Source organism: Pinus tabuliformis, chromosome 9 (genome assembly GCF_031772625.1).
Source record: "Pinus tabuliformis cultivar Carrire ecotype Pingquan chromosome 9, CPIR1, whole genome shotgun sequence".
Classification (NCBI taxonomy): Eukaryota; Viridiplantae; Streptophyta; class Pinopsida; order Pinales; family Pinaceae; genus Pinus; species Pinus tabuliformis.
The window spans coordinates 229,621,236-229,909,593 of record NC_142307.1 but is presented as its reverse complement, the minus strand read 5'-3'; positions in this window follow the sequence as shown (position 1 = coordinate 229,909,593).

The following is a 288,358-nucleotide window of genomic DNA, read 5'->3' as shown; positions in this document are numbered from 1 at the left end:
TAAAGGGTTTACTTGTGACGATGTAGAAACATAAGCAAAAGGGTCAATCTTCAGTATTAGAGAGCACTTTTTTAATATTCTTGCATGAGTGGGAAGATATGGACATGTTTATTTGATGTATGACACAGTGGAGATGTTTCTCGGGGATTGAGATGAGGTCAGTGACAAATTATTGTGTAACACCTCCCATGGCGGATGAAAAGAAAGATGAGGGGGTAGGAGATCCTATCAAAATCTTGCTCGAACAAGCCCTCAAGAAACAAAGGAATGTGATGATGGAAAACTTGGCTGAGATCCTTCAACGGCTACCCAGGGGCGACACATTTGCTTCCAATAGCTACTCTCGAAATGCCACAATATTTAAGGTACAAGTTAATTTTGAAAACCTCATATTCGAGGGTCTGATAGACACAGATATCATAGATAAAAGGTTAAATCTGCGAGAAGGGTATTTTTATGTTCATGATTTTTCCATCCAGCAAAAGATCACTTTTTCACTTCTCAAAATAGCCCCCCACGTCAAGGATAAGTGTGAAACCTACTGCTAGCAGAAGGATGAAAGTACGACCTCACTGTTTTTAGCCGCACCCACTTGGAATTCGTTCTAGGATACCATCAAGGAGCAGTACTACCCTGTCAGAAGCTATGAGGATAAATACATAAAGTGGACCATGCTATGGTAGGGAAGGGACCAATATGTGCCGGAGTTTACCAATATTTTTCATACCCTTCGCACAAAGTTGGGTAACAAGGATTCTGAGCTGCATTTGGTACTCAAATATCGCGGCTACCTACATAGGTACATTCAAGACGAGATGGAGTTCCTGGAAATCTCTTCGCTTGGTACGACATACTGATATACTATCAAGATCGAGCAAAAGTTTAAACAAAAAAATCAAGACTTTGGATCTGCGAATCCGAAGACCAAAGGACAAAGCCAAGGCGGGGTGACCCAAGACAACTCTTCGAAGCCGCAAGAAAAGAACAACACCACAAAGTCAAATAAGGAGACAGGAAAGTAGTGTGAGTTCCATAAGAGCCCCACTCACAACACAAGTGAGTGTCAGACCAAGCAGTCGATGAAGGTCGAGTTGAAGGCTTTAGAATCAGATGCATGTTTTGACCCTGAGTTAGAACATGATAAGGGGAATGGAAAAGGGAAGGAGATCATTGACGTGGAGCTCAGTGCCACTGTTGCCACCACCAAGATCCATAAGAATCAGCCCGAAGATCCAGAGGAGGGGGAGCGTATTTTCCACTCACAAATGTGGGTGAAGGGGTCACCGTTGCAATTCATTGTTGAGAGTGGTAGCCAAAGAACCTCATTTCAGTAGAGGTTGTGAAGAGGTTGGGCCTAATGACCACACCACACCCGCAACTGTACAACATTGGGTGGCTTCAACAAGGGTGATATCTTCGAGTCCTCCAACAGTGTCACCTTCCCTATAGCATCAAGCCCTTCACAGATGAGGTATTATGTGATGTTGCACCTCTTGATGTTTGTGATGTATTATTAGGCCAACCATACTTATGGAGGTGACATGTTGTGTATGAGTCAAGGCCTCGTGCTGTTATTATTTCTTTGGGTAATACATTATGAAGGATACCGGATGTAGCACCACCTACCACCACTTCTTTGATCTCTGCTAAGAAAGGTAGTAAGATCATCTCCCAGACTAGGAAATTTATTTTCTTTCTGGTTCACTCTCAAAGTAAGGATAAGATCGTAGCCACATCCATGGCCCCCGGGAAGGGGTCCTCCATGTAGCAGAAGTAGGTGGATACGGTCATGAAATAAGACAAGAACATCTTCTCCTCACCCACAGGGGTAGCATTGCACTGTTAGGTCAAGCATTCATTCGATCTGACTCCCAGAGAACCTCTACCCTATGGGCCAATATATTGTCGCTTCATTGTGGAAAATTCCAAGTACAAGCAGTGACATGATCAACATTGGGTGCCACACAAGTTTTAGGTGGGCAACAAAGTTTGGTTACACTTGAAAAAAAATGCCTTACAAGAGCCTATCAGAAGCCCAGACCACTCTGATGTGGTCCTTACACCATTACCAAGGTTGTGGGAAACAATGTTGTGGCGCAAAACATTCTCCCATTCATTGGCTTGCACCAAGTTTTCAATTTGGACAGCCCTCGACCATGCTTCCCACCATTATTGGACACATCAGAGATTTCAGAACATCTCATCAGGGACCAAGTTCCGCAGAAGCTTCCCCATCTCATGGATGCACTCAATATAATGGAGACCACTACTTCCTAAGGGGGGATGAATGATCTAGGTGGATTTTGGTGGCCACCTACCTATCCCACTTGGACCCCCACAACTATCTGTTTTGGATTTTTAGTTTTCTTAATTGTAGCACAATTTACTATTTTTGGCAGTTTTTCGGGTCCTAAACTTCCAGAGACGTTTTGAGACCCTAAACGACGTCTCTTTTGGGAAAACCAGGAGAAACATGGCCTATAAACTGATATTTCTCACTCAAATGTGTTAGTCATCGGATAGATATTTATAACTAGGTATTGTGCGCATCAAACAGAGTTCGTATGTCAAAGTTACGACCCCGGGCAGTTGATATACCAATTTACCCAAACGAGGCCCACAGTTTGGCATTTCATCTCCTAGGGTTAGGTTTTTGGATGTTTACGGTTTTCCATTATTTATCTACAATAAATAGGCCTTAGAGCCTCATTCTAACATAGTTCAGAGGCATGTGGCCACCACATTTATTCTCATATATAAGCTACCATTTCCCTAGATGGTTTATTTTCATTTTTGTTTGTAAGCATATTTAAGTGTTTTACATTAATGAAACGAAGTATTATTTCTGCTGATTTATGGTTATATCTGTAATTTTTTGCGTTCATGTTTAAATCTGGATTAGTGGTATAAGAGTGGGTCTGCTCTTTCTTTGTTTTTCTTCGCATGTCCCCAACAAGGTTGGGATATAAGGAGTTAGGGCTTGAACTGGTCGAACCTTTACAAGACCGGCCTTGCAAATCTCAGCAGCCTCCCATGGAAAATGACAAGAAAGATGAGGGGGTAGGAGATCCTATAAAAATATTGCTCGAAGAAGCCCTCAAGGGATAGAGGAATGCGGTGATGGATACTTTGCCCAGATACTTCAACGCCTACCTAGGGGCGACGCATCTGCTTCCAATAGCTACCCTGGAAATGCCACACCCTTTAAGGTACAATTTAATTTTGAAAACCCCATATTCGAGTGTTAGATAGACGCAGATGTCGTAGATAAATTGTTAAATCTATTACAAGGGTATTTTTTTGTTCATGATTTTTACAGTAAACAAAATATCACTTTTTCACTTCTCAAAGAAGCCCCCCCCACGTCAAGGACTGGTGGGAAACCTACTGCGAGCAGAAGGATGAAAGTACGGCCTCGCTATTTTCAGCCGCACCCACTCAGAATTCATTCTAGAATGGCATCAAGGAGCAATACTACCCTGTCAGAAGCTATGAGGATAAATACATAAAGTGGACCACGCTGCGACAGGGAAGGGACCAATATGTGCTAGAGTTTACCAATATTTTTCATACCCTTCGCACGAAGTTGGGTATCAAGGATTATGAGTTGCATTTGGTACTCAAATACTGTGGTTGCCTACATAGGTACATCCAGGACAAGATGGAGTTCCTGGAATTCTCCTCGCTCGGCATGGCATACTGATACACTATCAAGATCGAGTAGAAGTTTAAACAAAAGAAGCGAGACTTTGGATCTGCGAATCCAAGGAACAAATGACAAAGCCAAGGCAGGGTGACCCAAGACAACTTGTTAAAGCCGTAAGAAAATAACAACACCACGAAGTCAAAGGACACAAGAAAGTGGTGTGAGTTCCATAAGAGCCCCACTCACAACACAATTAAGTGTCGGACCAAGCAATCGTTGATGGACGAGTTGAAGGTTTCAGAATCAGATGCATGTTCTGACCCTGAATCAGAACCCAACAAGGGGAATGGAAAAGGGATGCAGATCATTAATGTAGAGCCCAGAACCACTGTTGCCACTGCCAAGATCTAGAAGAATGAACCCGAAGATCCAGAGGAGGGGGAGCGCCTTTTCCACTCACAAATGTGGGGTGAAGGGGTCACCGCTGCGATTCATTGTCGACATTGGAAGCCAAAAGAAACTCATTTCAGCAGAGGTTGTGAAGCGATTGGGCCTACTGAGCACACCACACCCATAGCTATACAACATCGGGTGGCTTCACTAAGGGCGAGATCTATGAGTCCACCAGCAGTGTCACCTTCCCTACAACATCAAGCCCTTCACAGATGAGGTATTGTGTGATGTTGCACCTCTTGATGTTTGTGATGTGTTATTAGGCCAACCATACATGTGGAGGCGACATGATATGTATGAGTCAAGGCATTGCGTTGTTATTATTTCTTTTGGTAATATATTATACAAGATAATAGAGGTAGCCTCACCTACCACCACTTCTTTGATTTCTGCTAAGAAAGGCAGTAAGATCATCTCCTAGACTAGGAAATTTATTTTCTTTCTAGTTCACTCTCAAAGTAAGGGTAAGATCGTAGCCACATCCATGGACCCCAGGAAGGGTTCCTCCACGCAGTAGAATCAGGTGGATACAATCATGAAAGAAGACAGGAACATCTTCTCCTCACCCATAGGGGTACCATTACACTGTCAGGTCAAGCATTCATTCGATCTGACTCCCAGATCACCTCTACCCAATGGGTTGATATATCGCCGCTCAATTGTGGAAAATGCAAAGTAAAAGCAGCGACATGATCAACATTAAGGGCCATACAAGTCTTAGGTGGGCAACAAATTTCGGTTGCACTTGCAGAAAGAATGCCTTATAAGAGCCCATCAGAAGCTCAGACCACTCCGATGTGGTCCTTACACCATTACCAAGGTTGTGCGAAACAATGTTGTGGCGCACAAAATTCAACTATTCCTTGGCTTGCACCGAGTGTTCAATGTTGACCACCCTTGACCATGCTTCACACCATTATTGGACACATCAGAGATTGTAGAACATCTACAAGGGACCAAGTTTATCAGAAGTTTCCCCATTTCATAGAGGCACTCAACGCAATGGAGACCATTGCTTTCTAATGGGGGAGGAATGATCTAGGAAGATGTTTGTGGCCAATCTCCTATCCCACTTGGACCCCCACAACTGTCTCTTTCAGTTTTTCAGTTTCCTTAATTGTAGCACAATTTACTATTTTTGGCAGTTTTTCGGGTCCTGAACTTCTGGAGCCGTTTTGAGGACTTAAATGACTTTTTTTGGGAAAACCAAAAGCAACATGGGTTAAATATTGATGTTGCTCACTCAAAATTTTTAGTCCTTGGATAGATCTTTCTAACAAGGTATTGTGTGTGTCAAACAATGTTTGTATGCCAAAGTTACCTCGAGAAGTTGATGTACCAATTTACCCAAACGAGGCCCATAGTTTGGCGTTTCATCTCCTAGGATAAAGTTTATGGGTGTTTAGGGTTTTCCATTGTTTCTCAACAATAAATAGGCCTTCAAGCCTCATTGTAACACAGTTCAGAGGCATGTATCTGCCACATCTCTTCTTAGAGATAAGCTACCATCGCCGAGCTGGTTTATTTCAATTTCCATTAGTAAGCATATTTCATTTTACATTAATGAAATGAAGTATTATTTCTGCTGCATCTCTATATTTATGGTTATATCTGTAATTTTTTGTATTCCTATTTAAATCCAGATCAGTCATCGTACTTTTGTTTCATGTTTCTTTCATTTCTATATGATTTGTAATCAATATCATTATGAGAAAATAAATTGCATGTAAAACGATAACCTTCAAAGCAACTTGAATACCTAAAAACTAATGGTCTTCTTGAGGAGAGAATATTTGCTTAAGGTTCGAATAACTTGCTTCTAAAATCAGTTGCAATGTGTCCAAAGTTGTGTCTAATAAAACACTCAATATCATCAATCAAGGGAGAGAATGAATTGGCATTCCTTCTTTGGATGTGTGTATTTCTTCCACACTCATTCCTAGGAGCAAATTATTTTCTTTGAAGTGTCACTTTCTTTGGGTGTTGGTTTTATTTCCTAATTGATTCTTTGTCAGGGTTTACAAAATTTTCTTTGTTGTCTCTAAGATTAACTACACATGCCTATGAGTTGGATTCTCTTTTCAATGTTTCATGAAAACCAAGGCCTAGTTTAATGGTGGGAGACCTTTGATTGATATGAAGATTGTCCAACATCTTGGTGTTGTCTTGGAATCTCAATTCTTTGTCCTTTTCTATTGATTTACTTCTTAAAGAGATTACCTCATCCCCTTTTTATTTCAGTTGATTGCTTATAGATTCTTCAACTTTTCTTACATATTCCAACTGGGTTCTTAACTCGATAATATCCTCTTTAAGTCCATTTTCTTGTTCATCAAATACTTGAAGTAGCTCCTTATTTTGTTCATTTGACTTTTCTAGATCAAACTTCAGAGACATAATCCGAGCTTCAAGTTTTTAACAATGTCTTCTCCTTTCGTTAAGCTTTTCATTTACTATTGCAATGTCTTCCGATTTATCCCCATTATGATTATTGTTTTCATATACCTACAACTCTTCTTTACGACTGTCAATCCTTTTCAATGCAGAAACAAGTTTTCCTCTATGTTTGAATTCTTATCTAGCCTTTCTTATTCTGAACCTATAATTCCATATGATATGAGGAAATTTTCTCCATGGCCACACTCATCTCCTAATATGATACAAATTTCTCCTTTAATTACATTGAATGTTGAATAAGAAAGATTATCTATCATTTTACCAGATGAATAAAATTCTTCCTTAACTATACTTCTTTCACCTTCATGGATGGCATGTAGATTATCCCATAACTCCTTTATCGATTCGTAGTGCGTAACTTTCTCAAGTTCTAATCACTTATACCAAAATAAATTGTATTTTTTCTTGATGATTCATTTGCAATTCTTGACTTGATGGAGGATTTTTAGTATAGCCATTACATACTAATTTCCAAATATGAAATCCAAGTGATATTAATCTAGATGTAGTCTTGTCTTTCCATGCTTGATAGTTTACATTATTGACCATTAACATACCTTAAATGTCCATAGTTTTGTACATGACTTGTTCAGCTACCGATTGTCCTTGATCTATAATTGTTGATGTTGCCACTGCATGTGATACCTTGCTTTCATTATCACAGTTCTCCTAAATTGACTTCTTCCTTTTAGTTGTATTATTCTTGTGCTTCCTTTCCATAATCCCGTAGATCTCCATCCATTTTTTAAATAGATCACTGAATGACTTGCTATGATACCAATAGTTAGAAATACTGAGAAGGGGCATGACTGAGTATTTCATGTTAATTCAACTTTTACTTAGTTTTCAAACTTCTTTATAATTGAATGACAACAGATCTATACATAAGCAAGTAACTCATATGAACCATGATCATCATAAATGCTAGTTAACATGAAAGCACAATACATCAATAGATCAACATCATCATCATCACATAGATGCAAGATATTAGGTGGAAAACCCAACTAGGAAAAACCATTGTTGCTATTTTGTTCATCTTCTTTTATATCAGAAAATATTCTTTTACATTTCACATTGGCGCAAATTTTTACCAGTGCACAAGCTCCTACCTATTGGAGGTTACCGCCTCATATTGTTTCTCCAGCTACCACTTGAAGGAAGCCACCACTCCCTCATTGAAGGCTCCAACCTTTAGACACTTTGTGTTGTTTCAAAATATTTCACACTGAATCCACCTGACTAAAACACAAATCATGTAGGCCATGTTTCATCCAATTTTCAAACTTGACCCACATATAAAATTATGCTCATCAATTGTGTTTAATAACTAAAAACTTATCTGACCTCTACACAACTGACAACAAAAAATCTCTTTGCAATAACCAAATCAGCTATTGGCAACTCATAGCCACATACATCTACAATCAATTGATTCAAAGTCCCTACTTATACCATTCCCACTACAATATAAATGCTCATGAATCATCAGATAAACACAAAAATCCCTCTTACTCATACAAGACATCAATTGGTAACCCTAATCCAACACCATCACAATAAGGTAACAAAATTCTCACAATCAACAACATGTAGTCATACATGACTCTTCTCATCTAGCCATTAAGGGTAGTATAACTCAACCTTCTATCACTCTAGCAAACTCTTTGACTTAACTCAAACCAAACCATTACATTAGCTAACCATACATCAAGATTATAGGCATTTTCCTAAACTAAAAATTCATAGTGGAAATGCACCATAGATAACATCATCACTTTAACCAAGGAAATTCAAGACAAATACATCAATCAATATTTTAACATTAATACTTTTTCCAAACCCTAATGAAAAAATATTCTCATGTGCAAGAACTCAATAATATATTAACCAACACAACAAACCTTTCTCAATTCGGCTAACATATGAAAGATATGACTCCGGTGAAGGATTTTCCCATAACCACAACTTGTTGCTTAAACAAAAGCATTTACCGATGGAGGCTTTTCCTGCAACCACAATATCTCTTCCAAGCATATCTCTACAAAATGCATTAATCAAAAGAAATAGCTAACTCAAAACAACATCATCATAGGCATCTACAAGCAAAATGTTTTAACCAAGGACTCTGCCATAATAATCCTATGAAACTAAAATTTGTTCACTACAATAAATAATGACAACCCCTTAAGTATTGCTTCACTAAAAATCTCCTGCAACAAGCACATTAGTCTGCAGGCACTATAATATCTCTAAATCATCGTCAAAACTATCCTTGCACTAAAGCATAAAGCATAAATACACCCAAGCTCTGTCTTCAACCCTGCATACAACCTCTCTACAAGATGGAAATTCATCAGAGGCAAACAACAACATCACACTCATCAAATTCATAGGAAACCTTTGTCCATATTATGGTGCACAAGATGTTGATCTCTACATAGTCTGCAAAACTATGTCATACACAAAAATTTCTCTTTGTTGATCTGTACATTAATAGACTTCAACCCCTACAACAAGTATATCAAAATATAGACGATGTCATACTAATAATACAAGATCAAGAACATGAATATCAATCAACAAATCCCTACAAAAACCTCATGATAATCTCTATTGAACAAGGCACAAGACTCTACCATAAACCCCAATATATTGACCTCAAATTGATTCTTCAACTCCCACAACTATATGGTGTGTATAAAGCATTGAGTCAATACGTTTTATTTTTGAGAGACTTTGAAAAAAAATTAGGTGTGCACAATTTGATCTATGTGTATACAACCAGTTAGGGTATATCTCACTCACTCATATCTTTGATCTAAGGGTTTAAACGTTGCAGTAGATCTAATGTTTCCTCTCCTTCAGACACATTGAATAATAAAATGGTGCACACAAGACTAAAGAACCTCCAACAATTAGAAAAACACAGTAAACAAAAACAAAATGTATAAGAATAACATGATCGATCCAAGAATACAATGGGTTCACATGATATATATTCAATCCAAAGCTATAACATGATCAAGAATGCGCCAAAATCAAATATCTGTAGACCAATATCCTTCAGATTGTTCTATGCATAATTAGATCTACTGGTGCACTTAATCTTGTGATTGGTAGGCATGTAAGGAGACAAGACTTAAGCTTTAAATCAACCCATCAACGAAAAACTAGTTGATCCATATGCACTTCATTACACCTTTAAACTTTATTCGATCATTCAATGAATAATTAGATCTAGCCCTTGATGCAATCACCATCAATATTTAAACCATGTTTGCTTAACCTTAAGCATGGATCAAGGAAATTAGTTATTCAACCTTCCTTATACCTGTTCCAAAATAAAGAAAAATAATTCAAAAAATACTTGTGAAAATTGTCATGCGAGAGCCAAATGGATCACATGAAATGTACACAAATTTGATTGAACTCCTTGCCCTTTTATAGTTTCTCTTCCTTATAATTATCATTATCACAAGGAAATCCATGGATTTTGATGATGGATTTGTTGACCATATCAACTGAACATTGGATTTTCCTTGTGCGCACAAATTCCTTGGGCAATTCGATGGTTTTTCCCATGGTTTTTAAATTTCTTCACCTACAAGCATCGTCGTGGGGATAAGATTAGCTCCTAGAGACAATTGTCGAGGGCGCAATATTGAAAACCTGAAGGTGGTATACTAATGTTGCATTGTTCATAACTATCTCCTAGCGAAGATAATCAAACTTGAAGAAAATATTAGATCCTCTACCAAAAGTTTGCCAAACTGCTACATCACCTTTCTAGGCACCTCAAGATCTTGTCCAACCTCTCGTAACCATCAAGACATCATCATAAGGCATCACCTTGCCAAGCACCATTGCAACCTCCTATAACCATCAAGACATCACCTTCCAAAACACCTTTACAACCTCCTGCAACTCATTTGAAACATCAAATCATCATTACAAGCTCTTGCACAACATCCTCTGCAAGCATTTGACCATCATACACAAACATTGTGACTTGTTGACATCAATACCAACTTGACAAGCATCATGCTACCAACAATGCTCTGAAGTGAGTCTATACTAAGGGTTTCAATAGTACCAACAATTTCTCTCTTACCTTCAAGTAGAGAGGGAGGTTGACTTTCTTCCTCTGGCAATACCTAATTCCCAAAAAGAAAGAGTCCCAAGGGTTAGCTCAAGGGTCTAGAGTTAGATGTGAATTTCTTCGATATTGCTATTTGTTGTTGGTGATCATGGGTTCGAGTCTTCAATTCCCTTGGGGTGAGGCCCTTTAATTAGGTTAATGGTTTACCAGCCACGAAATGTGGGGAAGTATATATATATATATATATATATATATATGAAGTATATATATATATATATATATATATATCCCCCATACTAGTTTGTAGATAGAGGAATATATGTCGAGAGGCACTCTACAATCGAGTATGGGGCAGATGTTGTACCGTAATAATAAAAGAATTAAAAGTAGTAATGAAAAAAATTCTCTCAATGTGGGTCATAAATAAAATACTTCCTTTTTTGCCTTAATTTTACATCGATTTTATATAGAGATCCAAATTGATTGAGTAAAAAAATTATATTTTCGTCTATTTTTTCTTTCTACTTTTGGCACGAGGAATATGAATAATTACTTCGTTATTCAATATGGAGTCCACATGTACATCTAAAAATGTTGATGATAAAAAGTTCAATGTTGTGAAGGAGATGTATGATTCATTTTGTCTTCAGTTAACGTGGTCTTTAAAAATATATATTAATAACAAAAAAAACATTTTAGATATTTTAGTGTTGTCAATAGATAAAATATTTCAATATCCATATTAAATAACATAATTTTATATCAAATTTATATATTATACAAAAAAAATGAAAATTACAAATTTCTTATAGTTAAAACATTTTATTATTGTATTGCTCAAGATAAAAGAGGTATGCAATTTTTTCATGCTTAGCACAAAGTTGACACATGGTGATATATATATATATATATATATATATATATTGGATCTATCAAAGGATGAGAGGGATCAAATCTCTTGGAGTAGACTTTAAGAGCGACCTTTTGGAGTTTCCGGCATATTTCTGGCTAGAATCCAATGAAAAATTGTGGCCAAATCTTGATGGTGTTGTTTAAAATGGTTTTTTTACTGTATATATGGATCCAACACCCTAAAAAACCCCTAGGGAACTACGATTATGAGGATTTCACCTATCAAAATTGTGGTTTCAATGTGTGTGTGTGTGTGTGTGTGTATATATATATATATCAAAGGATGAGAGGGATCAAATCTCTCGGAGTAGACTTTAAGAGCGACTTTTTGGAGTTTCCAGCATATTTCTGGCCGGAATCCAATGAAAAATTGTGGCCAAATCTTGATTTGTGTTGTTTAAAATGGTTTTTTGACTGTATATATGGATCCAACACCCTCAAAACCCCTAGGGAACTACAATTATGAGGATTTCACCTATCAAAATTGTGGTTTCAATGAATCATTATCAGATTCTAGAGAAATGAGATCGAAAAATAAACTAGAAAGCTTTCCAAAAAGTTGCACTTAAAGACTACTTGGAATCTCTCTAGTTAGAAACTTTTTTTCAAGTTTTGCACTCTAAAAGAGGTTTGCACCAACTTAGCTCTGAGGGTTAGCTCAATTGAACGAGTCGCCATCATTAAAACAATTTTTTATATTGGGAGGTCATAGGTTCAAGTCTTTCGACACCTTTAAGGTCAAACTTCATAGTTGCATTGACAGGAAGTGATCCTTTGTATGGATCTTCCTAGTACAAATATTCAGTGGATGTATCAGTCATTGATTTTTGGGGCCTGTGAACCACACAATTAAAAAAAATTATACCTCAAGAAATTTGATCCCTATCAACACTTCACAAATTTGGAGTTAACATGGATTTATGTTGGTGTATATATATATATATATATAACCTAGAAATCAAATTGAAATTTATTTTGATTTTTATATTAAAATATTTTTTGTTATATATATAAGAAAGATTAATTTAATTTAGTTTATAAAGTTTTGAGTTTTTAAAAAATTCAATTAATTATTGTTAAAATCTTTTGGAAATAAACTGTGTAGATGTTTATCGTGTCTAACGTTTTAGGTGGACACTCCACCTATCATCAAAGACTAGAAAGCAAACAAATGACAATATTTATTTCCGAAAGTTTTTCTTAAATATGAATAACTGTGGAAACCTTCATTCTCAAAAAAATCAATTAATCTTTAATATCATATTTAAAATTAGAAAACAATTTTACCAAGTTAAAGGTTAATTGCATTCAATTCACAAAATCTTAAGCTATTGAAAAATCTAACATATCCTAGGTATCATCTTTGGAATGAGATGAAGTATATGGTAGGTTTTTTGGAAAGAGGTATTTATTCTATCAATTTTGTGTTCAACATGAAGTTGACATGTATCTTTCTTTTTCTTTTTCTTGTATTTGCAAAGAAGCTTTATTCCTTAGCATGAAGGAGATGTGTAGCTTCGTGTTTAGCACAAGATTATGCATAACATTTAAAAATATTAATAACAAAAAATATTTCAATGTTAGTTAAATTAAACCCAAAATCACTTTCATCATGACTCAACAAATAATTTTTATTTTTATTTGAAATATATTTTTGTTATAAATATATTAAATTCTTATTTTTAATTGTCAATATTATTTTTATGTTTAACTATCAATGTATCATCTCCATACCAAGAACCAAGTTACACATCTCATTCATACTAAACAATAGAACCTTTTGACAAAAGAAAAAAGAAATATACTTGTCCATCTCCATGTTGAGCATGGAATTTCACATCTTCTTCATACTAAGTTATAGAAAATGCATCTTCATATATATATATATATATATATATATATATATATATATATATATATATATATATATATATATATATATATATATATATATATATATATATTACAAGAAATGAATCTCATATTTTGTTATTATAGAAATTATGGTTTCATATCCTATAAGCTTGATTTCAATAATAAAAATATGGGTTTGAAGATATATTCAAGGAAACAAATAACATTAACTTGGGAACTTTGACTCTTTCTTAATTTAAGTACAATTTGATTATCTCGATTAGACTAAAATCATGCAAGATATAAATGTAAATGTGACCAAGAAAAAAGAACTAAAACTAAAAAAATAGTGATGATTAAATCTAAGAAAAATAGAATTGAATCTGAGTTAGGGTTGTGACAAAGGAAAAAATCGCTAGAACTAACAAGATAGTGATTAAATCTACTAAGAAAGATTCAATTGAATTTGGTTAAATTTTGCAAGGAATAAAATGTTGATCCCCCACATGAGCAACAATCCCTTATTTAATTACACAAACAAATTCTTGGGTTTTTCATAGCTTTGGTTGGCCACTTTTTGTTTATCACCCACTTGTTGTTTGTCACGCCCTACTACAAAAAATCAAAACAGCTTGACTTCTCCAATGTCATGTCCTTTGATCGACATTATGTCCCTAGTCAATTTTAGGGACTTCCTTGCATTTTTTCTTTGCTTGAAATCATCTCTTCTATTTGCTTGGGGGTCATAGAACCTTTTGTGGTTCACCTGTTGTGGTGGTGGCCATCAACTAGGGCCAAGTAGATCCTCTCGAGCAAAGTTCTAGATTATCCACCGAACACTAGCGCCAAATATATATTGTCAAGAAAAAGGGACTTTTGCTCAACAAACTCTCCCTTTTGTGTATTTCATGTTTTTACGGATCAAGTTATATGTTGCTTAGAGAAACAACATACTCTTAAAATTTCATTGCAAAACACAAAGTTCTAAGTTTACCAAGTCTTTGATCAATGGACAATGCTTAGTTAGACTCTCATAAAATCATACACAAACATAAAAGAAAGTGACCACCGCCACACAACTTGAACCAAGAAAAAGGATTACATGAGACAAACTTACTAGTAATGAGGCACTAAATTCGAAGGAGAAAGGAGTGTTAAATGTTAGGAAAATGGGAATATTTTTCGAAATTCAACAAGTACCCTATTTTTGGGCTTACAACATACAATGATGACTAATGGACAAAAAATGTTCAACTAGTATTAATTTCAATCATTATAGTTTCTCAAATATCTCACAAAACCTCTTTGAATTTGAATGGGTAGAGCAATTTAAATGAATAAAATAAACACACATTAAACACAAAGAGTCCCACTTCAAAATTGTGTCCTCCCCTTCATACGAGACTTTTCAAAACTCACGAAACAAACATAAATTTCACTAAAGAATATGCATGAACGATTATAATGGGGAGACAAATCTCATAATGTTGTGAAGGAAAACTCTAAAAAAACATATAAAAGATGACAAATATCATGTTCATGTTGAAAGTGATTTAAGGAAGTTGCATGTGAGTATCAAAATCAACACGAATAATCATACAAATTTAAGTTTGATGATGTTGAGAGTGATCCAACAAAAATGTGATTAAAGCAACAACAAAATATCAACAAAAATGCTTCAAACAAGAAAACAAAGAGACTACGCACTTTTTAAGAGAGTCAACAAAACTCTAAACACCACATGCAACAACATGGTCTTACCATCAGAAAACCCTCTAGAATCCAACCTCTGCAGTGATGGAGGCTCTTCGCATGGTGTGATGGCTTGGTGTTAACGCTAGTTCCAGGTCCTCGTTACGGGTCCTCGAGCCCTTCTTGCTATTGTGGGTTGACCCCGGTAAATCAGGGTTGCTGGAGTTTGGATTCACCCTCCTTTGGCCTTCAGTGTTCTTCTGGTGCTTTTCTCTATTTGGCGCATTGGTTGTGTGGGTCGGCCTCGCGCTGACCTCTTCTTTTGGTCTTTGTTGTTGGGTGTTCCTTGTCTGTAATTGCCAATGTATGGGGCTCTTTAGTCGTTCCCCTTGCTGGTATTGGGGTTGGAAGTGTAGTGTCTGTCTCAGCCCAGAATGTGCCGCTCTTGGCAGATATTGTTGCCTTCAACTCCTTGGTGGCCTCTGCTCTGAAGTTCTGCAAGCAGGGGGTCTCCAAGTTTGTGAAGAAAGTTGCAAAGATTCCCAAGATTGAAATAAGTGTCCCGCAAGCCCGCTTTCAAGCCTTGTAGCTTGCATATAGAGGTCTTATTGGCCAATTCATGGGCCTCTGGCCTTCCCCTCGGATGGTCAAGGCTTGGGTTGCGAAGAACTGGACCCCTCTCATTAAAGGTGCAGTCATCTCCTCGTTCTGTGGCAAAGGTTTCTATACCTTTTATTTTGAGAATTATTTGGATTGTGACTTAATTTTTAGGAGTGGTCCTTATTTTATAGGGACCCAAGGGCTCTACTTGGACTGTTGGAGCCCCATTTTCAACCCGGATTGTGATGTCCCTTCATCAGTCCTGGTATGGGTGAAGCTGCCTTACCTTCCCCTTCATTGTTGGAATGATGCAACCTTCAGGCTCATAGGGAACTCCCTGGGGTAGTATATTGACTACTCTGAACCAAACGATGGTCTCTTCTCCTATGAAAGGACTTATGTGGAGGTTGATCTAGAGAAGGGTCTCCCAGCGACTGTCAATATTTACATGGATAGTTGGACGCATGTTCAGGAAGTAGACTATGACGACCTGCCCTTCAAATGTAAGTTGTGCCATGAATATGGGCACTTTTCAAAAGGTTGTCCGAAAGGTGGGGTCCCTGGTGGAGAATCAACCTAGGGACCCTAAAGAGCAGTGGAAACATGTTAAGAAGCGTAAGTCTTTGAAATATTCTGGTGTGGTTCTGGTCTCAAAGGAAGTGGAGTCTGCCCCCCCCAGCAAGCCAACTAGGGGCAGACTTGGGTCGGTGTCGTAGAATCGTTTTGGGATCCTAGATTCAAAAGGTGTTGTTGAAGGTTCAATACTACCCTTCCCCCCTCACCTCAGGGGGACCCGGCCCCTTGTCCTGATCCCCGTGTGCCTCCCCTAAACAGTCATAGCCCAGACACTAACAACAATTATGATGAATCATCAGAGCAGGATGAAGATGCGGAAGGTTTCCTGACATCTACAAAAGGCTTGGGACCTTTAACACAACTGAGCTCTACTGATGAAAAACTTGGGGGGCAAGCCTGAAGCAACCCGTCAGAAAATGGAAGAAAACAAGAAGAAAAAAAAACAAGGAAGTCAGAAGGGATAAAACAGAAAATACAAAGAGTTGGGAGTCCAGAACACTATTCCTCATCAGTTAGCAAGTGCAGGGAACAAAGGAGGAGGAGGAAAAAAAGGAAACAATACGGGCCCTAGAAAGGGAGTGGGGAACTTTAAAAAGTGATTAATGAATATCATATCTTGGAATTGTAGGGGCCTAGGGTCTAAAAAAAGAATTACATAAGTGAAATCCCTAATCAGTAAAGAAAGACTAGATGTCATCCTCCTACAGGAAACCAAGCTGGATGAGGAGTCTATTAACGCTATTAAAAACAAATTTTGGAATATTGGCAAGCTGGAATCAGTCAGTTCAAGAGGAGCATCAGGAGGCCTCTGTACATTATGGAATTTGTCAAAGCTACAACTGGTAAGTACCTTAAAAACAACTCATTGGATAGCAACTATTTTTAAAATTAAAGAGAAACAACATCCCTTCACAGTGGTCAATGTATACATGCCCACACATTTTCGGGAAAAACAAGAATGTTGGAGTTCCCTAATGGAGCTAAAAGACATAGAGTTCAGGCATAACTGCATTTTTGGTGGAGATTTCAACACAACAATGGGCAACCATGAAAAAAGAGGGGGCTCTATCATCCGAGATGCCCAACAAGAATACATGGAGGACCTCATTCTAAACCTGAACCTTTTTGATGTCAAACCTAAAAAAATTATGTATACTTGGACTAACAAAAGAGGGGGGGTAAATCATATAGCGACCCGAATGGACTGTTTCCTTACTGCTGACAACCTCCTAACCCTAAATTACAGCCTCAAATCCTCCATCTTTCCATGGGCAGGTTCGGGCCACTGCCCAATCAGTGTGTTGATCTCTCAGTGCTTGGATCTAGGCCATATCCCCTTTCGATTCTCCACTTCCACTGGAATCCCACAAATTCTTGGAAATGGTCTCCCTCTCCTTGTTTGGTTGGATTAATGGAAGCCCAATCACCATAAGGGAGTCCAAGATTCGTAGACTAAAAGGTGACGTCAAAATCTGGCTAAAGGATCATCAATCTGAAAGATAAAACAACATTAAAGACATGGAATGGAAACTTGCTTCAATCCGAGGGAGAATGAAAACAATGTCAATACAGGAATCAAACCTCTGTAAGGAAGCATAAACTTTTAAGGCTCTCCACAAAAACCTAAAAAAAGGAAGAGTAATATTGGAGACTAAAATCTAGAAATAACTGGCTCAAGGCAGGGGATAGGAACACTAAATTCTTCCACAAACAAGCCAAGTTTAGGGAATCAAAAAATAATATAACTCAGATAACTCATGGGGGGGGACCATCAATAAGTTTGAGGAAATTAAAAGAGCAACAATGGAACATTTTGAAAATCTATATACAAAGGATAATACTTGGGATCTTGCCAACAAAGACTACTTTCTTGAGAGCATCCCTCAAATGGTGATGGAGGAGTGGAATCACTCTCTGACTCACCCCCCCCCCCCCTTGACATTGGAGGAAATTTGAAAAGTAATTTACTCCTTTCCCCTAGATAAAGTGTCGGGTCTGGATGGATTCACAACAAGCTTCTATCATTCCTTCTGGGATGTTATAAAGAGAGACCTTTGCAGATTTGTGGGATACTCATTCAAAAGATTTGTGATGGGGGAAGCATAAACTCTTCTTTCCTGGCCTTAATCCTAAAGAATCTAACCCCCTCTCATCTCCAGATTCTGCCCTATTTTCCTTTGCAATGTCTCCTACAAAATCTTCTCGAAGCTTTTGGCCTGTCACCTTAAGCCTTTATTTCCCTCTCTGATCTCTGAAAACCAGGGGGGATTTGTTCTAGGTAGGCAAATATTTGATAATATAATCCTGATCCAGGAAGCTCTGGATTCAAGCTGGCGTAGGGGGGATCAAGGTATGATTATAAAGCTAGACATGGCAAATGCATTTGACCAGGTTAGGCATGGATTCCTGTTAAAAGTTCTCAGGAAAATGGGGTTGGATGAGACCTTCATCAGATGGATAAATCTTTTTATTTCTTCCCCTTGCATTTCTCTATTAGTAAATGGAAGAGCGATTGGATTGTTGAAAGCCTCACGGGGCCTCCGGCAAGGGTGACCCCTCTCTCCCTTTTTATACATTATCATGGTGGATGCCCTGAGTAAAAAATTGGAGTTTGAAAGAGTCTCCCTCAACCTCCCTGACATCTGTTACAAGGAAGGCATCAGAAGTATAAATCATGGGCAGTTCGCAGATGATACTATTATGATGGGAGGAGCCTCGACCACAATCGCTCGTCATTTTAAGAGAGTCTTAGATAGTTTTCTTAGTGCTTCCGGGGGAGCCACTAATGATAACAAAAGCCACATCTATAGCTGGAACATCTCAAGACATAAGGAAAAAAAGATAGAAGAAATCTTGGGGTTCAAAGCAATCCGAGAGTGGACAGATTTCAATTATTTAGGGATCCCAATCTTCCGAAGACGAGCTACACCACATGCCTGGAAAAAAGTGCAAGATAAAATAAAAACAAAAATTGTAAACTAGGGTGGTATTTGGCTTAATTATGCTGGAAGAGAAATCCTCATTAAGTCATTCTATCGACGATCCCTCTGTATCAGTTCACTGCCCTTCAAGCCCCCAAGAGTGTGCTTTAGCAAATGGGCAAATATATAAGAAAATTCATGTGGGAAGGAGGGAAAGAGGAAACAAAGAAATATCATTTAGTAAATTGGAAAATAGTCAGAGCTCTAAAACAGCATGGAGGTCTCGAAATCAGGGATTCGAATATATCTAACATGGCAATGGGAGAAAAAATGTATTGGAGTTTTATCATGAAGATGAGTCAATGGTGGTCCCAAGTGATCAATGCTAAATATACATCCCAACAAACTCGTAGTGGGGGGGCGGAAGGTCTCTAGTATGGGCTCTCCCATCTAGCGACTAATCTTCTCCTCCAGGGATATTATCACCAAAAATATAAGCAAAATTCCAAGAAATGGAGCCTCCACCAAAATTTTCTTTGATTCAATTATGGGGCTCCAACCCTTCGATTCTGACCTATCCCTAATGAATCTCAAAAAATTCTTGTGCAGTAGGGGGGAGGAAAATTTAAGCCAGATTGTGGAGTGGAACCAGCAAGGAGGTTGGAAGGGCTGGAAGCTTGAAAATATCCCAGAGGCACTTCTCATACAAAGAGACAATCTTTTAAAGAAGTTAAGGGGATGTGACCCCATAGCTCTGACAGAGGAAGACAAGTGGGGTTGGAAGAATGTCAGTTACATAGTCAAAGGCGGGTATTCACACATGCTCTTAAACTCCCAAATACCTCCAAAAAACTCTATTTGAGGGAAAATATGGAAAAGGAATGCCATACCAAAAGTCATTTTTTTCTACTGACTACTTTCACATAAGGAATTCTTATAGCGAAAAATCTTCGAAAGAGGGGATTGATCGACCCCTCAAGATGCATGTTATGTGAATCCGAGGAGGAAACAATCCCCCACCTCTTTCTCCACTGTCATGTGACTAAAGAAGTTTGGGTTGTGGTCCTTGGGCCTCTTTTTTGCAGAACAATTTGGCCTTTGGACCCCCTAATCTTCTTTAGCTCTTGGCCCAAATCCTATTTGGGCTCCCTTCAAGCCAAAAGCAATTTCAAAGAAATCTGGTTGGCTCTTCCGAAATATGTCTGTTGGCAAATATGGTTATCAAGAAATAAGGCAATATTTAAAAAGTCTCGGCCTCCGGCTGGGGTAATAACCATGACTGCCCTTTCAGCTTGTATGGAACTGCACAAACCATATTCTGATCCATCCTTGGATAAGATTGAATCCATCTGCCTTGCTTTGTGGATATCTCTCTTGGCCTTTCAGGGTCCAGGGAACAATTCTCCTTCTTGGGCGAAGTGGATTTTGAGGTTGTCCTTAGAAGCTTTGGTGCACTGGCTTAGATCCACAAATAAATGGACCCTTCAATTCGATGAAGCATCAAAAAGAAACCCTAGGGTGGCAAGAGGGGGAGTGATTCTCATTAATCTTGAAGGAACCATTGAAGATAGATATGCTTGGGGGCTTGGATGGAAGAAAAAAAATCAAGCTGAAGTGTATGGATTGTTTCTGGGCCTCACCTGGGCTCAAAAGAAAGGAATAAAAACCCTACAGGTGCTGGGAGACTCCATGATTATAATACAACATATGAACTATGCCTCATCTGCAAAAAACACAATATTAAACCAAATTATCAAGAGATCCCAAGGGATGATCCCATCCTTCGATTCAGTGACCTTCTTCCATATTCTAAGAGGAAATAATCAAGAAGTCGACAAACAAGCTAACCTTGCTTGCCAGTTGATAGAAGAAAGGAGTGTGGTGAATGATGTCATGGGCACGACTAGTATCCCATAATTTAGTTAATGACTTACAATTCCTGGATAGTGGAGGCTACTCTAAGCCTTGCTTGGGCAATAACAAACCTTAGAATTAGGGAATTCAATTATAAATTCAATGGGTTGACTCCAAAGTCTGCCCTCCTGCCCCTTATCCCTCTTCCTCCCCTACCTCTTCCCTCCCCTTCCCTTTGCTTCCCCTCTCCCCTGTATACCCTTCTCATCCCTTCCCTCTGACATTCCCCTTTCTTTTATGTAGTCGCGCCCCTCCTTTGTTATGTCCCATCTCCTCTCTCTTCCATCTTGTTCCCCTTCCTTGCCCACCTCTCACCCCTGCCACTTGGGCCCCGTAGAGCATCTCCTTGCATTCCCTGACTTATTTAAGAGCCTCGAGGCAAGCGTGTCCTATGCTTTCAATCACGTGTATGTTATCATCACTCAAGTACCATCTCTATTAATAACATGGATCTCTCGGTACGTTTTCAGTTCCTTTGCCCTAGTTATCTGTGCAGGATAAGGGGAAGAGAGGAGCAACATTTATTTCCTGAACACAGATCGATCCTAAACACTCATGGGAGGAAACTTAGAAGGAGAATGAAGGACAAGGATCAATGCTGGGAAATTAAGGCGGAAGGCTAGGAATTAATGAAATATCATCGGAATCATAGCCCCATCAGTTTCCTCAACAAGAACTACAACATCTCACAACATTGTTACTGCTATATAAGAAACAATGGTCGAAGAAGTTTGCATGGGTTTAAGCTCCTTCCGGTGGCCTCCGCGCAGGCCTTGAGGCAGAAGCTGAGGCTGTTGAGTGTTTGTAGTGGGGACTAGATAACTAGGAAGAATCTTAGGGAGCCCGATGAGTTGAAACTCTTGAGTGGGAAGTTGCAGGGGTTTGCGGGTCTAAGGGTTGTGGTTGGTATGAGGGGTAGCGCAGTGTTGGGAATTGTTATTTTGTTGATTTGGGAGGGGACTTTGGATCAGACCCTTAGGAAAAGTTTGGATGTCGATCTGCAGAGGGAGGACTGTCAAAATTCGACAGTCTTTGACACTTCAATTGTTGTGAAACTTCTCAAGCTTCATGTCTGGAAAAGGCTCCAGGACTAGGACCCTGGAGCAGTGATTCCAAAGGAGAAGCATCGTGGTGCAGTGGGCCTGAGTGTAATTGACAAGCAGGATGCAATTGTTGGGGTTGGTAATGATATTCCACTGAATTGGGAAGTTCGATTGGTCTCGGTCAGCTCTGAGTCTGCTATTGGTGAGAAGGCTTATGCTCTTTTGGTTTGTGAAGGGGTCTTGGGACATATCTTTAGGGCGGTGTGGTTGGCCAGTAAGGTGGACTGGTGGGTCAAGGACATCCCGGACTTGAGCGGGGGTTAACAAAAATAATTACCACATTTTGGGATGTCAGAAGATGGATCCGAGGGGGCAGAGTGCAGAAGGCAATCCTTGGTGAAGCTCTTTGGGGAGCCAGAGGCCGAGGTCAGATCGACAAGGTGCTGGAAGTCATCAGGCTGAAAGGAGAATTCAACCAACTTGCACCACTTTCGAGCAAGAGCACTTGGACTTTAGAGAAGGCTTGGCGACTTTGCAACGCAACATGTACATTTAGCAGCAAGAGAATCTCACAATGCAGGAGATACAATAGGAGAAGAGGGCTTCAATCTGTCAGTTGGAGGATGAAGTGGAAGCATTGCGTCAACAAATTGAGGAGTTGAAACTCACGGTGGAAGAAATCAGCGAGAACAATGAGGAGGACTCCATTGAACAGGATCTATACAAGAACGCCAAAGTAGTCTCCGCCAAGCTGGACATGAACAGTCCAACACCTCAAGACTTTTTGACTTTTAGTCTTTTCTGTTCTTACTTGGTTTTCAAATGACAAAATGTAAATGTAACTTTTTGTTGCTTCAATTTTGTAGAATTTACAGTGATAAGAGATTTGTGAATGAGAATTTTTGTATGCACCATAGAGAACACTTGTATAGTGGATATGCAAACCAAATGATGTATCACCAGTCCTTAAAGGCTAGAAATCACTATGTAAAATCCCGGTTTTGTTTGCAAATAGAAACGCCATATTTAAATAAAAAATCTACTCATTCTAGTAAAAAAACCTAATCTTCCCATCACAAAATGTGGTTACTTATAAAACACAAGAAATTTAGTTAAACATTTAGCACTAAGTGCTCTTTCAACTCCCTCTTGTAGCACAACAATTGGATGTCTAAGAGGGAAGAAAACTTACAATGCAATTCATTGTTTTTCACCAATGAAATAGATGATTTTAATAAGTCACCTTCCAAAGATTGCATCTCCCTCAATACTATAACATTTATAATAAATTCTAATACTATTAATTTGAATTACATTTTCCCCAATGAAATAAATGATTTTAATAAGTCACCTTTCAAAAATTACATCTCTTAACACTGTAACATTTATAATAAATTCTAATACTATTAATTTTTTAATAAAATTACAATTTTTTTTATCAATTAAATAACAAGATATTCATATTGTTTTATACGAAACCACCATGTTAACTCAATAAATTTCTATATCTCAATAGAACATAGAACTTTTTATTAAAATCCGTCTATAAAGAGCTTTAAAAATTTGTTTCAAATTACACTTCAATCAAAGACCCAAATAATGCAACACTCTTATCCTAAGATAAAGCATTATTTTATGAGAACAAAAAGGATAATTTAGGGCTATCAAACTTTAAATACCATGCATCATTTAATATTGCTTAAAATTTTTAATATAAATCACTTTTCAAAAATTCACAAAATTTGTTTTCAACTTAAAAAAATTATAACAATTTAAGATGCTTTTTATTAAAATTCGTTTATAAAGAACTTTCAAAATTTGTTTCAAATTACACTTCAATCAAAGACCCAAATAAAACATTATTTTATGAGAACAAAAAAGGTAACTTAGGGGTATCAAACTTTAAATACCATGTATTTAATATTGCTTTAGAATTTTAAAATAAATCACTTTTCCAAAATTCACAAAATTTGTTTTCAACTTACAAAAATTAACAATTTAAGATGGTTAGGTTCATTGTGATCATTGGAATAGAGCATTATTATATAAAAATACTTTAAATACCATGTAACATTTAATATTGCTTAAAATTTTTAATATAAATCACTTTTCAAAAATTCACAAAATTTGTTTTCAATAAAAAAATTAACAATTTAAGATGGGTAGGTTCATTGTGATCGTTGGAATAGAGCATTATTATATAAAAATACTTAAATTTAAATTCCAATCACTATTAAAGTCTTTAATACTAATAAAATAAATAAATAAATTAAATATGTTATTAAAAATAAAATATTAATTAATATTGCTAACGAATATTGTGTTAAATAGTTAAATTTAATATTTTTATAATCAAATATGCAATAAAACTTAATGGTTAAAGATGTTAATGAACGTTTTTTTTCCTTCCACCCAAGTTCAATTTATACAAAATACCACATTAAACTCGTAATAAATATGTTCAAAAGACATGCATCCATGCTTTCTCTGTTGCAGCTAAGGATTGTATTTTTAAAAAGAGAGTTGATTCATAATTTCCCTTAAAATTTAAAAGTGCCTCAAAATAGTCTAGGCTACTGCCATTCAACTTGGCATAGACTACTGCAATGAATGTCACAGATTAACTTGGCATAAAAACTCAGACCAACAAGATTGAAGAAGCTGCACCTCCTTCGGATGCAAAGGAGATTGCAGGTGAAGAAGAACTCAAAGTACAGATTGAATCTCCCTTTACAATTTAATTGCATATGATCGCAAATCACTCTCCTTGTACTCATTGGTTTGAATGCTCTGAATTGGAAGCACAGAATGAAATAATGGTACACATCAAAGAGGAGGATAGCTACAAAATTTGTATGCTAATTTCATGGGCAAAGAGAGGTAGCATGGATCAATGGATCAATACCTATTAGTGAGCAATACGAAGTGGAAGAGGGTATTTGCAGAAATCGAATCCGGTGGCATTTCCCCTGGCAATACACAGGAAAAGCCTTTCATACGCGGAGGCCATTTTGACCGCAGTGAACAGCTCCTGCGCCCTGCTCCTGCACGCTGCTCCCTTCTTCTCCAGAATCCACTTGCCATCCTCGATAACTCTCACCAACGCGACGCGGAGGGATTCGAGCCTGGGACTGAATGTGTACCCGAAATCCCCGCTCACCACCACGCTCTTCGTAATGCTGCTAAAATGCGACGCCAGCAGCGGCTTCCCGCACAGCATGGCCTCCATGAGCGTGTGATCGAGACCCTGGGCTCTCAGCGTCGGGTTTACAAAGATATCCAGGGCATTATAAAAATCCCCCAGGTGAGCTGAGCTCAGTGACCCTACTACCTTCACATTCGGCGCCAGTTCTCGGTAACGGGAACCCCAGGGTCCATCGCCAGCAATCAAGACGAAAACATCAGAATAATTTCCGGTCTGCAGGAGGGTTTTAAGGACCTCAAAGACGAGCGGGTGGCCCTTATCCTTCACAAGCCGGCCGGCCATACCCAAAACCAGCCGGGCGTCCGGTGGCACGCCGTACTTTAACCGGAAAGCAGCACCGCGGGCTTTAGCTGGCCTGAAGAAACCCTCGTCGACGCCATTAACGATAATGTGGACATTTCGCAGCGGCAGCATGTAGACTGTCCTCAAGATTTCCCCAACCGCGTCGCTGGTGGCGACATGGTGAGTGTATTTGGTAAAGAATTTTACTTCCTCTATGACTCTCTGTACACGCTCTGTTATGGCATTGTGCAGGTCGAGGGGTCGAGCTTCAGTGGAGCTCCGCATGAGATCTTGGACGATGTCTGACTGTATTGTCTCGTAGGCGATACCGTGCCAAGAAACGACAACATTGCTGAAGTTTCGCGCACGGCCGTGCGGCAGCGCCACGCTTTCCGTGTGGATGATGTCGAAACCCCCATTGAAACCCTCGCTGGTTAGGGTTTCGTTGGCCCGCAGAAACTGCTCCCACGCCTCCCGGGCCTTGAGGTTCCCGGCCGGGGTAGGGTTTGAGAAATGGAAGTGAAGACCCCTAGATTCATCCTCCGTGGAGACGCGATCCAGAGCCGTTGACGATGATGTAAAGACGTGGATTTCGTGCCCGCGGCGCGCGAGCTCGCGGTGTAGGGTTCTTGCGTGGCGCTCGAGTCCGCCGGCCGAATCCTTCGTTGGCCATTTCTTGACGAACAGCGCGATCCTGAGCCGCTGCAGGGCCGCTCGTTGCGGGTTCGAATCTTGGAAACTGAGGTCGTTCCAGCGAGTTTCAAGATCCCGCAGATCTCCGCTCCAGGGGATTCGATCGCGCGACGACTCTGTTGCTGCTGTCGTTATGGATGTGGGCGGGCAGTACAGCGGAGTCTTGGAAGACCAGAAAAGCCATGGAGTGTAGCAGAGGATCGAGATGAGCAGCAGCATCGTCCAAACCAAATGCCGATTGCAGAATGTGATTCTGGGCTTCCCATTGATTTGATCATGGCCGTTGGCCGCCATCATCCCTGTTAAAAATCTCTGTTGTTATTGCTTAGATGTGAAACTGTCCATTCATTCAGCTCTACAGTCTACCGAACGAGATCGGAAGACAGGGTTGCTTCAACAAAATTTTTTTTCAAAAACAGTTTTTTTTTCCCAAATTTTTTCGATTTAAGTAAATGAGATTCCGTGGATTCGACGCTGTTGCCTTGAAAAGGCTGATATGGTACAATGAGATACGAGCTGTGGGGATCTATAAATAGATTCGCGACTCCACAATCAATGGGCCGAGGGAAAACCCGTGGCAATAAAATCTTTGACTAATGGCGTCAGGTGCTACAGCAGAGAGAAATCAGTTGCGTTCGACAGCTCGTGGAAAAAATATGAAAAGGAGGAGGCGCCCTCTCGACATGAGAGAGATGCGTTGGCCAGAGGATACCGTGGTTATTGACGGGGTGATCGATCTCTTCTTTTTGGGGTGCGGAATAATAGCAGGTTAGACTTAATAATGCATAGCCATGTGAAAATAGATTATATATATATATTTTTTGAAAATATATTAAAATTTTAGAAAAATCGTTATTCAAATATTTAAATAATATATTGGAACTTAAATAAGGAGTTGTCTATAATGCGACTTTTTGAGATTCCGGTGACGGAATCCGGCTGAAGAAATTGAGATGAAATCATGATTTGTTGCAGTTAAAATGGTTTTTTAACTGCATATTCGGTTTCAGCACCCTGAAAAACCCCTGGGACGCTTTCATTGTGCAGAAACTAGTTATCAAACTTCGATTTCAATAAATTACTGCCGGATTTTCACCGGAAAAAATCGCCGGAAAGGCTTTCAAAAAGTCGCTTTAAAGACTACGTCCTTAAATAAAGCCAATAAAATTTAGTTGAAGAAATTAGACACCAACTTTTTTTCAATAAGGTAAAATATGTATTTATTATTAAATAATTTTGGTTACATAGTTAAGTTTATTCCTACAAAATATGTGCAATTAATAAGTGAAAATAGATGATAATTTATTTTTAATAATGCAAAAGTATAGAGTTAAGGTTAGTCTAATTAATAGAAAAATGATTCGATTTTTTGGTAAGAATTTAACAATATAATTTTGAGTTGACACTCGTTTCTTATTATTTAAAATTTACTTTTGAATTCATAAATAGATTTAGAACCCTAAAATACCCTTGAAGTAATTGAAATTCACATATTAAAACTTACCATTCTTAAAAATCTCTACTGTATTTTGGCTAAAATTGACCAAAAAAAGTGTCAAGAAAATTTCATTTTGAATGTTAGTTATACTATATGTCTAGTTAACTAGTTATGTCAATCTCTATAAAATATACTTAATTAATACAGCGTAAATATTAGTCAATTTATTTTACATTTTTCTTTGTTTGGGATTAGGTGATATAATTCTTGGTTTTTACAATTAAATATTAAATTATATTTTTGAATGTATAAATGAATTCAACGCTTTGAAAAACTTTCTAAATGATAAAGATGCCTCTCTCTTTACTAATATCCCTATTAATGAAGCGATGGAGGTTATTAATCACATAACATATCCCGGGAAGCCTATAGGTCTATGCCTCACTAACATATCCTGGGAAGCCGATAGGTCTATGCCTCACCTCCACTTTTTTTCAATTTCCAAGATGAATTTTATGAACAAACTTGTGGAGTAGCCATGGATTCTCCACTCTCCCCAATTGTCGCAAACCTGTTCACGAAATATTTTCAATCTAGAGCATTGGCTTGTAGCCCTCTTCGCCCAAAGCTTTTAGAAAAGGTTTGTTGATGATACTTTCGTCAATTGTCTTCATGGTCGTGATGAGTTGGATTCTTTCCTGTTACATCTTAATAGTTAATCGAATTCCATTAAGTTCACCATGGAGATGGAAGTCAATGATAGCCTTCCTTTCCTTGATGTTCTTATTTCAAAAAAAGGGGATGGTTCATTTGCTTTCCAAGTTTTTCATAAGGAAATGCATACTGAGGAATACCTTCACACAAGTTCTCATCATTATCCACCTCAAAAGTTTGGTTTTCTTAACACTCTAGCTACCTGAGCAAAGAAAAATCTCATCTCGTGAAAGTTTTTTCGAATAATTGCTATAACACACACCTAAGCCTCACAACTTTCCATAAAGCGAGTATAGGACCCAAGCAAAAGAAGGATCATGTTGATTTAGTTTGCTACGTGCATCTTCTCGTTCATTCTAGGTACAATGGACAAGATTGTTTGTATTCATAGAAAGAATAATATTCATACTACCTTTAAGCCCCTTGTCACCCTTTGTAGCTCCCTTAGATCAATCAAGGACCAAGTGGACCCTAAGGACATGAAGTGTGTTTATTTAATCCCCTGCTCATGCAGAACGCCTACATTGGAGAGATTGGATGCTCCATCCAGGAAAGAATCCAAGAACACACAACATGCATCAAGCATAACAGAACTCACTCTTCTACCTTAGTTGAGCATGTTGAAAAAGTCTAAGCATCACATCTGTATTGAGAAGTCTGACGAGGATTGATCACTTTGATCATAGGAAGTTCATGAAAGCTATAGAAATTGAGAAACATGTTAGCAATTTGAGTAAAGACGAGGGGTGGAAGATTAGTAGTTGCCATTTCTTCGGAATTTCTTCCTTCTTCTTTTTTCTTTCAATGTGTCATATTATTCAATTTTCCTATTGGTTAACTCAAAAATTTGAGATGGATCAAAGAATCCTAAATTCAATAATTAAATTTTACTTATTATTTTTAACTCATCTTAATCCTTGATAATTATTTATAAACTAACCCCTTATTATTATTTTCCACGTATTTGCATTCTTCCTCCTTTATCTTTTTATTCCTTTTTGTTACTTTGTATAATAATTTATTATTATATGATTTAATGTTAGTATGATTTTATTCTTTTATTTTTTATTCACATTATTATTATACCTAGGGCCGGCATGATATTAAGCATTCAGTTTCGTTGTGTATTAGTTTGTTTTTGACCAAAAATTTAATCCCTAGTTTAACATTAGAAATTCAATTTTTTATTATTATTTAAATTTATTTATTTGTAAGGTGATTGGTTGAGTTCTTATTATAGGTTGTTTAGTAACTTCCATTTCTATTAGTTACTAATTTTTTCTTTTTATTTTATTTCTTTTTTATTTAACTTTTTTATTTTTATTATTATTTTTTTTCTATTATTTCCATTTTCATGACTTGTAATTTTTTCTCCATATTTTCAATTTAAGGTGAATTATTATTATATTAAAAACACTTTTTAATAAATTTGACTGTAAAAAAATTATATATATTAATAAAAAATAAAACATACACATAATAAACATATACATTAAAGTGTATATATATTAATATAAACAATATTAGTTAATCACATTTCTTAATTTTTCTTGATAGCATTCAACAACACAATATTTTATTAGTTGTTTTGTTTTTTTTGTTTATTGTTGTTTAGTTTAATTAGACTATACTTAAACTAAGTGGCAGGTATTAGCTATTATGTAGCACTTGTTATTATTGTTGTTTGAGGTTATTTTCCGTATTTTAACTCATTTAACTTTTATCTTTATATTTTTCCTTTAGTATTTTTAATATTATTCTTATTTTAAATTTAGTTAATTAAATTGGTTTAAAATTTATTTTCATTATTTTAATTAAATAATTATTTGTTTGACTATTTACTCTTTCTCATTTGTGGTGCTTTTACTCTATTTTAATTAACTAGTTAATCAATTTATTCATTTATTTATATATATTTTTCTTTTGGGTAATTTCCTCCTATAACTATGCTTTATTTTGTTGATTTCTCTTATATCTTTTCTATTTCAATAATTACTTCTATTATATTTTTTAATTTAATTTCATATTTAAAATTCTTTAGTTTTATATTTATTTATTTTTGAGTTGTTTTTTTAAGATTTTTTAGAAGTTTTTTCCGTGGGTTTTTTCCTCTAAAATTCGGTAGGAATTTATTGAAATCACAAGTATCCTTGCACAATCGAAGTGCCCTAGAGGTTTTTCAGGGTGCTTAATCCATATATATAGTCAAAAACTCAGTTTAAATAACACAAATCAAGATTTCACCTCAAATTTTTCCGCCGCATTCCAGGAAGTCCAAAAAGTCGCACTAAAGATAACTTCTTTTTTTTTAATGTTTTCTTGACTAAATTATTATTTTATTATTTTTAACTGAAGGTTATTGAATTTCTAATGTTCCTCTTCAATATTATCTGGCATCTCCACATTATTTATTCCTTGTTAAATCTGGCCTCCATCCATGTCATGACGATGAACCATAGTTGACGATGTGATGGACGCGTTCTAAATGTTGACCCCTAAAACAAAGTTGTGCTTAATCTAAAAGAGTTATCATTCATACATTATACAATTCAAACCTAAAATTTAACAATTTTTATTAAATTTTTAGGTAAAATTGATAGGAAAATATGCAATTCAAACATAAAACAATTAAACAACATTATATTTTATTAATTTCCATAACAATTTATCAAATTAATATCATTAAAATATTTTTAATTAATATCAAATAAAAAAGGTAAAAAAAATAATAAATATAAATAAAATTACTAATAAAAAATTTGTTAAAATTGCTATTTATGCTTATTTTGAAATAAGACTTCTAGAATTTTAATTTAATTATTAATAATTATTAGGTAGATGGTAGAGATTTAAGTTCAATGAAATATTCTATAAAATGCATAATAATGTACACAAACCAAAAGTTGAGATTTATTTGTCATTTTAATTAAATTTATTAATTAAAAAAATATCATATGGACAAGTGTCATATGAAGTGACTTATCGTTTTTTGGGCATGTGGTATTGATAAACCATGGTATTGGCCCATGTTATTGTAACAAAACATATTTAGAGATGACTCTCCATAGAAAAGTTGAAGTAAGTGTTTTGTTGTTTATTATGGATTGATTTCTATGGACACTTAGCATCCATTTAATTTATATAGATGTGCTAGATTATACATATTAACAACTCATAAACAACTTAATTTTGCTCATAACAACTCAACAACAATATGAAGGAGAAAACAAGTAATTTTTAGTAACAAAACATATTTAGAGATGACTCTCCATAGAAAAGTTGAAGAGAGTGTTTTGTTGCTTATTATGGATTGATGCCTATGGACACTTACCAGCCATTTAGTTTATATAGATGTGCTAGATTATATATATTAACAATGACAAACAACTTAATTTTGCTCATAACAACTCAACAACAATATGAAGGAGAAAACAAATAATTTTTAGTAATAAAATATATTTAGAAATGACTCTCCATAGAAAGAAGTGTTTTGTTGTTTATTATGGATTGATGCCTATGGACACTTACCAGCCATTTAATTTATATAGATGTGCTAGATTATATATATTAACAACTCACAAACAACTTAATTTTGCTCATAACAACTCAACCACAATATGAAGGAGAAAACAAATAATTTTTAATAGCAAAACATATTTAGAGATGACTCTTCATAGAAAAGTTGAAGTAAGTGTTTTGTTGTTTATTATGGATTGATGCCTATGGACACTTACTAGTCATTTAATTTATATAGATGTGGATTATATATATTAACAATGACAAACAACTTATTTTTGCTCATAACAACTCAACAACAATATGAAGGAGAAAACACATAATTTTTTAGTAATAAAACATATTTAGAGATGACTCTCCATAGAAAAGTTGAAGTATGTGTTTTGTTGTTTATTATAGATTGATGCCTATGGACACTTACCATCCATTTAATTTATATAAATGTGCTAGATTATATATATTAACAACTCACAAACAACTTAATTTTTCTCATAACTACTCAACAACAATATGAAGGAGAAAACAAATATTTTTTTAGTAACAAAACATATTTAGAGATGACTCTCCATAGAAAAGTTGAAGTAAGTGTTTTGTTGTTTATTATGGATTGATTCCTATGGACACTTACGAGCCATTTACTTTATATAGATGTGCTAGATTATATATATTAACAACTCACAAATGACTTAATTTTGCTCATAACAACTCAACAACAATATGAAGGAGAAAACAAATAATTTTTTAGTAACAAAACATATTTAGAGATGACTATCCATTAAAAAGTTGAAGTGTTTTGTTGTTTATTATGGATTGATTCCTATGGACACTTACGAACCATTTAATTTATATAGATGTGCGAGATTATATATATTAACAACTCACAAACAACTTAATTTTTCTCATAACAACTCAACAACAATACGAAGGAGAAAACAAATAATTTTTTAGTAACAAAACATATTTAGAGATGACTCTCCATAGAAAAGTTGAAATAAGTGTTTTGTTGTTTATTATGGATTGATGCCTATGGACACTTACCATCCATTTAATTTCTATTTTTTTTGGTAGGTACTTTATATAGATGTGCTAGATTATATATATTAACAACTCACAAATGACTTAATTTTGCTCATAACAACTCAACAACAATATGAAGGAGAAAACAAATAATTTTTTTAGTAACAAAATATATTTAGAGATGACTATCCATTAAAAAGTTGAAGTGTTTTGTTGTTTATTATGGATTGATTCCTATGGACACTTACGAACCATTTAATTTATATAGATGTGCGAGATTATATATATTAGCAACTCACAAACAACTTAATTTTTCTCATAACAACTCAACAACAATATGAAGGAGAAAACAAATAATTTTTTAGTAACAAAACATTTTTAGAGATGACTCTCCATAGAAAAGTTGAAATAAGTGTTTTGTTGTTTATTATGGATTGATGCCTATGGACACTTACCATCCATTTAATTTTTATTTATTTTGGTAGGTAAGCACCCATGAGGGATTTGAACCAGTGACCTATCACAAGGAGTGCCTTAACAGTGCACCCCATTCACCGTCAATCCAAAGCTGCATGGGCAACTTACCATCCATTTAATTTATATAGATGTGCTAGATTATATATATTAGCAACTCACAAACAACTTAATTTTTCTCATAGCTACTCAACAACAATATCAAGGAGAAAACAAATATTTTTTTAGTAACAAAACATATTTAGAGATGACTCTGCATAGAAAAGTTGAAGTAAGTGTTTTGTTGTTTATTATGGATTGATTCCTATAGAAACTTACGAGCCATTTAATTTATATAGATGTGCTAGATTATATATATTAACAACTCACAAACAACTTAATTTTGCTCATAACAACTCAACAACAATATGAAGGAGAAAGCAAATAATTTTTTAGTAACAAAACATATTTAGAGATGACTATCCAAAAAAAAGTTGAAGTGTTTTGTTGTTTATTATGGATTGATTCCTATGGACACTTACCAACCATTTAATTTATATAGATGTGCTAGATTATATATATTAACAACTCACAAACAACTTAATTTTGCTCATAACAACTCAACAACAATATGAAGGAGAAAACAAATAATTTTTTAGTAACAAAACATATTTAGAGATGACTCTCCATAGAAAAGTTGAAGTAAGTGTTTTGTTGTTTATTATGGATTGATGCCTATGGACACTTGCCATCCATTTAATTTATATAGATGTCTTAGATTATATATATTAACAACTCACAAACAACTTAATTTTGCTCATAACAACTCAACAACAATATAAAGGACAAAACAAATATTTTTTTATTATGAGTTTCATCTAGAATATAAATGTATTATGTTTTTGGGAAAAAAATTGATAATTTGATTAAATATTTTACAATAAAATAAATATAAAGTTTTAATATTAAGTATATAAAAGAGAGTGAAAAATAAATGTATTTTATTATTTTATGATGAAAAAATATTTTTAATATTTAATATAGCTTTTTAATTAAAAGGAAATGATCGATTTTTAGTATATATATATATATATGTATTTGGGAAATTTGACACTTCTCTTCACTTCAAGGATGTATAAGTGAGGCTCATAACCCCCCTTATTTGTAGTTAACGACAGGCATCCACTCCACCATACATGTACTTATTTTCATTTTCATGACACATCTTTTTAGTATTTTAAAAATAAATGAACATTTTTGTTCTTTTTTAAAATCTATATGTGTCTTCTATTCATATTGTACAAAAAATTGGGACAAACCTGTCTAACTTTGTCTCACTAATGGAGCCATGACCACAACCAAGAAAAAAAGAGATGCATAACAAAAGATCCAAATAATTCTTACAACTTTTAGATGTTAAACATATATATATATATATATATATATATATATAAGAAAGAGTAATAGTCTCATGTTAAACATAAAACAAGACATAGCCTTAAATTGTTTAGCTTGCAATAGCATGTATGAGTAATCCCTTATGAGATTTAATAGGAAGTAGGGGTTTGTTGACACCTAATCCTTGTGATTGGGTGAATTTATGTAAATAGATAAATAGGAAATATGAACAGTCATCGGGAGGCGAACTGAACAGTCTCTCCCTCATGTATATAATGAAGACCTACCTAATGGAATGAACAGTCGAATCATTTTTGCCTTATGGAGTCACTTCCTAGCCTTACATGGTATCAGAGCCAGCTCCTTTTTTTTAGCTTTTATTCCCTTTGTAACTCCCTATTCTGCTCCTCTGCTCCTCTGCTCTCCATTCAAAAATGTTGCATGTTCATAAATGTGGTAGCCTGCTGCACACTGTCACTTGAATGCTACTGCCTAGCCTGACATGGTATCAGAGCCTTATAATCCCCAACAGAATGGTGTAGCTGAAAGAATGAATATGACAATCTTAAATATGGTACGATCCATGCTCTTCTTCAAAAATGTAAAGATAATGTTTTGGGTTGATGTTGTTCTATGTGCTGCATATATAAAGAATAGATGTCCATCTAATGCTATAAGAAACAAGACTCCATATGAAATGTGGTATGGACATGTTCCTTCGGTAAAGCATCTTAGGGTCTTTGGTTCCACTTGTTATGCCTTGATACCAAAGGTACATAGAAACAAATTTGGTGCTAGAAGTCGTAAGTGTATTTTCCTAGGGTACTCAAACACCTCCAAAGCATACCACCCCTATGATGAAGTAAATAAGAAATTTGTTGTATCTAGAGATGTAATTTTCCTTGAATCATCCAAAACTGACAATGTTGTTGAGCGGCAACTTGATCGCTTGGATAAATTCACAAAAGAAAAATCATTTCATGAATTTGATAATCAAATTCCACATCTTGAAGGGGGGATTCCTATACTAGATCAACATGTGGAATCTTCTTCTGAAGAACACTCTCCCCCGCATGAAACTCCAACAACGGATGATGCTTTAAGTGATGTAATTGATAGAATTGGGAGACTCAATCTTGATTCAGTCCCAACTCAATCAACGGAGCAGCCTGGACCATTTGAGAAAGGTCCCCAAAGTGGCTAACAAAGACACTTGAAAGTGTTCATCCTGATGAGGTTGGAAAGACAGGAACTCGAAATTCAAACCGACAAAATGGAGGTGTTGTAGATGACTCTAATTCACCTATTGATATGGATGTTTCTTATGATTGTGAATTGAACTTGTCTACAGATTTTGAACCAACTTCCTTCAAAGACGTTGCTTCTCATGATGAATGGAAAGAAGTGATGCAAAAGGAGTATGATGCCCTCATAAAGAACGACACTTGGAAGCTGGTTGATCCTCCATTAGGAACTAAACCAATTGGTTGCAAGTGGGTCTACAAGAACAAGCATAAAGCTGATGGCTCACTTGACAAGCACAAAGCTAGGATTGTGGCAAAAGGTTTTGCACAGAAGGAAGGGGTCGATTATGAGGAGACTTTTGCCCCCACATCAAAATGGGCTACCATCCAGACTCTCTTTGCACTAGCAGCTCAAAACGGTTGGAAAGTCCATCAAATGGATGTAAAAACTGCTTTCTTGAATGGAGATCTAAAAGAGAATGTTTTTATGTCCCAGCCTGAAGGATTTGCTGTGAAAGGACATGAACATAAAGTATGTAAACTTGTGAAGTCCTTGTATGGCCTCAAACAAGCACCAAGAGCCTGGTATGAAAAACTAACTGAGCATCTTCTGAAACTCAATTTCAAACATTTTGATCTTGATGATGCAACTTTATTGGTCAAGAAAGTTGGCAAAACAGTTGTATATCTTGTGGTATATGTAGATGATCTTTTGATGACAGGGAACAATGAAAGCTACATTGCATCCATAAAGAAGGAATTGGGGAAAAGTTTTGAAATGATTGATTTGGGCTATGTTCATTACTATCTTGGCATTGAGGTAACCCAACATCCAAAGTCCATATTTCTTTCTCAAAAGAAATACATTGGAGATCTGTTGAACAGGTTTGGCATGACAGGGTGCAATCCTCTTACTACTCCAATGGAACAAAACTTAAAGCTCACATCTATTGAAGGAAAAGAATTTGAGGATGCAACAAAGTATAGACAGCTTGTAGGAAGTCTCAACTACCAAACCAGACATTTCGTTTGCTATTGGAATCCTCTCCAAGTTTATGAAAAATCCTTGTGAGGGACATTGGTCTGCTGCTAATTTTTTTTTAAGGTACTTGAAGGGAACTCAAGACTTTGGAATCAAGTACACACAGGTGGACGACCTTAGCTTGATTGGATACTCTGATTCAGACTTCGATTGAGACAAAGAAACTGGGGTATTAACTTCAGGATATGCTATGAGTCTTGGATCAGGAGTTGTCTCCTGGAGATCACGCAAACAATCAGCTCCAATAGATTCCACAATAGAGTAGAATACGTGGCAGCAGCTGAAGCAACAAAAGAAATTGTGTGGCTCAGGAAAATTCTTGAAGATTTGCAGGTAAAACAAGTACAATCAACTCCACTCATGATTGACAATACCTCTGCAATAAAGTTGGCCAAGAACCCAAAGTTCCATGATCGAACAAAGCACATCAATACTAAATATCATTTGATTCGACATCATGTTGAGGCCAAAACAATCCATCTCTGTCATTGTTCCACAAACGAGCAAATTGCAGACATCTTCACCAAAGCACTTGGAAGAGAAAAGCTTGAACGATTCAAAATGATGCTTGGACTCACCAACATCCCTTCAGATTAAGGGGGGAATGTTGACACCTAATCCTTGTGATTGGGTGAATTTATGTAAATAGATAAATAGGAAATATGAACAGTCATTGAGAGACGAACTGAACAGTCTCTCCCTCATGTATATAATGAAGACCTACCTGATGGAATGAACATTCAAATCATTTTTGCCTTATGGACTTACTGCCTGGCCTGACAGGGTTATTCATCTATGAGGATGGGATTGGAATGAGCACCCTTTAATTTTGGAAATTCTTATTGAGTTGTCATTTCATCATTATTAGCACTTTTGGTTTGTGAGACCAAATTATCTTTTTTTTTACCATGGTGAATCAGTAACTCGTTGGAGTAATCTGGGTGAGGCTTAAGATCAAACCTAGTCACTACCACTATAGCGCCAAGAGTATATCTAACAACCCATAAGCTAGATATACTAGGAATTTATGACTTAGCAAGAGCTAAGACTCCACAAGGGTGGGGGATCCTACTCATTGAGCCTTATCATAGTAGGCCAAAGATATCCCCTCTTGGGATTTGAAACCAAGTGGCCAACAACTTAGTAGTCCCACAAGGAGACTTGTGAGACCACAATATCAATACCAAAGACAACTTTGTACATCGCATCAAACTTACTATCCAATAAGCCCAATTTATGGACAATTGATTTTTGCGAGAGGCCTTTTTCCTCCACCAAATAGGGAATGAAGGCCTTGTTGAATCAATATAATTTCATCAACCTAAATATCTTGGTATCCCTACTTGAGGAGAAACAAGGGTCCAAATTCCATCCCTCAAATTCCTCATAAATTTGGAAAGCCTTTATCTCTAATACCTAATTGAAGTCTCCATTTAGGTTATTTCTTCAATCTAGACTGGAAGTTGCTAGCTACTACATTGCCATCCTTCTCAAACCTAGTAATATAATGAGTAGCTTTCTAAAGGTTGAAGTCTTAGATAACTATTTTAGATTTTTTGCCATACTTCTTTTTACCAAATTCTTGGTCGTGATGACTACTAAACCTTGTCACTGGGGGATGCCAAACTAAAAGAGTAAAAATCTATGGGAGTGAGACTAAGGTTGCAGCTAATCATTGCTTTCAAAAACCAATAAGAAAAAGGGTGACAATGAGAAAAAAACTAACTCAAGAAGAAGAAATACCCAATTCACATTCCATGTGCTCTAAGTTGTGGAGGAACCAAAATACCGAAGTTAACCGGAAATTGAAGCGAGGAAAAAGTAAAGAAGGATAATAAGATTAACTGAGAATTCTTGATAAAGTTGCTATAACGAGGACCACCCAAAAAGCCCTCACCTAATTAAAATCTTCAACCTTCACCGTCAATCATAACCTCAGGTAAATCAAAGCAAGTTCTTTCCGTGATTTCCCACGATCACCATCCTATCAAAAATTTATTACATAATATTACAATAGGATAAACTAGAAATATGTGAAGGATGGAAAATAAAATAAAAACATCGTAAAGAAAATGAATCACTAATTTATATGCATATACACATAATATATCATACATTAAATGTTGTACATACACATAATATATCCTACATTAAATGTTGTAGTTTATATGTAATAATAATAATAAATTTATTTAAATGGTGTTGTTTATATGTAATAACAAAATAAATAGTTTTTATGTAATAAGAATAATAAATTTATTATAAAAGCGATTAAGGGAATTATTTTTGTTTTAGAGTTAGAATTAATATTTTATAATAATTTTTGAAAATGTTTAAATTTTATATTTTAAATGTTTAGACAATTTTATATATGGAAAAAAATAAATGGTTTATAATAATAAATTTATTGTAAAGATAGTTAAATTGATAGTTTTTGTTTTGTTGTTAGGTGTTTTGTTAGTAAGTTGAGGTAATATGTAATTGTATATAAACAATTTGATTTTATATCATATATAGAGTAAGGTTAATTTTATTTTTTTTAATTAAGTTGTGTGTGATTTTTTAGGTTTGATCCATGGATTTGATCTCAGGTCACCTTGTTAAGGAGGTCCATCCTCAACCAATTGTGTTAGTGGGACTTGATATAGTGGGACTTGATATAGTAAAGTTAATCCTTATTAATATTAAATTTTTTATATTTATTTATTTGTATTTTTGATAAAATAAAGAGTTTAAATAAATAAGAATAATAAATTTATTTAAAGATGATTAAATGGATAGTTTTTATATTGTTATTAGGTGTCTTAGGTAGATTATTAGACAATGGTATATTAACAACTTGATTTTATATCAAATATATAATAAATTTAATATTAGATTGTATATTTATTTATTTATGTTTTTAATAAAAGTAAATATATTTGTATTATAAAGTTGTTGTAGATTTATTCTTCTATACATAAATATATCATATAATCGTTTATTAAAATTGTTTTATGGAAAGCTAAAGGATAATAGTTGAGTGGTAGCTAGTTGTTTAATCCCCCCTTTACCCAGATTCTATTGCTTGAAGACATATTGGCCTATGGAAAAAAATTGAACGAGTTGAAATCATGATGAGTGATTCTTATAAGCCCAAAGGGGCAAACAAAAAATTGAATATCTTGATAATGAGGTGAATAGTGGTAGTAGTTGTGACCATAATGGAACAATCCTGAAAAGTTACCAATTCACTAGTTACTTTTAAAAAGAAATATTTTATACAAGTTTAAGGCTTGAGTTTGGTAGCATATGTTTACATAATTAAGAAAAAAAAAGTTTTATATCATTATTCATATTTATTTTAACAAAAATATTTAGTAGTAAATAAACTTTAAAAAAAACTCTAATACATTACTAAAGAAAATGTTTGATTATCCACTTACTTCATTTTGCTTCACTTCAACTTTAATTTAGTGTTGATTATGTTTCGCTCTATAAGTTCCATTTCCACATTAGTTGGTTGTTGCTAGATTGTCTCATCTTCTTTGATACTCGAAGAGCTTACAGATAATTGGGCCATAAAAAATGCCATGGAATGGGCATTGGCTATATTAATAACCATTTGCTTAGCTCAATAATTTTATGCCTTTTCTATTGTATGGTCTCCATCAGTAAGGCATTATCGCTATTTCTACTTGTTTCTGAGGTCTATAAATTTTTAAACCTTAGATTGTTGGTGTCTTATGTTTCTCTTAATTAAATAAATTGGGTCTGAACTTATTTAATCACATAAATGAATATTTCTTAACATGCAACAATGATGCATATTGGAGAAAAATTAGCAATAGAAGTAGTAAATGAATAACTCACATGCACAATGACTTTCCCCTTCAATTCAATTTACCATTCAAATGATAAAAAATTACAAGGTACATCCATAGTATGTTATAACTTAGCAATCGTATCGTAAACAAATTACTAAATAACAAATAAGTTTAATTCGTTGAAATATAAGTATGGCTATGTTGAAGAAAGAATGAAGCAAATAATACTATATAATTGTACGATGTTACTGATGTACAAATTCTATCTTGATGTATGTTATATTGGATCTACAATTTCTCCTCTCAGATGCACTTTCCTTTTTATCTTGGTCTTTGCTTCTCTCAAATGTCCTCACGTGTGTTTCAACTTCACCTATCTTGTCATATTTATACTTTGAGAGATATAACTAATCTCCTCAGTCCTAGCAACTAATTTTCCATATCATAAAAACTAATCTCCCTAATCCTAGTAACCACTTTATCTCAACAAAGAAGTATATGGCTAAGATTAGAACAAATCTAATCCACTAATATTCTATAATCTAGAATCTAAGACTTAGACTTTCACTTGTATTTATTTAAGTGGAATTACAAGATGGTATTATTTCCAAATTTTACTAAGTGGTCACTAGAAGTTATCTCGAACTACTTCTTGCATGTTCACACCTACCTATGTAATAACCTCCTACTCAAGTTATATTTCACAATAAGCCTTTGCACATGTTCAACAACAAAAGTAATTGCCACTTTGTTCTCTGTTAAATACACTACCTAACATCTAAGAACATGACAAACTTCTACCATCTTACAAATTAGACATTGGTCTACATGTCTATGTGCCATTTGCATTTTTGGGCTTATACTCAAAATCCACTCAAACTTATTCCTTCCAGTCTTAAAATACATGAACCACCAATATAAATCCTAATATAACCAAAGTAAATGTGAATAACACTCACTTGATGTTGTCAAGTACACACTAGGAATGGCTTAATCCCACCCACTATAAGAAATAGAGCATTCAAACGACCACCCCACCCACCAATATAGTTCAATAAGACTAAACTCAAGAACAAATATCCTTCAAGTAAATGATTAACCCCACCATATGTATACGCCCTTGAACCATTGAATTATTCAGTACCAGAGGTATTCTCCCTAGAATCATTCACATATTGGTTTGAATAAAAAATGTGGACTAACCAACGACCCAAGTTGTTAGTCTTAAATAAATTTGAACCAGGGAAATTCCCAAAATGCATTTAATGGATGAGCCTCTTACAAAAACATAAAGCCACCTTACATTTTAGCCATGATCCTACCTAAATTGGGAATCATGAGATGAGGTGGTTGATTAATCCACTCCAATGGTGTAAATGGGCTACAACACATACATAGAGCACTTGAACTCAATGTGTCTTGACATGGGAATTGATGTGCCATGTGTTTGACATGGATGAAATAAGCCTTAAATAATCTTCCTTCTGATTATAGGGGGCGGTAAACATAATATCCTGTTTTTTACCTTTTAATCTTTGCATTATCAAATGGTTTTGAAATTAGAAACTTTGACAATCAAGTTTTGTCTTTAGAAAAACCACACTCCAACCTACTTACACTATTAGCCGATATGTTAATTTGCTAATTATATACTCTAAACACATAAAAACCACACTCCAACCTACTTACATTATTAATCGATATGTTAATTTGTTAATTATATACTCTAAACACATAAAAAAAAAACTTAAATTTGTGAAACCTAACCACTTCTTTATTATTCAATTTTCTTGATAAAACAATATGATATACCTAAACCAACATATGCACTCAACAAAACCTTCATCTCTTTTTATGGATCGAAAATTTAGACCATATAACTTTGAAATATTCATTACAAAATTTATTATAATATTCTATGTGATAGTTTCATAGGCTATGCCGAATAACATCAATGGAGAGTTGTTGGATTTTTCCATGTCAACACCAAGTGTAATGCCATAGAATTTCACATCTAGATGATGTTATGCAACCAACTCAAAAAATAGAAGAAAAGATAGATGAACGACTTAAAACTTAGCCTCTTCGAGGGGGAAACCTTCTTTACATTACATAAATGAACAATTCTTGGAGGATACAAATTAATAGACCTCCTTTCTATATATAGGAGTCTAGGGGGTCACAATATAATTAGAGCCTGCATATTAATAATAATGTAAGGACACGACAATAACAATAGTGGGCTTTTATGGGGCATAACAATAACAATATGGGGGCTACATAGGAACAAAAATAACAATAGGGGGCGACAATAACAATAACAATAAAGAGGCTACACTAGTATTATACGGACCTAACATGCCCCTCTCCTTCAAAAAAAGTGTTGGCCTCAACGCTTGAGTAGTTTTGGATGCTTCTGTATAAAATTTGCATCCTCCCACGTGGAATCTTCAATAGGTAAGTTCTTCCACTTAATGAGATACTCTAAAATTGATTGATTTCATACTTGTCGGGTTCTTGTTTCCATGACTACTTCAAACTCAAATATGATTTTTCCTTCTTCATTAAGTTCTGGAAATATTGCTTGAACTGAGAGCTTGTCACTGATAACATTATTTAAGCATGAAGCATGGAAAACTAGGTATGCTGGGGAAGATGTAGGCAGCTCCAATTTGTATGCCATAGTACCAATCTTTTGCAACACCTTGTAAGGACCATAGTACTTGGGTGATAATTTATTATCCTTCTTAAATTGCTTGAGGGACATTTGTTTGTATGGTTGTAGCCATAAAAGTACCCAGTTTCTTACATCAAAACTTATTTCACTGCGATGTTGATTGACATGTTGTTTCATTTGATTTTGCGCCAGAGTGAGGTTATCCTTTGAGAGTTGGAGAAATTTTTGTTGATGCTCGATGTGATCTTCCATTGCTTGAACCTTAGAATTTTCCCTTAAATATGATGTGATGGATAGTGGATGATATCCATAAAGTGCCATAAATGGGGTCATTTTTGCTACAATATGGAAGGAAGTGTTATATCACCATTCAGCCAGAGGTAACCACTTGACCCATTGTGTTTGTTTATCAGATACAAAGCAACAAAGATATCCTTCTAAACATGTGTTCATTATCTCAGTTTTGCCATCAAATTGAGGATGATAAGATGAGCTAATTGAGTACCAAGACAAAAAAAAAAATTTGTCCAAAAATTTCCAGTGAAAATGGGATCTTTGTTGCTTACAATAATCTTTGGGTTTCCATGTAGATTTTGAATTGTTTCCATAAATGCAATAGCAATTGTACTAGGCTTAAATGGATGAGATCATGCACAAAAGTGTGCATACTTGGTAAGTTTATCAATTGCCACCATGATGACACTCTTTCCTTTATACTTGGGTAAACCTATGATAAAATCCATTGATACCTCCTCCCAACATTGACTTGGAATGGCTAAAGGTTGTAACAAATCAGGGGTCTTAATCGTCTTAACTTTATTTTGTTGGAAAACAAAAAATTATGCCAAAAACTTCTGAATATCAAATTTAAGGCCATCCCAAAAAAATTCCCTATTGACCTTGTGGTAAGTTTTTAAAAATCATGAGTGCCCTCCTAAGGGGAAGGTGTGCAATTCCAAAAGAATATTTTGTTTGAGATGGGAATTATTACAGAGATATAAGTGATATTTGTACCATAATGAATCATTTTTCCATATAAATCTATCAGATGTATTGGGATCTTACTACAAATCTTGAATGAGTGTCCACATCTCTTCATTATTCTTACATTCATCCCTTGCTTCAGTTATCCAATCAAGTTGGATAATAGAAACGACACAGAGAAACGCTTCTGCATCCTCATCCTCTCTTTAGAGTGCACATGCAACAAAATTTTGCTTCCCTTTTTTGTAGATTATTTCAAATTCATAACCCAACATCTTGGTGACCCATTTTTGTTACTCTTCTGAAGATAAACTTTGTTCCAAAAAGTATTTAAGGCTATCGTGATCTATTTTTACCTTGAAGTGTCTTCCCATTAAGTAAGGTCGCCATTTCTTTAGTGCATGTAGTATTGCCATCATTTCCTTCTCATAAATAGGTTTTTGTAAATAATTTCCCTTGATTGGAAGACTTTCAAAAGAGATGGGTCTTCCTTCCCGCATTAAACAACACCAATTCCATTTCCTGAGGAATCACATTCTACAATAAAGGTTTTTGTGAAATATGGTGTAGCTAAGACCGGTACTTGGCACATTGCCTCTTTAAGATGTTCAAAGGCCTCAGTTGCTTCTAGAGTCCAAGAAAATGCATCTTTCTTCAGTAATATTGTTATAGGCATTGTTATTCTCCCATAACTCTTAACAAACTTGCAGTGATACCCTGTCAACCCAAGAAATCCTAGAAGATGATTTAGGGTTGTGGGGATTTTCCATTCCTTAATGGATTTAATTTTGTTAGGGTCTACCTCTACCTTAACATCCTCATGAGATACAATATGACCCAAATATTCCACCTCATGTACTCCAAAGATGCATTTTGAGGTTTTTGCATATAATTATTTCTTCTCCAATAGTTTGAGCGCCCTATCAATATGTTGAACATGATCCTTCCAAGACTTGTTGTAGATTAGTATATCATCAAAAAATACTAATACAAAATTTCTAAGGAAGGGTTTGAAAATGGAATTCATCAAACCTTGAAATGTGGAAGGTGCATTAGTAAGGCCAAAATGCATGACCAAAAATTCATAATGACCTTCATGAGTTTTGAATATTATTTTCAGAATGTCTTCAGTCTTCATTCTAATTTGATGATATCCTAAACAAAGATCCATCTTGGTGAAGTAAATTGCTCCATGTAATTCATCCAACAATTCATCAATGACACAAATGGGAAATTTATCTTTAATAGTGAGATTTTTGAGCTCTGATATAATCGAGAAACATACGTTGTGATCCATCCTTCTTGTGCACCAATACTATAGGAGCAGAGAAATAAATTTGACTATGTTAAATTATACCAACCTCTAACATTTCTGCAAGCATATGTTCAATTTCACTCTTTTGTGAATAGGGATATTTGTAAGGCCTAATGTATGGAGGGACACTTCCAAGAATCAAGTGAATAACATGATAATAATCATGAATAGGTGGGAGGCCTTTGGGAGTCTCAAATACCTTGGAATGATTTTCCAAGACTTTTTGAAGATTTGGAGAAATAGATGATTTCGATGTTTGAACCTCTACTGAACATAATTGTGCAATTAGCCCCCTTTTCTCTTTCTTCAAAATATTTTCCATGCCATTAGAGCTAATTATCTTCCTTGGTTTCCCTACATTACCCCTTAATTTAATTTCCTTTCCTTCCCAAAAAAAAATCATGAAAAGTTCTTGAAAATTAAAAATCTATCAACCCCAAAGATTGTAACCATTAGACTTCCAGTACAACATCAACACCACCCATTGGAATGGAAAGAATTGAACTATTCAATACATATTTCCCCATGGTTAGCTTGATATTATGGCACTTTCCAGAGCAATTTATAGTTCCTCCATTTGGAACCATAACTTGGAAATCTAGTGTTGGATATAGAAAGCAATTTAATTCCTTGGCTATCTTACAATGAATAGAATTATGGGTACTACTTGAATCAATCAACACTATTACCTTTTTCTTCTTGATATACCTATATATCTAGAGAGTTTGAGGAGTGGTAATTCCCACCAATTCATTACAAGATATGGTCTGATTCATTTCTTCCTTCTATGAGGTTGGTTCCTGGTGTATATCCTTTTTTTTGTGTTGCTTGTTCCTTTTCTTCCTCCTCTTCACAATCTTTGTGAAAATAATTTCTTCTCTGCACACTTATGACCTTTAGTGTATTTTCTATCGTAACTATTACAAAGCCCTTTTGCTCCTTTTTCCTCCAATTGTTGTAGTTTCAACCTTGTAGGTTGTGGAAGGCTAGAAGAAACAACACTTCCCTCTTTATACTTGTGAGTGGTAGACTTCATTGTTGCCATAATTTTTCATTCAAATTTTCTTTCCACCTTGAATGCATTCTTCAATGAATCAGGTTCCTAAAGGAAAACCTCAAGTTGGATGCTATCCTTTAAAGTTATTATGAAGACATAAATCCTATGTTCCTCTGGAATATCATTTACCTTGATATTCAATCTTTGGAAATCCTCAATGTGCTCTGCCATTGAACCCTTTTGTTTGAGATTTATCAATTAGCTAAAGAAGGTATTTCTCTTTGTATCCTCATAATGTGCTACCAATTCTTCCACAAAAATTATCCAAGTGACAATTGATTTATGAGAACAAAGCCATCGATACCACACAAATTGATTTTTTTCTAAATATAAAGATGAAATGCGTACCTTTTGTGTGTTTGACACATTATGTAGATCAAAGAATTTCTTCATCTATAGTATCCATGTTACCAAATCCTTTCCATCAAACTTCCTCATATCAATCTTTGGAATGTGATTAGTCTTCAACCCACTATTGGAGTCTTTAAAATCAAAGTTCGTATTCCTTTTATCCTCATCATGATTTTCATGGAGTACCTTGTCACTACTAGAAAGCATTTCATGCAGCAAATTTGTAAAACCTCCCTTCAAATCTTCTAGGTCCCTTTTCATTTATGTTTTTAGCCCATCCTTCAAACCTTTCATTTATGCTTTCAAAGCATCCTTCAAACCTTTCATTTATGCTTTCAAACCATCTTTCAAACCTTCCATTTTTATTTCCATACCATTCTTCAAACCTCCCATATTAGCTTCCATTTAATTTTTGGTTACTAATTGTGAGGGATAAATTAGTTGTACTTGGTCTCATAATTTTGATATATCATGTTGCATTTCTTCCTCTTCTTCATGTGTCATAGTAGATCTTTATGGTTGATGTAACACCCTCCTCCCACATCTACCCAAGTAACCATGAAAACCGGGGTAAACATGTGACGAGAGGCTACTATGATTGGATTTGACCTCCTATGTGACATTAAGGAAGTGGAATTGACAGAAACAAAACACAGAGATATTCAAATTAGCTTTAGGATCCTCAAGAACCAATCCCACACTTTAGACAGATTTCCCTTGGATCCCACTGAAGTTTTGACCAACTTAAGACTCAGTTGCTCTCATGCTCTAGGCATGACACCGTACAAAAACCTAGATTCGCTCTCAAAAAGCTTGTCTACCAACGTCTGGAGACTCATGTTGCCAGTTCTGTGCCAACATCCCTAGGATTTGAGCCACTTTTTTCAGGCCTAGAGCCTAGGTCACTGCCCATAATGGAATGATAAATCAGGAGCAGTAAAATAACAGGGAAACAATGACACAAAACAAATAAGTTAAACAAGACCATAACAAGACCCCTACTAGTCATGATAGGCATTTCATCAAACATGTTGCAAGCATGTAATCTACAGGTGTAATCATCATAATTAAACATAGGGATCTTGTACTTACCTGAGAATCGCTAAGAACCATTGTTCCCTCATGTCATTTGTTTCATTACCATCTATTAGACCATAGATACATTATCCATTCTTTTACAAGTAAAAGCATGTTGAGATCCATACATAGTTTTTGTCATAAAACACGCATATAACCAGCATAATAACAACATAAATACTCATGAAAGTACAACCATATAGACCACATATAATCCATCAAAATTCTCATGGAAATACAAGGAGAAATAACCTTTCATTAATGATGCAAAAACCAAACCTAGGATGAGACTTCCACGTTCCACCCGACCATAGAATGTCTGGGACAAATCTCTCTTTAGCCGTTCAACCTTGTGCCATATTCCAAGCATGAATGTGGGACTCAAACCAAAAGAACCAACCAACGCATACAGAGGCTAAACCACCTCACCCTCATAAAAAAAAAACAGGCTTTACCATAATCCATCCCGGATCACTAGGCCAACACAATAAACACATTATAACATGATTTACCGTGATCTCCACCCGATCACTAGGCCAAACAAGAATGAATGCCACTAGATTTCTCTACCTACACCATGAGGAATTTTCTTTCCTCCTAGTCTCTCAAGCTTTACTGCAATCCAAACCCAAATCACTAGGCCCTAATATGAGACCCAATCTCTAGGCTTTAATTCATATCCCAAACCCTGGATTACTAGGCCCAACAGAGAGAAAACCAACTCTTAGATTTACTGTATATCCTATCATTCACCGGCAAGGATTCCTAGGCCCGGCGAGGCAACACAATCTAGGCTTTACTGCAACCCACAGTCTGGCTCAGTGGTCACTAGGCCAATGGATTTACTGTGATCCACAGTCTGGTTTAGGGACCACTAGACTATGTGCTCTATCATTTGGAGATCCACCCCACTCAGCTTCAAATCTATCCGGCAATCCAGCTCAACCAAAACATGAGAACCCCATCACACCATGGGTATCTGTAAATGAAAAGGCTAGGCTGAAAACACTGTTACACCTAGAAAAACACATGCCACAACAACAAAAGAACCACATGAAATACTATGCATGTCAAATCTAGCAAGGAAAATACACATGAAAATCGATACCTACAATGATCCTGCCTTTCCCTACTTGATCCTTGCTTCCTCTCGCCCTCTTTGCCTTTCTTGATCCAATGCAAAAATTCTCCAAGAAAACTCTAAGTGTCCAAGAGTGAGAGAGAGAGATAATAATGAGAGAGCTCCAAAAATCAATTGACAAAAGGTTACCAACTGATCCTCATAACCATTTTTATGAATGAGGCCTCTATTTTCTTTATTTTCCATTATTTTCCTTCATTTTCCTCCTCACATACAACCTGTGACCTTTCACCTCCTTTTTCTCCTAACTTCCATTATTTTCATAAATAAATGTGCCAAAAATGTTATTTTTCATTTCCAAAGCCTTAGCCATTGCCTTTTCCAATTTCCTTAGCCATAATAAACTAAATGAACACACCCTAGGATGTCTTGCCCAACACTCAGCTTGGAATAAGTGTCCCATCAACCGTGGTTGTTATTTTTAACTTTTATTACATGGAATTTTCACTAAGGTTGTTATAGAACCCTCTCCATTGGGGAACACCATCCTCGATGTTAAACCACCCCAATACCTCAAAAAAACCACTGGAAACAAAACATACTGCCCATGGAGCTTTATAACATAGCTAGATACAGTATTTACAATGATGACCCGCTAAAAAGAAAACCAACATCATAACAATAGGACAAAATAATGACATGACACCCATATCGCTTAATGGAGCTTTATAACTTAGCTCATGGAATTATATACATATACATATGTAGACATAAGAATATCACCAAAACATATACCAAAAAACCATATGAAAACTGCTTTGCCTCAACTTGAAAAAAAGGAAGGATACATAGCCCGCATCTAATCCGACATCTCTCATGTAGCTTCATCAGTCCCAAAGTGCTTCCATTGCACTTTAACTTACTCGATTGCTTGGTTCCAGAGCATGAACACCTTTTTTCTATAATATATGGCTAGGATTCTCCATCTGGTTCTACCTATAATACAGACTAGTCAATCACATGATCAACATCTTTAACATACTTCTTAAGCAATGATACATGGAAAACATCATGGACTTTCACTGTCGAAGATAGTGCAAGTCGATAGGCTACTGACCCAATCCTCTCAACAATGTTGAAGGGTCCACAAAACCGTGGTGCCAGCTTGGCACATGATCCAATCCGTAATGAGCTCTTCTTCAGTTTGATGAACAAGTACACTTGTTCCCCAACCTAGAACTCCTTGAACAACCTGTTCTTATATGCATAACTCTTCTGCCTATATGCTATTTCCTTCAAATTTTTCTTGATCACCTGCATTTCCTGTTCCATGTCGCCAACATGTCTAGTCCAATTAATACCCTGTTAACCAGATCACTCCAACTAATGGGAGTGTTGCAACTCTTTCCATACAATTCCTCTAAAGGACTTATCCTCAACGATTCATGATACCCATTGTTGTACACGAACTCTACTAGTGGAAGATACTCTTACCACTTTTTTTTTTTTATGCATCACATACATCCTCAACATGTCCTCCAATATCCTGTTGACCCTCTTTGTATGTCCATCTATCTTTGGATGATAAGTCATACTGAAGGCCAACTTTGTGCCCAAACCTACAAACAACTCCTTCAAAAACTTGGAAGTGAAATTTGCATCCCTGTTTGACACAATCTTCTTTGGGACACCATGCAACCTAACCACACCTCTGATGAATACGTGTGCCACATCACTAGTTGAGAATATATACTTCACTAGAATGAAGTGTGCAGCCTTTTTCAACCTGTCCACAACAACCATGATGGAATCATGTTGTCTCTTTGTCTTCAGAAACCCTATGATGAAGTCCATGGAAATGACCTCACATTTCCATTCTGGAATCACGATTGGCTATAGAAGTCCACCTGGATGTTTACACTCTACCTTCACTCGCTGACAATCAAAACATCTAGCCACATACCCTACTACATCCCTCTTCAGATTTTGCCAATAATAAAATTTCTTCACTGTAGTCAATGTCTTTTGATAGTCTGGGTGGTCTGAATACGGTTTTGCATGAAACTCTCTCAAGATCACCTTCTTGAGCTTGTTGTTATCTAGCATGAATATCCTATCTCTAAATCTGACAAATCCATCAGTTGTAAGACAATAATTCATACCCTGTGCACCTGCACTTGTACCTGTTCCTGTACCTGTACTGCCACCTGTACCTGTACCACTACATGTACATGTACATGCACTTGTACCTGTACCTGTACCGGTAACATCGCATGTACTTGTACCAACACCCTGTTGCAACCTGTGCACAATCTCCATATACCTGACATCCAGATGACCTGCTTGTAAGATCTTATCTTGTAAGCCTGTCCCATAGGAGCTCATAGATTCCAAGTGAATTACATGTACCCGCCTGCTGAGAGCATATTGTTGAGGGACAAAGTCCCCTAGGGTTTTGGGTCAATACCCTAGCAGAGTGGGGGTTATCTACAATGAAAAGCAAGCATTCCACACAGCCATGATACTAATATAAGCAAACTACGTGAAGAGAGGTGCACCTGGGGGTCCTTTGTTCGAGTAGATCCAGCTAGGGTCCAAACCCTCTTGGAGTTCCTTTCGATCCTTCAGCCTGCAAAATAACCAATTCAAAGAAGCATAGTAGTATATGGACCAAGCATCATAAATAAATGAACTTCATAGCATATTGAAAGGTAGTTAGTTATATAATTGAAACAACTATTCATATGCAAACCATAATAACAACATCATAAGCATGAAGAAGATTGATTTTGAGAACAAGAAAAATGTTTCTTTATTGCAGATAACTAAAGTAAAACAAGGAATGATATCACCTGAATCTTCCTCTCGCAGGCTCCAAGCAGAACCGTCCTCCGGATTCGTCCAATCCCAAGTCTTCAAAAAGCTCCTTCCATGACTCACACAAGGATATCTCAACTAATGAAAAGACATCATAACTCAAGGAAACAAGGGTTTCCTGTAATGGGGGAAGTGTTGGAAGCACAAGGATCTTCAGACCTGATCAGGGATAATCTTAGTAGAGTGATTTTTCTCTCTATTCTCTCCTCCTTTAGGCCTTCCCATTGAAGCCTTTTTATACTTCTCCCAAAGTAGTTTTTTAGTTGGGAATTCATTGGTCCATAGGCACTAATAGGTAATAAACAGGTAAAACCCGTGATCTTCACCTGAAATTAAGGAGATTTAATTTTTTTTTTAAGTTTTTAAGACATATACGCAGGTTGGGTATACACATATCCACATACACACACGTTTAGCTCAGGGAAATGTCACGTATAGGGAGTAAAACACTGTTTTTTAAGTTTTTGGACCAGGTCTGGAAGGAGGGGTTTCCCTAGGCCATGAGTGTAGCATCACAAACATCAAGAGTGAGATTTGGAGCTATAACAGATGCCCCCTAATATATGAGTTTATAAGGGGTACATGATGGCCGAAATGTATTAAGTACATGGAAAGGAACTTGTCAAAAACTAAGAAGGACTTCACCAGAGTTCAACCTGCCAAGCCACAAAAGAAGATCAGAAAGAAACATTGTCTGAGGCGAGCATACCCATGCTCAGAGAAATTAAAGCATGTCCGAATATCAAGTACAAGGAGATCCACTAAGTATACAAATATAGAAGACTAGAAAATACATAATGGATCATTTGATCATGATCAAACAAGTACATGTCTGAATATCACATACAAGAATGTCATGATGCTGAAGGATGAAGATGATCACTAATATCAAAGACTGATCTCAAAAGTACCAAATGAACATGATGGAGTAAGATGGTACTACACTGCAAACTCAAGTGCCAGCATATAGAATGTCACCATGAATGACTGCAACATATAAGGTGGAGTGGTATCAACTAGAAGCAATAGGAGCAATTGTCAAGTGAACCAATGAATGTTGATGCAACCCGAGGTCTTCACCGACCATCGTGGTACATTTCTACACCATGGGAATAAATGATCTGAAGTCAACTATGTGAGAAATTGTTTGATTACCAGTCATTGATGTATACCGTTAACAAACGCGAGACCACTCACCGATAATGAAAATGAGCATCAAGGTACCCAGTACAATCTAACAAGTGTGAATAAATGAGTTGGAGTCGAACACCTGTAAGAATCTATCAATCAGGAGACAATGATGGTTTCCCATTGTCGATAGCGAAGGATCTGCCACTAATGACTGCAAACCCCAAGGTTCTGCCAAATGGAATCTAGACCTTTGCCCCAGAGAAATGAGTCGTAGTCGATGGGGAAAGATCCGCTAGAAGGAAGGCATTAAGGCATCCTTCATCAATCTAGCACGAGTGTAACCTGTAGGTCAATAATGTGGAAGGAATCAGACGAAAAAGATATAGTAACCAAACCGAAGCATGTTTTCAGCGTACACAAGATGTGGCTAGCACAAGACAGAAACCCTTTGAACCAACCAATAATGAAAGCTGACACAGAGGCGAGGTATCCACCAATAGGGTCAAATGGAAACCACGGTACTACACGAATCCCAATGTGTGATAGTGTAAGTTGATGTCAAACACAAGGGAAACCACTCAGTCAAAGACCCGTGATACTGATCGATGCTGAGCACAAGGTGACCTATCAATAATGAAAATAGGGCCAGGGTGCGGCTCTAGGCCTATCCTCAAAGCAAGATGTCGTTGTCGATAAGGACAAGACCCGCCAACAAGAAGTCAATGGAGACCTTCTCAAATCGGCACGAGTAAAGGACCAATATAACTGATGTGATGATAGACAAGACACTGACAACCAGGCATGGCCGACTGAAAAATGAGTCAAGAGACAACTCAAAGAGGCTGACTCGGGCTAACTTCCCTTGAACAAAAGCACAACTCAATGTGACTATGTGGTAGCATATGATGACTCTATATAAGTTCGTCATGCAGGAGGCATGAACGAACCCTCCATATGATTGGAACAGATAACCAATTAGGGGAGAAATGACTCAATAACAAGGTTAAGGCGTACCTAAGTCAAACTAAATCCCGCCCAAATGGCGGAGACTTTGTTTTGAGTGCTTTGTTCAAGGGCAACACGACTGACTCTAGCTGCCAAAAATAAGTGGAAATATTGTCCCGTTCCCGCTCTTTTTTGGAATATATAATTTTTTTGTCTTTTTATTTAAGTTGGAAAAAGAATAAAAGAATGTTGTAGTACATTGGAAAGAATGAGTGTTGGTGAAACAAATGATCTAGTTCCTGGGATTGGAACAATCCTATGCTTAATGCAGGGAGGCGAAAACTGGTCAAAGACAATCAAAGGTGTGTTCCTTCCACGGGTCAGGGTGTGTCAAGTTGCAAAAGGGGATGCAAGTTTGATTTTGTAGATGTCATGGTCAAAAGTTGGCTTAAACATGAGTCCAAGTGAAGCCGGTTCAAGGCCAAAAGGTGCAAATGGTCAAAATGTAATGCAGTAGTACAACTCAACACGAAGGAGCCTCTAGGGTATAAGGCAAAAACGAAGCGAAGAAGCAAAGATGAATGAGTATTAATCACACAAGTTATGGCATGACTACATAGGACTCCTGAGCCTACTCAAATCGAAGTAGCATGGGCAAAAAATGTCAGTGAGGTGCTAATTATGATGCCCATGAAAAGGATGGCTCTACCATCACGTCATGATTTAAAAATCGGCAAGTGAAGATTGTTTACGAACCATAACATGATGGGATCGACCATATGGTGAGTGTATCAACAAATGGAGGCTAGTATGCATAATGCAACGGGAAAATGGCTTCCCTAACCTATATGCCAGTAAGAAAATGATACCTGCCATGACGGGTCAGCAGTCATGGAACAACCTCGAAACTATCGAAAAAACGTCCAAAATGTCATGAAAATCAAACCATTCTCGACATTCCAAGCTCCCAAGTTAAAAGTTACATGAGACAAAACAAAATCAATTTTTGAAAAAATTTGACATTTTCAAAGCTTATAAAATAGTTTTTTGACTCACTGTTATTACCGTTTGAGTTGAGAGCACAAGGAGTGAAGAAAAAGAAGCAAGCTTTTCCATTCACCAAATTCAACCGTTCAAATCTTCCCAAAATCACTAGGTAACCCTTAAACCCATCTTGCATTCATTTGTGATTGGTTTAAAACCTTTTAACTCAAGTTTCACTGTTGAATTTATGTCAAAAAAAAATTCACGGCGTATATGCGGGTTAGATATAGGAAACCTGTGCATACGCAAGCCCTAGACGTGACTGTGTATGAAACAGACCCGCTTATACACCGTGAAAACTTCAAAACAAAAAACTAATGGTCCAAACTTGTTTTTTCCTCGGGATGCTGCTCACATGGAGGGAAAGAGAGCATGCCACCGTGGATGATGAGGTTATGAACGATCCTTAGGCCTTGGATGCCTTAAGAGGATGCGGTTTGCTAAAGTTCTTCAAAATGCCAAACATGAAAGCAAACACTCGCTTGCTCGAAATGCTCATTTAGTACTGGAGCGTCGATGATGACTCATTCATGATTGATAAAATTCCACTCAAGATAGAGATTGAGGATATTTATTTCATCACAGGCCTTTCCCGGAGGGGAGAGATAGTACATTCCACAGGCAGATCACGAGGTAGACTCTCTATTAAGGACTACGTGCATATATATTGCCCGGGTCATCCAGAAAAGGTCGGAAGTCAAATTCCAATCAAGCATGTGGAGAGTTTATCATTAAGGATCATCCTGTTCACTATAGCCAAAGTGAATGGATTAGCTTCCTTACACCAAGCTTCACAACTTGCCATGAACTTGGCGGTAGACTGTCTCACCACAGTCTTTGATTGGTGTACTCCTCTTCTTGCCAACTTGAAGAGCCAACTTACATCTATTAAAAAGGGCCAAACCAAAAACTTCGGGTATGGTAATATTTTGTGCTCTTTCTTCTTTGAGAGGGTCCCAACACTCTGCCCTAGAGTATTAGTTTCGATCAACACCCCATGAGATCCACGGATGGGCAGGTGGGCTGACTTGATTAAACGACTAGGAGCTGGGGACGTTCCACGAACTACTTTCGACGATGACTTCTTCTCCTAGTGGGAGCAGCATATCATCGTAGTGGATGATTACCCCTATGCCGGCTTGGACTTCTGAGGAGATCCTGATCTAGCTTTACCACCAGCCGCGGCATGGGGAAACATAGGTAACAAATGTTTTTGATTTTATGATTTTACGATTTTTATGATTTTTATGATTTTTTTCAAATATAACATTGAACTTTGAAAAATATTTTAAATGACTAATATGATGATCATGTTCCAGATATTAGGCTAGTACGACCAGATGGATTCCCACGGCATGGACGTCGTGGTCGAGGTGCCAAAGAGGCGGATGCCGATATAGAGTGACTCCTACACACAGTTCAGCGACACTTGGTGAGATTAACTCACCGAGTACCGATGGAGGCTGTAGAGGATCTCCCTATAGATATGCAACGTCACATGGTTGGCATGCCACGGGACTAGGTTTGGGCTCTTAGGTGTGTGGCCAAAGCAGCAGTTACATACTTAGCTGCTCATCCTAAGCCGGGGCATTAGATGTACTGGACATGATTTCGGGCATTTGAGTCCCAATTTTTGTATATTATTTTGGACACACTTATGTACACTCAAGATATTTTATGATATATATACAGTTTTGACTTTTTGATGCTTGATTTTAATGTGATGAATGAATGATGTGCCAGTCTAATGCTTGATTAGCGATAGAATCAGCTAACCAATTATGAGATCTTGGAATGTGCAAATAATTAATGTAAGTAAATGATCTTTGCAACAACCTCACCCTTAAATACTTGCGATATAAACATGGATCCCTTACCAGATAAATGTTATTCAATTGTGATACTATCAGTTGTGAATCAAGATAGACTACCAACAAATCGATTCCATAAGAAATTGCTTCGGATAGTAAATTAATAACAGCATTATACTCAGCCATATTATTTGTAGCGGGACCAATGCATACTCCCCTTGACACCATCAACTGACCAGTTGGATAGTAGATTACCCAAGCTGCGGAAGCGAGGTTCTGAGTGTACCGACTAGCACCATCAGCGAATCCAAAATATACCAAGTCATCTGTCAACACCTGCCATAGCAGACCAAAAAGTGTTGATATCAAAAAACCCCAATGAGATATGTACAAAAATACAAAATGTACAAAGAAGCCATTGCCTAGCTGCTACTTAAGCAAAGTACTTCTTAAGGTAGAGCTCGTTTCAGGGCTCTGCCAACTTGTTTCCTTCAAAATCGACTAACTCATACGCCCCTTTTTCTAAAACTCATTTAATTATAAAGGGACTGTACCACATAGGCTTAAAATTATTTGCCCCCAAGGCATCCTTATCTTGGTCATAGACCAAGACAAGGTCGCCTTTAGAAAAGACTCGAGGATAGACAACTTTATCATACTGAGTTTTAACCCTTTTCTTATGAGCCTCATTTACTGTGGCGGCATCTCGACGCTGCTCATCGAGATGTTCCAAATGAATGTGGCGCTCTTCGAGACTAGAGGTCTCTGGAAGGAGCTCAACAACTAACTTAAGAGATGGAATTTCACATTCAATAGGGAAGATATATTCCAGCCCATAAACTAGCTAAAAAGGTGTAAAACCTGTAGCAGTCTTTACGGAGGTTTGGTATGCCCAAAGAGCCAGATACAACATAAGATGCCAATTGGACTGATTTTTGTCGATCATCCTTCGCAGGATCGTCTTAAGGGTTTTTTTCACAACCTTGACCTGTCCATTGGCCTGAGGATAATATGGAGACAAGTGCTCCTGTCGGAAACCCAATTTAAGAGCCAATTCAGACATTAGTTGGTTCTGGAAATGACTGCCATGGTCAGTGAAAATCTCTCTCGGGATACCAAACCTTGAGATAATTTGATTAAAAAGGAACAATGCTACTGTTTCACTATCGTTTTTATAAGTGGGCATGGCCTCAGCCCACTTTGTGAAGTAGTCTACATCCAGGATAATGTTCTTATGATTTACCGCTGAAGGTGGAATACAAGTTGTAAAATAAATACCCCACTTAGTAAAAGGACCAACAGTGACAATGGGAAAAAGAGGAGTTGGATGTGCACACATCTTCCTGAGTATAAACTTGACAGGGATGACAACGTTTGATCGCTTCAACACAATATTTGAAGAGCGAAGGCCAAAAGTAGCCGACATGCAAGATACGCTGGGTTGTAGCAAGCCCTGAAAGATGACCACCAAAAGCTCCACTGTGGTAATCATTGAGCACTGACTCTGCTTCCTCTAAATTTAGACAACGCCGAAGGATTGAATCAACCCCTCGACGATATAATGTATCACCAATGATGACATAGTTCTTAGCTAGGTGACGTAATTTTCGGCATTCATCCTTAGAGAAAGTAGAGGAAAACTTCGAAGTTTGGATATAGACAATGATATCTCCATACCAAGGGTCGAGTGAGGAGATGAGGAATAGATGTTCGTTGAGAAAACTTTCCTCATAAACAGTATCCTCTCCACAAGGCAGCTCGGAAATTAACTCCACAAAAACCATAGATTTCTTAGACTTGGCAGACAAGAACTCGAGATCGAATTCTTGTAAAATGACGATCCATCGATTATATTTTCCCCCAATCACTCGCCTACTGAGGAAAAATTTGAATCGGTTGACTGCTACTAAGACAAAAGTTTTTTGTAGCAAGATATAATGGCGGAGCCACTGGATAGCATGGGCAGCTGCCAAAGCCAACTTCTCAACAAGAGAATAACGAATTTCAGGACCTACCAAGCCTAAACTCAAGTAATAAATCACATGCTCCATAAGAGAATCATCTTCCTGAATGAGAACCATACCAATGGTTGATTCTGCAACAACGAGATATAAAAGGAAATCCCTACCATAATCTAGTGGACTCAAAAGTAGGGCAGAGACTAATGCTTTTTTCAAGGCATCAAATGACCGTTGCGTAAAGTCATCCCATACGAATGGAACTCCTTTCCATAGCAAATGCATAAACCCTTTAGTGATCTCGACAAGTGCCTTGCTGCCCTAACAAGTGCTGAGCATCTTGAATCTTTGGGGAGAGATGAGTTAAATGGTCTCCATTGCATAGCTTACATGGAAACTTGACTTTCTTTCTAAACTCATTTCCACCACTACCAGCATTATTTCCATGTTTATTTGTGTCAGCCTTCCCATCTTGACTCTTTTTCTTACCTCGTCCTTTCTTTTTCCCATTGTAATTTTGATTTCCTTTGGGGTTGGAAGATTGGACAACATTTACATAAGAGGGTTGAGAAGACGAAGTGTTAGACGATGTGACCTGATTGGTAGGAGCAGTTTGTAAAGACAACTGCTACAATTGGCTCATCAGGTTCACCACATTTGTGTCTATGGATCCAACGATACCATCCGCATGGCGACTTGGCTTCGACTTGGCTATATCAACCTTAGTCCCTAGAGCATCAGGCAAGATTTTTTGTAGAGTCCCAAACTGAGAGTAAATCTATTCTAACTGCTGGGCCCTAAAAATAGCTTGCTCTTCATAATAGACTCTAGATAGAGAGACATCCTTAGAGATCTCAGGTTGTAAGGATTTCAAAAACCATTCGAGACGGTATTCCAGAGGAATTTCGGCTTTAATGAGCCTCTTTCTTCGTCTCCATTCCTAAATATGATCAGAAATGTGAGTTGCCGTATCCTGACGAAAATTGGCCAGAAGTTCAGTTCCGGCATCATAACGGATGGGCAACTGGAAATGATTTAGGAAAATGTTAGTCAACTTGGTGAAAGAAGTAAAGTTTCCCCTTGGCAACTATATATATCACTTGGCGACATTGCCAGTTAAGGTGCGTTGAAAGAGTCTCAACCTAACCGAATCATCGATGAGGGAGTTTGATGAGCACCACAAATGGAATGTGGTTACATGGTTGACTAGGTCTTCACCACCCTTCCCATTGAACTTTGGAATGTCCGATGGGAGTTTGGTTGGGACCGGAGGCCAGGTCGGATTGTATTTGATTGGATTGTTTGTCAATTTCGTGAGATCTAGCAAATTCAACGTTGCCAGAAAAGGAAGCCTAGGAGGACCTTGGGGATTCCATCCAGATTGGGTAGAGTTCCCAAAATTTTGAAAATATTGGCTAGGATTTTGTAAGGCACCAGGTTGCCCAAAATAACCAGCAGAACCAACTGAACCAAAAGGAGAACCTTGTGATCCAGCAAAACTCAGAGTTTGACCAACTCTAGCCGAAAAAAATCCATAACCGGCGAGGCTCCCTCCTAAAGGATTATAAGGAGTCAATAACCCCTGATAAGGATTCCAAGTAGAAGCTAAGGGAGGAATACTTCAAAACGAATTAACTGTGGAGTATGGCCTATTCCCTTGTTGGCCGAAAAATGGATTCCAGTTCCTATGCCACTAACCGCAAGGTTAGTCCAACCTTGAAAGGGATTACTGCCCTGTCCTGTAGAAGAAAAAGGCATAGATCCTATCGTTGGGTTGGAATGTGGTATATGACCACTTCCAAAAGGAAAACCCTCAAATGAAGCTGACCGAACCATCATGAATGTGGAGGCACTAAATGGAACCGATGGAATACCCTGCGAATGGGTGCCAAACGGGAAAAATCCAGAACTAGATGCATTGGCTTGGAAATTTCCACTCGTAGAAGGAATGGAGGTAGACCCAACTAAGGATGTGCTAGAAAAATACCCAAATAAACATGTAGAGGGGATGGAAATAGTTCCTCCCCCTTGTACCGATGTTGGAGTCTGCATCGTTGTAGCACTTGTGGTAGAATCCATGCTTCCAGTGGTGGTCATCGAAGGTAAGTGCGTAATATGACCTGGACTTGACGGTCTATGCATCAGAGTCCCAAGGTATTGTAATACATCTGGATGACTAGAAGGTAGAGGAGAATTAGGAGCTGTTAACGACTCTGGGAGTTCTTCTACCTCAATGTTATCTTCCAATTGAAAGAGAACTTGAGAAAGAACTGGGGTGTTCCTCTCTAGTTCTGTAGAAGTACCAGGTCTATCCTGAACACTAATGCCCCCAGTGGAGGATCAATCCCTGATGTGTCGGCTGCCACGGGATGAAACCCACTGGCAGTATTACCTTTACACCTTCTAGGAGAAGGCTCTAAACTTGGTGGTGAAAGACCACTATGTCTTCGAGACCCTCTAGGCGATCGGTCAACCACTTTGAATTTTTATTAAGATCTAATTAAATACTCAAGAAAAAATGAAAGCTAGGCCAACTAAGAGCACAAAGCACACACTAAAAAGTCCCTAAAATATGTTAGCCAGTCAAACAACTTTCAAGTATTTCAACTCTGGGTGATGAGGACTGGACACAAAAATACAGGAAAGTGAAGTAAGGGGCCTTTCGAAGATAGTCTGGGATAATGACGACCCAGTCCTACCAGTGAAGTTAACAGAGGAAGTTACACTGACCTCCTAACAATAGCCTGTGCCGGTGCAAGCCCCCAAGCTTCGCAAGGGTGCTCTCTAGAAGTACCATTGAGAGTGATACAACGTCAACCTCAGGTGCCACGAGTTTCTCCTCCGCAACCACCTATGTAGATCCCTAGGAGAAGCAACTAAGGTTACCATATCGTGTCATAATCCAGGTGGAACAATCTTGAGATAAGATCCGACAAGTAGGAGAGGGGTTATCTCTCTTCCTTATCTTCAAAAACCCTTGTGCTTAATTCCCAGATCTGGAGCTTTCCTGGTCTCCCTAACGCTATTGGATTTGCACTCACTATTCAGACTTCTATGTTTGACAGTTTGAAATGGATTTGGAGAGTTTTCTCTCCACACACCTTATCCAAGGCCCTAAAATACCCTAAAACTTCTTGGTGTGTCTAAATTGACAATATATATATAAAATTTCTAGTATATTTTAATTAGTGCTTGTTTTTAAATGGGTTGTTCTTAAGTCAAGGGATAAGTAGAAATGAAACTTGTGGTGTTTTTTGATGCAAAAGAAATCAATAAAAACCAAACTATATGCAAATGCACTCGTTTCGTTCTTCGATGAAAGAAATTTCTACTAGGTTCTAAGGAACTTCTAAGAAAGCAATAAATTTTTCTTCTTTTCTTTTAACAAGCTTCACACTCACAAAAATTAACAAAACTATGGATGCGCTAAAAATATGCACAAAATATCCTAATGCAATGAGTATATGCTGATGAAAAAACTTAAGACTACTTTAAATCAAAGAATGAAAGTAACTTGCTTATCACTTCTAATTAGCCACTTAAGATGTTTAGATAGAATATAAGTTGATAATGCTCATTTTCGTCCAAACACTAAAAGAAAATCGCAAGACAAACAAAAATGCACTTTCACTCGCAAAAAGAAACTAAATCAAAACAAGGCCAAAGAAGGAAAAAACCAAGTTTTCAAGAAGTTTTCTTCAAAATCAAAAACAAAAAAGACTTTTCAAAAGTGCTTCAAATACTATAGAAAACTTTGAGACCGAAGAATAGGCAACAAAAACACTTTGCAAGTTATCAACTCAAAATGGGAAAAAACTCAACAAAATAGGTGTTTCAAGATGCTCTCAATGACCAAAAAGCAGCAAAAAGAGCTTGGTGACAATGATCAAAAGATCAAGAAAGACAACTCTCAAAATTGTCACACAACAACTTTCAAAAGCAAGAAAATAAAATGGTCACAAGATGTAGTTTTGACACAAAGCAAGAAGGTCACAAATATAAAGTTTGCCACAAATATTGAAACCAATATTTCTGCCTTGGAAGAGCAGAAAAACCAAGATTCTCAGAGAGAAATCTCATGTGCTCGAACACAAATGATGACACTTGCAACAAAACAAAACAAGACCAAAACTTTCCACAAACGAAGAGAATTCGAAACTGGAAACTTGCTGTAAAAACAGAGACTGACAACCAAACTTGACTACTCAGGAAACACTCAGACCAACAAACAAATTTACTGAACAAGAAAGGTTTGCAAAAATCTTGGAAAATTAGGGTATACGTGACTGTGTCAATGCACAACTGCGTGTATATGCGATTTAGCCCAAAGAAACCTACGTATACGCGGGTTCATATGGGGAAACTTGCGTACATACGCCTCTGTAACCTGGCAAAACTGCGTATATAACGGTTCACAAGAAATAGCAAAAAAAGGGTCTGATTAGACTTAAAGTCTGAATTCCTATAGGGGCAGACAACTCAGTTATAGCAAGAAAATCAAAGGCTAAGCCCTGATTGGCTTAAATTAGCCCAATCTAGGAACAACAATACTGTTGTCCCTAGTGGAGTCACCAATTCTATTGAGGGACAAAGTCCCCTAGGGTTTTGGGTCAATACCCTAGCAAAGTGGGGGTTATATACAATGAAAAAAAAGCATTCCACACAACCATGTTACTAATATAAGCAAACTACGCGAAGAGAGGTGCACCTGGGGGTTCTTCGTTCGGGTAGATCTAGTCAGGGTCCAAACCCTCTTGGAGTTCCTTTCGATCCTTCAACCTACAAAATAACCAATTCAAAGAAGCATAGTAGTATATGGACCAAGCATCATAAAGAAATCAACTTCATAGCATATTGAAAGGTAGTTAGCTATATAACTGAAACAACTATTCATATGCAAACCATAATAACAACATCATAAGCATGAAGAAGATTGATTTCGAGAACAAGACAAATGTTTCTTTATTGCATATAACTAAAGTAAAAAAAGGAATGATATCACTTGAATCTTCCTCTCACAGGCTCTAAGTGGAACCGTCCTCCGGATTCGTCCAATCCAAAGTCTTCAAAAATCTCCTTCCATGACTCACACAAGGATATCTCAACTAATGAAAAGACATCATAACTCAAGGAAACAAGGGTTTCCTGTAATGGGGGAAGTGCTGGAAGCACAAGGATCTTCAGAGCTGATCATGGATAATCTCAACAGAGTGATTTTTCTCTCTATTCTCTACTCCTCTAGGCCTTCCCATTGAATCCTTTTTATACTTATCCCAAAGTAGTTTTTTAGTTGGGAATTTGTTGGGAACAGTTGGGCCACGGGCACTAATAGGTAATCAACAGGTAAAACCTGTGATCTCTGCCCAAAATTAAGGAGATTTTATTTTTTTCAAGTGTTCTAAGACATATACTCGGGTTGGGTATACACAGACCCGCGTACACATGCGTTTAGCTCAAGGCAATGTCGCGTATAGGGAGTAAAACACTATTTTTTAAGTATTTGGACCATCTCTAGAAGGAGGGGTTTCCCTAGGCCATGAGTGTAGCATCACGAACATAAAGAATAAGATTTGGAGCTATAACACATATGCCACCCTCTTCTCTTTACCTTTGATGTATATGATCTCGAAATCAAACTCACTGATCGTGGCTAACCATCTGGCTTGCCTAGCGTTTAGATTTAGTTGGTCAAACAAATACCTCAACCCAATATGATCACTCATCAGTACAAACCTCCTACGAAGAATATAGTGTCTCCACATCTTCAATGCATGTATGATTACTGCTAAGTCAATATCATGTGTCGAGTAGTTCTAATCCTGCTCATTCAACTTTAGTTCTACTCATGTTCATTCAACTTTCTTGACTCATAGCATACCACCTATTCATCCAGCATAAGGACTCCACCAAGTCTTCTCTTGCAAGAATCTGTACATACTACAAACTCTTTGTCTGGATCCACAATCTTTAACATTAGTGCATGTTTCAACAACTGCTTAAGCTGCACAAAATTAGCCTCACACTCCTCTGTCCATTCGAACTTCTTACCTTTCCTCTACAATGATGTGATATGATAAGTAATCCTTGAGAATTTCCTTATGAGCCTCCTATAGTAGTCTGTCAACCCCATGAAGGATCTCACCTCATCCACATTCTTAGGAGCTACCCATTCCATGATGGCTCTTATCTTTTCTGGATCTACTGCAATGCCCTCCTTAGAGACAACATGCCCCAAGTAGTGTACCTGAGTTTGAATGAAAATGCACTTGTTGAGCTTAGAATACAACTGATGCTCTCTCAACAACCTCAACATTGTTGCTAAATGCTCGACATGCTCTTCCTCATTTTTAGAATATATCAATATATCATCAATGAACACAATAACAAACTTATCCAAATACGGATGCAACACACTATTCATCAAGCACATAAATGTAGTTGGAGCATTAGGTAGGCCAAATGAAACTACAAGAAACTCATAATTCCCATACCTGGTCTGGAAAGTTGTCTTGTAAATGTCCTCCTCTTTGATGCATACCTAATGGTATCTGGATCTCAGATCAATATTCAAGAACACTGCCACTCCCTTCAGCTAATCGAACAAGTCATCAATCCTCGGTAATGGATATTTGTTCTTTATGGTCACCTTGTTAAACTATCTGTAGTCAATGCATAATCTGAGAGTTCAATCTTTATTTTTCACAAACAATATCGGTGCGCCCTAAGGTGATACACTTGGCCTAATGTATCCCTTGTCCAACATTTCCTTTAACTGTAATTTTAACTCAACCAACTTAGGTGTGCTCATCCTGTAAGGTGCTTTTGATGATTGATCTACCCCTGGCACTAACTCAATAGAAATTTCTACCTCCCTGTGAGATGGAAACTTTGTGATGTCCTCAGAAAATACATCATGAACCTGCTGAAAAACTAGGTACTTGATCAACACATATGAATCCTCACCTCCTTACCCTTGTCACTAGAAATGTGCACTGTGAATAGCATGCACCCTTTCCTATGGCTATGCTATGCTTGCATAGTTTTCACCATCCTAACTGATGTGGTTTTCTTCTTACCCCACAAGACTCTTGGTTCCCCATTATCATCAACACACTCAATAGCTTTGTCATAAAAGTCTACCTTGGTTCTATGAAGATACAACTAATCCATGCCCAACAACATACTGTATGATCTCAATGGTAATACATTCAAATGTGTTGTTGTAGGCATAGCATTCAAATCAAATGCACAAGCTCTTACCCAATGATGAAATTGCTTCTTCGTACCTATAGCCATCTGTACTAACCAATATTATGCATGCAGTTCCTTACTCAAACCACACTTATCCACCAAGTCAGGACTAACATAGTTATAATTAGATCCAAGGTCAATCAAAATAGAAATAACTTGATCACAAAGCTTACTTTCCATCTCAATGATAGATGCCTGATGCTCTGCCTGCTTGTTGTCCACTCCTACATAGATACAATGAATGATCTGACCAGCATCCCCAACAATTTTTTCCTCTTGCACACTACATATCTGAGCCCTACCACCTTGATTCTACTGACAATCTCCCTTAAGGTGCTCCTTTCCGCATGTCTAACACTCTAACCGACTATTACCAACACCTCTATGTTGTTGCTGCGACTCATCTCCCTGTCTAGTTGCATTAAACCTCTTTTACGGTGGCACATTTTCTTTCTCATCTGCATTATGAGGCCTTGTCCTCTTAGGCTGCCATTTACCTTTACCTTTGTCTTTTCCCTTCCATCCTTGTTGAGATTCATTCTTATTCTTTAACTATTCATAACAATGTTTCAATTTCCCAATGACTTCTTCAAGTGACTGAGGCTCATCATACTCAATCTGATCTCTAAATGCTAATTGAAAACCACTTAAAAATCATTGAAATTTAGCATTCTCATCAGTAAGATACAATACATACCTTAATATCTCCATAAACTTGGTTGTGTACTCTTCATCTTTCATTGATCCTATCTTTAGCTCATAGAATTATATTTCCTTACTATCGTAGTAACTTTCTAACAAGTATTTCTTCCTAAAATTCCTCTTGAATTCATGCCAATTCAAATCATCTGTCATGATGTCTCTGACCCACTTCACATATTCCCACCAAATGTCTGCTTTACCTTTCAAACTGAAGATCGCTACTTTGGCCTTCATGGTATCTATGTACTCATGCAACTCAAAGAATTTGTTCATACCAAGTATCCAAGCCTCTGCATCTTCTGGCTTCTTCACATATCCATCAACAGTAGGTGGCTTCACTTTCTTAAACTCATATGGAAAGTATCCCCTATCACTCCTCATGTAAGGATGATAGCGATGATGATCATGATGTCTATCAGAACCATAACTAGAATAATACCCGTATCCATTTCCTCTCCTATCTGGAGTATCAAAAAACCTGCCACCTCTCACCGTATCAAATCTATCTAACCTGTTTCTACCAGGAGACCTACTACCATATGCTCCATTAGTTCTATCCTCCTTCCCATGGCTGAGCCACAGTGGCCCTTGTCGCTGTAATTCTGATAAAATCTGAAGAAGTATAGCAATAACCTTCGCTTGTTTCTCTTATGCATGTATGATCTTATCATTATTAGCCTTACAACTCCCTATTTCTTCCTTTAGTCTTCTCAATGTGTTTGCCAAATCAGAAGAGTGCCCCACACCATGTTGCTCATCTGATTCATAGGGAGAGTCTTTGTAGTCTACCACCTTGCTAGTCATTTGATCTCTTTCCTGCAAGGCATACTATGTTAGCTAAACCAAATCACAATAAATCAATGTACCTTAACATAGATCAGTGAGGATACCTTGTCTACAAGATCAACAAATCAACATGATACATGTATAAATAAAATTAACAGCATATATACATACGCAAATAAATACATCAACACTAACATCATTCTAGTTAGGGTCCAGTCATTAATGCAAGGCCATATCGCCAATGCATGATATGACCTCATGCATGACAACAACCATTACTCCATTGTACACATTGCCACATGAAACCATCAACATGCATAAGCAATGCCAAATCAACTAGACATACACATACATGCATGTAGTCGAGCATAAGCGATCAATTCTTGTAACTAAACCTACAAGACTGATACATGTAATCAAACATACAAGAAGGTAATTAGTCAACATATAATAACATGTAAGTGACATATAAAAATATGTAAGAGACATATAACAATATATAACCAGTTGTACACTCATGACGATGCATTCCACAAAATCAACATCAAAATCCACATGACAATGTCACTAAAACCATGATCAACATTATGCAAATGCAATAGGCACATGGAATGCAAGTGTTAGAGACACACATGCAACTGACATGCATGCATGAATAACACACACCACCCATCCAGTATGAGGGGTAAACCATGCTCTGATACCACTCTGTAACACCCTCCTCCCAGATCTACCCAATTAACCATGCCAACCGGGGTAAACATGCGACGAGAGGCTACTATGATTGGGTTCAACCTCCTATGTGACCTTAATGAAGTGGAATCGATGGAAACATAACACAAAGACATTCAACATCAGCTTCAGGACCCTCAAGAACTAATCCCACACTTCAAACAACTTTCCCTTGGTCCCACTGAAGTGTTGACCAACTTAAGATTCAGTTGCTCTCATGCTATAGGCATGGCAATGTCCAGAAATCCAGTGTCGCTCTCATAGGCTTGTCTGCTAACGTCCAGAGACTCATCTTACCAGTTCTGTGCTAGCGTCCCTAAGATTTGAGCCACTTTTTTAGGCCCATATCACAAGTCACTACCCATAATGGGATGATAACTTAGGAGTAGTAAAAGAAAAGGGAAACAATTATGCAAAAGCAATAAGTTAAACAAGACCATAATCAAACCCCTACTAGCCATGATAAGCATTTTGTCAAACATGTTGCAATCATGTAATCTACAGGCGTATCCAACAGATTTAAGCATAGGGATATTGTACTTATCTGAGAATTGATAAGAACCATTGTTCCCTCATTTCATTTATTGCATTAAATCTATTAGACCATGGATACGTTATCCATTCATGTACAAGTAAAAACATGTTGAGAGCCATTCTCATGAAAATACAACCATATAGACCACATATAATCCATCAAAACTCTCATGGAAATACAAGGAGAAATAACCTTTCATGAATGATGCAAAAACAAAACCCAGGATGGGACTTCCACGTTCCACCTGACCATAGAATGATTGAGCCAAATCTCTTTTTAGCCATTCACCCCCATGCCATATTCCAAGCATGAATGTGGGACTCAAACCAAAAGAACCAACCAGGGCATATGGAGGCTAAACCACCTCACTCTCATCAATAAAAACCAAGATTTAACGTAACCCATCCCAGATCACTAGGCCAACACATTGAACACATCATAACAGGTTTGACATTGATCTCCACCCGATCACTAGGCCAAACAAGCATGGATTCCACCAGATTTCTCTACCTACATCATGAGGAATTTTCTTGTCTCTTAGTATCTTATGCTTTACCACAATCCAAATCTAGATCACTAGGCCCTAAAACCAGACCCACTCTCCAGGCTTTACCACATATCCCAAACCTGAGATTATTAGTCCAAACAGAGAACAAACCACCTCTTGGCTTTACCCTATATCTTGCCATTCACCGGCAAGGATTCCTAGGCCCACCGAGGCAACACAATCATGACTTCACCACAACCCACAGTCTGGCTTAGGGGTCACTGGGCCAATGGATTTACCGCAACCCACAATATGGCTCAAGGGTCACTAGGTCAATGGCTTTACCGCAACCCATAGGATGGCTCAGGGGTCACTAAGCCAATGACTTTACTATGATCCACAATCTAGTTCAGGGACCACTAAGTCATGTGCTATATCATTTAGAGATCCACCCCACTTAGCTTCCAATCTATGCAACAATCCAACTCAACCAAAACATGAGAACCCCATCACACCATGGTTATTCAGAAATGGAAAGGCTAGGCTGAAAAAATTGTTACACCTGAAAAAAACCATGCCACAACAACAAAAGAACCACATGCAATACCATGCATTCCAAATATAGCAAGGAAAATACCCATGCAAATTGATACCTGCAATGAATCTTGTTGTAGCTGCTTGATCCTGCCTTTCCTTGCTTGATCCTTACTTCCTCTTGCCTTATTTGCCTTTCTTGATCCAATGCAAATATGCTCCAAGAAAACTCTAAGTGTCCGAGAGTGAGAGAGCAAGAGAGAGAATAATGAGAGAGCTCTAAAACTTGACTGACAAAAGGTTACCATCTGATCCTCAGAAGCCTTTTTTATGAATGAGCCCTTTATATTCTTAATTTTCCATTATTTTCCTTCATTTTCCTCCTCACATGCAACTTGTGACCTTTCACCTCCCTTTTCTCCTAATTTCCATTATTTTCATAAATAAATGTGCCAAAAAAGTCAATTTTCCTTTCCAAAGCTTTAGCCATTTCTTTTTTCAATTTCCTTAGCCATAATAAACCAAATGAACACCCCCAGGATGTCTTGCCCAACATTCAACTTGGAATAAGTGTCCCATCAATTATGATTATTATTTTTAACTTTTATCACATGGAATTTTCACGAGGGTTTTTACAGTTGCTTACTAGGTGTGTCCATGTTTTTTATTCAATTCATTTTGAAATGATATCTATGCTTCACTATGCCCTTAAAATCACTTCAAACTAATTTTTCAAACAAAAGTTATGCAAAATTTAAAAACAATACACACATTTTTCTTGCTTTTTAGGAGCTCAATATTGAAACTATTATATCTTTGTAATTTAGGCTCTTTGAGGTCTAAAATTTCGTATTGTGGTGGCCCTCTAAGTCTTATTTTCAATGCCATAAGTCATATCGAGATCAGATTCTTGAAGAAAGGGTTATGCCTAATCTCCCACGATGACCTAATTATCAATAGGATCAATTGAGTGAACTTGTATGGAGTGCCATGTGTCCTTGTTTCCACCTTTAGCCCTTAAAATTATACAAGAAATATTACAGTCCATTCACTTCCAGTCACCTTTTACGAAATTCAAATTCGATGCTCAAAGAGAAATTTATAACGATTTTCCCTAGGTCGTCTATTTGAGATTGAATTTTGGAGCCTGCAAAAACCCTAACTTCCTCATATCATATCTTCGAAAATCGAACCAAGATCTGAAATTTGTACACGAATTTCATTAATATTTTGACTCAATGTGGTTGCAATTTCAGCTTTTGAAGCCTCGTATAAAAAAACTATAGTGAAAATTCTAAGATGGCCTAATTGAAGAAGCAAAACCCTAAAATCCAAAGCTCTAATACCAAATGTTATGCAACCAACTCACAAATAGATGAAAAGATAGATCAACGACTTAAAATTTAATCTCTTCGAGGGGGAAACCTCCTTTACATTACATAAATGAACAATTCTTGGGGTATACAAATGAATAGACCTCCTTTCTATATATAGGAGTCTAAGGGGTCACAACATAATTAGAGCCTCCATAACAATAATAATGTAAGAAGACAACAATAACAATAGTGGAATTCTATGGGGCATAACAATAACAATATGGGGGCTATATGGGAACAACAATAACAATAGGGGGCTACACTAACAATAACAATAAAGGGGTTACACTAGTATTTTAGGGACCTAACAGATGATAACGATAAACAAGAGAATTAAAGGATCGTATATTGAGGTAGACATGAAATAGAAACGATACATTATGAGAAGGTTTTTGACAAGCATGGAGCACAATTAAAAATTTAATTATTTGATAACCTCTTGAATTATAAAGTGTTATACATATAATGTAATGATACAATCTCTCAAAGAGAAGCATTAATAATGACATTCCAAGAATATGCATTTAAAATATTTGTAAAACCTAGAAAATTGCACGTAACTACACATCATTGTCATCCATCTCACATCATAAAAAAAATGGATGAATTAATGTGTGCATAGTTAGCTCACCTTATCATAAAAGAAATAACTTCTCACAATCACAGTTATTTTTTTTCCATAAAAGAGATCTTTAAAAGAATTAAAAATTATAACTAATCATAGTAATATGCAGAGTTAAAATACACATGAATTATCTTGGAAAATCATTATATAAAAAACTAATCAATATATTTACGATTTCCTTAATCAATATTGTCCAAGCTAATCAAGTGAGACTTATGACAAATTAATTCTACTATTTTAAGTTACTGACAAATTACTTTTAGAAACAATTGTGTGTCTACATTCTACATGGTTGTTTCTAGAAGTAATTTGTCAGCAACATGATCTTCAAAAGTGAAAACCTCCATAATCAAATTTTTTTTTATTTGTATTGTTGTTATCTCGACACTTATAACACCATTCTCTCACATTCCCATTACTTTGATCTTTACATCAAACTGTATGTTTTCTTGTCATGATCAATGCCATTATTTTTGCTTGCATCATCTTTCTAAATCAATACCATGTGGGTCATCACCCCTTTCCAAATCAATAACTAATCCATGTTGCACCTCATTCATTGCTCCAAACCCATAATATGACTTAATATACAAGGTTAGATTGATCTTATCACCACATTTAGTGCTTCAACACTTGTGATATTTAGGGTGTTACACAACTAAGATCTCACTAGCTACTCCTTAGTTGCATTTGCTAATAACAAAAGCTCACTTGGAGTATAGGCCTAACCTTGCTTGGATACCAAATGAAAGAGAAAAATATGCGAGAGAAATAACAAATCATAGAAACGTGTGCACATAAATCACACGTGATTTGTCCTGGAAAACTAGCTATTAGATTTATTATTCCATTGACCAAACCCAACCAAGTTGGCCATCCTTCACAGCTAACCTCTTGGCACATTAAAATTGAGTATCCTTAGTCCTTTTAAATGCTTCACTACATGTAATATATGGATCACCAATAACATGTTCTCAAAACCACGATTGTTGGCATAACAACCTTGACTCTTTCACAAAGTCAAGTTTAACCTAATAATATCTTATTAAAGTATGACTTGGCAGGTGCTTCCATGATGGAAATTTGGGGGCTACAATGGAAAATGCAAGTCAAGGAGGGTCATAACTCTTTGATCATGTGACATGTCTAGACATTACAAAGGCGGGCATCCTATATATGTGGTTGAAAGACACAAGAAGTCGACAACATCTATAAATCTTGTGAGTTTGTTTTAACATTTTGAATATATACTATGTAAAATATTTTGAAATGTCAAATTTTTAAGTAGATGCTCCACTCATCACTAAGGACAAACCAAGTTGAAATGAGAGAAAAGGATATGGGGTAAAGGATATAAAGAGTAAAAATTCAAAAATGAATGTCGAGGAATGAGAAGAAAAGTAAAAAAAGACATTATGAAATAATAAATGATTAACTAAAATTAAATTAAGCATATTAAAATCAATAACAATTACAAATAAAAAATTAGAGGATAGATGCCAACCTTTTATATATACATACATATAAGTATAAAAGAGAAGGGAGAAAACTAGTAAAACAAAATAAGTTAAGAATAATCAAGACAAAAAGAAGATAAACATATAAAAATGAAAATGATAGCAAACTAAAACATTGAAAAAAACAAAACAAAAAAGGAATAACAAAAAAAACCAAAAAAATAAACAAATAAACAAGAAAACAAAAACAAAAATAAACAAAAATTAATAATAATAATAATAATAATAATAATAATAATAATAATAATAATAATTTTGAATATCGCTCTACAACCCTAGTAGACCTGAGACTTTGTTGTGCCCTAAATTAAGCTGGGAACCTGATTTCCTGATTGTTCTAGCAGCTCAGCCAGCCTGTAGGTCACAAGACAGATCGAGATGACAAAGGAAGTCGGGGTGGGAGAGATCCCCTCCTACGAGATGCTGCGGCGGGCGATTCCCGCCATAATCCAAACACCCAGCCACAAGCCCAAGAAATGAATCACACAAATAGCCCTGTCCTCAGGGCACGTTGGCAGGCTCGTAGTAGGGGAAAATGCCTTCCATGTGCAACAAAGAAACTGAGATTCGTCATCCTGATGAACAAATTGGAAAGATATAGAAGCTTCATGAAGGACCACACGATGATCTGCAAGTTCATAGGAGTGTGGCCGACGAAGAAAGACCTCATCAAGTGGATACAATAGAAATGGAAACCCAAGAGCCATATTGAATTCAATTTTGGAGCCAGAGGCTTCTTTACGGTAATATTCTCAAACATGAAAGACAAAGAAATAGTATTTGAAAATGACACCTATTTCCATTATAATGTTGGTTTGTTCATGCGATATTGGGAGGAATGCTATGACCCTTACAAAGAGAAATTCCTAGCAGCCCTAATATGGGTAAGACTGTTTGTCCTCCCAATGGACTTCTAGGATCTAGAAATATTAGAGGGTATTGGGAATATGATAGGAAAATTTGTCAAAATAGTAGAAACCACAAAAAGAGTTCAATATACATCCTTTGCAGGAATCTGTGTATACATTAACATAGCAGAACCAATACCCAGATAAGTGGAGCTAGAATACCATGAGGATGTTTGGCAGCAGACCCTAGACTATGAGAATATTCTGTTCAGATGTTGAAGGTGCCATGAATATGACCATTTATTCAAGGAATGCCCACTGAACTAGGAAGATATGGAGAACAAGAGAAAGCAGCAAAAGATCCCATAGGATGGAAATGAAGGGTTCCAAGAAGTTAAAACCAAGAGGAGGCAACCAAAGGGACTCCATAACCCAGAAAAAGAAACCCAAGCCCAGTCGAGTAGTAAAAATAGATATGAAGTATTACAGGTGGAAGAAGAAGCGGAAAACGAGACCCAACCCATGGATTGTCAGGAAAAAGGAAAAGAGAGCAGCTCCAGTCAAGCAAAAACAACACCCAAGCAGAAATCCCAAAGAGACCTCACATACAAATATGAATAGGCAGGGATGGAAACCACTATAATGGAAATCGACCCAAGCAAGGGCGAGGAGCTTAGTATGGAAGAAGAAGTCCTTAAGAAATTTTTGAATGAATGGAGACACTTAGATGAAAGATTCATCCTGAAAGACCAAAAAAATTGTACAAAGAGACCTTTCAACAATATCAAGCTAAGCAGGGACAGGGATAGGTTGAGATTGCAGAACAACTGGGAATGAACCAAGAAAATACCCAGGAGTATCAAAACAAAGCAAAAGGGGGGAAGAAAAGAGGCTAGAGAAACCTATAGGAATCAATACAGATAATGGGAGAAATGTTGGTTAACACAGGCATGGTGGTACCGTTATCAGTGTATACCAACAACTAAATAAAGCTTCCGAATGATAGTAATATCCTGGAACATAAGAGGCCTAAACAATCAAGGAAAATACATATACTTAGTGGAGTGACTGAGAAAAGAAAAACCACAATTCATGCTTCTCCAAGAAACTAAGATCATAGGAGAAAAACTAGAAGAGGTCCTAGTCCTGGTCTGGGTGTGACGAAGGACTCTTCCAAGACCTTTTACTTTGGTGATGTGTTAAATTGCATTTTTAAAAGAACATAAATGAATATGTGTATGTTGTAAAGAAGAGGAACATGTCAACCATCAGTAACATAAAAACATAAGTCATTGATAACAGAGTTCGTCCAGGAGGGACTACATCTCCAGGCCCTGGTGTCAAGATGGTGTAGGCCACTACATTAAGTGTTATCAATAGTTATGATGTACATGGAGGTGATGTCGTTATCATACAAGGAAAATGCCCTCACGCAGGATCTAAATGCAAACATACATGATGACAACATGAGTATCCCATCAACATACAACAAAGGGATCTCAAAACACAACATGACGAATCATGACAATAAGTACATCACATAGATTATTCCATGTCACATCAAGTAGGAATCATGAGAACGAATAAGAAACAAAATCCCACATCAAGCATAAAACAGGGATCTGTGCAGCACAATGCATAGCAAAAGAAGTACATGAACACACTGCATATACCTCACATCTAAGGGCCATCCGAAGAAGCAGATGTCAAACTGCTAAATCTATTCGTGCCATCGATCTCATGGCATCGAATCAAATGAAAATGGTTGATCGCACATGAATGTTGACACCTGCACTCCACTTAAAAAAGTGTCTGAAAAATAGAATGAGAAAATGATGAATCTGAATGCACCATCAGATTTGTGGCGTCGAATAGTGCAAAATCGGCTATCAAATTTTTGAATTCTGAGAAAGTGGAAATCTGGGGCTCAAGGAATCTTTTAGATTCCCCCTAGATTCCTCAAAGATTCCCTCCTTCGGGTCTTCTGCAAATTGGTTGTTAAAATTACGAAACTGACTGTGCCATCAGGTTTGTGTCGCTAAGAGGTGTAAGATCAACATGAAGTTTGTCTAATTTGGACACTGCAAAAATTTCACCCTCCTGTAAAACTTGCTCAGTCATGGTTCCACCTGCACTAAAAATTAATAAAAAAAGATTCTGCCTCTTTTTCCATGCTTGCCCCTAGTTCCTCCATCTGCCCCGTGCACTGAAAAATGGGTTTATATATAATATTTCGGGTGGATAATCCAAAGGAGGACCATTGGGCTCTTTGGAAACTTTAGCAAATAGTTGTGGAGGGGTCGAGGGATCAAATCCTAACCCTCCCGCATTAACCCATATGATATATATTTTGTTTGCATTTAAGGTTTGGGGGCCCGCAATTTTGGGTGGTCGCACCTTAATTACTGTCGTGGTTACGTATACAAGGAAGGTGGAAAGGGTGGTGAGGTTGACAGCTTGCACCCCCACCTATTAACATAAAGCTTTGTTGGAGCAGCTTTGGGGGTGGCGGGGTTATGGCTGCCCACCCCTCATTAATGTTTTGGTTACAGAATGTTGAGGGAGGGTCGACGAGGGTCATGGCCCATTGGCCCATAATTAAATATATTTTTTGGTTTTTATGTATTGGGTATGGGGGGTGGAGGGGTTGGTGGCCTGCCACCCCAAAAATATATATTTTTTGTTTTATTAAAACAATATGACAATTTTGAAAAATCTAGGTTTTGACCAAAGGAGTCATTTTAATCAGGCCACAAAGTTTCTCAGAATTTGGCCTATGTTGGCCGGAATTTGGTGGCTGGATTTTTATCCAAATTGTGGCCTCCTTAAGCCTGCCCAGTCACCAAAGTCACCATGAACTTTGATTGCTCCTAAATTTCGCATATGGACTCAGTTTGACGAACTGTTCACACCACCACGATCAGGATGATGAGATCTACACTCTGATCGTAGTTTGAAATCATTCTAATCACTTTGATTTTCGAGCTTTCATAATCCCTCTTTGTGCTGTGTGCGTCTCTGGAGCCACCTGGATCAGGTCCTGACTAAGATGAAACCACATATGAGGGAATGGCAATAGATGCAAAAGGAAGTGTGAGAGGGATATCAATTTTGTGGAATCCAACAGAAGTAATTATAGATTATTGAATAGGCATGCAATGCATCCTCACAGGTTGGTTCTGCCTAATAGAAACTAAAGATTGGTTCTTGCTCTCAGCAATTTATGGCCTGCACATCCCAATTGAAAAGGAAAAATTCCTCTAAAAGGATAAAGACCCTAAACCAAATGCACGATGAAAAGCTATGGCTGATAGCAGGTGACTTCAACCTAATAACATCGCTAGAGGAGAAAAAAGGAGGAATTAGAAGGGAGGAGCCAAAAATGGAGAAATTCGGGGATATCCAAGAAGAGCTTCACCTGGTGGATATCCGAACAATTAATGGAAGATATACATGAAACAATAAATAGGGAGGAAATAATGAAATAGTGTCTTGCCTCAATAGATTTTTGGCAACAAAAAATCTCATCAGCAAAGATGTCTACTATGAGGCATCCATCCTACCTTGCTTGGGCTCAGATCACTGGCCAATTAGATTAGAAGTGGACATGAAACAAGAGAAAACAAAGAGACCCTTCAGGTTTGAAGCCTTTTGGTTAAGAGACCCGACCTTCACTGGAAAACTGAAGGAATGGGGGAAAGAGAGTGAGAAAGAAGGCAAAAGCCTAATGCATACTTTCCCTCCGACTCAAAGATCTTAAAGGTAAAATAAAAAATTGGAACAGGGAAGAGTTCGGTAACATACATCAGGATCAAAAATTGATTCAGGCTAAGATGAGGAAAGTGAAACACTAGATAATTAATGAGGGTAGGTTTGAATCCCTAGTAGAGGTAGAAGGACAACTGATAAATAAATTAGAGGAAAGGAGGCAACAAGAAGAGATAATGTGGAAACAAAAATCAAGAATCCAGTGATTAAAGGAGGGGGAAAGGGACTCTAGGTTTTTTTACAAAGCAATGATTCAATACAGGAAACATAAAAGGATCTTCTCCCTAGTGGATCAGGAAGGAAATTGCCTTAATCAAAAGGAAGATATGGAGAACTTGCTAGTTCACCATTTCCAAAGCTTGCTGACTAAACCCAACATAGATAGGATGGAGAATATATACAGACTAACTTGGAATATCCCCCACTTAGTGAGCAGGGATCAAAACCTAGCCCTTCTAATGGAAATCTCCAAGTCCAAGGTGGAAGAAGTAATCAAAGGCTTGGCAAAAAACAAAGCACCAGGCCCAGATGGGTTCACAACCGAGTTCTTTCAGGCTATGTGTCCGTTCATGGGAGATGATATTGTGGAAACCATGGAGGAGTTCCAACACAATAAAAGAATGCATCCGGCCCTGAATTCCACCTTTCTTGCCCTCATTCCCAAAACCGACCACTCGGAATAACTACTAGGTTTCAGAACAATAGTGCTCTGCAACGTAATTTACAAAATCTTGGCCATAATCATGGTGAATCGCCTCAAAGTTATCCTACTTGGCTTAGTCTCTCAAGAACAGACAGGCTTTATCAAAGGGAGACAAATAGTAGATGGAATTTTTATGGCTCAAGAGGAAATAAAGTCCCTTAAGAGCCATAAAACTAAAGGGATGTTGGTAAAATTAGACTTATCTAAGGCCTATGAACGTATGAGCTGGAAGTACTTACAGGGAATACTAAAGGCATTTGGCTTCAATTCAAGATGGATAAGTTAGATAACGTCAATGATATCGACCTTGGTATTTTCAGTCCTACTCAACGAGATGCCCAATGAGGTGTTCAATGCAACCAGAGGGCTTAGACAAGGCAATCCAATGTCCCTGTTCCTGTTTATATTGGCTGCTAAAGGACTAGGAAGGTATGTAAAAGAGAAATTGAAAAGGGATCAATTTACAAGTCTTAGAATGTGGGGAAATGATTTTTTGTTAACACATCAACAATTTGTTGATGACATAAGGTTGTTTGGGCAAGCAACCCAAGGAAGCCAGAGGTCTGATGGAAATCCTTAACAACTTCACGAGCGCCTCTACAATGGAGATCAATAAGGATAGTTAGATATATTTTTCTTTAATACTACAACCCCATCTCAAGCCTTCCTAGAAAGAATAATGGGATTTCACATTGACAATATCCCTTCGAAATATTTAGGAATTCCGCTAAGTGACCACCAAACCAGAGTGGCGAATTGGAAGAATTTGTTGGCGAAAATCCAAGGGAGAATGCAGAAATGGACCTTCAAATCACCGAATATGCCAAGCCGCGTTATACTATTGAAAGCTGTGCTTCAACCAATTCTGATCTACCAATTATCTAGTCAAGTGGCCCCCAAAATAATGTGTCGAGGGATGATTAAAATAATAAAAAAAAAATTGTGGCAAGGGCCCAAAACATAAAAATAAAAAATAAAAAAAATGGGCCCTGTTATCATGGAACTGGCTTAGCAAGCCATTAAAAGAAGGAGGGTTAGGACCTAGAGACTCGTACATTCTCAACTAGGTCATGGGGGCAAAGCTATGGTGGCGATGGATTCAGGTAGGAGTAGACCTATGGAAGGAAATACGAGGGAGGTAATATGGAATGCCAAGTTCGATCGAAGGAAGGCTAAGAGTCCAAGAAACCATCAAGGGATCAGCCATATGGAATTTAGCATCAAAAAATAGAGAACTGATAAGAACCCACAACTTCTAGGAAATAAGGGAAGGAGATAAAGCAAAATTTTGGAATGAGGCGTGGAAAAAGAGAGAAAAACTTTACAATATACCTAATCTAGGGGTAATATGTAAATTCACCAATAACCCTGCAAATCAGACAATGAAAACGTTTTGGAGCCTGGACACAGGAGAACATTGGAGAAAATGGAAACGGGAACAATATTGGTCGGGTGCACTTGAATCCACCCAATGGGAAACATATGAGAAAGAGATGGAAACCTGAAAAATTTCAATCTCGGAAGGGCCGGATATAATAAGGTGGGGGTATAAAATCAAAGGGATGTTCACTATTAAAGAAGGCTACTATCTACAAGTAGTGCACTGCATGCAACAGGGGCCACCTATATGGGACAAAATATGGCAAGATAAATCATGGCCGAAAATAGCTTTCTTCCTATGGATAATTTGGCATGGGAGAGCACTCACTTGGGATCAACTCCAGATAAAAGGTGTACAGGGACCATCAGCTTGTAGCACCTGTAAATGACACTCATAATCAATGGAACATCTAACAAATTCTTGCAGCTACAGCGAAACCCTTTTGCAAAACCATGAAAAACTCTTTAGCGTTAGTGACAAGGATCAAATAAGCATGAAAGAAACAATGGACAAATGGAGAAGAAAGCCTTACCAGAACCCCATCCTGAATCACGCTTGGTAGATATCATTAGGATTCTTACTCTGGGCAGTCTGGAAAGAAAGAAACAAAAGAATCTTCAAAGGGGAAAAGATAACAACAATAGAATTATGGAGAATGATAGTCCAAAACATAGGAAAAATGATATTAGCCGAGAATTGGTACAAAGAAGACTGGGAAACCAATCCCCCGGAAGGAAGAATAATGGAAGGACTAAGCCTAAAACCCAGCATGTTGAATCCTTACTCATGGAAACAAAATTCCCCTCACTGCGAGTCTACGATCATTTTCATGTGGCCTCAGAAAGACTTCATTAAACTTAACTTTAACAAAGCCATGAAAGGGAAACCGGGGACGACGAGATTTGGAGGAGTGTTCAGAGATGACAAAGGCAATACTCTCCATCTATTCGCTATGGATTGTGGCACTGCAAGCAACAATGAAGCGGAGCTGCGTGCACTGAAGTGGGGGTTGGAAATCACAAAGAGGGAAAGTTTCCAAAGACTCGAGGTGGAGCTAGACTCAAAGCTGGCAATAGAAATGGTGAAAAAACTTCAGCAAGGAACCACATGGGAGAAGGTCAGCCAAAGTTGGAAGACAACACAACTATTCCAAGAAATAGGAAATCTAATTTGAAGGATAGACTACATTGTTCTGACGCATGTCCACAGATCAGGTAACGTGGCAGCAGATAACCTTGCCAACTGGGGGTGCGAGCAGGCAGGTGAAACCTTGATATAAGGGGAGAGGAGTTAAGCCAAATGGAAGGGATGAGAAGTTTAGAGGAAATCCTAAAAACTGACAAGGAGAAGGGAGAAGACCCCCGATTGAGGTGCCGTAGGTACGAAGTGGTGATGAAAGGCGAGGTGGACCGTAGGGCATGGGGGGTCGAGGTGAGAGCAAACACCCAACTAGCTTGAAGGGTAGAGATGGAAGTGGACATTGTGAGGCTATGAGCACAGGTGGTTCAGAAGGCAGTATAGGGCAGTGGGGCAGCAGGTAGTACAGGGCTAAGGTAGAGGTGGATGAGGGTGGAGGTGAGAGACAGCGACCCGGTGTCAAGTGTGGGAACCGGTAGGCAAGAGTAGCTAGCAAGTGGCAAGGTGGATGGAGTAAGCTCACGACAGGAGCAGCTGGCAGTAAGAGTGAAGTTATGAAGGGAAATTATGGCAGTGTCAAGGAAACCCCATCCCAAGTAAATCGAACGAGGTAATGGGTGATGGAAGGAGGACGAAGGCACTTGGAGAGTCCTTTAGATGGTAGGTGGGGTAGTTGTACAGAGAAACAAATAGGCAAGACAGTTAGGAGAGGAGGCATTTGCATGCAGAGTGTGAAGGAAGGACTTGCTGCAGAAGGTGGTGGAAGTGGGCTGGAGGACATCAAGCTGCAACTGGGTTTCATCGGCAAGATTTGGTATGTTATCTCGGCTCCCATTCTAGACTGCCTGGAAAATATGATTTTTACAAAGGATTACTAGTTAACGGCTATGGTAACTCAGGATGCAGCAAGAGTAGAGACCTGTTTCTTCTGGGGCTCTAGCCCGTTAACCTGGAGTGATTTTGCCTGGAATGCCATTGGGGAGAGGGGGTTCAGGAACTCTGTCATGGGTCTTTGGGTAGATAGGTCTCGAGGGACGGTGGCCCACTGGGACGTCCTTTGGGGTTTTCACAATGGAGGTAGAATGAAACCTGTCACACCGGTATGGTGGAGTCTATGGCCTAGGAAGGAAGGAGTTATAGTCATGGGTGGGGGGTCAGCCACCTTCTTTGACCCTGCATATTGTAAAATTCAAGCCGAGCCCAGACTTGGTTGAAGGATGCGGGTTCGAAGGTAGTATAAAGGGTAGCAACTAGGATAGGGAAACAACAATGAGAAAATCTCGGTCTTGCCCCTCTAATGGGACCCAGAATAGGGATGCCTACACAATTGTTCATACTGAGAAGCAATATCCCGTCCATTGGGGTGGGGATAAGCAGGGGGAAGAAACTTTAGTAGGGAGGAAAAACAGAGAGACCCCGTGGGCATTGGGAAACCACTGTAACAAAGTGGAGGAAAGAAGCCACAATCTCCCTGAGGAGGAAGGGGGGAATTTGGGTGTTAAAGAGGGCTACTACAATTCTCCAAGCCGAGAGCGATGGGAAAATCTTGGGTCGGAGAAGCCTATGTTTACCTTGTTCAAAATAATTCTAACTTATAAGGAATTTTCATTGGTTTATGTTTTAGGTAATATAACTACCAGAGTGTAGCAAATCCCAGAGTTTAGAAACTCATATAATGCTCCAGCCCAGGAACAGGTGAGCCACCCGAGAAAAGAAGTATTAAGATGGAAGGAGAATGGGATGACAAAGGAATGAAAATAAGCGGTAAAGAGAGGAAATAGAGGAATGGGCAAGGCAGGAAAAAAGACAAAAGGGTTGGAAGCAACCTCCAGTAGAGGACCAAGTAAAAGAGGAAGGAATATTGGGAAAGAGAATATTCAGAACCTTATAAATGCATACGTGCTTGGCACAACGTCGGAGGTGTTGGGCACGAGATCCCCCAAGGGTAGTTTTGGGGATTAAATCCCATATTTTGGTTCGAATTGTGTAATCCTAATGTAAAGACTCCACATTTTGTGGTCACAGGGCCCATAGTGTTAAAGAGTCAAAGGGTTGTCTGCCCTTATTTTGATGATGTAATGTGGGTTGTAAAAGATCTACCCATGGTCCATTATAGAGCGAAGCTCTAAGTAAGTTAAGAAAATAAATCAAGAGATAAGGAAGAATGATATGATGTATGAGAGATAGCTCTGAGTAGAAGTTTAAGTCTGGGTCGTAGCGTAGGTAGATGCTCTATAGCTGAGTGTGCAGACTCCTAGAATTCCGCAGCTGAGTACGTGGACCCCTGCAGCTGAGTGCGCCGGGTGAGTCAAGTCTGTAATCACCTGGAAGTATCAATAAAGAGAAGTATTCTATAATTTCTGTGTCTTTATTTCCTATTTATGCATTTGTTATATTGGGTATGAATTTCACTTCTAATGCTTATATGATGCGCGAACGTGTATAACTGTATTGGTTAAGTGAACGCAAGTAAGAACATCTGTTTATGTGAAGCTAACTAAGATCTGTTAATAAGATAGGTAATATACTTAGCGTAGTTTGGGAAATATCATAGTTCGCTTCCCTAGTAGCGTGAAAGCATATCAACCATTGGTTAGGGCTGTGCGGAAGACGATTGCGACATTTCGTGAAGGTACTAAAGGGTAGAACAGAGGGATAATCCACCTGCACAAAGGCAGGTATAGTTGGAATAAACCGACATCACATCCATCTCAAGGGTGCAGAGACTTGGTTCTAGCATCCCCTATACTGCTTCGGGTGAGACTTCAGTCCACGCTCTACAGGATGAAGCCGAAAGGGCTAGTAGTGTAGGGATTTGTTTGGCTAACTAACGCTGAACCCGGGTCAGACCCCCATAAGCCAACAAATGGTTCTGTTGTAGGGACCAAAATCTGCATGAGAGATGTGTGATGTTGTATCACTGGAATCCAACTAAGAAATAAATTGAAGGCTAGTTGGAGAGAACAATTCACGAGTTCATGGCACAGGAGAACATAAACCCGCGACTGTCAAAAGAACAGTGGCTAGACAACTACCTGTATACGTAGATCCATGAAATCTTTTTCGCCTCTTTCCCTACTGAGCTATACGAGTGGATCGTGAAGCTAGTAGATAGCCAAGGAAGGTGGAAACTTGACGGTCCTATTGTGTGGACCCCAGAGCTAGTGCGAAGGTTGGAAGCATCGAAGGATAAGATTGCACGCGTCATCAATCATTGATTCGATCGCATTATAGGAGGATTTGTTACTGAGTTTATGGTCGACACCTCAGTTAGCTATAGTGAGGTAGAGTGACGTTTTTTCGAAGGACCGAGAGGTAAGTATGAAAAATCTCTGAATACTTGGATTAAAATGCTATTGTGTGAAAAATGGGTTATGCAGCTACCTTGATGTTTGGGACCATGCGAAGCGAAAAAAGTTACATGAACGAAGGAAATAAGGGTCTAGAGTATAGCCCCCTGATTTCACCACCACGAAGGGACGAAGAAGGGTTAGCGAAGGTATCTCCGCGAAGCGCTATTCAATTGATAAGACAGGGATTTCCATGAATACCACCTCCACCCACACCACCTCCATCTTCACCACCATCACCTCCAACATCACCCACACCACCACCGCGATTCAATATGGAAAACACAGTGAAGTTTCCTATGTTCAATGGTTTGGGAAATGAGGACCCAGACCAATTTTGGTTCATTGTGAGGGTTGTATGGGAAGTGCAAGGTGTCATAGATGATAACATAAAGAAGAAAACACTGGTTAGTGCTCTAAATATGAAGCACAGTCGATTGTGGGATTCAAAGAGATCACAATGATACTAGGCGAGACGCCTTGGGAACTAGATCAGAGGCTGAAATGTATGATCCATGAAGCCAACATGAATTTGACAAATGGACAGCATCGCGAGTGGTTTGTAGCTTTGCTATTACCACATTTATGGAGTGCACTATCACAGCAGAAGACAACAAATCAGGTAGAGGCCCTGGATATTGCCATGAGACTACATGAGACTCTAATGCAAGATCCTAATCTAGGAGTTTAGCAGATCCACGTGTAGCTAAAGAATCTATGCCTTGAGATGCAAAGTTTGAAGCAGGATAGGATAGTTTTGCCAAAGGTACGTGAAGAATTATGGTGCATGAAATGCAAGAGTTAAGTTCATGATAAAAACCACTGCCTGGTCTTTACAAATTACCTTCTAGGAGGAGGAACAATGCCTTTAAGCCCGAAAGCTCAAGTAGGACCTAGCGCGGTGCCTACTTTGTGGTGCGCTATCTGTCAAATAGCCGGAAAACATGCCATGGATAACTGCCATATGTTATAGAAGTATACGCAAACTCCGCAACAGTTGTTCTGCAACTTTTGCAGATTGGTGGGACATGAAAGGCGTACTTACAGGAGCTATGAATTGATGATGGATAGAACTCCCACCAGAAGGGTTTAAGCTGAAACACGACCCCTTGACCAGAATGCAGGGACGACACAAATAGAATTTTAGGGGCGCAGATGAGGCCGAGGTGGAGGAGGACCTGGTAGAGGTCACATACAGCTGATTTGCTACAATTGTAGAGGGCCAGGACACTATGATCATGATTGCACTAATCCAACGCACCCATCATGCGAGTATTGCACGATGTTTGATAATGAAACAGAAGATTGTCCTACGCTGATATCCAGGATATGTGACAAAGGAGCGCTACTGCCTCCCTCGACTCAAAACCTCCAGATGATAAGGTCTGAGCCACGCGAGGAAGATCCGAACATAAATATAGTGCTCCGAAGTGGAATCGTGATGGGAGATGACAAGGGAAAACAACAGGAAGATAGTACATGGGTTCGCAAAGCTCCAGTGAAAGAGGTTGAGTTTGATTTGGAGCACGCTAGGGAAACCTTCATGGAAGATAAGAAGAGCTTTGCTGAGGCCTCCGCTTCAGGAAACAAAAATAAACTGGATCCAGAGATGGACCCCTCTATACTGACAACTTTCCTCGAAACATGTATGAAGTTACTGCGCAACAGTAAGGCTGTAAAATGGTTACAGGAGCTTATCAATAGATGTGCTGGGACCACGCCAGGTGAACCGCACGTAGTCCGCAAGATCAGAAAGCATAAGAAAAGGATGGGACGTGAAATGAGACTCACTGTGCAGATCGAAGAATATGAGATGGATCAAGTCACTCTAGATTTGGGATCATCTGTGAATGTTTTACCGAAACAAACATGGGAGAGAATGGGGAGAATTGCGCTGCAATGGTATCCAATTACTCTAAGGATGGAAAATCAACAGAAAACACTAACCATGGGGTAGCTACAGGGAATAACCATGGATATTGAGGGAGCGAGTGCACTGGCAGATTTGGAATTTAATGGGCTACTAACATGAATGGGGTAATCAATCTGGTGAAGTGAAAGATTATTTTTGAAAAGAATTCACTATGCGTAATAATACCTGTGGACCCTGTTGAAGGATCACGCTATATGGAGCCGGTCTGTGACTATGAGAGTGATGATGATTTGGACTGCATCTATAAGATAACAACGCGAGACCAAGACTGGGTGAATCCCACCGCGGATGGGCGGATTACATGGGAGCACGATATTTCCTGCACTTAGGACTCCGACGAAGAAATAGAACGCTGGCAGAATCGGTTACATGAAGTAACTACATTGAATTGCAACATGATGACTAGGTAGCTGCATTGTGTGTTGTCAGAGGAAAGAAATCTGCCTACTTATGATGGACTGAATGAGGTGGATACCTTTTTGGATGCATTTGAGAGGGAGATGCCAGAGATGTAATGATTCCAGGCCTTGGACTGGGCACTGCACACTATGCCCGCAATATGTTCGAGTATGCATAAGGGAAGTTTTGATGATTGGCGCGAATGTAGAAAAATGATGTGAACAAAATTTGGGAAGCCTTAGATGCGATTGCGAGACAAGTATGATGGGAAGAATGAGCTGCGCATGCATCTAGCCAAGTGGACACAGGCTTATGGAGAAAAGCCACAACCTGAGTGGGTTCACCTATTCTGTCATACCCTGGATGTTATCCCAATGAATTGGTATGTAGAAACAGAGCTTCGCCATGGGATGGGTGAATGGGATATCCTGCGAGAAGTATTCATGATGACATTTAGTTTTGAGGACGGGTTTGACGATATTGAGGAAGCACTACAAGAGGTGAAAGCAACCATCTTTAGGAGACCATAGGATCCTTTAGACCTGACATAGCCTGAATGGGCTACTCAGCTGAGTTGCGCACTGGAATGTTATAATGTAACTTTCGAAGAAGAGGACGAGGATCCATGAAAGATTAACATTCCAGAGATAGAAGGCCACCGCGAGGTTCAGGGATCACAGATTGAGAACCCTGACATAACTGTGCTAGTGAAAACTACACAGGTGAACATTGGTACAGAGGCAGAACCCAAGTTCGCGAAGATCGGAGACTACTAGGACGATGTGATGGTAGATAAGGTCACAGAATTACTACGTGAATATCAAGACTTATTCCCTACCAATTTTACGGATTTGAAAGGAATAATTGGAGATTTAGGAGTGATGAAGATCACGTTAAAACCCAACGTGAAGCTAGTTAAGTAGAGGCTTTACCGCCTAAATCCCAAATACAAGGAGAAGGTCTGCGTAGAGCTAGACAAAATGCTAGCAGCAGACATCATTGGGCCTGTGGAAGAGTTTGATTGGGTAAGCCCAGTGGTGGTGCAAGAGAAGAAGAAAAAGGATGAGATAAGGATATGCGTGGATATTAGAAAGTTTAATGACACCTGTGTGCATGATCCTTTCCCAACTCCATTCACAGATGAAGTGTTGGACATTGTAGGTGGCCAGGAAGCATACTCCTTCACCGATGGGTTCTCCTTGTACCACCAAAACAAAATCACGTCGGAGGATAGGAGAAATACAACCTTTGCGACTGAGTGGGGTTGCTTTCAATATATTGTAATGCTGTTTGGGTTGAAGAATGCTCCTGCTACCTTTTCGCGCGTGATTGTTGCGACATTCAAGGAATTTATTCATAAGTTCGTGGACGTCTATTTTGATGACGAGACTGTATTTGGACTTGTTAAGTGCCATGTAGCGAGCTTGCGCCTGACATTGGATACCTATCGAAGATACCAAATCGCACTCAACCTTAAGAAATATATATTTTGCATTCCTTGTGGGAACCTATTGGGACATGTGGTTTGCAGACAAGCACTAATGGTAGACCCTATGAAGATCACGGTGATTCTGAACTTGGAAGCACTGCAGAGTGTGAAACAACTGCGTTCTACTTTGGGCATACGGGATATTACAGGAAGTTTATCAAAGGCTATGCCCAGATCATTGCACCAATGGAAAAATTGTTGAATAAGGATGTCTCATTCTGCAGGAATGATTACTGTAAGAAAAGCCTAGATATATTGAAAGAAAAGATGGTTACTGCACCGATCCTAGTCTTCCCGGATTGGAAGAAAGAATTTCATGTACATGTTGACGCGTCATGTATAGCGCTGGGAGCAGTACTCACACAGGATGGTGGAGAAGGCTTGGACCACCCTATCATGTTCGCAAGCCGCAGATTATCCAAAGCAGAAAAGAACTATTCCACCATTGAACGCGAGTGCCTAGCTATGGTGTATGCGCTCCAAAAGTATTGGAACTACTTGCTAGGAGGCCACTTTAAGATGTATACTGATCACTCCATGCTAAAGTACCTGGTCCATAAGCCTATGTTGGGGGGCGCATCTGTAGATGGCTATTATTATTCCAGGAATACAATTTTGAAGTTTTTGTGAAGCCTGGACGATTGAACGCGGGGCTAGACCACCTGTCACTCATCGAGATAGGAGAGGAACCCACTAATTTGGAGGAAGGATTACCTCACGCACAACTTTTTGCTATGCGCATCATGGATGGAAATTTTGAAGATATATTACACTTCCTAACAACTGGAACTGCGCCAGAAGGATACTTTGTCTAGCAAAAGAAGGAATTAGTGGTACGCGTGGCATATTTCTTTGTCATTGTTGGGCATCTATACAAGATGGGGAATGATGACGTTAGAAAAATATTATATATGACAGAGAAATGCAAGACATATAATATGCGGAAAAACATAAACACATAAAACCAGAGAGACACAGTTATACGTGGTTCACCTAGTTTGGGCTACGTCCACCCTGAACAGCCAGTCCTTCCTTCTATTATCCAACAAAATGAAGAGACACAAACTACAATAGATCTGCTGTAATATCCTTTGTTTTCTCTCACAATCTCACCTCTCTGTTTCTCGTTCAGAGAATACACATCTATTACACAGCCTCAATACAATACCGTCATACAAAGAGAGGGGTTTCATTTTAGGGAAAAAAACCCTAAACTAAACATAAGTTCTACTATCAGATCATCCGCCTAATGAACAACCCAGATTGAATAGAAATTACTATACTTTTACAAGGCATTTTTACATCTGTTTTTAGCTTCGGGGGTGTTGCCCTCGAAACCTCCACCGGGGGACCACTGGCCCCCGGACACCCCAGCCGGGGGGGATCGACCCCCCCGAACCCCTGCGGGGGGGAAAATCCCCTCCGTACCCGCCCACGTGGAGGGGTGTATAATCTTCCTGGGGTATACATCCGGCTGAAACAAAGACCTCTAAATAATCATGCTCCACACCCAACAATCTCCCACTTGGAGAATGATTGTAGCAACTCCACCGCTGCTTCATTTGCTGGAAAATGACTCCTCTTTGGACTTGGCTACTTCTCATCTTCATCGTCATCCTTGAAGACCAATTGAAACTGAGCATATTCTCAGTTTCTCCCTGATTACAACTTTTGTTAGCATATCTGCAGGATTCTGGCTAGTGTGTATCTTTTCCAGCTTCAACTCTCCATCTTCCAACACTGATCGTATGAAATGGTACTTGAGCTGTATGTGTTTAGTCCTGGAATGAAATGCTGAGTTCTTTGCAAGATGAATGGCACTTTGGCTATCATTGTATAACGTGCCCATATCATGCTTCTTACCCAATTCACTCATAAACATTTGTAACCAAATCATTTCTTTACTAGCCTCTGTAGCAGCAACATACTCTGCTTCTGTTGTTGAAAGTGAGACAACACTTTGGATTTTTGAAACCCAACTAACAGTTGTTCCACCTACAGTAAATACATATCTTGTAGTGCTCCTCCTGTTATCTCTGTCACCTGCCATATCTGCATCAACATATCCCTGTAGAGAAATGTTTGAACCATCAAAGCATAATGCTTGATTTGTGGTACCTTTCAAATATATGAGAATCCATTTCACTACCATCCAATGTTCCTTTCCTGGATTGTTCATGTACCTGCTTACAAATCCCACTGCATGTGCAATATCAGGCCTTGTGCAGACCATTGCATACATTAAGCTTCCAACTGCTGATGCATATGGAACTTTAGACATATAATCCATGTCTTCTTGGGTCTTTGGGCACATTTCCTTACTAAGTTTGAAATGACTAGCAAAAGGTGTTCTAACTGATTTTGCATTGTGCATATTAAATCTTTTCAACACCTTTTGTATGTACTCATTCTGAGACAATGTTAATTTGTGATTTTTCCTGTCTCTAGTTAATCTCATACCAAGGATTTGTTTTGTAGCTCCCAAATCCTTCATTGCAAATGAATTTGTCAATTTTCTTTTGAGCACATTTATTTCTTGCATGTTAGACCCTGCAACAAGCATGTCATCTACATACAATAACAACATAATATAGCTGCCATCATTTTGATTTTTCAGATAAACACAATGATCAGAGTGACATCTAGTATAACCTTGTTCAGACATAAACTTGTCAAATTTTAGATACCACTGCCTTGGAGCCTGTTTTAAGCCATACAAGCTCTTCTTCAACCTACACACTAGTTTCTCCTTCCCTTTTACCTCATATCCTTGTGGCTGCTGCATATATATCTCTTCCTTCAAATCCCCATGGAGAAAGGTTGTCTTTACATCTAACTGCTCAAGATGCAAATCTTCAACTGCTACTAGACTTAAAATAGTTCCGATTGAAGTCATTTTAACAATAGGAGAAAATATTTCATCAAAATCAATCCCTTTCTTCTGTGCAAACCCCTTCACCACAAGTCTAGCATTGTACCTCTGTTTTCCTCCATCTTCTTCCATCAGCCTGTAAACCCATTTATTTTGCAATGTAGTTTTACCTACAGGAAACCTGAGTAAGTCCCAAGTCTGGTTATGCATTAAGGAGTCCATCTCTTCTTCCATGGCTAGCTCCCACTTCTTCCTTCTTTCAACCTACAATGCTTCTTCATAACATTCGGGTTCACCAAAATCAGTCAACAATAAATATTATAATGAAGGGGAGTATCGTTCAAGGGGTATACTTATCTTGGTAGAAGTTCTAACAACACTTTCAGGTGTTTGGGGTGCCTGTTGCTATTGTGTTGGTTACTGTTGTTGTGGTTTCTATTGTTGTGATTGTTGATTATTTTTATTTTCAGGCACCTTTACTTTTTCAGTGATCCCATCAATAACTGTGTATTCCTTGTTTTCTTTTTCCTGTTTCTTTTCCTGCAATTGATTCTTATACAAGACCTTTTCATTGAATATTACATCTTTGCTCCTAGTTATTTTGTGATTTTCATAATCATATAAGCGATAACCAAAATCATTAATACCATATCCAATAAAGGTACATTTCTTTGATTTTGCCTCAAGCTTTGTTCTATTTTATTTATTAATATGGACAAAGGCCTCGCAACCAAAAGGCTTTAAAAAAGAGTAGTTTACCTTTTTACCTATCCATGCTTCCTCTGGAACACGACCATCCAAGGAACTTAAAGACCCTCTATTTATTAGATAAAGAACAATATCTACAGCATCTAGCCAAAATTGTAAAGGCAATCTTGCATGCAATCTCATGCACCTTGCATGCTCCATGATTGTTCTATTCATACTTTCTGACACCATTTTTTTGTGGTGTTCTTGGAACTGTCTTCTCTTTGCGAATTCCATGCTCTGAACAGTACCTATCAAACTCTTTGCTACAATATTCACCTCCATTGTTTGATTTGAGACACTTCAATTTCTTTGTTGTCTCAATCTCAACCAAAGCTTTCCATTTCTTGAAAGTATCAAATACATCAGATTTATTCTTAATACAATAAATCCAAGATTTTATAGTTGCATCATCAATAAAAGTAACATAATAATGAGAGCCACCGAGAGATGATACCTGAGCAGGTCCCCATACATCTGTATGCACAAGCTCTAATTTTTCACTCTTCTTTTCTTTCCCAACTCTAAGAAATCTGACTCTTTTATGTTTTCCATAAATGCAATTCTCACAGAAATCCAAATCAACATTCTTCAAACCCGACAACAAATTCCTTGAGTGAAGAATCTTCATCCCCTTCTCACTCATGTGTCCGAGCCTATGATGCCATAATGCTGCATCTGCTCCTTTGGAAGTTAAAGCATTAACAGAGTTTGAAATACCATTGCATAAATACAATGTACCAACCTTTTCACCTTTTGCTATTACTAGGGCTCCTTTGGTGACCTTCCAAGCTTTATCTGTGAAAGTTGTCACACAACCTTCACCGCCTAACTGCCATGTTGAAATCAGATTTTTCTTCATATATAGAACATGCCTTACCTCCTTTAGTAGCCATTGGTTTCCATTCTGCTGTTTTACAATAACCTTACCCATTCCAACAATTTTACAGGGTTTATCATCACCCAAACGGACTTGTCCAAAATCTCCTTGAACATAGTCATGAAAATATTTCTTATCAGGTGTGGCGTGGAATGAGGCCCCTGAATCTACCACCCAGGAATCAGTAATATTTTCGAAAGAAAGAATCAAAGCATCTTGTAACACCTCACCTGTCACATTTGCTTCATGATCGTTTTCTTGCTATGCATCTCCTTCTTTTCCCTTTCGAGATCTACATTCTTTCTTTAGGTGTCCTTTCTTTCCACATTTCCAGTACGCTATCCCCGATCTGGACTTGGATCTTCCTTTCCTTGATTTACTGTGATATCTTGAGCTCTTTCCTCTTTCCATTTTTCTTCCCCTAGACTCTATACTCAAAGCATTACCCGATGTCTCACTGGAGCTGTTCTGTCGCATTTCCTCGCTAAGGATAGCACTGACAACAACATCAAACTTTAAAGTACTAGATCTAGAAACAGAGTTACTAATGGCCATTACTAAACCATTCCAACTTTCTGGCAATGAGCACAAAAATAATAGAGCTCTAACTTCATCATCAAAGTTTACCCCTACAGAACTTAACTGACTTGTAACAGTATTAAAATCATTTAAATGGTCTGCAACAGATCCACCTTTCAACATCTTCATATTAAATAACCGTTTCATAAGAAATACCTTGTTTGAGGCCGAGGGTTTTTCATATAGTTTCAACAATGCCTTAATCAAACCCTCTATTGTTGTTTCCTTCGAAATGTTGAAGGTGATCGATGCTGCAAAGCACAACCGTACTGTTCCGAGTGCCTTTCTATCGAGAAGGTTCCATTCTTCATCTATCATACCCGTCGGCATCTTTGTTTTTCCACCCAATGGTAGGTACAGATCTTCCTGATACAGATAATCTTCCATCTACATCTTCCACAACGAGAAGTTTTGGCCATTAAATTTCTCAACCCTAAACTTACCATCTTCTGCCATTTCTCCCACTCGAATGAGGAACCCTTCTTTCCTACGAGTTTACCAGCAAAATAGACCTTCAACATTGACACTAGTTGTTAGAAATTTTTTATATATGACAGAGAAATGCAAGACATATAATATGCGGAAAAACACAAACACATAAAACCAGAGAGACATAGATATACGTGGTTCACCTAGTTTGGGTTACATCCACCCCAAACAGCCAATCCTTCCTTCTATTATCCAGGAAAATGAAGAGACACAACCTACAACAGATCCGCTGTAATATCCTTTGTTTTCTCTCACAATCTCACCTCTCTATTTCTCGCTCGGAGAATACACATCTATTACATAGCCTCAATATAATACCCTCATACACAGAGAGGGGTTGCCTTCTAGGGAAAAAAACCCTAAATTAAACATAATTTCTACCGTCAGATCATCCACATAATGGATGGCCCAGATTGACTAGAAATTACTATACTTTTACAAGGCAATTTTACATCTGTTTTTAACTTCGGGGGTTTACAATATTCTTGGGGTATACATCCAACTGAAACAAATACCTCTAAATAATCATGCTCCACACCCAACAGATGAAATAATATGAAGGTATGTCCTTGATTTTGAATGAAGCAGCATCCTCGTGGACGCTCATGGGGGCACTGCGGGAGGACATTATGTAGGCAGAGCAACCGTGCAAAATATTCTACATGCAGGGTTGTGGTGGCCAACCCTTCATCAAGATTCAAAAGCATATTGCAAGGCGTGCGACACATGCCAAAGAACAGGTAGGCCATCATGGAGCGATGAAATGCCTTTGAATCCAAAAATGAGGTTGCAACCTTTTGAAAAGTGGGCAATATATTTTGTAGGACCTATCTAGCCTCAAGGAAAGATAGGCACGAGGTACATTATCACTGCGACAAAGTACTTGACTTGTTGGGAAGAATCACAGCCAACAAAGGATTGGACAGGCACAACTGCCATGAAGTTTCTATTTGAACATGTACTGACGCAATTTGGATGCCCAAAGATTTTGATGAGTGATCGGGGTATGTAATTTCTAAACAAAATGATCAGCACACAGTCGGAAGAATTTTAGGTGTATCATCAAAAGAGCATATCATAAAAAGAGCACACCTTATCACCCACAAGCTAATGGGATGGTGGAGGCATTAAAAAAAGTTCTTGAAAACGCGCTGACCAAGGTATGCAATTCTCAGCGAAGTGATTGGGACCTACGCATACTTGCAATATTATGGGCTTATCGGACAACATGCAAGAAGCTAACAAGATAGACACCCTTTAGGCTGGTATACAGGGTTGAAGTTGTGATGCCTATGGAATACATCGTGCCTAGTCTACGCATAGCAACACTCATAGGCATGATGGATTGCGAAGCCCTGGAAGAGAGGCTCACGTAACTGGATGAGCTCGAAGAAGAATGATTTTTGGCTGGATTTCACCAGCAAGTCCAAAAGCAATGTGAAAAGGTGTGGCGTAATCAACATATTAAGTTGTGCACCTTTAAGGTGAATGACTTGGTGCCGTTGTATGACAACAAGTTTGATAAATTTCCAGGGAAGCTCAGAATGCATTGGCTAGGGCCATATGTTATTATGGAGATTACCAACAGTGGCGCAGTCTAGCTGGTTAAGTTGAATGGAGATCCCTTCCTAGAAAGTGAATGGCAGTTATTTGAAGCCATACACAGGTGGCCCGACCATCTGACTAATCGATAGAAGCACAGTCTTAGCACTCCAGGGAGCTGAAAGGAGGTGCAGGACTATAAATTACATTTCTCGGGAGCTGCGTGATTTCAGGATTGTGCGAACTGTCATAGGGTCCATGACAGCGTGAAGACAACTGCGCTGGCGTGCAGGTTGGCCAGAAAGTGACCGTTAAACTCACTATTCATGATTTGATGGTTGGTTTGAGGCCAAATGGAGCAGGCAACAGGCATTTAAGGCGAACTTTATGGGCTAGATTCTTGAAAATTTACCACCAATCTAGCATTGATGGACTGAATATGGGGGGAACGGTCGAATTCAAATTCAAAAGGCCCTATAAATTACAAGTGGCTATCCAGCGAAAAACACTTGGAAATTTGAGAACTGAGTTGTTGTGCGCTCAAGTATTCATGAACCGAGACTTATTCGAGACTCTGAAAGAGAATTCATTGTTTGAGAAACTACTAGAGACAGTGAAAGAACTATGGAATAGTGCTATGTCAGCACTCAAAGAAGCCATGGACACAGGAGTAGGGACATCCAAGGAAGCCACGTAGGAAATTGCAGAAGTAGAAGCCCCAGAGAGCGTCGAAGAAATCATAGAGGTCCCTAAATCACTGCGAACACCGAGACCTAAGAAGGATAAGTAGGCCATGATCTCGATGCGTGTCTCACCTAGAAATCCACTAAGGACCAAGATCACATTGCAGAAAAAGGGGAAGGCCATTAATCTGGAGGCCGATGAGGAGGAGGCTGAAGAAATATTGGTGGAGGAGGAGGATGTAGAGATGGAAGTTGAAACCTAGGGTGCAGACCCTATTACCCGATTAATTGCATATGTTCCTCTGCGCAAGGGTAAAGCCAAGGTTTTGAAGGATATAGATGAGAGGAAGAGCTCTCTACAAACTCCACTGCTACCAGACAATCTTGTTTATGAGGGACCACACTTGGGGTCGGTTCCGATGTTGAAGTTCAAATATTGGGACCTCGTCGACCATGAGAAGTTCACTCATTTAGTGACTGTGAAGCTAATGCACTAAAGGATTGATGAGACTGCTGGAACGATTGAATTGGAGCTGTGCACATGGCTAAGAGGTGTAGAGAAATCCAGGTTTCTAAACCTACTCTGGGTGTCGCATTACCACCATGCCCGAGTGATCGTCTTCATCATTAGGCAGCTGCTTTGCTTGGTGCATGATGGGTGTTTGTGGGTGGAGGAACCCATTACCATTAAAAACCATTTGATTCACCAAATTACATGTTTTCCTTACTCTGGGGAGTGTTGGGTTGTGTTATAATCTTTCCACGACTAGCCCACGTAGTGAACCAGGGGGTTAGAGGGGGGGTAGAGCCCCCCCTTCATTGTGCTATTTGCACAATAGGGGGATGACAACCCCCCCTATCCAGGGGGTTTTGTGGGGCAGGTAGACCCCCTCTACGGGGTCTAGGGCAGCACCCCAGGATTTTTTTTTTTTGGACCCTATATTAGGTTGGGCGGACCTACATATGGTTTTGTGCATGATTTTTGCACATGGTTTTTGGACGCGATGGTTTTCGGTCCATGGTATTTGATGCTTTGACATGTATAAATATGTATTGTAACATTGAAAGGAACATAATGAAAAATCAAGCTGGTAGTCCTGGTTTTGGGATCTAGGGGAAAATCTTTGTGTATATGTGTTTTATGTGTTATGCTCTTGCATTGTTTATTTTCTGTTTTTTAGAATTCATATGTAGGTAATTTTTGTATGGGGTTAAAACCTACATTTGGTATTAGAGTTGTTTTGGCTTCAAGGAGATGCCTTTGTTGCTAAGGGATTTCGCTTGGGTCTGTAGTAGACCCTGTTCAGTGGGAGATCTACGGGATTGTTTAATGGTCAAAGTTTTGAGTTGTGGAAACTCAGGATGGAGGATCTATTGGTGGATAAAGATCAGTGGATCACGATAGATTTGGGTACTAAACCAACAAGATTGTCTGATGAAGAATGGAAGAAGTTGGATCGAAAGGAAAAGAGCACAATACGATTGTGTGTCTCAGATTCAATATTGTTGAATGTATCAAGGGAAGCTACGACTAAGGCTTTGTGGGACAAGTTAGGGACTTTGTACCAATCTAAGTCTCTAGTTAATAAACTGCTCCTATGGAAGAAGTTGTATAACCTGAGGATGAAAGACGAAGACTCGGTGACAATGCATATGAATGCATTTAATACTATGGTAAGTCAGTTATTATCTATTGATATTAAAATTTCAGATGAAGATAAGTGCATCAGTTTGTTGTGTTCTCTACCATATTTGCGGGGTAGTCTGGTTATTGCAATAGGTAGCAATGCAACTGCCTTGCTGTTTGATGAAATAGTCTCATCCTTGCCGACGGAGGAGATGAGATGAAAAAATATGGAGAGCCAAAATGTTGATGTCTTGTATGTATGAGGATGGTCCCAGAACATAAACAAAAATAAGTCATCGAGTGGGAGATCTAAATCTAGAGGGAGATCTAAAACTCCAGGAAACCTGTAAAGCTAGTTTGCTGGAAATGTGGAAAGGAAGGGCAATACAAAAGGGACTGTAAATCTAAAGATCCTGACAAAGGAAAGGGATCTGATGATGCTCCTTCTGCAGAGGCAAAAACCACCTTAGATGAAGGTGGGGATGTGTACTTGGCTTCTTCAAGTACACATGTAGATCATGAGGCATGGTTGATTGACTCAGGTGCATCCTTTCACTTCACACCCCATAGAGATTGGTTCTGCGAGTATGAGAAATATGATGGTGGTGATGTCTTCTTAGGGGATGATAGGAAGGTTAGAATCGTTGGTTGCAGAAAAGTAAAGTTGAAGTTGCAAGGTGGAAGGGTTAGAACACTCACGGGTGTTTTGCATATTCCTGCATTGGCCAGAAATCTGATTTCTGTAAGCAAGTTGGATGATGCAGGTGTAAAAATAGTGTTCGAGAAGGATACTTGCAAGATGGTTCAGGGAGCGCTGGTATTGATGTGGGGAGTTCGGATTGGAAATCTGTACAAGCTTAAAGGTAGCACTGTTGTTGATGGGTGCAACAGTTCTGTGGTTCTTGAAAGTGGAGCAGAAAATTTAGTGGTATCTGCAAAAAAGACCATGCTATGGCATAAAAGCCTTGGACATATTGGAGAGATGGCCCTTCGAATACTTAATGGTAAAGGTATGGTAGAAGGTATGACTATAGCTCTTTGGATTTTGATTTATGTCGAAATTTTGTATATGGGAAGCAGAATCGGGTGAGTTTCCCCTCTGGTGGTAAGAGGGTGAATCAGATATTAGAGCTTGTGCACAGTGATGTGTTTGGACCTGTGAAGGTTCCATCACTGGGTAGGTCTGTGTACTATGTATTATTAATATATGAATTCTCAAGGAATACATGGATATATTTCCTTAAGAATATATCTGAAGTCTTTGACAGGTTTAAAGAATTTAAGGCTCTGGTGGAAAACCAAACAGACAAGAAGATAAAGGTGTTGAGGTTAGATAATGGTGGAGAGTTTTGCAGCAAGGAATTTGAAGAATTCTGTAAGAAGTGTGGTATAGAACGGCAGAAGAGTACTCCATATACACCTGAGAAAAATGGAGTTGTAGAAATAATGAACAAGACATTGATGGAAAGGGAAAGAAGCATGCTCAGTGGTGTTGGGCTAGGACAAGAATTCTAGGTAGAGGCGGTAGAGACTGCATGTTACCTGGTCAATAGGTCACCTTCATCAGCGTTGGAGGATAAGACTCCACAAGAGGTATGGACTGGTAAGAAACCCTCTCTTTCACATCTGAGGGTATTTGGATGTGATGCATATGTACATGTTCCAAAGGAGAAAAGAACAAAATTGGATAGTAAATCTGAAAAGTGCTTCTTTATTGGGTATAAGGATGGTTTAAAGGGTAATAAGCTTTGGAACCCCATAATAAGGAAAGTCGTGTACAACCGAGATGTGGTGTTCAGAGAGGTTAAAGATTTTATTAAACATGAAGTCCAACCAAAGGAACCCGAGAAGATAGAGTTTGAGCTAAAGGAGGAAGAATCAAACTCTACAGCAAAAGAGGAATAAGAAGATGAAGAGCCACAAAGTGCAGGTGTGAGAAGATCAGTACGAGAAAGAAGACAACCAGAAAGGTATAATCCATCTGCTTTTTGTTCAAATTTTTCTTTATCTATTATTGATGATGATCCCAGAACTATGAAGGAAGTAGTAGATTCAGAGGATGGAAAACTCTGCAAAGAGGCCATGGTTGATGAAATGGCATCTTTGCACAAAAATGAGGCATAAGATCTAGTGGAGTTGACAGCTGGAAGGAAACTAATTGGCAGAAAATGGGTGTTCAAGAAGAATACAAGTGCAGAAGGAAAGGTGGAGGAATACAAAGCTCAGTTGGTAGCAAAAAGTTATTCCCAGCTGCCAAGAATTGATTTTTGTGATATTTTTTCTCCTGTTGCCAAGGTAGCTTCTATTAGATTACTTTTATCTGTTGTTGTTGCTTTTGATTTTGAGGTAGAACAGATGGATGTGAAGACAACATTTCTTCGGGGATCTAGAAGAGGAGAGCTACACGAAGCAACCTGAAGGCTTTGTGATGAAGGGTAAGAAAGAACTGGTATGCAAGTTAAAGAAGTCTCTGTATAGGTTAAAACAGTCACCAAGGATGTGGTATCATAAATTTGATACATTTATACGGGGACTTGGCTTCACCAGAAGCAAAGTAGATCATTGTGTGTATTTTAAATTAATTGGTGACCGTGTTATTTATCTGGTCTTGTATGTGGATGATATGTTTCTAGTTGGAAATGACAAAGAAATTATCCAGGATTTGAAGACCCAATTGTCCTCCAAATTCGACATGAAAGATATTTGTGCTGCGAACTATATTTTGGGCATGGAAATTAAAAGAGATCGGGAAAAGAGGAAGCTATGGTTAAACCAGAGGAAGTATGTGGAGATAATACTGCAAAGGTTTAATATGCAGGATAGTAAATCGGTGAAGGTTCTTATTCTTGTAGGTGTGAATTTATCTGCTGAACAGTGTCCTAAGACACAAGAAGAGGAAGAGGACATGTCCCATGTTCCATATGCAAGTGTAGTGGGTAGCGTATTGTATGTAATGGTATGTACTAGACTAGACATTGCACATGCAGTGGGATTATTGAGCAGGTTTATGTCAAAACCAGGAAAGGATGATTGGAGAGAAGTGAAGCTAGTTTTCAGATATTTGCGTGGCACTAGTGATTATGGTTTGTACTACCAAGGAAGACAAGGATTGGACAGAGTGTTTGATATTCATGGCTTTATTGATGCAGACTGGGTTGGAGATTTGGATTAGAAAATATCTACAAGTGGGTATGTGTTTAACCTATTTGGAGGTGTAGTAAGTTGGATGAGTAAGAAACAATCTGTAGCGGCACTAACAACTACAGAGGAAGAATACATGGCAGCCACTTATGCAAGCAAGGAAGCAGTTTGGTTGCAGAGATTGTGTTCAAGTATGGGGTTAGTACAGGGAGCTATAAGGATATACTGTGACAACCAAAGTGCAATTTTCTTGACAAAGAACCCTGCTTACCATTCAAAGACAAAGCACATTGATGTTCAGTATCACTTTGTGAGGGATATAATAGAATACAAAAAGGTGTTGTTGGTAAAGGTGGAAACTTTGAAGAATACCACAAATGCATTGACAAAATCTATGAGCTTTGAGAAGTTCTCTTGGTGTAGAGAAACAATGGGTGTTGCAGGGCTGGATAATGACAAACTCTCTTGTGGCCCCTTGTGGAAAGAAAAAAAAATGGGAGAATATTGAGTTGTGTTATATTCTTTCCATGATTGGCCCACGTAGTGAACTGGGGGGTTAGACGGGGGGTGGAGCCCCCCTTTTGCTGTGATGATTGCATAGTGTGGGGGTCATAGGGGGGATGGCAGCCCCCCTTGTCAGGGGGGTTTGAGGGAGGCAGGTAGCTCCCCTCTACGGGGTTTAGGGTAGTTCCCTGAGAATTTTTTTTTTGGACCCTATATTAGGTTGGGCAGACCTACCTATGGTTTTGTGCATGATTTTCACACATGGTTTTTGGACGTGATGGTTTTCAGTGCATGGTTTTGGATGCGATGGTTTTCGGTCCATGGTATTGGATGCTTCGACATGTATAAATATGTATTGTGACATTGAAAGGAACATAATGAAAAATCAAGCTAGTAGTCCCGGTTTTGGGATCCAGGGGAAAATCTCTATGTATATGTCTTTTATGTGTTATGCTCTCACATTGTTTATTTTTCTGTGTTTTAGAATTCGTATGCAGGTAATTTTAGTATGGGGTTAAAGCCTATAGGGAGGATCCAACCAATATTTTTGAAGGAAAAGGTGGCGAGTTGGCCCTCATGGAAGCAATGAAGAAGAAGTTCAAGTTGGAGAAGAAAAAGCGAGGCTACGACATCTCCATCATTAATAACCTTGCAGTCAAGGTCGCGACACAAATCCTAATAGGGAAGGTGATGTGGAAGTTCCGCACGAATGCGGTGGCCGCCCACGTAGTTGTACTCGTGGCCCAATGTGTAGAAGGATTCCAGTTCAATTGGGCGAACTATATATGCGATGAGTTCCTTACGAACTATTGCGAGGCACAGGAGCAGGGAAAAACATTTCATTAAGCATGGCTCATGTTGTTGATAGTACTAGTGGCATGGGAGCTGCCCAAAGACAACAAGTTCCCTTTGGTCACGTAGGACCTTCAAGAGGCAGTGAAGTACACTTCGTTGTCGGTGACCAGGGATGCGAAACATATCAAAAAAAGCAAGATATTTTGGATACTAATGGAGATGAATATCCGAAAGGGTATCAACCGCAAGCCGCAGTTTTCGCCCACAGTCTATGCCAGTTTACAGAGCTTTGCAGAGTTCAAAGTAGATTTTCCCCATGTTTTTATCAGGGCATAGAAGGACCCTATGATGACATGGCATGATCTTCGTAGTCCTTGAGTCTTGGCCATCGAAGTGGTGCGCTCCAGCTGACTCTGCGGTGGAAACAGACAAGTCTGCCCAGCTGCGCAAGAAGGAAGAGACAAAGCTTTGAATGGCATAGCTGGCGGAAAAGTGTAGAAAAGAGGAAGCGGTGGCTAAGGCCCAGGCAGCGCATGATGTTGTGACGCTAGCAGAACAACAAAAAACAAGAGAAGAAGAGCATAAAGGATAGAAGTCACCTTCGCTCAAACCCGAGACGGACATAAAACAAGGTGGCACAGACTTGGAGACGACATCCACTTGGCTCAAGCGTCCGTCACCACAAGAGCAGACAGTGCCATAAAAGAAAATAAAGGCATCAAAGACTTCTTTCGACCCAATCACCCTCACTGAGGGGGATTTGCATGACATCAGAGAAATGGTGAGGGTTGTCACTACGGAGGCCCTCCAACAATTTGGAGAACAACAATAGCTGGTATTGGGGGCTCTTCGAACAGAGTTGCAGGAGTTGCAGGTTTGCACTCCATAGGCTGGCACAATATCCACCAGCCTCGCAATCAACACTTCAGCTTCCGAGGAGATGTTGCGCACAAGGGTGACCAACGTGGTACTACTACTTGATGGGGCACTCACTACAGAAAGCGAGGCCGACAGGCCTAGGGTTGGCAGTCTGAAAGGGGTAGGATTGAACATGGTCACGCTCCCTTGGGAGACACTATACCTCTTACAAGATGGAGTCACCGTAGAACTTTGGGTCAGGGAGAGTCACGCTCTACAGGTAATGAGCAAGCAACACATCAACATTGAGCAGTTAGGCTTGCAACGTAATGAGATAGTGGAGCAGAACAAACAGATAATGCATGTCATAGAGGAAGCTTACCGGATGGTCCTGGAGTTGGACATTTAGGCAGAAGAACCGGTGGAGGCACGCATCTGTGAGTTAGCTACAGGGGTGTGCGACGCAAGAGCAGAGATGGCCAGGGTTCAGCTGGAGTTGAACCTACAGATCGTAGAACTGCAGTTGAAGGCTCATCCTTCAACACCACTAGAGATTAGGGAACAACACACCACCACTGTTACAACAACAATGGCGGTGGTTGACAGTGCAATGGCTGACTGCATGTAGCTCTTCAAAGAGTCATTCAAGGTCCTAACCACCTTGCAAGAGGACTCGAATGTAGAGCACCTACAGATAGAGGCGGACGAGCTATAATAGAAGTATGACGAGGTAAAAAGGACCGCGCAGACAGTTTCCCTTACACAGAGGATTTCACAGATGCAGGAGTCAAAGGTGCTCAAGGAACAAGTAGATGTTGCTCGACACAAAGAAGCGGTATTAAAAGCATGCATATAGCCATGGATTGATGAGGCTTATGCAATCACAACCTCCATTGAAGGGAAGCTCGTGAAACTGCAGGCAGCTCAACAAAATATTCAGAGCATCAGTTCAACAGCAGTCACTGAATAGCGTGTGGAAGAAGTCCATCAGGCAGCCACTCAATGCACTACTGACATTGTGGTGATCCAGATAGCACTGGGAGGTCTTCGCGCTAACATCTCCGCACCTGCAGAGTGACTCAAGAGTGAGTCACAATGTTTGTGTTGGGGGTCTAGTGGGCGTGGGATCCCCCAAGGGCAGTTTTGGGGCTTAAAGCCCATATTTTGGTCTGAATTTTGTAATCCTAATGTAAATACTCCACATTTGTGGCCATGAAGTGCGTAGTGTTAAAGAGTCAAAGGGTTGTCTGCCCTTATTTTAATAATGTAATGTCGGTTGTTAAAGATCTATCCATTGTCCGCGAACCGTGGGATTATATAAATAGAGTGAAGCTCTAAGTAAGTTAAGACAATCAATCAAGAGGTAAGGAAGAATGATATGATGTATGAGAGATAGCTCTGAGTAGAAGTCTAAGTTTGGGTCATAGCGTAGGTAGAGGCTCTACAGCTTAGTGCACAGAGGCCTAGAAGTCCTGGAGCTGTGTGTGCAAGGTGAGTCAAGTCTGTAATCATCTGGAATTATCAATAAAGAGAAGTATTCTATAATTTCTGCATCTTTATTTCCTGTTTATGCATATGTTATATTGGATATGAATTTCACTTCTAATGCTTATATGATGCACGAACGTGTATAACTGTATTGGTTAAGTGAACGCAAATAAGAACAAATGTTTACGTGAAGCTAACTAAGATATGTTAATAAGATAAGTAAGATACTTAGTGTAGTTTGGGAAATATCACAGTTCATTGCCCTAGCAGTGTGAAAGCATATCAGCCCTTGGTTAGGTTTGTGCGGAAGCTGATTGTGACATTTCGTGAAGGTAATGAAGGGTAGAATAGAAGGATAAACCACCTGTGTGAAGGTAGGTATAATTGGAATAAACTGACATCACATCCATCTCAAGGGTGCGGAAACTTGGCTTCAACATCCCTCCATACTGCTTCAGGTGAGACTTCAATCCGCGCTCCACGGGCTGATGCCGAAAGGGCCAGTAGTTTAGGGATTTTTTTGGCTAACTAACACTGAACCTGGGTCAGGCCCCCACAAGCCAACATGAGGTGAAAGCACAAATATTCGAGTGGGAGAGGGAACTCAATGATAGTATAGAAAATCAGGAGATCGAGGCAGAAGAATGGGAAACCATGGTTAAAGACCCCGGGAACACCAGAGAACATCAAACGTTGTTCTGACAAACAATTCAATAGTACTAGGTCATGAAGAATATCTTGGCCTGAGAAATGACAACATATACCGAGCGAGAGGAAACGGAGGAGGCCAGACCAACCGAGCCTAGTATGAAGGATCTGCATAGGGAGATTGTATCTGTCCAGATGCAATTGTACCTAAACAACCTCACAGTGAACAATATTGAATAGAGCATACAGGACATGAAGAGAAGCAAAATATCAAGATCCAAAGCGAAAGCCCTAACCCTGGTGGATTCACTAGATGAATGAAGCAGGTCTTCAAGTAGAATTTTGTTTATATGTCGTCTAACATTTACTGTTTTAATTTGAATTTTATAGTAGATAAAACTGCCACTGTAGTCTGGATGGTCATGAAAACTGTCTTTAAATTTTGGACAACAATCGATGCAGATAGGTGGCCAATAGAACTAGTTTCCTGCGGGCAAGTTGAGGCCACCTGCAATGTTTGTTAAAGATATACTTATTTTGAAAAAATATTAATAGAAAAAGGATCTACCAAGATTACACAATAATAATAAGAATAAGAATAATAATAATAATAATAATAATAATAATAATAATAATAATAATAATAATAATAATGAAATGGAACAAGGAAAATGGAGAAGGCAAAACATTGGAAAAAAAATATTAAGAAAAAATAGAAAATACAATTAAGATTCAATGTGAAACAAGGAAAAAAATGAGAAAGGAAAATGTTTGAGAAAAATATTACCACTTAACTTTCAAAGACTGAAACGAAGGAAAAGGTCAAGTTAGGGAGAAAGGAAAATTCATAGAGTCCAAGGAAAGTTGAAGATTTATTTTTGAGACAATGGAACTATAGAGGAGGGTTAAGGAACAAGTTGGGTTGCCATGATTGGCTAAGTTTGTAGTCATATTCACTATTAAAATTAATAGGATATTGTTTGATTTCTAACACTTATCTAATGATATAAGAGGAGTAGTAAAGCACTCGTTAGAATATAAGTCCATATACAATCACCAAGTCTGATACCACCTACTTACGAGTTGTAATTCTTATTTATTAATAAGGTGTTGTCATGATCCACCAAATAGTTGTTAATGACATCTAGATCTCGAAATGGTCAAATCCATGTATTATAAATTGATATCATGGGATCAACAAAATGAAGATGACTTAAAACCGTTTCCATTATATATTGTTATGATTTCTTGTGCTAATCGTTCTCGCTTTGCTTAAAAAAAATTTCAACTTTCCTTGGCCTCTATAAAATTTACTTTCTCTCTACTTTAGGATCTTTATTTTTCTCAATAACTTCTTCTCTTTTTTTCTCAATCATTTTACTTTTTCTATTTTCTTTCCATTTTCAAACTTGAATTCATTTGATAACTTTTCTTTTTCCACTTCATCATTATTTTCCTTTTATCTTTTTACCTTGTTTTTAGCTAGATTATTTTGAACTTATTTACTTTACTAATTTCTCCCCTTCTCTTTACTATAAAAAAGTTTTTCATCAACATCAATCCTTTATTAGTGTGGAAAAGAGTGTTTTACGACCTAGTATGGAGGAGATGTCATGTAACATTACATTTAAAAATAATAAAATAATACTTACATTAACAAATTAAAAAAAAATAGTAATAACAAAAAAGAACTTGTAATGTATGCCAAAAATTAAATACTTCGATATTCACCCTTTTTTAGAAGATAGGCACTTTCATTACATCAAATGAGGATTACATGGACCAAAAAAATTATGTTGTTGGTCTACTTGAATGGAAACTAGGCTAGTAACATAAGTTCAAAGTCTTGAGGCTGTTAATAAATCATTTAATTGGAGCATCTTGTAAATAGAAACTCGTAAAAAAGAGTTGATTGTGCCATAACTTGGCATACATCAACATGAGAAGACAAAAAATACTACTAGTACTGTAAGAAAAAAACCAGTGAGTCATAACAAATATTGGGAAAAAGCCCTAGGCATCTACACTGGCTAGTCACTACCTTCATCCGAGGAGAAGGAGATGTTGGTTGATCTCATGGCTATAATGGTTAGCTGTGGTCTATACTATCAATTTCTTCCTCCATCTCTACTAACCTGATAAAATTCTCCTACTAAGTCCTCATGTACCTCCTTGTGCAGCCTACAATATTCAAATGGAATTTAACCTTGTGTTATCCTCATGCCATTATTGATGAAGTGACAGGAGTGCATGTAATGCACCAAGTACATTGTGAGACACAACCCCCTTTCGTGTAAGTTGGGATCATAATAAGGTGGTGGGTAGGGAATGCTCATTCCTAGTAACCCTGATTGGGGGAATTTTCACCCTAATTTTACATCAACTCTATATAGAGAGATAAAGTAATTGAAAAAGAATAGTTTAAAATTGTTTTCTACCTTTTAAAAATTGTTAATAAAAAAAATAATTATAATTATAATTATAATTATATATATATATATATATATATATATATATATATATATATATATATACAGAGAGAGAGAGAGAGAGAGAGAGAGAGAGAGAGAGAGAGAGAGAGATCAGTGTTCCACGGGGACATGTTCCCTTGGGTATGGGGTGTTCTCCCTACGTTTCCCATGCATATGAAATGAGGGTATGCTTAGGAAAATGTTTCCTCACATATCCCTTTTGGGGAAAATTCAAGGATACGTGGGGGGAAATGCATTTCCCCAACGTAGGGGATACATTTCCCCTTGAGGAATCCGCCCATCTCATATGTGTGGGAGGGGATGTGTTTCCCTAGAAGGGGTGCTTGTGAGAGTCCCCCCCAGAAAGGCTTAAGTGTCCCCCATGAATTTTGCTTGAAAATGGTAATTTATGAGTGAGGAATCCTAATATTCAACCCTAGGGCCCTACTAATGCTATTTAATTAATGGTAATGTTAAATCCTTAAACTAAAAGTGGCATACTCCTTTATCTTTCATTTTTCATCCTTTACATAAATGTTTAACATTGTCATTAAATTACTTGGGATGTTTGAGAGTGGTTCTAACCTAATTGGATTTCATATGGAGAAAATAAAATTTTAGATCCCACTCAAAATCAAACAGACTTAATAGTTTTTATGATTTCAAGATTAGGGGGATTGTAACATTTCCATTGGATTTTATCACTATGAGGCTATGAAACTAGCATTTAATGAAGAGAATCAAGCCCTCTATATACTTCGATGTTAGTGACATTGATTATTGAACTTCTATGTCATGGCTCTAGTAGAATTTTACCTATCACTCAAATAAAATTTGGATTTGACATGTTAATCTTTTTCTATATTATTTTAATGCTTAGAGGGTAAAATTCATGAGGAGGATCACATATACACAATGATTTTGATGATACATAGGTATTTGTTGTGGCATTAATTTTTTTGGACAATAGAAGCCATCTAGAGCCTCTTTCTTGATGTATTTTTGGTTCAAATATGGATTGCACTCGGTGATATTTTTGTTATATGCACCCTTGATATATATGAAAACTTTGCATATTTGTGTATAATTCTTGGATTCATATGGTTGCACATGAATATTTACACTTTTTTTTTTTCAAATTTCGAATATTTATGTACATTTTGGTTGAGCAATTTTTTTTCCAATCCCTAGTTTTGGGGTTCACCTGTTTGACCATTGGTCTAGTTCTAATAACATTTGTTCATTGTCCATTGTTCATTTATAGTTTTAACTTTTCAGTCTCGAATTTGAATATTGATGACCTTAGACCAAGTATTTCACTTTTTAAGTTTTAGTAATTTCAATTTACTTTTCCAATATTCAAACTTTAATATATATTAATTTGCTTAGTACTAATAAGAATCTAGAATGATGAATGATGAATGATGAATTTAAATCAGTGTATACAATATTTTACTATTTCTGTTTCATTGAATAATTTATGATGTATGAATCAACATATTTCATTATTGAATTTGAATTATATATATATATATATATATATATATATATATATATATAGAGAGAGAGAGAGAGAGAGAGAGAGAGAGAGAGAGAGAGAGACCCCAACATCCCCCCATCCCACCTGAACTTCCCTAAATTTTTAGGATGCTCTCACACAACCCCCTTGCATCTCCATGTTCTCACGTCCTCCCATCCCAAAAACTTGATGGAACACTAGATTATATCCCATGGATATATGCTTTCTACTTCCCAATATGAGGGGACATGTATTTAAAAATATACTAATAACAAAAAATATTTTAATGTGGATAATATTAGTCATAAATAAAATATTCAATGGCCATATTGAGTAAAATATTTCAATTCCCACTATATATGTATTATATAAAGTAAATGAAATAAAAAAAATTATTATCATTAAAACATTTTCTTAATGTCTTAGGTCAAAATGAAGCAAATATGCAATTCCCTCCATGCTCAGCGTAGAGTTAACACATGGTGTGTGTGTGCGCGTGCATGCATGCATGTGTGATAATCATGCCCTTCCCTATCACAACATCTACTAGCCAAGATGTACAATGACCTGGTGGATTACTCATCGAACCCTTGGGAGGGAGCCAACACATGATAAAATCTATTTTCTTCCTTCATACAACTTGATCCTTCCAATGTAGAGCTAGATCAGGTTCCTTTGATGATGGTACAATACCTTTCATTACCAAACTTTTCATTATATACCTCCCCAAAAACATTTTCCTAGTAAGGGGCACTCTACCCAATATGAAACCGGTGGTAAAACCTAATAATTCCATTTCATTTACCCCTTGGTGTTCTTCGGCCTCTCCTACCTACCCATTGTTACCTTTCCTTGACCCCTCTTTTTCTTTGTGATTTCTATTGGATTTTACAAGCTTGGGACCATCGCGAGAGTTGGTGGGCAATCTACCTTTGGATTATTTTGTATTTTTTGCCTCCTCCTCGCCTTTCAATTTTCTCAACAATATACTAACCTTGAAAATGATTAGTGGTGGTAGTTTCCCTGATAGAAAACTAACCCCTCAGGTCCCCCTTGTCAACCACCCTTAGAAACACAATCATAAATGTATAAAAATGATGATAGGAGTCATGCCTAGTAATTGGGAAGGACTTCCATCTCAAAGAAATTCACAAGATGGGGAAAATGACAATGGTTGGCCATTTTTTCGGTTAATGCATGTTCGTGGTTGTCCTTTAAAGAAGGACACAACAAAATTTTAAATAGCTCCTTCGTTATGTTCCTTGGTGCATGATTCTCGTAAAAGGCCAGATGGCAAGGATTACTTTTCCAAAATAGATGCAGCAAAACTGATATCTATGAAATGGTCCTTGGGTTCTCAACCTGTTTTCATGAAAAAATAGTCTTTAAAGTTCGATGCCCGAACAAAGAAGCTCAATGTAATTCTTATATGCATATGTCTCCCTAGCCTGCGACCTATTTTTTGGTCTATAAAGTGTATTTAAAGAGGTTAGGTTTCTAATTATGACATTGATTTCTCGTACTAGTACACTGGGTACATGGAGATTTCTCACCTCTCAATTGTTTTAAACCTCTATTAGAGGCTTATAGAGTCTATTTCGATAATCATAGGGAAGACCACTCATCATCAAAATATTGATTATGATGGAATCCCTTTCAAATGCGCATATTGTCATTCCCATGGACATCTCTGCAAGGACTGTGAAATTGGGAAGAGCCAAGGGAAAAAATGGGTGAGGAAAAACATACCATATTCAATCTCACCTTCTAAGTATACTTCAAACCCCTCCTAGGAAGCTATTAAAAACAAGTCTCCTATCCTCCCCTCAAGGTGGGTAGCCAGTGGAAGCAAACAAGGAAAAGGAACCTAACAAGTCTCATCTTTGATGCATCTACTGCTTGCATCAAACACCCCTTTTGCCTAATTATCATTTGTTTATCCTTCAATGTCATAACTTTTATTGTAATTTATGTTAATTTGATGGAATTAGTAGTTGAAAGTGCATTAAAGTGATTATCTATCATTATACGTGTTTTCTCATGAATTAAGTCGGTATTTCCAGTGTGTTTGCTTTACTTGGTTAACCTTGTAATGTTGCAGTTTTTACAAAGGATTACAATATTGGCAATTTCTATGAGCTACCATAAGTACACAAGGCATGAACACACAAGAAAATAACTGGAAGAAAGGATCAATAGGAACACACTACCAACAAACAGACATGTCCAATTTTGGTATTGTCTCCCAACGACTAATTCAACCCTAAGGAAACACACTGTTCATGATGTTATTTCAATTGTAATATAAAAAAATTTATTATGATTAAAACATTTCCTTAATGTCTTAGGTCAAAATGAAGCAAATATGAAATTCCCTCCATGCTCAGCATAGAGTTAACACATGGTGTGTGTGTGCATGCATGTGTGGTAATCATGCCCTTCCCTATCACAACATCTGCTAGCCAAGATGTACAATGATCTGGTGGATTACTCATCGAACCCTTGGGAGGGAGCCAAAATATGATCAAATCTATTTTCTTCCTTCAGACAACTTGATCCTTCCAATGTAGAGTTAGATCAAGGCCCTTTGATGATGGTATGATACCTTTCATTGCCAAAATTTTCATTATATAACTCCCCACAAACATTTTCCTAGTAAGGGGCCTTCTACCCAATATGAAACCGGGAGTAAACCCTAATAATTCCATTCATTTATCCCTCGGTGTTCTTTGGCCTCTCCTACCTGCACATTGTTACCTTTTCCTGACCCCTTTTTTTCTTTGCGATTTCTATTGGATTTTACAAGCTTGGGACCATCGCAAGAGTTGGTGGGCAATCTACCTTTGGATTATTTGGTATTTTGTGCCTCCTCCCCGCCTTTCAATTTTCTCAACAATATACTAACCCTGAAAATGATTAGTGGTGGTAGTTTCCCTCAGAGAAAACTAACCCCTCAGGTCCCCCCTGTCAGCCACCCTTAGAATCATATCATAAATGCATAAAAATGATGATAGGAGTCATGCCTAGTATTTGGGAAGGACTTCCATCTCAAAAAAATTCACGAGATGGGGAAAATGACAATGGTTGGCCATTTTTCCAGTAAATGCATGTTCATGGTTGTCCTTTGAAGATGGAATTTTTTTTTTTAAATAGCCCCTTCGTTATGTTCCTCGGTGCATGATTTTCGTAAAAGGCCAAATGTCGAGGATTGCTTCTCTAAAATAGATGTATCAAAATTGATATCTATGAAATGGTCCTTGGGCTCTCAACTCGTTTTCACGAAAAAATAGTCTTTAAACTTTAATGCCCGAACAAAGAAGCTCAATATAATTCTTATATGGATATGTCTCCCTAGCCTACGACCTATTTTTTGGTCTATAAAGTGTATTTAAAGGGGTTAGGTTTCTATTATGACATTGATTTCTCCTACTAGTACACTGGGTACATGGAGATTTCTCACATCTTGATTGTTTTAAACCTCTATTAGAGGCTTATAGAGTCTATTTCAATAACCATAGGGGACATCACTCATCATCAAAATATTGATTATGGTGGAATCCCTTTCAAATGCCCATATTGTCATTCCCATGGACATCTCTACAAGGACTGTGAAATTGGGAAGAGCCAAGGGAAAAATGGGTGAGGAAAAACATACCATATTCAGTCTCACCTTCTAAGTCTCCTTCAAACCCCACCTAGGAAGCTATTGTTGGGTCTTGAAAATGTCATTCATTTCCATTACACTTTTACTATTATGTCCATTATATCACCTCCATTTCACCTCCATTTCACTACTATGTCACTACATTCATCCCACTTTCATTATCATTGGGCCACATTTATGTTTTTCCAAACTTTATTAATTCTTAGCCTTTTTAAGTGAATTTGTGGTTAAAAATTGGAAAATAATGTGCATATGCTTATACCTAACAAGTGGGTTGAGATTGTTGACATGTGTAGGTTAAAAGGATGCTTCTAGAATACCTTTATGTGGCACTCTAAGGCCAAATTCGAATTTGAGTGGAAAGAATCATGGGATCATGAGGATATGTGTCACATCTCCTAATTTTATTGAAACTCTAAGAAGACATGTGTCTTATCAGTTCCTATTTTGATTAGGAATCTAGAGGTAGAGGGAGAGATTCATGGACTCTCATTAATGGGATGGCTTCTCATCTTTTTGTATAAATAGGAGATCTTTCTCCTTCATTTGTTAGTCTTAGCTTAGCTTGGATTTTTAGTTCTTTAGCTTGGAGTTTGTAGTTCTTCTTTGATGGCTTTGGGAAGCTTTGGAGAGCTTTGTTGTACTTTGTAATTTTGAAGAAGTCGAATAAAGCTTTGATGTTCTCAACATGGAAGGAGATGTGAAGTAGATGTCATGGAGCACATTAGAATGTAAGGTAGAGTAGATTTTATTTGTAGTTTTGCTTTGATTTCATTCATGTATGTCATTTTATTTCTTTCAAGTTTGATAGTTTAGATTTTCCATTCATGCAATTTTAATTAATGAAAGTGTGTTCAACCGGTTGATTGTAGATTAGTTTTTCTTTACATGTTTTTGCATCAAATAGTGACATGAGATTTGCCTCTCTGCTGAACTTTTTCTTAAGCTTTTCAATTTCAATTATGCTTTGATTTTAGTCTTATTTATTTGTTGTTGTTAGCTAATTTAGATATCAAATTCTTCATGTTATATGACAGTATCTTCGAAGCCATAGCTTAACCCCGAAAAGCTACTTGGCGAGCTATAGGATTATAAGTGAAGTGATCTGATTTTACTTTCATTCTGCAAGTAGGTAGTTTAGATATCAAGTTCTTCATGTTATTTGACGTTATCTTCGGAGCCATGGCTTAACCCCAAAAAGATACTTGGCGAGCTATCAGATTATAAGTGAAGCGAAGTGATTTGATTTTACTTTCATTATGCAAATAGGTAGTTTAGATATGATTCAAGTTCTTCATGTTATTTGACGTTATCTCCGGAGCCATGGCTTAACCCCGAAAAGCTACTTGGCAAGCTATCGGATTATAAGTGAAGTAATTTGATTTTGCTTTCATTAATCTGCAAGTAGGTAATTTAGATATCAATTCTTCATGTTATTTGACGTTATCTTCGGAGCCATGGCTTAACCCCGAAAAGCTACTTGACGAGCTATCGGATTATAAGTGAAGTTATTTGATTTTACTTTCATTATGTAAGGAGGTAGTTTAGATATCAAGTTCTTCATGATATTTGACGTTATCTCCAGAGCCATGGCTTAACCCCGAAAAGATACTTGGCGAGCTATCGGATTATAAGTGAAGTAATTTGATTTTGCTTTCATTAATCTGCAAGTAGGTAATTTAGATATCCATTCTTCATGTTATTTGACGTTATCTTCGGAGCCATGGCTTAACCCCGAAAAGCTACTTGGTGAGCTATCGGATTATAAGTGAAGTAAATTGATCTTGCTTTCGTTAGTCTGCAATTTTTGGTTTGTTTGAGTGCAATAGTTTAGATTGTATTTCTGTAATTAAATGGGTAGAAGAGACAGTGATTTCATGATCAGTATTTCATATTTTGTTTGATTTAAGTAGCTGCATATTTACATTCATGTTCAAGTATTAATTTTATCAATAGCATGTTTTGAGATCTTTTGAAGTGCTAAGTTTTGGAAGTTACCATAAGGGACATAAATCTTGTCTTGAAATCTACATCCATACTTGACCTTTAAAAGTATTTTTAAGACCTTAGAATAGGATTTCCATTTGCATTAGACACTTTAGGAGATCAACAAGAATAAAACCCCAAAACAAGATAAAAACTATAAAACAACGAAGTAAGAAAGAAGGTTAACCAAGCACATATGGTGCACCACACTTCATCAGTTTACGATACCCGGATTGATAATTTATGTAGAGCAATTTAAGACGTTAAATTGACTAGATAGCTATTAAATTCAAGTTTCCTTTCCTCCCCTCAAGGTGCATAGCCAGTGGAAGCAAACAAGGAAAAGGAACCTGACAAGTCTCATCTTTCACGCATCTACTGCCTGCATCGAACACCCCTTTTGCCTAATTATCATTTGTTTATCCTTCATTGCCATACCTTTTGTTGTAATTTATGTTAATTTGATGGCCTTAGTAGTTGAAAGTGCATTAAAGTGATTATCTATCATTATATGTGTTTTCTCATGAATTAAGTCGGTATTTCCAGTGTGTTTGCTTTACTTGGTTAACCTTGTAATGTTGCAGTTTTTAAAAAGGATTACAATATTGGCAATTGCTATGAGCTACCATAAGTACACAAGGTGTGAAAACACAAGAAAATAGCTGTAAGAAAGGAGAAACAAGAACACACTACCAGCGAACAGACATGTCCAATTCTGGTATTGTCTCCCAACGACTAATTCAACCCTAAGGAAACACACTGTTCATGACGTTATTTCAATTGTAACATAAAATCTCTTTATTTAGGATGTAATCCCAAATGTAATATGTTGGTTGGATGGTTGTGATTCTCTTATTAATTTTGTAAAAATTATTCATGGCTATAACACTAAAAATGAGTTCGTAGACTTTTATTTTGGACATTTTGGTCCACATTGTTATTCTATTTTGAACTGTATATATTATGGTAAATATTTGTATTGAGGCTAGCCATCGTGTGGAAATGTATTACTTTTTCGACCACCTTTTTGTACACCAATTTTATCCTCTATAACATTTTGAATGAAGTAATATAAGGGATGTCTTATTGTTGGTTCAACCATGATTTAACTCTTTACTCTTGCAATGCTCCCAGTCATGCAGATCCCCTTGATCTGGGACACACTCGTAGCATTGTATAATGTATGGTAATTATCTAGTTCCATTTTGATTTAATTGTTTGAACATATTTATTTTTTAGTTCTCCCCCTTTACTTTATTTTGGGTGTTGACTATTTCATTAATATGGTGTGAGGACCCTCCATGGAGAGTTAACAACCCATGGATTTACTGAAAGTTCAAAGACCCCAGGACTTAAAGTGATTAAATCTCAATCAAGTTAATTATGCTTTTTTCTAATGGCTTCTTTAGCATAGCGTGATCTTTGCAATTCCTTATTTGGTTTTAGGAATTATTGAACCTACTAGACACCCCTATGATGTTGATGAATGGAATAATTTTTTAAGAATGAAATTTAATCTTATGTTTATGTGGCATGAAAGCAGGGGACCTATTTTTAGTAATACATTTTAAGGGTGTGTTTGTAACAGAGTGTTGTATTAGTTACTAATTTAAAACTGGTAAAGTCTTTTTTTGCATATACTTTGCTAGTACCTCATCAGCTTATGAGCCACAATTGATAATTTGATGTGCAACAATTTAAGCAATTAAATTTCCCAATAGAGCCCCGAAAAATCCATCTCCTATCAGACAACCAAGTCATTGTTACTTAGGTTTCTCCTCTGGGAATAGATATTCAGTTGGAAGGTAGTTCTCTTCCTGTTTTGGATGGCTCACCCTCCACAAGTATGAACACTATTTCATTTTTCGCCCCTCAATTTTCAGCATGTTTATTAAATATTTCATCTCCATCAAGTTGTGTTCCTTACTCCTCAATAGATGACCTCCATATTGGAGACCTCAAGACCCTTGATGGTATCTCCTCCCTTTTCCTCCATTCCACCCTCTTTTCTATTGGAAAACAAGATAATGTTGTGGGGGATGAATTGGTGTTATACAGTTTTTAACAATATTTAAAATTTTCATGTTATTAATAATAAACCACACAACACAATCTTAGAGTAAGAAGGATGTGGAGCGACAGTTAGGGTTTCTGCAACTCTCTGATCAATGGTGAATTCTATTGATTTAGAGAAGAACTTACTTGAACGAATGACAGCTCAAGCTTTAGTTTCGTACAGTGCCATGTTAAAATCCCAATTTGTTTCGTGTAGAAATTCCTTGTATATTCAAAGTACTAATTGTAATTTACTAAAACAATAGACTTGAATCTACTCTACTCATCAGCAAAAACAATTAAAAGATCTCGAAATCACAAAGCATACAAGAGAAAGAATTCAATAAACACATTACACAATCATTTCCTAGGGAAATCCATAGCTAAAAACCCTTGCTATCTATATATTACATTAGTAAGAAAATATGAGAAGATCACAAAGATTTTCTCAAGATCGAGCAACCTCTACACTATCTCTATTGTCTCATAACTTCCTAAACAAGCCCAGGCCAACACTTAACCAAATTTTGTGTTTCCCAAGTCCCTATTTCCTTGCAATGTTTCCTTAGGAATTAGCCCCTATTAATTAGGGAAATTCCTCAATATGGAATACACAATCCTCATACACCCTCCTCTAACTGCATACACCACATGTACAATTCAAATGATTAAACAACTGATAGTACGCTGTCCCTGAACTCCAATCTCAACTAGTTAACTGTTGGGATAGGGTCCCCTAAGGTCAATTTTGGGGCAAAAGCCCAATTTTTTGTATATAAAGAGTAAAGTCTCTGCAAGATGTGGTCACGGAGTGCATATATGTAAAGTGTCATAGAGGGTTTTTACCCTTCTTTTATGTAATATGCGTTGGCTTTAGAAGATCTACCCATGGTCCGTGGACCATGGGATTGTATAAAGAGGAAAGTCATAGAGAGTCTAAGGCAAGTTTTTGGTAGAGAAAGAGAATGAATATAATGGGTCAGTAGAAGTGACAAGAGAAGAGTCTTAGAGTAGAAGAGAGGCTCTGCAACTGTGTGTGCAGAGGCCTAGAGTAGAGTCCACATCTGAGTGCACAGGGTAGTTTGATTCTGTAAGAAGATCTGAAGCATTAATAATGAGATTGTTCCCAAAATATCTGTGTTTTGTCCTTTTACTTCTGTTATGAATGAATGTGATTATGTTATGATGAATAATGAGTTTATGATTTAATGTTGTATTGATAAAAAAATATGTATGTTTTACATCGTTATACGAACACAAGTAATAATATCTATTTACGCGAAAGAATATATTAATGCATGCTAAAGGTATCAGATACTTAAGCTGATATGGGTAAATACAGAAGTAGAAGTAATATCGGAAGCGCGTAAGTAGTTGATTCACCTGTTTAAGTTCCATGAAAGACAATCATAGACCTTCATGAAGGTCTAAGGGTGATTAAGAGAAGTATATCGAAAAGCCCTAAAAGACTTATCGATTTGTGTGAAGCCAGAGTTAGGGCATAAAATGAAATTACACTAATCTCTAGGTGCAGAAACTTGGTTCCAACATCCCCCCATATTGCTTCGGGTGAGACTTCAGTTTGCACTCCACGGATTGATGCCGAAAGGGCCAGTTGTGTAGCGATTTGTTTGGCTAACTTAATGTTGAACTTGGGTCAGGACCCCCTAAGCCAACAAATTGTTCTATTGCTGGGAATGGGATTTGCATAAAGAGATGTGTGATGTTGCATCACTGGAATCCAACTAAGAAGGAAATTAAAGATTGGTTGGATAGAAAGATCCACGAATTCGCAGTGCAAGAGAATAAGAACCCATGATTGAAGAAAAAACAGTCGTTGGAAAAGTATCTGTACACAGAGATACACGAAATTTTCTTATGTTCATTCTCGGTCGAATTATACGAGTAGATCGCAAAATTGGCAGATGGCTAGGGAAGGTGGAGGCTTGATGGTTGTTGGGACAGGGTCCCCTAAGGTCAATTTTGGGGCAAAAGCCCAAGTTTTGAGGCTAAAAGCCCAAGTTTTTATGATGTACATTGTAACATCTCTGCAAGTTATGGTCGTGGAGCGTGTAGATGTAAAGCACCATAAAGGGTTTTTAGCCTTCTTTTATGTAAGTTGTGACGACTGTATAGACTTACCCATGGTCCATGAACCATTGGATTGTATAAAAATGAGAGTCTTAGAGAGTCTAAGGCAGTTCAGTGAAGTTTGAAAGAATGAATGTAATGGGTTAGTAGAAGTGACAAGCGAAGAGTCTTAGAGTAGAAGAGGCTCTGGGGCTATGTGCACAGAGGCCTAGAGTAGAGTCCACAGCTGACTGCACAGACCCCTACAACTGAGTGCGCAGGGTGGGTTTGAGTTTGTAAGCAAATATGAAGTATCATTAAAGAGATTATTCCATAAATATTTGTGTTTTGTCCATTTATTTCTGTTATGAATGAATGTGTTTATGTTATGATTAATATTGTGATTTAATATTGTATTGATACGTGATTCTGCATGGTTTACATTGTTATATGAACGTAAGTAATAATATATGTTTACGCAAAGAATATCTTAATACATGATAAAAATATCATAAACTTAAGCTGATCTCGGTAATAACAGACTTAGGAGTGATCACAGAAGCGCATAAGGAGTTGATTTTCCTATTTAAAGTCTGTGAAAGACAGTTGTAGACCTTCGTGAAGGTCTAGAGGTTGGTAAGAGAAATTCATATCGATAAGCCTTAGTGGCTTATCGATTTGCACGAAGGTAGGGTTAGGGCATAAAACGACATCATAACCATCTCTGGGTGTAGAAACTTGGTTCCAACATCCCCCCATACTACTTTGGGTGAGAATTTAGTCTACGCTCTGTGGATTGATGTCGAAAGGGCCAGTAGTGCAGGGATTTGTTTGGAAAATTTCACTCAGAACATGGGTCAGGACCCACTAAGACAACAAATAGTTCTTGTATCTCCATCAGAGCGTGAAAGGAACTAGAATAGAAGTGATATGATTTACCATACTACGTGATGGATGATGCCATTGCAGAGGTCCTCGATTGGCTACCAGCGGACTGGCACACAACATCAGATTGTCTGTTGATACAAGTAAGTCCACAGAAAAGTAGAAAAAAGAAGCGGCCTGATCGAAAGTTTAGCATTTGGATGAAAAGAAAAAGAAGGAGACTGAGGAGAAGGCATGCACAGAAGCAGAGTGCGCTGCCAAGGAACAAGTAGAGCAGGAAGAGCGTGACTCTAACAGGAGCCAGAAATCCCCTTCACCACAGATGAAGGATGATGAGTAATCAAAACAGGGCAGTGGAGATATGGAAAACACTCCCTTCCGGATGAAGTGGAATAGGGAGCAAGATAAAGAAGGATCGCAAAACAAGACCAAGGCCACTAAGTCATGCTAGACCCGATCACCTTGACAGAGGGCGACTTGGATGAAATTGGGGATAAGGTAAGGGATATGACCACAGAACTACTGTATAAATTTGAGCAACAACAAAAGTAGGCACTTGGTGCCATATAGACGGGTCTACATGAGTTGCAGATCCAAACAACCCGACTACAAGTAGGAGCAGGACAGAGCAGCGCGTCCTCAACCAGTTTAGCAACAGGGACAATGGCAACGACAGAGTTGATCCGATCCTTAGGTCTCCGGGCAGTTGCACTACCAGATGGAGCTCTAAGAGCGGAGGTGGAATTTGACAAGGCTACTGTCAGCGCGTTGAGGAATGTTGGCCTCAACTTGGTTGTGCTCCCCAGTGAATTCTTTCAGACCCTACAAGAAGGTGTGATTGAAGAGCTTAAGGCCAAGAGCAGTGTGCACTTCGCATGATTAGCGAGCAAAAAATCAAGAATGAACAAATATTTGTTGAGAAGACAATCATGCTAGAATCTTGGAAGAAGGTTCAAGAGAAGAATGAGCATACTACTGTAGAAGTAGCCGAAGCATGCAGAACCATTCCAGAACTACATATCCCAGAAGAAGCACTGGTGGAAGCCAAGATTCAGAAGTTGGCTGCAGGTGTGCACCACGCGAAGGCCAAGATGGAAAAGGTTCAGTTTGAGCTAAACCTTAAAATTATAAAGCTTGAGTTGAAGACGTAGCTTTCAACTCCACTAGAGTTCAAAGAACAACATGAAGCTGCTGCAAGGGATGGAGTCGTTGCAGTAGATGTCGTGGTGGAATAATGCATTGCGGTCTTTGAGTAGTCTATGGAGCTAATCAAAAGTATGCAGGAAGATCCTAACCTACAAAGGTTGAACACAGAGGCTGGAGAATTACAACAACAGTATGAAAAAACAAAGGTGACAACGCGGACCATCACTATCACGCAGAGATTGGCAAAGTTGCAAGAGGCAAAGCAACTGTAAGAAGTTGTGGAAGAAGTGCAGCGTAAAGAAGTAGTCCTTAAGGCTAGACTGGGGCCTTGGATGGAGGAGGCCTATGTGATCTCCGCACCATTGGGGAGAAGTTGGCTAGCCTGCAGAGAACACAACAGAAGATCCAGGAAGATAGCGCAAGACCAGCAACCAAGCAGTTAGTGGAGTAGGTCAAGCAGGCAGCTACGCAGTGCACAACTAAAGTTGCAATAGCACAATTGGAGTTGGGAGGTCTTTGCAGTAAGATCTCCATGCCAGTAGAGTAACTTGGGGGTGAGTTACGATATTTGTGTTGGGGGCCTGTTGGGACAAGGTCCCCTAAGGTCAATTTTGGGGAAAAAGCCCAAGTTTTGGGGCTGAAAGCCCAAGTTTTTGTGATGTAAAGTGTAAAGTATCTGCAAGTTATGGTCACAGAGCGTGTACATGTAAAGTGGAATAAAGGGTTTTTACCCTCTTTTTATGTAAGTTGTGTCAGTTTTATAGACCTACCCATTTTCCACAGACCATGGGATTGTATAAAAAGGAGAGTCTTAGAGAGTCTAAGGCAGTTCAATGAAGTTTGGAATAATTAGTGTAATGGGTCAGTGGAAGTGACAAGTGAAGAGTCTTAGAGTAGAAGAGAGGCTCTACATTTATGTGCACAAAGGCCTAGAGTAGAGTCCATAGCTGAGTGCACGGACCCCTGTAGTTGAGTACGTAGGGTGGGTTTGAGTATGTAAGCAAATCTAAAGTATCAATAAAGAGATTATTCCAGAAATTTTTGTGTTTTGTCCATTTATTTTTGTTATGAATGAATGTGTTTATGTTTTGATGAATATTGGGTTTATGATTTAATATTGTATTAATACGCGATTTTGAATGGTTTACATTGTTATATGAACGCAAGTAATAATATCTCTTTATGCGAATAATATCTTAATACATGTTAAAGTTATCAGAGACTTAAGCCGATCTGGGTAATAACAGACTTAGGAGTGATCACAGAGGCATGAAAGGAGTTGATTCGCCTGTTTAAAGTCGACGGAAGATAGTCGTAGACCTTCGCGAAGGTCTAGAGGCTGGTAAGAGAAAGTCATATCGATAAGCCTTAAGGGCTTATCGATCCACGCAAATGTAGGGTTAGGGCATAAAATGACATCATAACCATCTATGGGTGTGGAAACTTGGTTCCAGCATCCCCCCATACTGCTTCGGGTGAGACTTCAGTCTGCACTCCACAGATTGATGTCAAAAGGGCTAGTAGTGTAGGGATTTTTTTAGCAAACTTAACTCCGAACCTAGGTCAGGACCCACTAAGCCAACAACGGTCCCATAGTTTGGACCCCTTTACTTTATTTTGGGTGTTGACTATTTCATTAATGTGGTGTGAGGGTCCTCCATGGAGAGTTAATGACCCACGGATTTACCGAAAGTTTAAAGATCCCGAGACTTAAAGTGATTAAATCTCGTTCAATTTAATTTTTCTTTTTTCTAATGGCTTCTTTAGCATAGCGTGATATTTGCAATTCCTTATTTGGTTGTAGGAATTATAGAACCTACTAGCCACCCCTATGATGTTGATGAATGGAATAATTTTTTAAGAATGATATTTAATATTATGTTTATGTGGCATGCAAGCAAGGGATCTATGTTTAGTAATACCTTTGAAGGGTGTGTTTGTAACAGAGTGTTGTAGCGGTTAGTAATTTAAAACTAGTCAAGTCCTTTTTTGCATACACTTTTCTAGTACCTCATTAGCTTATGAGCCACAATTGATAATTTGATGTGCAACAATTAAAGCAATTAAATTTCACGAAAAAACCTAGAAATATCCATCTCCTATCAGACAACCAAGTCATTGTTACTTTGGTTTCTCCTCTGGGAAGAGATATTCAAATGGAAGGTAGTTCTCTTCCTGTTTTGGATGGCTCACCCTCCACAGGTATGAATACTATTTCATTTTTCACCTCTCAATTTTAAGCATGTTTATTAAATGTTTCATCTCCATCAAGTTGTGTTCCTTACTCCTCAATGGATGACCTCCATATTGGAGACCTCAAGCCCCTTGATGGTATCTCCTCCCTTTTCTTCCCTTCCACCCTCTTTTCTATTGGAAAACAAGATAATGTTTGGGGGGGGGGGGGGGGTGGGGTGAATTAGTATTATATAGTTTTTAGCAATATTTAAAATTTTTAATTTATTAATAATAAACCACACAACACAATCTTAGAGTAAGAAGGATCTGGAGCAACAATTAGGGTTTATGTAACTCTCTGATCAATGGTGAATTCTAATGATTTAGAGAAGAAATTAGTTGAAGGAATGACAGCTCAAGCTTTAGTTTCGTATAGTGCCATGTTGAAATCCCAATGTGTTTCGTGTAGAAATTCCTTGTATATTCAAACTGCTAATTGTAATTTACTAAAACAATAGACTTGAATCTACTATACTCATCACCATAAACAATTAAAAGATCACAAAATCACAAAGCATAAAAGAGAAAGAATTCAATCAAAACATTACACAATCATTGCCTAGGGAAAGCCACAGCTAAAAACCCTTGCTATCTCTATATTGCATTAGTTAGAAAATATGAGAAGATCACAATGATTTGCTCAAGATCGAGCAACCTTTGCACTATCTTTATCTGTCTCACAACTTTCTAAACAAGCTCAGGCCAATACTTAACCAAATTTTGTCTTTCACAAGTCCCTATTTCCTTGCATTGTTTCCTTGGGAATTAGCCCCTATTAATTAGGGAAATTCCTCAATATGAATTACACAATCCTCATACACCCTCCTCTAATTGAATACACCACTTGTACAATTCGGATGATTAAACAACTGATAGTACATTGTCCCTAAACTCCAATCCCAACTGGGTAACTATTTGGATAGGATCCCCTAACATCAATTTTGGGGCAAAAGCCCAAGTTTTTGTATATCAAGAGTAAAGTATCCGCACGATGTGGTCGCGGAGTGCATATATGTAAAATTTCATAAAGGCTTTTTACCCTTCTTTTATGTAAGACGTGTCGGATTTAGAAGATCTACCCATGGTCCACAGACCATGGGATTGTATAAAAGGGAAAGTCATAGAGAGTCTAAGGCAATTTTTTGGTAGAGAAAGAGAATGAATGTAGTGGTTAGTAGAAGTGATGAGAGAAGAGTCTTAGAGTAGAAGAGAGGCTTTGCAGCTGTGTGCGCAAAGGCCTAGAGTAGAGTCCACAGCTAAGTGCGTAGGGTAGTTTGATTCTTTAAGAAGATCTGAAGCACTAATAAAGAGATTGTTTCAAAAATATCTATGTTTTTTCCTTTACTTCTGTTATGAATGAATGCGATTATGTTATGATGAATAATGGGTTTATGATTTAATTCTGTATTGATGAACGAATCTGTATGTTTTATATTGTTATACGAACACAAGTAATAATATCTGTTTACGTGAAAGTATATCTTAATGCGTGCTAAAGATATCAGATGCTTAAGATGATCTGGGTAAATACAAAAGTAGAAGCAATCTCAAAAGTGTGTAAGTAGTTGATCACCTGTTTAAGTTCCTTGAAAGACAGTTATAGACCTTCACGAAGGTCTAAGGGTGATTAAGAGAACTATATCAACAAGCCCTAAAAGGCTTATCGATCTATGCAAAGGCAAAGTTAGGGCATAAAATGAAATTACACTAATCTCTGGGTGCAGAAACTTGGTTCTAGCATCCCCCCATACTGCTTCAGGTGAGACTTTAGCCTGCACTCCATGGATTGATGCAGAAAGGACCAGTAGTGTAGGGATTTGTTTGGCTAACTTAACGTTGAACCTGGGTCAGGACCCCCTAAGCCAAAAAAATTTTCCATTGCTGGGACTGAGATCTGCATAAAGAGATATGTGATTTCACATGACTGGAATCCAACTAAGAAGGAAATTGAAGATTGGTTGGACCATCGCTATCACATAGAGATTGGCAACTGCAAGAACAAGTGGAAGCAATGTAGTAGAAAGAAGCAGTCCTCAAGGCTAGATTGGGGCCTTGGATGGAGGAGGCATATGTGATCTTCACCATCATTGGGAGAAGTTGTCCAGCCTACAAAGAACACAGCAGAAGATCTAGGAAGATAGCATAGGACCAGCAACCGAGCAGCTGGTGGAGTAGGTCAAGCAGGTAGTGCACAGCTGAAGTTGCAGTAGCGCAAGTGGAGTTGGGAGGTATTTGCAGTAAGATCTCCATGCCAACAGAGTAACTTGGGGGTGAGTCACGATATTTGTGTTGGGGGTTTGTTAGGATGAGGTCCCCTAAGGTCAATTTTTGGGAAAAAGGCCAAGTTTTGGGGCTGAAAGCCCAAGTTTTTGTGATGTAAAGTGTAAAGTATCCAAAAGTTATGGTCGCAGAGTGTGTACATGTAAAGTGGAATAAAGGGTTTTTACCCTTCTTTTATGTAAGTTGTGTCGGTTGTATAGACCTACCCATGGTCCACGGACCATGCGATTGTATAAAAAGGAGAGTCTTAGAGAGTCTAAGGCAGTTCAGTGAGGTTTGAAAGAAAATAGTCTTAGAGTAGAAGAGAGGCTCTACATCTATGTGCGCAAAGGCCCAGAGTAGAGTTTGCAATTGAGTGCACGAACCCCTGCAGTTGAGTGCATAGGGTGGGTTTGAGTCTGTAAGAAAATCTGAAGTATCAATAAAGAGATTATTCTAGAAATATCTGTGTTTTTTCCATTTACTTTTGTTATGAATGAATGGGTTTATGTTATGATGAATATTGGGTTTATGATTTAACACTGTATTGATACATGTTTCTGCATGGTTTACATTATTATATGAACACAAGTAATAACATATGTTTATGTGAAGAATATCTTAATACATGTTAAACATATTACAAACTTAAGCCGATCTGAGTAATAATAGACTTAGGAGCGATCACAGAGGTGCGTAAGGAGTTGATTCACCTATTTAAAGTCTGCGAAAGATAGTCGTAGACCTTCGTGAAGGTCTAGAGGCTAGTAAGAGAAAGTCATATCGATAAGCCCTTAAGGCTTATAAATCTGAACGAAGGCAGGGTTAGGGCATAAAATGACATCATAACCATCTCTGGGTGCAGAAAATTGGTTCCAGCATCTCTCCATACTACTTCGGGTGAGACTTCAGTCTGCGCTCTGCAGATTGATGCCAAAAGGGCCAGTAGTGTAGGGATTTGTTTGGCAAAATTAACTTCGAACCTGAGTCAAGACCCACTAAGCCAATGATGGTCCCATAGTTTGGACCCTGGAGTTAGTGCAGATATTGGACCCTAAATTAGGTTGGGCGGACCTACTATGGTTTTGTGCATGATTTTTACACATGGTTTTTGGACGCGATGGTTTTTGGTTCATGGTTTTGGACGTGATGGTTTCCAGTCCATGGTGTTGGATGATTTAGCATGTATAAATATGTATTGTAACATTGAATGGAAAATAATGAAAAATCAAGTTGGTAGTCCCGGTGTTGGGATCTAGGGGAAAATCTCTGTGTATATGTGTTTTATGTCTTATGCTCTCACATTGTTTATTTTTTGTGTTTTAGAATTTGTATGCAGGTAACTTCTGTACGGGGTTAAAACCTACATTTGGTATCAGAGTTGTTTTGGTTTCAAGGGGATGCCTTTGTTGCTAAGGGGTTTTGCTCGGGCCTATGGTAGACCCTGTTCAGTGGGAGATCTGCAAGATCGATACTCGTGGTGAAAGAAGATGGCGAGCAGTGGAAAGATAGAGATCAATAAATTTAATGGTCAAAGTTTTGAGTTGTGGAAACTCAAGATGGAGGATATATTGGTGGATAAAGATCAGTCAACTGTGGTAGATCCGGGTAATAAACCAACGAGAGTGTCTGATGTAGAACAGAAGAAGTTGGATCAAAAGGCAAAGAGCACAATACGATTGTGTGTCTTAGATTCAGTATTGCTGAATGTATCAGGGGAAGCTACGACTAAGGCTTTGTGGGACAAGTTAGGGAATTTCTACCAATCTAAGTCTCTGGTGAATAAACTGCTCCTACAGAAAAAGCTATATAACATGATGATGAAAGATGGAGACTCGGTGACAGAGCACCTGAACGCATTTAATACTGTGGTAAGTAAGTTATTATCTGTTGATATTTAAATTTCAGATGAAGATAAGTGCATCAGTTTGTTGTGTTCTCTACCAGATTCGTGGGATATTCTGGTTATTGCAATAGGTAGCAATGCGACTGCCTTGCAGTTTGATGAAATAGTCTCATCCTTGCTGACAAAGGAGATGAAACGGAAAAATATGGAGAGCCAAAATGGTGATGCCTTGTCTGTATGAGGATGGTCCCAAAACAGAAACAAAAATAAGTCAACGAGTGGGAGATCTAAATCTAGAGGGAGATCTAAATCTCCAAGAAAACCTATAAAGGTAGTTTGTTGGAAATGCAGAAAGGAAGCGCACTACAAAAAGGACTGTAAATCTAAAGATCCTGACAAAGGAAAGGGATCTGATGATGCTCCTTCTATAGAGGTGAAAACCACCTTAGATGAAGGTGGGGATGTGTACTTGGCTTCTTCAAGTACACATGTAGATCATGAGGCATGGTTGATTGACTTAGGTGCATCCTTTCACTTCACTCCCCATAGAGAGTGGTTCTGCGAGTATGAGAAATACGATGGTGGTGATGTCTTCTTAGGGGATGATAGGAAGGCTAGAATCGTTGGTTGCGGAAAAGTAATGTTGAAGTTGCAACGCGGGAGGGTCAGAACAATTCTGGGTTTTTTGCATATTCCTGCATTGGCCAGAAATATGATTTCTGTAAGCAAGCTGGATGATGCAGGTGTAAAAATAGTGTTTAAGAAGGATATCTACAAGATGGTTCAAGGAACACTAGTATTGATGTGGGGAGTTTGGATTGGAACTCTGTACAAGCTGCAAGGTAGCACTGTTGTCGATGGGTGCAATAGTTTTGTGGTTCCTGAAAGTGGTGTAGAAAATCTAATGGTCTCTGGAGAAAAGAACATGCTATGGCATCAAAGGCTTTGACATATTGGAGAGAAGGGCATTCAAATACTTCAAGGTAAAGGTATGGAAGAAGGTATGACTAATATCTCTATGGATTTTGATTTCTGTGAAAATTGTGTATATGGGAAGCAGAATCGGGTGAGTTTCCCCTCTGGTGGTAAGAGGGCGAAACAGATATTAGAGCTTGTGCACAGTGATGTGTTTGGACCTATGAAGGTTCCATTAGTGGGTAAGTCATGGTACAATGTATCATTTATATATGGCTTCTCAAGGAATACATGGATATATTTCCTTAAGAAGAAATCTGAAGTCTTTGACAAGTTTAAATAATTTAAGGCTGTGATGGAAAACCAGACAAAGAAGAAGATAAATGTGTTGAGGTCAGATAACGGTGGAGAGTTTTGCAGCAAGGAATGTGAATAATTATGTAAGAAGTGTGGTATAGCATGACAAAATACTAATCCATATACACCTGAGCAAAATGGAGTTGTAGAAAGAATGAACAAGACATTGATGGAAAGGGCAAGAATCATGCTTAGTGGTGCCGAGCTAGGAGAAGAATTCTGGGTGGAAGTGATGGAGACTGCATGTTACATGGTCAACAGTTCACCTTCATCAGCATTGGAGGATAAGACTCAACAAGAGGTATGGACTGGTAAGAAACCCTCTCTTTCATATCTGAGGGTATTTGGATGTGATGCATATGTACATGTTCCAAAGGAGAAAAGAACAAAATTGGATAGTAAATCTAAAAATTGCATCTTTTTTGGGTATAAGGATGGCTTAAAGGGTTATAAGCTTTGGAACCCAGTAACAAGGAAGGTTGTGTACAACTGAGATGTGGTGTTCAGAGAGGTTGAAGATGTTATTAAACATGAAGTCCAACCAAAGGAACCTGAGAAGATAGAGTTTGAGCTAAAGGAGGAAGAATTAGACTCTACAGTAGAAGAGGAATCAGAAAAAGGAAGAGCCACAAAATCCAGGTGTGAGAAGATCAATTTGAGAAAGAAGGCAACCATAAAGGTATAGTCCATCTACTTTATGTTCAAATTTTTCTTTATCTATTATTAATGATGATCCCAAAACTGTGAAGGAAGTAGTAGATGCAGAGGATGTCAAACTCTGGAAAGAGGCCATGGTTGATGAAATGGCATATTTCCACAAAAATGAGGCATGGGATCTGGTGGAGTTGACGGCTGGAAGGAAACCCATTGGAAGCAAATGGGTGTTCAAGAAGAAGAAAAATGCAGAAGGAAAGGTGGAGAAATACAAAGCTTAGCTGGTAGCAAAATGCTATTCCCAGGTGCCGCGAATTGATTTTGGTGATATTTTTTCTACTGTTGCCAAGGTAGCTTATATTAGATTACTTTTATCTGTTGCTACTGCTTTTGATTTTGAGGTAGAACAAATGGATGTGAAGACAAAGTTTCTTCACAGGGATCTGGAAGAGGAGAGATACATGAAGAAACCTGAAGGCTTAACGGTGAAGGGTAAGAAAGCACTGGTATGCAAGTTAAAGAAGTCTCTGTATGGGTTAAACAATCACCAAGGATGTGGTATAAAAAAATTGATACATTTATACAGGGACTTGGCTTCACTAGAAGCAAAGCAGATCATTGTGTGTATTTTAAATTAATTGGTGACCGTGTTATTTATCTGGTCTTGTATGTGGATGATATGTTGCTGGTTGGAAATGGCAAAGAAATTATCCAGGATTTGAAGACCCAATTGTCCTCCAAATTCAACATGAAAGATCTTGGTGCTGCAAACTATATTTTGGGCATGGAAATTAAAAGAGATCGGGCAAAGAGGAAGCTCTGGTTGAACCAGAGGAAGTATGTCAAGACAATATTGCAAAGGTTTAATATGCAGGATAGTAAACGGTGAAGGTTCCTATTCCTGTTGGTGTGAAGTTATCTGCTGAACAATGTCCCAAGACACAAGAAGAGGAAGAGAACATGTCCCGTGTTCCATATGCAAGTGCAGTGGGTAGCCTAATGTATGCAATGGTCTGTACTAGACCAAACATTGCACATGCAATGGGATTATTAAGCAGGTTTATGTCAAAACTAGGAAAGGAGCATTGGACAACAGTGAAGCGGGTTTTCAGGTATTTGCGTGGCACTAGTGATTATGTTTTGTGCTACCAAGGAAGACTGGGATTGGATAGAGTGTTGGATATTCATGGATTTCTTGATGTATATTGGGCTGGAGATATGGATCAAAGAAGATCTACAAGTGGGTATGAGTTTAACCTATTTGGAGGTGCAATCAATTGGATGAGTAAGAAACAATTTGTAGTGGCACTATCAACTACAGAGGCAGAATACATGGAAACCACTCATGCAAGAAAGGAAGTAGTTTGGTTGCAGAGATTGTGTTCAAGTATGGGGTTAGTACAGGGAGCTATAAGGATAGACCATGACAGCCAAAGCCCAATTTTCTTGGCAAAGAACCCTGCTTACCATTCAAAGACAAAGCAAATTGATGTTCAAAATCACTTTGTGAGGGATATGATAGAAGACAAAAAGGTGTTGCTGGTAAAGGTGGACACTTTGAAGAATACTGCAGATGCATTGACAAAATCCATGAGCTCTGAGAAGTTCTTTTGGTCTAGAGAAACAATGGGCATTGTAGGGCTGGATAAATCACTAAGCTCTCTTGTGGCCCCCTATGGAAAGAAAACAACAAGTGGGAGAATGTTGGGTTGTGTTATATTCTTTCTACGACTAACCCACATAGTGAACCGAGGGGTTAGAGGGGGGGCAGAGCCCACCCTTCGTTGTGCCGATTGCACAGTGGTGGGGTCACAGGGGGGTGGCAGCCCCCCCTATCCGAGGGGTTTGAGGGGGGCGGGTAGGCCCCCTCTACGGGGTCCGGGATTGTTATAGACATTTTTGGGCCCTGCAACCAAAAGCATGAAATGTCCATAAATCAAGGGCTCCTAAGTCCTTGAAAGTGTTTTTATAACCCCTAAAAGAACAAGGTCAACAGATTACAGCTTCTCCCAGAAGTTCTCCATGAAAAACTGCTCAGAATTGGTCAAAACAGGATCATTTTAGGTGCTCCACTGGCCAAGTGCATTGCATCTCACCTAAATACACTGTGTGGGTGCATTGCATTTCAAAAATCCCTTCTGTGGGGTGCGATGGGCGAGAAATGACAAATGGCAGTGTCATTTCGCGAGATGGAGAGGCAATGGAAGCTTCCAGAATCTTCTCCTATGACACTTGCCTCACTGAATTCGACCAAGGATGAGTAAGAGATCATCAATCTCCAAGTGGAAGCAAGAACTATCAGAGGGAGGACACTAAACAAATCATGAGCTGACTCATCTCCATTACAAATATCTATATATGGATTCCTCATCCCAGAGATCCAGAGGCTGGAATTTTGCATATTGTAAGGAATTGCTGTTGGTTTCTTGAGACAAACATCAGATTGTTGGGTGATCTAAGCTTTGTTTGAGGTGAAGAGGGCTTTTTAGCTGGGAGGTCGATGCTGGTTCAGAAAAACTGGTTGTAACTCCTCTTGGCTCTTTCTTGTTTATTAATAAAAACTATTCAAGTTTTCCTCCATGCTTTTGTGTCATTGATGCTTACTACATTTGTATGGTAAATTTACATCTGATCCTAGATTGTTTATGTTTATAGATCCATGTCTATGTATAGTGCTATGCTATGGTGATCTTACAGGTACTTTGTGAAGCTGGGCGTGCAAGGGAACAGGTAGCTAAAGACTATCAAAGAAGAGAGGAATCAAATCAGGAGATTAGCGCAAGACAGAGGTTGGTCTTTCTGTTCCTCTCTATCTATAATTCATAAAGGAAAAACGAAAGTAGTTTTTCTCTGTTTGTTTCTAAGGCAGCTGTCACACCTTAGTGGGATAGAGCAGTTCTATATAGACACTTTTCCCTGTAACAAAATGGCGACTCCACTGGGGAGAAATTAGTTAGTTTGTTTATCATTCCTTGTTGTCTATTTCATAAACTTATAGGTAGTATTCAAACTGCATTTGCCATAGCAAATGCAAAGTAGATAACTGCTACTTCAATCCATCTACTGGATCTGTTTATGATTTAAAAAACTGATTCACAAACTATCTGATTGCCCTTGTGATAGCTCTTAGATCCTCCTTAGATCTACCCCTGATTGTTGCATTACTGATTGCTTTTTGCTCTGCCAAAACCAAAGAACTGAACTGCAAACTGTGACCCGGAACCAAACAGAGTCTCGTTTCAGGCCCAACGCAGGTACTGTTCAGAGAATCTGAACTTTAGCGCACTTCCTGAGTGGACAAGCTATGCTGCATTTCAAATTCTCTGTGTTACAGGTGCGCTGATCAGACTAGGCTCTGTGCAGTTTTGGTTTCTGTGATTCATTCTTTCCAGTTCTATTCCTGAATTTTGCTGCCTGTGATCAGTAAATGTCTGTTTGAAACCCCTTTTCCTTGTTGTTATTTTGCCTCCTTTGTACAAAATAACTGTAGATGTTTTTGTGTGTTTGTTGAGTCATTTTCATTTCTCCTTTTCAAAAGTAGCATAATCGCACTGTCGTCCTTTGATTTGAAACTGTCGCAAGTGTCAATTTCAATCGTAGGAAAGAGTTTGATTGCTGTTGATGGTCGATTATCCTGTTACTATTGCTTTTGGTTTGAATTTGTAATTTTCTAGTGTCAAGAACAAGTATTCATTTCAAAATCGTAAGGTGTTGTGATCGTCTCCATTTTTGATTTCGAAAGGAAACTTGTTGATATTTGTCGCTTGAAAAGAAATTTAGATTTGTGCATCAACTTTCTTTTTAGCATTCATGTACTAAGAAAGTCGAAAAAAAATACATGCATGTGCATTTGCATATAGACAGTCTGATTGGCTTGATTTAGGAAAGTGCATTTAGAGTGTGCTCTTTGCTCTTTGTGAAAAGATTCTGTCTTTCTTTCCTTAGTAGCTAGGATTTTCATTGCACAAAGAAGATAAAAAGTTTGTTTGTCATCTTAGATTGCATTTTAGGAATTACATCTACATCTTGTGGTGAACCTGAAAGGCAAACTTCATAAACAAGATCAACTTAAAATAAATTCAATGAAACTAACAACGCTTTGGAACTTAACGCACAACATTTAGAAGTCTAGGCTAGAGACGTATTCCGACGTCTTAAAGCTTGGTAACTGTTGTTCTCACTGATGGTTGGGTGATTCCTCCACTTTGAGACGATAAGTGCCAGTACGGACTTGTGCTCCCACGTACCGTTGAGTATATTTTGGGAGACCCCAATAGGCTTAATCCTTTATCCATAGGAAGCCGTGTCTGCCGCCCTATCGATCGCAATGCACTGAACACATCATTCGGGAAGATTGACTGCTGCACCGTAAAAAGTATTCTACAGTTTTGCGATTGGTTTGGTAATCCTCTACCTAGATTTCCAGAGCAGTCCTTTTCGTTCCTTTTCAGACTCCTTAACAGAAAAGGTCCATCTAAGCACTTGTCACTTCAGGCTCATTAAAAATCGAAGGAGACTAGAGTCATCTTATGTTTTTTCTCGACTCTTAAAAATTGAAAAAACAAGTTGTGTCAAAGCGTCTAAAATTTATTTTAAACGGAATACTCATTACCCTTTCCTACGTTGATCTTGGGTTGAGAAAATGGAATCCACCAACCAAGGAATTCCCCATGGAGGAAATCCTAGTCCCTTCTCCTCTTGGGGAGATGTTAGTGCACCCCATATGGCCACATTGTCGCTTCTAGGACTGACAATTGGTTTGCCTGTATGTCTCTTCTCAACCTCTTTCGTTCAGAACACCGCAATTCTTGAACAATCAAATCAGCAACTAGACGAGTCCAGAGTTACCCACCAACCTTCTACTTCCTCTAATTCTTCCTCTCCTCCCTCCTCTTTGCTTGATGGGGCTGGTAAAGCCAAAAGTCAAGTACCTGAGAAGAAGAAGGAAAAGAAGAAGAAAGAGAAGAAGAAGAAGGAGCCAAAAGCGAATGGGGGCAAACGAGTGTCATCTAGCGAAAATCAACACACTGCACCGACCCGGCCTAAATCGCCATGTGTCATTTGCAAAGGAGACCACTATCACAGAGATTGTCCTTGCATCCCTCGGATCTTAAGGGACTGGTCTCCTCGGTTGCACAACCCGGTGTCGTCAACCTCTGATGATCATGTTGAAAACACACCGTCAACTAGTGAAATTGAAGCCCAAGGACAAAAAGGAAAATATAGATTTCTTTGTAAAATGTGCGAAGGCGATCATGTCGTCCACCATTTTCCCTTCTTAGACGAAGCTAAAAGAGTTTTGGACGATCGTCCGGTTTCACTGTTACGACTTCCTCCTGGATATTAAAAACTCTTGCCGAGTCCGTCATTAGTTGAAAATCCGGCTGGCCCACTTAAGTGGTCGGCTGAAGCATCTATCATTGAAGACAAACCATCTAAACCCATACCAGATGAAAGACAAAAGGTTAAGGCGGCAGTTGACCCGGTCTTGCCTTCAGAGGTTCCATCTTCAGATGATACCGTCACCGAAGAGAATAAGGATGACACCGTCCAAATTTTTTTCATAAGCACAAACTCCAACGAACATGGGGGAAATTTTCTCGTTCCTTTACCGCAGGAGGGAAGTTCATCAGAGTTGTACCCGACCGTCTATTCAGTCCCACCTCCGAGCAACTTAGTTGTCTCCTTCGACTGGAATCAACTAGGCAGACCCCGTTTACCAACTAGTATACCATTCCGAATCATTGTTCAAATATACAGAATGGTTATGGCCGGTACCATCATAGATGAAGGGGCCTCTGTGAGTATCCTTTCCTTAACAGCTTGGAAAGTGCTTGGTTCGCCATCGATTTTTCCTGAGATGAGAAATCTAACAGGCTTTGATAAAGGAACTAGTCGACCGTTAGGGATCCTTCCCAATGTGCCCATAACATTGAGAGGGAAAACCGTTCACATGAACATAATGGTAGTTCAAGGACCCCTGGATTACAATCTACTTCTTGGACGAGACTATATTTATTGCATGAGAGCCATTGTCTCATCACTATTTAGAGTGATGTGTTTTCCGCACGAAGGAAGAGTGGTCAAGCTCGTAGACCAGCTTTCATTTCCCGGATCACGCATAGCAAATAGTCATACACCATCCCTAAATGGTCTTTTCACGCAAGAAATGTCTCAATCCCCAGTCCGTCCACCCGATGAGCGCGAGTGATCCAGGGGACATGACTGAAACCCAGGGGGCATGCACCCTGGTCTGCTTCGGCAGGAAAACTTCGGGTATAAGGTAGGTTTCCGCGAGAGAATATGACTAGTCTGTACTCCCGTCCGTGATTGGAAGAGGGGGTTATTCTAGAACAAGATTCTCTTGTCAAAGTTACGTGAGTGGAGTAGCCTCCTTCACTCACCTTTGTCTATTTCGGTAAACATCGTCGAAGAAGTGTTTTTTTTGCACTGTGAATAAAACAATCTTTCCGTAACCTATAAGAGGTAGGCCTCTCCCGGTAAAACAATTGTTTTAACGGAATAAAGAAGGGGTAACCTTGAAATTATGTTTTATACCTGGGGGTATGCAAGCCTTTTGGCGTGCAAGTGAAGAGCGACTATTTATTTTTTAAATTTGTAGGTCCTCTAACCCTTTAAACTCGTAGGATTGGTCGTTTCCTAACTTGTATAAAAAAAGGATGTGGGGCAAAACTCTAAAAGTTGCCATTTTTATGAGACATTCTTATCACACGACTGGATTAATCGAGAAGTGTTACCGCAAGGTTCAAGCTCATTAAAAAATAAACCCGCATCGAGCAGTTTTAGCACATAGTTCAAGCTCGTTAAAAAATAAACATAAACCATGAGCAAATGTTTCCCCCCGCATTTAAGCTCGTTAAAAAATGAACTATTCCCCGGTAAATAACCATCGTGGATGTAGTAATTTAGCCATTAAAGCCTTGGTCATGTTTGCACCGTCACCTCCACTTTTGCATTGGCCGATCATTCACCTCCATTTGATTGTTTACCCATTTTGAGGAACAGCTGCGAAGAGTGATTTCACTAGCCATCCTTGTAACACTGCTGTGATTGGAAAATTCCAAACCTTACCTAGAATCAGTTGCTATCCATTTTATCACTCGTTCCTCAAAAGACGAGTCTCCTTTAAGCTCTTTTCAACTGACTCGTAAAATATGAAAAGATTGCCGAGCCATTGGCCTCTCCAGCTCGTTAAAGGGACAGGAAGTGCTATCCCTCCTCTAAATTTTAATCTTTTTGGACCTGAGGGATTATTACACAAAAAGATCGAGCGCTTGTTTTGTTCGGCTCATTAAAAGTATCGAAAATTCATCCCTTTTGTATTGTTTTATACTTTTTCGGACTTAAGGGATTAGATGACGGAAAAGGAATTTTGGAGTTACCTTTACGTTCCTTTTCAGACTCTCTAAAATTGAAAAGGACCGAGTTATCTTTGTCGTTAAACTCGTTAAAATTTTAATAGCGACAAACTTGTCTATATACGAGAACGAGTTTCACTATCGCTAGGCTCGTTAAAACATAGCGATGGGTTTGCTCAAAGGGAAAATTATAGAACATGCATATGTTATCCTCCTCAAGCTTGACGAAAATAAAGAGGTACTGGTCAGCAATGACTGGGGAAAATTGGGAAGAAAACTTGAAGAAACTTTGTTGGTAGCAAGTCGCTCTTGAACATGACACTTCCACTCCGTGTCCAAGTCGGGTTGGGTTGTTTCATTCACCGGTCACATCACCATGATCCCATCATACCATCCACATTTGGGGTTAATGCTACCGATCCATCACATCAGTGTCGCCGATATGTTCAAGAGAAGTCATTCAGGGAATTCGCCTGTGTCTCACCCACTACCATACATTTATACTCCATTCTTTCATGACCGCCACCCTGAACCTTATATCACCAGATCATTTTCACCTCCATTAAAATCATTTGCTCCGTTCCGTGTCATTGATGTGGGATTCATTAAGGCCCTCCTATGACAGATCACTTCTTGTCGACATCAGCTCATTATCCAAGAAGTTGATCTAGGAACACCCCATTTAGTACTTTGAAGCTTGCATGCCTCAATGGCAAGTTTCTCACTTTCGGCGACAGGTTCACATCAATGGCCTTCGACCGAAAGATTTTGCGTGGTGTTTGACGCCAAGTCCTTTATTCACACCACGTGAATTGTACTGCAGTACCTTGAGGGTCATTATCATTATCGGTGATTCCTCTCGCGCTTGTTAACAGTTTACATCATTGACTGGTAATCAAGCGATGTCTTTCCATGTTCGACTTCAGAACATTTCTCTCATGGATCGACTTGTACTTTAAGTGAAGATCGAATGAGATTGAAGACCCCGGATCTAGTTTCATCCATCCGGGCTGCGATATATATTCAGGGAAATAAAGACATCAAATGTACATCATTGCAGCACAGATAATCATCCAATCAAAAGGATGATGGCTCTATCAGAATCATCAGTCTACACTCAGACGATTGTCTGTCCTATGTACATGAAAATGAATTTATAAAGCTGAGCATGGGAATGCCTGCCTCGGCTAGGTCATGAAAATATTATGAAGATAATGTATTGTATTGTATCTTATTACAGGTCTCCTCCCAGCTTGAAAGAACTTCAGATCCTCATAATAAATCATTTCACCCGACATCAAAAGATTAACGACCTCATGCTTTAGGGGGCAAATGTTATAGACATTTTTGGGCCCTACAACCCCAAGCATGAAATGTCCATAAATCAAGGGCTCCTAAGTCCTTAAAAGTGTTGTTCTAACCTCTAAAAGAACAAGGTCAACAGATTATAGCTTCTCCTAGAAGTTCTCCATGAAAAACTGCTCAGAATTGGTCAAAACAGGATCATTTCAGCTGCTCCACTGGCCAAGTGCGTTGCATCTCACCTAAATACACTATGTGGGTGCATTTCATTTTAAAAATCCCTTCTGTGGGGTGCGATGGGCGAGAAATGACAAATGGCAGTGTCATTTCACAAGGTGGAGAGGCAATGGAAGCTTCCAGAATCTTCTCCTGTGACACTTGCCTCACTGAATTCGACCAAGGATGAGTAAGAGATCATCAATCTCCAAGTGGAAGCAGGAACTATCAGTGGGAAGACACTAATCAAATCATGAGCTGACTCATCTCCATTACAGATATCTATATATGGATCCCTCATCCCAAAGATCCAGAGGCTGGAATTTTGCATATTGTAAGGAATTGTTGTTGGTTTCTTGAGACAAACATTAGATTGTTGGGTGATCTAAGCTTTGTTTGAGGTGAAGAGGAGCTTTTTAGCTGGGAGGTTGATGCTGGGTCAGAAAAACTGGTTGTAACTCCTCTTGGCTCTTTCTTGTTTATCAATAAAAACTATTCAAGTTTTCCTCCATGCCTTTGTGTCATTGTTGCTTGCTACATTTGTATGGTAAATTTACATCTAATCCTAGATTATTTATGTTTATAGATCCATGTCTTTGTATAGTGCTATGATACTGTGATCTTACAGGTACTTTGTGAAGCTGGGCGTGCAAGGGAGCAGGTAGCTAACGACTATCAAAGAAGAGAGGAATCAAATCAGGAGATTTGCGCAAGACAGAGGTTGGTCTTTCTGTTCCTCTCTATCTATAATTCATAAAGGAAAAACGAAAGTAGTTTTTCTTTGTTTGTTTCTAAGGCAGCTGTCACACCTTAGTGGGATAGAGCAGTTCTATAAAGACACTTTTCCCTGTAACAGGGACAGTGCCCTGAGATTTTTTTTTTTGGACCCTATATTAGGTTGGGCGAACCTACCTATGGTTTTGTGCATGATTTTCGCACATGGTTTTTGGACGCGATGGTTTTCGGTCCATGGTTTTGGACACCATGGTTTTCAATCCATGGTATTGGATGCTTCAGCATGTATAAATATGTATTGTAACATTGAAAGGGACATAATGAAAAATCAAGCTGGTAGTCCTGGTTTTGGGATCCAGGGGAAAATCTCTGTGTATATGTGTTTTATGTGTTATGCTCTCGCATTGTTTATTTTTTGTGTTTTAGAATTCATATGCAGGTAATTTTTGTACAGGGTTAAAACCTATAGGGAGGATCCAGCCAATATTTCTGAAGGAAAAGGTAGCGAGTTGGCCCTCAAGGAAGCAATGAAGAAGAGGTTCAAGTTGGAGAAGAAAAAGCGAGGTTGCGCCATCTCCAGCATTAATAACCTTGCAGTCAAGGTCACAACACAAATACTAGCAGGGAAGGTGATGCGGAAGTGTCACGCGGATGAGGTGCTCACGCCCATAGTTGCACTCGTGGCCCAATGTGCAGAAGGAGTCCAGTTCAATTGGGCGAACTATCTATGTGGTGAGTTCCTTGATCTGAAAATGAGATCTTAGATTAATATTAAGGTTTTACAGACTCATGTGAAAGAATTCCTATATTACTTAGTGCAACATATTGAAAATATTGCAAATAATATAGAAAATGAGCAGTTAGAGAAACATAATAGACAAACACACATCAACACAGAAAATAATCAAGGATTTCACCCAAAAAACTTGGGCTATGTCTCCTGGTACAACTTTCAGTGGTGACCTCTCTATTATGTCTTCAAGAGAAGAGTTTTTACAAGTGTGAGCTCAAATCGAGTCTCAACACAACAGAAATAAACAATAGGGTTTTACTTGAATCCCTCAAGTCTTTTTGAGTACACAGACTCTCCCTCTCGATCTCTGTCTTCTGTTTTCTTTGTCTCAGCACTGCCTACCCTGTCTCTAACACTGAGTGGCTTTTAAGCCTATTAGCGCTTGTCTATTTGTTTCCCCTTTCGGCTCTCTGGCTCCTGGCCTCTATCCGTTCAAATCCACTCTGAGCGTTAAATAATCATTGTGAAACACCGTCAGGTACGGTGGCCACCTCTTTTGTAACAGAAAGGACCACTGGTGCTTTCAAATCCCAAAAATATCATTTCTCTATTTACATAGAGAAATACACAGAAAACGATGAAAAATCCACCTAAATGCCTCTTATCGGACTTCAAATAATATCGAATCTTCCCTAAAACTCCATCGGGTCCGCCTTTATATTGCTATCGCAAGTCGCAACTCGCAGGCTGCGGTTTTCCTTTGTATTTGGGTTTATAATGGAAAACCTCAAATACACATGAAAAACTAACAAATGGTTTCATATCAGACTTCAAAATATATGTATTTTTATCCATAAACCCCATCAGGTCCAGCTATATCGCATATCCTCCCTGTTCTACGATCATCGATTGCACTGATCGGACTTATTGGCTATCGGTGCATCGCTATCGCATGGTCGCTGGTGTCTTGGCATCACCCCTTACACAGTTGCGATGTGATATATCGAAATCGCATATCGCCACACCTTCGGGCCACGGGTTAAGTCCTTCCCTGTGTGTACATTAGCGATGCGATAGCACGAGCAGATCTGGACTGTTGATCTGCACACTTGATCAACGACCCTCATTTAATCATGTTGATCAATATCACGATTTCCATAAGGCTGCCTCCAATAGACTCCACATGCTACCTCTAATTGCGATATGTCGATTAGATCTGTACCGTTGATTGGCCAAATTCGATGGCTCCTGTGAAATGTTGCTTAAACCTCCGATTAACTCTGTTTTCGCCATTTCTCCATGTTTTTCCTGTGCAATAGTGTTTTCCGCCATTTGTGAAGGTGTTTCCTTTGTGATAGTGTTTAAGTATATAAAGATTTAGAGGGTTTTAGGATCCATTTTGGATCACGCCTTCCCATTGAAAAGCTTTTGGACCAGCAAAAGTTGGTTTTTAGGCATCGATCAAGTGAGGATACAACTTCCTCACTTGCCCAATTTCTATCCATCATGCACTGCTTGGTTTTGAACCTTTGAGTCCGATTCTCAGGTACTAAACATCTCCTCTGCGTGTAGTTCTCACCTTCCTATCCAGAATTATGTCTTCCTGCAAGTCATTGAGATAATCAGGCAACAGATCATCAATAGAAGGCAACTGACTTTGCTCTTCGGGATCTTCAATCAATGAAGGTTCATGCAGTCTCAAGTTTTCTGCATTAAAGACTAAATAGATATGCATATAAGCTGGAAAATCAAGGCGAAAAGCATTTTCACCAATTTTCTGAAGTATCTTGAAAGGCCCATACCTTATTGGTTTCAACTTCTTACCTTCACCTTGCATTCCGTCTTTGCTGATGTACAACCAGACTTGATCACGAACTTGGAAACTATGCTCAATTCAATGCTTGTCATGCCTTGCCTTGTACTTGGCCTGGATTCTTTCCAGCTGTACCTACATTGACTGGTGAATTTCTTGGATCTATTCAATGAACTTGATTGCTTTTTCCACATCACTATGTCGATCAACTGCTATGTCTTTACCAAAGACAAAATCCAAGGGAGACTTTGGTATAAAACCAAAAGAAGTCTCAAAATGAGATCTCTGAGTAGAAGAGTACTTGGCACGGTTGTAAGCATGTTGCACATAACACAAATGATCATCCCAAAGCTTGGGTTGCTTGCTGCAATAGCCTCTGAGCAAATGGATCACTGTCTTATTGACCATCTATTTGTGGATGAAATGTTTTGCTCTTCTTCAATATGGTTTCCATCAACTCCCATAGACTTGACCAAAACTTCCCAACAAATCAGGAATCTTGATCAGATATAATAGAAGTGGGTAACCCAAAATGAACCCATACATGCTAAAAGAACAACTTTACTGTTTGTTCAGCTGTGACATGCTTGTTACAAGGTATCAAAATACACATTTTTCTGAACCTATCCACAACAACATAAAATAATCATGAACTTTTCTAGATTTTGGCAATCCCCCAACAAAGTCCATGGAAATGCTTTCCCAAGGACGAGAAGGAATTGGAAGTGGAGTGTACAAGACTAATTTTCTATTACTGGACTTTCTTGTAGCACACATAGTACACCCTTTAATATATCTAGAAACTATTTCTTGCATTCTTAGCCAATAACAGAACCTTTGCAACTGTGCAACTATTTTACTTACACCAGAATGACCTGATATGAGAGAAGTATGTGGTTCTCGGATTATGTTAACTCTTTCAGTTTGTGGAATGCATAACTTTCCCAAATGATATATGAGTTGGTCCTTAACATAATAATCCAATTCTTCTACTTGCTTTCCATGACTTAAAGTTGCATATACATCTTTGAAATCTACATCTTGAACATATTGTTCAATGTAACTTTCATGCATTACTAAGTTATGCTTAAGTATAGTAGATGCATTTATGATTGGTCTTGATAGCATATTTGCAACCTTATTGTGTATGCCCTTCTTATATCTGATGACAAGATGAAATTGTTGTAGGAAACCCATCCACCTATAATGTCTTGATTGCTGCAATTTAGTTTGTGAGTGCAAATATTGAAGTGGTTGATGATGGGTATGTATGATTGTTTCTTTGCCCATTAGGTAATGTTTCCACTTTTTCACACTCTGTACTAATGCATACAATTCTTTATCATATGTGGGATAATTAACTACTGCAGAATTAAATGTCTCAGAATGATAGCATATGGGTTTACCATGTTGCATCAACATTGCTCCCATGACATAGTCAAAGGCATATGTTTCAATCTCAAATGGACATTGAAGATCTGGCAGTGCTAATACTGGTGTTGTACTAATTTTTTCTTTTAAGGTGTTGAAGGCTTTCTACTGTTTGCCTCCCCATTGAAACACATTGTTCAATCCTGTTAAAGCATATAAGGGAGTTGCAATCAAAGAAAAGTTAGCAATAAACTTTCTCCAATATTGCGCTGCTCCTAAGAAACTCCTAACTTTTGCAGCAGATTTGGGTTTAGGCTAGTTCACAATGACTTCGACCTTAGGGGGATCTATCTTCAATTTACCACCCCCTACAATATGACCCAAATAATTTAAAGATTTTTTGCCAAATTCACATTTTAACAACTTCACATAGATATTTTCTCTTTTTAAAACATCTAAAGTCTGCTTTACATGCTTCAAATGGTCTTCCCATGTTTTATTGAAAACAAGAATGTCATCTAAATATACAATTACAAAATCATCAATAAAAGGTCTGAGTACATCATTCATAACTCTCATGAAAGTGGCAGGAGCATTAGTTAAGCCAAAAGGCATAACCATCCATTCATTCAGCGCTTGCTTTGTCTTGAAAGCAGTCTTCCATGCATCTTGTTCTGCAACTTTGACTTGATGATAGCCACTACGCAAGTCTAACTTGGAAAAGTAAACTGCTTCTTTCAACTGATCTAATAGATCATCAATACGAGGAAGAGGATAATGATTCTTGATCGTTATTTTATTCAGTGCTCTATAATCAATGCACATCCTCCACGAACCATCTTTCTTTCTCACCAGTACGATTGGATATCCACATGGTGATGTGCTTAGTCTTATGAACCCTTTATCGAGAAGCTCCTATACCTACTTCTTTATCTCTGCATTCTCTAAAGCAGATAACTTGTACATTCTGATGTTAGGTAATGGAGCATGTTTTTGCAAATGAATATCATGTACTATTTCCCTTTTGGGTGGCAGACCTTTAGGTTCTTGAAATAGGATATCATATTCTGAAACAAATTTAACTAAATCAGCTTTCTGTTTAGCATCACAGCCTTCAAATACATTGGTTTTATCATGGTTCTTTTCCTTTACAACCATTAGTAAAAATTGCTTGCATGAATTCACAATTCTTTTCATCTGCCCTGAGTTTATGAGAGAATAGTTATTTTTGAGTTTATGAGCTCTTACAATATATTCTATTCCATCTTTAGTGATTTGATACTTATTTTCAGCTCTATAGAAAATAGCTTTAATATCATACAAGTAAGGACTTCCCAAAACAATACCACAATATCCTAGGGAAGTATATCTAACTCAACCTCATCTACAAATGTTGACCCAATAACAAACCTAAGTTTACATTGTCTTGTTGCTTGTAGCTTTGCTTTATTACATACCCAACCTAATGGATATGGCTTCTTGTGAGGTGTTGTTAGTAATCCCAACTTCTTTACAATTGTTTTAGAAATCAAGTTTACTTGTGATCCACTATCAAATAAAGTATCAACATTTTGGTGCTTGGAAATGAATCTAATATGAAAAATCTCATGTCTTTTCCGCTCATTATCTTCATTATGAATAGATTGTGTAGAATTACTGGTGGATGCTTCAAAATTTTTACCTTTTATACTTGTGGCTGTGACTGTTGTTTCATCACCTGAGTCTAACCCCAAGTCTTTCTGAATAGCAACAACAGTATTCTTATTCTTACCACCGAACTTCTTAGGTTTCAGCTCCGGATGCAAATACCAACAGTGTGCATCATCGTGTCCATCCTTCTTGCAATGAGTGCATTAAGGTTTGTCCTTCTGTACAACGTTTGTCTTCCTCTCGTTCCATTTCACCTTCTTCTTTTCCTTGTTCTTGCTTGCAAAGTGTTTAGATGATCCCTGAACCTCTGGGTTCACATTCTCACCTATAGCTTCTAGTTGTGTAGTTTGAACTGATACATCATCGAGGCTAGTGGGATTAAACATGAGAATGGTGTTCTTCAAATAGCTACGCATACCACCTATATACTTCAACAAAGTTTCAGGTGAGTTTAGAGATATGCCTAGAGTTAATCTCTTTTTCTAAATTCTTGGATATAACTTTGTACAGTTTGACCCTTTAATTGGCGAAGAGTTTTCCAGCTCATCATTGCTTGCTGCATATAAGCTAGAGGATAGAATTGTTTTTTGATGGCAGAAACAAATTCATTCTAGGTAGAAAGAATTTTACCATGTCTCTTTAGATCAACTTGTGTCTTGCCTTCCCACCACACTAGGGCAGTTTCTACAAGTTGAAGGCTAGCCAGCTGAATCTTTCTCCTTTCTGAATCAATGTTCTACACCCTACAATATACATCAATCTGTCTTATCCAGTTATCTAGATTTTATGCATTTAGTTCTCCATCATAAATTGGAAAATCAAACTTTACATCTAATTTAATCAAAGAAGTTTTCTTATCAAGGCTAGGAGATGAGGATGATGATGGTGATGGTGGAGGAGATGATGGAGGAGGCATTTCCCCTTTCCCTTTGCCCTCTAGAGGGGCATATTGAGAAGGTTCCTCTCCTCCTTTGTCTTGTTTGGGTGTTGAAGTGCTTTCACCTCGACCCTTTTTAAATTCTCGATACATCTCTTCCACCATCTCTCGCATGGCCATAAAACTATCCATGAACTGAGATTCTGTTTCCAATGGAGCTTCTTCTTCCATTCTCCTCTGAGGATAGACTCTTCCAATCTCTGGATTAGCCTCAACAAGTTCTCCTTCTCCTAGTTTGAGCTTTGACCTAGTTAGCATTCAAAATCCAGCACAAGCTTGTCTAACCTTAACAAAACCAAAACCAAAAGCTCTGATACCACTTGATCTGAAAATGAGATCTTAGATTAATATTAAGGTATTACAGACTCATGTGCAGGAATTCCTATATTACTTAGTGCAACAGATCAAAAAGATTGTGAATAATATAGACAATGAGCAGTTATAGCAACATAATAGACAAACACACATCAACACAACAAATAATCAAGGATTTCACCCAAAACTCTTGGGCTGTGTCTCCTGGTCCAGCTTTTAATGGTGACCTCTCTATTATGTCTTCAAGAGCAGAGTTTTTACAAGTGTGAGCTCAAATCGAGTCTCAACACAACAGGAATAAACAACAGGGTTTTACTTGAATCCCTCAAGTCTTTCTAAGTACACAGACTCTCCCTCTCGCTCTCTATCTTCTGCTTTCTCTCTGTCTCAACACTTCCTGCCCTATCTCTGACACTGAGTGGCTTTAAGCCTATTGGTTCTTGTTTGTTTTTTTTCCCTTTTGTCTCTTTGGCTCTCAGCCTTTGTCCGTTCAAATCCCCTCTAAGCGTTAAACAATCATTGTGAAACGCCTTTAGGTATGGTGGCTACCCATTTTGCAACGGAAAGGACCACTGGCGCATTGAAATCCCAAAAATATTGTTTCTCTGTTTACATAAAGAAATACACAGAAGTGAAAAATATTCCTAAACGCCTCTTATCAGACTTCAAATAATATCGAAGCCGCCCTAAAAATCCATCTGGTCTGCCTTTATATTGCTATCGCAAGTCACAAGTCACAGGCCGCGGTTTTCCTTTGTATTTGGGTATAACAGAAAACCCCAAATACACAGGAAAACCTGACAAATGGCTTCATATCGAACTTCAATATATATATATATATATATATATATATATATATATATATATCCATAAACCCCATCAGGTCTGACTATATCACATATCACATATCCTCCCTGTTCTCCGAGCGACGATTCCACTGATCGGCCTTATCGGCTATTGACGCATCGCTATCGCATGGTCGCTGGTCTCTTGGCATCACCCCTTACACAGTTGCGATGCGATATTGTGATGTGATATATCGCAATCACATATCACCGAACCTTCGAGCTACGGGTTAAGTCCTTCCCTGTGTGTACATTAGAGATGCGATAGGGCGAGTATATCTGGACCGTTGATATACGCACTTGATCTATAACCCTCATTTAATTGCATCGATTGCTATCATGATTTCCATAAGGCCGCCTCCAATAGAATTCGCCTACTGCCTCCGATTGTGATATGCCGATTAGATCTAGACCATTGATTGATCAGATTCGACGGCTCCTGTGCAATGTTTCTTAAACCTCTGATTAACTCTGTTTTCGCCATTTCTCCATGTTTTTCCCATGCAATAGTGTTTTCTGCCATTTTTGAAGGTTTTTCCTTTGCGATAGTGTTTAAGTATATAAAGAATTCAAGGGTTTTAGGATCCATTTTGGATCATTCCTTGTGAACTGTCGCGAGGCACAAGAACAGGAAAAACATTTCATTATGCATGGCTCATGTTGTCGATAGTATTGGTGCCATGGGAGCTTCCCGAAAACCGCTAGTTCCCTTTGGTCACGCCGGACCTTCCAGAGGTAGCGAAGTACACTTCACTATGGGCGACGAGGGATGTGCAGCATATCAGAGAAAGAAAGATATTTTGGATACTAATGGAGATGAATATCCGGATGGGGATCAATCGCAAGCCGTAGTTGTCGCCCACAGTGTATGCTAGTTTATAGAGCCTTCTAGAGTTCAAAGTAGATTTTCACCATGTTTTTATCAGGGCACGAAAGGAACCTATGAAGACATGGCATAACCTATCGCACCTGGCAACAGATGATGTAATCTTCACAGTCCTTGAGTCTTGGCCGCCGGAGTGGTGTACTCAAATTGACTTTGTGGTGGAAACGAAAAAGTCTGTTGCACAGTCCAAGAAGGAGGAGACAAAGCTTCAAATGGTATAGCTGGCAGAAAAGCACAGAAAAGCGGAAGAAACAGCTAAGGCCCAGGTAGCACGCGACGCTGCGACACTGGTGGAATAGTAGAAAACATGAGAAGAAGAGCGCAAATGACATAAGTCACCTTCGACCAAACCCGAGACAGACATAGAACAAGGTGGCATGGACCTACAGACGACATCCACCCAGCTCAAGCATCCGTGACCACGAGAGTAGACAGTGCCACGAAAGAAAAAAAGGCATCAAAGACTTATTTCGACCCAATCACCCTCACTGAGGGGGATTTGCATGACATCGGAGAAATGGTGAGGAATGTCACCGCGGAGGCCCTCCAACAATTTAAAGAACAATAACAGCTAGTATTGGGGCCTCTTCGAACAGAGTTGAAGGAGTTGCATGTTCACACTCCATAAGCTAGAACAATGTCCACCAGCCTCGCGATTGGCACTTCGGTTGCTGAGGAGATGTTGTGCACAAGGGTGACCAACGCGGTGTTAGGATATTCCGACACATAGGAAATAGTTAAGTACAACTTGGTCTAGTTTAGAGTTAGGTAAAGTGTGTTTCTTTGCCGTTGTACATTTTGTAACTTACAATCCGACGGTCACGATATGTAGTGATCTGACGATTCACTCTCTCCTCGGTATTACCGACACTTGATCCGTGGCTTGACACCCGATTGGTCCATGAGTTCTATTTAAAGTGCATGGAGGGTCATTGTTCGGGTAATCCGTGCATGAGAGAAGCTTATGTAAATTTTCATTCTTTGATTAATAAATTTCCTGTAGTAGCCATGTTGGCGCAGGCCGTGGACTGTTTCCCTCTTTGAGGGTTTTAACCACGTCAAAAATACTGGTGTATTGATCTGTGATCTGGTTGTGAGCGGTGTCCTTTTGGTGTTCTTTCTGAGGAACTTACCCTGTAAATTCCTACATGGTATCACTAAAGTTTTTGGGATTAAAAATGAAATTAGAGCCCATCAACTTGAAAATGAGTTGCTTACATTGGATCCTAATAATTTTTCTTGCATTGAAGATTTCTTGTCCAAATTCAAGACCCTTAGATATCTTTTGGAAGGTGTTGAGGTTAAGAAAGAAGATAGTAACCTTATTTATTCCATCCTTACTAAGTTGGGACCAGCCTACTCTGTATTTGTTTCCACCTTCCATTCTACAAGGGAAGCTTTCATTTGTCAAGGAAAAGACTACAAGGCCCCTTCCTTTGACTCTTTTTGTGATTCTTTAATAAGAGAACAAGAAAAACTCTTACACCTTGGTCTTCTTAATCTTGGAAACTCTTCCAAGAAAGCGTTAGCCGCCCAACAGCAACCAAATTCAAAGAATCCTAAGAAGTCATATCCTAAAAAGAATGGTCCTAAACCAAACAAGGGTCCTAAGCAAACTCAGCCTTAAAATGAAAGATCATTTCAACAAAATGATAAGACCAATAAAAACAAATGGAAGAAGACTGATAGACATTGTAACTTTTGTAATCGAGATGGCCACTTAGAATCTAAATGCTTTAAGAAGATGGAAGCCTTGGAAGCCGCAATGAAGAAACATAACATCCATGTGGAGCATACTTCAACTTCAACTTCCGGAATGGAACTTTCTGCATGTCGTTGTCAATCATCTCAGTTTGGTTATGCATTAAATGTATCTTCTTCTTCTCCTTCTCATGAGTGGCTCATTGATTCTGGAGCCTCTTATCACATGGCCAAAAACCAAGCCATGTTTTCTTCTTTAAATGATTGTAACACCAAAAATATATATGTTGGTGATGATAGATCTCTTAATGTTGTAGGGACTGGAACTGTTCATCTAGACAATGGTCAGTTTAATGATGTATTATGTGTTCCAACCTTATCCTGCAACCTTCTATCTGTATATCAGATAACTCATTCAGGTGAAGGTAAAATTGTTGAATTTTCACCTCATGATGTTGTAATCAAGGATCTAAGAGATCCTAAACAGATTCTAGCTACTGGTATTGCTGATGATTCCACAAGGTTGTATAAGTTTCACAAATTTGGGTCATCAAATCTTCCCTCAGTATTTGTTGCTCATAATGATGAAGTGAGCAAACTTTGGCATGAGCGATTTGGTCACTTAAACTATCGCTCCCTTCAGCATCTATGTAAAGAAAATATGGTGACAGGTCTTCCTATGGTATCTTGCAGAGATGGTGTTTGTTCCGGATGTGTACTCGGAAAACATCATCGGGACAATTTTGACAAACATGCCTCTTGGCACGCCTCAGCCCCTTTACAGCTTGTGCACAGTGATTTATGTGGTCCACTTCCTGTTGCTTCATTCTCTGGCTGCAAGTATTTCTTAACTTTCATTGATGATTTCTCCAGACGCACTTGGGTATACTTCTTAAAACTCAAGAGCGAAGTATTTAACACATTTTTGGCCTTCAAAGCCTTTGTTGAAAAACAATCTGGACATCAAATTCTTAAGCTAAGAACTGATAATGGTGGAGAATATGTTAAAAACACCTTCATCAACTTTTGCACCGAAAATGGAATTCAAATGCAACATACTGTTCCATACACTCCACAACAAAATGGTGTAGCTGAAAGGAAAAATCGCACCTTAAAGGAAATGGCTAATTGTATGCTGCAATCTAAAGGAATCAGTCTTAGTTTTTGGGCTGAAGCAATTAATTGTGCAAATTATATAATAAATCGCGCTCCTACTAAGGTTCTAAAGAATATCACTCCAGAAGAAGCTTGGAGTTCCATTAAACCAGATGTAAGTCACTTTCGTGTTTTTGGAAGTGAAGCATGGGCCCATATTCCAGATGAAAAGCATAAAGCTTTAGAACCTAAGAGTGAGAAATGTACTTTTGTTGGATATTCTGAAGATGTAAAAGGTTATAGAATTATTCCATTTAAGTCCAAAAATGTTATCATTAGAAGAGATGTCAAATTTGATGAAAATAAATCGGTCTGCGAGCCTAGTCCGGCGGATGTGCCACCTCTTCCTATCTCTTCTACTTTTGAAAACATTTCTTCTTCAGATGATGAAAGTGAGGATGATAATCCTCCCCCACCTTCTCAGGATCCTCAATGTCCAAGATGGGTCCGTGCTACTCGGGATGCAGCAAGTGATCTTGCCGGTGATCCTACAGATCAGCGACGTACACGTTCTCAGTTTGAAAGAGCCTCTTCTTTACTGGCTCAAGCTCCAGTAAATCATGATCCTGACACTTTTGCAGAAGCTTCAGGCCATCCACATTGGGAAGCAGCTATGAATGAAGAATATCATTCATTGTTGACAAATGATACATGGGATCTTGTTCCTCTACCAAAGGGACGCAAAATTGTTAGATGTAAATGGGTTTACAGAACCAAGTATGGACCAGATGGGAAAGTAGATAAAAATAAAGCTCGTCTTGTTGCTAAGGGCTTTTCACAGGTTGAAGGCATTGACTACACTGAAACCTTCTCCCTTGTTGCCAAAATGAACTCTATCCACCTTGTTCTTTCCCTTGCTGCCTCTTTAAAATGGGAAGTCCATCAGATGGATGTTAAATCTGCCTTCTTGCATGGGGACTTGCATGAAGAAATCTATATGGAACAACCCATTGGCTTCATCCAAACAGACTCCAGCCTTGTATGTCGACTTAAGAAATCTCTCTATGGTCTCAAGCAAGCTCCTTGGGCTTGGTATGCCAAAATGGATAACTTTCTTTTAGAATCTGGCTTTTCTCGGTGTTATTCTGACAATACTGTATACACCAAGAAAGTGGGCAACTCTCTTATCATCCTTGTTATTTATGTTGATGATCTTATTCTTACTGGTAGTGATCCCAACCTTATCAACCATGTGAAGTCCAGCCTTAAAAAGAAATTTGAAATGACAGACTTAGGACACTTACACTATTTTCTCGGTCTTCAAGTCTTGCAATCCAAGGAGGGTATTTCCCTTTCCCAGTCCAAGTATGCTTGTGATATTCTTCGTCATTTTCACATGGAAGACTGTAATCCAGCCCCTTCTCCCTTTCAGTCTGGAGTCAAACTTTCAGTCTCTTGTACTTCTCCTGAAGTTGATGCTACCTTATACCGTCAACTTGTAGGAAAACTCTTGTATTTAACCCATACTTGTCCTGATCTTTCCTTTGTTGTTGGCCTTGTTGCTCGTTTTATGCAAAACCCCCGTGACCAAGTGACAGCTGCGACAAGATCTAGTACTTGTGCATATAGCACCGCCGCTTCCAAGTTTGTACGAACTACCGGGTTGATAAAATTAAGAGACAGGAAGCTCCAGGAGTTGTAGCATAATTGCTACAATACTGGGGCCCACCATCGTTTTGGCGCCGTTGCCGGGGAAGCGACAGAGTATTGGTGATTGTTGCTATTCTTCTATTTTTTACTACAACCTTCTTCTAAGTAGTTTATTTCATTTCCATTATGCAACTTCATTTATGCAAAAGTAGATTAGCCTTTCTTGCTTTCATAGATTAGCATTTCCTGCTTTCCTAGAATAGCCTTTCAATTCCGCATTTCAATTCTGCAAGCGTAGATTAGTGTTTCAATTTCGCAAGCATAGCCTAGCATTTCATTCTTGCAATTTGATTTGAGCAAAATAGATTAGTCCTTTCCTGCTTTCATTTCAATTTCACAAGATAGTTAGTTGCAGTTCAATCTATTTCATGCCTTGTAGGAGTAGAGATAAGTTAGAAAAATGATTGCACAACACCCCCACTGCTTCACACAGCCAACGTTCTTCTTCGATGGCTGTGATGAAAGAACCCCTGGGTGGACATCAAGACATATCTGAAGAACCTATAGGGGAGAAGAAGAAGAAAACATTCCTTTGAAGCAAATGGCTACAAGTAGAGATGTTGGGAGCAACATCTTGTCCAAAGATGAATTTGAAAATCAGATCAAAGATTTCAAGAGTGATATGAGGCAGTTTATTGCCATGCAACTGGATACCTTGCGGATCCAAAAGAAGCAAGAGGAAGCCAAGAGGGCTTTGGTCATTTTTTGTCCTAGGTGCCTTAAAAAGCATCCTAGGAACGAGTGTCCAATGCACTCCCTAGAGGTATGTTTTATATGTGAAGAATACCATCCTACAGATCAGTGCCCTTCCTTGCCCAGAATCAAAGCTGCATATCAAAGAGCCAAGGGAGCCACTGAATCACTCTATTATATGAACCAAAGGAGGCCACATGGACCTAGATCCTACCAGCAGGAGATGCAAGGGATACCCGAGACCTATTATGACCCTTATCAAGCCACTTTCATGCCTTCTTGGGATCCCCCTGCTCATCCTTTCTGGTCTACACCTCCTCCTTGGTCATATCCTCCTTGTTCCTTCACAGATCCATATTATGCCCAACCAGCTGCTCATTCATTTCACTCTTATGCTCAGCCACAACCTCAGTGGAATGCACCTTATCAGGAGTGGAGGCCCCAGTACAACTCTCATCCCGCTCATTTTCCTCCACCACCTGCTCATCCACAACAATCGCCTCCTCCTCCACCAAGGCAACCCCAAATGCCTACCAAACCACACTGCCATCCATCTCCATCTCCATTTCACACCTCCACTCAACCACCCTTACCACCATTTCCAAAACCCTACCATGGAGCAGCTCAACCCAATTGCAAAGCTGAGGCACAACATGTGCAAATGATTCCTCTTGAGCTCAATGATGTTCACCAAAGCTCAGGAAAAACATTGCAAAAAAGAGATCATCTTGAAAGCATTGAAGGATCACATCCAGCAAAAGAAGATTCAAAAGAGGAGATCAAAGAACCATGGGCTGCACTTGATAAAGAGAAGACATCAGAAGCAGAGATAAAGAAAGATCCCTCATGGTTACCATTAAATCCTCCATGTATTCAAGAGAAAGATCAGCAAAAGGACCGAGGATATCAAAGCTATATTGAGACATGGTTCCGAACAGTCACTAAGTTGCAGCAGTACTCTCTTCCTCAGCTATGTTTTGTACTTTCAAAGTCAGATCATTTTGTCTCTGAAAGTTGGATAGTTGTCAAAGCATGCATTCCGAGCCTTTACATCATCTTGTCTCTAATATCGATGTGCACATGGCTCCATTGGAAGTATTCTTATACTTGAAAATGATTTTGTTTTTCAAGTAGGGTAGGGTAGAAAAAAGAAAAAAGAAAAAAAAGGAAAAAAGAAAAAAGAAAAAAATGAAAAAAAGGAAAATAGAAATCTAAGGTGAAAACCTCCTCGGAGGCGCCTTAGATTGGCTCATTGATTGAAAACCTCCATGAGGCGGTCAATGGGTTGGAAAAAAAGAGAAAAGAGAATAAGATCTTTGGGTGAAAACCTCCCTTGGAGGCGCCCAAGGCAGGCAATTAGGGTGAAAACCTCCATGAGGCACCCTAGTTGTTTTTAAAAAAAAAAAAGAGAAAAAGAAAAAGAAAAATAAAGCTAATCTCCATTTCATGTTGCAGCAATGACATTGCAGGTTAAAGAAGGACGTTTCATGACAGGAGAAGCACTCAAATCAAAGACAAAGGGGGTTTTTGTGCCTTCTACAGGAAGTTTCGTATCTTCTACAGGAAGCTTACAAAAAAGCCAAATTGATCTCCGAGGAGGACTTGAAGGCTTGGAATATGTCCATGAGGCCTACCCACATCCATGTTTCCATTCCTCACCCCTTTTCCATCATTTTTTTCATGTCATTATGCTTCTTTCCTCAAAACTGTGTCTTCTACAGGAAGCTCTGAATTTCTACAGGAAACATCCTGTAGAACCTTTGGACGAGCCAAATCCAATTTCAAAAGTGAATCTGATGGTGGGAGTCTATTGGTCAGGCCTGCAAGCACTTGTGTGTCCATCCCTTGCCTTTATCCATCATTTGTCCACCTCATTTGCTTCTCATTGTGCTTCTACAGGATCTTCCTGTAGAAATTGTGGGAAACTAGGCATGCATTTCAAAAAGTGGTTTGGCGAACATGCTAGCTTCCTCAAGGGTTCAGAGGTCCTCATGCAGTCTTCCAACTCATCCTCCATCATCTCCACACCTGCATCACAACCAAAATTCATTTTGTCATACCATGCAAACACATGCAAAGGCCTTGAAGCAAAAATATCTAGAGCCAAATTTGTTTTTGCCATAACTTGAAAACCATGCATCCATTTAACAAACCGTTTTATGGGGGATTGTACAAGGTCGATGAAAACATGCCTGAGCAGTTTCATGCAATTCTGGTGCACGGTTTCCAAGAAATCAGCCTCCATCACCATCAGCCATTTTTGCATTTTCTCCATAACTGTGCATCCATTTCAAAACGTGTTTCATGGGGAGATGCACGTGGGTGATAGTAGCCTACCCAAGCAGTTTCAGCCAATTCCGATGCACGGTTTCCGAGAAATCGAGCTCTGAAATCTTCAGCCATTTTCCAATTTTCTCGAAATCCGTGCATCCATTGATCACGAATTTGCTATGGGAGATGCATCATGATGGTAGGAACATGCCCACCAAGTTTCAGCTCAATCCGGTTTTCCGTTTGGGAGAAATGGCAAAAAGAAGTTCTGGTCCTGTGAAAATTCAATGGCAGCAGTTTCAGGATGCAGATCTGAACGTGGACATGAACTCTTGTTGCATGCATCTGGCCAGAGGACACCTACACAAGAAAACAGCCATAAATCATCAATCAAGCCACCATACATGCAGCAAAGGAAGATCAACACATGCATGCAACAACACGCTTCACAATCAGCCGTTTAACTTGCAGGTACGTGACTAAACTCGATTCCTCTGTTTGCATGAATCTAATTTGAACATTGCATGAATGAATGAGATGGTTAGGATTAAAAAAATGGTGGCCAGCTAACTAGCCACCCACATCTAGTTCAACAACACTTGGTGGGTGAATGAGACACGAGCGCTCAGCCATGCACGTGAAGGAAAAAACTGACAGTGTTGGTTGTTTAAACTCCAGTGCAACGGGTGGATGAGATCACAGGCAGAGAACACACAGTCGACAACTACAGTTCATGATGGCACAACAATTGCATGGGCTAGCACACGTATGTGCCACCTCACCCCAAAAATCACGCATGTAATCTAAGCGCTCAGCTGAAATTCAAAGGCTGTTGTTCATCTGCACTTGCCACATCGTCAACTGAAGTTTGCACAATCTATTGACTTGTCATCCTCCACCAAGCTTTCTTGGCCACATTTTTTAACCCACCTATGCAATCACGTTCTCCAGGAAATGGGTGGGTCTTCTACAGGAAGTATGACACAACGTTTTGGAACAAAGAAACCTGAGCTTTCCCTCATTAGATTTGGAGTTCCGAGAAGGGTAGGCTCGGAAGCACTCTTCCACGCATGATATATATTTTGAAAGGTGGTGAATTGACTATCTGGAGCAGGAGAATTAGAGACCAGTTTGCCTGTAAGTCAAAAATAGCAGTGTGATTGTGTGTTGCATGGAATTTATCAGTTTTTTGCATCTCTCCACGTTTCTGGTCTAAAATTCTCTTATAAAGAAGGCATATGCAACTGTGAGAGCCAGCCTATGGATGTAACTTTTAAAGTTTTCATATCTGAATTTGCCCTGAGAAGAAAACTTGGTCTCTGTCCTCTCTCTGTAGAAGCAAACTCTTCCTCTCATAACCAGATAGCTGAAGAATTCTTAATGTCCTTCAGATCTCTTTCTGCCAAAGAAAAAAGAAGAGAATAGAAGAAAAAATGTGGTTAGGGTCTTTTGCATGCATGAACATAATTGTTAAAACAGAGTAAGGTATCATATCAGAATTTTATGCAAATGATCCAGGATTGTAAAGGGATTATGTCACAGATCCAAGTTAGTTTGGAGATGTCTAAATCGAGAATAGGAGAAGGACAATATGGTGCATTTCCTATGTCCCAGACTATTACAACAACTCTCATTATTGCAGCTTGGTACTCTTCCAATATTGGTGTGCTATTGCTTAACAAATGCCTACTTAGCTTTTTTGGATGCAGATACCCAATATTCCTCACAATGTTGCACATGTGTGCCTATTCATTCTATGGTTTTCTGGAAATTTCATGGTTAGAGATTGTACCAATGCAGTTCATCATCTTCAGGAGACAATTTCTTGAGATATTGGCACTGAGCTTCATTTCCTCCTTCTCGGTTGTTTGTGGCAATATTTCTCTACGCTATTTGCCAGTCTCCTTCAATCAAGCTATTGGGGCAACAACTCCCTTCTTCACAGCAATATTTTGCATTTATAAAAACATGTAAGAGGGAGTCTTCTGTGGTTTATATGGCCTGGGTGCCTGTGGTATTTGGCATTGTTATTGCAAGCAACAGTGAGCCATTATTCCACCTTTTTGGCTTTCTGGTTTGCCTAGGATCAACGGCTGCCAGAGCATTGAAATCAGTTGTTCAGGGGCTCTTGCTTACCTCTGAGGTAGAGAAGCTTCACTCTATGAATTTGCTCATGTGCATGGCACCAATTGCTACGCTGTTATTGCTTCCTATTACTCTTTTTGTGGAAGGTAATGTAGTAGCGATTGCTATTAAAAAAAAAAAAAAAAGGCCATAGAAAACACCTTTATCATATTCCTGTTGCTTGGAAACATGACCATGGCTTATTTTGTGAATTTAACCAACTTCCTTGGTACAAAACATACGAGTGCCCTCACGTTGCAGGTTTTAGGAAATGCCAAGGCCACCATTTCTTCCATATGATTGCATGTACTTGCACACTCATAACAAGGCTGAGAATTCAACAGGAAAAGCAACAGGCCGTGAGGGAGAAGAGCAGAAAGGAGGAGAAGATGAAGGCTGCCACAACACAGTTCAAGGAGAAGGAACCCCCAACCAAGCAGACCAAAACAGTTGAAACGATTTCTACAGGAATACAGAGTCTGTTTCTACAGGAAGACAGAGTCTGTTTCTACAGGAAGACAGAACAGTTTCTACAGGAAAGTTTGGAAAGCGGGAAGCCAAAGGAGAAATCGGCCGAGATGCTAGCCAAGGAAGCCACCAGGGCCATCAAGGACAAGGGGAGAGATTTGGTTGCTCAGAGGATGAGCAACACTTTCAGTAGGGGGGTGATGATGAGCCCCAACAATGCACAATTATTTGGGCTCATTCAACTTCCTAATTTGACTTAATCCACCATTCTCATTTGTTTATTGCATGTTTTTGATTATTTTTATGTTAATAGAGTGAATTTGGTTAGTCATTATGCCAACAAGTCTAATGGGTGCTTTGTGTAGCCTTGTTGGTCAACTTGGAGACAAAATTGAAGGTCTTAATGAGCACTTCGCAGCCAAATTCGTGGGAGAACAAGCTAGAGGATTTGTAGGAAGGTGTCCCCCTCATTTATGGGCCCTTACCTCGAATTCTCCACCATCAGCTCGGAGTTCAAGGGCCACCGAATCAATCAGCTCAAGGGCAGCCAAGCAAGTCAAGTTGGACTGCTGTTAACTACAAGTCTTGGGCAGCCAAGTCCCTAATTTTTAGGAGGACTGTTGGGTCCTCAAATTGTATAAATAAGAAGGCTTGGGGCCTCATTTTGGTTAGCTAGTTGGTAGTCATTTTTGTAGCTAGGTAGTCATTTTGTTTAGCCATTAGTTAGCTAGCTTGTAGTTCGATTTTTAGGCCATGGATTAGCTTTGCCTTCAGCTCATTCTCAAGCTCTCCTTATGGACAATTTTGATGTACTTTTCATTTCTTGATTAATAAAGATGGATCCAGCTTTGCACCAGCTCTAAATCTCTCTTGGGAGGCTGTAGTTCTTGGGGTTGGGCCCATCTCAAGCGCCCAGTACCTCCCTTGGTTATCTTTACATGTGTTTGCTGCATTCTCATAATAAAATCTGCTATTTAGATTTAAATGTTGTGTTGTTGTTAGGTTGCTTTTGATGATTAGAAAAGGTTTTTCATGTTCAGATTTGCTTGATAGGTTAATCACAGGGAACATATTTAGAAAAAGGCTACCAAGTACTTTGGATCTCACCTCCCCTTCGGTGGAATCATGAGCTGGGACCAACGTAACCTTACTGCCAACAAAAACACTTTCTTTGCTTCACCATGCAATCATTAGTGTTTGAATCTCATTTGCAGAACTCGATATCAGTTTGGATGCATGTTTGGGTTTACAAACACTTAGTTTCATAATTGTTTCACATAGGTTTCATTTCTTGTTTTCCATTTCTGTTCATAGGTTTCATGGCACAATTATCATAGGTTAATGAATTTCTCGTTTTGATGCATAAGTCATTTGTTTCATTTGCGCTGCTCCTTCTCAAACCATTTTCTTCTTCTTCTTCTTGATCTATCCTCAAGTCCTATTTAACCTCTGTCTCACTCATTTACCCTCCAAACCTCTCATTTCCCACATAGCTCCATCTCCTTCAACTTTCGTTGACATAGCCCTTTATCTTCCAACCTACTCCCTACACTCATTTCCCATCCTATTCCTCCACTTCTGAGCCATCACCAGCCTTATTCCTACCTTACACAACTCCCCCTATCATTCCATCACTCCTCCATCACTTCAAACACCCACGGTAGGTCATCCTGTAGCAGTTTGTAGACATCCTGTAGAAACCTCTGAGTATCCTGTAGGATCCCCTGCAGACATCCTGTAGGAGGCCACTCACTCGGTTGCTGAGCTTCTGAACGTGAGGAACCTCTGTGGATGGATGCTAAGGATCCCTAGGGACCTCTCCTAACCTCCCCAACCTTTCCCCTGCTTTCCTTCCTTCTCCATCCCATCTGCACAACCAAACCCTAGTTAGCACAAAATCACAATCATTCCATACACTTAAAGGAAAAATACAAAAACATGTCTTTTATGATGCAAGTAGCTTAGATCCATGCATTTTCACTTATTAGAGGTAATGACAGCATTGGTAGAAGTTTATTCACATTCTTTGCATTGTAGAGGTTAGACTAGTCAAATTAGGGTTTCCTAGGTTTACATGCTTTGATTTGCTTTCAGTTCATTTTTGTCAAGTAAAGTAGCTTTCCTTTGAGAATAGCTTCCGTCCATCAATTAGCAAGCTTCTTCTGAGAGCCTATAGAAGTTGGCTTGAGCCCTAGCAGACTTGTGCCAGCTGATCAAGTGACAACTGCGACAAGAGCTAGTACTTGTGCATATAGCACCGCCGCTTTCAAGTTTGTACGAACTACCGGGTTGATAAAATTAAGAGACAGGAAGCTCCAGGAGTTGTAGCATAATTGCTACAATTCTGGGGCCCACCACTAACCACCCTGCAAGAGGACCTGAATGTAGAGTGCCTAGAGATAGAGGTGCGTGAGCTATAGCAAAAGTATGACGAGGTAAAGGGGACTGCATAGACGGTTTCCCTTACATAGAGGCTTTCACGGATGCAGGAGGAAAAGGTGCTCAAGGAACAGGTAGATGCCACTCGGTAAAAAGAAGTAGTCTTAAAAGCACACTTATAGCCATGGATTGATGAGGCTTACATGATCACAACCTCCATTGAAGGGAAGCTCGCGAAACTACACGCAACTCAACAAAATATTCAGAGCAGCAGTTTAATAGCAGTCACTGAACAACGCGTGGAAGAAGTCTAGCAAGCAGCCACTCAGTGCGTTGCCGATGTTGTGGTGATCCAGACAGAGCTGGGAGGCCTTCGGGCTAATATCTCCGCACCTGCAGAGTGACTCGAGGGTGAGTCACGATGTTTATGTTGGGGGCCTATTGGGCGTGGGATCCCCCAAGGGCAGTTTTGGGGCTTAAAGCCCACATTTTGGTATGAATTTTGTAATCCTAATGTAAAGACTCTGCATTTTGTGGTCGCAGAGCGTGTAGTTTTAAAGAGTCAAAGGGTTGTCTGCCCTTATTTTGATAATGTAATTTCAGTTGTAAAAGATCTACCCATGGTTCGTGGACCATGGGATTGTATAAATAGAGTGAAGCTCTAAGTAGGTTAAGACAATCAATCAAGAGATAAGGCAGAATGATATGATGTATGAGAGATAGCTCTGAGTAGAAGTCTAAGTTTGGGTCGTAGCGTAGGTAGAGGCTCTACAGCTGAGTACGCAGAGGCCTATAAGTCCGCAGCTGAGTGTGCGAACCCCTGCAGTTGAGTGCGCAGGGCGAGTCGAGTCTGTAATCATCTAGAAGTATCAATAAATAGAAGTATTATATAATTTCTGTGTCTTTATTTCCTATTTATGCATTTGTATTGGGTATGAATTTCACTTCTAATGCTTCTATGATGCACAAACGTGTATAATTGTATTGGTTAAGTGAACGCAAGTAAGAACAACTATTTACGTGACACTAACTAAGATCTGTTAATAAGATAAGTAAGATATTTAGCGTAGGTTAGGGCTGCGCGGAAGAAAATTATGACATTTCACAAAGGTACTGAAGGATAGAATAGATGGATAAGCCACCTCCATGAAGGCAGGTATAATTGGAAAAAACCGACATCACATCCATCTTAAGGGTGCGGAAACTTGTTTCCAACATCCCCCCATACTGCTTCAGGTGAGACTTCAGTCCGCGCTACACGGGCTAATGCCGAAAGGGCCAGTAGTGTAGGGATTTGTTTGGCTACTTAACGCTGAACCTGGTTGAGGCCCCCACAAGCCAACATGAGGTGAAAGCACAAATATCCGAGTGGGAGAGGGAACTCAATGATAGTATAACAAATTAAGGGATCGAGGTAGAAGAATGGGAAACCATGGTTAAAGAACCTGGGAACACTAGAGGACATCAAACGTTGTTTCGAAAAACAATTCAACAGTACTGGGTCATGAAGAATATCCTGACTCGAGCAATGACAACATATAAGGAGCGAGAGGAAATGGAGGAGGCCAAACCAACCGAGCAGAGTATGAAGGATCTGCATAGGGAGATTGTATCTTTCCAGATGCAATTGTACCGAAATAAACTCATGGTGAACAAGATTGAACAGAGCATACAAGACATGAAGAGAAGTGAAATCTCGGGAGCCAGCACGAAAGCCCTAGCCTTGGTGGATTCACCAGATGAATGAAGTAGGTCTTCAAGCAGAATTGTGTTTATATGTTAGCTAGCATTTACTGTTTTAATTTGAGTTTATAGTAGATAAAACTACCATTGTAGTCTAGATGGTCATGAAAACTCTCTTTAAATTTTGGACAACATTCGATGCAAACAGGTGGCCAACAGACTTTGTTTCTTGCGGGCAGGTTGAGGCCACCTGCAATGTTTGTTAAAGATATACTTATTTTCAAAAAATATTAATTGAAAAAGGATCTACCAAGCTTACACAAAAATAATAATAATAATAATCTTGAAATGGAACAAGGAAAATGGAGAAGGAAAAAAATTGGGAAAAAAATTATTAAGAAAAAATAGAAAGTAAAATTAAGATTCAATGTGCAACAAGGAAAAAATGGAGAAAGGAAAATGTTTGAGAAAAATGATACCACTTAAATTTCAAAGACTGAAATGAAGGAAAAGGTCAAGTTAGGGAGAAAGGAAAATTCATAGAGGCAAAGGGAAGTTGAAGAATTTCTTTTTTAGAGAATGGAACTATAGAGGAGGGTTAAGGAACAAATTGGGTTGCCATGATTGGCTAAGTTTGTAGTCATCTTCACGATTAAAATTAATAGGATATTGTTTGATTTCTAACACTTATCTAATGGTATAATAGTAAGGCACTTGTTAGACTATAAGTCCCTATACAATCACAAAGTCTGATACCACCTACTTACGACTTGTAATTCTTATTTATTGATGAGGTGTTGTCATGATCCACCAAATAGTTGTTAATGACATCTAGATCTCGAAATGGTCAAATCCATGTATTATAAATTGATATCATGGGATCAACACAATGAAGATGACTTAAAAACATTTCCATTATTTATTGTTATGCTTTTTTGTGCTAATCCTTCTCTCTTTGCTTAAAAAAAAAATTCAACTTTCCTTGGCCTTATTAAAATGTGGCAACAAGAATATTCCAATTTTAATTTGTCCTTGAATTAAAATTGTGAATTAAAATCGAATTTAGTCTTAACAACTACTTGGAAATAATTAATTAAGTTATTTTGACTTAATTAGTTGGAGAAATTCAAGTTAGAAGTCTTTCTGAAGTCATTCAAGAGTTATCCCTTAAATTAAGGATACAAGATTGAGTTATATTTGAGTTGTAATTAAAACTTAGAGTACTGAGTTAAGTCCAGTTACTTAGTTCCAAACTGTTTGAGGAACTAATGGTGAGTTAACAGTCAGTTGATGCATGCATGCACTCAACTAGTGCTACTCCAGTTAATTGAAGATTCTCTCATAAAAAACTCATGCATGCCGATTCTGAGAAAGACCTAGTTGAGGTTAAAGTCAAGGACAATGTACTATCATTTGCATGTGTTTTATTATAAAGAAAACTCATGCATGTAGAAGGAACAATTCGTTGAGTATTGCACAGTTCTGACAAGGTGTGAGATCAATTTTCCACTTGGTTGGAGTAGATCATCCTAGAGAAACTATGCATGGAAATAGGAGCTTGGAGGGTAGAGAGGAAGGCTTGTGAGAAGCCAGGATTGCTTGTGACAATCTGTGAGGATTGTAATGAGAGCTGGATAGTTGTGAAAGCTAAGGCTTTGTATGATTCCTATGTATTTCTACCTTGTATGATAATACAAATAGTGGGGTTTTTAGCTGAGGCTTTCCCAAAAGTATTTTCATGTGTATTGATTCATTCTTCTTCTAGTTATATTTTTCAACTTGATCTTTAAGTTTCTGCAAATTGATAGTAGAAGTAGGTTATAGTATTTTTATTTGATGTCTATCGCATTATCGGGTTAATCTATAGACATATTTTCTACATGGTTTCAGTGCGAGATTGGTAGAGAAGGAATTTGTACATGGTATTAGAGCCAAGTTTATCGGAGTTGTGAACAATATACTGAGAAAAGAATTATAAGTTTGAAGTTCGGGGTTGCAGGTGCAAATCAAATTCTTATCATACTTCAAGGTTGGCCAATGGCGTTCTATGGCTTGAGGCTCGAGTATGCCTTGGAAGGTAGCTCGAATTACATAGCATGGAAAGATAGAATGGAGGTTGTATTAGAAGACAATGTCTTGAAGGAATTCATTGATCGAGAAATCCAAAAGCCAACTTCAACTAATGCACAAGAGTTGGCTGAGTGGAAGAAGTGTGTGGCGAAGGTGAGACAAATCATCCTTGAGGGAGTTCGAGACCATATTGTTTTGAGTCTCCATGGGAAGGATACTCCATTTTCAATGTGGAAGACATTGAAGGACCTCTACCAGAACAATAGCGACCAGAGGAAATTGGCACTCAAGGATAAGCTTCAAAGAATCAAGATGGAGAAGGGCGATACTATTTCCACATATCTTAACAAGCTCACCACCTGCATGGATGAGCTTAACAGTGTGGGAATATCTATTGCCAATGATGATATGGTGAGCCTCGCTCTCCTTGGCCTTCCAAAGAGCTGTAATAGCTACCAGGACTCTATGAATGGAAGGGAGAAACTATTTGATTGGGAACAACTGTGGTTGGATGTCATGCAAGAGGAGATCAGGAGGAGCACATGAGATGGCTCTTCATCCAAGTGTGATGATGAAGAAAATATGACCTTAGCAAGTAAGGCAAGGAAAGGGAAGGGGAGGTCTTCCAATTCCAAATTGAATTCTTCTCATGGAGGGAAGAAGGGTGACAAGTCTAAAGTGAGATGCTTTAATTGTCACAAGATGGGACATTATGTGACTAATTTCCCATCGAAGAAGTCCAAGAAGGGATCCTCGAAAGGATTGGAAGGTGAGGCATTAGCCTCTCAATTTGAAATGGACTTTATCCTCATCGCATGCATGGTGTCATCAATGATGTGTTGTGTTTGGTATCTTGACAGTGGAGCCTTATTCCACATGACCGGTGATAAAAGTTTATTCAGTGCCTTGGAGGAGAAAGACCTCAATATGCACATAGAAAAGGGTGACGATGGAAGGTATAGTTTTTCAGGAGTAGGCGTGGTTGCTTTTCAAAGGGAGCATGGACCTCCTATCACCTTGACAGATGTGATGTATGTGGCTAAATTGAAGAAGAACTTGGTATCGGTGGTGATGTTGGAGGACAAAGGTTACGATGTTGTCTTCAGTAAAGGAAAGGTGTTCCTAAGACACATAGCCACAAGTCAGACCAAGAAGATAGCGATTCGGGTGAAGAATCTCTATAAACTAGAGGTATATGATTGTGTAGCATTGAGTACGAAAGAAGAATTGGTGCAAATACAAGAAATTGGTGAGTTGTGGCACATGTGGTTGGGCCATTTGCATCATGGAGCTTTGAAGATAATGCAACAGATATCTACAGGACTTCCCAAAGGTAAACTTGAGCAAGTTGACACATGCAAAGGTTGTACCTTGGGAAAGTACACCAAGTCTTCCTTTCATGATCGAGATAGTTGAGCGAAGGCTATCTTAGAGCGAGTTCATACGGCATCCACAACGAAGCAAAGGTATTATGTGATTTTCATTGATGATTTTTCTCATAAATGTTGGATTTATTTCATGCAGAAGAAGGACCAAACCTTCACAAAGTTTTGTGAGTTCAAAGCTTTGGTCAAGAAAGAGTCAGGGAAGAAGATCAAGGCCTTGAGAAGCGACAACGATGGAGAATATGTCTCTCAAGAGTTTAAGGACTTATGTGCAACAGAAGGAATTAAATGGGAGTTGACGGCACCTCATAACCCACAGTAGAATAGGGTGGCTGAGAGGAAGAACAAAACTATTGTAGGGGCAACATGGGCAATGCTGCATGACCAAAGCCTACCACTTCACTTGTGGGTTGAGGCATGCAACACAACGGTCTATTTGCAGAGTAGAAGCCCGCATCGCATACTTGGGATGAAGACACTAGAGGAAGCTTTCTTCAGTAAGAGACAAGATGTGGGTCACTTCAGGATCTTTGTCTCATCGGCATATTTCCATGTGACAAAGGATGCACGGAAGAAGCTTGAGCTGACAAAAAATTTAGGGATATTTGTGGGGTACACTGATACACCTCACAACTATTGAGTGTACTTGCCTACCAGTTGGAGGGCAGTGGTTCGCAAAGATATCAAGTTTGATGAGCAGAAGGCCATGCAAGTTTCCCTTGAGAGGGAGCTCCAACTACAGGTTGTGGAGGAACTGTTGGTTCCTAATGGGGAGGAGCCTCAAACTAATGCGGAGCAGCCACATGCAGAGGTTCCAAGAGTGGAGACATCCACTCAAGTGGAGTCTTCTAGAGATGGAAGGAATCACACAAGAGAGAAAGTGGGAGCACCATTTTCTCAACGTAGAAAGAGGAGGTCACCTGAGAGATACACCAGATACATGGCCCTTGCTGGGGAATGTGTTGAGGCCAAGCCATCTTCCTTTGAGGAAGCAGTGCAACAACTGAATTGGGTTGATGCTATAGTGGAGGAGTATGACTCCATAGTTCGTAATAGCGTTTGGGATGTGGTTCTGAGACTAGAGAACAAGTCAGTTTTGAGTTCCCATTGGCTTTACAAGGTAAAGAAAGTTGTTGATGATGGGAGGATCATGTTGCCGCAATATATTTCGACAAAGGAGAAAGATGCTAACATTTTGACAAAGGCATTGTCAAAGTGTAAATTCAAGTTCCATAGAGACATGATCGGGGTGGTAGATAATCTCTTTCTTGTTGAGAGGGAGTGTTGAAATGTGGCAACAAGAATATTCCAATTTTAATTTGTCCTTGAATTAAAATTGTGAATTAAAATCCAATTTAGTCTTAACAGCTACTTGGAAATAATTAATTAAGTTATTTTGACTTAATTAGTTGGAGAAATTCAAGTTAGAAGTCTGTCTTAAGTCATGCAAGAGTTATCCCTTAAATTAAGGAGATAAGCCTTAAATTAAGGAGATAAGATTGAGTTATATTTGAGTTGTAATTAGTTAACTCAGTTTATTGAGTTAAGTCTAGTTAAGTTAGTTCCAAACTGTTTGAGGAATTAATGGCGAGTTAACAGTCAGTTGATGCATGCATGCACTCAACTAGTGCTACTCCAATTAACTGAAGATTCTCTCATCATAAACTCATGCATGTCTATTCTGAGAAAGACCCAGTTGAGATTAAAGTAAAGGACAATGTACTATCAGTTGCATGTGTTTTCTTATAAAGAAAACTCATGCATGCAAAAAGAACAATTCCTTGAGGATTGCGCAGTTCTGACAGGGTGTGAGATCAGTGTGAGAAATCAGTTTTCCACTTCGTTGGAGGAGATCATCCCAAAGAAAATGCGTAAGGAAATAGGAGCTTGGAGGGTAGAGAGGAAGGCTTGTGAGAAGCCAAGATTTCCTATGAGCATCTGTGAGGATTGTACTAAGAGCTGGATAGTTGTGAGAGCTAAGGCTTTGTATGATTCCTATGTATTTCCACCTTGTATGATAGTATAAATAGTGGGGTTTTTAGCTGAGGTTTTCCCCAAAGTATTTTCATGTGTTCATGTGTATTGATTCATTCTTCTTCTGGTTATATTGTTCAGCTCGATCTTTAAGTTTCCAAAAATTGATAGTAGAAGTAGGTTATAGTATTTTTCTTTGATGTCTATTGCATTATCAGGTTAATCGACAGACATATTTTTTACATGGTCTCAGTGCGAGATTGGTAGAGAGGAATTTTTATAGGCCTCTATAAAATTGACTTTCTATCTACTTTAGGATCTTTATTTTTCTCAATAACTTCTTCTCTTTTTTTATCAATCATTTTACTTTTTCTATTTTCTTTCCATTTTCAAACTTGAATTCATTTGATAACTTTTCTTTTTCCACTTCATCATTATTTTCCTTTAATATTTTTAACTTGTTTTTAGCTAGATTATTTTGAACTTATTTACTTTACTAAATTTCTCCCCTTCTCTTTACAATAAAATTTGTTTTCATCAACATCAATCCTTTATTAGTGTGGAAAAGAGTGTTTTACGACCTAGTATGGAGGAGATGTCATGTAACATTACATTTAAAAATAATAAAATAATACTTACATTAAAAAATTAAAAAAAAAATAGTAATAACAAAAAAAACTTGTAATGTATGCCAAAAATTAAATACTTCAATATTCACCCTTTTTTAGAAGATAGGCACTTTGCATTACATCAAATCAGGATTACATGGACCAAAAAAATTATGTTATTGGTCTACTTGAATGGAAACTAGGCTAGTAGCATAAGTTCAAAGTCTTGAGGTTGTTAATAGATCATTTAATTGGAGCATCTTGTAAATAGAAACTCATAAAAAAGAGTTGATTGTTCCATAACTTGGCATACATCAACGTGAGAAGACAAAAAATACTACTGGTACTGTAAGCGAAAAACTAGTGAGTCATAACAACTATTGGGAAAGATCCCTAGGCATCTGCACTGGCTAGTCACTACCTTTATCCGAGGAGAAGGAGATGTTGGTTGATCTCATGGCTATAATGGTCAGCTTGTGGTCTATACTATCAATTTCTTCCTCCAGCTCTACCAACCTAATAAAATTCTCCTACTAAGTCCTCATGTACCTCCTTGTGCAGCCTATAATATTCAAATGGAATTTAACCTTGTGTTATCCTTGTGCCATTATTGATGAAGTGACAGGAGCGCATGTAATGTACCAAGTACATTGTGAGCCACAACCCCCTTTCGTGTAAGTTGGGATCATAATAAGGTGGTGGGGAGGGAACGCTCATTCCTGGTAACCCTCATTGGGGGAATTTCCACCTTAATTTTACATCAACTTTATATAGAGAGATAAAGTAATTGAAAAAAATTAGTTTAAGATAGTTTTCTACCTTTTAAAAATTGTTAATAACAAAAATAATTCTTTATATATACATACATATATATATATATATATATATATATATATATATATATATATATATATATATATATATATATATATATATATATATATATATATATATATATATATATAGATAGATAGATAGAGAGAGATCAGTTTTACACGGGGATATGTCCCCTTGGGTTCGGGCCAGTCTCCCCACGTTTCCCATGCATATGAAATGAGGGTATGCTTAGGAAAAATTTTCCTCACATCTCCCGTTTGGGGAAAATTCAAGGATACGTGGGGGGAAATGCATTTCCACAATGTTGGGGATACATGTCCCCTTGAGGAATCTGCCCATCTCATATGTGTGGGAGGAGTTGTGTTTCCCTAGAAGGGGTGCTTGTGAGAGTCCCCCCTCAGAAAGGGTTAAGTTTCGCCCATGAATTTTTCTTGAAAACGGTAATTTATGAGTGGGGAATCCTAATATTCAACCCTAGGGCCCTACTAATGCTATTTAATTAATGGTAATGTTAAATTCTTAAACTAAAAGTGGCATACTCCTTTATCTTTCATTTTTCATCCTTTTACATAAATGATTAACATTGTCATTAAATGACTTGGGATGTTTTAAAGTGGTTCTAACCTCATTGGATTTCATATGGAGAAAATAAAATTTTAGATCCCACTCAAAATCCATCAGACTTAATAGTTTTTATGATTTCAAGATTAGGGGATTGTAACATTTCCATTGGATTTTATCACATCTTAGGCTATGGAACTAGCATTTAATGAAGAGAATCAAGCCCTCTATATACTTCGATGTTAGTGCCATTGATTATTGAACTTCTATGTCATGACTCTAGTAGAATTTTACCTATCACTCAAATAAAATTTGGACTTGACATGTTAATCTTTTTCTATATTATTTTAATGCTTAGAGGGTACTATTCATGAGGAGGATCGCATATACACAATGATTTTGATGATACATAGGTATTTGTTGTGGCATTAATTTTTTTGGATAATAAAAGCCGTCTAGGGCCTCTTTCTTGATGTATTTTTGGTTCAAATATGGATTTCACTCAATGATATTTTGTTATATGCACCCTTGATATATATGAAAACTTTGCGTATTTGTGTATAATGCTTGGATTCATATGGTTGTACATTAATATTTACATTTTTTTTTCCAAATTTTGAATATTTATGTACATTTTGGTTGACCAATTTTTTTCTAATTCCTAGTTTTGGGGTTCACCTATTTGACCATTGGTCTAGTTCTGATAACATTTGTTCATTTATAGTTTTAACTTTTCAGTCTTGACTTTAAATATTGATGACCTTAGACCAAGTCTTTCACTTTTTAGGTTTTACTATTTTTTAGTTTTAGTAATTTTAATTTACTTTTCCAATATTCAAACTTTAATATATATATATATATATATATATATATATATATATATATATATATATAGCTTAGTACTAATAAAAATCTAGAACGATGAATGATGAATTTAAATCAGTGTATACAGTATTCTATTGTTTCTATTTCATTGAATAATTTATGATGTATGAATCAACGTATTTCATTATGGAATTTGAATTTGAATTCTCTCTCTCTCTCTCTCTCTCTCTCTCTCTCTCTCTATATATATATATATATATATATATATATATATATATATATATATATATATATATATATATATATAGAGAGAGAGAGAGAGAGAGAGAGAGAGAGAGAGAGAGAGAGAGAGCCCAACATCCCCCCATCCCACCTGAACTTCCCTAAAATTTGGGGATGCTCCCACACAACCCCCTTGCATCTCCATGTTCCCACATCCTCCCATCCCAAAAACTCGATGGAACACTAGATTATATCCCATGGATATATGCTTTCTACTTCTAAATATGAGGGGACATGTATTTAAAAATATACTAATAGAAAAAAAATATTTTAATGTGGATAATATTAGTCATAAATAAAATATTCAATGGCCATATTGAGTAAAATATTTCAATTCCCACTATATATGTATTGTATAAAGTAAATGAAATAAAAAAATTATTATGATTAAAACATTTCCTTAATGTCTTAGGTCAAAATGAAGCAAATATGCAATTCCCTCCATGCTCAACATAGATTTAACACATAGTGTGTGTGTGTGGCGCGTGTGCACGCATGTGTGGTAATCATGCCCTTCCCTATCACAACATATGCTAGCCCAGATGTACAATGACTTGGTGGATTACTCATCGAATCCTTGGGAGGGAGCCAACATATGATCAAATCTATTTTCTTCCTTCAGAAAACTTGATCCTTCCAATGTAGAGCTAGATTAGGGCCCTTTGATGATGGTATGATACCTTTCATTGCCAAAATTTTCATTATATACCTCCCCACAAACATTTTCCTAGTAAGGGGCTCTCTACCAAATATGAAACCGGTGGTAAACCCTAATAATTGCATTCATTTATCCCTCGGTGTTCTTCAGCCTCTCCTACTTGCCCATTGTTACCTTTCCCTGACCCCTCCTTTTCTTTGTGATTTCTATTGGATTTTAAAAGCTTGGGACCATCGCAAGAGTTGGTGGGCAATCTACCTTTGAATTATTTGGTATTTTGTGCCTCCTCCCCACCTTTCAATTTTCTCAAGAATATACTAACCCTGAATATGATTAGTGGTGGTAGTTTCCCTCAGAGAAAACTAACCCCTCAGGTCCCCCCTATCAGCCACCCTTAGAAGCATAATCATAAATGCATAAAAATGATGATAGGAGTCATGCCTAGTATTTTGGAAGGACTTCCATCTCAACGAAATTCAAAAGATGGGGAAAATGACAATGGTTGGCCATTTTTCTAGTAAATGCATGTTCATGGTTGTCCTTTAAAGATGGAAAGAAAAGAAATTAAATAACCCCTTCGTTATGTTCCTCGGTGCATATTTTTCGTAAAATGCCAGATGGCGAGGATCACTTCACCGAAATAGATGTAGCAAAATTGATATCTATGAAATGGTCCTTGGGTTCTCAACCCATTTTCATGAAAAGATAGTCTTTAAACTTCGATGCCCGAACAAAGAAGCTCAATATAATTCTTATATGGATATGTCTCCCTAGCCTACGACCTATTTTTTGGTCTATAAAGTGTATTTAAAGAGGTTAGGTTTCTATTATGACATTGATTTCTCCTACTAGTACACTAGGTACATGGAGATTTCTCACATCCTGATTGTTTTAAACCTCTATTAGAGGCTTATAGAGTCTATTTAAATAGCCATAGGGGACATCACTCATCATCAAAATATTGATTATGATGGAATCCCTTCAAATGCGCATATTGTCATTCCCATGGACATGTCTGCAAGGACTATGAAATTGGGAAGAGCCAAGGGAAAAAATGGGTGAGGAAGAACATACCATATTCAGTCTCACCCTCTAAGTCTCCTTCAAACCCCACCTAGGAAGCTATTAAACACAAGTTTCCTATCCTCCCCTCAAGGTGCATAGCCAGTGGAAGCAAAAAAGGAAAATGAACCTGACAAGTCTCATATTTGACGCATCTACTGCCTGCATCGAACACCCCTTTTGCCTAATTATCATTTGTTTATCCTTCATTGTCATACCTTTTGTTGTAACTTATGTTAATTTGATGGCCTTAGTAGTTGAAAGTGCATTAAAGAGATTATCTATCATTATACGTGTTTTCTCATGAATTAAGTCAGTATTTCTAGTGTGTTTGCTTTACTTGGTTAACCTTGTAATGTTGCATTTTTTCCAAGGATTACAACATTGGAAACTGCTATGAGCTACCATAAGTACACAAGGCGTGAACACACAAGAAAATTGCTGGTATCAAGGAGCAACATGAACACATTACCAATGAACAGACATGTCCAATTTTGGTATTGTCTCCCAATGACTAATTCAAACCTAAGGAGACACATTGTTCAAGACGTTATTTCAATTGTAACATAAAATATCTTTATTTAGGATGTAATCCAAAATGTAATATGTTGGTTGGATGGTTGCGATTCTCTTATCAATTTTGTAAAAAAATTTCATGGCTATAACACTGAAAATGAGTTCGTAGGCTTTTATTTTGGACATTTTGGTCCACATTGTTATTCTATTTTGAACTCTATATATTATTGTAAATATTTGTATTGAGGCTAGCCATCGTGTGGAAATGTATTAGTTTTTTGACCACCTTTTTGTACACCAATTTTATCCTCTGTAACATTTTGAATGAAGTAATATAAGGGACGTCCTATTGTTGGTTCAACCATGATTTAACTCTTTACTCTTGCAATGCTCCCAGTCACATAGATCCCCCTGATCTGGGACACACTCATAGCATTGTATAATGTATGGTAATTATCTAGTTCCATTTTGATTTAATTGTTTGAACATATTTATTTTTTAGTTCTTCCCATTTACTTTATTTTGGGTGTTGACTATTTCATTAATGTGGTGTGAGGGCCCTCCATGGAGAGTTAACAACCCACGGATTTACCAAAAGTTTAAAGACCCCAGGACTTAAAGTGATTAAATCTCAATCAAGTTAATTATGCTTTTTTCTAATGGCTTCTTTAGCATAGCGTGATCTTTGCAATTCCTTATTTGGTTGCAAGAATTATTGAACCTACTAGACACCCCTATGATGTTGATGAATGGAATAATTTTTTAAGAATGCTATTTAATCTTATCTTTATGTGGAATGCAAGTAGGGGATGTATTTTTAGTAATACCTTTGAAGGGTGTGTTTGTAACAAAGTGTTGTATTAGTTACTAATTTAAAACTAGTCAAGTCTTTTTTTGCATATACTTTGCTAGTACCTTATTAGCTTATGAGCCACAATTGATAGTTTGATGTGCAAAAATTTAAGCAATTAAATTTCTCGATAGAACCCTGACAAATCCCTCTCCTATCATACAACCAAGTCATTGTTTCTTCCGTTTCTCCTTTGGGAAGAGCTATTAAGATGGAAGGTAGTTCTCTTCCTGTTTTGGATGGTTCACCCTCCACAGGTATGAATACTATTTCATTTTTCGCCCCTCAATTTTAAACATTTTTATTAAATGTTTCATCTCCATCAAGTTGTGTTCCTTACTCCTTAATGGATGACCTCCATATTGGAGACCTCAAGCCCCTTGATGGTATCTCCTCCCTTTTCTTCCCTTCCACCCTCTTTCCTATTGGAAAACAAGATAATGTTGGGGGGCGGGGTGGGGCGGCGTTGAATTGGTATTATATAGTTTTAGGCAATATTTAAAATTTTCAAGCTATTAATAATAAACCACAAAACACAATATTAGAGTAAGAAAGATGTGGAGTGATAGTTAGGGTTTTTGCAACTCTCTGATCAATGGTGAATTTAAGTGATTTAGAGAAGAAATTAGTTAAAGGAATGACAACTCAAGCTTTAGTTTCTGTTGAAGCCCCGAAAATCAGGTCGAAAACAAGGGGGATACTCGCCCGGTCCGGGCCTTGGTCGACAGCTCCTTATCTGTTTGGTATAGCGGGTCCGACTGGGGATAATGGGACCAGTTTCCCAATCTATGAGTGTGTGTGTGTAGAATTTGATGTTGTTGATCTAATAGTTCCTATTTAAGATATTCTAACTCTAACTTTAATCTAATTCTATGCTATTGTATTCTAATAAACAACACATCTAAGTCTATACTAACCCGGGGTGTAATTCTTTTATTATGCGATCTAAAGAGATTTCAAATAAAAACTGGTAATAAAGATCATTCAGCGATTATAAGAAAGGAAATCAATAAGGATAAACCACTTCGCATAAAAAGTTAGACAAAACAGTTGCGAAAAACATATCGCATAATGAGCTATTCATACATTAAGCATAAATAAATAGCTATCACCATACAAAAGTGCGAAATGATAACTCAGGCATTCATGCAATAATACATAAACAACTAAAAACTGTATATCACTTTAACACATAAGCAGCAATGGTTAAGAGATAAAAGTACCATTTATGACTAGTTCTACTCATGAGCTTCAAGCGACAATGATTTATCTCTCCTTTCTCTAACATCCACTAAGAGTACAGAAGTGCAACATCAGTAGCAGATATCAAATGCAAACATCAACAAACCTTGTTCCATTCATTCATCAAAACCTCCTCGGAGGGTGCAAAAGTGCATGTTCTGAGGACAAGTTTTTGATAAATTTCTGGATCCTTCTCTAAATGCATGAGAAGGGTTTAAATACTATTAACCAAATAATTTAATTACACAGATTCAGGATACAGTTTAAATGACCGCCCTTTTTCTAAGCAAAACTATTCCTAAAATTAAATCTAATATCTAACTATTTCTGCATTTGCTCCTTAATGTCATAAGCATTCAGTATTTGCCTTGGTAGAGTCGGCTGACTGTCTTCCGCTTTTGGTTGAGTTAAGCAAACAGAAATGGTAAGAGCTGGCACCACCTTCTCAGCAAAATTGATGATATGCTCGAGAGTCATCCTCTGACTATGTGGCTTTACCGCATATGCCCAGTAATAATCCAAGTTCAACTTGGTTAACCCTTGAATCGCTTCCGCCTTTTCTTTGGCTTTCTGTTTCCAGTTTGTTCTTTACCATTGCTTTCTTGCATTTTTCGGGCTTACAGGTGACTGAGCAGTTAGAGGCTTTCCTTTTTGAGCAAGTTTTCTCTGCGATGCGCGATTAGTGCTAGGCGCTAATCGCGCATCGGAAACTGCCTTTGTTCCTTGATCCGGGCCTCTCTGATGCGTTTTTTGCCTTTTGCGCCTTTTTCTTCACTGGGTATAAAGCTTCAAAACTTGTAAAAATAAGGCTTTCGTGAGCTCTTGACCCTGAGCATTAAACTGTCTGTCTCTGATATCAGCATCGCTCAGTACCCATTCAACCATGGATGTATATGAAAAATCTGTAATGTATGGCTCAGCAACATTCTGTGAATCTGCGGCTCTATTGCATGCGGTATCTGTTTATGAGAGCATCTTTTCTCTGTCTTTAGACATTGGAGTGTTACCCTTTTTCCTCATAGCTTTTTGCACATTGCTTTGTGTAACTTTTGTTTTTCGTTCCTGCAGTCCACAAGTGAGGAAAGAGTAATGACAATAAAAATCGACAGGGTAGCTTTAAACTCTACGGATATGCAAAAACATGCCACCTAATGTGAACTGACTCTTCGAACAACACAAAGCCATATTTCATTAAAAACTGGCATATAATTCATTAATTACCATTAAAGCGCGTATCCAGTTCTTAGTTTATGGAAAAAAATTTCTTGAATGTTGAGCCAGGAAAATCTGTGATGGAATGTTTCTGCGATCCGTGTCGCAGTATCGCAGTATCACATTACTGCAATTTCATTGTGCTATGTTATCGCACAGTTGGTTGATCGCGCTATCACAAGATCGCGGATTGTAGTATCGCATGATCGCAATATCACAGATCGCTCTAATCGTTAAATCGTTATGTATCTTTCATACAATTTTGCAAGATGCGATATCGCATATCAACGATTCTTTAAGGTTTTCCAATGTGAGTTTTTATTAATGCATGCGATGCGATAGAGTTCGCGTCGCAATCTCGCAGTTTATCATTTTTACTCATAAGGAAATGTCCTATCCTTCTTTGTGCGATGCAATGTTTCTTAAGAAGTAAGATATATGAGCACTAATTGATTTTTTTGAATTTTGACTAAGGGTCCCCACTTACATAGTGTTATTGCTAATACTAAATAAGTGGGGGGGTTGTTGGTGGCCACAACAATTGGCGATTCACTTGGAAGAACCAGTTATCTCTGTTTTTTCTATTGAATTTTCTAAACTTCCAAAACATAAATTTTTTTCAGCAAAATAAACTTTATTATGGAAAGATAAAGTACATTATGCTCTAACCTGTCAATGATATTTTGTTTCAACTATTTTCCACTTTGATTATTTGCTTCCTCAGGCTAGTCCTTGTATTTACATCAGTCATTACTTGGTCTTGTAAAGATAAAACAAAGTCTTCCCTGCAAACAGTCCTAAAGTATGCTCATTTGTCGTAGGTAGAGCCTCTGCTTCCAGCAGGCGTTTATAGCCTCGATAGGGTTACCTGTTACCCAACAATGATCCTGTATCCTACTTAAAGCAGCCTACAACTTTCAAAGAAAAATCCATATCCACACTTATTGCTTTGATTTTTCTTTTTTATATTCTTAAAGAACAATGTCTTGGTTTGGTAGCCAAATTATGACACAGTCTGTTGGGTCCCTATAATACTAGTGATGACCCCATTACTATTGTAGTTATACCCCTTATTTATATTGTTGTGCCCCCATTACCCCCATATTGTTATTAATGTGCCCATAGAATCCCTCTATTGTTATTTTTGTGGCTTTATATTATTATTGTTAGGTCGGCTGCATTATATTGTGACTCCTTAGACTCCTATATATAGAAAGGAGGTTTTGTCATTTGAATCATCGAAGAATTGTTCATTTATGTAATGTAAAGGAGGTTTCCCCCTCGAAGAGTCTGAATTCTAAGGCGTTGATCTATCTTTTCTATCCTTTCTTGAGCTGGTTTCATAACATTTGGTATCAGAGCTTTGGATTCTAGGGTTTTGCTGCTCCAAACAGGTCATCGTGGAATTTTCGCTATAAATTTTTTCTGTGACATTTCAGAAGTTGCAAAAAAAACCCATTTGAGAATAAATCATGCTAAACCTTGGTTCCGAATTTCAGAGCTTTTCGCACGATATTTTCGGATATATGATTTGAGGAAGTTGGTCTTTTTGCAGACTCTTGAATTACATTCAAAACAGGTGACCTGGGGAAAATCGTCATAACTTTCTCTCTGAGGATCAGATTGAAATTTCGTAAGAAGGTATAGAAAGAGTACGGACTGTAGTTTCTTTTATGCATTTTTCAGATCCATAGGTTGAAACAATGACTCGTGGCATGTCGTACAAGTTTTCTGTACTGAACTAGTCTATAAGAAAGTCACTGTGGGAGATTTCACATAACTCTTCCTTGGAGAATCCAATTTGGGTCAGACTTGTGGCACTGGAAAGAGGACTCAGAAGGATACTACAGGTCAAAATTTCAAAACTGGATGATTCGAAATTACAGAGATACATCAAATTCAATATCAGGCTTCTACAAAGTGAAAAAAGGTGTGTAGTTTTTTTTTTAATTTTTGCATAAGCTTGGTTTGACGGAATTCAAAGGGCATAGTAAAGCATTATTATCGGTAACTGATGCCCCAAGGAAAGAAAATGAAAACACCTAGTAAGGAACCTGAAAGCTCTAGCATGACTCATGAAGAAGAGGAAGAAATGCTACATGATATATCAAAATTACAAGAACAAGTGCAACAAATGTCACGCTCACAAAAGCTAATAGAAGCTAAGATAAATGGCATGGAATCTAAGATAAAGGGCATGGAAGCTAAGATGGATGATTTGAAGACAAATTTGAGGACAGATTTGAAGATAGATATGGCAGATTTGAAGACAGATTTGACAAATTTTCTACAAGAAATACTTACTAATGGTGAAAAGGTTGTAATGGAAACTCATGATGTGAACAAAAGAAATGTTAATCATGATTCCATAGACTCTAATGTTGGATCGAAGACCCACCATATTCCAAAAATCGATATGAGGAAGTTTGATGGCAAGGATCCCGCCACATGGATATTACAGATGGAGCAGTTCTTCGATCTCAATAATGTGCAAAACACACAAAAGGTACGTATGACAACTTTATATTTGGAACCAAATCAGTTTGTACGGTATCAATGGTTTTGCTCTCGTAAAAAATTTATCACTTGGGAAATTTTTACGGAAGAATTGATAGCACATTATGAGGATACAAAAAGAAACACTTTTTTTAGCCAATTGATAAGTCTCAAACAAAAGGGTTCAATAATGGAGCACATTGAGGAGTTCCAAAAATTGAACATAAGGGTAAAAGACATTCCAGAGGAGCATAGGATTGATGTGTTCATAGGGTCTTTAAAGGATAATATCCAACATGATGTTCGCCTTTGGGAACCTGATTCATTAGAGAAGGCATTCAAGTTAGCAAGAAAAATGGAAAACAAAATTATGGCAACTAGGAAGCATACCACTCACAACTATAAAGATGGAAGTGCAGTTGCCCCTAGTCTTCCACAACCTATAAGGTTGACACCACAAAAATTGGAAGAAAAAAGAGTAAAAGGGCTTTGTTATAGTTGTGATAGAAAATACACTAAAGGTCATAAGTGTGCTGAGAAGAAATTATTCTACATAGATTGTGAAGAGGAAGAAGAAAAGGAGCAAGAAAGGTCAAAAGAAGAAGATATGCTCCACGAAAAAAGTCTAGATGAAGAACAAATAAATCCGACCATATATTGTAATGCATTGGCGGGAATTACCACTCCTCAAACCATCAAGATAGAAGGACAAATCAAGAAGAAAAAGGTAATAGTGTTGATTGATACAGGAAGCACCCACAATTTTATTCATTGTAGGGTAGCAAAAGAATTGAATTGCTTCCTATATCCAGCACCAGAGTGTCAAGTGATGATTGCAAATGGAGGAACAATAAATTGCTCTGGAAAGTGCCATAATATCAAGCTATCCATGGGAGAATATTTATTGACTAGCCCAATGCTTTCCATTCCAATGGGAGGTGCTGATGTTGTACTGGGAGTCCAATGGCTACAATCCTTGGGTACAATAGCTTTTAATTTTCAAGAAATTTTCATCAAATTTTCTACGGAAGGAAAGGAAGTTAAATTAAGGGGTATTGTAGGGAAACCAGGAAAGATAATCAGCTCTAATGGTATGACAAAGCTTCTAAAAAAGGAGCAAAGGGGTGTAATTGCACAATTATGTTCGCTAGATGTTTCCACATTAGAATCATCTATTTATCCAGATCTCCAAAAAGTCCTGGACAATCATTCCAAGGTATTTGAGACTCCCAAAGGTCTCCCACCTATGCGTGATCATGATCATGCTATTCATATGATTCTAGGAAGCGTTCCTCCAAACATCAGGCCGTACATATATCCCTATGTCCAAAAAAGTGAAATTGAACGTATGGTTGCAGAAATGCTAGAGGTTGGTATAATTCAACCGAGTCAAAGTTCTTTCTCTGCTCCAATAGTATTGGTGCATAAGAAGGATGGATCATGGCGCATGTATACGGATTATAGGGAGCTCAACAAGCTCACTATTAAAGATAAGTTCCCCATTCCTGTCATTGATGAATACTGGATGAATTGCATGGATCAATTTACTTCACCAAGTTGGATCTTCATTCAGGATATCATCAAATCAGAATGAACATTGAAAACATTCTGAAGACGGCATTTAGAACTCATGAGGGTCATTATGAATTTTTGGTCATGCCTTTTGGCCTTACCAATGCACCTTCAACATTTCAAGGTTTGATGAATTCAATTTTCAAACCATTCCTTAGAAAATTTGTGTTAGTATTTTTTGATGATATACTTATCTACAACAAGTCTTGGAAGGATCATGTTGAACATGTTGATAGGGTGCTACAACTATTGGAGGAGAAACAATTATATGCAAAAATATCCAAATGTTTCTTTGGAGTCCAGGAGGTGGAATATTTGGGTCATATTGTATCTCATGAAGGAGTTAAGGTAGACCCTAGCAAAATTAAAGCCATTAAGGAATGGAAAATCCCCACATCCATAAAGCATCTGCGCAAATTTCTTGGGTTGACAAGGTATTATCGCAAGTTTGTTAAGAATTATGGGAGAATAGCAGCACCTCTAACGACATTATTGAAGAAAGATGCATTTTCATGGACTCCGGAAGCAACAAAGGCCTTTGAACATCTTAAAGAGGCAATGTGCCAAGCACCGGTCTTAGCTACACTGGACTTCACAAAAACCTTTATTGTGGAATGTGATGCTTCAGGAAATGGAATTGGTGTTGTTCTAATGCAAGATGAAAGACCCATTGCTTTTGAAAGTCATCTAATCACGGGAAAGTTTTTAAGCAAAGCTATTTATGAGAAGGAAATGTTGGCAATACTCCATGCACTCAAGAAATGGCGACCCTACCTAATGGGAAGACACTTCAAGGTAAAAACGGATCATGATAGCCTTAAATACTTTTTAGAACAAAGATTATCCTCTGAAGAGCAACAAAAGTGGGTCACAAAGATGTTGGGTTATGACTTTGAAATCATCTACAAAAAAGGGAAGCAAAATTTGGTGGCAGATGCACTCTCAAGAAAGGATGAGGATGTGGAAGCATTGTTGTGCGCTATTTCTATCATCCAACCAGATTGGATAAATGAAGCAAGGGAGGAATGGAAGAATGACGAAGAAGTGTGGGCACTTATTCGAAATCTACAACAAGATCCCAGTACGTCTGATACATTTAGCTGGCAAAATGATTCGTTATGGTACAAAGATCGCTTATACCTCTGTAAGAATTCCCAGCTAAAATAAAAGATTCTTATGGAATTGCACACTTCTCCCTTAGGAGGGCACTCAGGATTTTTAAAAACTTACCACAGGGTTAAGAAGGAATTTTTTTGGGATGACCTTAAATTAGATATTCAAAAGTTTGTGGCAGAATGTTTGGTTTGCCAACAAAATAAAGTTGAAACAATTAAGACACCGGGTCTATACAACCTTTATCCATTCCAAGCCAACGTTGGGAGGAGGTATCAATGTATTTTATCACAGGTTTACCCAAGTCTGAGGGAAAGAGTGTCATCACGGTGGTAGTTGACAGACTTACCAAGTATGCAGACTTTTGTGCATTATCACATCCATTTAAAGCCAGTACAATTTCTACTGCATTTATGGAAACAATTCAAAAGCTACATGGAAACCCAAAGATTATTGTAAGTGACAGAGATCCCATTTTCACTGGAAATTTTTGGACAAAATTATTTTCTTGCCTTGGTACTCAGTTAGCTCATAGCTCATCTTATCATCCTCAATCTGATGGGCAAACTGAGATAGTAAACAAATGTTTGGAAGGATATCTTCATTGCTTTGTATCTGATAAACAGACACAATGGGTCAAATGGTTGCCTCTGGCTGAATGGTGGTATAACACTTCCTTTCATACAACAACAAAAATGACCCCATTTATGGCACTTTATGGGTATCAACCACCATCCATCACATCATATTTAAGAGAAAGTTCTAAGGTTCAGGCAGTGGAACATCACATCGAACATCAGCAACAAGTCCTCCAACTCTTAAAGGATAACCTCGTGTTGGCATAGAATAGAATGAAACAACAGGTAGATCAACATTGCAGTGAAAGAAGTTTTGATGTAGGTGATTGGGTATTTCTACGGCTACAAACATATAAACAAATGTCCCTCAAGCAAGCTAAGAAGGATAATAAATTATCACCAAAGTATTATGGTCCGTACAAGGTGTTGCAAAAGATTGGTACTATGGCATACAAATTGGAGCTTCGTACAGCTTCTTGATTGCACCCAGTTTTCCATGTTTCATGCTTAAAGAAGGTTATAGGTGACAAGCTCCCAGTTCAAGCAATATTGACAGAACTTGACGAGGAAGGAAAAATTATATTGGAACCGGAAGCAGTTATAGAAACAAGAACTCGACAGCTATGAAATCGATCAATTTCAGAGTACCTTATCAAGTGGAAGAACTTATCCGCTGAAGATTCCACATGGGAGGATCAGAATTTTATGCAAAAGTATCCAAAACTACTCAAGCGTTGAGGACAACACTTTTTTGAAGACGAGGGGCATGTTGGGTCCCTATAATACTAGTGATTACCCCATTACTATTGTAGTTATACCCCTTATTTATATTGTTGTGCCCCCATTGCCCCCATATTGTTATTAATGTGCCCATAGAATCCCTCTATTGTTATTTTTGTGGCTTTATATTATTATTGTTAGGTCGGCTGGATTATATTGTGACTCCTTAGACTCCTATATATAGAAAGGAGGTTTTGTCATTTGAATCATCGAAGAATTGTTCATTTATGTAATGTAAAGGAGGTTGCCCCCTCGAAGAGGCTGAATTCTAAGGCGTTGATCTATCTTTTCTATCTTTTCTCTAGCTGGTTTCATAACACAGTCATTCACTTGATTTATAACTTTTCTAAAAAAGTTGGCTCGTGATGAGACCCCTTGTCTTTTGATTGCAACAATCTTGAGTCATTGCCCTGTTGTGGTGTACAGTATTGGGAAAGTTAGCAAGTTATAATATATGTGATTATGATAAGCCGACTCGTGATGAGACCTCTTATTCTTCAAGATAGAGTGTATCCTTGGGTTGTTCCTCTGAAAGTTGTGATCTCTTTTAGTAGGGAGGAAGTCATTGTTTCCTTAAGATAGCTCTGGACGACAATAATAGAGTTTTTGGAAACAACTGTTCTACAGAGAATCTTTATTTTGTTATTGATACCTTTCATTGTACTGAGATAAAACAATTTCTTCACTAAAGGTTGTTTTCATCAAACTTTATAAAATTGAAACTAGTATCATATCTAGGCTAGAGTTTTTAACTGTATCTATTAATAATAAAGATCAGTTTTCCAAAATATTTTCTATTTATACGAAAAGTTCAAAATCTGAAAGAGAATTGGTATCTTTTCCGTAAATGCCTAATGTAACCACTCACAATTGGTTTTATTATGAAAAGAAAAACCACTACTCTAAAAATAGAAGAATAATCTTCTATGGAAAATATTTCTTGAGAATTTGTCCATTAACAGGCAAAGGATCCCTCTTACCTGCTAAATCCTGTAACACAAACGTTGATGGATCTATGACTTCGACAATTTGAAAAGGACCAAGCCACATTCTTTGAAATTTTGTATGTTTGCCTTTCTCTTCATGAGCTTTGTCCCACTTTAAAACTAAATCTCCCATCTAAAAATATTTTCTGGTCATTATGTTTGAATCAAAAGAGGATTTTACTAGTGCTTGATGATGAGCATGCATTTTCCTAGCCTGTTCTCGTTGTTCTTCTAATTTGATTATTTCCATTTGTCTTAGATATAAGGAGGAAGTGGGTACTTCATCAATGTATTGAACTAGAGACAAATAGGGAATTGCTAAGTGAGTCGGAAGAACCACTTCTTTCCCATAAACTAAATTAAAGGGAGAAGTGTCGATAGAAGCTTTTTGCATTATTCGGTCTGCCCATAAGGCATATATCAAAGCTTTGTGCCAATTCTTATGATTTTGGTCAACTGTTCTTTTGATAATCCTGATTAGGTTTTTATTTGTGGACTCAGCTAACCCATTGCCTTGTGGGTAGTAATTGCCCGAATATTTAAGTTTGAATCCTCTTTTAAGTGCAAATTTAGTCATTGCATTTCTAGAAAAGTATGATGCATTATCAAACATTAAAGTGGAAGGCAATCCAAACTTGGTGATTATAAATTGACCTATGAACTCTTATATTTTCAGCATTAGCTGTCTTGAGTGGAACCGCTTCTACCCATTTAGTAAAATAATCTGTTGCCGTGAGGATGTATCTATGCTGCTTAGAAGAGTGAGGAACGATCTCACCTATTATGTCCAATCCCCACTGACTGAAAGGTTGCTCGATGTTTACGGGCTATAGTGGCAAGGATGGCTTCTTTTGTCTTCCAGTGGTAGTTTGGTAGACTTGACATCTCCTCATGTAACTATGAGAGTCTTTAAATAACGTGGGCCAGTAATATCCTGCGCGTAAGATTTTATGTGCAGTAGCATCTCCAGCATAGTGTCCGCCTGCTGGCCCATCGTGGAGTTCCTGAAAAACTTTTTCAGCTTCAGATTTTTCAAGACACCTAAGAAGAACAAAGTCATAATTTATTCTAAAAAGAATATCATTTATGAGCGGATATTGTTTGGCTTTCAACCTTAGAGCTCTTTTCTTAGTATGATCGAGGTGTGAAGGAGCATACCCATTCTTAAGATAATAAATGATATCAGCGTATAATGACTCTGCATCGTTTAGGCTTACCTCGCACATTTATACCTCTACAGATGGAATTTCATAGATTTGCGACGTTCCAGCCAGCATTTTGCAAAAGCCTTGACCTCTTACAATGTTTGATGGTTTATTCTCAATGTCATATTCCTGCAAGGCAGTAACCTAATTGGCCCTTTTCTCACCCACATCCTTCTGTACTAGAAGATTCCTTACCGCTGGAAATGGTACTATAATCTTGGTATGGGCCTTGAGTAAGAAAGGTCTGAAGTATTTGACCGCTTTGAAAATAGCATAAGCCTGTTTCTCCACGTCTGAATAATTTAATTCAACACCTTGTAAATTTGAGCTGTAAAAAGCAATTAGGGATTCCGCTTTTTCTTGATTTGCTTAAGTGAGTATCGCAACATATGACTTATCTGAGGCAAATGTGTATAAAATAAAAGGCTCTGAAAAATTCGGAGTTGCTAAAGATGGAGAATTAATAATAGCTTGTTTGATCAGGTTGAATGCTTCATGTTCATCTTGGCCCCATTTAAAATTTGAGTTCTTTTTAATCATGGTTTGCAAAGGAGACACGATTCATGAAAAATCGGGAACGAATCTCTTTACAAAGTTGATTTGACCAAGGAAAGATTGCATGGCTTTCTTGTTGTGAGGTAGGGATATTTCAGAAATTTCTTTGATTCTGTTAGGATCAATGTGAATACCAGATTTTGACACTATGAATCCTAGAAGTTTCCCTTCACTTAACGCGAAAAAAGATTTCTTCGGGTTAAGTGAAATTCCATACCTTAAACACCGTTGAAAGATTTGTTTCAAGTCTTTAAGATGGTCGCTTCGTTTCTTTGAATACACTGTTATATCATCCAATAAATTATTACAAATTTATTGACTAAACCCTTGAATGCGATGTCCATGGCTCTCTGAAATGTGGCACCAGCATTAATCAAACCAAATGGCAGCTTTCAATATGCGTATGTGCCCCATTTGGTTTTGAATGTGGTTTTCAATTGATCATTAGGATGTACCAACACTTGATTGTATCTTGAAAATCCATCCAAGAAAGACATTAATTCTGAGCCTGCCACTGCCTGCAATATCTATTCCATAGGTGGTAAAGGAAAATTATCTTTTTGACAGGCTTTGTTAAGGTTTCAAAAGTCAATGCAAATCCTAATATCACCATTTTTATTTCTAATAGGTACCATATTGGAAACCCATTTGGAATGTCTGACGAGAAAGATTATTCTGGCTTTCAATAACTTATTGAGCTCAGTTTTTATCTGATTTTCTAAATTGGGATGAATCTTTCTCAACTTTTGTTGGACAGGTTTTTCGTTATCGATCATGGGAATAGTATGTTGGATGATGTAAGTGTCATATGTTTTGAGTTCATCATAATTACAGGCAAAAACATTTTTATATTGTATCAAAAGACGAATATACGCTAACTTTTCTTCAGGGGCTAGGCCGAGACCTAGATTAATGTTTTGTGGTTTGGCATCGGTTCTTAGGTTTACTAATTCATAGTTCAAGGTTGAACTTTGAAGTTTCGAATTGGTAGACCTTTTAAACCGATCCTTCAAATCATACAGGTCTTCTAACTTGACCACAGACTTAGGTATATCATTATTAGTGCTATCTTGTTGCAATTGTCGATCATGTTGGTCTTCGTCAATTATTTGATTGGAGTAGGATCCTTCAGATGTGAGGAAATTTACAATATCATGATCGTCATTGAATACTCTCCAATTTGTGATGTTATCAGGAATGGATGGTCTAAAGATTAATTCTATTGAGAATCTATCTGGACTAAAATCTTTTGAAGGAATAAGCTTAGAAGCTACGTTAGCCAAAAGGTCTGCACTTGCGTTTTGGAGTCTGGGGATTGAAGAGATATAAAATGCTATAAAATGCTCGGTCAGATCTTGAATTAAGGATTGATAATGCTTTAAATGACCTGATAAGAAATGTATAGTGTTACGTACCTATCTAACCACAATCTTAGAGTCTCTGAAAACTTGAAGGTACTTGACATCTAACCTGATTGCTTTACACAACCCTTGGACCAAAGCCTCATATTTTGCTCTATTGTTGGTGCAATCAAATTCGAGTTTGCACGTTAGCATGATTTTATCTCCTTCTGGACTAATCAAAATGCATCCTGCTCCTGCTCCTTCGTTAGATCTAAAACCATCAAAAAATAATTTCCAAAACAAATATTTATTTACAGGTTTATCTAAAAAATTGATACATTTCGAACTATCAGTTCGAGAAAAATTTTCGACTTGGGACAAAACAAAGTGTTATAAATAGGGTGACGCATGAGCATTGAAATTTCTGAGGAAAGAATCTACCGAGTATTTTCTAATAATGCTGCTATTATACACTACTGGTTCATTTTCCCCCTCTAGCTTCGTTACTATGTACTTCTGATGTAGCTCTCGTTCAACTTTTATTTGATTCGGTTTACCGTTGTAGGGAAACCACATGTGCGACCAGTCGGTTGCGAAGTATCCATGAAGTTTTCCTGACCAATCCCTACTAAGAATTAAGCCATACAATTCAGGAATGTCAGCAACTAAAATATCAATAACTTGACATACCTTTGGGTTTGATGACAACCTTATGGTCACTTGATTTAGTTCGCTAATCACTTCGACTTGAGATTGATCTAGCTGAACTATGCACACAACGGATTTCTGTGGTTGAACGTTTAACTTGGCACATATGGACTTTGGTAAAATATTCGATGAGGCACCAGAATATACCAAACAATTGTGCACATTTTTATTGAAAATTTCATAAGTAAGGAGGAACGGGGGAGTGTGAGATCTTGATCTTCCTCCAATTAGAGCGATTTCATTTGGATCAATCTTATTGATCGCGTTAGTTGGAGGTCTTCCCATGTTATGAGAAGCTTGAGAAATTACAGCGGTAGGCAAAGGTGCAACTGGCACATCATGTAATTCTTTCATCATTATCTTCTGTTGATGCTTTAACTTGCTCAATTCGTAAAGAGTGATATTGGCCCTAGTCTTTTTCATATCTTCTATAATATTGTACTCCATTTCATCTGACGCGATCAATGTTTTAGATGGAGTTGTTTCATCTATTTGGACTGGGCTGGTTTGAGTCGCTTTAGATGTCGTTTTCTTTGTTGCGACTTTATCCTTTATTGCAGAGCTTGCGCTCTTTGGCTTAGGGGTAGTCTGGGGAGGATCAAGTTGATTTTTTCTTCATGTGCTAACTGGGAATACTTCTTAATCTTCTTCTTGTGGGAGGATGAAATCCCACATTCCTTGTAATTCTACAACTTCTTCTTCATCAGTTTGCCCTTCAGTGGCAATTTCCTCTTCCTCTTCCTCGGATTCAGCATTTGAAATAGCATTGGGTGGCTTTGAATCTGTTGAAGGGCCTCTTTTAAAAGCTCTGTAGGGATTTTTTGAAGAAGTTTCTGCTACTTGCTTTTTGATGTCGACCATTTCATTGGACATGGTCTTTAGAACTTTCTGCAATCCTTCCAAATCGAATGGATCTTTTGCTTGTTTTTTCTTGGAGTCTTCCTTGAAGGTGACCTTCTTGGATTTCCGTTCCTCTATCGCGGATTTCTTTTCCAGGGCTATTATACGTTTATCTATTGCTACTGCTTCTTTCATGTTATCGGCCAAGGTTTTTTTATTAGCCCTGTCCACGAAGATTGCTATGTTTGATGGTAGAGCGGTGATATACCACTCACATCGTACTTCTTCGCTGGGCTGGGAAGTAGTAGGTATTTTATTTAGAATTTTGTTGAAATGTAAATTGAAATCCTTGATAGGCTCTCTAGATTCAGCTTTAAGGTTGGATAGGTCGTTGATTAACGTTGCCGTAGACCTGTCATCACCAAACTTGGTCAAGAATTTCTCCTGGAAGATATCCCAACTAGTGATGGATCCGAAGGGTAATGAAAAATACCATGATCCGGCTGTTCCTTGCAGAGTATAAGGAAAAATTCGAACAACAACATCTTCATTAGTAACCCCATTGAGGTTAATGGATAGCATGAAGTTGTTTATGTTCTCTTCTGCCAGCATGCCTGCCTTGGGGTTAAACTTAGGCAGCCATTTCTCAGGATGGGCCGGTATTTGACTCAAGGGTGCAGGCATTAAGACTGCCCAAGGGTTATTCCATGGAGACTGGGCCATTGCTGAACTGCTAACAGAGGAAAGTGCAGAAGATGATCCCTGTGGCTGGGAAGATGAGGATACTACGATTGTAGATGATTGAAGAGGAGTTGTGGGGGTTCCTGTGGATGGATGGACGATGATCTGGAGTGGTGGAGTGGATGGTTGAATTCACGGTGAAGAAGTTGAGATGGACGCTGTTGACGAAAGAGTCTCGGTGTCGGACTCTTTAGGTGATTTCCTTGCTCTTTTCCTGGTGGGAAGAGGTAATTCGGTTGGCTGAACGCCAAACTTTTCACTCTTTAGCCTGGTAAGGGGATGAGCAGGGTTATATTGCAAAGTCACGCTGCCTTGAGATTTATCAGACCTTTGAGAAGAAATAAAAAATAGCTGAAGTTTGTGAATCAGAGATTCGACTTTAGGAAGTTCAACGGTAGATTGTTTTGAAACGTCAGGGTTTGTAGCAGCGGTTGATACTCGAGCGACTTCTAACTCTGGATTTGAATGTAATGGAGAAGTCGAGGGAGATGGTGAGGGTGATTTACTCTCAGAATGGTATTCAGATTTAGATTTACTTTCCATTCATAGTTCAGGCCCTCCTTCTAGTGCCAAATATGATGAAGTCCCAAAAATCGGGTCGAAAACAAGGGGGATACCCGCCCGGTCTGGACCTTGGTTGGTAGCTCCTTATCCGTTTGGTATAGTGGGTCTGACTAGGGATAATGGGACCAGTTTCCCAATCTATGAGTGTGTGTGTGTAGAATTTGATGTTGCTGATCTAACAGTTCCTATTTAAGATATTCTAATTCTAACTTTAATCTAATTCTATGCTATTGTATTCTAATAAATAGCACATCTAAGTCTATACTAACCCGGGGTGTAATTCTTTTATTATGCGATCTAAAGAGATTTCAAATAACAACTGGTAATAAACATCATTCAACGATTATAAGAAAGGAAATCAATAACTATAAGCCACTTCGCATAAAAAGTTAGACAAAACAGTTGCGAAAAACATATCGCATAATGAGCTATTCATACATTAAGCATAAATAAATAGCTATCACTATAAAAAAGTGCCAAATGATAACTCAGGAATTCATGCAATAATACATAAACAACTAAAAACTGTATATCACTTTAACACATAAGCAGCAATGGTTAAGAGATAAAAGTACCATTTATGACTAGTTCTACTCATGAGCTTCAAGCGACAATGATTTATCTCTCCTTGCTCTAACATCCACTAAGAGTACAGAAGTGCAACATCAGTAGCAAATATCAAATGCAAACATCAAAAAACCTTGTTCCATTCATTCATCAAAACCTCCTCGGAGGGTGCAAAAGTGCATGTTCTAAGGACAAGTTTTTGATAAATTTCTGGACCCTTCTCTAAATGCATGAGAAGGGTTTAAATACTACTAAATAAATAGATTAATTACACAGATTCAGGATACAGTTTAAATGACCGCCCTTTTTCTAAGAAAAACTATTCCTAAAATTAAATCTAATATCTAACTATTTCTGCATTTGCTCCTTAATGTTGCAAGCATTTAGTATTTGCCTCGGTAGAGTCCGCTGACTATCTTCCACTTTTGGTTGAGTTAAGAAAACAGAAATGGTAAGAGCTGGCACCAACTTCTCAGCAAAATTGATGATATGCTCGAGAGTCATCCTCTGACTATGTGGCTTTACCGGATATGCCCAGTAATGATCCAAGTTCAACTTGGTTAACCCTTGAATCGCTTCTGCCTTTTCTTTGGCTTTCTGTTTCCAGTTCGTTCTTTACCATTTCTTTCTTGCATTTTTCGGGCTTACAGGTGACTAAGTAGTTAGAGGCTTTTCTTTTTGAGAAAGTTTTCTCTGCGATGCGCGATTAGCACTAGGCGCTAATCGTGCATCGGAAACTGCCTCTGTTCCTTTATTCAGGCCTTTCTGATGCGTTTTTTGCCTTTTACGCCTTTTTCTTCACCGGGTATAAAGCTTAAAAACTTGTAAAAATAAGGCTTTCGTGAGCTCTTGAACCTGAGCATTAAACTGTCTGTCTCTGATATCAACATTGCTCAATACCCATTCAACCATGGCTGTATATGAAAAATCTGTAATGGATGGCTCATCAACATTCTCTGAATCTGCGGCATCTGTTGCATGCGGTATCTGTTTATGAGAGCGTCTTTTCTTTGTCTTTAGACATTGGAGTGTTACCCTTTTTCCTCATAGCTTTTTGCACATTGCTTTGTGTAACTTTTGTTTTTCGTTCCTGCAGTCCACAAGTGAGGAAAGAGTAATGACAATAAAAATCAACAGGAAAGCTTTAAACTCTACGAATATGCAAAAACATGCCACCTGACGTGAACTGACTCTTCGAACAACACAAAACCATATTTCATTAACAACTAGCATATAATTCATTAATTACCATTAAAGCGCGTATCCAGTTCTTGGTTTATGGAAAACTTTTTCTTGAATGTTGAGCCAGGAAAATCTGCGATGGAATGTTTCTGCGATCCGCGTCGCAGTATCAAATTACCGCAATTTCATTGTGCTATGTTATCACACGGTTGGTTGATCACACTATTGCAAGATTTCGGATCGCAGTATTGCATGATCGCAATATCGCAGATCGCTCTAATCGTTAAATCGTTATGTATCTTTCATACAATTTTGCGAGATGCGAGATGCGATCTCGCATCTTGGCGATTCTTTAAGGTTTTCCAATGTGAGTGTTGACACCTAATCTGAAACAGATGGGTGAACTAGACAGTCATCTAGAAGATGAACTGATCCATCATTTGTATGTATATAAATAATATGTTAGCTAATGAATAAAACATCAGTTCTTTCTTCCGCTCATTCTGGAGTCACCCTGGCCTGACATGGTATCAGAGCACAGGTCCCAGAAATAGTTGTAACTCCTCTGCTCTCTGGCGCACTAGCACTGCATCTGCCTGAGCTTTTGCCTGACATAACGCTCTCTTCTCTCTGGCGCACCAGCGCTGCCTCTGTCTCTGAGAACATTGTAGATTCTTCCGTTGAGGAGAATTGATGCCGACCTGCAGCACGTTACTCTCAGAAACATTCAGGTACATTCCTGACACTGCGTCCTCTGCCCTGCTGAATGTGCGTTTTTGATATTGAATGCACCTGAGCATTGTTATACCCTTTTTTTTTGCTGCCTGTCAACGCTGCCCCTCTCTCTCTGTCCTCTCTGCCAACGCTCTAGTGCTCTGGCATCGTTTTTGGTTCATGAAACGCCACTGCAATCTCTCCATGACGCTCTCTATTCCATTTCCGATTCAATAGCTGGGACCACCTCTCTCTTGTTTTTCTCTTCTGCGGAAATTTGAACTCAGCATCACGTATCTGAGAGACCGCGGCCTTGATTATTGTGAGTGTTCGATTGTGCCTCTGATGTAAAATCCGTGAATGCTGAGAGTGGATTCAAGACGAGCATTTGTGCTACATCAATCTGATGTGTGGAAGCGTTGACGAAATATAGTGTTGTGCCTGAGGTGACCAGACTGATAGCTGTGTAAAATCCATGAATGCTGAGAGTGGATTCAAGACGAGCATTTGTGATACATCAATCTGATGCGTGGAAGCGTTGACGGAATATAGTGTTGTGCCTGAGGTGCCTCCTGGTTAATGCAGTCAAATATGATTCTTGTAAATGCAATGAAAACAAGGATAGGCTTTTCAAACTTCTAGCAAGTATCACGTACAATAATCTTATGAACTATTACTATTAGGATGCTTTATATGCCTTCTTAATGGTTATAACAGAGTAACTTGCTACTTGTTTATTCCGGAAAGTAACTGCTCTGAATTTCCCTATTTTCACTATTTGTGCCTGATAAAGTGACTTGTAGCTTCATAAATCCACGTGGTATCAGAGCGAATGCTCTTCAAGCGAATCGAAATCGAAATCGAAATTTATTCCATTCTCTGAATCTTGGAAAAGTGGCAGAGGTTATGGTGTTGGAGGAAGAAGGGCACAATGTTTTAGTCGGCGCATGCAACTTTAAAGTGGTTTTTCAGAATATTCTAAAATCCGGTGAGTACAAGGATTGTTTTGATGGTATAGTAATGCTGCTAAAGAATGTGTTATGGTTATGAAAGCTCCTACATATTTTGTTATTCTGTCCAATGTCCTGCAGTACATTTAAAAGATTGAAGCAATATGTAATATTTTATGGCCATTTATTACATTTAAAAAAAAAGATTGAAGTGATATGTAACACTTAATACTTGAAATACTGGATGCTTTTGGAGGGATTTGAAGAAATAAATTTGGAGAAAATATGTTGCAGCTTGAAGTATTGAGGTACTTATTGGAAGAGATTTGAAATTTTTGAGAATACCCTTTTGAGTACAGTTTCACTGTATATCAGCAGAATATTTTTTTCTATCAGCAAAAGTATTTTTTTTTACAAAATGCATTCAATCATTTCTATGGTAGGAATATTTCTCACTGGCAAGGAGAACTATTCTGAATGGTCTCGAATGGTAAAACACACCCTCATCTACAATGAGTTGTGGAAAGGAGTGTGTGTCGGAGAAGAAGACAATGACCCTGTGCAGCCTACATCAGATAAAGAACTTGTCATTTGGGAAAACAAGAACAACAAAGCCTATGCATTGATCGCAACATCTGTAAATGAAGAAGTAAGTCGTCATATTTCATCCTATTCCACTGCCTTTGAAGCTTTACAAAAGCTGAAAGAACTCTATGATACACATTTTGCACTTGAAGTAGTTCAGCTCATGATTAAACTCTTCACTCTTGAACTGAAAAATAATGATCCTCTTGCTCTTGCATTTGAAATAAAGTCTATAATGCATGATATTAAATCCACTAAGGTTGAGCTGGATATCTCTCTTATTGCCTTTCTTAAAGCACTCTATCCTACCTACTCCAATTATCTTAAGTCATTACAAGCAAATGGAAATCTTAAAGATATAACCTTTGACTCTCTTGTGAAAAAGTTTGCTGAAAGAGAGAAAGCCTTTGGAAAGAAAACAATCCCTGAATCTTCTGAAGAGACTGTTTTCCTTGCTCATAAAGAAAAGCATCCTGCTCAATATTCTACAAGAGGAAGAGGTGGACGAAGAGGAAGAGGAAGATACTTCAGAGGCAGGGGGGCAGACATTCTCAAGCAAAAAAGGCAGATCTGCATTGCATTCGCTGCAAACGAAATGGATCACATGATGCTTCTACATGCAAGCTACCATGGGACAAGGTTGAGCAGAGAAGAAATCAGCAGAAAGGTAAAACTGATGACACAGACAAAGGTAAAGCACCTGAATTCGCTCACTATATTGAGGCACAATGTAACATTGGAGTAAATGAAGGCTTGTTTAATGCTTCACTTGCTTCTTCGAAAAATGATTGGTTGCTTGATTCAGGAGCAACCTATCATATGACTCATAGGAAAGATTTTTTTGAAGATTTCACTGACAATGTTGATGGAGCAGTATACTTTGCAGATCAGTCAAAAATCAAGCCATCGGGGCTTGGCACAATCAGGCTTAAACTGCCTGGTCTTCCAGACTTTCTTCTGGATCATGTTCTATATCTCCCACAGCTCAAGAGAAACTTGCTGTCTCTGGTCCACATCCGCCAGCAAGGTCACTCCATTCATATGTTTGATGGAAAGCTTGAGGTAAGAAAGGCATTTGACCACTCACTTGTCATGAGGGGTATAGAAGAAGAAAGACTTCTTAAACTGCAAGGAACCTCTGCTCATACACAACATTTCTCATATATTTCTCATCATGAAGAAGGTACACTTCCATCAAGTTTATTATGGCATGCTAGATTTGGACATTTAAACTATGATAGTCTCCGCTTGTTGAAGAAAAAGGGTGTTGCTGGTTTGCCTACAATTCCTAGAAAACATAAGCAATGTGATGCTTGCATTCTAGGAAAGCATAGCAAACAGTCTTTTCATGATTCACATTCAAGAGCACATAGGAAGCTTGAACTTATTCATTCAGATTTATGTGGTCCAATGCCTGTTCCTTCTGCAAATGGAAATAAATATATCATGACATTTATGGATGATTACACCAGAATGTGTTGGGTTTACTTATTGAAGAACAAATCTGATGCTTTTCAAACATTCAAGAATTTTCATAAGTGGATTGAAAATGATGCACAATCTCATATTGGGTCTATTCGCACTGATAATGGAAAATAATATACATCAAATGAATTTGAACACTATCTTCGCCAACATGGGATTAAACATCAAACAACTGTGCCTTATAATCCTCAACAGAATGGTGTAGCTGAAAGAATGAACAGAACAATTTTGAATATGGTACGATCCATGCTTTTCTTCAAAAATGTAAAGACAATGTTTTGGGTTGATGTCGTTCTATGTGCTGCATATATAAAGAATAGATGTCCATCTAGTGCTATAAGAAACAAGACTCCTTATGAATTGTGGTATGGACATGTTCCTTCGGTAAAACATCTCAGGATATTTGGTTCCACTTGTTATGCTTTAATACCAAAGGTACATAGAAACAAACTTGGTGCTAGAAGTCGTAAGTGTATCTTCCTGGGGTATTCAAACACATCTAAAGCATACCGCCTCTATGATGAAGTAAATAAAAAGTTTGTTTTATCTAGAGATGTCATTTTTCTTGAATCATCCAAATCTGACAGTGTTGTTGAGCGGCAACTTGATCGCTTGGATAGATTCACAAAACCGAAATCATTCCAAGAGTTTGATAATCAGATTCCACATCTTGAAGGGGGGATTCCTATACTAGATCAACATGTGGAATCTCCTTCTGAAGAACAATCTCCCCTGCATGACACTCCAACAATGGATGATGCTTTAAGTGATGTAATTGATAGAATTGGGAGACTTAATCTTGATTCAATCCCAACTCAATCAACAGAACAGCCTGGACCATCTCAGAAAGGTCCCCCAAAGTGGCTGACAAAGACACTTGAAAGTGTTCATCCTGATGAAATTGGAAAAACAGGAACCAGAAATACAAACTGACAATATGGAGGTGATGTAGATAATTCTAATTCACCTGTTGATATGGATGTTACTTATGATTGTGAATTGAACTTGTCTACAGATTTTGAACCAACTTCCTTCAAAGAATCTGCTTCTCATGATGAATGGAAAGAAGCGATGCAGAAGGAGTATGATGCCCTCATAAATAAATGGCACTTGGAAGCTGGTTGATCCTCCATTTGGAGACAGCTCCACAACAGAAGCAGAATATGTGGCAGCAGCTGAAGCAACAAAATAAATTGTGTGGCTCAGGAAAATTCTTGAAGATTTGCAAGTAAAACAAATACAATCAACTCCACTCATGATTGATAACACATCTGCAATAAAGTTGGCCAAGAACCCAAAGTTCCATGATTGTACTAAGCACATCAATACTAAATATCATCTGATCCGACATCATGTTGAGGCCAAAACAATCCATCTCCATCATTGTTCCACAAACGAGCAAATTGCAGACATCTTCACCAAAGCGCTTGGAAGAGAAAAGCTTGAAATATTCAGAATGATGCTTGGACTCACCAGCATCCCTTCAAATTAAGGGGGGGAATGTTGACACCTAATCCGAAACGGATGGGTGAACTGGACAGTCATCTAGAAGATGAACTGATCCATCATTTGTATGTATATAAATAATATGTTAGTTATTGAATAAAACATCAGTTCTTTCTTCCGCTCATTCTGGAGTTACCCTGGCCTGACAGTGAGTTTTTATTAATGCATGCGATGTGATAGAGTTCGCGTCGCAATCTCACAATTTATCATTTTTACTCATAAGGAAATGTCCTATCCTTCTTTGTTCGATTTGTTGTTTCTTAAGGAGTAAGATATATGAGCACTAATTGATTTTTTTGAATTTTGACTAAGGATCCCCACTTACATAGTGTTATTGCTAATACTAAATAAGTGGGGGGGGGGTTGTTGGTGGCCACAACAGTTTCATACAGTGTCATGTTGAAATCCCAATGTGTTTCGTGTATAAATTCCTTGTATATTCAAACTACGAATTGTAATTTACTAAAACAATAGACTTGAATCTACTCTACTCATCAGTAGAAATAATTAAAAGATTGAAAAATCATAAAGCATACAATGGAAAGAATTCAATCAACACATTACACAATCATTTCCTAGGGAAATCCACAACTAAAAAACCTTTCTATCTATATATTGCATTAGTTAGAAAATATGAGAAGATCACAATGATTTTCCAAAGATTGAGCAACATTTGCACTATCTTTATCTGTCTCACAGCTTCCTAAACAAGCCCAGGCCAGTACTTAACCAAATTTTGTCTTTCCCAAGTCCCTATTTCCTTGCATTGTTTCCTTTGGAATTAGCCCCTATTAATTAGGGAAATTCCTCAATATGAATTACGCAATCCTCATACACCTTCCTCTAACTCAATACACCACTTTTACAATTTGAATGATTAAACAACTGATAGTACATTGTGCCTGAACTCCAATCTCAACTGGGTAACTGTTGGGACACAATCCCCTAAGGTAAATTTTGGGACAAAAGCCCAAGTTTTGGGGCTGAAAGCCCAAGTTTTTGTATATAAAGAGTAAATTCCTCGCAAGATGTGGTCGTAGAGTGCATATATGTAAAGTGTCATAAAGGGATTTTACCCTTCTTTTATGTAATATGTGTCAGCTTTAGAAGATCTAACCATGGTCTGAGGACCATGGGATTTTATAAAAAGGAAAGTCTTAGAGAGTCTAAGCAAGTTTTTGGTAGAGAAAGAGAATGAATGTAATGGGTCAGTAGAAGTGATGAGAGAAAAGTCTTAGAGTAGAAGAGAGGCTCTGCAGCTATGTGCGCAGAGGCCTAGAGTAGAGTCCACAACTGAGTGCGCAGGGTAGATTGATTCTGTAAGAAGATCTGAAGCATTAATAAAGACATTGTTCCGAAAGTATCTGTGTTTTATCCTTTTACTTCTATTATGAATGAATGTGATTATGTTATGATGAATAATGGGTTTATGATTTATTGTTGTATTGATGAACGAATCTGTATGTTTTACATAGTTATACGAGCGCAAGTAATAATATCTGTTTATGTGAAAGAATACCTTAATGCATGCTAAAAATATCAGATACTTACATTGATGTGGGTAAATACAGAAATAGAAGCAATCTCAGAAGTGCGTAAGTAGTTGGTTCACTTGTTTAAGTTCCATGAAAGACAGTCATAGACCTTTGCAAAGGTCTAAGGGTGATTAAGAGAAGTATATCGACAAGCCCTAAAAGGCTTATCGATCTGTGCGAAGGTAGAGTTAGGGCAGAAAATGAAATTACACTAATCTCTGGGTAAGGAAAATTGGTTCCCACATCCCCCCATACTGCTTCGGGTGAGACTTCAGTCTGTGCTCTGCGGATTAATGCCGAAAGGGCCAATAGTGTAGGGATTTGTTTGGCTAACTTAACGTTGAACTTGGGTCAGGACCCCCTAAGCCAACAAATTGTTCCATTGCTAGGACTAGATCTACATAAAGAGATGTGTGATGTTGTATCACTAGAATCCAACTAAGAAGGAAATGAAGATTGGTTGGATAGAAAGATCCAAGAATTCGCAATGCAAGAGAATAGGAACCCACGATTGATGAAAAAAAGTGGTTGGACAGGTATTTGTACACAGACATACACAGAATTTTCTTATGTTCCTTCCTGGTTGAACTATACGAGAGGATCGAAAAATTGGCAGATAGCCAGGGAAGGTGGAGGTCTGACGGTTGTTGGGACAGGGTCTCCTAAGGTCAATTTTGGGACAAAAGCCCAGGTTTTGGGGCTGAAAACCAAAGTTTTTGTGATGTAAAGTGTAATGTCTCTGCAAGTTATGGTTGTGGAGCGTGTAGATGTAAAGTGGCATAAAGGGTTTTTACCCTTCTTTTATGTAAGTTGTGATGGCTGTAAAGACCTACCCATGGTCCGTGGACCATGGGATTGTATAAAATTGAGAGTCTTAGAGAGTCTAAGGTAGTTCAGTGAAGTTTGGAAGAATGAATGTAATGGGTCAGTGGAAGTGATGAGCGAAGAGTCTTAGAGTAGAAGAGAGGCTATGTAGCTGTGTGCACAGAGGCCTAGAGTAGTGTCCATAGCTGAGTGCACGAACCCCTACAGCTGAGTGTGCAGGGTGGGTTTGAATGAATGAATGCGTTTATGTTATGATTAATACTAGGTTTATGATTTAGTATTGTATTGATACATGATTCTCCATGGTTTACATTGTTATATGAACACAAGTAATAATATATGTTTACGCAAAGAATATCTTAATACATGCTAAAGATATCATAAACTTAAGATGATCTGGATAATAAGAGACTTAGGAGTGATCACAGAGGCACATAAGGAGATGATTTTCTTATTTAAAGTCCGCGAAAGACAGTCATAGACCTTCGCAAAGGTCTAGAGGCTAGTGAGAGAAATTCATATCGATAAGCCTAAAGGGCTTATCGATCTGCGTGAAGGTAGGTTTAGGGCATAAAATGACATCATAACCATCTCTGGGTGCAAAAACTTGGTTCCAGCATCCCCCCATACTACTTTGGGTGAGACTTCAGTCTGTGCTCCACAGATTGATGCTGAAAGGGCCAGTAGTGTAGGGATTTGTTTCGCAAACTTAACTCCAAACCTGGGTCAGGACCCACTAAGCCAACAAATAGTTCCTATATCTCCATCCACGTGTTAAAGGACCCAGAACAAAAGTGGTATTATTTACCATACCTGATGACGGATGATTCCATTGTAAAGGTCCTCGATCGGTGGCCAACATACTGGCACACAACATCAAATTTGTCTATCGAGACTAGTAAGTCCACAGAAAAGAAGAAAAAACAAGCATCTTGATTGAAAGTTCAGTAGTTGGTTGAAAAGAAAAAGAAGGAGACTAAGGAGAAGGCACGCACAGAAGTGGAGTGAACTGCCAAGGAACAAGAAGAGCAGGAAGAGTGCAAGTCTGACAGGAGCCAAAAACACCCTTCACCACAGATGAAGGATGATGAGAAATCAGAACAGGGCAGTGGAGATATGGAAAGCACTCGCTTTTGGGTGAAGCAGAATAAGGAGCAGGAGAAAGAAGGATCACTAAAAAAGACCAAGGCCACTAAGTCGTTGCTAGAGTAGATCACCTTGACAGAGGGCGACTTGGATGAAATTGGGGATAACGTAAGGGATACGACCGCAGAACTGCTGCAGTAGCAAAAGTAGGCACTTAGTGCAATACAGAGCAAGTGTGATTGAAGAGCTTAAGTATGAGAGAAACACGCACTTCGCATGATCAGTGAGCAGAAAACAATAGATAGATATTGTTTGAGAAGACAGTTGTGCTAGAATCTTGGAAGAATGTTTAGGAGAAGAATGAGCACACCACTGTAGTAGTAGCCGAAGCATTCAGAACTGTTCCTGAGATGCATATCCCAGAAGAAGCACTAGTGGAAGCCAAGATTCAAAAGTTGGTTGCAGGTGTGCAGGACACAAAGACCGAGATGGAAAAGGTTCAGTTTGAGCAGAACCTTAAAATTACAGAGCTTGAGTTGAAGATGCAGTAGATGCTGTGGTGGCAGAATGCACTATGCTCTTCGAGCAGTCTATGGAGCTAATCACAAGTCTGTAAGAAGACCCTAACCTACAGAGGTTGAACATAGAGGCCAAGGAATTAAAACAACATTATGACGAATCAAAGGCGACAATGTGCACCATCGCTATCACGTAGAGATTGGCAAAGCTACAAGAGGCAAAGCAACTACAAGAATAGGTGGAAGCAACGCAATGGAAAGAAGCAGTCCTCAAGGCCAGATTGGGGCCTTGGATGGAGGAGGCCTATGTGATCTCTGCCACCACTAGAGAGAAGTTGGCCAACCTATAGACAACACAACAGAAGATTCAGGAAGATAGTGCAAGACCAACAACTAAGTAGTTGGTGGAGCAGATGAAGTAGGAACCTACGAAGTGCATAGCTAAAGTTGTAGTAGTGAAAGTGGAATTGGGAGGTCTTCACAGTAAGATATCCACGCCAATAGAGTAACTTGGGGGCAAGTCACGATATTTGTGTTGGGGGCCTATTGGGACAGGGTCCCCTAAGGTCAATTTTTGGGAAAAAGCCCAAGTTTTTGTGATGTAAAGTGTAAAGTATCCATAAGCTATGGTCGTGGAGCGCATACATGTAAAGTGGAATAAAGGGTTTTTACCATTCTTTTATGTAAGTTGTGTCGGTTGTATAGACCTATCCATGGTCCGCAGACCATGGGATTGTATAAAAAGGAGAGTCTTAGAGAGTTTAAGGTAGTTCAGTGAAATTTGGAAGAATGAATGTAATGGGTCAGTAGAAGTGACGAGCGAAGAGTCTTAGAGTAGAATAGAGGCTCTACATCTTTGTGCTTAGAGGCCTAGAGTAGAGTCTGCAGCTGAGTGCAAGGACCCTTGAAGTTGAGTGCGCAGGGTGGGTTTGAGTCTGTAGGAAAATCTGAAGTATCAATAAAGATATTATTCTAGAAATATCTGTGTTTTGTCCATTTACTTTTTTTATAAATGAATGCATTTATGTTATGATGAATATTGGGTTTATGATTTAATATTGTATTGATACATGATCCTCCATGGTTTACATTGTTATATGAACACAAGTAATAATATTTGTTTACGCGAAGAATATCTTAATACATGTTAAAGATATCAGAGACTTAAGTCGATCCGGGTAATAAAAGACTTAGGAGTGATCACAAAGGCACGTAAGGAGTTGATTCACCTATTTAAAGTCCACGAAAGACAGTCGTAGACCTTCATGAAGGTCTAGAGGCTGGTAAGGGAAAGTCATATTGATAAGCCTTAAGGGCTTATCGATCTGTGTGAAGGCAGGGCTAGGGCATAAAATGACATCATAACCATCTATGGGTGCAAAAACTTGGTTCCATCTTCCCCCATACTATTTCGGATGAGACTTCAGTCTGCGCTCCATGGATTGATGCCGAAAGGGCCAGTAGTGTAGGGATTTGTTTGGCAAACTTAACTCTGAACCTGCGTTAGGATCCACTAAGACAACAATGGTCCCATAGTTTGGACCCCAGAGTTAGTGAAAATATTGGAAGCCTATGAAGATAAGATCGCACACGCTTTTGATCACTAGCTTGATCATATAATAGGAGGATTTTTCATAGAGTTCACGGTTGATACCTCGGTCAACTCCAATGAAGCAGAGTGACGCTTCTTCAAGGGACCACAAAGTAGGTATTTAAGGTCTTTAAATACTTGATTTAAGATGATTTTGTTTGAAAAGAAGGTTATGCAATTACCTTGAAATTTGGAGCTACACAAAGTGGAAATTTATTCAAGAATAGAAAGGGAACAAGTCCAGAATATAGCACGTTGATTGAGCCGCCTTAGAGTGATGACGAAGAAGTAGCATAGGCATCCCAACATAGCATTGTCTAGCTAATAAGGTGAGGGTTCCCACAAATACCACATCCATCAGCACCACCTCCATCTTCACCTCCACCGCATACACCTTCGCCCACACCGCCACCATTCAATATGGCGAATTCGATAAAATTGTCCATTTTCAAGGGCTTGGGGAATGAGGACCCGAACTAGTTTTGGTTCATTGCAAAGGATGTGTGGGAAGTGCAGGGCATTATAGATGATCAAATGAAGAAAGAAACGTTGGTTACTTCGTTGCAGGAATTCGTGCTAACATGGTACATTAAGTACTACATTGATAACCCGACAACTGCGTTGGTAGACATTTAGACTGCGCTAGATAAGGAATTCAGTAGGCCCAAATATGATGTGCAATCGATCATTGGATTTAAGGAGGTCATGGTGATGCCTGGTAAGACACCATGAAAGCTGGATCAGAGATTGAAGTGTAAGATCCACAAAGCTAACATGAATCTTACGGGTGGGCAACACCGCGAATGGTTTGTGGCTTCGCTCTTGCCTCATCTGAGGGTTGCTTTATCACAGCAAAAGATTGGGATCCAGGAGGAGGCCCTGGAAATTGCTATGAGATTGCACGAGACACCAATTCAAGATGATACTTTGGGAGTTCACCATATTCACGTAGAGTTGCAGAACCTTTTCCTAGAATTCCAAAGTCTGGAACGATAGAGCGGCTCGGCCAAAGGTGCGCGAAGAGGTTTGGTGTTTGAAATGTAAGAGTCAAGGGCATGATAAAGATCATTGCCCTGTCTTCACGAATTATATTGCAAGAGGAGGGTCGATGCATTTGAGGCCAAAAGCTCAAGCAGGGCAAAGTGTAGGGCCCATGCTGTGGTGTGTTATCTGTCAGGTAGCTAGAAAACATGCAACATACAATTGCCAATTGCTGCAAAAATTTGTACATACACACAACATCTCTTCTGCAACTTCTAAAAATCGATAGGTCACAAAGAGCGTAATTGTCGTAGTTACGAGTTAATGATGGAGATAATGCCCACTTATCGAATGCAGACCAAGACTCAACCTCCAGATTAAGGCATTGGGGAAGCACAAGGAGGATATCAAGGGTGTGGACAAGGCAAAGGCAAAGGAGGACCTGTGAGAGGTCCGGGGAAAGTTATTTTCTACAATTGTGGAGGTCAAGGACACTACGTGGTAGAATGTACAAACCCGAGATGCCTATCGTGTTGATATTGCACTCAGTTTGACCACACAACAGAAGACTGCCATGTATTAATAACTAAGATGCGTGAAAAGGGGACGTAGCCTCAGTAGCCTACACAAAACCTACAGATGATGAGGGTTGAACCCTGCAAAGAGGATCCCAATGTGAATACTATGTTGCGTAGTGGGATGACGACTAGCGAAGATAAGGGAAAGAAACCTAAGTACTGGGATGATCGATTGGGCCATCGACATGAACGAGGTGATCAACTTGAAGAAGCAGATGGTGCCATTTGAAAGAAAATAACTCCGCGTAGTAGTACCATTGGACCTTGCAAAAGGATTGCGCTATACTGAACTGGTCCGCGATTACAAAAGTGGCGATGATTTGGACCAGATTTATAAGTTAACAGTGTGAGATCAAGATTGGGTGAATCCAACAGTTGATGGACGTATTGCATGGGACCATGAAATTTCATGCACATCAGATTCAAATGAGGAGTTGGAACACTGGCAGAATTCATTGCACAAAGGGTCTATGCTACACTGTAACATGATGACCAAATCATTACATTGTGTATTGTTGGAGGTAAGAAGTTTGCCTTATTATGATGATTTAACTGATGTTGATAAATTTTTGGATGCATTGGAAAGGAAAGTGACAGAGAAGCATCACTTCAAAGCCTTGGATTTGGCATTGTGCATTACACTCGCAAGATGGTGGGGTATGCATAAAGTAAATTTCGATGGATGGCGCAACTACAAAACACTGATGAGGGTGTGATTTGGTCATCCAAAGGTGCAATTGACAAAGAAATATGATGGAAGGAGTGATCCGCGCGACCACTTGGCCAAATGGACTGATGCTTATGGAGTAGAACTGCATCCAGAGTGGGTACATTTGTTCTGTCACACTTTAGACGTGATACCAATGAATTGGTACTTGGAAACAAAGCTCTGCCATTGCATAGATGAATGGGAGTTTTTGAGATAGGGATTCTTGATGACATTCAACTTTGAAGATGGATTCGAGTGCATTGATGAATCACTGCAGGAGGTGAAAGCAGTGATCTTCAGAATCTGACAGGATCCCTTGGATTTGATTCAACCAGATTGGACCTCCTAGTCATACCATGCACTCGAGTACTACAATGTGACTACTGAAGAAGAAGAGGAGGATCCGAGGAACATTAATATACCAGAGAGAGAAGGTCAACGTAAAGTTGAGGGGATGTAGATAGAGAATCCCAATATCACTGCGCAGCTGAAAATGAGACAAATGAACATTGGGATAGAGGCGGAGCCGAAGTTTCCGAAGATAGGGGACTACTGGGATGATGCTACGCTGGATAAGGTCCCTAAGTTGCTCCCCGAGTACCAGGATTTGTTCCCTACAAAACTTTCAGACCTGAAAGGGATAATATGCGATTTAGGGGTGATGAGGATAACGTTGAAACCAGACGCAAAGCCTGTGAAGCAAATGCCATATCGTCTTAACCCTAAATATAAGGAAAGAGTTTATTTGGAGTTAGATAAAATGTTAGCTGCAGGTATCATTGAACCAGTGGAGAAGTCCAACTGGGTAAGTCCTATGGTAGTTCAGGAAAAGAAGAAAAAGATTGAAATAAGGATTTGCGTAGATCTCAGGAAGCTAAATGATGCTTGTGTGCATGATCCTTTCCAACTTCGTTCACCAATGAAGTGTTGGATAATATAGGAAGACAAGAAACATATTCATTCACTGATGGGTTCTCGGGGTACCATCAAATTAGGATCGCGTCAGAAGGTAGGAGTAAGATGACCTTCGCGACCGAGTGGGGATGCTTCCAGTATACTATAATTCATTTTGCACTGAAGAATGCATTGGCAATATTTTTACGTGTAGTCATCGCAGCGTTCAAGGAAATGTACGAAATGATTAATGGTAGACCGTGCTAAGATCATTGTTATCATCAATAAGGAGGAGCCAAGAAGTTTCAAACAGCTGCACGCAACACTGGGGCATACTGGTTATTACCGAAATTTCATCAAGATTATGCCCAGATCACTGCATCAATGGAAAAATGGTTGAATAAGGATGCTACATTCTGTTGGAATGAAGAATTTCAACAGAGCCTAGATGTGTTAAAGGCAAATATGGTCACCGCGCCGATCCTAGTCTTCTTGGATTAGAAGAAGAAATTTCATGTGCATGTGGATGTGTCATGTATTATGCTCGGAGTAGTACTAACACAGGCCAGTGAGGGAGAGTTGGATCACCCTATTTCCTTTACAAGAAAGAATTTATCTAAGGCTGAGAGGAATTATTTGACAACATAGCGCAAAGGTTTGGCTATGGTGTACGTGCTCCAAAAGTTTAAACACTACTTGCTAGGCGGACACTTTAAGATGTATATAGACCATTATGCATTAAAGTACCTGGTCAACAAGCATGTGTTGGGGGGGGGATATGCAGGTGGATGTTGTTGTTTCAGGAATACGATTTTGAAGTCATTATGAAGACAGGGCGATTGAATGCGAGACCAGATCATTTATCGCGCATTGAAATAGGGGAGGAGCCTACCAATTTAGAGGATGGGTTGCCTGATCCACAACTCTTTGCGGTGCACGTAGTAGACAACCATCTTGCAGACATCATACACTTTATGATTACAGGAACAACTCTAGAAGGGTACACCAGCCAACAAAAGAAGGAATTGGTGGTGTGCGCGACAAATTTTCTCTTATTGCAGGTCACTTGTATAAGATGGGAGCGAATGAGATATTACGATGTTATGTGCCTGAGTTTGAACGAAGCAGCATCCTATCCGAAGCTCATGGAGGGGCTGTGGGAGGAAATTATGCAGGAAAAGAAATAGCGCAGAATATTTTACTCACTGGGTTGTGGTGGCCAACACTGCATAAGGATTCCAATGCTTATTATAGGGAATGCGATGGATGTCATAGGATGGGCAGGCCATCGAGGAGGGATGAGATGCCTCTGAATCCACAAGTGTCATTGCAGCCTTTTGAAAAATGGGCAATTGATGTTGATAATGCAACAAGGTGATGGAGCTTAGTGGAAAGAAGTCGCGTCCACTAAGTTTTCCCGCAGGCTATTTTTGGCGCAAAGTCTATTTTTAGACATATGGATCATGGTCTATGAGTTGTAGGATGTTATTTTTGGATGATTGGTCATGTTGGTAAAAATAGATGGACTTCTATTTTTAGACATATGGGTGGAGTCTATTTTTAGACTGCCAAGTCTAAATATAGAACAGTCGAATATTATTAGCTCTTAATAATATTTGGACTATAAACATTATCTTATCCTCTTGGATCACTTCGGTTCGAGCTACGGATGTGGCACATGCAGTTGCCAGAAGGAAATACGCTTTTCCTATGGGTCAGTTGAGCTATTGCATGGTGGACTTCAGTTAGAACTCAAGTGGTTGAGTTCTGGTGGAGTTGATTGAGGAGTTGTGTTCAGTTTGACTTGGTTGAACTAGTTGTATTCAGTCTAACTGAAGAATACACTAGTGATGAGCGATGTGAATTAATTATTAATTAATTCAATAATTATTAACTCATAAAGTAACTAAATAATACATCAGTTAACTCAGTGCATGGACAGTTCAGTGGAGATAGGTGTTAGAGGTGAGTGAAAGGGCAAGACAGCTATCAGTTGTGACTATAGTTGTGCATGAGATTTGCATAATAAATGGATTGAGTAATTCCAATGAGGATTGCATGGTCACACACTAGGTATAACGAGTTTGGTTCAACCATTCATCATTATTCTCTTGTAGGATTGCACAGTGGAGGCAGGCAAACAATGGAGGAGATTTGAGGCATCAGATATGAGCTAGTTTGTGTGTAACAGGTGGAGATAGTACTAAGTACTTGCGAGGAGTATTGTACTATGTATTATTACATGTTCTCAATCATTATAATATACAGATAGTTGGGGGTTTTCAACTGTATGCTTTCCCCGGTTACATACTGTGTTAATGTGCGCATGTGATTGAAGTTTCATTGTTTTTAATTCCACAAAATTGATGATCAATGTAGAGGAGGTTATGTATTATGCATGCATTCCACAATAGTGTATAATCAGGATAATCTCTGTGAATAAGTGTCATATTATTCAAAAATTTTACATGGTATCAGAGCGAAGTTGATCATCAGATATATTATTTAGAAAGTGATTACATTTTATTTCTTCAGGCAGAGTCTGTAATTGGGCCAGGTAGCTTTTGGATTCATCCTTCTTTTGGAAGGTGAGATATCCAGTGAATGCCCATACAGTTGATCTCTGTATGAGAAATACTTTATTCTCACGAATTTTAGATCAGAAGCGGTTGAGTTTTTGAGTTGGTGGAATTCGAATTTGCAGCAGTGTGTTCTTGGTGTCGAAGTTGAAATGTCTTTCAACGGATTGCGATTGGAGTATGCCATTAAGGGCAGCTCGAATTATATTGCATGGAAATACGAGATGGAGGTGGTGTTAGATGATAATGGGCTGAAGGAGTTCATAGAGAATGATGTCCCACAGCCTACTGATGCTGCTCAGGTTGATGCTTGGCAAAATAAGACAACAAGTGTCGAATGATTCTATTGGAGGGCATGAAGGATCACATTGTGTCCAGCCTGCATGGAAAGGCTTCTCCATACTTGATGTGGAAAGCGTTGACAGATCTATTCCAAAGTAGGAGCGACTAGAGGAAGTTGGCGCTCAAGGATAAACTCAGAAACATTAAGTGTGAGAAAGGTGACAGTATGCCCAAGTACCTCACGAAGTTCACCCAATGACGGGATGAGTTGGGAAGTGTGGGGGTGACTATCGATGATGAGGACTTGGTGAGCTTGGCTCTCCTTGGTCTTCCAAATAGTTGGAATTCCTATCAGGACTCTGTCAATGGTCAAGAGAAACTGCCAGGATGGGAGAGACTTTGGTCGGATCTTGTGCAAGAGGAGATCAAGTGGAATACCAGGGACGGATCTTCATCAAAGGCAACTGATGAAGAAAATTGCGCTTTGGCTACCAAAGCAAAGAAGGGGAAGAACAAGAAAGCTTCTCATTCCGGTGCGAAAGGCAAGAAGCAAGACATGTCCAAGGTGAAGTGCTTTCACTGTCACCAACACGAACATTATGCCACAAATTGTCCGCAGAAGAAGAAAAATAAGCAAGTTGTTGGATCTGCAGCGGGAGAGGCCTTAGCCTCGCAGTTTGAGCTGGATTTTTCATTGATCGCATGCTTGGTATCAAGTGTGATGGGATAGGTATGGTTCTTGGATAGTGGTGCGTCTTTTCACATGACAGGAGATTGAGATTTGTTTTCTGATCTAGATGAGAAAGATCTTGGAGTGCACATCGAGATGGGCGATGATGGTAGATACAGTGCGACTTGTATCGGTACCATTTCCTTTGAGATGGAGTCTGGTAAAACCTTCGTATTGAAGGAAGTGATGTATGTTCCAGGATTGAAGAAGAATTTTATCTCTGTGGCGATGTTATAAGACAAGGGATATGATGTTGTTTTCAGCGAGGGAAAGGCTTTCCTGCGCAGTAAGACAACTGGAGAAACCCGGAAGATAGAGGTTCGAGTCAAGAACCTTTATCAGTTGCATGTAGATGGCTGCACAAAAATGGCATGCAAGGCAGAAGTATTGGTGAGCCGGGATGATGGCGAGCTGTGGCATAGGAGATTGGACCACCTTCACCATGGAGCCTTGAAGATACTGCAGCAGATTAATACTGGACTTCCTAAAGGCACTCTTGCGTTGTCAGATCAGTGCAAGGGGTGTACTTTGGGAAAATTTGTGAAAGCTACCTTTCACGAGAAGGATAGTCATGCCACGACGATCCTTGAGAGAATTCACATATACATGTGTGGACCTTTCTCAGTAGCTTCGATAGCAAAGCACAGGTACTATGTGATATTTGTTGATGATTTCTCTCAAAAGTGCTGGATCTTCTTCATGCAGAAGAAGAGCGAGACATACTCAAAGTTCTGTGAGTTCAAAGCACTGGTCAAGAAGGAATCGAGGAAGAAGGTGAAGGCTCTTAGGAGCGACAATGGTGGTGAATTCATCTTTGGCAAGTTCAAGGACTTCTATAGTGCAAAAGGGATTCGAAGAGAGCTCATAGCTCCCCATAACCCACAACAGAACAAGGTTGCTGAGTGGATGAATAGAACGATCGTGGGTGTTGCACGGGCGATGTTGCATGATCAGGGCCTACCCCTTCACTTCTGTGCGAAAGCATGCAATACTGCAGTATATGTGCAGAACTGTTGTCCTCATAGGATACTTGGCATGAGTACACCCAAGGAGGCTTATTCTGGTAAGAGGCCTGATATTTCTCATTTGAGGATTTTTGGTTCTAATGTTTACATGGATGTGATGAAGGATGCTAGGAAGAAGTTGGAACCGACCGCATAGGTTGGGATATTTGTGAGGGACATTGATACTCCCCACAACTATCATGTGTATATGCGAGACAGTTGCAAGACTGTTGTGTGACGGGATATAAAATTTTAGGAGGAGAAAGCCATGGAGTGTTCGCTTGAGAGGGAGCCACACTTGCATGCAGATGAGGAGCTATTAGTTCCTAAGGATGAGCTTTAGGACGTGGATCAGCCACAGAATGAATTTCATGGAGTGGAAGAGACCACTCATGCAGCGCCAACCATCAGAGGGTGAAAGCGCATTACAGAAGCTGAACGACTGGCTCAAGATGCAGAGAAGGTTGTAGGACCACCTACAGCTCAACGTAGACAGAGACAGTCACCTGATCGGTACACTGGATACATGGCTCTTGTGAGAAAATGTGTCGTGACTGAACCATCCTATTTCGAGGAAGCTGTGGAGGATCCTACATGGGTAGATGCCATGGTGGAAGAGTATGATTCGATTGTCAGAAACAGTGCATGGGAGATTGTCCCAATACCAGAAGGGAAATCAGTGGTGGGTTCGAGATGGATCTACAAAGTGAAGCAGGCAGCTGACGGGAGTGCGGAAAAGTACAAGGCAAGATTTGTTGCCCAAGGCTTTTCATAGATAGAGGGAATCGATTATGAGGAGACCTTTGCACCTGTCACAAGGTATTCTTCCATACAGATGATTATTTCTCTCTTAGCACGGATGGGGTGGCACATTCATCAGATGGATGTGAAGACTGCATTCCTCAACGGAGTCATTGAGGAGGAGGTGTACATAGAGCAACCTGAAGGTTTCGAGACCTTCAACAGCGAGTCGCATGTGGGCAGGCTCAAGAGAGCGTTGTATGGGTTGAAACAAGCACCACATGCTTGGTACACACGGATAGATAGTTATTTCACCGGACTTGGATTCTCCAAGAGTGAGGCGGATCCTAACCTATACCAGATTGTGGTGGAGGGTAAGTTGCTTATCATTGTACTGTATGTAGATGATTTGATTCTGACAAGTGATGAGCTATTGATACTTTCATGCAAGGATGATCTTGCTAAGGAGTTTGAGATGAAGGACTTGGGCCTCCTTCATTATTTCCTGGGATTGGAAATTTGGCAGTGTAGTGATGGACTATTTGTTTCTTAGGGTAAGTATGCTCAGGAGATAGTAGAGAAGTTCAACATGCATGGCTGCAAGCCTGTTGATACTCCTCTTCCTAGAGGTTGGAGGAAGGAGGATGCTACTTCAGCATAGGTAGTGGATGCCACTGTTTATCGACAGTTGGTGGGGTCGCTTATGTATCTGGTCAATACACGACCCGATATATGCTATGCTGTTAACCAGCTTTCACAAGCTATGGTTAAGCCAACCAAGATCTTCTAGAAGGTAGGCAAGCATGTATTGCGTTATCTCATAGGCACATCGGGATATGGATTGTGGTACAGACAGGAGGATGAGGTGAAGCTATGTGGCTTCACGGATGCAGATTGGGCAGGGAGCCCAACGGATAGAAAGAGCACATCTGGAGGGGTCTTCAATATCAGGTCGATAGCAGTTTCTTGGTACAGCAGGAAGCAAAGATCCGTGGCACTCAGTTCATAAGAGGCCGAGTATATGGAAGAAAGTTTGGCTGCATGCAAGGCTACATGGATGAGGAAGATCCTGGTTGGGTTGTTCGGTTCTCACTTGGAGCCTACAGTGATTTATTGTGATAACCGGAGTTGCATTAAACTCTCGGCTAATCCAGTATTTCATGATAGATCTAAGCACATTGACATCAGGTACCATCATATCAGAGATTGTGTGTAATGGAGAGTCATGTTACTTTCATACATTCCAATGGAGGATCAGGAGGCTGATATCTTGACGAAGGCGCTCACCAGGAGCAAATTCGAATACCACCGAGGCAGGATAGGGGTTGCTGATAATCCATATCTTGTTGAGAGGGAGTGTTGAGAATGCAACAAGATGATGGAGCTTAGTGGAAAGAAGTCGCCTCCACTAAGTTTGCCCGCGGGCTATTTTTGGCGCAAAGTCTATTTTTAGACATATGGATCATGGTTTATGAGTTGCAAGATGCTATTTGTGGATGATTGGTCATGTTGGTAGAAATAGATGGAATTCTATTTTTAGACATATGGGTGAAGTCTATTTTTAGACTGCCAAGTTTAAATATAGAAAAATCCAATATTATTAGCTCTTAATAATATTTGGACTATAAACATTATCTTATTCTCTTGGAGCACTTCAGTTGAGCTACGGATGTGGCACATGCAGCTGCCAGAAGGAAATACGATTTTCCTATGGGTCAGTTGAGCTATTGCATGGTGGACTTCAGTTAGAACTCAAGTGGTTGAGTTCTCGTGGAGTTGATTGAGGAGTTGATGGAGTTGTGTTCAGTTTGACTTGGTTGAACTAGTTGTATTCAGTCTAACTGAAGAATACACTAGTGATGAGTGATGTGAATTAATTATTAATTAATTCACTAATTATTAACTCATAAAGAAACTAAAGAATACATCAGTTAACTCAGTGCATGGACAGTTTAGTGGAGACAGTTGTTATAGGTGAGTGAAAGAGCAAGACAGCTGTCAGTTGTGACTATAGTTGTGCATGAGATTTGCACAATCAATGGATTGAGTAATGCCAATGAGGATTGCATGGTCACACAATAGGTATAACGAGTTTGGTTCAGCCATTCATCATTATTCTCTTTCAGGATTGCGCAGTGGAGGCAGGTAAATAGTGGAGGAGATTTGAGGCATGAGATCTGAGCTAGTTTGTGTGTAACAGGTGGAGATAGTACTGAGTACTTGCGAGGAGTACTGTACTATGTATTGTTACATGTTCTCAATAATTATAATATATAGATAGTTGGGGGTTTTCCACTGTATGCTTTCCCCGATTACATACTGTGTTAATGTGCGCATGCGTTTGATGTTTCATTGTTTTTAATTCCGCAAAATTGATGATCAACATAGAGGAGGTTATATATTATGCATGCATTCTGCAATAGTGTATAATCAAGATAATCTCTGTGAATAAGTGTCATATTATTCAAAATTTTTACAATTGATTTTGTAGGACTGATTTAGCCTCCAAGAAAGAAGACATGTGTGCGTATATCATCACCATGACTGAGTATTTGACCAAATTGGCGGAGGCACAAGATGTAAAGAATTGTACAGGGGAAACACCAACAAAGTTCCTATTTGAATATGTGCTTACTAGGTTTGGTTGCCCAAATATTTTGATGAGCGATCGCAGTATGCACTGCCTTAATGAAATGATCAGCACACTGATAGAAGAATTCCAAGTTTATCATCAAAAGATCATGCTATATCACCCTCAGGCTAATGGGACGGTGGAAGCATTTAATAAGATATTGGAGAATGTGCTAACAAAGGTTTGTAGTGCACAAAGGAATGATTGGGATGTGCTTGTACCAACGGTGTTATGGGCTTATATAACTACTTGTAAGAAACTGACTCGATATACACCTTTTCGACTCGTCTATGGCATAGAAGTTGTGATGCCAATGGAGTACATCGTGCCTAGTCTATGCATAGTGGCGTTCACAGGAATGGTAGAACGTGGAGTCTTATAAGAAAGGCTTGTGCAGCTGACAGAGCTGGAGGAAGATAGATTCTTGGCTGGATTCCATCAGCAAGTTAAGAAGGAGCGCGAAAAGGCATGGCATGTGTTATCACCAAAACATGAGTTTACTTTTTTCTTTTTCATGGTCTTAGATGAGTGTCAAGTCATCTTATGTTTTAGTGTGTAGGTGTTAGGTTAGGAGTCTCAAAGGTTTAGGTTTTCTTTTATGTCCAAATAAAGTCTAACATCCCTTTCCTATGTTTCATGAGTCCTACTGCCCTGTTAGAAACTCATAGCTTAAGGAAAATTTGAATTTTTTTGAAATTAGTCTTGAAACTACAATTTCGTAGCGCAGACAGTGTAAATTTTCTATTTTGCACTACAAGAACGCTGCTCTTTTCATAACACTTTTCCCAGCATGCTATGAAAGCACGGATTCATAAAAATAGTCTTGTCAAATATAAATCCGGTAAAAATCCCTTTAGAATTTTCATGATTAGGTATCAATTACAAGTCAGTCCACGAGCATGCCACCGCTCCAAATTCATCATTTCGAATTTACGGGTCATTATGAAAGATAATTTCAAAATTCAAAGAAATTGGCTAGTCTCATCGTCTTAGTTTGCATGCAAAACCTTGAAGCAGAATTGTTTTTGACGATAGACTTTGGGAATCATTCACCAAGGTTTTTCTCATCCATCATTCAGAAAAGGTTGATCATCATTAGCAAGCAAGGCTGATCAATTAAGTTTCAAAAGAAGGTAGTTTTGTTACAGGAACTCAGAAGAAAAGATGATAGAGGAGAAGAAACGCCACAGGTCTGGCCATTGTTTGAGAACAGAGCCAGAAAACACTGAGGTCCTAAGAAGAGACAAAGCAGTTGTAGAGGCCTTCAAGAAAGTAGGGTGCTGGAAGTTTTGTAAGAAATTGCAGTGAGGGCATACTGAGGTAACCAAGGAGTTTGCACTTCATTTTACTGGTTTAAGGACAAAGGTCAGAATGCTTGATTTTCAAGTTTCTCCAGAGGTTATAGCGTTGGTGACCGAATTCCTAGGGGGGAAGAGGCATGGTTCAAGAACTTTAGATTCAACATGGAACCATGTAAGGTGTTCCTGAAGTCACAATTTTCATAAATCGACCTGACCAAGGTAGTTCCCAAAGACTACATCAAGGACAGCTATACCAATTTACTCTTTAACATTCAACATTATTTCACCTATGAAGGCAGATATCAAAAGGTTTACTCATATCATTTTAAACTCCTTTTACATTTTACTGGTATGATTTCTCTAGATTTTCCATACTTCTTATTTCGAATTATAGCTAAGATGGCAGATAAAGTACAGTTAAAGTCCCAAGGGTGTGAGACTTCCTTGTTTCATCATGGCCTAATTAAATTGATAGTTAAACATGAACTCAAAAGGGTCAAAAAAGATTGGTCTTCGGTTTTGTTTGTATCTGACTTTTGAACAGAAAAACAAGGTGAAGGTACTATCTCTGGGGTCAAATAAACTTCATCAACAGAAGCTAGCAAGTCTGCAATGACCAAGGCAAAAAGGTATGCTAAATTAAAGCCAAGGAAGCAGGTGAAAGGACAAGCAAGCAAAACCTCAGCAGTTAAAATCCCAACAGTCATTCTTGAAGCTCCTAAATCTGCCAAGGGAAAGATATCTGAGTTTAAAGGAGAAACACCAGAATAGTCAACCAACAAACTAGTTCAAAGGAGACTTACTAGGAGCCAAATTGCAAAGGAAAAGGGAAAAATAGTGATTTCAGGAGAAGGTTCAAGCTTCAAGGGTGGCTTAAGTGATATCTTAAGGGCCATTGACATTACGGGATCCCCTTTGGTGAATGCAAATGTGACAATTTGATTAAAGGAAGTCGAAGAAAGTGAAATCCTCCAAAAAACTGGAATTTGAGGATGAGGTTACAACTTTTGTTTTCAAACCCAGAAAACCCTTAACCCATCAATCCAAGAAGATGCAAGAGTCCAATGTTGAATTGGAGATAATAGAAGAAGCCTTTCTTGTTCAAGAAGAGTTAGAATTACCATCTTCAAGACCTGAAGGAGACAAAAACACAGTAACAGTTCCTGCTACTCAAATGCAAAAGGCCAGTTATGAAGTCATGGAAAAAAGGTTAGAAGCTGTCAACAATGAGATTGCTAAACTAAGGGCGAGAGCAAGAGAACATGCTATTGAAAAGAAAAACTTCAAAAGGATGAAGGCTCTATGATAGGCTGAAAGGGTGCCCAAATAAGAAATAGTTGGTAGTGAACAACAATACTTTACCTGGATTGTTCCTGTAATCAAAGAAGACAAATTTGTAAGGAAAATTAATACTCAGCTCGGAGCTACAAACAAGGGATTGAAGAGGAAAATTGAAGATTGGAAATACAACTAACCACTCTGGAAAAGGGTCTACAACAATGATCAAACAAGCTGTGGAAGAAAGGCAGTGAAGGAGATGTATTAAAACAATTTTTGGCACATGACAAGAATTTTGGCATATAAAGGAAGAACAACTGCAAAGAAGAAAATCTATGAAGGGATGTGATTTTGATTTTTGGTTAATATGTAAATCTTCTCAAAATTTTGGAAAAACTCCCAAGCCACTGATTTTTGAAGGCCATGTTGAAAAAGAACGCACACATCGATTTCGTAGCGTGCTACGAAACTGCTGAAGATGATCATTTGGTTCTTATAGATGCACTGTGGAGGAAATGCTGGATGAGTTCCAAATTTTGAAGTTTCTAATGGATATAGGATCATGTGTGAACTCTTAGATGGCAGGAGTCTAGGTAGAAAAGCTTCAAGGAGTACTTCATAGGTAAAATGAAGGCTGTGCTACGAAAAGATAGTATTTTTCGTAAGCATAGCCATGTGTTCATCCACATGCTCAAGTTCCCTTTTGCATAGGTGGAAAATGATGTTTCAACAAATTATTAGTGCATGACACCTATACACCAGCAGAAAACTATTTGAAGATAAACACACCAGCAAAAAACTATTTGAAGATAAACACAAAAGGGTTGAGGGCCTAAATAAGAGGAACTTTGTCTTCTAATTTTTAGGGCAGTTAGGGCATAATATAACAGGTTTTGCAACAGCATCATTGTCATCATCAAACTCAAGGACAGGGTTGGAAGCTGATTAAATAATGTGTTAAAGACTCAGATAAGGGTGTTGAAGGCATGTTTTATGAGTTTTACTCCTACTTGTATTAGGACTCTCAAAGACAACTAGCCGTCAAGTTGTAATTAAATAATTTGTTTTGTGATTAGATAGGAGTCTAAATTAGGAATTTGAATTCCTCTAAAGGTGGATTATAGTATCCAAGGATGTAAAATTCTATATTAAGCTTGAGAATCAAATTCCTAAGGGTTGGAAATTTCATCAGTGAAGGAAAGATTGTGTTATTGTAAGAAATTGTGTTTTTCATACTTAATACAGAGATCAGTTTAACTACTTAAGGTTCACAAAGAGTTTATGTGTTTGATGTTCTTATGGCTTTGTTCAATTACTTATTTGCAATGGTATGAGCTTGTGATACTTAGAATTCATTGGAAAATTCTCTAACTTCCTTCACATGCTTGTAAACTATGTTGTTTCACCGTGTTACTATTTTATTCATAAACCTAAAATCTAAGTGCCTTGACTTCCATGTTTTGTTGATCATGTTGTTTTGTTGAAGACTATTTTGACTCCATAGCCCAATAATTATTTTCTAATCATAGTTCAACCAGCCAACCAGTTGTACTTTTGTTCATTTTTTTCCTAGAGTTAGCCATCTAATCATTAATCAAAAACCCTAAACCTAGGGAGAGAGCCCTCTTAGGTTGAGGAGGCTAAGCCTCAACCAAAATATTGGTTTGAAAGAGTTACTCAGAGTTATCTTGATCGGCAGCCTATCAAGGTCAGATTTTGTGATAACATTTGGTGCGTCTGTCGAGAGTTGAAGACTACTCATCCCCGAAATCAAGAAGTTGAACTTCTGAAGGTAGCAGGAGCTCAGAAAGTTTCTTGAGGCTGCAATCTACCTTGGTGATTCCATATATTTTCAAGTTTTTAAAGGTGGCTTTGAGGAGGGGATACACACGGAGCAATCCTGATCCCAATCCACCTACCATTGGAGACAACCCTAATACTGCTTCAAGAGCCAGTCAAAGATTTTCAGAAATATCAAGTACTCCATCTCATTTAAAATCTTTGCTCTCTGAATTCTCAAGAAGTCCTGAAGACAAAAAATTTGATGATAAAATTCATGAAGTATTGTTTAGATCAGAAAATGAAGAAGAACTCATTGGTATTATCTTAGACTTGCAAAGGAGAGGAATTGACACCTCAACCCTAGTATCACAAGAAGAAAAAGAAGGATTTTGGGAAGTTGTTACCTCTGAGCTATTGTTAGAGAAGGAAGCTTTAGATAAACTAAAAGAACTTGACCCTTTTGAAGTCTTGCTGAAATCTAAAGCTAGTTTATCTCTTCCAAATTGGAGTTCATTTGTTAGTGGTTTACAGAAGCCAAGTAGTCCTCCTATATCAGTTCTTCATCCTCTGTCCCTGTAATTCTGGTAACTTTTGTTCCTCCTTTAATCATGGTTGTACCTGCTAGGTATGCTCCACTTGTGCTCTCTGCTGTTTTGCATGACCTGCCTCGTAAATATGCTGTTAGGATCCCTACCTAAGGTAGTGATGAAGAAATTACAGCTAAGGAACATGTAGATAGATTCAATGATTTTGTTGACAGAGAAGAAGTCGATGATGAGGATGTGAAATTAAGACTGTTTGCACAAAGCTTCATTGGTGAAGTTAGAAAATGGTTCAAAGCTCTTACACCAGGAACCATTCGTAATTGAGTAGAATTTGAAGACAATTTTCTAAGGAAATGGGGAAATAGAACTAATCCAGTTCAGGCACTTACTTAATATAACAACCTTAGTAGAGCATCTGATGAAACTATCAATTTTTTTTCAAAAAGATTCAATAAAGTGTTTAACTCAATTCCAGCTCGTTTGAAACCTCTAGAAGCCTTAGCACAAATGAGATATGCTGAAGCATTTGATTATGATTTTTCTGTCTTGCTAAGAGAAAGAGAATATCCTACACTTGCTGATATGCAGAATGATGCAGTAAAGGTAGAGGTAAACATGATAGCTACCAAAAATTCAAAAATGGGAAAAGCTAAATTGAAAGAAGAAGAGAAACCTTCCTCTTTAACTCCTAAAGATAAATTAGACTCAATGATGAAAACCATGGAGAAGTTGATGGATAGGTTAGCTCTTGGAAACACCTCTGCTCCTCCTGTGCAGTATGAACCTCAATTTATAAACCCTCAATTCAGGATACCTCAAAACCAACAAATACCAAGAGAAAATAGAAATTAACAACCTGATCCTCTAGTGGGACCTCCTTTTCACCAAAATTTGGTTGATGAAGAAGATGATCCTAAAATTCCTGAAGAATCTATCCATTGTTTAGATGAAGAGGTGTCAAGAATTTTCTTGATGAAAGAAGGACATGATGAGTTAGGTTTGACCAATCAAGGGGAAGAGCCTTCAGATTATTTTAAAGGGTATCAACATGATATCTTTGAGATGCAAAAACAATAAAATCTTAGAAACAGAAATGTATCGATTATGGCAAACAAAGCGCAACCCAAGAAAGATGCTTCAAAGGTTGTTGAAGCCAAAAAATATACCCCAAAGGTTACTGAAGGTAAGGAAGATTCTCCACTTGGTAAAAAGGACACTCAACTCCCTCCTCCCATCAAAGAAGCTAAAAAATCTGTTTCTATTTTCAACCTTGAGAATGAAATTTCAAAGATTAAAGTATCAATCCTTTTTAGTGAGATTCTCAAGGTAAATAAATATAGAAGCAAGATTGTGGAGCCGCTGATATTTTAAATGTCCAAGAAGATAATCCTACTATATATCTGGGTCCAAGGTTGGAAGATGATCAAAATGAGGAGTTTCCTCCTTTCTATGTAAGCATTATTATTCTTGATATGACTTTACATAATGCTATGTTGAATTTGGGGGCTTCTCATAATCTCATGCCCAAAGTAATTATGGAGAGGTTAGGATTATAGGTAACAAGACCATGTAAGGATTTATTCTCTTTTAATTCAAAAAGAGTCCAATGTATTGGTTTAATCAAAGATGTTGTTGTTGGTCTAACAGAAATCCCGGCAAAGACAATCGTTATGGACATTGTTGTGGCTGATATTTTGCCAAAGTTTGGGATGTTGCTATCAAGATCATGGGCAGCAAAAATCAAAGGCACAATGCAGATGGACCTCACTTATGCCATCATTCCTGTTTTTGGTGAACAAAGGAGATTGTATCGGGAGACTATAATGGCTTATAGGGTAAGCAGCAAAGATAAACCTCAAAACTTTCATATTTATTCATTTGATACTGAACTTGGATCTGCCATTCTTTTTAATGAGTTAGTTGATAGTGGACTGGAAGAAAAGAAAACATAAATCAGCACTCAAAAAATAAACAAGAAAATGACAAAGAGATGAAGGGATGGTGGTCTTTGTACTTTGATGGATCAGCAAGAAAATAAGGGGCAGCAGCAGGAATTTGGATCACAAGTCCAAGTGATGAGAGTAAGTTTTACTCTTACAAACTGAATTTTGATTGCACAAATAACATGGCTGAATATGAATATTTGATTTTGGGTCTTTTGGTAAGAATGAAGGCTCAGAATATTTCCGTTTTTGGAGATTCTGAATTGGTTATTAAACAAGTTGAGGGTGTCTATCAAACAAAGGATGTAAGAATGAGAGCATACATAAGTCTAGTTTTAGACATGTTGGAAAATTTTCAAGCATATTCGTTCACTATCAAAACTAGAGACCAAAATTCTATTGCTGATTCTCTTGCTGTTTTTGCAAGTCCTTTTGTTATTCCTATTCATCCTTCTGATAAATATGAGATCAAAGTTCGTCATAGACCAGCTATACCAGATAATATCACCAATTGGCAAGTTATTGAAGATGATCAACAGGTAAAGAATTTTATTGCGCTGAAAGAAGAATTTGAAAGTACTCAAGTAGATCAACAAAACATGCTTGTTGAGTCTATAGAAAATTCTGAATTCTTGTAATTAAAGAATAATTCAATACCAAAGGTTCTTATTCCTCTTGAAAAGCTTTTTGATCAGAATGATGTGCTCAAATTGCCAAAGATACAAACCGATGAAGAGGAAATAGAAAGCTGTAATTTGGGTACATCATCTTTACCTAAGATGATCAAAATTTCAAAGTTTCTTTCAGTTGATATGAAATTCAAGTATATTGAGATGATGAAGAGGTTTGTTTATGTTTTTGCTTGGAGTTATGCTGACTTAAAACAGTATGATCCTTCCATTATTTAGCATACTATTCCTATTAAAGAAAATTAGAAACCATTCAAACAAAATTTGAGAAGAATTAATCCCCTTCTCATGCCATTGATTGAAAAGGAGATTAAGAAACTCTTTGATGCTAAAATCCTTGTCCCAATCAGATTCTCAAGTTGGCTTGCAAATTTGGTTCCGGTTAGAAAGAAGAGTGGAGAAATCAAAATTTGTATTGATTTTAGAAATTTGAACAAGGCTTCATTAAAGGACAACTATCCTCTTCCGAAGATGGATTCAATTTTGCAAAATATTTTTGGTTCACAAAGAATGTCTATGCTTGATGGCTTCTCAGGGTACAATCAGATTCTTGTGCATCCGGATGATCAGGAGAAAACAACCTTCACAACACCATGGGGCACATTCATGTACGCCAAGATGCCTTTTGGTCTCATGAATGCGAGAGCTACTTTTTAGAGAGCAATGGGCATTTCTTTTTCTGAAGAAAAGGACAAGATGGTGGTTTGTCTGTCTTGATGACATCATAGTCTTTTCAAAGAAAGAAGAAGATCACCTGAAGCACCTAGAAAAAATTCTGCTGAAATGTAGAAGGTGTTGTATCTCTCTTAATCCTACTAAAAGCATCTTTGCTTTAACTACAGGAAAATTACTTTGTCATATAATTTCTGAAGATGGAATTAGGATTGATCCTAATAGGGTTAATGTCATTCAAAGTGTAGATTTTCCAAGAAGTAGGAAAGAAATTCAATCATTTCTTGGAAAAGTGAATTTTGTTAGGTGTTTCATTCCTAACTTTGCTGATATTGTCAAAGATATAACAAGGATGTTAAAGAAAGGAGTTGATATTAAATGGATAGTTGAGGCAAGGAATTATTTTGAGCAAATTAAGAAGGCGTTCACACAAGCACCAGTACTCATCAGTCCAGATTTCTTGAAGGAATTTTTGGTTTTTACATTTGCCTCTGAAAACACCATCGCTGGAGTTTTGCTTCAAAAGGGAAAACAAGGTATTGAACAACCTATTTCTTTCTTTAGTATAAAATTAGCTAATGTTGAGCTGAAATATAATATTCTAGAAAAACAAGCTTATGCTTTGGTAAAGGCTATTAAAGACTTCATAATTTACATTATGCATTATCACATTGTGGCATATGTTCCAAGTACTGTGGTGAAAGATATTCTAACTCAGGCAGACCCTGATGGCAAAAGGGGAAAATGGATTGCAAAATTGCTGGAATATGATATAGACATCAAACCAAGCAAATTGGTGAAGGGACAAGGATTGAAAACATTAATGACTTAGTCAAACTTGGATTGTCTTGACATAAATATGAATGCAGAAATATCAAAAATTTCTGATGATGAGGAAGAATTGGTTCCAATTGATGAGAAATATCTTGTTTCAGACTGGTACAAAGATGTGGTTTTCGTTTTGCAACATCACAAAGCTCTCGCTAATCTAACAAAATCCAAATCAAGGTTTGTTAAGCTGAAATATTTGAGATATTTTATATTTGACAGAAATCTGTTTTGGAAAGACACAAGAGGAATTTTGCTAAATTGTTTACTTGAAGAAGAGCCTGAAAGGGTCATTGAAGAATTCCATAAAGGTGATTGCGGAGGACATCATTATTGGAAGGCTACAACAAATAAGATCCTAAGAGCGGGATATTTTTGGCCAAATATGTTTAGAGACATTTGCAAAAGAGTTGCTACATGTCATGAATGCCAATTTTTTTAAGGAAGAAGAAAACTTGTGCCTCTACCTTTGGTTCCTATATATGTGGAAGCACCTTTCCAGCAGTGGGGGTTAGATTTTATTGGAGAAATACATCCATCATCATCAGGACAACATCGTTGGATTCTCACAGCAACAGACTACTTCACCAAAGGGATAGAGGCGATTCCAACAAGGCAAGCTAATGATTGTGTAATTATTTCTTTCCTAGAGAATAATATATTGTCTCGTTTTGGCTGCCCCATGAAGATTATAACAGATAATTCTCAAGCTTTCAAGCCTAAGAAAATGATTAATTTCTGTCATCAATATCACATTACTCTTGGACACTCTACAACCTACTATCCGCAAGGAAATGGTCTTGCTAGATCATCAAATAAGAGCATTGTTAGAATCATCAAAAAGGTATTGCAAGAGAACAAGAAAGCTTGGCACTTAAAGCTGAAGTACACCTTATGGGCTGAAAGGATATGTACAAAGAGGTCAATTGGGACTTCACCATATGAATTAGTTTATGGTGCCGAAGTTGTTTTTTTGACATCACTGGGGGTACTAGTCATGAAGTTAATTCAAAGACTTGAAGAAGAGCCAAATTCCATTCAGAGGAGGATAAACCAGTTGATAGCCTTGGAGGAGAATAGGAATGAAGTCTATGAAAATCATCAACATGCTCAAAATATAATTAAAAGAACATTTGACAGGAAGATTAAAGAAGACAATTTCCAAATACAAGACAAAGTGCTGAAGTGGGAGGCCAAAATTGAGGAAAAGTGCAAGCATGGTAAGTTTGAGAATTTATGGAAAGGTCCTTTTAAGATTGTTGGTTTTCATGGAAACAACACTTATATATTGCAGGAAATTGATGGAGGATCATATGCTGGAGGGCCTGTCAATGGCAGGTTCTTAAAGCATTATACCTGTTGAAATTTCATCAGTTACTCATGACATTGTATATATTCCATTTTTATCAGTTTTTTATTGCTTATAATGACAAGCTTAAACATAGAGATTAAGCCCGATTGAAGGACTAACAGTTTGAAGAAGATGCTTTTGAAGTTAAATAAAGTTTTTCTATTATACCAAAAAAGAATAACACTGGATCTACAAGTTCTTAGTGTGCCACAGGCGTACACTATCCCAAATGGAGCCACTGTTATCACCAAAATAGGAATTTAATTTTTTCTTTTTCATGGTCTTAGATGAGTGTCAAGTCATCTTATGTTTTAGTGGGTAGGTGTTAGGTTAGGAGTCTCAAAGGTTTAGTTTTTCTTTTATGTCCAAATAAAGTCTAACATCCCTTTCCTATGTTTCATGAGTCCTACAGCCCTGTTAGAAACTCATAGCTTAAGGAAAATTTGAAATTTTTTGAAATTAGTCTTGAAACTACGATTTCATAGCGTAGACAGTGTAAATTTTCTATTTTGCGCTATGAAAACGTTGCTCCTTTCGTAGCGCTTTTCCTAGCATGCTACAAAAGCAAGGATTCGTAAAAACAGTCTTGTCAAATATCAATCCGATAAAAAACCCATTAGAATTTTCATGATTAGGTGTTAGTTACAAGTCAGTCCACGAGCATGCCACCCCTCCAAACTCATCATTTCGAATTTAGGGGTCATTATGAAAGATAATTTCAAAATTCAAAGAATCTGGCTAGTCTCATCGTCTTAGTTTGCATGCAAACCCTTGAAGCATAATTGTTTTCGACAATAAACTTTGCGAATCATTCACCAAGGTTTTTCTCATCCATCATTCAGGTGAGGCTGATCATCATTGGAAGGTGAGGCTGATCAATTAAGTTTCAAAATAAGCCAGTTTTGTTATAGGAACTCAGAAGAAAACATGACAGAGGAGAAGAAACGCCACAGGTTTGGCCATTGTTTGAGAACAGAGCCAGAAAACACTGAGGTCCTAAGCAGAGACAAAGAAGTTGTAGAGGCCTTCAAGAAAGTAGGGTGCTGGATTTTTTGTAAGAAATTGTAGGGAGGGCATACCAAGGTAACCAAGGAGTTTGCACTTCATTTTACTGGTTTAAGGACAAAGGTCAGAATGCTTGATTTCTCCAGAGGTTATAGCGTTGGTGACCGAAATTCCTAGGGGGTAAGATGCCTAGTTCAAGAACTTCAGATTCAACATGGAACCATGTAAGGTGTTCCTCAAGTCACAATTTTTAGAAACTGACCTGACCAAGGCAGTTCCCAAAGACTACATCAAGGACAACTATACAAATTTACTCTTTAACATTCAACGTTATTTCACCTGTGAACGCAGATATCAAAAGACTTACTCATATCATTTTAAATTCCTTTTACATTTTATTGTTATGATTTCTCTAGATTCGCCTTACTTCTTATTTTGAAGTATAGCTAAGATGGTAGATAAAGTACAGTTAAAGTCCCAAGGGTGTGAGATTTCTTTGTTTCATCATGGCCTAATTAAATTGATAGTTTTACATGAACTCAAAAGGGTCAAAAAGATTGGTATTCATTTTTGTTTGTATCTAAATTTGGAACAGAAAAGCAAAGGTGAAGGTACTAGCTCTGGGGTCAAAGAAACTTCATCAACAGAAGCTAGCAAGTCTGCAATGACCAGGGCAAAAAGGTATGCTAAATTAAAGCCAAGGAAGCAGGTGAAAGAAAAAGCAAGCAAAACCTCAATAGTTAAAAGCCAAGCAGTCATTCTTGAAACTCCTAAATCTACCAAGGGAAAGATATCTGAGCTTAAAGGAGAAACACCAGAACAGTCAACCAGCAAACTCGTTCAAAGGAGACTTACTAGGAGCCAGATTGCAAAGGAAAAGGGAAAAATAGTGATTTTAGGAGAAGGTTCAAGCTTCAAGGGTGACTTAAGTGATATCTTAAGGGCCATTGACATTATGGAATCCCCTTTGGTGAATGTCGTGGCGGAAAAATTCGTTTGTGAGGACACAACTGACCTCCCTAGGAGTCTAAACTCTCTAGCGACAAACAAGACAAAATGGAACGATATTTCTCTAAATACATCTTTTAAGACATGAAAACTACAAGTGTTTAGGCTTACCTTATTCCAAAACGCTGTTGTTGTAGTCCGTTCTTGCCGATCCGGATGAGCTCCTCGTTCACATCAATTCCTGCAACCACAAACAATCAAACAATTACCGAGCACTTGCATTTCATATAATAAAACATATATCCAACATGCAAACCAAGGAACACATGAAATAACTCATTAACACAAGTTATTGAGAAAAATGAACCAGTTTGTATTAAAACGAAACAAAGAAACTCTTACAACCTGGCCTTGGTGTTGTGCAAGTTCCTCCCAGGGTCCATCAAGGATTTTCCTCTACTTTGACAAAGCTCACCCACTTCCAAGTAGAATCAAGCAAAGACAATCTCTCCTCACAAGGTTCTAAATGGGAGTCCTAATTCCTGCAGCATTTACCCAAAGAAAATGTACAGCTCCAGCCTCCTCTCCTTCTGGCTCAATGCCTTTATTTATAGTGCTGTAAAGAGGTTATTCAGGTCCACCATCAATGGGATGATCCCCCTCTTTGGGTGGGATAGCTCCCTTATTGATGGGATAAGTTCCTCCTTAATAGTGATGCATGAACCAACTGGAGGCGCATCCATTTCATCAAACCGACCTCTAGAATGTTCTAGAAGTAACCACAAGTAACTTTTTTAAGATGAAACTTGCGCATTTTTCCTTTTACAGGAGGACGCACCTGTTCCTTAACATACAGAGCGTCCAAAGACGCACCTTTTGTGAACATGGGGTGCGTCCCCGCAGGTAAGGCTTGAGAGAACCTGCGTCCCCAGAGATAAACACATTTTTTACAAGACTTTCTCTCTTCTTTGAGTTTGAGATGGATATCAGAGGCATAAGACTTGCCTAAGAGGGTATCATGACTGTTGATTGAGTCATGGTGACATTTTTTAGTGTAACAGATTGCCCCCTAAAGTGCGAAGCCTGGAATAGATTAGGGTTTTGTAATTCTAGGAAGGGTGAAGCGCTTTATCATTTCGAGGATTGTCTTGTGGAGTACCTGGTTGGAACCTGCAATTTTCAACACAAAATACATGTATAAGATTATATCATCACTGAGGTAGGCATTCCCATACTCAGATTTAAAAACTTTAACTAATGGACTAACTACTCTGATACAGGAATGATCTTGCAGTACATCATTTTTATAGACTTTTGTAGACACAGTATGGACGCAGCCATCTGTTTATGATTAGTCTACATAGATAATGAATACAAAACTCCTCGCAGCCTGGATGGTGGAAACTAGATCCAGGGTCTTCATTTCTACTTCTCGAATTGGTACGATTCTAGCCATGTGATTAAATGATTTGATGTCGAACATGGTAGAAACCACTTGATTACCAGTCGATGATGTAAACTGTTAACAAGTGTGAGAGAGACCACCAGTAATGTCAATGGTTCTCAAAGTACCAAGCACAACCCGTGAAATGGGAATAGATGTTTTGATGTCGAACACTTCACGGAATCCTTTGATCGAAAGTCAATGATGTAAACTGACGTCAAAGGCGAGAAACCTGCCATTGATGCATGCAGACTTCAAGGTACTGTCGATTCCTAAGTCATCTTTCTAGATAATGTGTCGATGTCGATAGAAAGCGACCCGTTGCAGGCAAGCCCACAACACGAAATCATTGCTCAAGTTGAAGAAATGTTTGCTGTAAGGACTGACTCCAGGGATGGTCAAATGGATGACAAGTATTTTGCAGATGAAAGTTTTGCTTGCAGACCTCTTGAACACATAACGACACGACAGATGGTTTGGTGACGAATAACTCAGAGTTAATCCCGAAACCCGGCTAAAGACTTTCAAAGTGATTTGGTCAACTGTGAGGTAAAGGATTTCCCAACCCAGGTGAATGAAAGTGTCGTGTCCAAGAGTGGTAATAAAATTTCTTCTGAGACAAAAGGTAACAAATAGGTTCATTCTTCTCTCTTTTCCCCCACCATTTCTGGCAAGTACCTCTTTATTTTTAACAAGCTTGAGGAGGATAACATATGCTTGATGGTAAGCTCATCTTTCGGACGAGTCCAACCTAGTTTAAATTCGAATCCTAGGAAGGAGTGGTTCGTTCCTGTTTGTAATTGAACAGGTCCTCTACTGTAAAAGTTTAACGAGCCCAGTATAGGAGAAGCTCGGCGTTTTTCAATTTTAGAGAGTCTGAAAAAACTAAAGGAGACTCCACGTTGAACTTTTTCGTACATTTGTGTCCCTCAAGCCCGAAAAAGTATAAAATAATACCTGGGGGAACCGCTTGATCTTGCGACCAAGGTGTACTTTCATAGTAGTGTCGTTTGACCTAAAAAGTAAAAAGCGATCAATGACACGTCGTTTTATTTCCTTATTGAGTTTGAAACGACAAAAACCCGGCAATCTTTTCTTGATTTTACGGTCAGAAAAAAGCTAAAAGAGGACCACCTTTTAATTCCGTTTTAACGAGTGTAAAAGAAACGCTCGGCTATCTTTTCATATTTTAGGAGTCAGAAAAGAGCTTAAAAGATGACTCTGATATTTTTGTCCGTGAAAAATGAAAATTCCCTTTGAAATCCCTTTGTCCTGCACAAAAGCGACACATTACTCATACCTGTTCGAGATAGGCAAAAATACACTGAAAAACATTTTTTTATGGTAAAAGACGAGCTAATTCATCAAAAACCTATAAAAAGACTTTTTACCATGTCATTTTTACCGTTTGATTGTTGAGGTTGAAAAAGGAGCTTTTGACAAGAAACTTCCCGTGGACGCTGCGGAAAATCCGACCGTTGGAATCGAACGCCGTCTTGACCAGGTATTTTACACATCCTACTCTGCATTTCTATCCGTTTAGAATCAATTTTTAGGCTTTAGTTTCATTTTTTGGGGGGGTTTTGCTTTTGGAATGCGCCTCTCGGCGGACGCAGGTGCCCTTCGGGTGACCTGCGTCCCCCGACTTTTTCCTACACAGGAAAATGGTCGGGGGACGCAGCCCGCCTTCAGGCCAGCTGCGTCCGGACGCCCTGTGCTCTAAAGGCGGGGTGCGTCCTCCGTGGAACGCGCATTTCAAAACCCCAACCCCTCCAAAAAACCATCAAAAAATTCCCAAATTAATTTCTAATGCTTTTTCTGGTATGCAGGGCATAAACCATGTTGGATTGGAGAGAAAGAGAGCATGTAGAGGATGATGAAGTTGCGATAAATCATCAACCCTCCCTGGATGCCCTTCGAACATGCGGGTTATACAAATACTGGACCATACCGGGCATGAGGGGCCAGGTAAGATTCTTGGAATGGCTGGTTGAGCGATGGAACGTTCAAGAACAATGCTTCTACATAGGAGGGCACCAGCTCGAGATAGAGCCCTCGGATGTATACTTTCTTACTGGCTTGCCAAACAGAGGCGAGCAACTCAATCTTTCGAGGACTAGGCCGGGTGGCCAATCCCTTGATAGTCTTCGTGATGAGTGGTGCACGCCTGGGGCTCACCATTCGAAAGGCGTAGAGATAAAACACATCACTCTTCGTGAACTCAAAGTCATAGCGTTCACGGTTACCAGAATCTGTGGCGCAGCCGCTTTACACATTGCTTCCGGGTCCCAAATGCGGATGGCAATTGACTGTTACCAAGGCACCATTTTCAACTGGTGTGATGCTGTGTTGGCTAATATGAAGCGCCAACTGACCAAGGCAAAGAACGGACGACTAAAGACTTTTGGATATGGGCCTCTAGTCGTGAGCTTTGCCTTGGAGAGAGTTCCAATGCTGATCCCTCAGCAACTCACTGTTGATATCTTGGGTCCTCGGGAGCCAAAGCTGGTACGATGGGTTGCGGTGATGGCCCGGCATCCTGACGAGGGCGCGGCGGTCGTTCGATTCCCAGATAGATACTTTCACTGGTTAGAGGACCAGGTCTTTGCGATACAGGACTTCCCGTATGCCGGAGTGGATTTCAGAGGTGATCCGGAAATGGTTCTTCCACATGGAGAACAATGGGATGACAGAGGTACTTTATTTTCACGAGCTTTCTAATTATGTATTTTTTTTTTGTTTTCTATATATATCGTCTCACAACTGACAGTAAAATTTTCAAAATGCAGATGTTGGTCCACAGCGTCCAGCCAACCTCTGGCCTTTTGAGAGGAGACATCCAGCTGCACCGGTACCGGCCCCACAGGACGCAGCGGCTGCAGAGGTGCTGACTGAGTTGGAGGATGATCTACAGCGTCTCACGGCAGACATACCTGAGACTACTATGGACGACATTCCTATCAGGTTGCAGCGCTATGTAGTCGCGGTCCCTGGACCATTTAGGAGATGTTTGCGTAAGGTAGCCCGCGCAGTGGTGTCGTACAGAGAGCACCACCAGTGATTGACTAGTCACTTTTGTAGTCACATGTGACATTTTGACTTTTTGTACTATCATTTTGCCGATCATAAGGTGTTTTTCAACCTATGATCGAAGACGATGTATATTTTTTTTGACACACTCTTATCTATATATATATATCACTATTACCGGCTTATCTTGTTTAACATGTGTGATGAAATGTTTTTAAATTTACTTGCATGATTATCGTAAATGTCTGTCCAACATTCGAGAAGCAATTGCATCTGCTAATGTATTCAAAAACCTTGGAATATGTTGATATTCAATGTAATCAAATTCACGTTCCAAGAGACGCACTCTCAAAAACAACCTTAATAACACAGGATTTCTAATGGCATAAACTCTATTAAGCTGTAATACAACAAGTTCAGAATCTAACCTCACTATCAAACGTCGAATTCCAAATGAAATAGATTCGGATAACAATTCAATCACTGCACTATATTCTGCAATGTTGTTCGTTGTTTGACCGAGGCTTACCCCATGTATAGAAACTAACTCGTCAGAGGGCGAATAGATAACCCAAGCTGCGGAAGAGATATTACGTGTACTACGACAAGCACCATCAGCAAATCCAGTGTATGTTTGGAGAGGCGTCGACATCTGCAATATCAAGAGTAAAACCAAGATAAGCCAGAATAATGACGGAAAAAATACACTCTCTAAGCTAAGCACACTGACTAAACTAACACACTTGCTAACTAGAAAGAAAAAACTAACCTATCTAAAATTTTCTCCATCCCCTTCATTTAAGCATAATACCTCTTTAGGTAAAGTCCATTTCTGGGTTTACCCAAAGAGTCCCCATCAAAATCAACCAGTTCATAAGCCCCTTTTGCTAGCTTTCGCTTCACAATGTAGGGCCCATGCCACATGGGAACGAATTTTCCGGCACCTAGCTTATCGTTAGCTTGATCATATAATAGTACTAGGTCTCCCTCCGAAAAACTCCGAGGGGTTACATTTTTATCATACTGAGCTTTCATTCGCTTTGCGTGAGTCTCGATAGCTAATGTAGCGTCACGTCGAGTCTCATCTAATTTAGCCAAGTACAATAACCGTTTCTCCTCTTCGGAAGTAGCTGGAAGTAATTCGACAACCGTTTGAAGTGATGGGATTTCGCATTCAATGGGTAACACGGCTTCTAAGCCATAAACTAGCTGGAAAGGAGTGAACCCTGTTGAATTTTTCACTGAGGTTCGATATGCCCATAGCGCCGAAAATAACATGTTATGCCAATTCGTTCGATGGATACCAATGATCTGTCGAATCATGATGACTAGAACTTTGTTGATAGACTCAACCAAACCGTTGGCTTGCGGATAATAAGGAGTAGAACTATCGTGGCGCAAACCAAGCTGGCTTGTAAGCTCAGTCATCATGATGTTTCGAAAATGGCTCCCATGATTAGTAATAATTGCTTGTGGGACACCAAACCTAGTTATGATATGATTGAATACGAAAACTGCAGCTGTTTTGCCGCTTGCGTCGAATGTAGGCATCGCCTCGGCCCATTTAGTAAAATAATCAACCGCGAGGATGATATACGCATGCCCCCCAGCCGAGTGAGGGTTACAAGTAATAAAGTCGATACCCCATTTGGCGAATGGACCAACGGCAATTATAGGGTGGAGAGGAGCAGGTGGAGCGCGCATCTTGCGATCGAACACTTGACAGTTGTGGCACTTCCTGACGGCAATGATACAATCTTTAAACATAGACGGCCAGAAATAGCCAGCGCGCAACACCTTCTGAGCTGTGGCATACCCAGACATATGATCGCCACATGCTCCAGAGTGACAGTCATTCAAAACCCTCTCACCCTCTTCGTGAGTTAAACAACGTCGAAAAACCAAGTCTGCCCCCTTGCGATAAAGTGTATCTCCAATAATCTTGTATTGTTGGGATTGAAACCGAATTTTTCGACGTTCCGCCTTTGAAGCTTCAGGCCGGAAGGTTTGGGTTTGGAGATAGATGATTATATCTCCGAACCACGGATCTAACGTACTGATAAGAAACAAAGATTCGTCCGCAATGGGCTCCTCTACCACAGTCTCTATATTAGTATACGGGAAATCACACATCAACTCGGCAAAAACTAAGGATTTCTTAGACTTGGACTTCTCGAACTCCAAATCGAACTCCTGCAGGATAACGATCCATTTGGAGTACTTGCCCCCTAGCAATTGTTTTGTCAAAATATAGGTCATAGGGTTGCAATCCGAAATCACAGTAGTTTTGCGAAGAAGAATGTAGTGACGAAATCGCTGAACAGCTTGAATGGCTGCCAGAGCCAACTTTTCCACATGTGAGTATTTTAACTCGGTGGGATTTAAGGTTCTACTAAGATAATATATCACATGTTCCGTTCCGAGTTCATCTTCCTGAACTAAAACCATTCCGATGGTGGAGTGGGAAGCGGCGAGGTACAAGAGATAATCCTGATTGTAGTTGGGAGGATGCAGCAACGGTGCATGGGTCAACACGTGCTTCAGCGCATCAAAAGATTTCTGAGCTATCTCATCCCAAAAGTATTGAGAATTTTGTTTCAACAACCGGGTGAACCCTTTTGTAATCTCGGCGTAGTTAGGAATGAATCGACGTAAAAAGTTTGCTTTCCCCTGCAAACTTTGGAGTTGGCGTAAACTCGAGGGAGGAGGCAAATTAACAATAGCTTCTACCTTCGAGGGATCGACGCGAATGCCGGCTTTGGAAACAACGAAACCTAGCAATCGTCCCACTTCTATGCAGAAGACACATTTGTGTGGATTCAAACGAATTCGATAATGCCGACACCTCATGAAAATAGCTCGTAAATGAACAGGGTGATCAGCTCGTCGTAATGAGTGAGCAGGCAAATCATCGAGATACGGTTGCACAATGTGTTTGATGTCGTGAAACGCGTAAGACATTGCCCGTTGGAAAGTGGCTCCGGCATTCTTAAGTCCAAAAGGTATTTTGCAATAAGCGAACGTCCCCCAAGGGCAAATGAAAGCCGTTTTTGGTTGATCGGCAGGTAGAATATTGACTTGATTGTATCCGGAAAAACCGTCCATGAAGGAAAATATTTCGCTGCCGGCACAATCATCAATGATTTGATCGATATAGGGTGTGGGATAGTTGTCTTTTGGACAAGCACGATTTATATCCCTATAATCGATACAGATTCTTATTGTCCCTTGTTTTTTATTGACTGGAACAATATTCGAAACCCAATCCGTTAACGGTATTGGATAAATGAAACCTACTTTCAACAGCTTCTCAACTTCTGCTTTTATTACAGCTGCTTTCCTAGGGTGTATCTGACGCAGACGTTGCCGAACGGGTTTAGCGTCCGGTAAGTCTTGATCTCATGAACAACAATGGAGGAATCAATTCCTGGCATCTCCTCGTAAGACCAGGCAAACACGTCGCGGAACTCTTGGAATAGGGCCTTGTAATTTCGAATTTCATCGTCTGTACACGAGGCACCTATATGAATGTTCTCAATAGTTCCAACTTTTACTGAAATGTCAATAGCAATTGTATGTGAAATGTTTGCTAGATTCAACTCAGAATCTGGATGTTTCATTGGATTCCGAGGGTCGTTGACATATTCAGTGGTAAAAATAGATGAAAAATCTTTTTCAAACTCATCATTCTCAGGTAAAAACGAAGATCTATGATGGAGATCTTCCCATGGTAGATCGTCTACACTTAGGATTTCGCGAAGTTGTTCGTCAGATGACACAACTTCAGGAAACGTTATCCGTTCTGAGGTTGACGTGAAAAGTGATTCTTCACCGACCACATTCATTCGGTCAATTTGGGTTGAACTCACGTCGGAAAAAGACACAACTGCTTCATAAGCAACTTCATATGGACTCAAAGGCATAGAAACACCAAAAGAGTCTATCTCAGTTTCAGATGGGACAATCCAAGGATCATCATAGATAATATTCTCTGAGGTAATCATATGAATTGTTGCAAATGAAGGGTCTGCGTTGATCGGAGGTAAAGGAAAAGTTCCCAGTAAACCGGAATCTTTAACTAAACCTATGCCAACGTCCTGATAAGGGATTATCGTTTTGCCGACATGTTGAATACTCTCGGAAGAGGCTGGGTCGGATGAAAAATAAGCCAACTGATCTATGGTCACGATCTTACCATTGTATGGAAATTTTATAACTCTGAAGACTGATGACACGACCGCTGTCATAGCGTAAGACCAACTACGACCCAAAAGAAGGTTGTAGTCTAGAGGGGCATCAACCACTTCCACATCCAGACTAACAGTTTTTCCTTCAACCCCTATAGGCAAATCTTGAAGAATGCCAAACGGATGGAACCCACGGCCATCGAAGGCCTTAAGAATGGTCGGGGACTGGTTCAACGTAGGAGAGCCAAGCGATCTCCAACATTGAATTGACATAATACACGTGGAAGCTCCTTCATCAATTACAGTCCTATGAACAGGTCTATTTTTTACTATCACTGGGATCTGGAAAGCCATTTGATGAGGGAGACGTGGTGTACTATTTTCTAGATCGAAGATCATTAGGTTCGGATCCTGAATATCAACAGCTCCTATAGCCGACAATAGTAATTTGCGCTGTGCTGGACATGACTGCAGCACTTCCAAGGCCGACATTGCTGAAGGTGAAACAGCTAAATCCTCAACAATGTTATAATTCTGAGCTGCTCTCGCATGTGGATTGAAAGCAGATTTGCGAAGTATACCCTTAGCGGGCGGTTTAATTACCAAGTCTGGGTTAGGTTTCTCGATCTGTAGTGGATCGGAACCAGAAGCTGAGGTTGATGGATTAGAATGAGAAGATTCTGCTTCTTTACCATCAATAGGACTCTTACTACCATAATCTTGCGACCGAGTCGCAATCCGTACGTGAGACATCATTAATATGGGTTCTTCACTAGCACCCGAAGAAGAGCCTATCATCTTAGTTTCCTGCTTTGGAAATGGATCTTTCAAAACAGCAGGAGTCAGGGAACCCTTAACGATTTTCACAACCTCCGCCCGATGAGGGCAATCCCTGGTGAAATGATCTTCTTCACAAATTAAACAAGGATATTTAGGTTTGCGTTTTTCGTCATTGGTTTCCGACTTTTCAGTTTTCTCCTTTGGAGCCTTGTCTGCTTTAGCCTTCTTCTTTCCTTTCTTCTTGCCACCGTTTTTTGATTTAGCCGTAGATGACTCTACTGCATGAATGTCGGCGGTAAGTTCAGGAGGAGAAGACTCCCCCGTCGGAGAATCAGGTAAAGTGATAATTGGAGTAGTCGAAGCCTTGGAAGACTTCTTCTTACTCTTTGTATTCACGGTACCAATCATACCATCAGCGGCATGAGATCCCGAAGGAGCAGCAGCGATTTGATTCGATTTTGGAAGATCTGGGATCTTCTCGTGTAAAGTACCTGACTGAGTGTAAACTAAGTCAAGGTATTGTGCCTGAGCAATGACTTGCTCCTCAGTAACTACTCCGGCCTTAGCTACATCTTCAGTAATCTTCGGTAACAATGATTTAACAAACCATTCAGCTAAGATTTGGTCGGGGATAAAAACTTTCACCAATCTTCTTCGACGTCGCCACTCATGAATGTGATCAGAAATATACGTGGACGTCGATTGTTTTAGTGAAGTTAATAATTCCGTGCCGTTATCGTATCTGACCGGCAACTGAAAGTGAGTTAGGAACGAGGTAGCTAACTGGCTAAAATTGTAAAAAGAGGCCCGTGGTAGCTCAATGTACCACTTGGCCGCGAGACTAATGAGTGTACGCTGGAAAAGACGTAAACGGATCGAATCATCCGAGATAGAATTTGAAGCACACCAGAGGTGGTAAGTCATCACGTGATTGGACGGATCCTCTCCAGACTTACCTTCAAACTTGGGTATATCACTGGGCAAATTATTCGGCATTGGCGGCCAGAACTGATAATATTGAATTGGATCGTTCGTGAGGCGCGTCAAGTCTGGTAAATCTAAAGTTGCAATAAACGGTAATTGACGGTTAGGATCTCTAAAACTCTGGGTCACAATACCAGCCCCAGGAGGAGGATATCCAGGATAACTAGGGACAGGAGTCGCATTTGGGATATTATATCCTCCTGGAAAACCAGGATTAACCGGACCGTACTGGGGTTGTTGAGGTTGTTGATAAGTGTACCCAGGATACGGTTGATACTGGTAAGCTGGTTGTTGGACAGCTTGCCCAGGTTGGTACTGTCCCTGGTACGGTTGATACGTATATTGTGGTTGAGTTGTTACAACAGTACTTATACCAGGCTGCCCTACAGGCATCTGGACCGTGGTTTGAACCGTGGATCCAGACAACGGTACAGATGTCTGAGGGGTGGTTGCAGAGACAGTAGAAACTGGAGCTGTCGATACTCCAGAAGTAAGTGTGGTAGATGAGGCGGTAGTTGCAGCAGCCGTTTGAGATGGAGTACTAGGTGCAATTGGCGGCTGAGGAACTACCGAAGCTACAGGAGTTTGAACATTTGGCTGGACAGGATGCGGTTGCTGGGATGGACCAGAAACTACAGGTTGTCCAGCTTGAGGTAACAACTGTGTACTCGGCTGCATCATCTGCTGACCCTGTGATGGATCCCACACTAACATTCCAGGGTATTGACCCGTAACAGGTTGAGGATATTGAGACCCGTAACCAGATTGAGGATAGGATTGATAACTGTAAGGTGCAGTTCCCGTACCTTGACCATATGATGGACCTTGAGGTGGTTGATAACCTGGACCTGAGTATTGACCTTGGGGTTGATAACCTTGAGGTGAATACGGGTACTGGGGTTGACCTTGACCTTGAGGCTGGTAGCCTTGAGGTTGGTACCCTTGAGGTTGATACCCTTGGGGTTGCCATCCTTGAGGTTGCCATCCTTGAGGTTGATATTGATACTGAGGTGGTCCTTGGGGTACATACTGAGGTTGGGGTTGACCTTGAGGTATGTATTGCACCATAGGTGTATACTGACCTTGAGGTTGCCCCCCAGACCCAGTTTGTGTACCTTGAGGTTGCCCCCCAGGCGGAAATTGACCACCTTGAGGTTGGGAAACGGGAACTGAACCTGACATCATGTAAATGTCTCCTACACCCAATGGTATATTACCACTGTTTCCAGTTAATAACCCATGATCAATAGGTTGAGGAGATGCCCCCGCAAAAGTACCAGAGAGTGACTGATACCCAGGGGGAACAGAAGGACCGCCATGAATAAAAGATTCAGGACTTTGAGAAAACACGGACGACGAACCAGCCATATTTACAGGAGTGTGAATACCTCCGGGTGGAAAAAGAGTACGAGGTGTGGAAAAACCTAGCCCAAAGTTGTCTAAATGGTTAGTTAGTGCAAGGTACCAAGTAGTACTCCTAGGAGGGCTGTAAAAGATAGATTCACGCTCTCTTAGATCAAGGGTAATTTGATCTTCAAGGTTAAAGACCCCTATTTCTTCCTCTGGAACAAGTTCTTCGATAGCGATCAATCCAGTAGGAAGATCTTCGGTGATAGTTCTTTCTACCCTTGGTGAATCAGGAACACTAGAAGTTGGAGTAATAGGTTCAGATATTTCTGGTTCTTCACCTGTATCACTAGCAGATGAAAAACTACCTTCAAGCTCAGAAACTGTAACAGCTTCGGGATTATAACCTGTCTCTAAACCTTGGTAATCTGGATGGACCACCAAGGAAGATCCTCCTTCTTCAGGTGAACCTTCTCTACTACCCCTAGGAGGAGGTACAAGGACCTTTAAACCTTCGAGATGACTGGACTCCTCTCTAGGAGGGTCACCCCTAAGTCTACGGGATTTTCTTAACAAATCGGCCACAGAAACAACTTCAGGAGACTGGCCCCGAAGTCTACGGGACTGTCTCGGTAATTCCGCCACAATTAAAAATTTTAACTACAACACACGAAAGCAAAGTAAAAATTTCAAATCAAACCACCTAAAGTCTCTAAAGAACCAAACAAATTTGAAGCACACGCCTAAAGAATCTAGAGCGTCAAACCAAACACAAACAGTAGTCTTCCGGACCAAAAGCGCTAGTTGGTGATGAAACCCAACATCGCCGGATTCAGTACAGAAGTGGCGGGTGGAACAGTTACCCCGACAACCTGCTTAATGAATAGACCGGCACAAGTTCCTCCACTTTAACCGTCTCGAAGTGAAGTGAACCCCCCGGAAAATCCAAGTGAGTATAACCGACGTCTGCTCCAGGTACAGTGGGACCTTCCCTCCACCGTCACCTCGGTAGAACCCTAAAGTTTATGGTCACTAAAGTTACCAATCACAACAAGTACACCTGGGGGAACAGTCTAAACTCCGACAGCACGCAAGGGCAGAGTAACAAGCTCCAATCCCCTTACCTGCTCCTTGACAGTAATCCAAGGTTTACCGATAAGTGAACCCTGGCTCCTCGACAATGGTTAATCCGAGGTTTACCGTTTGTAATACGTGCGTGTCTGGCGTCGTTCCCAACGAGGGGGGATTGATCCCCTCACTGGTTCGGACACGAGCTCGTGCTTCTCTTTTAAGAGGAGCTTTCCCAGAGTGCAATTGAAACAATTGGATTTATTCTATCTCAAGATAAACTATCTGTTTGGTTTTGTAGTCTTGGAGAGTTAAGTACTCACCTACTCCAAGAGCTTAGCCTAAGCTATGTTGGTGTTTCAGAGCCCTAGAAAAATAAAGATTACTAGATCGATTTTACTCTAAGCGTTATTTTTACGGTTGTTTCTTAAGTCAAAAGGTGATGGAAGTGAAACTAGTGGTGTGTTGACTCGACTCGAAACCACTATAAAATGCACTTAGGATGATTTTACCCACTACTTTACTTTTTCGATGAATTGCTTAAATAAAAAGTTGAGAGAATGCAATTTTTATAAAAACAACTTCTTAATTAAAGACAATCAAAGAAACAATTCGTTTGTCTTTTCAAAGCATTCAAACATGACCACTCTTTACTTGCACGAAAAAAAAAACTCTTTTTCTTTCAAAATACTTCAAATGCTACTTGAAACAAAACTTTTAAAAGGAGATGTTTTTGTATTTTCCCTATCTAATGAAAAACATAAATCTATTTTAATAAAAATCAATTGCAAACTATGAAATCTATGAAAATTCACTCAAAAAATAAATCAAAAGGAAGCTAACCTAATGAACCTAACGAGGCAAAGCCAACAATGATAATTCTAAGGTGTTTTACTTGATCACAATCAAATCAAGGACTAGCAATTGCAGAACCAAAAACTAGTCAAAACAAAATCTAATCTTTTTGTTCTTTTGTAAAATGGAAATCAACACTTTATGAACAAGTATTCGAAATTTGACCCAAAAGACAACTTAAAAGGCAAGCTGCTCACACAAGGAGACTTTACGACAGGCCCGACTTCGAAGAAGGCTGACAAACCAGAGAGATCTAAGGCTGGACAACTTTCTACGGTCAAAGTCACTACAGGACCTATTCACAAATCAAACCCTAGGTCTAAACTTCGTTGAAAACCACTAAAACACTCAAAGCTCTCAAGATAAGTTCAGGTGAAGATTCTTGACAGGGTACTAAAGGATCTGGGCAGAAAACACTAAGGAAAAACAAAATCTAAGAGCAATTAAAGCAAAAATAGAGTTTTTCTAAATTTTTACAGGGGGACGCAGGCAGCCCGTTATAACAGGTGCGGGCCCGCTCTGTGCAAACGGCAACAGCGCGTCCAAAGACGCACTGTGCAGTACCCAGAGGGTGCGTCCTTCTGGAAAAGTTAAGAAAAACTAAATCTAATTAAAACTAAAGCTAACCCACCCAAATTCTAATTCTCACAGTCAAAAACCAGAAAACAAAAATGATTTTCTCAAAGCAAAGTTCTCACAAAGGAAAAGTCTTTTCCTAACAATGGTATCCCCAGCGGAGTCGCCAATTTGTCGTGGCGGAAAAAGTCGTTTGTGCGGACACAACTGACCTCCCTAGGAGTCTAAACTCTCTAGCGACAAACAAGACAAAATGGAACGATCTTTCTCTAAATACATCTTTTAAGACATGAAAACTACAAGTGTTTAGGCTTACCTTATTCCAAAACGCTGTTGTTGTAGTCCGTTCTTGCCGATCCGGATGAGCGCCTCCTTCACATCAATTCCTGCAACCACAAACAATCAAACAATTACCGAGCACTTGCATTTCATATAATAAAACATATATCCAACATGCAGACCAAGGAACACATGAAATAACTCATTAACACAAGCTATTGAGAAAAATGAACCAGTTTGTATTAAAACGAAACAAAGAAACTCTTACAACCTGGCCTTGGTGTTGTGCAAGTTCCTCCCAGGGTCCATCAAGGATTTTCCTCTACTTTGACAAAGCTCACCCACTTCCAAGTAGAATCAAGCAAAGACAATCTCTCCTCACAAGGTTCTAAATGGGAGTCCTAATTCCTGCAGCATTTACCCAAAGAAAATGTATAGCTCCAGCCTCCTCTCCTTCTGGCTCAATGCCTTTATTTATAGTGCTGTAAAGAGGTTATTCAGGTCCACCATCAATGGGATGATCCCCCTCTTTGGGTGGGATAGCTCCCTTATTGATGGGATAAGTTCCTCCTTAATAGTGATGCATGAACCAACTGGAGGCGCATCCATTTCATCAAACCGACCTCTAGAATGTTCTAGAAGTAACCACAAGTAACTTTTTTAAGATGAAACTTGTGCATTTTGCCTTTTACAGGAGGACGCACCTGTTCCTTAATATACAGAGCGTCCAAAGACGCACCTTTTGTGAACATGGGGTGCGTCCCCGCAGGTAAGGCTTGAGAGAACCTGCGTCGCCAGAGATAAACACATTTTTTACAAGACTTTCTCTCTTCTTTGAGTTTGAGATGGATATCAGAGGCATAAAACTTGCCTAAGAGGGTATCATGACTGTTGATTGAGTCATGGTGACATTTGTTAGTATAACAGTGAAGGAAGATGTGACAAAGTTTATCAAAGGAAGTCAAAGAAAGTGAAATCCTCCAAAAAACTGGAATTTGAAGACGAGGTTACAACTTTTGTTTCAAACCCAGAAAACCCTTAACTCGACAATCCAAGAAGATGCATGAGTCCAATGTTGAATTTGAGAGAACAAAAGAAGCCTTTGTTGTTTAGGAAGAGTTAGAATTACCATCTTCAAGACCGGAAGGAGACAAAAACACAGTAAAAGTTCCTGCTACTGAAATGCAAAAGGCCAGTTATGAAGTCATGGAAAAAAGGTTACTGCGTAAATCCCCCATACTTAAATTCAAAAAGAGTCAAGGGATCTCTACTTGAATGGTTCATGAGGCACAATACTTGCTAAGGTTTTGCAAATGGGGTAGCAAGCTAAGTGGGCTTGATTGTGGGGAAAAACTCCACAGTTAAGCGCGCTTGAGCCAGAGGAGTTCTGGGATGGGTGACCTCCTGGGAAGTCCTGGTTACCGGGTGCAAGCCCCGGAAGTGATGATTGATGCTATGTGATTTGTTCTCCACATTTCACTAGTTTCAATCCCACTTCTTCACCCCTGTGAGCATCACCCGATGCAATGAGTGCTAAGTGAACTATTCAAAAATCATGAGAAATTAGTCAGTTACGACTACCTCTCATGGAAATGGTCATACGTTTGAATGACTTACTTAACGTAGTTGAATCCCAAAAAAATGATATCTAATATAATGCACTGCGTAAATCCCCCATACTTAAGGTTAGAAGTTGTCAGCAATGAGATTGCTAAACTAAGTCTTATCTCAAAATCAAGCCCTGGAAGGTTGCAGACCAGGAAGACTTCAAGTAACTATTTCAGACCAATCTTTTAACTAAGGCTTACCCTCCTTAGCCTGAGAGGGCTCTCTCGAAGGGTTAATGATTTGGATTAAAGATATGAATAGATGGCTAACTCTATGGTTTGTAATTGTATATGTTTATAGGTTGAAAGATGAAGGCTGGATACCATTGGGCTATGGAGTCAAAGTATGTTTCCATACTACATCAAGATCAGCTTAACATGAAGTTAGGGCATAGAGAGTTTTTATGCATCAACAAAACAAAGATACAATGCAAGGAAACATAGTTGACAAATACATGAAGGAAGTTAGAGCATGATTGATGAGTTCTAAGTAACATGTATTCATACCACTGCAAGTAAGTGAAAGAGGAAAGCCATGAGAGAATATGAAATTAAAAACTCTCTTTGAATCCTGAATAGTGAAGCCAAAACATTCTACCTAGCATGGAAGTCAAGGCATTATAGAGTTCAAGTGCAGAAATGAAAATATAAAACAGTGAAACATAGTTAGTTTATCTATGAAGGAAGTCAGAGCATCATTGATGAGTTCTAAGCATCATAGCTAAACATCACTGCAATGTAAGTATTGGAAGATGCCATCATAACAATAACATACAAGAACTCTTCATGAATCTTGAGTTGTCTAAGTAGAAATCTGCATTAGGTTAAAAATATACATAGTCTGCACATAGAGCAACAGTTGAGCCAAAAAGTCTCCAACCTTTTGCTAATTCGACCTCTTGATCTATATAAAGCATTTACAATTAGGATTCCATCATCCCTCATCAAGATAATTCGAATTTTCCATCAGTGACACCTATTCTAACCATAAAACAAACCATTAATTAGAACTCGTTGTTAACTAGGAGTGTTGGTGACCTAATACAACTAGGAGTGTAACTCCTTATTATGATTACAAAAACCTTATCTAAGCATTTAAAACATTATTTGACACCTAAAACTCCATGAGGTCGAATTTGATGAAGCCTCCCACGTAGTCACCCAACTGCTGATGAGAAACCCTAGAAATTAGGGAACATGTTTCCCTGTTTTTAGGTTTAGATCCTTGAAAATTGGCACGTGGGACAGAGCCTTTATCTCCTCATCCATGACACATTTTACGAAAATGAAGGATTTTTTTGTATCCCATGTTGTCTGGAACAAAAACCTCTCATGGTTTTTTAAAACATTCCTCCAGCTGTCCAGAATCTGTCCTTGAAAAACACGTGTCAAACAGGAAAAATCCATTTTCTGAAATTAGGGTCTCAATGAAGGCTTAGTATCTCCCAACTGAAAACACTTATGGAGAAAGTGAGATAGGTTATTGTATATGGAGAGTGGATTAAGATAAAACTCTTTCATAATTCCAAAATACCTTTGCATGTGGCCAAGAACGGATCTTGAAAAAGACTGCTAAAACCAGAAGACCAAGCTTGACTTTCAGCAGTTTCGTAGCACAAGTTTAACCATAAATTCCTCCCACCTCAGAATGGATTTGAAGAAAATGAAAGAGGTTTTTGTATTTTGGTATGTTAGGAATAAAATCCTCTTTCAGTTTTCAAAATTTAGTTCTCAGCGGCTCAAAACCCCTTCTAGAAGTTTACTAGTAAACACAAAAAGCAAAGTTTTTTATGCTAAAACAGGTTTTTTCAGGGATTTCGTAGCGCGCTAAGAAAACACTGATTTTGTAGCACAAAACATGATTTTTACACTGTCTACGCTACGAAAATGTGGATTTGTAGCTAGTTTGAAAATTTCTCCAAAGTAATGTGAGATATGACTTCCAAACTCATGGTGAGGCTTCTAGGACATGGAATGAGGCTGTCAAACTTTGATGGAAAAGAGATATGACCTTGAAAGACTTCTAACCTTATGACCTAACTCTTAAAGCATGAAATGACCTAGAGACCCTTTAACACCATGACTAAAAGAAGGGTTTGTAAATGAGAATGACACTAATTGTAATGAGATGACTCAAAACTTATAAGACTATGATTAGAAACAAGGCAACTTACCAAAGCTTAGAGACAAAGATTTTAGGGTGATAACACTAAGATTGAGAGAAAGAGAACAAGTTGTTAAAAAGACAAAATTCAAAAGGATGAAGGCTCTCTAGGAGGCTGAAAAGGTGCCCAAATCAGAAATAGTTAGTAGTGAACAACAATACTTTACCTGGATTGTTCCTGCAATAAAAGAAGCCAAATTTTTAAGGAAAATTAATACTCAGCTCAGAGCTACAAACAAGGGATTGAAGAGGAAAATTGAAGATCTCGAAATACAACTAACCAATCTGGAAAAGGGTCTACAAAAATGATGAAACAAGGTGTTGAAGAAAGGTAGTGAAGGAGGTGTATTAAAATAGTTTTTGGCACATGACAAGAATTTTGGCATATAAAGGAAGAACAACTGCAAAGAAGAACATCTATGAAGGGATGTGATTTTTATTTTTGGTTAATATATCAGTGTTCTCAAAATTTTGGAAAAACTCCCAAACCACTGATTTTTGAAGGCCATGTTGAAAAAGAACGCACACAACAGTTTCGTAGCACGCTACGAAACTGCTGAAGATGATTATTTGGTTCTTATAGATGCATTGTGGAGGAAATGCTAGATCAATTCCAAATTTTGAAGTTTCTAATGGATATAGGATCATGTGTGAACTCTCAGATGGCAGGGGTGCAGGTAGCAAAGCCTCAAGAAGTACTTCATAGGTAAAATGAAGGTTGTGCTACGAAAACAAAGTATTTTCATAAGCACAGTCATGTTTTCATCCACATCCTCGAGTTCCCTTTTGCATAGGCGGAAAATGATGTTTCAACAAATTATTAATGCATGACACCTATACACCAGTAGAAAACTATTTGAAATTAAACACAAAGGGTTAAGGGCCTAAAAAACAGGAACTTTGTCTTCTAATTTTTAGGGCAGTTAGGGCATAATATAACAGGTTTTGCAACAACATCATGGTCATCATCAAACTCAAGGACATGGTTGGAAGCTGATTAAAGAATGTATTAAAGACTTAGATAAGGGTGTTGAAGGCATGTTTTAGCAGTTTTACTCCTATTTGTATTAGGACTCTCAAAGACAGCTAGCTGTCAAGTTGTAATTAGATAATTTGTTTTTTGATTAGATAGGTGTCTAAATTAGGAATTCAAATTCCTCTAAAGGTGGATTATAGTATCCAAGGATGTAAAACTCTATATTAAGCTTGAGAATCAAATTCCTAAGGGTTGGAAGTTTAATTAGTGAAGGAAATATTGTGTTATTGTAAGAAACTGTGTTTTTCATACTTAATACAGAGATCAGTTTGACTACTCAAGATTCACAAAGAGTTTGTGTTTGATGTTCTTATGGCTTTGTTAAATTACTTATTTGCAATGGTATGAGCTTGTGATACTTAGAATTCATTAGAAAATGCTTTAACTTCCTTCACATGCTTGTAAACTGTGTTGTTTCACCGTGTCACTATTTTATTCATAAACCTAAACTTTAAGTGCCTTGACTTCCATGTTTTGCTAATCATGTTGTTTTGTTGAAGACTATTTTGAATCCATAGCCCAATAGATATTTGCTAATCATAGTTTAACCATCAAACTAGTTGTACTTTTGTTCATTTTGTTCCTAGAGTTAGCCATCTAATCATTAATCTAAAACCCTAAACCTAGTGAGAGATCCCTCTCAGGTTGAGGAGGCTAAGCCTCAACCAAAAGATTGGTTTGAAAGAGTTACTCAGAGTCTTCTTGATCAACAGCCTATCAAGGTCAGATTTAGTGATAATAGCGCGATCGACACATCAAACTACGCACCTTCAAGGTAAACAATTTAGTTTTAATATATGACAACAAGTTTGATAAATTTCCACGAAAATTTCAGATGCATTCACTGGGACCATATGTGATCAAGGAGATTACCAATGGTGGGGCAGTTCAACTTGTGAAATTAAATGGATATCGATTTCCTAGAAAGGTAAATGGTAGCCGATTGAGGCCATACATTGGGGATCCATCTAGGTGACTATATGATGGTAGCACATTCTTAGCGCTCCAGGAAGCTGCAAGGAGGCGTGGGACTATAAACTACACTACTCAGGTTGTAGAGCTGCATGATGAGGGTCCTGCATGGAATAGATTGGGGCCTTGGCTGGATGAGTCCTATGTGATCACCGCCACCATTGGGGAGAATTTGGCGAGGCTGCAGAGAACATAGCAGAAGATCTAGGAAGATAGCTCAAGACTAGCAACCGAGTAGCTGGTGGAGTAGTTCAAGCAGGTAGCTACGCAGTGCACAACTAAAGTTGCAATGGTGCAAGTGGAGCTGGGAGGTCCTCGCAATACGATCTCTGCGCCAACAGAGTGACTCGAGGGTGAGTCATGATATTTGTGTTGGGGGCCTGTTGGGACATGGTCACCTAAGGTCAATTTTGGAGCAAAAGCCTAAGTTTTGGGGTTGAAAGCCCAAGTTTTTCCATATAAAGAGTAAAGTCTCCACATGATGTGGTCATGGAGTGCATAGATGTAAAGTGTCATAAAGGGTTTTCACCCTTATTTTATGTAAGATCTGTCGGTTATAGAATATCTACCCATGGTTCGCGGACCATGGGATTGTATAAAAAGGAAAGTCTTAGAGAGTCTAAGGCAAGTTTTTGGTAGAGAAAGAGAATGAATGTAATGGGTCAAAATAAGTGACTAACAAAGAGTCTTAGAGTAGAAGAGAGGGTCTATGATTGTGTGTGCAGAGGCTTAGAGTAGAGTCCACAGCTGAGTGCGCAGACCCCTGCAACTGAGTGTGTAGGGTAGTTTGAGTCTATAAGAAGATCTAAAGCATTAATAAAGAGATTGTTCCATAAATATCTGTGTTTTGTCCTTTTACTTATGTTATGAATGAATGTAATTATGTTATGATGAATAATGGGTTTATGATTTAATGTTGTATTGATGCGTGAATCTGTATGTTTTACGTTGTTATATGAACACAAGTAATAATCTCTGTTTACGCGAAAGAATATCTTAATGCATGCTAAAGATATCAGATACTTAAGATGATCTGGGTAAATACAAAATTAGAAGCAATATCAAAAGCACGTAAGTAGCAGATTCACCTGTTTAAGGTCTGCAAAAGACAATGATAGACTTTTGTGAAGGTTTAAGGGTGATTAAGAGAAGTATATAGACAAGCCCTAAAAGGCTTATTGATTTACGTGAAGGCAGAGTTAGGGTATAAAACGACATTACACTAATATCTTGGTGCGGAAACTTGGTTCCAGCATGCCCCCATACTGCTTTGGGTGAGACTTCATTCCGTGCTCCGCGGATTGATGCCGAAAGGGCTAGTAGTGTAGGGATTTGTTTGGCTAACTTAACATTGAACTCGAGTCAGGACCCCCTAAGCCAATAGTAACTCTTAGATATGACATGAATGAGTTAATTATGAGTGAATCATCAATTAATTGGCTGAGCACATGAAGCAACACCCCATTGTCTGGCCTCCTACTAGTTCCTCCATCAGTTGGAACTAGTTTAACTGACTTTAGCTTAGTTAAGTTGAATTAATTAATTACAACTCAAAATAAACTCAACAAGGGCTCCTATAATGTAGGAGACATACTACATGACTCAAGTTAGACCCTCAACTCAAATTAACTGATCCAACTAAGTCAATTTAACTTAGTTGGCTAATACAAGTTGTCATGTGATGTCGAATTACAATTTTATTCCCAATTTAATTCAAGGAGAAAATTAAATTAGGATTTTCTTGTTTCATTTTCAACACTCCTCAACAAGAAAGGGATTATATGTGACCCTGATCCTGCCTCTATGGAACTTGAATTTTCCTCTTGACATTGCCTAAGTCAAGATATCTTCATCATGTTCCTTCGTAGGAATGTACTCCAGCAACATGATTCTCCTCTACACACAATCTCATAGATGGTGATACCATATGTCGATATGCTTGGAATGATCATGAAAAAATTGATTCTCGGAGAGTTTGATACAACTTTGATTATCACAGTAAATCAATGTAGGATCCATCTGCTGACCAAATAACCCAACAATGATCTTCCTCATCTAGATAACATCACAAGCTGCTTGACTAATATCCATTCACTCTGCCTTTATTGAAATGAGTGGAACTGATCGCTTCTTCTTATTGATCTAGGTTCGGGTGTGACAAAGGACCCTTCCAAGACCTTTTACTTTCGTGATGTGTTAAATTTCATTTTTAAAAGAACATAAATGAATACATCTGCATGTTGTAAAGAAGAGGAAAATGACAATCATCAACACATGAAAACATAAGCCGTTGATAATAGAGTTCGTTGAGGAGGGACTACATCTCCAGGCCCTGATGTCAAGATGGTGTAGGCTGCTGCATTAAGTGTTGTCAATAGTGAGTATGTACATAAGAGGTGATGTCGCTATCATACAAGGAAAATTCCCTCACACAAAAGTGGCCCCGAGAGATGTTCCAGTACAAGAACTCTAAGTCAAAAAGGACTCCTATCAGTATGAAACAAACTCATGCATGATGATAATGAACATCCCACCAACATGGCATAAAAGGGATTTTAATGCAATCATACATGACAACACATGAGTATCCCAGCAACACACAACAAAGGGATCTCAAATAAAACAAGACAAATCATGACAACAAGTACATCACACAAATGATTCTGCATCACATCAAGTAGGAATCATGAAAAGAAGTAAGAGACAAGATCCCACATCAAACATCAAACAGGGATCTGTGCAGCACAATGCATAGTGAAAAGAAGTACATGAACGCACTGCATATACCTCACATCCACGGGCCATCTACAGAAAAGGATGTCAAACTGCTGAAGTTAGTCGCTCCATCAATCACACGGTATCGCATCTCATGGAATGGCTACTCGCACATGAATACTGACACCTACACTCCACTTACAAAAGTGGCCAAAAAATGAAATGAGAAAATGGGAAATCTAAACTCACCATAAGATTTGTGGCATAGAATAGTGCAAAATCCACTGTCAAATTTCTAAATTCTGAGAAAGTGGAAATTTGGGGCTCAAAGAATCTTTTAGATTCCCCCTAGATTCCCTCCTCCAGGTCCTCTGCAAATTGGCTACTCAAATCAGGAAATTGACTGCACCATCAGGTTCGTGTCACCGAGAGGTGTAAGATTGACATAAAATTTTTCCAATTTTGACACTACAAAAATTTCACCCTCTTGGAAATTTCGCTCAATCATGATTCCACTTGCAATAAATTAATTAAAAAATTTGTCTTGATTTTTGTGCCCGCTCCTGGTTCCTCCATGCTTCCTGGGTGCACTGTGCAAATGAGGTTTATATAAAATTCCAGGCGGAGTTACCAACAAGGTCATTGTGGCACATTGGTAAGTAAGGCAATTTGTTGAGGAGGGGTCGAGGGAGCAAGTCCCACCCCTCCCAAATTAACATGATTTTTTTTTTTGATTTTATTATTGGGCAGCGGGTCCACTGTTTTGGTGGCCTGCGCCCCATTTCTTGCCATCTGTTTTGCGTGGTATTAAAGGCGGAGTGGTGTGCGTTAAAAGGGAGGCGCATTGTTTTATTTGATATGCCATGGGGCTGCCGCATGGTGGCGAGCCAACCAATGTGGCTGACGTGGTCTCGGTACCTGTTGGCCTCCCATTAATTGTGTGTACATTTGCGGATAGGGGTGTGGGACGGGTCCACTAATGGTGGTCCCCCCCCATTAATACAAACATTGTATGGTGTTCGTTGAAGGGTCCTACGAGGTCATGGCCGTGGCCCATATTTAAACATAGTTTTTGTGGTTTATGGTTGCAGTTGGGCTGGCGAGGGTCATGGTGCATCGACCTTGTAAAAAAAAATTGCTATGTAGTTTTGGGGTGGCGGGGTTGGTGGCCCGCCACCTCATATATATATATATATATATATATATATATATATATATATATATATATATATATATATTTTTATATATAATAACAAATTGGCCATTTTTGAAACTTTGAAAAATGATAAAACAAGACAAATTAATCATGCCACAAATTCACCTGGAATCTGTCCCAGGTTGGTCGGAATCCGATGGCCGAATTTTGTCCAAATTGTGGCCTCCTTAAGCCTGCCCAGTCACCAAAGTCAACCTAAACTTTGACTACTCCTAAATTTCTCATACGGCCTCGATTTGACGAACCATTCACACCACTATGATCAGGACGACGAGATCTATGCTCTGGTCCTAGTTCGAAATCATCCTAGTCATTTTTATTTTCGAGATTCCATAAGCCCTCTTTGTCCTATGTGTGTCTCTGGAGCCACCTAGATCAATCCACCCCATTGAGGAGCTTTTGGTCCTCCAAAAGCATGAAAAACAATATGCAACTTTTATGTACCTTGTCTGTATCACAAGCATGCTGAAAGGTCTCGCTTCCATCTCCTTCACCTTTGTTCTTCATCACCTTAAGTTATGAGCCGACACCTGCAACCTCTAGTACATTGTTTTGAAAATTACATGCTTTACTTACATGACCAACTAATGACCCAAGCATCCCACACTTGCCACGAGTTTATAACACATACTCGGTGATCAAGTTTACATCAAAATGGACACAATCCCCCAGCTACGAAAACAAGGCCACATATCATAATTGCTTCAACAAGTGATGGAAACACATCATCACTGCAACACATGATTTACAACAATAAGGGAAAACACTAATTTTGCTTTGATAAGTGATGGAAACACGACATCACTTTCACAATTTATCATGCAACACAAAATAAGACCAGACATCATTGTTGCCTAACAAGTGATGGAAAACACATCATCACTTTTACATTTTAAAATGAAACAAATGATTTACAAAAGCACGACCATGACAAGCTCACATATATAGAAACCATTTTTCACTTATCAAGGTGAATGGTTCGCCTCCTTGTGCTGGTTTTTCTTGTCAAACAATTGTTTCAGCTGGTTCATGCACTGACACTTTGTCTTTAAGGCACTGCCCTGGATGGAGCCTCCAACAAGTGGCTCTTTGATGGCCACTTTTGTCGCAATGAGTGCAATAGGTTTTCTTCCTCTAGACCTGCTTAACACATATCTTTACCTGTTGTTGAGAGGGTCTTTCACGCCTCATCCTTTTGTGTGTTTCCATTCTTTTCCAACACTTAGAAAATGTATGGTTATGTAATCCACAAAAGGTACATGTTTTTCGATGCCATGTTCTACACTCATCATTAAAAATATGATTATAATCGAAATGAACATTTGAATGTCAATAGTGGTTATACCTTTTGTTGTCGTCTCTGGTGTAAGTATGGCGATGAGAGCTTGCCTCACCTCTTTTCCTACCATGGGATGATGGGGATGTGTTCCCATCATTCTCTTTGCTCAACGACTTCAACAATGTCTCGGAAGCATATGACACCTTCGAGCATTCTCCCTCGGTGTATCTCAAGCCTGCAAATTGAGGTCTCTGCACAACCTCCAATGGTTTAGTTATGCCTTGGTTATTAACACCAAGTTATTTTTCCTCCTTGTGCTTCATCTTGGTAAGGAACCTCATGTTTGTCTCTGTAATTGGGATCTCCAAATATCCACTAGAAATCATACTATGTGATGATGAAACCGAAAGGAAATCAACATCTTTTACCTCCTCTGTCAATTTGGAAATAATTAATGAGGGTTGCTTATCATCTGTTGTTGGTGGTTCACTAGCTGTCTTGATGCATTCCCCAACTTCTTTCCTAACATACTGATTCGAATTGGATCCTAAAAACTCTCTAAGTTTTCATGACTGTTTCAAATTATGCTAAAAGATTCAAGTCCTAGAAAATATCGAAGCTATCAAAAGGAATCCTCATAACAATTGTAGTTGTGGCCAGAGCGGAGCAACGAGGACCCTCGATTGAGCACGTAGACCATTGGCCCATGGTAAAGCGCAATGGCACAAAACTAGCAAAACTAGAGGCCATATCGAGAAACAGAGGTGGATTCTGATACACGTAGGGTGTCCCCCTTAGTGAAGGAAAGCCCCAAAGCACCTAGACCCGAAAACGCTATAAAATTCAGAAAAGTAACTATTTCGGTTCCGTAGTGCGGATTCCCAAAAATTGGCAGGATATTAGAAGGATTTGAGGCGGTAAACAGTTTTTACTGAGTCCCGCCCGATGCCACACATCGAGTGACACACGTCCGGTGGAAGAGAGAGAAAACCACCTGCATCAGATGGGTAAACACCGTGCAACTTGTCCACCCTGATATGAAGGACGACTGTAGGATCTGGGGGGCCTAGATCAACGACAGAGATGTGTCCCGATGATTGACTGGATTTGACAGGTCAAAAAGAAAGATGACAAGGGATTTGAAGTCCCACGTGGATGATGAGTTGGCAAACGATTCGTGTTTGTGGGCGATCTTGAAGCAAACAGATTTAACAACCATTCAAATATGATTCAGGGAATCTAACACCCAATCCGTTAGCAAACAAGTGGCCACCTCCCTGCAAGGCGTTACCCAGTGATGATGATGCAGAGGAGAGGAATTCGAATGGATAGAGGAAAGGAAACCAGAAGGTTAGGAAGCAGAAATGAGCAGTCAAAGAACAAACTAGCTTTAAAGCCATGAACTGACAGAAGCAGAACATAGAGGTAGACAACAAAGAGATGTAGAAAGCTAATATCAGAGAATAGAGAGTGGAAGTTGAGCTGACCTGAAGGCAGCATCGAGCCAGAGAGAGCTAGATAGAGTCAGAGAGTCTATGTACTCCATTGAAAGCTTGAGAGGTTCAAGTAAACTCGTCGGAATAGGCCTGTCATACTACTATGACTCTCAGAGGTCGAGTTTTAGTAAGGAGAGTCTGTGCACTCCATTCCTACTGACTTCATTCTATTTACTGAGTCTCGAATCGAGTTCACTGTTGTAAAAACTCTGCTTGAAAACATAATAGAGAGGCCACCACTGAAAGGCTGGACCAGGAGACGTATCCCAGGAGCATTGGGTGAACTCCTTATTAAACTTGTTTTGTTTACATGTTTGACTATTATGTTTTCTCTGATTGCCTCAGTGTCTATGTATTCTAGCAATCTTATCGATCCGTTGCATAAGTAACATAGGCACATCCATGCACATGAGTCTGTAATACCTTTCATTCTTTATCCTGGATAAATTCCAGATCACATACCCAAGTCCTACTTGACAGGGTAATTCTTCTACTTTGATGGGTTGACAATGCCTTGGCCAGTAATGCCCAAGCCTTTTCCTTCATACCCCATTTCCTTCAATAGTTTGGAGCCAATTCATGTGGTATGATTTTCAAAAATAGCGAAATCATCATCAGGACACATACATGAAGATGGAGAACTACTTTTTACCTCGCATGGGTCATGCTGTAGCTTTTCCAAGGCCTCGTCCTTTGCTTGCAGTTGTCGTAGCAAACTATGTTTCTCATCTTTCTCTTCATGTAGACGCAACTTCAATTTAGTGTTATCTGCATGAAGATTCTGGTTGTTGTGCTTCAGTTCTTCTAGGGCTTCTTCTGTGGCTTGCAACTGAAGCTGTAATCACTCCTTTTCTATGCCTCTGTCTGTAGAGTTTCATACATTATTTCCACTCTTTGGGAAATTTTGAGCATGGTCTCGTAAATTTCTTTTTCATCCTCTATCATTGCATGTTCCATTGTTCACGGTTGCAATTCACATCCACACAGATACTGCTTTGATACCACTTGATCCAAGTCTGGGTGTGACAAAGGACCCTTCCAAAGCCTTTTACTTCCATGATGTGTTAAAGTGCATTTTTAAAAGAACATAAATGAATACATCTACATGTTGTAAAGAAGAGGAACATGACAATCATCAACACATGAAAACATAATCCATTGATAACGGAGTTCGTCCAAGAGGGACTATGTCTCTAGGCCCCGATGTCCCTCCGGGCCCCAATGTCAAGATGGTGTAGGCTGCTGGATTAAGTGTTGTCAATAGTGATGATGTACATAAGAGGTGATGTCGCTATCATACAAGGAAAATTCCCTCACGCAGGAGTGGCCCCAAGAGATGTTCCTCTATAGGAACTCTTAGTCAAAAAGGACTTCGATCAATATGACACAAACTCATGCATGATAATAATGAACATCCCACCAACATGGCACAAAAGGGATTTTAATGCAATCATACATGGTGACAAATGAGTATCACAACAACATACAACAAAGGGATCTCAAATAAAACATGATGAATCATGACAACAAGTACATCACACAAATGATTCCACATCACATCAAGCAAGAATCATGAAAACAAGTAAGAGACAAGATCCCACATCAAACATCAAACAGGGATCTGTGAAACGCAATCCATAGCGAAAAGAAGTACATGAACACACTACATATACCTCACATCTAGGGGCCATCTGCAAAAAAGAATGTCAAATTATTGAAGTTGGTTGCTCCATCAATCTTGCGGCATCACATCTCATGGAATGGATGCTCGCACATGAATAATAACACCTACACTCCACTTAGAAAAGTGGTCAAAGAATGAAATGAGAAAATGAGAAATCTGAACACACCATTAGATTTGTGGCGTTGAATAGTGCAAAATTGACTGTCAAATTTTTGAATTCTAAGAAAGTGGAAATCTGGGGCTCAAGGAATATTTTAGATTCCCCCTAGATTCCTCAAATATTCCCTCCTCTGAGTCCTCTACAAATTGGATGCTCAGATCAGGAAACTGACTGCACCATCAGGTTCATGTCGCCGAGAGGTGTAAGATCAACATAAAATTTGTCCAATTTGGGCAGTGCAAAATTTTACCCTCCTGGAAATTTCGCTCAATCATGGTTCCACCTACAATAAATAAATTAAAAAATTCACCTCGATTTCCGTGCCCTCTTCTGGATCCTCCATGCTTCCTGGGCACACTGTGCATATGAGGTTTATATAAAATTATAGGTGGAGTTACCAACAAGGTCTTTGTGGCACGTTAGTAAGTAACGAAATTTGTTGAGGGCTCGGGGGATCAAATCCCACCCCTCCCAAATTAACATGCAATTTTTTTTTTTATTTTATTATTGGGCAGCAGGTCCACTATTTTGGTGGCACCCACCCCATTTCTTTTCGTCGATTCTGTGTGGTATTAAAGGCGGAGTGGTGTGCATTAAAAGGGAGGCGCGTTTTTTTATTTGACATGCCATGGGGATGCGCATGGTAGCGGGCCAGCCCATGCGGCTGGTGCGGGCTTGGTACCCGCTGACCTACCATTAACTGTGTGTACGTTTGCAGATAGGGGTGTGGGCTGGGTCCACCGAAGGTGGCCCCCCCAAACCCCCCATTAATATGAACATTGTGTGGTGGTCATTGGAGGGTTCGGTGGGGTCATGGTCGCTGACCCATATTTAAACATAGTTTTTGTGGTTTATGGTTGTAGTTGGGCTGGCGGGGTTCATGGCTCGTGGGCCTTTTAAAAAAAAAATTGTTATGTAGTTTTGGGGCGAGGGTGGTGGCCCGCCACCTCATATATATATATATATATATATATATATATATATGTTATTGTTTAATAACAAATTAGCCATTTTTGAAACTACAAAAAATGACCGAAGCATACAAATTAATTAGGCCACAAAATCGCCCGGAATCTAGCCTAGGTTGGCCAGAATCTGGTGGCCAGATTTTGTCCAAATTGTGGCCTCCTTAAGCCTGCCCAGTCACCAAAGTGTTGGCTGGATAAATCGATCTTGCAAACAAGATTGATCTCCCTAGTATTAGAAGATAGTCTAGCAACAAACAGACAAACAAACCTATCTTTCTCTAGACATATGCGATTTATAAGTAAATACTACAAAGGTGTTACGATCTTACCTTAGATCTAGCGCTTGTTCATAGTAGTCATTCTCCAGTCTTTCGAAAGAGTTATCTTTGAAGACCTGCAATCACAAACAAGCAAACATTAAATAGCACCTGCATAACAAATATTATAAATCATGCCTATTATGGTGATCAAGGAATCCATAAAATAAACCATGAGTTAACAACTTATTGAGAAAAACAAATATTTTTTTATTAACTTTGAATAGTAGAAGAACCTTACAACCTTTTCAGCCTTGATGTTGAACAAGTTCTTCCTGGGGTCTGGAACAAGAATTTCCTTTACTTTGACAAGTCTTTCACTCTTCCAAATGAGATTCATAAAGGTATGTAATCTCTCCTCATAAAAACTCAACTAAAGAAGACTAGGTTCCAATAGCATTTTTCCTCAAAAAATAGTAAGCTTCTAACTCCCTGTTAACCAGCCCAATGCTTCTTTTTATTGTGTAGAGGAGGAGGTTACAGTTCCACCTCTGAAGGGATAGAATCCTCCTTCAAAGGGATAATCTCCTCACATCAAGGGGTTAGCTCCTTAAGGTATGGGATACATGAACCTTAAAAGAGCGAACTTGCCACCTCAATATTCCTTCCAGAAGCTGCTCAAAATAACAGTGCGGTCAGGTGCGCTGGAGACATGACCATTAGGTGTGGGACTGCAGGTAAGACAAACAGAAAGTGTGGAACCAGAGTTTTAAAGACTTTTGAGAGATTTTCTCTTATTTTCAAGTCTTGATATGAGGAACTGATGTTTTAGACTTACAGAGGAGGAAAGTATGAGTGGTAATGAACTCACACAAATAGCAGAATGTCAAGGTGACAATTTTCATTGCAACAAATTGCCCCCTAAAGTGCGAAGTCTATAATAGATGAAGATAGAGTCTGTCATGTATGAAGAGTGAAGTACTTTATCATTTCAAGGATCATCTTGTGGACACCTGTTACAGGGAAAAGTGTCTACTCAGAACTGCTTATCCCACTAAGGTGTGATAGCTGCCTTAGAAACAAACAAAGTAAAACTACTTTCGTTTTTCCTTTATGAAGTATAGATAGAGAAGAACAAAGAAGACCGACCTCTGTCTTGCGCTAATCTCCTGGTTTGATTCCTCTCTTTCTTGATAGTCTTTCGCTACTTGTTCCCTTGCACGCCCAACTTCACAGAGTACTTGTAAGATCACAGTAGCATAGCACTATACAAGAACATGGATCTATAATCATAAACAATCTAGGATCAGATGTAAATTGACCATACAAATGCAGCAAACATAAATGACGCAAGAGTATGGAGGAAAACTTGAATAGCTTTTATTGTAAACAAGAAAGAGCCAAGGGGAGTTACAACTAGTTGTTCTGACCCAACATCATCCTCTCAGCAAGGAAGCCCCTCTTCACCTCATACAAAGCTTAGATCACAGCAATTCCTTACAATATGCAAAATTCCAGCCTCTGGATCTCTGGGATGAGGGATCCGTATATAGATATATGTAAGGGAGATGAGTCAGCTTGTGATTTGATTAGTGTCTTCCCTTTGATAGTTCTTGCTTCCACTTGGAGATTGATGATCTCTTACTCATCCTTGGTCGAATTCAGAGAGGCAACTGTCACAGGAGAAGATTTTGGAAGTTTCCATGCCTCTCCACCTCGCGGAATGAAACTACCATTTGTCACTTCTCGCCCATCGCACCCCATAGAAGGTTTTTTGGAAATGCAACGCACCCACACAATGCGTTTAGGTGAGATGCAACACACTTTGCCTATGGAGCAGCTGAAATGATCCTGTTTTGACCAATTCTGAGCAGTTTTTCATGGATAACTTCTGGGAGAAGCTGTAATCAGTTGACCTTGTTCCTTTAGGGGTTAGAACAACAATTTTAGGGACTTAGGAAACCTTGGTTTATGGACATTTCATGCTTGGGGTTGTAGTGCCCAAAAATGTCTATAACAGTTGCCCCCTAAAGCATGAGGTCGTTAATCTTTTGATGTCGGGTGAAATGCTTTATTATGAGGATCCGAAGTTCTTTCAAGCTGGGAGGAGACCTGTAATAAGATACAATAAAATACATTATCTTCACAATATTTTCATGATCTAGCTGAGGCAGGCATTCCCATGCTCAACTTTATAAATTCATTTTCATGTACATAGGACAGACAATCGTCTGAGTGTAGACTAATGATTCTGGTAGAGCCATCATCCCTTTGATTGGATGATTATCTGTGCAGCAATGATGTACATTTAATGTCTTTATTTCCCTGAATATATATAGCAGCCCGGATGGATGAAACTAGATCCGAGGTCTTCAATCTCGTTCGATCTTCACTCGAAGTACAAGTCGATCCATGTGAGAGATGTTCTGGAGTCGAACATGGAAAGACATCGCCTGATTACCAGCCAATGATGTAAGCCATTAACAGGCGCGAGAGGAATCACCGATAATGATAATGACCCTCAAGGTACTATAGTACAATTCACATGGTGTGAATAAAGGACTTGGCGTCGAACACCACGCAAAATCTTTCGGTCGAAGGCCATTGATGTAAACCTGTCGTCGGAAGTGAGAAACTTGCCATTGAGGCATGCAAGCTTCAAAGTACTGAATGGGGTGTTTCTAGATTGACTTCTTGGATAATGAGTTGATGTCGACAAGAAGCGATCCGTCACAGGAGGGCCTTAATGAATCCCACATCAATGACACGGAACGGAGCAAATGATTTTAATGGAGGTGAAAACGATTTGGTGATATAAGGTTCATGGTGGCGGTCATGAAAGAATGGAGTGTAAATGTATTGTAGCGGGTGAGACACAGGTGAATTCTCTAAATGACTTCTCTTGAACATATCGGCAACACTGACGTGATGGATTGGTAGCATTAACCCCAAATTTGGATGGTGTGATGGGACCATGGTGATGTGACCGGTGAATGAAACAACCCAACCCGACTTGGATGCGGAGTGAAAGTGTCATGTTCAAGAGCGACTTGCTACCAACAAAATTTCTTCAAGTTTTCTTCCCAATTTTTCCCCAGTCATTTCTGACCAGTACCTCTTTATTTTTGTCAAGCTTGAGGAGGATAACATGTGTTTTTTCTATAATTTGCCCTTCGGGCAAACCCATCGCTATGTTTTAACGAGCCTAGCGATAGTGAAACTCGTTCTCGTCTATAGACAAGTTTGTCGCTATTAAATTTTAACGAGTTTAACGACAAAGATAACTCGATCCTTTTCAATTTTAGAGAGTCTGAAAAGGAACGTAAAGGAAACTCCAAAATTCCTTTTTCATCATCTAATCCCTTAATTCCGAAAAAGTATAAAATAATACAGAAGGGATGAATTTTCGATACTTTTAACGAGCCGAACAAAAAAAGCGCTCGATCTTTTTGTGTAATAATCCCTTAGGTCCAAAAAGATTAAAATTTAGAGGAGGGATAACACTTCCGGTCCCTTTAATGAGATGGAGAGGCCAATGGCTTGGCAATCTTTTCATATTTTACGAGTCAGTTGAAAAGAGCTTAAAGGAGACTTGTCTTTTGAGGAACGAGTGATAAAATTGGGTAGCAGCTGATTCCAGGTAAGGTTTGGAATTTTCCAATCACGGCAGTGTTACAAGGATGGCTAGTGAGATCACTCTTCGCAGCTATTCCTCAAAAGGGGTAAACAATCAAATGGAGGTGAATGATCGGCCAATAGAGAGTGGAGGTGATGATGAGAACACAACCAAGGATTTTAAAGGCTGAAATACTACATTCACGATGGTTATTTACCGGGGATTGGTTCATTTTTTTTTAAATTGAGCTTAAACACTGGGGGAAACATTTGCTCATGACTTATGTTTATTTTTTAACGAGCTTGAACTATGTCCTAAAACTGCTCGATTAATCCAGTCGTATAATAAGAATGTCTCATATATATAAACGGCAAATTTTAGAGTTTTGCCCCACATCCTTTCTTTATGCAAGTTAGGAAACGACCAATCCTACGAGTTTTAAGGGTTAGAGGACCTACAAATTTTAAAAATAAATAGTTTCTCTTCACTTGCATGCCAAAAGGTTTGCATGCCCCCAGGTATAAAACAGAGTTTCAAGGTCACCCTTCAAATCACCAACAAAACATTTGTTTTATCAGGAAAGGTATACCTCTTACAGGTTACCAAAGATTGTTCTATTCACAGCGTAAACAAAACACTTCTTCGGCAATGTTTATCGAAATAAACAAAGGTGAGTGACAATGCCTACCAACCCACATAACTTTGACAACAGAATCTTATTCCAGTCCAACTCCCTCTTCCAATCATGGACGGGAGTACGGAGGTCATATACTTCTCGCGGAAACCTATCCTATACCCGAAGTTTTCCTGCCAAAGTAGACCAGGGTGCATGCCCCCTGGGTTTCAGTCATGTCCCTCGAATCACTCGCGCTCATCCGGCGGACGGACTAGAGATTGATGAGACATTCCTTGTGTGAAAAGACCATTTACGGATGGCATATGACTATTTGATCTGTGTGATCCGGGAAATGAAAGCTGGTCTACGAGCCTGACCACTCTTCCTTCGTGCGGAAAACACATTACTCTAAAGAGTGAGGAGACAATCACTCCCATGCAATAAATATAGTCTCATCCAAGGAGTAGATTATAATCCAGGGGACCTTGAACTACCATTACATTCATTTGAATGTTTTTCCCTCTCAATGTAATGGGCACATTGGGAAGGATCCCTAACGGTCGACTGGTTCCTTTATCAAAGCCTGTTAGATTTCTCATCTCAGGCAAAAGCGATGGTGAACCAAGCACTTTCCAAGTAGTCAAGGAAAGGATACTCACAGAAGCCCCTTCATCTATGATGGTACCAGCCATGACCATTCTATATATTTGAACAATAATTCAGAATGGTACACTAGCTGGTAAATGGGGTCTGCCTAGTTGATTCCAGTCGAAGGATACAACTAGGTTGCTTGGAGGTGGGACCGAATAGACGGACGGGTACGACTCTGACGAACTTCCTTCCTGTGGTAAAGGAACGGGTAAATTGCCCCCATGTTCATCGGAGTCTGTGCTTACGAAAAGAATTTGGACGGTGTCATCCTTGTTCTCTTCGGTGACTGTATCATCTAAATATGGAACCTCTGAAGGCAAGACCGGGTCAACTGCCGCCTTGACCTTTTTACTTTCGTCTGGTATGGGTTCAGATGGTTTTTCTTCAATGATAGATGCTTCAGCCGACCATCTGAGTGGGTCAGCCGACTTTTCAACTAGTGACAGACTCGGCAAGAGTTTTTTATATCCAGGAGGAAGTCGTAACAGTGAAATCAGACAATCGTCCAAAACTCTTCTAGCCTCATCTAAGAAGGGAAAACGGTGGACGACATGATTGCCTTCGCACAGTTTACAAGGAAATCTATATTTTCCTTTTTGTCTTGGGGCTTCACTTTCACTAGTCAACGGTGTGTTTTCAACATGATCATCAAAGGTTGACGACACCGGGTTGTGCAAACGAGGAGACCAGTCCCTTAAGATCCGAAGGATGCAAGGATAATCTCTATGATAGTGGTCTCCTTTGCAAATGACACATGGCGATTTAGGCCTGGTCGGTGCAGTGTGTAGATTTTCTCTAGACGACGCTTGGTTGCCCCCTTTCGCTTTTGGCTCCTTCTTCTTCTTCTCTTTCTTCTTATTTTCCTTCTTCTTCTCAGGTACTTGATTTTTGGCTTTACCGGCCCCATCAATCGAAGAGGAGGGAGGAGAGGAAGAATTGGAGGAAGTAGAAGGTTGGCGGGTAACTCTGGAATCATCTAGTTGCTGACTCGATTGTTCAGGAATTGCGGTGTTCTGAATGACAGAGGTTGAGAAGATCCATACAGGCAAGCCGATTGTCAGTCTTGGAAGCAAAAATGTGGCCATATTGGGTGCACCAACATCTCCCCAAGAGGAGAAGGGACTAGGATTACCTCCAAGGGGAATTCCTTGGTTGGCAGATTCCATTTTCTCAACCCAAGATCAACGTAGGAAAGGGTGATGAATATTCCGTTTAAAATAAATTTTAGACGCTTTGACACAACTTGTTTTTTCAATTTTTAAGAGTCAAGAAAAAACAAAAGATGACTCTAGTTGCCTTCAATTTTTAATGAGCCTGAAGTGACAAGTGCTCAGATGGACCTTTTTCGTTAAAGAGTCTGAAAAGGAATGAAAGGGACTGCTCTGGAAATCTAGGTAGATGGATTACCAAACCAATCGCAAAACTGCAAAATACCTTTTATGGTACGACAATCAATCTTCCCGAATGCTGTGTTCAGTGCATTGCGATCGATAGGGCGGCAAACACGGCTTCCTATGGATAAAGGATTAAGCCTATTGTGGTCTCCCAAAATATACTCGATGGTACGTGGGAGCACAAGTCCGTACTGGCACTTATCGTCTCAAAGTGGAGGAATCACCCAACCATCAGTGAGAACAACAGTTACCAGGCTTTATGACGCCGGAATACGTCTCTAGCCTAGACTTCTAAATGTTGTGCGTTAGGTTCCAAAGCGTTGTTAGATTCATTGAATTTATTTTATAGTTGATCTTGTTTATGAAGTTTTCCTTTCAGGTTCACTGTGAGATGTAGTATAATTCCTAAAATGCAATCTAAGATGATAAACAATCTTTTTATCTTCTTTGTGCAATGAAAATCCTAGCTACTAAGGAAAGAAAGACAGAATTCTTTGACAAAGAGCAAAGAGCACACTCTAAATCAAACCAATCAGATTGTCTAAATGCAAATGCACATGCATGTATTTATTTTCGACTTTCTTAGTATGTATATGATAAAAAGAAAGTTGATGCACAAATCTGAATTACTTTTCAAACGACAGTTATTAACAAGTTTCTTTTCGAAATCAAAAATGGATACAATCACAACACCTTACGATTTGGAAATGAATACTTGTTTTCGACACTAGAAAATTACAAATTCAGACCAAAAACAATAGTAATAGGATAATCGACTGTCTATAGCAATCAAACTCTTTCCTATGCCTGAAAACGACACTTGTGACACTTTCAAATCAAAGGACAACAGTGTGATTGTTACTTTTTGCAAAGGAGAACTGAAAATGACTCAACAAACACACAAAAACATTTACAGTTCTTTTGTACAAAGGAGGCGGAATAACAGTAAGGAAAAGGGGTTTCAAACAGAGATATACTGATTACAGGCAGCAAAATTCATGAATAGAACTGGAAAGAATGAATCACAGAAACCAAAACTGCACAATGCCTAGTCTGATCAACGCACCTGTAACACAGGGAATTTGAAATGCAGCGCACCTACTACACTCAGGAAGTGCGCTGAATTTCAGATTCTCAGAACAGTACCTGCGCTGGGCCAGAGACGAGACTTTGCTTGGGTTCCGGGTCACAGTTTGCAGTTCAATTCATGGGTTTTGGCCGAGCAAATGGTAATCAGTAATGCAACAATCAGGGGTAGATCTAAGGAGGATCTAAGAGCTACCACAAGGGGCAATCAGAGAGTTTGTGAATCAGTTGTTTAAATCATAAACAAATCCCGGAGATTGACTGAAGCAACATTTATCTACTTTGCATTTGCATAGCAAATGCAGTTCGAAAGCTACCTGGCTCAACTTCAGGCTCCATCTGTAAGTTTATGAAATAGACAACAAGGAAGATAAACAAACAAACTAATTCATCCCCAGCGGAGTCGCCATTTTGTTACAGGGAAAAGTGCCTACTCAGAACTGCTTATCCCACTAAGGTGTGATAGCTGCCTTAGAAGCAAACAAAGTAAAGCTACTTTCGTTTTTCATTTATGAAGTATAGATAGAGAAGAACAAAGAAGACCAACCTCTATCTTGCGCTAATCTCCTGGTTCGATTCCTCTCTTTCTTGATGGTCTTTCGCTACTTGTTCCCTTGCACGCCCAGCTTCACAGAGTACCTGTAAGATCACAGTAGCATAGCACTATACAAGAACATGGATCTATAATCATAAACAATCTAGGATCAGATGTAAATTGACCATACAAATGCAGCAAACATAAATGACGCAAGAGTATGGAGGAAAACTTGAATAGCTTTTATTGATAAACAAGAAAGAGCCAAGGGGAGTTACAACCAGTTGTTCTGACCCAACATCATCCTCTTAGCAAGGAAACCCCTCTTCACCTCATACAAAGCTTATATCACCCAACAATCTGATGTTTTATCTCGAGAAACCAACAACAATTCCTTACAATATGCAAAATTCCAGCCTCTGGATCTCTGGGATGAGGGATCCATATATAGATATTTGTAAGAGAGATGAGTCAGCTTGTGATTTGATTAGTGTCTTCCCTCTGATAGTTCTTGCTTCCACTTGGAGATTGATGATCTCTTACTCATCCTTGGTCGAATTCAAAGAGGCAAGTGTCACAGGAGAAGATTATGGAAGTTTCCATGCCTCTCCACCTCGCGGAATGACACTTCCATTTGTCACTTCTCGCCCATCGCACCCCATAGAATGGTTTTTTGAAATGCAACACACCCACACAGTGTGTTTAGGTGAGATGCAACGCACTTTGCCTATGGAGCAGCTGAGATGATCCTGTTTTGACCAATTCTGAGCAGTTTTTCATGGAGAAATTCTGGGATAAGCTGTAATCAGTTGACCTTGTTCCTTTAGGGGTTAGAACAACACTTTTAGGGACTTAGGAGCCCTTGATTTATGGACATTTCATGCTTGGGGTTGTAGTGCCCAAAAATGTCTATAACAACACCCTAATCGAAACCTGTAAAAACATTCAATGCAATATATATATATATATATATATATATATATATATATATATATAGATATATATATATATATATATATATATATATATATATATATATATATATATATATATATATATATATATATATATATATATATATATATATATATATGCAAACATATCATTGCTGAGGTAGGCATTCCCATACTCAGATCAAAACTAACTAGAAAACTGACTAAATTGTTTTGGTACAAGAATGATTTTGTAATACATTAAAAGTATGGACATATGTAGACACAGTATGGATGCAACCATCTGTTTATGAATAGTCCACTATATAATGAATAACAAAATTCCTCACAGCCTGGATGGTAGAAACTAGATCCAAGGTCTTGATTCCTGCTTCCCGAACTAGTACGATTCTATCCATGTGATTGAATGTGTCAAAGTTGAACATGGTAGAAACCACTTGATTACTAGCTAATGATGTGGACTGTTAACAAGTGCGAGAGAAACCACCAGTAATGTCAATGGCTCTCAAAGTACTCAATACAATCCATGAAATGTGAATAAATGAGCTGAAGTCGAACATGTCATAGAATCATTTGATCGAAGGTCAATGATGCAACCTATCGTCGAAGGCGAGAAACCTTCCATTAGGGCATGCCGATTTCAAAGTACTGACGATTTCTAGATCAACTTCCTAGATAATGAGCTGAAGTCGATAGAAAGCGATCCGTCATAGGCAAGCCCACAAAACAAAATCATAGATCAAGTTTTGAAGAAATATATTGGAAAGGACTGACTCAAGGATGGTCAAAATGGATGACAGATATCTTGCAGATGAATGGTTTGTTTGAATTGTTCTCTTGAACAGATAACGACACTGCAGATGGCTTGGTGAAAATTGACCCAAAGATAATACCCAGAAACTGGCTGAAGACTTTCAATGTGGTTTAATTAACTGTTAGGCAAAGGATTTCCCAATCCAGGTGAACAAAAAGTGTCGTGTTCAAGAGTGGTTAACGAATTTTCTAAAAAACAAAGTGTAACAAACAGGTTCATTTTTGTCTCTTTCCCCCACAATTTCTGGCAAGTACCTCTTTATTTTTGACAAGCTTGAGGAGGATAACATTTGCTTGTTTATAAGCTCATCCTTGAGAAGAGTCCAACTTAGTTTAAAATTTGAACCCTAAGAAGGAGTGGTTTGTTCCTGTTTAAAATTGAGCAGGTCCTTTACTGTTAAATTTTAACAAGTCCAGTATAGGAAAAACTCGGTGTTTTTCAATTTTAGGGAGTCAGAAGAAAAACATAAGAAAAATCCATGGGGGTACTTTTTCGTAAAATAATCCCTCAGGTCTGAAAAAAGGATAAAATAATATAGGAGGGATGACATTTTCAATACTTTAACAAGATGGAAAGGACAAGCGCTCGACAATGTTTTCATGTTTATCGAGTCTAAAAAGAGTTTAAAGAGGACTCTATTGACCATAATTAGTCAAGATATACTTTTTCATAAATAGTCCATTTCAGTCCGTAAAAGGGGTAAACTTATACTGAAGGGATGATTATTCATTTATTTTAACAAGTTCGTACAATCAAGTGCTCGGCAATCTTTTCAATTTTCGAGAGTCTGAAAAAGGCTTAAAGAGGACTCCAATGTTTCTCTTTTTCATAAGTTTTTGAAAGAGTCCAAAAAAGTGATAAAAGTATGCTCTTTGTTGAAAAATGATCAACTTTCCCGAAAAATCCAATATTATGCACAAAAACTCAAAACATTACTCATACCTGTTTAAGATAAATAAAAATGTTTTTAAAAAATTTACCTTTCTAAAGTGAAAAATAAATTAATTAAAAATTCATTTACTTGAAAAAACTTATAAAAAGGGCTTTTCCAACTTCATTTTTACCATTTGAGTTCAGAGTGAGAAGTGAGAGTTTTTGGGTAAAAAAGTTCCGGTCAAGATTTTGGAAAATCTGTCCGTCGAAATCGAAAACCATCAACTCCAGGTAATCCACATCCTCCTTAACTTTCATTTCATCCGTTTACATTTTGTTTTTAGGATTTAAATTTGATTTTTAAAGGAAAAATAGGTTTAAAAAATCGCTCGCGGGGGGTTCGAAGGTGCAACATGCGGGCCCTGCGGACCTCGACTTTTTTCTATAAAGAAAATAGTCATGGGTCCACACCTATTGCTCACAACTCGTGCGGGCCTACGCACCATTTGTAAGCAACAGGGTGGACCCCGCGCAAAGAATTTTAAAACTTAAATTTCTCCATTTTTGCCCAAAGTTTTTCGAACAAGCTTGTTCTAATATATCTTTTTATGCATTGTAGGACATTCAAAATGTTTATTTGGCGAAAACGCGAGCATGAGGATGTAGATCTTGCCGCAATAAATCATATGCCCACATTGCAGGCATTGAGAGCATGCAAACTGCTTAAGTTTTGGGCCATATCGGACATGAGGGCCCAAGTAGACCTCTTGACATGGCTGGTAGACAGATGGAACACAGAGGACCAGTGCTTTGTGATTGGTGGCCACCGGCTCGAAATCAAGCTGGAGGACATATAATTTTTGACTGGTTTGTCCAAGAAGGGTGAATAATTATCTCTTTTTGGGACTAGGCCAGGTGGCCAGTCTGTCGCTAGTCTCTGATTGGAGTTTTGCGATGATCAAGCAGACCCCAAGGATAAATGGATTGATATTAAAACTATCAGTTGTCTTGAGCTCAAAGTTATTGCATTCACTATTACGAGACTATGCGAGAGTGCAACATTGCATGTGGCTACTAGATCCTAGATGCAGATGGCTGTAGATTGCTTTCGAGGCACCATATACAACTAGTGCAAGGCTGTGTTGGCAAATGTGAAAGCCAACTAACCAGAGCAAAGAATGAATAAGCTGAAAAGCTTTGGATATGGATTTTTCGTAGTCACCTTTGCTCTATAGAGGATCCCCATGTTAGCCCCGCAGCATATTCATGTTGATGCTGGTCTTCCTAGAGAACCTAGAATGGTTCGTTGGGTTGCTTTGATGGCCCGTCACCCTGAGGAGGGCACAAAGGTTGTTCGATTTCTACCTGAATATTTTTGTTGGTTGAACAACAAAATTTTTGTGACTCAGGACTTTCCATATGCTGGGATGGATTACCGCGGTGATCCAAACATGATTCTTGCACCAGGAGAGCAAGGGGATGATTCAGGTAAAAACCATTTTCAATACTTTCTAAGTTTTAATTAATTTTTTTATTTATTTTATTTATTTATTTATTTATTTTTTTAAATCTTCCAAAACTGACAATCAAAAGTTTAAATGCAGACGTGGGTCCACAACAACTAGCCACTCTCCAACCTTACGAGAGGAGACACCTAGATGTAGCAGCACCAGCCCGATAGGACCAATCAACAGAGATCCTGACAGACTTGGAGCATCATCTAGAGTGCTTGACACTAGTGTTATAGACATTTTTGTGCCTCACAGCATGGAGCATGAAATGTCAATAATTACAGGGATCCTCAGTCCCTAAACATGTTGTTCTTACCCCTAGAGGAACAAGGTCAGCAAACCACAGCACTTCCTATCAGTTCTCCACCTGAAAACACTTAAAAACAGGCTATTTTTGGATCATGTCAGCTGCTCCACTGAGCATCTGCGCTGAATGTCAACTGCTCCTCCTTGTACCTGCACTGAAAGTCAACTCTAATGAAGGCTACCTGCGCTGGGTGAGATTGGCCAAGTGGCACAGTCATTCTGCAAGGTGTCAATTGCCCAGGAAGCTTCCAAACTGACACTTGGTTCAAAGGATTCGCCCTGTGATGAGTAAGAGGTACTTGATCTCCAAGTGGAAGCAAGGATCTCCAAGTGGACTCAAGAACTGAAGTTTAACTGAAGAGGGAGAGGACACAAGGCAGCTTTAGGTCAGTCTCAAGCTGACTCATCCTTTCTCCTTCTACCCTATATATAGAGCTCTTCTATGAGGTCTAGGGAGGCTGGAATTTTGTGCAAAGCAAGGAAGTGCTGTTGGTTTATAGTCAGAGTTATTGGGTGATTGCTTTTATAGAGGAGAAGAGGAGATTTCTTGCTGCTGGGGAGGTGCTGCTGGATTGGAGCCATTTATGGTTGTAACCTTCTCAGAACCTTTTTCTTCTATCAATAAAGCTTTTGATGTTCTCCTATATACTTGTATTGCAATGATGTATTGTTTTCATCTGTATATTTGATTCATCCTAATCCATGCATCAGTTATGAGTACATGTTTCTTGTAGTTTCCTTCTCTCATTTTTGCAGGATCTGTGTGTAGCTGGGCCGGCAAGAGAGCAAGGAGCTGGGAGCAAGAGGCAAAGAGAGAAGACGGGATCGACAAAAGCGAAAGACATCGGTTGGTCAATCTTTTCTTCCTTCTCTGTATTTTCATAAAGGAAAACTATCAAAGCTTTACTTTCAGTTGTTGCTAAGGAACTATCACCCTTAGAGTCGGGATAGGGTCATTCCGAGTCGGATACTTTTCCCCACAACAAACTGGCGACTCCACTGGGGAGCTAGTATCTTGTTGGTTGTTGTGTTTATAGCTATTCATCTCATAAACAAAGAGAGCACCAAATCGAACTGTAATTGAGTCTTTCAATTGCAAAGTAGAGGGCAGCTGCTCTGGCTCAGTTTCTGAGCAAGTTTATGATTTGAAGAGCTGATCCACAAGGACTCTTATACTCTTTGTGATAGCTTTTCATCCTCTTGATCATCCCTTAGCTTGTACTTGACCTATAGCTTTTTATTTCAGCAAAAACAGTGAATTTTTGAGCTTTTTATGACCCGGAAATCCTTGTAAACGCAACTCTCGTGTCCCAGAGCAGGCTGCCCAAAGGCAGTCTGCATTTCAGCGCAGGTACTCCCTTCGGGAACTGCGCTGAAAGTCAGTTTGACAGACCAGAGCCTGCGCTGGACCAGTTAGCCAGTGTCTTGCTGAGGTTTCCTGCTAGGTCTTAGCCCTGTTTTCACTGTTATTTTGCTGTTTATTGCTGGTCATTGTACTTGCTGTAAACCAACTTTCCTTGACATTATTCCGCCTCAGTTGTATGATGAAACTGTGATTGTTCTTTCAGTATTTCTTGTTTCAGTTACAGTTTCCCATTGTGAAAAGCGAACCTGTATAGCTGTGGCCTCTTAGATCCTGAACTGTAAAAGTGTCTTTGTGATCTTAGGAGCTAGTTTTATTACTGTTCATGGCTGTTTAAGTTTGTTTGCTTTCATCTTATGGTTTGAATCTATATATTTCCAGTGTCGAAACAAGTCGATCTTAAGGTGTCTTTTGATTTTAGACAAAACTTGTTTGGTTACGCTTCAAATTGAATTCGAAAATTATACGACAGTTTCCTTTTGTCTTACATCAACATTAAGGGAAAAGAAAAGAAATACATGCATCTTGCATTTGCATTTTTGATAAGTTTGCGTGATTGATCTAGGAGAAAGTGCATTAGTTTGTGCTTTGTGCTCTGTGTGGAAAGATTATGTTTTTCTCTCCCCTCAGTAGTTAGGATTTTCAAAGCTAAAAAGATTGTAAAGCTTGCTTATCATTTTAACTGCATTTAGGAATTTGTACCAATACATCTCGTGGTGATCCTGAAAGACAAACTGCTAAACAAGATCAACTTAAAATATATTGAATGAATCTAACAACGCTTTGTAACATAACGCTCACAGTAGAGGTCTAGGTAGAGACGTGTTCCGGCGTCGTTAAACGTAGTGACTGTCGATCTCTACGAAGGTGGGTGATTCCTCCTGAGGGACGATAGCACTAATACAGACTCGTGCTCCCACGTACCGTCACGTATATTGGGAGACCCCTATAGGCATTTATCCTTTATCCTTAGGAAGCCGTGTCGGCCGCCCTACTGATCGCGATGCAGTGAACACAACATTCACGAAGATCGACCACCCGTACCGTAAAACGTATTCTGTGGTTTCGCGAAAGGTTTGGCACACCCTCTGCCTAGATCTCCAGAGCAGTTTCTTTTGGCCTTTTTCAAACTCTATAACTGAAAAAGTTCAACCGAGCATTTGTCACTTCGGGCTCGTTAATACATCGAAGGCGACTAGAGTCATCTTTAGCTTTTTCTCGACTCTTAAAACATGAAAAAGCAAAGTTGTGTCTAAAAGCGTCTAATAAAATTCATTCAATACGGAAACATAATTCCCCTTTTTGTATTTTAGTTGATCAAGTAATCCGCAACCGTGGAGGAAAGTCAATTAGAACTTCGTCGTTCTAGGAGACTCGCGAGTCAACCGTCTTTGTCTCCGGAACCGAGAGTAGTACGGACGAAGCGAACTCGCTTGACCAGGTCAAAATCTCCCATTAAAGTTAGAACAACAGTTCCAACAACATCTGAGATTCTGGTCACTCCTAATATTTCTGGAATCCTTGCCTCTATTGAAGAAGTTCAACAGCAACAGAGGGGCAGTTGTACTGATCCTAGTCTGAGGACAAGTACTTGCATAACTGAACCAGTTCCATCTGAAACCGGTCCACAGAGTCTTGTTTCTCAAACAACGGTCGCTGTCAAAGCAACCCCTTTTTCGGCACCAGAAATCTTTTACGGACCTGACGGTCTTCCTCTTCCTCCTGGTCTGATTGCAATAGAGGAAATCATAGAGGACTAGCAAGCAAATACTCCAACTCATTTTGGAGTAGGCGCCACTCTTTTTCCTTCTGCATCAGAAGTTTGTCCATCGCCACTGGAAGTTCCTGTAGAATCGTTAGGCAGTTTATTGGATAGACTTAAAATGTCTGAACAACCGTCGACATCTAGGACTGTGCCAAATGACGCAGCGACAGCAGAAGCCCCTGCTGTCACTCCGATGATGTTTGCCGGCATACCAGCTGTCCCGACTAGCTCTCATCAGCTAGAAGGAGTCCACCCAGGGACTGTTACGACAACATGGTCTGTTCCAGTTTGTTCTTCCTGTATAATACCCGGTAATTCTTATGTTGAAACTAGACAAATTGATCCCTTTGGGAATCAGTTTGGACCATCCAGTCCTCAAAGGCAATCTATACCCTTGAGCTCCGGATTGTTACCGTATGGGGGGCAATATGCCCTTTCACTTCCCCCTCCGGGTGGATACCCATACGGCAGTTTTCAACAACATTCAGGTTTGACTGAAGTAACGACGAGTGGTTGGACGCCTATGTTGCCCCAACAACCGAGAGTTGTATATTCAATGCAACAATGTGTACCTATGTCTAGCATCCCGACGACGCCAGCAATTGTAACCGTGTCGCAAGTTCAATCGATGCCTGTTGTATGTCAACCTCAAGTTGTAATGCAACGGCCCCTTGACCCTGCAACACAACCACAATCGCCAACTGCCGGGACGACGCAGATACAAACGGGGACCATACCCCCGCATCTTGGTCCGTCGGTTAGTGTCGCACAACAAAACATGGCTTCGCAGCCATGGATGGTGCAATACCAGCAACCTCAGTTTCAACAGGTGTACCAGGGATCTGAGCAACAGATCTTTGCAAATAGTGGGCAACCCTATATTCAGAACGGGTTAAATCAACCACTTTATAGTGGCCAAGCCCACCAGCCATATCAGTCATATCAACATCAGTTGCATTATGCTGGTATGCAAAGACCTACTGCTCAGGCGATTCCATCGTATCCTGGGTACGCCTCGCCAAACCTGAATCAGCAGTTGCCATTCGTGGCGACTGTAGAATTACCAGATTTACATCGATTGACGAACGATCCAATCGCCTATGCCCATTGGTGGCCAGCGATTCCTCACAAACTTCCTTCGGACATTCCTAAATTCAATGGAAATCCTGGCGAAGACCCTTTGAATCATGTGATGACATTCCATCTGTGGTGTTCGTCGAATACCTTGAATGATGATTCGATAAGGCTTCGCCTTTTCCAGAGGACATTGACTGGTCCGGCGGCTAAATGGTATATTGAATTACCTAGAGCCTCTTTCGACAATTTTAGTTCCCTAGCCACGACTTTCTTAACACACTTTCAGTTACCTATAAGGTACGAAACTGGAACGGAGATCTTAACCAATTTCAAGCAGACAACGGCCACACATATATCAGATCATATACATGAGTGGCGTCGTCGTCGCAGAATGGTAAAGACCTATGTTCCAGATCAGCTATTAGCTGAGTGGTTTATAAAGTCGCTTCTTCCTGCTATAACAGAAGATGTGGCCAAGGGAGGCGTCGTAACAGAGGAGCAGGTTATTGCTCGTGCTCAATATTTGGACTTAGTATATACTCAGTCTGGCACGCTCTATGATAAGATACCTGACGCCCCCAGACCGGAATTTTCAATCCCTCCTCCTCCTGGATCGAATAGTGACTCTCATGCCGGTGATGGCGTGATTGGCACTGCAAACACAAAGTCGACAAGGGATTCGAATAAGAAACCCCGTAAGACTTCGAATCAAAAAGAAAATCAAGAAATTCTTGCTTCGGAAGTAAACGCTGTATCTACGGATAAAGGCAAAAATTCCAGTCAACCAGGAAGCAAGAAGAAGCAAAACGAAGGGAAGAAGAAGAAACAGGGTGAGTCATCCCCTCAAAGAACTTCTTCAAGCCCTCCTAAGAAAGGGAAACCAAAGAGTCCATGTCATATATGCGATGAGGATCATTGGACAGTAGATTGTCCATACAAAGCTGAGCTTAAAAGATTCTTTAAGAGTTCGAAAACCTCAGCTGTGTTGACTGATCCGTTTCCCAATCAAGGTCAAAATCTGGTTGGTATTGGAAATGCTTCCCCGTCGCAAGTGCTAATGTTATCAATCTCTAAGCAACAAAATGATGCTTTGATTTCGACAAGGAGCAAAGATTACGGGAATCCACAGGTGTCGAACGACAAAGGTAAAGATCAACCTAGTAGTTCGGCAACAACTTCGGCAGAAGTTGTACCCCCCATCACGCATGAATTAACAATAAAACCGCCAAAGGGAGTAGTACACAAGTCGACGTTTAATCCTCGTGCCAGGGTGGCGCAGCATTATAACATAGTGGAAGATTTGGCCCAATCGCCGTCCGCTATGTCGACTCTTGAGGTACTGCAAAATTGCCCATCCCAAAGGCAGACCTTGTTATCAGCAATTGGTGGAGTGGATCCTAAGGATTCCAATCCTGTATCCTTTGATCACCAGGGATACGATCCTCAGTTACTAGCTCAACTAGCTTTCCTTATTCAAGTGAAATCCCTCAACAAGACTGTTCACCGAACAATTATTGATGAGGGGGCATCTACATGTATCATGTCAATGAGTTGCTGGAAAACTCTCGGATCTCCAACCTTGTCGCGATCTTCGACGGCACTAAAAGCATTCGACGGAAGGACGTACACCCCGTACGGCATCCTAAATAACTTGAAGGTTGAACTAGGGGGCAAAACAGTAGAAATTGATGTTGAAGTAATCGACAGAAATATTGATTACAACATCCTACTGGGAAGGCCCTGGATATATGCCATGGCCGCAGTTGTGTCGACCTACTTCAGGAAGATTGCATTTCCCTTCCAAGGAGGAATTACAATCATCGACCAACAAACATTTCTCCCCAACAGTTCACAAGTTACGGGAAGCGTTCCGATGATCCATGGAAGCAATCATTCGCCCCAAAATATCGGAGTAGGTCTCCTAAAAGACCCTACCTTAATGGGTACTTTTGCCCTACCGCCTCCGAGTAATCTGGCGGAAGTGGCCACAGCGGAATATGAAGCCTTCTATATCTAATGGATCTGGCCCGAGGACGGTTCTAATCTCGTGTCAACCTCGTTAAAAAATGAAACAAGGAGTCATGAGGATAGTTCTTTTACTATGTCAACCTCATTAAAAAATGAAACAAATCCCCTTTCTCAAAGGTAAACCTTCATTCCAACCACCGAGTTGGATGCAATGAAGCTTGGGGGGCATGCACCTCGATTTGCATTATTATGCTGGGGGCATGCAAACTTATCACCGAGCAGTTTTAGCACATAGTTCATGCTCGTTAAAAAATAAACATAAGATTGAGCAGTGTTTTGGCGCATTCAAGCTCGTTAAAAAATGAACCCATCCCGGTAAATAACCATTGTGATCGTAAATTCATCAGCCATAAAAGCCTTGGTCGTGTTTGCACCTATCACCTCCACCGTCATTTGGCTGATCGCTCACCTCCATATGATTGTTTACCCATTTTGAGGAACAGCTGCGAAGAGTGATTTCACCTAGCCATCCTTGTGACACTGCCGTGATTGGAAAATTCCAATCTGTACCTAGAATCTGCTGCTAACCCTGTTTATCACTCATTCCTCAAAAGACGAGTCATCTTTGAGCTCTTTTCTGACTCGTAAAATATGAAAAGTTTGCCGAGTTTTGGCCTTCCAGCTCGTTAAAGGGACCGGAAGAGCTATCCCTCATTTAGACTTTAATCTTTTTGGACCTGAGGGATTATTGCACAAAAAGATCGAGCGCTTGTTTTGTTCGGCTCGTTAAAAGTACCGGACACCCATCCCTTCTGTATTGTTTTATACTTTTTCGGACCTAAGGGATTAGATGACGAAAAAGGAATTATGGAGTTAACTTTCTGTACCTTTTTAGACTCTCTAAAAATGAAAAGGACCGAGTTTTCCTTGTCGTTAGACTCGTTAAAATGTTTAAATAGCGACAAACTTGTCTTTAGACGAGAACGAGTTTCCCTATCTCTAAGCTCGTTAAATCATAGCGATGGGCTTGCCCGAAGGGCAGGTTATAGAACAAGCATATGTTATCCTCCTCAAGCTTGACAAAAATAAAGAGGTACTGGTCAGAAATGACTGGGGAAAAATTGGGAGAACATCAAAGCTTAATGGTAGCAAGTCGCTCTTGAACATGACACTTTTCCTCCGTACCACATCGGGTTGGGTTGTTTCATTCACCGGTCTCATCACCATGGTCTTCACCAAACCATCCACATTTTGGGGTAATGCTACCGATCCATCGCATCAGTGTCGTTATATGTTCAAGAGAGGTCATTCTGAAAGTGTCAACCGTGTCCCATCCACTGCCATACATTATCCTTCATCCATTCATGATCGCCACCCTGAATCATATGTCACAGTTTGTTTTCACCTCCACTAAAATCATTAGCTCCGTTCCGTGTCATTGATGTGGGATTCATTAAGGCCCTCCTTTGACGGATCGCTTCTTGTTGACTTCAGCTCATTATCCAAGAAGTTGATCTAGGAACAACCCCATTAGTACTTTGAAGCTTGCATGCCTCAATGGCAAGTTTCTCACTTCCGGCGACAGGTATACATCAATGACCTTTGACCAGAAGATTTTGCGTGGCGTTCGACGCCAAGTCCTTTATTCATGCCACGTGAATTGTACTGCAGTACCTTGAGGGTCATTATCATTATCGGTGATTCCTCTCGCGCTTGTTAACGGTTTTCATCATTGACCGGTAATCAAGCGATGTCTTTCCATGTTCGACTTCAGCAAAATTCTCACATGGATCGACTTGTACTTAGAGTGAAGATCGAACGAGTTTGAAGACCCCGGATCTAGTTTCATCCATACGGGCTACGATATATATTCAGGAAATATAAAAGCATTTGTCATGTACATCATTACAGCAGATGATCATCCTATTCAAAGAACGATAATTTCAGCAGAGAATTATCAGTCTACCATCAGACGATCGTCTGTTCTATGTACCAAAATGTATTTATAAAGCTGAGCATGGGAATACCCGCCTCAACTAGATCATGAAAATAGAATGAAAAATAATGTATTGTATTGTATTGTATTACAGGGCACCTCTCAGCACTTGAATGAACTTCGGACCCTCTGGATAAAGCATTTCACCCGATAAACGGCCTCATACTTTAGGGGGCAACTGTTATAGACATTTTTGTGCCTCACAGCATGGAGCATGAAATGTCAATAATTACAGGGATCCTCAGTCCCTAAACATGTTGTTCTTACCCCTAGAGGAACAAGGTCAGCAAACCACAGCACTTCCTATCAGTTCTCCACCTGAAAACACTTAAAAACAGGCTATTTTTGGATCATGTCAGCTGCTCCACTGAGCATCTGCGCTGAATGTCAACTGCTCCTCCTTGTACCTGCACTGAAATTCAACTCTAATGAAGGCTACCTGCGCTGGGCGAGATTGGCCAAGTGGCACAGTCATTCTGCAAGGTGTCAATTGCCCAGGAAGCTTCCAAACTGACACTTGGTTCAAAGGATTCGCCCTGTGATGAGTAAGAGGTACTTGATCTCCAAGTGGAAGCAAGGATCTCCAAGTGGACTCAAGAACTGAAGTTTAACTGAAGAGGGAGAGGACACAAGGCAGCTTTAGGTCAGTCTCAAGTTGACTCATCCTTTCTCCTTCTACCCTATATATAGAGCTCTTCTATGAGGTCTAGGGAGGCTGGAATTTTGTGCAAAGCAAGGAAGTGCTATTGGTTTATAGTCAGAGTTATTGGGTGATTGCTTTTATAGAGGAGAAGAGGAGATTTCTTGCTGCTGGGGAGGTGCTGCTGGATTGGAGCCATTTATGGTTGTAACCTTCTCAGAACCTTTTTCTTCTATCAATAAAGCTTTTGATGTTCTCCTATATACTTGTATTGCAATGATGTATTGTTTTCATCTGTATATTTGATTCATCCTAATCCATGCATCAGTTATGAGTACATGTTTCTTGTAGTTTCCTTCTCTCGTTTTTGCAGGATCTGTGTGTAGCTGGGCCGGCAAGAGAGCAAGGAGCTGGGAGCAAGAGGCAAAGAGAGAAGACAGGATCGACAAAAGCGAAAGACATCGGTTGGTCAATCTTTTCTTCCTTCTTTGTATTTTCATAAAGGAAAACTATCAAAGCTTTACTTTCAGTTGTTGCTAAGGAACTATCACCCTTAGAGTCGGGATAGGGTCATTCCGAGTCGGATACTTTTCCCCACAACAACTAGATATTCCAGAGACTGGTATAGATGATATTCCACTTATGTTACAGAGATATGTGATTGGGGTCCTAGGACCTTTTAGGAGGTTCTTGTGTAGGGTGGCCTGAGTAACAACTTCTTATCGTGATCATCACCAGGGATAGGATGATCGATTTTGTAGACTCACGACATTTTTGTCTTTTTGTATTATCATTTTTTCCGATCATAAGGTGTTTTTCAACCTATGATCGAAGATGATGTATATTTTGAAACACACTTCTATGCTATGATATATCATTCTGACCAGCTATCTTATGTAACATGTTATTGAATGTTATTAAATTTACTGTTTTGATTATTGAAAATGTCTATTTATCATACGAGAAGCAACTTCATATGCTAATGTATTTAAATGTCTTGGAATATGCTGATATTCAATGTGATCAAATTCACATTCCAAGAGACGAACTCTAAAAAATAACCTTAATAACACTAGATTTCTAATGGCATAAACCCTGTTAAGTTGTAATACAACGAGTTCAGAATCCAACCTAACAATCAAACTCTGAATCCCAAATGAGATGGATTCAGATAATAACTCAATCACTGCACTATACTCTGCAATATTATTCGTTGTTTGACCGAGGCTTGCCCCATCCATAGACACTAACTCATCAGAGGGTGAATAGATAACCCAAGCTGTGGAAGAAATGTTCCATGTACTACGAAAAGCACCATCAGCAAAACCAATGTATGTTTGAAGAGACATCGACATCTGTAATATCAAGAGTAAAATCAAGATAAGCAGGAATAGTGATAAGAGCACTCTCTAAACTAGGCACACTTTTCTAATTTAAAACACACCAGCTGTAAAGAAACTAATCTAACAAAAAATCTCCACCCAGAATTTAAGCATAATATCTCTTCAGATAAAGTCCATTTCTAGGTTTACCCAAAGAAACACTGTCAAAATCTATCAATTCATAAGCCCCTTTTGTCAGCTTTCACTTAACAATGTAAGGACCATGCCACATAGGTACAAATTTTCCAGCCCCTAACTTATTGTTCGCTTGATCATATAGTAAAACTAAGTCTCCTTCTAAAAAATTACAAGGTGTAACATTTCTGTCATATTGAGCTTTCATTCGTTTCGCATGAGTCTCATTTGCTATTACAACAGTGCATTGATTCTCATCTAGCAGAGCTAAGTACAAAAAATGTTTCTCCTCTTCAGAAGTAGCTGGGAGTAATTTTATGGCTAATTGTAATGACGGAATTTCGCATTCAATAGGTAACACTGCTTCCAAACCATAGACCAGTTGAAAAGGAGTGAAACCAGTTGATGTTTTCACTGAGGTCTGATACGCCCAAAATGCTGAAAATAGCATGGTATGCCAATTTGATTTATGAATACCAATGATTCGTTGGATCATAGTGACTAAAACTTTATTGATAGCTTCAACCAGACTATTAGCCTGCGGGTAATACGGAGTAGAACTATCGTGGCACAGACTAAGTTGATCTGTCAGTTCAGTCATCGTGATATTTTGAAAGTGACTTCCATGATCAGTAACAATAGCTTGAGGAACACCGAATCTAGCAATCATATGATTGAATACGAAAGTTGCAGCAGTATTTTCATTTGCTGAAAATGTAGGCATCACCTCGGCCCACTTAGTAAAATAATCTACCACTAGGATAATATACGCATGCCCTTGACCACAAGGATCCCCACTAGCTCTCCATCAGATCTCAAATCCTTGTAGAATTTGACTCTCTGCCTGAAGACACCTCCTAGCCTCCCCCTAGAAACATTCAACCTAAGCTCATAGATAAATCCTTTCCTTGGGCCTGTTTTGACAGCTCAGCCCAAGAAGAGGGCTGGGGGGGGGGCATACTCTACCTGAGGGAATCCCACTATTTCAAGATCCAAATGAACCTGGGAAGAGGAACAAACAACTATGCTGAGCTAGCCATGACCAAACATATCATCCACTTTTCCCTAGAGAAACATTGCTCACATCTCCAACTGTTTGGGAACTCCAAACTTGTTTGTAACTAGCTCAACAGAACTTCTCAATGCTCTGCATTCTCGTTGAGACATATATTGGATGAGGTTCATAGACTCATGACATCTTTTGATAACTTTTTCTGTCATCACATTTACAGGGAGTGCAACACAGGGGCAGACTTCCTATCAAAGGAGGCAATGCGCAAGCAGGAAGAGGACTGGTTGATTCAGGAAGAAATAGATGGATCCTTCCACATTACTACCACAGACCATTCATAGATCTACACTTACTCTAGGAGACATAATCATACTGTCTCTTTTTTTTTATATATACTTCTGGTTATCATATTGGATCCTTTACCAATTTTGTCAATGTTGTTTATATTTCAGTACATATGGTTTTACAGAACCCTCTTTGAAAAATTTTGACAGACATTCAGCAAGGACTGTTATAGTGATACTATTTTTTGATACCTTCGTGATCTCCCTGCGTGGAGAATTCAGGATATTTTGGTTCAGCTACTTTCCTAGTCGGTTATAGTAGTGTTGAGACTTTCATGATCTCCCTGTGTGGAGACTGCTATAAATCTTTTTTTGATTGTTGTTGATACAACAAACTATATTTTTGGAGAGGCAACCAGCCTCAATATGCATATGCTATGGCATCTACAGAATGTAATTTCTCATCATTAATAGAAATTACGACTTTTTCCAAGGGAAAAAAAATATACGCATGCCCCCCGACCGAGTGAGGGTTACATGTAATAAAGTCAATACCCCACTTTGCGAAAGGATCGACAACAATTATAGGGTGAAGACAAGCAAACACATCAAGGAATTCTTGAAATAGGGATTTATATGTTTGGATTTCATCATCCGTATAGGAAGCACCTATATGAATGTTTTCAATAATTCCTGGCTTAATTGAAATGTCAATAGGAACCGTTTGAGAAATATTTCCCAAATTTAACTCAGAATCAGAATGTTGCAATGGATTCTGTGGTTCTTTGACATAGTCAATAGTAAAAATAGAAGAAAAATCATTTTCAAAATGATCAAGCTCAGGTAAAAATGAAGATCGGTGATGAAGATATTCCCATGGTAAATCATCAACAGACAAAAGTTCACGAATCTGCTCCTCAGTATGAACAGGATCTGAAAGTGTTGTTGTAGTTGAGGTTGATATCGAAAGTGACTCCCCATGGACCACATTCATTGGATCAATTTTGATTGAACAAGAATTAGAAAACAACTGTACAACCTAATATGCAATTTCAAAGGGACTCAAAGGCATCGCGCCATCAAATGAATCCACCTAAGAATCAGAAGGTAGGATCCAAGGATCATCAAAAGTAATAGTGTTCGATGAAATCATATGAATAGTTGCAATAGAAGGTGATACGTTAGGAGGAGGGAAGGAAAAATTTCCCAGTGAACTAGAATCTTTAATCAAACCTATGCCAACATCCTTGTAAGGGATAGTCATTTTACCGATGTGCTGAATACTATCTTTAGAGGATGGGTCGGATGTGAAATAAGTCAGTTGGTCTATCGTAACGATCTTTTCATTATGAGGAAACTTGATAAGTCGAAAGACCGATGAAATAATAGCATTCATAGCATAAGACCAACTGCGACCCAGGAGAAGGTTGTAATCTAGAGGGGCATCAACCATTTCCACATCTAGATTTATGGTTTTGCCTTCGACTCCTATAGGTAAATCTTCGGACATCAAAAGCCTTTAGAATTGTCGGAGACTAATTGAGTGTGGGAGAAACAAGTGATCTCCAACACTGGATCATCATAATACATGTAGAAGCCCCTTCATCAATCACAGTCTGAAAGCAAGGTCTGTTTTTCACTAAACTGGAATCTGGAAATCCATTTGATGGGGTAGGCATGGTGTACTATTCTCTAAATCGAAGATTATTAGGTTCGAATCTTGAATATCAACAACTCCTATAAAAGACAATATTAAATTACGTTGTGTTGGGCACGATTACGACACTTCCAAAGCCGACATTGATGAAGGGGAAATAGCTATGTCTTCAACAATGTTATAATTCTGAGCAGCTCTCACATGTGGATTGAAAGCTGATTTACGAAGTATACCTTTAGCAAGCGGTTTGATTACTAAGTCAGGGTTGGGTTTCTCGATCTGTAGTGGATCAAAACTAGGAGGAGGTGTAGTTGATGTGTTTGAATTAGAGGATTTTGCTTCTTTACCACCAACAAGATTTTTACTACCATAATCTTGCGATCGTGTCGCAATACTAACATGAGACATCATCATAATGGGTTCTTCTGAGGCATTCAAGGAAGAACCAATCATCTTACTATCTTGAGTAGGAAAAGGATCCTTCAAGATAGCAGGCGTTTGAGAACCTTTAAAGAATTTCGAAACTTCTACTCGATGTGGGCAGTCTTTGGTAAAATGATCCTCGTCATAAATGAAACAAGGATAGCGAGGTTTTCGTTTTTCGTCAGTGGATTCCTTTGTATCCGTTTTATCTTTTGAGTTTTGGTTGTTCTTCTTCTTCCCCTTCTTTCTACTACCAGATTTTGATTTGGTCGTAGATGATTCTACAACATGGATGTCGGCAGAAAATTCAGCGAAAGAATCTCCTTTCGGGGAATCAGGTAAAGTTATTATAGGAGAAGAATTCTTTGAAGTTTTCTTCTTACTTTTAGTACTAACTGAACCAACCATACCATTAACGCATGAGACCCTGAAGGAGCTGCAATTATTTGACCGTGTTTTGGAAGATCAGGGATTTTTTCATGTAAAGTACCTGACTGCGTATAGACGACGTCAAGGTGTTGAGCCTGAGCAATGACTTGATATTCAGTGACAACTCCTCCCTTAGCTACATCTTCAGTGATTTTGGGTAACAATGATTTAATGAACCATTCTGCTAAAATTTTATCCGGAATGAAAACTTTCACTAAACGCCTTCTATGTCGCCATTCATGAATATGATAAAAAATATATGTGGATGTGGATTGTTTTAGTGAGGTTAACAGTTTTGTGCCATTGTCATATCTGATAGGCAACTGAAAATGAGTTAAGAAAGCAATGACTAACTCATTGAAATTATAAAAAGAGCCTCGTGGTAACTCAATGTACCATTTGGCGGAAAGACCAATAAGAGTTCGTTGAAAGAGATGCAATCAAATTGAATCATCAATGATTGAATTAGATGCACACCAAAGGTGATAAGTCATAACATGATTTGACAGATCCTCTCCTGACTTACCCTTGAATTTCGGGATATCACTGGGAAGCTTACTAGGCATTGGTGGCCAATATGGAAGATAGTAAATCAAATCGTTCGTAAGGCGTGACAAATTAGGTAAATCCAAAGTTGCAATAAATGGTAACCGATGGTTAGGGTCGCGAAAACCTTGAGTAATGAGAACAGCTCCAGGAGGAGGATATCTAGGATAACCTGGAATTGGATTTGCATTAGGAATGTTAAAACCTCCTGGGAAACCAAGATTAACTGTACCAAACTGGGGTTGTTGAGGCTGTTGATAAGTATAGCCAGGATACGGTTGATACTGCTAAATTGGGTTTTGTACAGTAGGACCGAATTGATACTGTCCCTAGTACGGTTGATAGGTGAAATGTTGTTGACTTGTGGAAATCGTACTTGTACCAGCTTGTCCTGCAGGCATCTGGACTGAAGTCTAAACTGTAGGTCTTGACTGTGGCACAGAGACTTGAGGAGTTTTCACTGATGCAGGGATAGTAGAAACTGGAGCTACAGATACTCCAGAAATAGGTGTTGTACGTTGAACAGAAGTTGCAGTAGTTGCAACAGTTTGAGGAGGATTCTGAGGTGTGCTAGGCCTAGGCTGCTGAACTAAGCCAAGTGCAGGGGTTTGAACAATAGGCTGGACAGGTTGCTGGGTTGGACCAAAAGCCAAAGGCTATCCAGGTTGATTAGATAACTGCACATTAGGTTGCATAGTCTGTTGAGTTTGAGACAGATTCCAAACCATTTTCATTCCGAGGTATGGGCCCATAAAAGGTTGTGCATATGGAGGCCCATAACCTGGTTGAACGTAGGGCTGATAATTAAGTGATACATTTCCAGCTCCTTGTAAAAATGATTGACCAGAAGGCGGTTGGAAACCTTGAGTTGGGTACTGACCTTGAGGTTGATAACCCTAAGGCACGTATTGAATCTGGGGTTGATAAGCATCTTGAGGAATATACTAAGTCTGGGGTTGACCTTGGGGTATGTACTGTCCTGAAGGTTGAAAATCTTGAGGTAGCCCTCCAGGCGGAAACTGACTACCTTGGGGTTGCCCCCCAGGCGGTAACTGACTACCTTGAGGTTGCCCCCCAGGCAGTAACTGACTACCTTGAGGTTTCCCCCCAGGTGGTAACTGACTACCTTGAGGTTTCCCCCCATGTGGTAACTGACTACCTTGAGGTTGCCCCCCAGGCGGTAACTGACTACCTTGAGGTTGCCCCCTAGGTGGTAACTGACTACCTTGAGGTTAAGGATTTGGAATACTACCAGACATCATAAGGATTTTTTTTGCGTTCAACGTTTGAGTTCCATTACTACCAGATGATAACTCATGTTCAGTCAGTCAAGGAGTTGCTCCTGAAAAAGTACCAATGAGTGATTGGTACACCGAAGGAACAGAAGGACCGCTGCATAAAAATGTTTCCTGTGATTGGGAAAACATAGATGACTATCTTGACATGATCGATGAAGGATAATAACCTCTTGGTGTATGGTGAAAAGGAATTCAAGGTGGTGAAAAACTAAGACCTAGGTTTTCTAAAAATTTTGTCAATGACAAATACCAAGTGTCACTCCTAGAAAGACTGTAGAATATTGATTCACGCTCCCTAAGATTTAAATTCTGTTGGTTTTCGGGAAGAGTTACGTCTTCGTCTGGACTTAAAAGTTCTTCAATAGAAATGAGGCCAAAAGGAAGATTTTGAGTAATGATATTTCTTACCCTAGGTGAACCAGGATCACTAGAATTTGGAGTAAAAAATATTGAGGATGGTTCCAAAACAACAGGTTCAGTGTTAGGCTCATAAATTTCAAGTTCTTCAGCTAATTCACTGGAAGGAGAAATACTACCAGTAACTTCGGAAAATGAAATTGGCTCTTGAATATACTCTGTTGTTTGTATTTGATAATCACGATGAACAATTAGAGATGACTCTTCAGCTTCTGGTGATCCAACTCTACTGTCACTAGGTGATACGAGAGCTTGTAGCCCTTCAAGTTGGCTTGGTGTATACTTAGGAGGTTTCCCCTGAAGTCTACGAGATTGTCTCGGTAATTCGGCCATGATTAAATATTAATTAATCACACGCAAACAAAGAAAATTTTCAATAAAACACCTAAAGTCTCTAAAGAAACAAACAACCGAATCACATGCCTAAAAATCTAAGATTTCAAAACACACACAAACAATAACTTCCCATACTAAAAACACTAGTTGGTGATGAAATCAAACTTAGTAGAAGTTTAATTTAGAAAGGGTGGTTGGAACAGTTACCCCGACAACCTACTTAATGAAACAGAATGGCACAAGTTTCTTCACAAAACCATCTCAAGTGAAGAGAACCCCCCAAAGAGTCCAAGTGAGTCTAGTTGATGTCTGCTCCAGGTACGGTGAAATATTTCCTTCACCGTCACCTTAGAAAATAATCTTATGTTTATGGACACTAAGGTTACCAACAACAAAAAATACAACTGGGGGAACAGTCTACGATCCGATTCCACGCGCAAGGGCAGAGTAACAAAGATCAATTCCTTTGAAGGCTCCTCAACATGGTCAATCTGAGGTTTACCAACTAGTGACCCCAGGCTCCTCGATAATGGTTAATCTGAGGTTTACCTTTTATAATACGCGCAGATCTTCTATCTTTCCCAATGAAATAGAATTGATTGTCTCAAAGGTTCAGACATGATCTCGTGATTGACTCCTTTAAGAGAAGCTTCCCAAAATGTATCAATTACAATTGGATTTATTTCCTACCACAAGATGTATCTACTTGTTTGTTTTAACTATCTTAGAGAGTTAATTACTCCCTACTCCAAGATACTAGCCTAAGCTATACTGGTGATAAGAGCCCTAGAAATAGAAAAGATTACTAGATCAATTTTAATTAAACATTTCTTTTATGGGTTGTTGTTTAAGTCAATAGGTATGGAAATGAAACTTTGATGGTGTGAAGACTCAACTCCAAACACACTAAAAAATGCACCTAAAATGATAAGCAATTCTTTTTTCTTTCAATGAAATTCTAGCTAAAAGAAAGAATTCGAGAATGCAATTCTTTAAGAAACAATTCTTTCTTTCAGCATGGAAATGGAAAGAAAATATTTTGTTTTTTTTTTAATGAGAACTCAAAACGAGAAAAATAATTAATGCTCACAATACATTCCCTTCACTTTTCAAAACTCAAAACTACCAAAAAACAATTTTCTTCAAAAGAGGTCTACAAGTTTTAGGAAAAACACTCAAAACTACAAAACACTAATTTTGAGATCTAAAAACTTTAAAAATCTAATTGAATAAAATCTTCAATTCTTTTTGAGGACGTTTTACTTAGTTGTTCAGTAAACTAAGGATTCATTTGCATATAATAACAAACCAATCAAAAAACATCCAGATATGTTTTCTTTTGTAAAAATGAAATTTAGAACTTATAATAAAGTTTGTTCAAAGATTTGCAACGAGAAAACTAAATGTTTTTCTCACAAAGAATATATTTCACAACCAAGTCAGACTCATCAAGAAGACAAAAAGACACCAGGGTGATCCTAAGGTTTCTCAAGCTTCTGATCATTGAGTCACTACAGAGACAAAGTGAAAATCACTTCCAGCATGCAAAACTTCTAGAAAATCATTCAAAACAAAAATACTATCGGTACTCACTCACAAGAGATTTTTGACAGGAAAAATACCGATCTGGGTAGACATTAAGAATCCTAAATCAAACCTAAACTTAACTGGAAGAAGATATCTTAGGTTTTTCAAAAAATTTAACAGGGTCCGCAAGCTCCAGAAGAAAAAGGTGTGGTCCTGCACTGTTTACTCAAGGAAAATGTGGATATGTCCACTCTGTCTGTGAAGACAAAGTGCGATCCCCAAAAAACTTAAAAAAAAAAAAAACAAAAATACTTCATGATTTTTGAAAGCTACCCAAGCCAGTATACATCAATCAAAAACTAGAAAAACATTTTTCTCAAGTCAAAACAAAGGAAAACCAAAAATTAAAAACCATCCCCAACGAAGTCGCCAATTTGTTGGCTGGATAAATCGATCTTGCGAACAAGACCAATCTACCTAGTATCAAAAGATAGTCTAGCAACAAACAGACAAACAAATCTATCTTTCTCTAGACATATGTGATTTATAAATAAATACTATAAAGGTGTTAAGATACTACCTTAAATCCAATGCTTGTTCGTAGTAGTCATCCTCCAGTCGTTTGAAAAAGTTATCTTTGAAGACCTACAATCACAAACAAGCAAACATTAAATAGCACCTGCATAGAAAATATTATAAATCATGCCTATTATGGTGATCATGGAATCCATAAAATAAACCATGAATTAACAGCTTATTGAGAAAAAAAATATATTTGTATTAACTTTGAATAGTAGGAGAACCTTACAACCTTTTCAATCTTGATGTTGAACAAGTTCTTCCTAGGGTTTGAAACAGGAATTTCATTTACTTTGACAAGTCTTGCACTCTTCCAAATGGCATTCATAGAGGTATGTAATCTCTCCTCATAAAAACTCAACTAAAGAAGACTAAGTTCTAACAGCATTTTCCCTCAAAAAATAGTAAGCTTCTAACTCCCTGTTAACTAGCCCAATGCTTCTTTTTATAGTGTAGAGGAAGAGGTTACAGTTTCACCTATGAAGGGATAGAATCCTCCTTCAAAGGGATAAGCTCCTCACATCAAGGGCTTATCTTCTTAAGGTATGGGATACATGAACCTTAAAAGAGCGAACTTGCCACCTCTTCCTTCCAAAAGCTTCTAGAAACAACTGAAAGTGAGTTTTTTCAAAATATACTTGCACCTTTTTAAATTTTACAGGGGTTCGCACCTTTAACATAGAGACAGTGCAGTCAGGTGCATTGGAGACATGACCATTAGGTGTGGGACCGCAGGTAAGACAAAGAGAAAGTGCAGAACCAGAGTTTTAAAGACTTTTGAGAGCTTTTATCTTATTTTCAAGGCTTGATATAAAGAACTGATGTTTTAGACTTGCAAAAGAGGAAAGTATGAGTGGTAATGAACTCACACAGATAGCAGAATGTCACCGTGACAATTTTTAGTGTAACAAAAAGTCAACCTAAATTTTAACTGCTCCTAACTTTCGCATATGGACTCATTTTGACGAACTGTTCACACCACCCTGATCAAGACAACGATATCCACACTCTGGTCATGGTTTGAAATCATTTTGATTTTCGAGCTTCCATAAGCCCTCTTTGTCCTATGTGTGTCTCTAGAGCCACCTGGATCACTTGTTGTATAAGGAAACTATTTCTGACCCAATACTGAATATTCCCCCTAATGTTCTTTTCCTATCTAATGGAATCCCTGCCCAATTTGCATCTACGAAGCCTTGCATCTTCACTCCCTCTGCCCATCTGTACCAAAGACCAAACTGAGTGGTGCCTCTGAGGTATCTCAATGCATGTTTATATGCCTTCCAATAACATTTCGTTGTCTTAACCATTTCTTGACTAAGTTGGTTGACTACAAAACATATGTTTGCTCGTGTGTTCACCGAATACAAAAGTGAACCCCCAAGTTACCTGTAAATAGTAGCTTCCACTACTTCACCTGAAGTAT